General features: G+C 38.5%; 31 protein-coding genes, 2 long non-coding RNA genes, 7 other non-coding genes and 2 pseudogenes across 49 annotated transcripts; 25 read left to right on the top strand and 17 right to left on the bottom strand.

Annotated features, from left to right (window-relative positions):
- The first annotated feature begins 370 nt into the window (after positions 1–370).
- LOC126782952 (1-aminocyclopropane-1-carboxylate synthase 7-like) lies at positions 371–2,108 on the top strand. Its single transcript, XM_050508312.1, has 3 exons — positions 371–547; positions 656–942; positions 1,247–2,108. The coding sequence occupies exons 1-3, from the start codon at positions 371–373 to the stop codon at positions 2,106–2,108; spliced, it is 1,326 nt and encodes a 441-aa protein (XP_050364269.1).
- Positions 2,109–15,228: 13,120 nt separating this feature from the next.
- On the top strand, positions 15,229–17,263 carry LOC126789196 (uncharacterized). Its single transcript, XM_050515289.1, has 3 exons — positions 15,229–15,356; positions 15,761–15,968; positions 16,839–17,263. Exons 2-3 carry the CDS (start codon positions 15,778–15,780, stop codon positions 17,023–17,025), a joined length of 378 nt encoding a protein of 125 aa, XP_050371246.1. The 5' UTR covers positions 15,229–15,356; positions 15,761–15,777; the 3' UTR covers positions 17,026–17,263.
- Positions 17,264–18,077: 814 nt separating this feature from the next.
- LOC126795078 (probable phospholipase A2 homolog 1) lies at positions 18,078–19,956 on the top strand. The gene is made up of 4 exons (XM_050521904.1): positions 18,078–18,210; positions 18,322–18,361; positions 18,455–18,574; positions 19,540–19,956. Exons 1-4 carry the CDS (start codon positions 18,109–18,111, stop codon positions 19,716–19,718), a joined length of 441 nt encoding a protein of 146 aa, XP_050377861.1. The 5' UTR covers positions 18,078–18,108; the 3' UTR covers positions 19,719–19,956.
- A 5,756-nt stretch (positions 19,957–25,712) lies between these two features.
- Positions 25,713–30,594, top strand: LOC126794319 (flocculation protein FLO11). 2 transcript variants are annotated; one of them, XM_050521035.1, is made up of 7 exons: positions 25,713–25,917; positions 26,022–26,154; positions 26,341–26,444; positions 26,787–26,958; positions 27,064–27,195; positions 27,338–27,653; positions 27,761–30,594. In XM_050521035.1, exons 1-7 carry the CDS (start codon positions 25,886–25,888, stop codon positions 30,469–30,471), a joined length of 3,600 nt encoding a protein of 1,199 aa, XP_050376992.1. In that variant the 5' UTR covers positions 25,713–25,885; the 3' UTR covers positions 30,472–30,594. The 2 variants fall into 2 exon arrangements, with proteins under 2 accessions (XP_050376992.1, XP_050377069.1); XM_050521112.1 differs by lacking the exons at positions 25,713–25,917; positions 26,022–26,154; positions 26,341–26,444 and having other exon boundaries at positions 26,942–26,958; positions 27,338–27,406; positions 27,508–27,653.
- Positions 30,595–31,203: 609 nt separating this feature from the next.
- LOC126794459 (probable caffeoyl-CoA O-methyltransferase At4g26220) lies at positions 31,204–32,668 on the top strand (annotated as a pseudogene).
- Positions 32,669–32,897: 229 nt separating this feature from the next.
- On the bottom strand, positions 32,898–32,970 carry TRNAA-UGC (transfer RNA alanine (anticodon UGC)). Its single transcript has one exon. It is a non-coding gene; the product is annotated as a tRNA-Ala (tRNA).
- Positions 32,971–33,374: 404 nt separating this feature from the next.
- LOC126798793 (DNA-directed RNA polymerases IV and V subunit 2-like) lies at positions 33,375–40,820 on the top strand. Its single transcript, XM_050525855.1, has 8 exons — positions 33,375–33,457; positions 34,356–34,854; positions 35,201–35,413; positions 35,641–36,524; positions 37,335–37,626; positions 38,130–39,080; positions 39,279–39,550; positions 40,077–40,820. The coding sequence occupies exons 2-8, from the start codon at positions 34,372–34,374 to the stop codon at positions 40,576–40,578; spliced, it is 3,597 nt and encodes a 1,198-aa protein (XP_050381812.1). The 5' UTR covers positions 33,375–33,457; positions 34,356–34,371; the 3' UTR covers positions 40,579–40,820.
- Positions 40,821–44,241: 3,421 nt separating this feature from the next.
- LOC126798831 (probable caffeoyl-CoA O-methyltransferase At4g26220) lies at positions 44,242–46,454 on the top strand. 2 transcript variants are annotated; one of them, XM_050525903.1, is made up of 6 exons: positions 44,242–44,375; positions 44,861–44,949; positions 45,028–45,107; positions 45,420–45,564; positions 45,697–45,831; positions 46,021–46,454. In XM_050525903.1, the coding sequence occupies exons 2-6, from the start codon at positions 44,896–44,898 to the stop codon at positions 46,309–46,311; spliced, it is 705 nt and encodes a 234-aa protein (XP_050381860.1). In that variant the 5' UTR covers positions 44,242–44,375; positions 44,861–44,895; the 3' UTR covers positions 46,312–46,454. The 2 variants fall into 2 exon arrangements, with proteins under 2 accessions (XP_050381860.1, XP_050381854.1); XM_050525897.1 differs by having other exon boundaries at positions 44,321–44,414.
- A 240-nt stretch (positions 46,455–46,694) lies between these two features.
- On the top strand, positions 46,695–48,238 carry LOC126798819 (probable caffeoyl-CoA O-methyltransferase At4g26220). Its single transcript, XM_050525886.1, has 6 exons — positions 46,695–46,747; positions 46,975–47,069; positions 47,158–47,237; positions 47,394–47,538; positions 47,606–47,740; positions 47,834–48,238. The coding sequence occupies exons 2-6, from the start codon at positions 47,010–47,012 to the stop codon at positions 48,122–48,124; spliced, it is 711 nt and encodes a 236-aa protein (XP_050381843.1). The 5' UTR covers positions 46,695–46,747; positions 46,975–47,009; the 3' UTR covers positions 48,125–48,238.
- A 317-nt stretch (positions 48,239–48,555) lies between these two features.
- LOC126798804 (deoxyhypusine synthase) lies at positions 48,556–50,608 on the bottom strand. Of its 2 annotated transcripts, none has more exons than XM_050525867.1 (6): positions 50,371–50,608; positions 49,902–50,276; positions 49,698–49,784; positions 49,326–49,431; positions 49,006–49,241; positions 48,556–48,912 (listed from the first exon to the last, which is right to left on the bottom strand). In XM_050525867.1, exons 1-6 carry the CDS (start codon positions 50,566–50,568, stop codon positions 48,832–48,834), a joined length of 1,083 nt encoding a protein of 360 aa, XP_050381824.1. In that variant the 5' UTR covers positions 50,569–50,608; the 3' UTR covers positions 48,556–48,831. The 2 variants fall into 2 exon arrangements, with proteins under 2 accessions (XP_050381824.1, XP_050381831.1); XM_050525874.1 differs by having other exon boundaries at positions 49,902–50,272.
- Positions 50,609–51,100: 492 nt separating this feature from the next.
- TRNAP-UGG (transfer RNA proline (anticodon UGG)) lies at positions 51,101–51,172 on the bottom strand. The gene has a single exon. It is a non-coding gene; the product is annotated as a tRNA-Pro (tRNA).
- A 101-nt stretch (positions 51,173–51,273) lies between these two features.
- LOC126798846 (60S ribosomal protein L28-1) lies at positions 51,274–53,599 on the top strand. Its single transcript, XM_050525916.1, has 4 exons — positions 51,274–51,352; positions 51,483–51,637; positions 51,722–51,885; positions 53,332–53,599. Exons 2-4 carry the CDS (start codon positions 51,490–51,492, stop codon positions 53,470–53,472), a joined length of 453 nt encoding a protein of 150 aa, XP_050381873.1. The 5' UTR covers positions 51,274–51,352; positions 51,483–51,489; the 3' UTR covers positions 53,473–53,599.
- On the top strand, positions 52,008–52,099 carry LOC126805366 (small nucleolar RNA R24). Its single transcript, XR_007674037.1, has one exon. It is a non-coding gene; the product is annotated as a small nucleolar RNA R24 (small nucleolar RNA).
- Positions 52,225–52,316, top strand: LOC126805364 (small nucleolar RNA R24). The gene has a single exon (XR_007674035.1). It is a non-coding gene; the product is annotated as a small nucleolar RNA R24 (small nucleolar RNA).
- LOC126805365 (small nucleolar RNA R24) lies at positions 52,523–52,614 on the top strand. Its single transcript, XR_007674036.1, has one exon. It is a non-coding gene; the product is annotated as a small nucleolar RNA R24 (small nucleolar RNA).
- On the top strand, positions 52,740–52,831 carry LOC126805363 (small nucleolar RNA R24). Its single transcript, XR_007674034.1, has one exon. It is a non-coding gene; the product is annotated as a small nucleolar RNA R24 (small nucleolar RNA).
- LOC126805367 (small nucleolar RNA R24) lies at positions 52,962–53,053 on the top strand. The gene has a single exon (XR_007674038.1). It is a non-coding gene; the product is annotated as a small nucleolar RNA R24 (small nucleolar RNA).
- A 2,112-nt stretch (positions 53,600–55,711) lies between the features above and the next one.
- Positions 55,712–58,759, top strand: LOC126788177 (histone acetyltransferase type B catalytic subunit). Its single transcript, XM_050514152.1, has 10 exons — positions 55,712–55,843; positions 55,992–56,033; positions 56,648–56,769; positions 56,890–56,958; positions 57,082–57,120; positions 57,200–57,276; positions 57,387–57,447; positions 57,548–57,629; positions 57,737–57,897; positions 57,979–58,759. Exons 1-10 carry the CDS (start codon positions 55,762–55,764, stop codon positions 58,639–58,641), a joined length of 1,398 nt encoding a protein of 465 aa, XP_050370109.1. The 5' UTR covers positions 55,712–55,761; the 3' UTR covers positions 58,642–58,759.
- Positions 58,760–59,682: 923 nt separating this feature from the next.
- Positions 59,683–62,151, bottom strand: LOC126795041 (uncharacterized). Its single transcript, XM_050521858.1, has 7 exons — positions 61,770–62,151; positions 61,564–61,649; positions 61,079–61,157; positions 60,938–60,997; positions 60,671–60,792; positions 60,442–60,513; positions 59,683–60,159 (listed from the first exon to the last, which is right to left on the bottom strand). Exons 1-7 carry the CDS (start codon positions 62,088–62,090, stop codon positions 60,057–60,059), a joined length of 843 nt encoding a protein of 280 aa, XP_050377815.1. The 5' UTR covers positions 62,091–62,151; the 3' UTR covers positions 59,683–60,056.
- Positions 62,152–62,345: 194 nt separating this feature from the next.
- Positions 62,346–69,058, top strand: LOC126805126 (zinc protease PQQL-like). 2 transcript variants are annotated; one of them, XM_050532233.1, is made up of 21 exons: positions 62,346–62,592; positions 62,983–63,229; positions 63,305–63,430; positions 63,818–63,955; positions 64,051–64,185; positions 64,333–64,590; positions 64,671–64,808; positions 64,895–64,964; positions 65,050–65,263; positions 65,376–65,481; positions 66,082–66,315; positions 66,541–66,705; positions 66,794–66,943; positions 67,014–67,105; positions 67,300–67,381; positions 67,498–67,581; positions 67,667–67,783; positions 67,866–67,976; positions 68,134–68,214; positions 68,403–68,594; positions 68,688–69,058. In XM_050532233.1, the coding sequence occupies exons 1-21, from the start codon at positions 62,381–62,383 to the stop codon at positions 68,757–68,759; spliced, it is 3,024 nt and encodes a 1,007-aa protein (XP_050388190.1). In that variant the 5' UTR covers positions 62,346–62,380; the 3' UTR covers positions 68,760–69,058. The 2 variants fall into 2 exon arrangements, with proteins under 2 accessions (XP_050388190.1, XP_050388191.1); XM_050532234.1 differs by having other exon boundaries at positions 62,456–62,587.
- Positions 69,059–70,036: 978 nt separating this feature from the next.
- On the top strand, positions 70,037–71,512 carry LOC126805128 (60S ribosomal protein L31). The gene is made up of 2 exons (XM_050532236.1): positions 70,037–70,192; positions 71,007–71,512. The coding sequence occupies exons 1-2, from the start codon at positions 70,110–70,112 to the stop codon at positions 71,284–71,286; spliced, it is 363 nt and encodes a 120-aa protein (XP_050388193.1). The 5' UTR covers positions 70,037–70,109; the 3' UTR covers positions 71,287–71,512.
- Positions 71,513–72,696: 1,184 nt separating this feature from the next.
- LOC126805127 (uncharacterized) lies at positions 72,697–74,856 on the bottom strand. The gene is made up of 7 exons (XM_050532235.1): positions 74,663–74,856; positions 74,509–74,570; positions 74,318–74,401; positions 74,043–74,097; positions 73,656–73,791; positions 73,180–73,230; positions 72,697–73,088 (listed from the first exon to the last, which is right to left on the bottom strand). The coding sequence occupies exons 1-7, from the start codon at positions 74,751–74,753 to the stop codon at positions 72,989–72,991; spliced, it is 579 nt and encodes a 192-aa protein (XP_050388192.1). The 5' UTR covers positions 74,754–74,856; the 3' UTR covers positions 72,697–72,988.
- Positions 74,857–77,707: 2,851 nt separating this feature from the next.
- LOC126797710 (uncharacterized) lies at positions 77,708–79,229 on the bottom strand. Its single transcript, XM_050524415.1, has 6 exons — positions 79,108–79,229; positions 78,851–78,940; positions 78,652–78,675; positions 78,452–78,514; positions 78,306–78,357; positions 77,708–78,205 (listed from the first exon to the last, which is right to left on the bottom strand). Exons 1-6 carry the CDS (start codon positions 79,132–79,134, stop codon positions 78,156–78,158), a joined length of 306 nt encoding a protein of 101 aa, XP_050380372.1. The 5' UTR covers positions 79,135–79,229; the 3' UTR covers positions 77,708–78,155.
- Positions 79,230–81,689: 2,460 nt separating this feature from the next.
- LOC126794713 (IAA-amino acid hydrolase ILR1-like 4) lies at positions 81,690–84,835 on the bottom strand. Its single transcript, XM_050521517.1, has 5 exons — positions 84,404–84,835; positions 84,069–84,194; positions 83,150–83,464; positions 82,487–82,615; positions 81,690–82,373 (listed from the first exon to the last, which is right to left on the bottom strand). The coding sequence occupies exons 1-5, from the start codon at positions 84,764–84,766 to the stop codon at positions 81,936–81,938; spliced, it is 1,371 nt and encodes a 456-aa protein (XP_050377474.1). The 5' UTR covers positions 84,767–84,835; the 3' UTR covers positions 81,690–81,935.
- A 2,114-nt stretch (positions 84,836–86,949) lies between these two features.
- Positions 86,950–89,625, top strand: LOC126794812 (vacuolar protein sorting-associated protein 32 homolog 2). 4 transcript variants are annotated; one of them, XM_050521702.1, is made up of 8 exons: positions 86,950–87,128; positions 87,258–87,379; positions 87,590–87,689; positions 88,153–88,238; positions 88,367–88,458; positions 88,807–88,921; positions 89,029–89,224; positions 89,343–89,625. In XM_050521702.1, exons 2-7 carry the CDS (start codon positions 87,308–87,310, stop codon positions 89,218–89,220), a joined length of 657 nt encoding a protein of 218 aa, XP_050377659.1. In that variant the 5' UTR covers positions 86,950–87,128; positions 87,258–87,307; the 3' UTR covers positions 89,221–89,224; positions 89,343–89,625. The 4 variants fall into 4 exon arrangements, with proteins under 4 accessions (XP_050377659.1, XP_050377800.1, XP_050377730.1 ...); XM_050521843.1 differs by having other exon boundaries at positions 86,951–87,128; positions 87,270–87,379; positions 89,353–89,625; XM_050521773.1 differs by having other exon boundaries at positions 86,951–87,128; positions 87,236–87,379; positions 89,353–89,625.
- Positions 89,626–91,327: 1,702 nt separating this feature from the next.
- Positions 91,328–93,291, bottom strand: LOC126791063 (meiotic nuclear division protein 1 homolog). The gene is made up of 10 exons (XM_050517465.1): positions 93,226–93,291; positions 92,848–92,928; positions 92,614–92,730; positions 92,455–92,493; positions 92,256–92,363; positions 92,086–92,148; positions 91,945–91,996; positions 91,797–91,841; positions 91,616–91,695; positions 91,328–91,496 (listed from the first exon to the last, which is right to left on the bottom strand). Exons 1-10 carry the CDS (start codon positions 93,226–93,228, stop codon positions 91,428–91,430), a joined length of 657 nt encoding a protein of 218 aa, XP_050373422.1. The 5' UTR covers positions 93,229–93,291; the 3' UTR covers positions 91,328–91,427.
- Positions 93,292–94,288: 997 nt separating this feature from the next.
- LOC126796777 (probable LRR receptor-like serine/threonine-protein kinase At4g29180) lies at positions 94,289–98,463 on the top strand. Its single transcript, XM_050523531.1, has 12 exons — positions 94,289–94,614; positions 94,783–95,814; positions 95,908–96,043; positions 96,132–96,203; positions 96,286–96,357; positions 96,437–96,517; positions 96,635–96,780; positions 96,923–97,149; positions 97,224–97,350; positions 97,446–97,505; positions 97,589–97,778; positions 97,863–98,463. Exons 1-12 carry the CDS (start codon positions 94,527–94,529, stop codon positions 98,320–98,322), a joined length of 2,691 nt encoding a protein of 896 aa, XP_050379488.1. The 5' UTR covers positions 94,289–94,526; the 3' UTR covers positions 98,323–98,463.
- A 3,663-nt stretch (positions 98,464–102,126) lies between these two features.
- On the bottom strand, positions 102,127–103,330 carry LOC126797820 (uncharacterized). The gene is made up of 3 exons (XR_007672472.1): positions 103,250–103,330; positions 103,090–103,133; positions 102,127–102,218 (listed from the first exon to the last, which is right to left on the bottom strand). It is a non-coding gene; the product is annotated as an uncharacterized LOC126797820 (long non-coding RNA).
- Positions 103,331–111,132: 7,802 nt separating this feature from the next.
- On the bottom strand, positions 111,133–116,637 carry LOC126793606 (transcription factor RAX1-like). The gene is made up of 5 exons (XM_050520175.1): positions 116,484–116,637; positions 116,264–116,393; positions 115,574–115,980; positions 114,455–114,507; positions 111,133–111,198 (listed from the first exon to the last, which is right to left on the bottom strand). Exons 1-5 carry the CDS (start codon positions 116,617–116,619, stop codon positions 111,133–111,135), a joined length of 792 nt encoding a protein of 263 aa, XP_050376132.1. The 5' UTR covers positions 116,620–116,637.
- A 618-nt stretch (positions 116,638–117,255) lies between these two features.
- Positions 117,256–118,095, bottom strand: LOC126793596 (uncharacterized). The gene has a single exon (XM_050520164.1). It carries the CDS (start codon positions 118,093–118,095, stop codon positions 117,256–117,258), a length of 840 nt encoding a protein of 279 aa, XP_050376121.1.
- Positions 118,096–119,411: 1,316 nt separating this feature from the next.
- On the bottom strand, positions 119,412–122,124 carry LOC126789385 (uncharacterized protein At1g65760-like). Of its 2 annotated transcripts, none has more exons than XM_050515532.1 (3): positions 121,970–122,124; positions 120,244–121,555; positions 119,412–119,827 (listed from the first exon to the last, which is right to left on the bottom strand). In XM_050515532.1, the coding sequence occupies exon 2, from the start codon at positions 121,542–121,544 to the stop codon at positions 120,294–120,296; it is 1,251 nt and encodes a 416-aa protein (XP_050371489.1). In that variant the 5' UTR covers positions 121,545–121,555; positions 121,970–122,124; the 3' UTR covers positions 119,412–119,827; positions 120,244–120,293. The 2 variants fall into 2 exon arrangements, with proteins under 2 accessions (XP_050371489.1, XP_050371493.1); XM_050515536.1 differs by having other exon boundaries at positions 120,244–121,548.
- A 2,440-nt stretch (positions 122,125–124,564) lies between these two features.
- Positions 124,565–126,252, bottom strand: LOC126795094 (zinc finger CCCH domain-containing protein 20-like). Its single transcript, XM_050521951.1, has one exon. The coding sequence runs from the start codon at positions 126,207–126,209 to the stop codon at positions 125,067–125,069; it is 1,143 nt and encodes a 380-aa protein (XP_050377908.1). The 5' UTR covers positions 126,210–126,252; the 3' UTR covers positions 124,565–125,066.
- Positions 126,253–157,138: 30,886 nt separating this feature from the next.
- LOC126793577 (inositol oxygenase 4-like) lies at positions 157,139–159,007 on the top strand. The gene is made up of 9 exons (XM_050520141.1): positions 157,139–157,175; positions 157,307–157,496; positions 157,599–157,885; positions 157,988–158,100; positions 158,206–158,328; positions 158,415–158,484; positions 158,644–158,722; positions 158,804–158,885; positions 158,981–159,007. Exons 1-9 carry the CDS (start codon positions 157,139–157,141, stop codon positions 159,005–159,007), a joined length of 1,008 nt encoding a protein of 335 aa, XP_050376098.1.
- A 949-nt stretch (positions 159,008–159,956) lies between these two features.
- On the top strand, positions 159,957–174,434 carry LOC126787194 (uncharacterized). Its single transcript, XM_050513115.1, is given in 23 exon segments — positions 159,957–160,335; positions 165,254–166,062; positions 166,300–166,415; positions 166,585–166,793; positions 167,611–167,730; positions 167,879–168,007; positions 168,099–168,224; positions 168,458–168,513; positions 168,617–168,716; positions 168,842–168,959; positions 169,149–169,358; positions 169,763–170,093; positions 170,796–170,889; positions 171,164–171,272; positions 171,392–171,663; positions 171,778–171,905; positions 172,090–172,324; positions 172,600–172,788; positions 172,889–173,178; positions 173,268–173,451; positions 173,546–173,788; positions 173,897–173,982; positions 174,084–174,434. Coding segments are annotated over 23 exon segments (4,323 nt in total). The 5' UTR covers positions 159,957–160,314; the 3' UTR covers positions 174,232–174,434.
- A 737-nt stretch (positions 174,435–175,171) lies between these two features.
- On the top strand, positions 175,172–178,200 carry LOC126784484 (glutathione hydrolase 3). The gene is made up of 7 exons (XM_050509951.1): positions 175,172–175,377; positions 175,724–176,055; positions 176,218–176,736; positions 176,842–177,077; positions 177,185–177,449; positions 177,532–177,669; positions 177,769–178,200. The coding sequence occupies exons 1-7, from the start codon at positions 175,203–175,205 to the stop codon at positions 178,039–178,041; spliced, it is 1,938 nt and encodes a 645-aa protein (XP_050365908.1). The 5' UTR covers positions 175,172–175,202; the 3' UTR covers positions 178,042–178,200.
- A 3,720-nt stretch (positions 178,201–181,920) lies between these two features.
- Positions 181,921–183,660, bottom strand: LOC126792267 (AP-4 complex subunit sigma). The gene is made up of 4 exons (XM_050518732.1): positions 183,454–183,660; positions 182,709–182,795; positions 182,382–182,450; positions 181,921–182,272 (listed from the first exon to the last, which is right to left on the bottom strand). The coding sequence occupies exons 1-4, from the start codon at positions 183,592–183,594 to the stop codon at positions 182,138–182,140; spliced, it is 432 nt and encodes a 143-aa protein (XP_050374689.1). The 5' UTR covers positions 183,595–183,660; the 3' UTR covers positions 181,921–182,137.
- Positions 183,661–188,405: 4,745 nt separating this feature from the next.
- LOC126796984 (uncharacterized) lies at positions 188,406–190,834 on the top strand. The gene is made up of 3 exons (XR_007672431.1): positions 188,406–188,667; positions 189,447–189,511; positions 190,522–190,834. It is a non-coding gene; the product is annotated as an uncharacterized LOC126796984 (long non-coding RNA).
- A 1,474-nt stretch (positions 190,835–192,308) lies between these two features.
- Positions 192,309–195,810, bottom strand: LOC126804973 (ATP-dependent 6-phosphofructokinase 3-like). The gene is made up of 13 exons (XM_050532054.1): positions 195,343–195,810; positions 195,171–195,217; positions 195,041–195,077; positions 194,832–194,894; positions 194,608–194,745; positions 194,317–194,475; positions 194,163–194,216; positions 193,889–193,957; positions 193,650–193,779; positions 193,226–193,491; positions 193,090–193,138; positions 192,844–192,998; positions 192,309–192,742 (listed from the first exon to the last, which is right to left on the bottom strand). The coding sequence occupies exons 1-13, from the start codon at positions 195,562–195,564 to the stop codon at positions 192,545–192,547; spliced, it is 1,587 nt and encodes a 528-aa protein (XP_050388011.1). The 5' UTR covers positions 195,565–195,810; the 3' UTR covers positions 192,309–192,544.
- Positions 195,811–208,702: 12,892 nt separating this feature from the next.
- LOC126790164 (nudix hydrolase 8-like) lies at positions 208,703–210,699 on the bottom strand. The gene is made up of 9 exons (XM_050516320.1): positions 210,616–210,699; positions 210,257–210,525; positions 210,021–210,086; positions 209,770–209,907; positions 209,607–209,681; positions 209,452–209,502; positions 209,275–209,309; positions 208,979–209,087; positions 208,703–208,882 (listed from the first exon to the last, which is right to left on the bottom strand). The coding sequence occupies exons 1-9, from the start codon at positions 210,686–210,688 to the stop codon at positions 208,703–208,705; spliced, it is 996 nt and encodes a 331-aa protein (XP_050372277.1). The 5' UTR covers positions 210,689–210,699.
- A 1,224-nt stretch (positions 210,700–211,923) lies between these two features.
- Positions 211,924–215,836, bottom strand: LOC126793552 (ESCRT-related protein CHMP1B-like; annotated as a pseudogene).
- Positions 215,837–218,425: 2,589 nt separating this feature from the next.
- Positions 218,426–222,342, top strand: LOC126783099 (mitochondrial-processing peptidase subunit alpha-like). Of its 2 annotated transcripts, XM_050508503.1 has the most exons (13): positions 218,426–218,558; positions 218,939–219,208; positions 219,275–219,550; positions 219,634–219,801; positions 219,903–220,070; positions 220,151–220,231; positions 220,350–220,416; positions 220,730–220,827; positions 221,032–221,104; positions 221,207–221,277; positions 221,412–221,461; positions 221,832–221,941; positions 222,030–222,342. In XM_050508503.1, the coding sequence occupies exons 1-13, from the start codon at positions 218,520–218,522 to the stop codon at positions 222,110–222,112; spliced, it is 1,554 nt and encodes a 517-aa protein (XP_050364460.1). In that variant the 5' UTR covers positions 218,426–218,519; the 3' UTR covers positions 222,113–222,342. The 2 variants fall into 2 exon arrangements, with proteins under 2 accessions (XP_050364460.1, XP_050364466.1); XM_050508509.1 differs by lacking the exons at positions 220,730–220,827; positions 221,032–221,104.
- Positions 222,343–237,238: 14,896 nt separating this feature from the next.
- On the top strand, positions 237,239–242,100 carry LOC126783318 (NAC domain-containing protein 75-like). Its single transcript, XM_050508773.1, has 7 exons — positions 237,239–237,414; positions 237,817–238,083; positions 238,364–238,541; positions 238,742–239,367; positions 239,880–240,227; positions 240,690–240,818; positions 241,454–242,100. Exons 2-7 carry the CDS (start codon positions 237,970–237,972, stop codon positions 241,544–241,546), a joined length of 1,488 nt encoding a protein of 495 aa, XP_050364730.1. The 5' UTR covers positions 237,239–237,414; positions 237,817–237,969; the 3' UTR covers positions 241,547–242,100.
- Positions 242,101–243,499: the final 1,399 nt, after the last annotated feature.

The following is a 243,499-nucleotide window of genomic DNA, read 5'->3' as shown; positions in this document are numbered from 1 at the left end:
CCAATTATCCATTATTATTCGATCTGTATAATCTTAAGATGATTGAGCTAAATCAAGATTTGGTAAGATGGAATATAGAAGCGGTCACACAACCAACAAATTTGTCAAATGACATAAAAAAAAAAGCTGCTAATAGAAAAACTAACTAGCTAGATGGGACTTAATCATTTTTTATGAACGTCGACTACGCCTTGAAACCCTTTCCCTACCTTGAATATATAAGGGGACCTTGGACGAAGCTTTCATTCGAACACAGTTCTCTCTTGAGGCTTTTAGCTCTTTTTGTACAGTTAGCTTTAATAGCTTCTATTCCATAAACAAACAAACAGACAAACAAAATCCTAAACAATCTGCAAGAAGCTGATCGATCATGACTGTAGAGATTGAGCAAAGTCCTCCTGCTGTTGGGCTATCAAAAATAGCTGTTTCTAGTACTCATGGAGAAGACTCACCTTACTTTGCTGGCTGGAAAGCATACGATGAAAACGCTTACGATGAATCAAGTAACCCCTCGGGAGTTATACAGATGGGACTGGCAGAGAATCAAGCAAGTGCTATCATGAAATGAAAATCGATTGCATTTTTATTTTGTTGAACTTGATACCTAATTACTAATTAAAATATTTTATATCTGTTTCTGTTTATGTTTGAATAGGTTTCATTTGATTTGGTGGAAGATTACTTGGGAAAGCATTCAGAAGCTTCCAACTGGGAATCATCAAAAGGCTTTAGGGAAAATGCCCTGTTTCAAGACTATCATGGTCTTTTATCATTTAGAAAGGCAATGGCAAGTTTCATGGAGCAAATCAGAGGAGGAAGAGCAAAATTTGACCCTGAGAGGATAGTCCTAACTGCAGGAGCAACTGCAGGCAATGAGCTTTTAACTTTCATTCTAGCTGATCCTGGAGACGCTTTGCTAGTCCCAACGCCATACTATCCAGGGTAAGTAATCCTTTTACACATCGCCTAAACTTCAAATGCGTATGTTTTCATTTAGAGTAGCGCTCTCGGACACCAGAGACATGAGATATTACATGTATATGTTATTGATACTATATATCAATTTAGCTTGCTGCATATTTAGAAATTAGAACAAGAGCTTCTTTTTTATTTTTTTTCATCAATAATATTTTGGAAACTAAAGAATCCGTTATATTTCTTGCATTTAGTTCTCTCTCTCTACACACACACACACACACACGCATATCCTAATTAATCAAGTCTAATGAATTTATATTCCTTTCAGGTTTGACAGAGACTTGAGGTGGAGGACCGGTGTGAATATTGTACCCATCCACTGCGACAGCTCAAACAATTTCCAAATTACTTCCCAAGCTTTAGAAGCGGCATATAGTGAAGCAAAGAACAAGAACAATATGAAAGTGAGGGGGGTTCTAATTGCAAATCCATCCAATCCATTAGGTGCAACCATTCAAAGGGTAGTCCTCCATCAGATTCTTGATTTTGTAACCAAAAAGAACATCCATCTTGTCTCTGATGAAATCTATTCTGGTTCCACTTTCTCATCATCGGAATTCATAAGCATTGCTGAAATTCTTGAAGCCAGGAAGTACAAAGATTCAGAAAGAGTTCACATTGTTTATAGTCTTTCTAAAGACCTTGGCCTTCCTGGTTTTAGAGTTGGCACCATATACTCATACAATGACAAGGTTGTAACAACAGCGAGAAGGATGTCTAGCTTCACTTTGATATCTTCGCAAACACAGCATCTCTTTGCTTCCATGCTATCTGACAAGGATTTCACTGAAAATTACATAAAGACAAATAGAGAGAGGCTGAGGAAGAGATATGTTATGATCACTGAAGACCTTAAAAGCATTGGAATTGAGTGTTTGAAGGGTAATGCTGGACTGTTTTGCTGGATGAATTTGGGTCCATTCTTGAACACACCAACAAGAGAAGGTGAATTGGCTCTTTGGAAATCTATGGTACATGAAGTGAAGCTGAATATATCTCCCGGCTCTTCTTGCCATTGCTCTGAACCAGGATGGTTCCGGGTGTGTTTTGCTAACATGAGTGAGCAAACACTTGAAGTAGCAATGAAAAGAATAAAAATCTTTATGGAGCAAAAAGAGAGAAGTAGCTAGCTAGCTAGTCTCCTTTCTTTAATCTTCCTTGAACTTTTGAACAGTAAATGCTACCTTTTTTTTTCTTTGGAGGACAGAATCTGGTTCTTCAAGAATTCGATGTTTTGCTTTACATATTGTAGTCTTGGAGGTAGATTTGTACAACATATATTGTTGTTTTCTCTTGCATGTCTAAGAAAGTTTCGACCTATTGAATATATAAATACATTAATTTGTATAATTTATTAAGTTTTCTGTAATTTATTTTTCTCGAAATCATTTTCAATCCATCGGTACGTAGTGTATTACAAAAATTTTGAGAAAAAAGTAAAGTCATCATGATCATCAACCCATAAATTTGATTATTTTTCTTGATCACAAGGATCAGCTTTAAGGCGCTACACAACGGCTTGATCACTCGGTTAAGTACGACTTACGACGTGCCCTAGCATAAGGCACATTTAATCCCTGAAACACAAGAGCTGGAACTAAACATACGTACGTTCATATATCCATATAACGTACGTACACCTATTAATTACATGAAAGGTAATTCCCAACATAAAACTGCATACATACGTACACATATTATTTACGTGTACACAATCAACAGTTTAAATACGTATGTACGATTTAATTTCATGATTTACCGCCTAAGATTCATAATGTTTTTCGTCTCTGTCTGGTAGTTGGGGTTCTTAGTAAACAAATAATAAGTTTAATGTGGAACTCTACGTGCCAAGGACCTTGAGACTTGCACAAGTTGCACTCTTGATGTATGACATTTGGCTACAACACCACAGGGAAGATTTGACTCGTGAGAACCAAGTTATTTCGTGGAGGACCAAGTTAATGGCTACTTAATGGTTTATTCATATGACCAATCAATAAGAGGCTAGCTATAAGTTATATGTTAACTCGACCATCTTCATTAGGCCAATCGATTAGTTTGTCATTATCATGCTCATGCCATAATCGATCATATGCCCTGGCTTGATTGAGACTTTGAAGCTTGTTAAAGCTATAATTGCTAGCTTAATTTATATAAACATTGCGTGCCATGCTTTACCAAATATTGATCTAGCAGAGGGATGATAATGATCGAGCAGGCCCAGGATATCTATTAGTTGAGAGATATGCTAATTAGTTTGAATTACTACTTTAGTTTGAACAATAAGAAAGAGTTTGATCGGGGAAAGAAAGTATATATCAGAGATTACACACACGCATATATATGATTTGGAGAGGGTTAAGCAAGTCATAGTGTAATAACCCAAATTTTTTCGGAACTATTTATCGAGTTGATTTCAATTTATAAAGTTTGTGAAATTCATTTAAAACGACAAATGGTGGTTGTGACATTACGAAAAGAAAACGGAAACGTCATCGGAACGTTTATTTAGAAAAACGTTACGTTTCCACAACGTGAGTATCGACTTTTATTCCGTCGTTCGTTTGCGAAAACTTCCTTAACGAAAGTTGTAGAGCTCATCGATACGAGTTCGTGGACGCGTCACGCGTTCGAATCGGACGTCGGACGTGAAAGTTATTAACGACGGAAGTTAGTTTCCGATTTTAAAAACGAGTATATAAAGAAAGTGTTTCAGTTTAGGGTTTCCAAAATTGGAAACCCCTCACTCACTCTCTCTCTCTTCACCCCGCGCCCCCTCTCTCTCATTTTCTATCTCTCTCTCTCCCCGATCTCATCTCCAGCACCGGCCGTACGTGCTCCTCACCGTCGACTCCATGATCCTCAGCAGCTCGACACGACTTCCCTCCGAGCAAGGCACGAGCTCTTGCGCCGCGTCTCACCGAGCCCAGCGCGACTGGTCCAAGCACTCCGGCGACTCTCCGGCGCTCCCACGACGCGAAAGAGGTAAGGGTTGTGCTATTGAATGTGTTGTGATGTTGTTGGAATGATTTTGGAGGATTTTGTGGAGGATTGGAGGAGATCAGAGTTGTTGAGGATACCGCCGCCTTAGGCGGCGCGTGTGGGGGCATGGAGTGGCCTAGAGGCGGTGTGAGGCCGTGGGGAGGTAGAGGAGAAGGAGAGGAGGAGAAATGGGGCACGCCACCGCCGGCCTAGGCTCGGCGCGTGGGCCCCACGCGCTGCAACAGTGAGTGGCGTGTCAACCCCACGCGCCGCCACGTGCGGCGGCGCGTGAACAGCGTTTCCGAAACAGTAAATTTGTAAAATTTATTTTTACGTTCAGTAAATGTAAAAGTGATTTATGTACGGTAAATTTAAATTTATTTTACATATGGTAAATGTAAATGTAAATTACATTCAGTAAATATAAAAGTAATTTCAGAAGGGTAAATATGTAATTATTATTTACTGAAACATTATTTACTTTTAAACAGTATTCATACGTACAGAAATACGTAAACAGTTTGTACGCGTACATAAATATGTAATTAATATGTATTTGTACATAAATATATTTTCACATTATTAGACAACCAGATGAGCCGTCTAATTTGTCATGAGTGCATTTATATTTGTTGAGTTTCGTATATATTGATATGCGAGTGGTATTTGTTATTTTACTCATACGAGTTGTAAAGCTTACCGGGTTTGTGTTTACAATTCCGGTGCACATATTCGATGGTGTAGAGGATAATTCTGCATGTGTCGATTAGTAGAAATCGAAGGACAACTCTGAAGATCCGAAGTCGTTCATTTTTCATCTTGTGGTGAGAATTTGTGTGGATTTGTGTGAGAATTTGTGAGGATTATTACATTTCCATTTGATGTAATGTTGAATTATAAATTTGGTTTGTAATAATTGGTTTGTCTGAGTTGTATTGTGAACTCAGTAATGATCCACTGTGACATTAGAACGATTTCTATTTATTGAGATTGTTTTAGAGTTTTTCATGACGTCGAAATTCAAATTTCATACTCGAAATTTTAGAGTCGTGACAGATAGAGTTGATTTGAGGATTTGGAGCATGCACTAATTAGACGACCTTAATTAGGAATTTAGGATGCACATGGATCAGCTAACGTAATCATGTTGCATATTATACTAATTTAGAGCAGGCAGGTACTAATTATGTACTACTCTACATCTAAGTTTAATAATTGCGTAAAGTGTAATTTGACTTCACTGATTCCCCCATAACTTCAACAAAACAATATCTTATCAAGCAATTTATCTAATTATTATACATCTAATTAAGGTTTAATGTTTGCTTACGAGTAATTTAAGCTTGTATGATCTTCATAACTTCAACAAAACCAATCATATAGAAGCAACAAAGTAAACCGAAAGCCATGTTCAACTAATGCAGATCTATATCTCTATCATTATCTATTCGATCATCTTTCGGGCATTTGCGAGCCGACGACTGTTTCCATTGCGAGCTCTCAAGCCTAGTGGATATATTGGTTGCATATATAAATATGTCGGCCAATGTAAACTTGATTATAAATTGGTTGAACTTTAACAAAGTCAATTCCTGACAATTATTCTTGTAACTGTACGTGCTTACGTTTACTATATGTAATATTCTGAATTTTCGAGTTAAATTCGTATAATTTCTTGTAAATTATTTAGCTTGGTAATTCAAATAAAATCACATTTTTACGTATTTTTACGCATTTTTGTCGATGTCTTTGCAAATGAAACTGATTTCGGAAATCAAGGTTGAAAAACGTTATATTTTCAGTGGCTCAAAAGTTGACTTTTATTCCGTCACTCATCTCCGAAAATTTTCTTCACGGAAGTTCTAGAGCTCATCGATACGAGTTCGTGGACATGCGGCACACCTTAATCGGATGTCGTATGTGGAAGTTATTAGCGACGAAAGTTTGGTTCCGATTTTGGAAAGCTATAAAAGGACATTTTTGGAAACTTTCTGAAATCAGAAATTTTCCCCCGAGCTTCTATCTCCTCTCCCCCAACCCGACCCTCCGCCGTTGACTTCTCCTTCTCCGATCTCTCTCCTCCAGCCACCGTGCACGACACTGCCGGTGTCGTTAGGACCGCACGGCTGAGCCGCGTCGACCCGTGGTAGCGGCGACCTACCCCGCACCGTGTCTCAGCCACCACCGAGTGAGCACAGCTATCGCACCAATGAACTCGACGTCGCCGAAGACGCTGAAGTTCAAGGTCGCGACGACGAGTCTTCCCGCCTCTTCCTCGACACGAATCCACCGGCGGTGAGGCTTGAAATGAGCCGCTTCAGTTCTGATCTTCAATCCCCGATCCGGGATCTTGCGGCGGTTTCCGACTGACTTCGAGCGAACTGAAGGTATGGTTACGATCTTCACTTTGTGATCTACGTTTTTGATGTTGGGAGTTTGTTGAATTGAGGAAGTTTGGGCGGAGGTGGTGGTGGTGCGAGTGCCGCCGTCTGTGGCGGCGCGTGGGAGTAGGTGAGGGCGACAGGGGCTAGGAAATCGACCTAGGATGATGTAGGAAGAAAAATGGCAGGGTTTGGGGGCTGCGTGTGAGGTCACGCGCGCCTGCTTGGGCTGCGCGTGAGCCCCACGCACGGCTATTGTGGACGGCGCATGAGCGCCACGTGCAACTGCTAGAGAGGGGCGCGTGAACCCGATGCTCGGCCGTCAACGGCGACGCGTGAACATTGTTTTCGGAACATTGTTTACTGTAATTAATAATCACGTGTCGGTTTACGGGTCGTTTCTAAGCACTTTGTCATGTTATTAGGTGACCGACGAAACGAGTGAGGGAATCGCTCTCGTTGTCGTGGAAGTTGCACGCAGGAAATAAGGTGAGTAAATCTCACTATGAAAAGTCTACCTTTAGTGGTGACTCCTATTTTTGATTTCTTAAAATGAGTGAATTGTGACATTTATATTATATAGTGGGTTGTGTATGTGTACGAAAATGGTAAATACGATACATATATATGAGTTGTTGTATTATATAATGTTACGGTTTCTATTTAAATTATGAGATTGTATAATTTTTGATTAATTGTGGCGGATGAGACCGGAAGGGAGATAACGTACCTTCCAGTATAATGGATTATTAGAGTGAATATATATCTATTGTTGTGCAAGAGTCGCTTGGTTGTAGTACAATAACATGTGTGGATTGTTACATTGTACGTGGTTTTAATATTGAGTCTTCTTAAAACATTTTCTGGTATTCGGACGTTGTTCGCATTAAATCAGAACCAAGTCTTGGCCGGGTGTCGGTTACGATCAGTTAGATCTCTAGTCTGTCTGCCGGTGTACTGCATGAGGGGTAACATATGGGTTGTCTGGGTCTCATGAGTACCCATGTTTTAAAGTGATATTGGGTAACAGATGAGTTGTCCAATGTCTCATGAGTATACATATTTTTAAAATGATATTTGAGAAACAGATGGGTTGCCTAGTGTCTCATGAGTACACGTGTCTAAATTATTATCTGTTATATTTCATTTGTATGTGATGTATATTATAATGTTGGTTTACTTATACGGGCTGTAAAACTTACAAGATTTGTGTTTACAATCCCGGTGCACCCAATCGATGGTGTAGGGGATAGTCATGCATGTGGGGATTAGCGGGCTTAGAGAGCTTATTTGGAGGATTTCTGAGGGTTTCATTCTTCGGTTTGTGGTGAGAATTGAGTGAAAATTACATTTCCAATTGTTTTAATACTTGAGTGTATAAACTAGTAATGTATTATTCAAGTTAACTGAATTGTACTGTGAACTCAGTTTCGATACACTGTTGTTGTAAAATGATTTTATTATATTTGATATTGTTTTAGAGTTATCATGTCTTCAAATTCAAATTTTTATAATTCGAAATTTTGGAATTGTGACACTATATGTGTTTTAAGTTTGACATCAGATATATATATAACATATAAATTAGTTGTCGACCCTGTAAATGCACATTTTGTTTTAGATTTCTAATGTTCACATACATATATGGCGCTCATCTGATAGTGATCATATGTCTGTGCATGTTGCAGTTGCATGATCAGGTGAAAAAAAAAATTATTGTGTCGGGACTGTCGGCCGTAAATTCTGTCTGAACTTGGCGTTGAGAGTTAATTATATAATTAGCTGAATGAATAAATAGTAAAATACCATTAACTGAATCATATTCTAAGCTTTACGGTGATGAAATTTGATGATATCTTCCCTCCCATACTATTAAGTCTTCTTCTTTATGTGCCTTGAATATATATATATATATATATATATATATATATATATATATATATTTTGTTTGAGGAAAAATGAAACGAGAATATAACAACGTAATTGAAGATAACGTAACACTTTATTGGTTGATAATGAGGTCTATATATAAGCATTACATAACCACAATCCCGTAGGATTCAGAGTCATAATCTATTACAGAGATGCGAATCTATCTCTAACAGGAAACCTAATAAGGCTAAGACACACACAAGGATAAAATAATAATTCTACTAGAATATATATATATATATATATATAATATAGTTGCCTTCCAAGAAAGAAAAATATATGGGAAAAATTTGCGTACAAACTAGCATGTACGCGTGTGTCCAAACTCTCATTTATTTGCACACTTTGAGAATATAAATATATGATTTTAACCGTTCAAACGTTTAGTTTATTACTAAAGATCATTTCTGTAAAAGATCAACATAAACAAAAATCGTTTGTTTTGTCGATTGCGTCAAACAAATGAACGGTTATGGTAAAAGTTAGTAGTCTCATGATCAACCGTCAATTTGTTTGATGCAATCGACTATGAAGACGATTTTTGTTTATGTTGATCTTTTACATAAATGATCGTTAGTAATAAACTAAACTTTTAAACGGTTAAAATCATGTATTTATATTTTCAAAATGGCAAATAGATTTTTCCCAAAATATATAGTTGTTGAGATGTCTACACCTGCGATCCCTGGAAGAGCTAGCTTCTAGTTGAAACTCTCTCGAAACCTACACCAAACCCTAATTAATCATCTGAACTCAATTTAAATTGGTTGGATCATGAATGTAGGATGGCTTCCCATGACAAGTCATACAAAACGACGATTAATAAGCATTCACAACCATCCAGTTCATCACCATGTGGTTCACGATCACAGTCATCATATGCATATAAAATGAGTGAGGTAATTAACTAGCTATAGAACGTACAACCAACCACTCCATGTGTTATATGATTGGAGTCCTGGCATGAGCCATTGGCATTGTACAACCGAATGCAACTCATTCATATCGATTTACTACTTAATTATATATTTGTTGAAACTAAGGGCAAAACTTTCAGTGGCAGATCGATGAGTGCCATTCGGTTAATATATAGGTCTACAGTGATCTGAATCAAATTGAGTATTCAAATAAATGAAAAGAAAAGAAGAGATCATATGGGGTTTTCAGTCTGCAACTTTTTTTATTGATAGTCTTTATTCGTGCCCTACTCTGGCTACTCATGCATATGGGGTTTCTTTGCGTAATAAAACTGCTAGCTGATGATCAGTACCAGCTTACTTTCAAAGTGGTACTGGGATTACGTAGTCCTATTAATACTATATATTGATGATCACAGTATTATTGTTGATCATCCATGGGGTAATTTGCAGCCTAATGATTTTGGAATTAGCATGAACAGTTTCGGTTCAATATATAGGGCAGAGTTGCTAACACTTGTACTTCCTTTAATTTCAGAATTTCTTCAACATCTTCAAGGCTAGGACAACTTGTTCTTCTACTCCATGTACTGGTCCTGGATATGCCGATATGGAGACAATCGATCAACTTTGCTTTTGAGCATATTAATCACTGCCTTGTAACGAACAAAACAATAGCAAACTTATTTTTTATCAGAGTAATTAACCAGCACGATCGATCATGATGGTTGCTCAATTAACCGCTTTGTTGCTAAATTGATTTCATTCAGGCAGACTAAACTAATTAAGCAGGATCCCTCAGCTAGAACTAATTTTTATTCTTACATATACTAATCGGCCACCTTCATTGTGGACCTAAGAATACATACTAATGTTGTTGTTCATCAATAACAATTGGGTTTGTTGAATTGTACCAAGAAGGTTTCTATAATTACATGAATGTAAAAGGTAAGGACTAAAAATTAATTAAAAAAACACAGTTATATGCCCTAGGATAAGCAAATTAATTGTTCAGGACGCGATAATACTCCCCATGTACTTAACAGATTGAGACGCATCAAAACAATAAATTTAACGTCAGTTTTGCATCTTCGGGAATATTTTAGTTAAATTTAGACGTAACAACACAAGAATAATGTGTTGATGATTGGTATTAGAATGGAAATAATTGCATATGGTGTATATAGTTTGATATTCTATGCAACCATTTTCATATTAGTACAAATCAGCTCTAATTCTTTGTGGTTCTGAACATCAATCTTCATAATCAAGAAGCCAAAACTCCGGAATCTCAATTTCTCATGCCCACAAAAGATGCATCAACAATTTATTTTCATTTAACTTTTCGTTAACCAAACGAGGCCAGCCATTGCCCTGACAACATAAAGTCCAGTGTAAAACCCAGTCCCTAAACCCCCACACTATACTCTCTCCCATCGCACATCAGACCGCGGCGCCCAAGAGCTTCGCATACAGAGACACTCTCTTCTCGGCTTTTGTTGGATTCCGGCGAAGGTAAAATCCGTTAACCATTTTTGTTATCTTGTTTCAGTTCGCTTGATTAATTTACCCAAATCGTTTGGGTTTTTAGCATTACTCATATCTCGTATCCTCGTCCCTACTGATCTGTTCTCAATTTGGGAATTGGGGCTCTGAGGCTCGAGGCCTTGATGGGGTTTTGACCCAGAAAGTTAGGGGTTTGGTTTTCTTAGTTGTTTGATGTTTGCAGTTGTATTATTTGGGCGATAATTTTGATGTCATAACCCCGAAATTTTAAGTGATAAATTCAAATTTTAACTCTAAAACAATCTCAAAATATTGAAATCATCTTATAGTCACAGCGTATCATAACTGAGTTCATAGTACATTTCAGTCGATTTGATTATTACAAAAACAAATGGAAATGTAAAATTTTCACAATCCTCACCACAAATATAATTAATAAAGTTCGAAATCTTTAGAGTAGCCCATCAATTATGCTAATCACATCTGCAGAACTATCCCCTACACCATCGAATAGGTGCACCGGGATTGTAAACACAAACCCGGTAAGCTTTGCAGCTCGTATGAGTAAATCAACAGTATAACACGCATAGTATACAAGAGAAAAATACTGAAAACATTTAATTATAAATGCACTCATAAGTCACAGGACGGCTCATCTGGATGTCTAATAATATTTGAAAATATAAGTACTCATGAGACATTGGGCAATTCATCTGTTTACCCAAATTACATTTATAATACGGGTACTCATGAGACCCATGTACTCATCTGTTACCCCTCGTGTAGTACGCCGTCAGACACTGGGCAACCCATCTGTTACCTATTATCACAAAAATATGGGTACTCATGAGACCCAAGTAACCCATATGTTACCCCTTATGCAGTACACCGGCAGACAGACTAGAGCTCTAACTGAATCGTAACTATCACCCGGCCAAGGCTTGGTTCCGATACTGCCAACACGTCCGATGACAGAAAACGTTTAACATGACTTAAAGTTAAAACCATGTACAATACAATCCTCACACGTTATTGTACAACAACCAAGCGACTCAAGCTCAAATAAAATAAATATTGCTGCGATAAATAAACTCATTTGGAAATAAGAATGTGATAATATATAATATAGCAACCCATATATATGCATCGTATTTACCATTTATACACATACACAACCCACTATATCATATACATGTCATAGTTCGGTCTTTTAAACAAAACGTAAATATGAAATCATTGTCAAGGGTAGACTCGTCATAGTGAGATTTACTCACCTTATTTTCCTGAGCATAATTTCCACAATACCGAAAGTAAATCCTTCACTTGTTTTGACGAACACCTAGTTGTATAATAAAGTGGTTAGAGACGTTACGTAAAACCTCAAATGCCGAATCAGTACTACTGTTTACTGTTAAGCAAATTACGGTTTTTACGTAATTACTGTTCACATATTTTCTGTTCATGTAAATATTGTTCACGTAATATTGTTCATGTAAATACTGTTCACGTAGTACTGTTCATGTAAATACTAAACACAGAATTACTATTCAAAAATTTACTTTTACATATTTACTGTATATAATTACTTTTTATATTTACGTACAAAAATTACTTTTACTATTTACTGTACATAAAATAATGTTACCAAAATTACTGTTTAAAATTACCAAAATTCATGCGCCACCTCCGGCAGCCGCGCCACTTCAAAACCCGTGCGTGACTTGCCCACCAACGCCTAAAACTCTCTCTTCTCCTTTCCTCCTCCCTTCCACGGCCTAATGCCGTCTTTTGCACCACTCACTCGCCCTCACATGCCGCCCTAGGCGGTGGCACGAACTCTTCCTCCTTCTCCTCCAAAACTCCACATCTTCACACAACAAATATATCAAACGATTTAAAACATTTCCATACCTATATTGAACCCTAGAACTGCCGGGAAGTCGTCGGAGAAGCTTGAATGCCGGCAGCGGTCGAATTCGTGAAGGGGTAAGGTGGCGGCGCTATTCGAGCTCCAACCTGCTTGCAAATGACACTAGTGGCGAGGATCGACGATGACGACCTAGCCCCCGTGGTCTGGTCTCGCCGGCGAAGAGCTAGGGTGGCAATGGAAGTTGCAGGATCTTTGGGTCGTCGCTCGAGCTTCACGGCGGCGAGAGAGAGAGAGAGAGGGAGGGGTCTCGCCCGGGGGTTGGAGTAGTCGAGCTTGCGGCTGTCTTGGGAGCGGCGGTGAGAGCCACGCCGGCCGGAGGCGTGAGATCGGCGGAAGAGTTTTCTAGAGAGGGGGGTCGGGGGTAGAGAGAGAGAGAGAGGGAGAGGTTTATGTTTTAGGAAAACCTAGTTTCCTAAAAATTCATTTTATACTTTTTCTAAAATCGGAAACCAACTTCCATCGACGATAACTTCCACATACGACGTCCGATTAAAGTGTGTGATGTGTCCATGAACTCGTATCGATGAGCTCTACAACTTTCATGAAGGAAGTTTTCGGAAACGAGCAACGGAGTAAAAGTCAACTCTCGTGTTGCGGAAACGTAATGTTTTTAACTTTTAAATTTCCAAAGTCGGTTTTTGTTTCGTTTGACATCGACGAGAAAACGAAAAAAAAATGCGATTTATTCAATTCTCAAGTTAAAAGACTTACAAGAATTTTTACAAACGCAAACTCGAAAAAAATTGGGTATTACATTTGATGATTAGGGTTTTGAGCCAAATACTGTACTCAGAAGCTTACGAGGGTTAATTGATTTTGTTTTTGACTTTAATTAGTGTCAGTGTGATTATATGGAAGTACTTTGTGGGCTTTCCTTAGGAAGTTAACTCTGAAAAGCGAACAATTAGTTCATTTGTGAATAATTTCAGTGCGTGTGTCATAATTAATTGGTTGTGTTATGAAGGTAGGATGGTGACTATGTCTGGCCTTCTCTTTATCGCCCTCAGCGCCACCGCCCTCCTTTTCTCCCCATCCTCATCACCACCGTACGTTGTCCTCCCTGATCAATGGTTGGCTTTTTCTAGTCCTGCCCTACATGGCTGTTATTACGATGATCGGCTTGCTCAGCCCTGCTATGTTCATTTAGTGGGATGATCGTGTCTGCGCTGCGGGCACCTGGCTGTGTACCAGCAATTGCTTCCCAATTCTCATCCTGCGCCGCATTGCCATGGTTGTTTAATACTTAAACTATGCAGCCGTGGTGTTCGTCTGTTGCCGTGCCGCTGTCAAGGCAGTGTTCTTCCCTTACTGTCGTGCATTCTACCTTTCCAGATTTAGTTCCCTTAATGCAGATCTGTATGCGAAAGTAGTGAGTTTAATTAGAGTAAATTTAGAACAGTGCTAATTTGTAATCCTTAATCCCAGAGTTGTTGTGGTGCTTGAAACATTTGATATGGTATCGATCTGCACTCTCCACCATGAATGCTTGATGAAATGTAACGAATGGATTGCTCTTGTTAGTCGTGTCTTCCACATTGTCTTTGTTTCTTTACGCTGCCTTCAGATATTCTCTACAGCTTTAAAGTCATTTCCCTCATTTGAGGCCAATGTGTTGACACCATTGAAAGAGCATCTGCTGCGGTTGTTGGATTGAAAATGTACGTTTCACTCGCTACAAAAAAACTTAGCATTAGACACATTTAAATATGCCTAATACTAAGTTTTTTTGTAGTGACTGTTTCAGTCTCTTTCTCGTTCTTTAATAAGAATGAGTGATTCTAATGTCAAGATGCCGTTGTTACTTGTTAGCAAGAAAAAATGGCAACATCTTACAGATCTATCCTATCGATCGCCTCCCGTTGCTGCATGATAGATATATATGCTATTTGTGTATTGCCACTTACAAGTCCCATAACCAGCTAGCTACAAATATCATCATGAAGTACCACAAAAGCTGAGTAAGAAAGGATCTCGATCATAGTAGCAACCAGTACCCGGACCTCAATCTGCCCGATTACTTGTATACCAAGAAAAAGATGAAGCATGCAAGTGAGAGAGTTTATGGCAGACGAAGTAGACGAGTTATCCGGAGAGGCGTTGACGGATTTATCTGGTTTCGTGAAGTCCATGCTACATAAATTGGATCAGATCGATATCGGAGGATTATAAATCTGGAACCATTAAATTAATTGATCACCCCTACATCAGTTTGAAGTTTGATCGCTACTTAACTCATTGAAAACCCTGAAAAACTCCTCCATAATTCGATATACGCTCACCATGCATGTACGTACTTAACTCATAAGGGAATACATAATAACAGTGAATTCAACTTCGAGTTTGCTTAAAGTTACCAAACGAAATATGATAGCAAAATATGTCAACAGTGTAAATTTATTTTACCCATCTTCACAATTTTTACTTCCCAAAGGGTCTCTGGGGCATTTATCAACGTTACTCTGTTGCTGTGGACTTTGGCCCAGCACATTAAGCCACCCAGCCTACCTTCTAAAAGTCTTCGGGCTCAAGAAAACAGAACCCAAAACATTTTAAAATACCGAAATTGCCACTATCCCACAACTTAGAAAGCCCAAAGTGCAAAACCCCTCCTCTCTCTCTCTCTCTCTCTCTCTCTCTCTCTCTCTCCCCCATCGCACATTAGACCGCAGCGCAAGACCTTCGCACTCTCTCTTTCTCTCTCTTCGGCTTTTGCATTTGATTCCGACGAAGGTAAAACCCCTTTCTCGATTCCCGTCATCTTCCTCCGCTGCAGCGCCCGTTGATTTACTCTAAAGCCTTGGGGTTTTAGCTCTGCTTAGATCTCGCCGCTCTTTTTTACTGATCTGTTTTCCCGATGCTTTGATTCCGTAATCGAATCTAGGTCTTCATAGGGTTTTGATTTCTCTAGTTGTTTTCTGTGTTGTCTGGGTGGGAATTATGATGACTAGTGTTTTGAGCTCAGTACTAGACTCAGAAGCTTAGGGTCGATCTAATTTCGTTTTTAATTTTAGGGTCAATTTGATTGTATGAAATTACTGTGTGGGATTTTGTCAAGAAGTTTATACTGAAGGTGTTGATATTAGCTGTGTTTGGTTGGTTTCGGTGTCATATGATTGGTTGTGTTGTGAATGTAGGATTGACTTGGGCGTCAATGGCGGCGATGGCTTCAAAGTTGCGTCAGCTGCAGTCGAAGGCTTGCCAAGCGACTCAGTTTGTGTCCAAGCATGGAACTACCTACTACAAGCAAGTGTTGGAGCAGAACAAGCAGTACATCCAGGAGCCGGCAACTGTGGAGAAATGCGGTGAGCTGTCGAAGCAGTTGTTGTACACTCGGCTCGCTAGGTTATACTTCTGAGACTCTTTAACTTGGCTACCTGCGGTAATGGAGTTGTCTTAAGGGCTTAGATAGTTGTGACGGTATTTTATTTGAGATGATATTATCATATGTCATAACATGCCTGGTATAGCTTTGAATGTTGGCTGGCCTTATAATCACCAAAAGAGCTTAAATTGAAACTGCATTGTTACTTAATGGACTAGATGATTTGAGAACTACTGTTTTGCTCTTAAGCTCAAAAATTTAAATTCTATGAAACTATTGTCGGCAACTGCTAGTTACATATCTAGGGATTTGTTGCTCATTTCTCAATTCATATTCCACATGAGAGAGTCAGGAAGCTCATCAAGTTGAAAAGTAAGAATTGTTGTGGATGTAGTTATTGGCACTTAAGGTAGATTCTGTTTCTTGTTCGTAAAGCCTCCAGTTACTTTATACCGGTCTTGTGAAGGGGCTGATCAAAGTAACTTTTCTCTAGTCATTATCTTTCTGTTGTCATAGCCTCTATTTTCTTGATGGTTCTGTTGGCTTAATTGTATGAGCCTTATCATTTGTTTTGTTGAGTGAGAATGTGGAAAGATCCCAAAATGAAATGACCCCTCCCTCCTAGTTCCTTCACCATTTCATTTCACCAAGTTTATTGTTAGTCAGATAACTTCTGAGTTCTGACTAGTTAGGAAATTGCTTGGTGATGTTTCACTCATTGGGCTGAAAACCAATCTGCATTTTTGCATTTGCATTCAAGTTTCACTAGTTAAGTTGCAGTATGTCTTCACTTCATTTATGTTGATACTTCTTTTTTGAATGTAGTCCTACATTGAAACTACATTCACTGCATATATCCTGCTTTGTTTGATATTTTAATCTTTATACAGTCTTCCGGGCCGGAAAGAATTACTGCACAAGGAACTTGAATATGTCAAGGGTTTGTGGAAGAACAGGCAGGACTTGAAGGTTGAAGATGCAGGAATAGCTGCGTTGTTTGGGTTGGAATGCTACTGCTGGTTCTGTGTTGGTGAGATTGCAGGAAGGGGATTCACCTTCACCGGTTATTGTGTCTGAAAACAACTGTTGGGTAAAATGTTTGTAGGGATTTCATGTGTAAGCCTCTTATTTCATTTGCTTCAGAACTTGGGGTACTGCACTCGCAAATTTTAGTTTTCCTAAAGAAATTTTTGAAGCTGAGAGGATGGTATGCAAGTTTGACAGCCTTAATAATCAATGTACTTGAAAGCAATATGGATGGATTTTGTCTGCTATTTCTCATGGAAGCAATTGCAATTGCTCATGAATGATGAAATTTGTTGTTTTGCCACCTTCCATCTTATAGTGGTTGAACCTAGTCTGATAAATTCTGGTCCGATCAATCCCTTGTTGTTTGATTGGGCATTGATGATTGTGGACCGAAAATTCTTGCATAACATGAGCCACAATTTGAGTTAAATATAAAAATATTGACCAATTCTGTTGTGCAAGTGTGTAACACTCACCGTTAGCATATATAAGGTGAACTTGCACTAGGTGGATGGAATAACCTCCGGACCAATTACACTATAATTTGCTATAATTTGATTCTGGTTCTTCCCTGTATTCAGTACAAATCTGATTCTGATAGTGTGGTGAATTTGAGTAGCCATCACTTTCTCTTTCCCGGCCATGAATACTACCAAAAATCACATTGTAACGTACCCATTGTCATTAGTCCCACTACCAAATGTTTCTGGTCACGTAAGCACTAAGCCCCAGTTTTGTTAACCTTCTTCTCTCACTCTCCTTATTTAGAAAAACGTTGTTATTAAAACTTACAGTCTTACTATTAAAACTAATAATCTAATGAGCGAAATTGATGTTAATATGACCGGGTATTAAAAATACTGAGTATGAAAGAATTTTTGTAACAGTAATATTCTTCACTTCAGTTGTTTCTCCGATCAGAAGAATAAGATATATTTCGACGAGAGATACAATTTTCATCTATTAGAAAATTGTTTTACTTAGAAGCCAGTTAAGGGTAGTTTCGTAATATAGAGCAGCGTCATTCTGGCCAATGGGAGAAGAGAACCGGACCACGGGTCGTAGACATAGACAAAGCAAACGCAAGAGAAGAAGACGACGAAGCAGCACACTTGAATCCCGCGTTACAGAATGTTGGGAGCTTCTGCCGTAGCGACTCGCGTCGCCGCCGCATTCGCCGTCGCCGTCATCCTCCTCGTCTCCGTCGCCCACTGCTCCAACAACAACTCCGAGGTAAAATATGATGCGATGGAGAAGCATTCGACGTTAAACCTTAATCGGAGCTCCGTTTTTTATTTCTGATTAATTAAAGACTAATAATGAGGATTATTATGGAATTTTCAGGGGCTGTGCAGCAGAACTTGCGCAGCTGAGAATTGCAATTGTGAGCTGTGCATTTTATGTTTCTCAAAATTCATTTGTGGAGTGATTTATTACATATGAATTATTGAATTGCTGTTGTTTCTGGATGTTGAAGCGGTTGGGATTCGGTACGGGAAGTACTGTGGAGTAGGGTGGACCGGCTGCCCTGGAGAGAAGCCGTGTGATGATGTTGATGCTTGCTGCAAGATTCATGATGACTGTGTTGGTAATACAGGTACTCTGCCTTATTTCATGAAGTGAATATTTACTTTGTGATTTGTTGTGCTTCAGTTATGTGTGTGTTTTGATTACTAGATAAACTATTTAAGTTTCGATGAATAAGACTGAAATTTGTTAAATGCTGGTAACTTGGCTAAAAGACTGAACCTTTCGAGTGTTAGAGACTAGGAGTAATTTGGGTAGCGAGTTGGATTTCTGTTCAAGTTAGATACAATTGGCTTTTGGATGAATTTGATTGATAAAATGGATAGTGATATGACTTCCCTCATGTGAGAATGCGAATAGGGTAGTGCTAACTGCTAAGTGCAGGAAGCCAGGAACATTACAATTGATAGTTGTGAGTTAGTGTTGAATCCAATAGAGCAAACATTCTTCTACTTTCGTAGGACTTCAGTTGAGTTATTATAGAATGGTAATTTTTAGATCTACTCGTTAGAAAATATACCAGTCACTTGTGTTCAGCATGTACCTGATGGAGTTCTGGCTTTATTTTGCCAAACTAAATTAGGAATTCTAACCCCGTGAACACCAAGATGCAATGAGTTAGCTCTGGATCGGTTTTAAGAAAACCGATACATTTTACTTGAGGGCTCAATGGTGTACGTGATATAGAGAAATTAAATAGAGAACTTTGATAATGTAAACGACAGATTGTTCAAACTTATGGTGTACGTTGGAAGAAAAGAAGAATAACTAAACCTTGAGGGCTGTTCGATCTTGATGCAGCCTGAAAGTCGGAATAAAAGATTCTTTTCTTTCGAGTTATGTAAAGTGTCAGACCGGAAATTGACAAATATATGTGATAGCAATTGAATTCCTCTCATTTTGCCTTCCTATATATGATAGGATCATACTAAGAACTATTGATAATTATCTCACTGGAAGTACATATTTGTTCCAAACACTTCTTTGTTTTGGGTAGTACTGCAATAGTTTGAACCAGTATATTGGTTATTTCAGGTATTAATGATGTAAAATGCCATGAGAAGTTCAAGAAATGTATAAAGAAAGTACAAAAATCAGGGAAGGTTGGATTTTCAAAGCAGTGCCCATATGAAACAGTCGTGCCTACTATGGTGCAGGGTATGGATTTGGCCATCATGTTCAGCCAGTTTAGCAATTCAAAGCTTGAACTATGACAACGTAGTTTCCTCCAAGATGCAGTACGGGATTGAAACTCATTAACTTGAACAGATGAACTGATCATATACGTACCCTTATCATGTACTGCTCTAATAGACATATAATTTGATTTATTCTTGTTCGAGGATCTACAGCAGTGATATTGAGATGTAAACAGCTGACGGCATATGAAATTTTCATATACTATTGACAACTTTTGGTAAGGTTAAGTATTATTACTGCTATTGCTTGAAACTCATTGCACAAAGAAATTGATAAAATGTAGAATTCTCAACAGCATTATTTAAGTGGTTTTCAATCAAATAGATAATTCAAGACATAAAAAGAAAATTCAGGCTCTTCTGAGGCTAAAATACAACAACATCAAGAGGCTTTGCCTTTGCTGTGACAGTATGGAAAGGCCTCCTTCGATTCACTACAAGCTGAAACCCGTCTTTACCTCCTTCGATTGACTACAAGCTGAAACCCATCTTCATCAAAAATAGGCTCTGGTTTTGCTTGTTTTTTCTGATTCTCTCGATTCACATTGGTAAACCGTCCATTGCCATTGTACCTGTGGTCATAACCATTACCATTGTACCTCTGGCCATAACCATTAACATTACCATTGTAGTGATTGTAATTCTGGCCGGAACCATTACCACCATTAGGAACCCTTCCATTCCCATTAATCTTCTGAACTGGTCCATTATATTTCCTGGTACCACTGTAATAGGGGTTTACTGGACCTATCTGGCCGTTAGTGGTCTTTGTTGCAGGAACTGCTTTTTCCTTTGCGGGTTGATTGGCCTGAGGAACAACAGCCTTTGGGGGTTGATTGGTCTGAGGAGCAACAGCCTTTGGGGGTCGATTAGTTTGAGGTGCAACAGCACCAGAAAGAATAGTAGTCACCGAAGTACTAACGGAAACATATGTAGCTGCTGCAACATTGTTGGTGCCTTGGGTTTTCTGAGTCTCCGCAGTGGTCTGAGTTTTTTCCACAACCGTAGTGGCTTGAGTTTCCACAGCTGGGGAGTGCGTCTTCAAGACAGTAGTGGCTTGAGTCTCCTTCCTCCCAAACAAAATATTTGCTTTTGGTGTCTTCATGATTGCTGAAGGGTTTATTGAGATTTGTCCGACGAAGAAAGTCACCTCTGTGGAACAAGTAGCATGCGCAGCAGGTTGTTGTTGATATTGATTGATGTTAGAAGCATCGTTCAGCGACTTCCCGGAAGCAATAGGAAGAGAAGGTACAGTTGCTTTGAAAGGAGCAACACACTGGGTTTGAGACTGCTGGCTAATAGAAGTCTTAGAGGCATTGATGGTATTATTTGGCACCACCTTTCCCCAGGCAACAGGGGCAGGATTCACAGAGGTGACATGAGCAGTACTAGTTGGCACCGTCGTCTTCGCAGGAGCAACAACAGGAAGAGGAGTCTGGGCGGCTTTGACAGGAGCTTTCGGGGCTAGGGGTTGCGGCTTTGCCAAAGCAGCAGCAGGATTGACAGGCATTCTGGGAGCTTGCTTATTGTTTTGACCATTATTTCTGAAGTTTGCAATCGCTTGGAGTTCTCTCTCCCACTTTTTCCTTTCTTCCTCCTCTTTCTTTCTCCTCTTCTCTTCCTCAAGTGCCCTGTTTTTGGCCTCTCTCTTCCTGTTCTTCTCCTCCTTCTTGGCCTGTTCTGAAAGAATGGCTGCTGACTCTGCTACAGCAGCCATGGTATTCAACAGGTTTGGATGCACGAAGAGAGGGGCTAGGGTTTTTTGGGATCACAAAGAGAGAAAACACTGAAGGCTTATGTTTCTGATTGATATCAGTATCATCAAGTTCGGCCTATTTATAGGCTCACCATGACAAGCAGCAGACTTAATCCGTAAAGAACTAGGAATAGGATTACTACAGTCTATGGGGCTTGGAATGGGAACAGGTATAGGAATACTACGGTGTACAGGATTTCCTTAATCGATTAGGTTAATATTGCTTGCTTCCCAAGCCAAAATAAACACACCGCCTTCCTTAATTTTTCCACCTTACTTCCATGGAACCCCTTAGTCGATCTTCTTTAATTAATCGATTAAATAATGTTGAGAATTTTCCAAATTTTGCCACACTTACTTTGATTTATTGAGGTAGTTAATTAGTAGCTCAATTAAGTGACAAACTGATAATGAGTTTTGAGCATTGGGATCTTGACAGGTAGCCTCTAAAATGAGGGCTACCAGCTTCGACATCTGCAATATGAGTACGTTGTTGGTTTACGGCTTTAGAAATCGGACTTCTGCTGCTAGAAGTTCATTTATATATCTTTGGATTTCTTGATTTATAATATGATTTATATCATTTAACCTCTGTTTTGCTTTATGTTGTTATACGTATCCATTTATGACATATATGCTAATACAGTAATACACATTCAGTAGTTTCTTGCTACTGTGAGTTATAGAAACACGTTGCACAAAGAAAGCTTAAATGAAGCATACATACATCCCTCCTCATGGAGAAGAAGGACATCATCATGATCGATATTCTGGATCAAATTGTAGTACACACGATGTACCACGATGTATTGATACACATATATATCCTGCTCATTTGTTATAACACACGATAGCGCTTCCCAAGGCATCAAGAATGCTCTACGAGTTGGTAGAATAATATAGAGAAGACTTGAATGATCAGGAAGACGTAACCAGATTTAGAAATATCGAATCAAGTCTAGGATGGTCTTCGGTGTTCTGCACTAGAACATGTAACAAGGTTGGTCATATGTTTGCTATAAATCTCCTCTGTTCCAAAATCACCATTTACTCACCGATAATACCATCTCTGTGTTCTGCAATCCTCCTTCATGATGGAAGAGCTTGCCCAAAACTTCGACCGGCTACCTCCCGAGCTCATATATGATCAGATAGTTCCAAGGTTGCCGGTGAAGTCCCTGTGCCGGTCCAAGCGCGTATCAAAGCGATGGAGGTCCCTGATCTCGGGTATCATAATTTATATCTTTCCGTTTAGCAGAGGAGGAGGCTAGAGAAATTGCAATACCGCCCGGTGTTGAAGATACCATTGCTGGTAGGTATGTTTCAATGGAAGCAGGGGCATTTAGAAATTGGCTATGTATAACATTAGGCCACCAGATTAATGATTCATCTAATGTGTTTAGGGTCATGAAGGAATACAGAGTTACCGAGTCTTGGACTAGAATGCATGGGGAACCGTCGTATCAGCAATTACAACATTCTGGTTTCTTTACCAAAACTCATGATCTTATGATGTTTGATAACAAGTCACTGGTTATGTACAATTTTAGTGACGGCACACATTTGAATCTATTAATTGGTGGTGGTGATAGCAAACATACTCGCATTGGTAGCGTTAGTACCATCTATTTGGAGACCCTGCCTTCACTCATCGATCAAGAAGGACAGGCATCAAGACTTAAGGAGGAGGAATCCACCCAGTGACATCGATCCTTCAAATTGTTTTACTTCCTTTTTAATTTGAGAACCTGTTTTACTTCCTTTACTTGATGTGTTGTATTAGGATCGCTCTTGTGTACAATTCCAGTGTATTACTTCCTTGTGATTCTAATCTGTAGTGAAATAAGCGAATAGAACAGTAGAATTAATTTGCAATCTGTTCCTTGTGTTGTGATATTAAGTGAATTTGAAGTCTCTTCATTATGTTGTGTCGACGTTATTGAATCTCTCCAAGCTAATGCGCAAAGCAGTAAATTTTTACCTTGGAATGAGATTCGTACATATATTATTATGATCTGATGTTGTGTTTTAGTCTTGATTCAAGGAGATCGAGGAGGTCTAGTTATTCATATGCTTACATATGTTAATATGATCTGATGTTGTGTATTAGTCTTCACTCCAGCAGCAATGCTCGTCCAAATTTTACTGCATTTTCTAGGACCAGAAAGACATAGGTGAAGTTTTTTCTTAAGCACTATTGTATAGAACTGCTATGCAAAGCTGATGTCTATATCTCTCAGCTGAACAAGTAACGAGTAACAAGTAACGACTTTTGAAATTAAATTAGGGCTTCCAGTCACTGGTGTATCTCTGTGCTGCTTATGATGATGACTGATGAGGCAGATGAGCCTTCATGAATTGAACTCTCTCACTACATTAATCATCATATCCATTATCATCAACTGCCACTGGTATTTAGGCTGTTCATCTTTATGGTTGAGGGCATCGTCTTCGCCGAGTCGATATCGCGCTAGTACAAGCATATGCATGCTCGCCAGAATGATCATCCTCAAAATACTTGGTACTCATGGGGAGTCATGGCTACCTGCGCATTCTTTGGTTCCTATTGAAAATCAATAGTTTCTTTCCTAATGACTAACAAACAAGCTAAAAGCTAGGTTGCACGGACACGCCGGACACGGCCCAATACGCCCGTCTGATTTGGACATGGCCCGGACACGCGGACACGCACCAACTCATAATAAAAATGAAAGTGCTTATGGTGAGAATCGAACCTTGGTCATCCAAGGCACTCAACAACTTCTCAACCATTCCAACAAATTTAGTTTTTGTTATATTTATGCACACTTTAATATATATATATATAAATAGAGAAACTCGTGATAAAAATAAGAATACTTGTGGTGGGATTCAAACCTTAGTTATCCAAGGTACTTATCAAGTCCTTAGTCATTCTAACAAGTTATGTTTTCATCATTTGTAATGCACACTTTGACATATATATATACATCTAAAATTCTAAATACTTTCAAATTTATAAAATAATTTTTTAAATAAATAAATATATATATATATATATTAAAAATAATATTTAATTAACGTGTCCACCACGTGTCCGTGTCCAAAAAAATTTCTATATGCCGTGTCTACGTATCAAATCGTGTCAAATACGGACACTTGTGTCCGTGCTACTTAGGCTAAAAGCCTCAATTTCACTGGGTACTAAACTAATAATGACTGATAATGGTAAGTTGGTCAATGGTCACAGTCGACGGCCCATATATCTATCTGAAATTCTTCACTGCAGTAAATAATTCTTCACTTCGTCAGTTAAGAGAAGTAAATATCAAATATTTCTTGTATATTCATGGCGCCAAAAGAATACAAATTTCCAGAAGCTTGACACCTTCCATAAGGTAGGCGCAGCAATATGTTCCGTTTTCTGACCTATGCAAATCCCGACTGACGCGTTGAAACTTGAAAGAGCTACCACAATGCAATTTCAGAGTTAGGTAACTTTTTCATCTCTCTCCTGAGATGTTGGCTCAACTGAAAATTACTTTTATGATGTAACCAGCTCCAGTCATCATTTGATAACATATAATATTGTTGAGAATGGGAACTTTTTCTTATGAAGTGAGGCAGAGTTAGACTCGGAAAGTCGGAATATGTGTCAATATTCATTCAAGAAAATTACCTAATGGTTAGTGACTTGAAATTTCAAAAGTCTAGGCAATAAACATATTATAAAGCAAGTGAAAATTATAGTGAGAATCACAGCTACATTGAGCTATTTATGTGTACGTATTTGACTATGATGGTAGATCATTATTTGTGCCACATTGTCATGATTTTTCCAAATCCAACTCCATCAAATGATCAAAGTTGTATACACGTCTCATCTCCTACTAATCAAACAACCACCTAATCCCAATATTCTTTCCCATTAACAATCAAATAGGGCTATCAAACAACCATAAACTCATCTCCATCCACTTTTTGGCACATGAAATATCACTGAATAATAAATAATAAATCAGAGAAAAATAAAAAAGTGGGACAAAGTAGTAGTGACAAACAATAAGCAGACAAAAATCAAAGCAAGCTTTCAAAAAGGGCAAGTTTGTCAAACCATAATAACCTGTCACTCTGTCAGACCGTTATTTGATTCTGCTCCCCTGCACCTTCCCACACCTGAACCCAACTCCTCAGTTTCCGTGTAATCAACGCGAAAAGTCTTGGTTTCTTCTTCATATTAATTTCCAGGAACTTTCACATGGGAGTTTCTTTCTCTTCATCTTCAAGATTCGCTTCCCTTTTCTACATTCAATCCCCTATTTCATAGTAACCCAATTAAATTTGATAAAAACCCAACTTCATACAATCAAAAACCCACCTTGGATTTTCCAGAAACTTCATAAAGTTTTGATCTTTGGTTCTGAAGAAACCCCAATTTTGATCCACCATGCTTCACAGGAGCTTCAAGCCCGCCAAATGGTAAGTTTTTTTTATTGTTTTTGTGAGTAAAGTTTTGTGCTTTATGTGTGGATTGTGATTTTTTGTTACTGTTGGATTGATGAATTTGTGGGTTTTGGTCGCAGCAAAACGGCGCTGAAGCTTGCCGTTTCGAGAATAAAGCTGTTGAAGAATAAGAAAGATGCCCAGGTGAAGCAGATAAAGAAGGAATTGGCTCAAATGATGGAGAGTGGTCAGTACAGGACTGCTAGGATTCGGGTTTGTCTTTGACCCTTCACCAAGTCAATGCTTGGTGTTTGTTTTTGTCCATTGGTTTTTCGTATCATTAGCGAACATTTGAGCTTGTTTGACTAGCTGTTTGGTTTTTGATCTGTGATAGCAGTTGTTGAAGTTTTCATCTGTTATGATCATATGTTGTGTTGATGAGGTTTACTTGTGTCACAGGTTGAACATGTGGTGAGGGAAGAGAAGTTGAGGGCAGCTTATGAACTTGTTGAAATTTATTGCGAGCTTATTGCAGCACGATTGTCGATGGTTGAGGCGCAGAAGTATGTAATTTCTTGCAAGCTTTGAGTTGTCCTTGCAATTTGTGGTCTTGTGTGTACTCTTAAATCTGAACTGGCGGCATTGTGATGAATAGCTTGATTGGTGTATCAAGATGGGGAACCAATAGAGGCAGATAGAATTGGTCTATTGGGTTTTATTTCTTATTTACTCAAGTGCACTTTAGCATAAAATTCCTTAATACGTGCATAACTTGGTCATAATTGTTACCATTATGATTCCTGTGATTTGGGGATGTTGGAATTTTCAGAGCATATTCTTGTTTCATTCATCTGTTCTAGTTTTAAATGAGCATGAAGCATAAATGTATTTTTTTTTGTTCACAGAAACTGCCCAATTGATCTGAAGGAAGCAGTATCAAGTGTAATGTTTGCATCTCCTAGATGTTCGGATGTACCAGAACTTATGGATATCCGCAAACATTTTACAGCAAAATATGGAAAGGAGTTTGTCTCTGCAGCTGTTGAACTTCGCCCGGATAGTGGTGTAAGCCGCATGGTATGTTTCTACACCTTGTTTAATGTTTTTGGATAATTTTGATATGGACTATGTCAAAAATCAACACATTTGTTTTGCTAATTATTTTTTCTGTTTTCCTGTTAGTTAATAGAAAAATTATCTACGAAATCACCTGATGGCCCTACCAAGATGAAGATTTTGGCTGCAATTGCAGAGGAACATAATGTCAAATGGGATCCCGAGGCATTCGAAGAGAAGCCTCCTGAGGATCTTCTGGTAAGAATGGTCCGGCACGTGCTCATTTATTCATTGCATGATATGCACAGATGGCATAAAACTACAGCTTCATGTTTGATTTATGTAGGCTGCATTTGTTTAGAATGTGCCAGTGATCAAAATGGTTTTTTACTTTGTGCAGAATGGACCAAATACTTTTGGCATGGCCGCTCTGGATTCTGCCCCACCTCCACCTTCTCATGATGTCAGGGTACCTCCTAATTTTCAAATTCCACCTAGTAGCATGGCCAGTAAAGCTCATGTGGAACCTCCCCCTGATTATCAATCCCCTAATGCTCAAGTTCCACGCAGAAAATATGAGTATCATGATGGATCCATGAACTCAAATGAGCAGAATGCAAGATCATCACCCCGCGTGGAGGATTCTGCTTCTACAAATATTTCTGCCAACAAAGCAACCACATCTGCAGAATTTCATCCAGAAACGACATCTTCAGGTACATCAGTCGTCATAAATAGAATGTAGTTATTGAATTCTATTGATTTGTGATTGTATATTTTATATTGTGCTTGTGTTGATACCTATTTGGACATATTCAAACAGGAAACAGAAGTGATAGAATGGAAATGCATGCATTTCCTGGGGATGATAATTCTTCAGGCAGGCAGAACTGGAATATGCAATTCAAGGATGCCGCCTCAGCAGCACAGGCAGCTGCTGAAGCAGCAGAACGAGCAGGCATGGCAGCCAGAGCAGCTGCAGAACTGTCGAGGCAATATTCATCTGAAATGCGCAATAGAAGTAACCAGTCAGCCTATGTGCCAACTAATACAAGTGCCAATAATAATGATCATTTGGTGAATAATCTCCAGACAGCAGATCAATATCCTCAAAAGAAGTCACCTGAACATCAAAGACATGACAGTTTAGATAAGGTGAGCAAGAAGAGAGAATCTGGTTATTCTCAGGATACGCTTGCGAGTGATATGCAAGCAACTGTCGAACCTGACAATATTCCCTACTTTGGAAATTTAAGATCTGAAAAGAAACCTAGCAAGAGTTCCTCCCTATCTGGTTCAAGCATTGGTAGTGGTCATCAGGAAGATGTTTTGAAAGAGGATGATAATTTCAATTATTTTGCAGATCTGGGTACTGGAAAACAATCTATCAGGTCTCCCTCTCCTCCTCATCCAGGGCAATTTACTGAAATTAGTAACACTCATGGTAATTTTTCAAGTGTTTCTGGTGAGGTTCCTTTTGTTAGTGCTGTTAACAGCCATCAAAGCACAATTGGAATGACTTCTGAGGGAAATTCTTCTCTGGTTTTTGATGATTCTGGTTCAGATGATGATAAATATAAGGGACAAGAATCAAGTTTGTTTTTTGCTTCTCCTGCTAGAAACTCCTTTCCTTCAGCTAGTTTAGATCCTTGGAGTTTCGAGCCAAAGACAGATGAAGTACCATTCAAGAGCGTTTCACCATTACGTTCTTCACCAGTGCAGCACTCCGTCCCCATCTTTTCTGAAGGTTTGGCAGGTACTGCAGTCTCTTCAGAACCAAATGACTTTATGCCTGTTGCTTTTGATGCTTCAGATGGCCCAAGTTCAGACAGTGAGGAGGAGCTAGACATGTCTAAGCTTGTCCCGAGCAGAGATTCTAAATTTTCACATGAGAAGACTGTTCAGTCCTTAAATTCAGGGAAGAGCCAGAGTGCTATCCATAGGTCATTAGCATCTTCATCCTATGATGAAATACATCCTGAAAGAAGCCAGAGAATGGAATATAGTGTTTTCTCAGATAAAGGGTTTGATGATAATGAATTTCTTGGTAGTGAACCATCTCCAAGACAGAAAAAATCTGGATTAGATACTAATGCCAAGGAACATTTACCTCAAACATTGAAAGACAGTGAGGAATGTAGTTGTGTAAGTGATACTGACAGTGACTTATTGGCCTTTGGGGTCTTGAAAGGTGGCCTCAGGAACAAGGGTTTTAGGCATCCACCATATAATCGGATTTTATCAGGCAATGCTTTTTCGGGAAAACAAGATACTCGAGATACTCCACGGGTCAGGGCTTCGGTTGTTGCTAATATGTCTGGTGAAGAGCCACATAGCCGGAAAGGGAGCACTAAGCTAGATAAAGAAAAAAGCACGAAAACCCCCATCACATATGTTGCTCCTGATGATGATTCTTCAGAGGATGAACTCTCACATGAAACTCTAAGTAGTAGTCGCCAAGACCTGTACAATCAGAAGTTGGTCTCTCCAGTAGTACTTGATGATTCTTCAGAGGATGAACTCTCACATGTAACTCTTGGCAGTAATGGCCAAGACCTGTACCATCAGAAATCAGTCTCCCAAGAAAAGACAAGCTCAAGTTCTGCATTTTTCTTAAATTCAGATGATAGTGAGGCTGAGGAAGATATTCCTAGAAAAGTTTCCACCACCAACGCTCGTCCAAGTTCAAAACTTTCTAGAAGGACACAGTCCTCTTCTTCAAGTTCTGTTAGAAGTTCTAGCTCAAGGACAACAGTTGTACCTGATGCATCAAGGACTAAAGATTACGGAAAATCTTCTTCTAGAAGTTCTAATGCCACTGAAACTGTACAGGAGCCCTCAGGAAGTCAGGAATGGCTGAGACCTATAGAACAACCAACTTCATATTCAATTCCAGAATCCAAGAAGACTGGGTCACCAGTCTATCAGAATTCCTCCTCAAGAAGTTATAGTGCCACCGAAACTCCTAGTGCCTCATCTCAGTTCAGGAGCTCAGAACGTTTGGCAAGTCAGGAGTGGCGCAGACCAGTAGAACAAGCAGCTCCTAAGCCGAAAGTGGAATCTAAGAGGTCCTCACGTGTAGAGACTTCAAAGTCGTTTGCAAGGGAGGAATCATCCAATACGCCTCCAGTAGATGTGAGATCAGAGAGAATTGAAACTACTGAATCTTCAAGGCCCCCAGGATCAAAGTCGTTTGGAAGAGAACAATCATCTAATTCTCTTAAGATAAAAAGATCAGAAAGCAGCGAAAGTTCCAAGTCCTCGGGTTTCAAGTCATTTGCTAGAGACCAAGCATCCAATCTGCCTGCAAAGGTGGTAAAACCAGAGAGAACTGAACCTTCAAAGTTCTCTCCTCCAAAGTCATTCACAAGGGAGCAAACTTCTAACCCTGCTCCAAAGATTGTAAGATCAGAAAGCTCTGAAACTTCAAAGTCCTCCTCTTCAGTGGGAAAGGCTTCTCATGTCCACCCGAAGCTTCCCGACTCTGATGACTTGTTTGCCAAGTTTGCAGCCCTCAAGCAGAATCGTCAATAAACCAATTTATTTGCACATACCAATATAGGATTCTTTGTATGTGAGTATTAGATTCTTTCATCTACTTGAATTTTTGTCCAATGTCAAGTACATCGATTGAAACATGTCGCATTGTCACTGTGAGTCCCGCTTTTTTACAAAATATGATTGTTACATAGTTCTGTAGTAAAGGTTTTCTATCTTTTACCCCGAGTTTATTTTTACTGTAACAATAATTATATTGTTCTGGATTTTATACATCAAATTGGGGGTTATATTTTGGGGTTCGATAAGTATGGTGCAGCCACAGCAGGAACAGAGTTTTGACCTTGATTTTGTTAATGCTGACAAGAACAACAACTGACCTAACTGATTAAGGTTGGTGGAGGGGCGGTTGCTTTGTGTGAAAAACAATGTTCTCGAGGGTTGAGGCCAAAAGGGAATGGAGGCTATGTGCAATTGAGTTCAACAAATCCGTTTCTACTTACCCTCGTCTTGAAATATCAACGTGATGGGATGACAAATTCTTCGCGCATTTGCTAAGAATGAGAAACACTTATCTGTACATATATCAGTTCTATCTTAAATAGCATGCATTTTTTCTTGGCTAAATTCACATATATAATGTATACAGATTTAACTGAATGATCTTAGATCTTGCATCCCAAGTACTAAAGTAATTCCTTCTTTAATTCTGGTGTAGGGTTTGATTTAATACTTTCTTTGGGTTGCATGCAAGATTCATTATTCTACTTCAAGCATTGGTGATCTGATGAACTGGTCATGTTGCTAGGTTGGGTTTGTGAATCTGTGCACTATAGATAAAAAGCTCAACCACTTTACCTAGCTAACCAAGTAATATAGTAATAAAAAAACGATAAAATGAAAAGCTTGTGACCCAAACAATAGGAAATTTAAAACAGTGAAGCTGCAAGTTTGCACTTCTTATATTCACAGGTATATAATTAAGATCACATCCTGGTTGCATTTCTCCGTCCCATTAGACTTTACGTTTTCTCTGTTTCTTGGTGAGTGGTTAAATTTTTAAGCTTGCTTCTGAGTTCTAATGTACAATCTTTTTCTTTTTTTTTCAATTTCTTTTTTACGTATTTATGTCATTATTCAGAATTTATTGTGCACTGAAATGCAATGGAAAACACCAGAAAGCAAGTGAGTACTCAGAATCCGACCTTGTTGCAGAGCGAGGAGTTACATGAGGTAAATTCAGATATGATCTGCCAGCTTGGATGTCAATTACTTTAAATGTGCTTAATAAATTGAACTTAACGTGATGTGACATAGTATATACTGAAGACTGGTGTCTACCCAAGAGAACCGAATCCTCTTAAGGAACTGAGGATTGCTACTGCAAATCACCCTATGTAAGTATTAACATCTTTTTTGACTGCTTTACCAGATGGTGCACTGAAAATTTGATTATGCTGTTATTTATGCAGGGCTTTCATGGGAACTGCACCTGAAGCAGGCCAGTTAATGGCTATGCTTTTGAAACTTGTGAATCCCAAAAATGCAATTGAAATTGGAGTTTTTTACTGGATACTCTCTTCTCCTCACGGCTCTAACGATTCCTGATGATGGCAAAGTTGTACTAATTTCCTTACATGTTACGTTGCCATACTATCAATCTGGTTGTGGAACAATATTACAGCTGATATATAACTTCTAGTGATGCACTAATGCAGATTACAGCCATAGACATAAACCAAAAGGCATATGAAATAGGCTTGCCAATCATAAAAAAAGCCGGCGTGGAGCACAAAATCGACTTCATTGAGTCCCCAGCTCTGCCTATTCTTGACAAACTCTTGGAAAATGTAAAGGACACAAGACATTGAATTCATTTTGTTCTTATCAAAGTTCAAGTGCTTGAAATTGGTTCTTCTGCTTCGTGTTATGTTTGCAGCCGGAGAAGGAAGGGAGTTTCGACTTTGCTTTTGTTGATGCGGACAAGAACAACTACTGGAACTACCACAAGAGGCTAATGAGGCTGGTTAAGATTGGTGGAATGATTATCTATGATAACACACTCTGGGGAGGGACAGTTGCTTTGCCTGAAGAAGATGTTCCAGAGTCCAAAAGGGAATGGAGGCAATGTGCAATTGAGTTTAACAAATTGGTTTCTTCTGACCCTCGTATCGAAATGTCCCAAGTTCCATTGGGTGATGGGATCACAATTTGCAGGCGCATTAGCTAATTTCTTATGTGAAATAATATTATAAGTGAATAAGCATTGATCTCTTTGTTCTTGTGAAGGTCTCTATAACTAGTTGAGCAATTGCATGCTCACATCTAAGAGTATCTATGGTCTATATCTGGTGATACTTGCTACTCAATGTTGATAAGGAGATGGATATATTCAAGTGAGTGAAATTGGTTTTTCATAATAGTCAACTGATTTCACAGCAAGTAATGGTAAAAAAATACAATGGAGATGCAGGGGATCGAACCCTGTACCTCCCGCATGCAAAGCGGGCGCTCTACCATTTGAGCTACATCCCCACTTGTGAATTGAATTGTCACTACAAATTAAAAATAACTAATATCAATCAGTTAATTCAAAACATCTTTGATCTTGAAAAGGCTGTGCTCTTTCCATAAGGTTTCTAGGGGGTGGTAACCATAATACATCAAACTTGTGGGGTTTGAATTTAATTAGGGATCAAAATTGAAGGACTCTCTATATTCTAAAATGATAAGAACAACCATTTTCATTTATTTCCACTTCACTTATAAGTTATATCTCCATTGTCTCCTCTCAAAAGTCAGTATTAATATTTAAAAAAAAAACAAAAAAAATTGAGAGTGGAAATAACATCACCATTGATGATGCCCAACTGTATCGGCTTTTAGTGCATAGAGTTCACAGGACTTTCACAAATTTGGCTCCAATAGAGTGAGCGTCTACACTCATTTCCTCTGCAAATTGAGAGCCGCTGAGACTTAAAGCCGGAGACTTTCACCTGCATTGTTCGTATAAACCCTAAAGGTAACACCTTTCATCTCAAAACTCAACCTTTTTCACGATCAGGGGTTTAGGGGTTCTACCCAGACTCTCTGGTCAAGCTCATTCTATAGCTCCGTTGCATGTGTACGTGTATGTATGTTGTTTCTCTCTTTGTGTTTATATGAGAGTTTTAGCCTAGTTGTTTGATGATCAAAATTGGATATTTCTGGGGTTTAAAGGTTCAATTTTTTTGGGTGGGTTTTGTTTCTGAAGAGTTTTCTGTACTTGGATGGGGTTTATGTTACTGAGTTGGCTCTCAGATAGGTCCTTTTTGAAGCGTTATACAGAAAGATAGGATTTTACCTCTTTTATTCTGTTTTTTCATGTATTTTTGTGTGTATTATTTCCTTGTTTTCCTTTTTTCTTTATTTAACTTCATGTATTTGTGTTAAACTGAGAGTAGAGTTGTTTGTAGATAGAAACTGGAAATTGCTGTTTGAAAGTTTGGTTAAAAAAATTGATGGAGGGGTTTCATGGTCTGAAGAGGGTTGTTAGCTTGGATGAGATTTTTTCTCACTGGTTTGACCCTGGAATAGGGGATTGTTGAGGTGTATTTATAGAAGTGGAATTATGATATGAGCTGGTGATTCTTGGAATAAAGAAAACATGTGCAGAACTGGAATGTATTACTCAACTTTTTGTATCTAATATGTATACTATAAGCTTCTTAGGCTTCAGTTTAGGCGGTATAGTGTAGTCTGGAAGAGAATCTTCTTTATGTGTTGGTTGTTTTCTATACATCTGCATTGAACAGTGTGTTGCTTTGTTAGGGGCAACTGGAAAATTACTGTTTTCTTTTCCATTTGTATCTCTGCAATCGATTAGTGTGTTTCGTTGGTAAACTGATACTATTTGCTTTGTTAATCTTCTTGTGATGTAGACTGATATTGAATCCAATGGGAGTGTCATCGGATGCCAAGGGAGATATAGGTATGAGTAGCAAGGGTAACGGCTTTTCCAATGGAGATATTGATGATATGGATTTTGATGATGATGATGACTTCGAGGATTCAACTAGCATACATGATTTGGGAGAAGTGTTTCTCAAGCATTTCTGTAAGGAGGCATCAGTGTCATTCTTCAAGGAGTATGGCCTTCTCAGTCATCAAATAAACTCATACAATGACTTTGTTGAGAATGGCATACAAAGGGTCTTTGATTCTTTCGGTGAGATTGTAGTTGAGCCCGGGTATGACCCATCTAAGAAGGGGGATGCTGACTGGCGGTTTGCATCTGTCAAGTTTGGAAAAGTTACCCTAAATAAGCCATGTTTTTGGGGAGGTTCGGATAATGACAAGGAGTATAACATGTTACCTAGGCATGCTAGGCTTCAGAACATGACATACTCAGCCAGGATGTCTGTCAATATCACTGTCCAGGTAAATAAGTTTAACTAGTTTCATTAAATGCATGATGAAATCTTACTTGATCTTATCACATTAGGTGATTTCTGCATCTTTTCTTGTGCTACAGATGGTCTAGTTATCTACCAGGGTACTTGGTAAACTTGATGCATTTGGCACAATGTTATTTTACATGTATTTAGAACAGCACAGAAAAAAGTTATAGGCCGCTATGTCCTAGTTTGATTTATGATATGCTTGTGTGTGCAAATACACAGAAAGAATTGTGATGGTATGTCATTTTCCAGTAATAATCTGCAAAAAAAAAAAAAAGGTTATATTGTAGAACCTCATAAATGTATATTAATATCTGATCTACCAGGTATATACTCAAAATCTTGCAAAAAGTGACAAGTTTAAAACTGGAACGGAGCAACATCTGGACAAGCATACTGTGAGTATTGACAGCAGGGACGTCATAATTGGTAGGGTTCCTGTAATGGTGAGGTCTAACTTGTGTTGGATGAATGGAGTCAAAAAAGGCGACTGTGAGTTTGACCAGGGAGGCTACTTTATCATCAAGGGTGCAGAAAAGGTGAGCTCTGATGTACTTTGATCTCTTTCCTGTGTATAACGTCTATTTCATTTAGGAAAAAAATTGTTTCTTTTCCTTGAAAATCTAGTTGTACAATGTGAATTTCATTCTTTTCTAGTGTTTCACTTGTTCCTGGTTATCAGATGTGTTTAAATTGTTCTGAACTCCAAGTTTAAAAAAATCATTTTATGCATGATTCGGTGACATTTATGGAATGTGTATTGCAGACCTTTATTGCTCAAGAACAAAGCTGTTTGAAGAGATTTCTGATTTCAAATAATCAGGGTCTCACAGTAGCATATAGGTCAGAGGTCAAGCGGCATAGGCTGATAATTAGATTAGCTGGGATTTCAAAACTGGAAAATGTTGAAGGAGTGGAGAAAGTCCTGTCAGTATACTTTTTGTCAACAGAAATCCCTGTTTGGATTTGGTTTTTTGCCCTTGGGGTCGGTTCAGACAAAGAAGTTATTGATCTAATTGATTATGGCATAGAAGATGCAAGCCTTTTGAACATATTGTTTGCCTCAATTCGTGATGCTGACGAGCGAAAAGATGACTTTCGTAGGGGAAAGAGTGCTCTGAGATATGTTGAAGAAGCAATAAAGAATACGACATTTCCTCCTGGGGAAAGCATTGAAGACTGCATTAGCATGTACCTATTTCCTAATCTGAGAGGACTGAAGCAGAAGGCTCGCTTTCTAGGGTATATGGTGAAGTGTCTTTTACAAACCTCCATTGGCAGAAGGAAATGCGACAATAGGGATGACTTTAGAAACAAGAGGTTGGAATTAGCAGGTGAGCTTCTAGAACGAGAGCTGAAGGCACATATTTCACATGCACGGAGGCGCATGGCAAAGGCTCTGCAGAGAGACCTATGTGGTGATCGTGTTGTCAAACCAGTGGAACACTATCTAGATGCTTCTATAGTTACCAATGGTGTTTCCAGGGCATTCTCTACTGGAGCATGGTGTCATCCTTTCAAGAGGATGGAGAGGATATCAGGTGTGGTCGCAAATATTGGGCGAGCAAATCCACTGCAGACAATGATTGATATGAGGAAGACACGTCAGCAAGTTCAATACACTGGCAAGGCTGGAGATGCCAGATATCCGTAAGTACCTTTTTAACTTAGTTCAACTATTGTCTCATCCTTTTCTTCCAACAGCTTTATCCTGGTGAATGGAGAAAATATGAAATGATTCGATAGATCATATCTGCTGGTGCTCAACTCTGGATATTCATGTTTTTTGGCCGCGTGGTCTTCCTTGTACCATTCCTTTATGGAATTGAGTTAATTACCTTTGGATAATAAAGTCACACTTCTACAATCTCTGATTATTACTTCAGCTTTCATAGTTTCTAAATGGGAGAAAAAAGATAAGCTAGTAGAGCCCTGGACCTATTAAGTTTCTTATCTTGGTAATAAATGACTTGTTATATAACATTAAAATGGTTTAGTTGGAACAATGTTTTCTCCTTTAATCTGTTGTCATTTTGTTAATGAAACACTTGCTCTAGTTACTGTAAATTGGCACCAAATCTTCTACTGTAATCTTGCCATCCTGTTATTGAAGTGCTCTAAGAATAAATGTGAAAGTGATTGCTATATATAATAGGGGATGTAGTCAGCTAGCAAAGGGTTACATCTTTTACTTTCTTTTTAGATGTTTGTCTGGGCTTGGAAATGAAATTGATTCTAGTTTCATCGGTTTATTGAGCTGCCATTTCTATACTGTTATCGAAAAAGTATTTCATTGTTTTAGTTGTGTCTAAGAATCTAAATATAAACCAAACCACCTAATATGCCTGCATATTATAGTCTTGGGTGTTTAATATTTAGTGCTTCAGTTGTATGTAAGTATTTTCCTTTTTAGAAAATCTGTACATTGCAATTGTAGTTAATAGAAGCTTGTCATTGCAGGCATCCGTCTCACTGGGGTAAGGTTTGCTTTCTCTCAACCCCAGATGGTGAGAACTGTGGACTTGTAAAAAATATGGCTACCACTGCACTTGTAAGTATAAATATATTGGAGCCCATATTGCCTAAATTGTTCAAATGTGGCATGGAGGAATTGGTAGATGATACCTCTACTTCATTGGATGGGAAGCATAAAATTTTTCTGAATGGTGACTGGGTTGGAGTTTGTGTAGATTCCCTTGGTTTTGTAACGAGACTAAGGAGGTTACGACGCAGTAAAAAGTTGCCATATCAGGTTTTTCTCTTGTTCAGATTTTACATTGTTGTGGTTTTGGTATGATTGCCATGACTTGATTGTGCTACCGTTTAATTGGATAGTAAATGTATAAAAAAAAGTACTGAGGATTTTTCTGGCTTAGGGACATAGCTATAGGAGCATACTTTTTCCTCTTTCATGAAAGCTTTTCTCTTTTCTCTTCTCCTAAAAGCATTTTTCTTTCTCTACATTCAAGAGTCTGTACATCAAAAGATATGATTTAATTCTCATAAACTGATAATGTGTTTGTAAGCACTAGGAGTAGTCTCTTCCTACCTTTAGAAAACCCCTATCTTTTGACTTGGGCTAATGTGATTTCATGTATCTTGCCTTTTGTGTAGTTATCTTTCTTTTTAAGTTTCACAGTTTTAATTCACCTGCTATTTGAACGATGATTTTTGTGACCAAGCTAGTTGCATGTTAATGATGTAGCATGTCTCAGTCTTCTATATATATGAAGCATTGTAATACCATTGTTTTAGGTGGAAATTAAAAGAGATGATCCTCAAGGAGAGGTGCGCATATTTTCTGATTCTGGAAGGATTCTACGTCCGCTCTTGGTTGTTCAGAGTCTTAAAAAGATTAAAGCAGAAAAAGGAGAAAAGCATACCTTCCAGGATTTTTTGGACAAGGGAATAATTGAGTTCATTGGTCCAGAAGAAGAAGAGGACTGCCGGACAGCATGGGCCATTAAATATCTATTCATGGAACAGCAGGGAAACTCGGTTGTCAAGTACACACACTGTGAGCTGGACATGTCCTTTTTGTTAGGTCTGAGCTGCGGTATAATTCCCTTTGCAAATCATGATCATGCAAGGAGGGTGTTGTACCAGTCGCAGAAGCACTCTCAGCAGGCTATTGGTTTTTCAACTACAAATCCTAACCTCAGAGTGGATACTTTGTCACACAACTTGCACTACCCCCAGAGGCCGCTTTTTCGTACAATGATATCTGATTGCCTTGGAAAATCAGGATATCCAGTGGGACATAACGGTATTATGCCAAAGCCCGAGTACTTCAATGGCCAGAATGCAATTGTTGCAGTCAATGTGCACCTTGGATATAATCAAGAAGATTCAATAGTAATGAACCGGGCATCACTGGACCGTGGTATGTTTCGAACTGAGCATATAAGGAGTTACAAGGCTGAAGTTGAAAACAAGCTCTCATCGGAAAAAAGGCGAAAACCAGATGAGTGTGTAAACTTTGGCAAAATCCAGAGTAAGTTTGGACGTGTTGACAATCTTGATGACGACGGGTTCCCCTGTGTGGGTGCAAGTCTGCAGAATGGGGATATTATTATTGGTAGGTGCAGTGAATCTGGTACTGATCATAGCATCAAATTGAAGCATACTGAAAGGGGAATGGTGCAGAAGGTTGTTCTTTCCTCCAATGATGATGGCAAGAACTTTGCTGTTGTATCGTTAAGACAGGTATGTCTGCGTAACTATGTGCATGAACATATGTGCAGATGCGTGCACGAACATTTGTGCGGATCCGTGCACATCTGCTGGCCTGCAGAAAATCAAATGTCAAATAATATGTTTTAAGGCATGCTATTGCTTTCCCCATTAAGAACTAATGTCATTAACTGCTAACGTTTTCTTAATTTTTTTTCTTTTTTGTTTTAGGTACGTTCTCCTTCTCTTGGAGACAAGTTCTCTAGCATGCATGGGCAAAAGGGTGTCCTGGGTTTTTTGGAGTCTCAGGAGAACTTCCCTTTCACAATACAAGGGATTGTTCCGGATATTGTAATTAATCCACATGCATTTCCTTCAAGACAAACCCCCGGTCAACTCCTAGAGGCTGCTTTAGGGAAGGGAATTGCCTGTGGTGGTTCAAAGAGATATGCCACCCCTTTTTCCACTCTCTCTGTTGATGACATCACAGACCAGCTTCATAGGTAAACTATGTCATTCTATTTAATATGAATTGTATGCTACCTCAAATTTATCCATGTTTGACTTTACTATAGGGGTCTGAATACTCTGAACCGCACCTGACACTGGTTATAATTCAGACTATTCATGGGCCTTTTATCCCTAGATTGCAGAAAGTTGAGAAAATTACTTGGGTTTGAGGGTAGTTAACTGGAGCTCTAGATTATATGCAGCGATAAGACACTTGTTAGATCTATAGGCAACGTTGCTTAGCCTACATGTTTGCTATGTCTAAGCCGTTTTTTTTTTTTGAATAATTTGCTATTTATAAAACTAGCAAAAGGAATCTTGAAATTTCTGTGTGAAGCCTTGCAGGATGTAGTGTCATTTGATAGTATGTTACTTTGTACCATAGTTTTGGTTCACTTTCGGTTATCCATTCCTTTTAAAATGGAATTTACATGGCTACCAACTATATTGTTCTCATGTGAAAAAAAAATTTAATCATTGAACAGCTCCTTTAAATGTAATATTTGCTACTTTTGACAGAGCTGGATTTCAAAGATGGGGAAATGAGAGAGTATACAATGGCAGAACTGGTGAAATGGTTCGCCAACTGATCTTTATGGGCCCAACATTCTATCAACGGCTGATTCACATGTCTGAAGATAAAGTGAAGTTTAGGAACACAGGGCCAGTTCATCCTTTAACTCGGCAGCCTGTGGCAGACAGGAAGAGATTTGGTGGGATCAAGTTTGGTGAGATGGAGCGTGACTGCCTTATAGCCCATGGAGCATCAGCAAACTTGCATGAACGTCTCTTTACTCTCAGTGACTCCTCGCAGATGAATGTTTGCCAGAAATGCCAGAATGCAGCTAACGTGATTGAGCGGAAAGTGACTGGTGGCCGCAAAATCAGGGGTCCCTATTGCCGGGTCTGCGACTCTGCTGATGACATTGTGAGGGTCAATGTGCCTTACGGGGCCAAGCTATTGGGCCAGGAGCTGTTCAGCATGGGCATAAGTCTGAAGTTTGAAACCAGGCTCTGTTGAGTACTGAGCATCAGAATACTTTTGGGTAAATATATAACTCCAGTACATATATCTATGACTTTCATTTACTTCCCAGTAGGTCTCGAGCTATTTAGTCCTTGGTTAGGAACTAATCTCTTTTGACTCAGGGTTGTAATATCTATCTAGTCTCGGTCACTGAAATTCTAAGGTCCTTCTACTCGGGACTCTTTCGATATTGTTGAGTATTGGGAGGGCACTAGCAACTGGTGATCTAAAGTTGATTGTCACATAACAGGTCTCTCAACTTTTTCGACTTATATTCTGTCAATGGCAAGGAGCAAAGACTCCCTATGGCTTCGAATCCAATTTGACATTGACAATGGGTAGCTTTACTAAGTTAGAGCTTCTCCATTCACTGCTGTATCAAAACCTTACACTCAGTGTTGATGTTGGTATTGAGGTGGTTTCGCCAATCAAGGCCAAAACACTGATCTGACATACAAACCCCATTCCACTGTAACAATTTATCATTCATTAGCTTAAACAGAGATATAATAAGCTCACAATACAATGAAGAGATTGCATATTAAATCATACAATGTAGCACTGTTTCACTCATATTACTGTTATTTGAAAGACTTGAATAACAAGTAATGCATATAACTGTTCTAACAATAGCTCTGGTAATAACTAGTCAATGATGTCACTGAGTGGATTCATCTTCCTTAGGTCTTGCATGTTGTTCTTGATCGATGAGTGAAGGTTGTGGGCTCTCCAAATAGATACCAACAGTACCAAAGTGATCATCTTTGCCAGTGGTACCAATTGAGAGATCCCAAAATGTTTCATCATTAAAGTTGTACATAACTAATAATTTCTTATCGAACACCATCAGATCATGAGATTCTGTCCAGAACCCTGAATGTCGTATTGGACATATGGTTTGGCGACATGTAATTTAGTCCAAGACTCGCGCACTCCATATTCTTTCATGACCCAAACCTCATTATAGGGGGGGGCTCTGAAGGAGCTGAATCTAGTGTAAAACATAGACAATTTCTGAACGCCCCCAGTCCAAGCCAACTAGTAGCAGTAGGGGCATTGGGTGGTAATGCAATTTCTCTAACCTCCCCCTCTGCTAGAACAAAAGAGATAATCACCAACGATTTATTTCTACGCTTCCTCACTAACCAATGAACAGCCCCATTCACCAGGAACCCTTCATCACCTAAACCCATTGAGTAGAGCTCGTAACGAAACAAGCGGTACGTCGAGTTTTAGCCACTCTCTTCTCCCATCTTCACTTGAATAGATACCAATAAGAGAGGTACAAACATACATATATACATTGAGTCAGGAATCAAAATCTAAATTTGTAATAACCCGATTTCTCGGATTTAATTTGTATGAATTCTTAGAATTGAATAAACTTGGAAAATTTAATGAATCGCATTATTCGCTTCACGACGATGTCAAATCGAAAACGGATTCGTCTTCGGAAATCTAAATTGGAAAAACGTTACGTTTCCGCGACACGGGAGTCGACTTTTACTCCGTCACTCGTTTCTGAAAACTTCATTCACAAAAGTTGTAGAGCTCTTCGATACGATTTCGTGGACACATCACACGTTCTAATCGGACGTCGTATGTGAAAGTTATTAGCGACGAAAGTTAATTTCCGATTTTGAAAAAAAATATAAAAGGAATTTTTAGGAAATTAGGGTTTCCTAAAGCAGAAACCCCTCCCCCTCTCTCTCTCTCCTTCCCCAGCAGCCCTCCCCCCTCTCTCTTCCCGACCCTCTCTCTCTCAAAATTGCCTCCGGCGAGCTCACAACCCAAGCCTCTGTGGCTCTCACCGCCGGTCCCTGAGGCTATGCACGATCTCCAGCAGCCACCCTCGAACGCATCACGCCGCCGCTCACCGCAACGAAGCTCGATCGACGACTGGAAGCTTCTGCGTTTCGTCGTCGTTCAAGCTCCGTCTCCGGTGACGCAAGCACTCGGCGATAGTCCCTCTCCACCGCCCCTCACCCCCGGTGCCTTCTGCAATTGATTTGGGACTCGAATCAAGCCGCATCACATCCTCCCCGAAAATCGACCCCGTTGGCATCTGAACTCCTCCAGCAACTTCCCGGCGGTCCTAGGTCCAATCTAGGTATGGAAACGCATTAATTCGACTGTTGTACATGTTGTGTATGGATTTTGGGTTGATTTGAGGAGTTTCGGATGAGGAGGGGAGGTACGTATCACTGCTTTAGGCGGCGCGTGAGGGAGAGTGAGATGGGCTAGAAACGGCCTTAGGCCGTGGAAAGGTGGAGGGGAAGAAAAGGAAGGGTTTTGGGCGGCGGTGGGGGAGCTACGCACTGGTTTTAGAAGTGGCGCGTGGGCCCCACGCACTACCACTGTGGGCGGCACGTGAGCGCCACGCGTGGTTGCCGGAGGTGGCGCGTGAACAGTAAATTCCAAACATTAATTTTTTGTAAAAAGTGATTTATGTAGGTAAATGTAAAAAGTAATTTACGTACAATAATTGTAAAAGTAATTTACGTACAGTAATTGTAAAAGTAATTCACGTACAGTAATTATAAAAGTAATTTTATGAAAGGTAAATCAATGATTAATATTTACTGGAACAGTATTTACGATGGAATAGTACATTGGTGTAAAGAAATACGTAAACAGTATGTACATGTACAGTAATACGTGAATAGTATTTACGTGAACAATAATTACGTATAACCGTAAATTGCTGAACAATAAAACAATAGTACTGAGTCGGCATTTGATGTTTTACGTAACGTTTCTAACCACTTTTTATCCAATCTAGGTGATCGACAAAACAAGTAAAGGATTTGCTTTCGGTATTGTGGAAATTACGCTCACGAAAATAAGGTGAGTAAATCTCACTATGACAAGTTTATCCTTGGCGGTGATTCATTTTTTACGCTTTGTTTAAAAGACCGAACTATGGTATATGGTATAGTGGGTTATTATGTGTATAAATAGTAAATACGATACATATATATGAGTTGTTATACTATATATTGTCATATTCATATTTCCAAATGAGTTTATTTATAGCACCAATATTTATATTTGAGCATGAATCGCTTGTCTTTTTGTACAATAACATGTGAGGAATTTATTGTACGTGGTTTTAACATGAGTTATGTTAAAACGTTCTTTTGTCTTCGGACGTGTTGGCATGTCAGAATCTAGCCTTGGCCGGGCGACAGTTACGATTCGTTAGAACTCTAGTTTGTCTGCCGGTGTACTGCATGAGGGGTAACATATGAGTTACCTGCTTATGAGTACCCATTTTTTTGGATATTGGGTGACAGATGGGTTGCCCAATGTCTGACGGCGTACTTCATGAGGGATAACAGATGGGTACCTGGGTCTCATGATTACCCGTATTATAAATATATTTGGGTAAACATATGGGTTGCCCGATTTCTCATGAGCACTTATATTTTCAGATATTATTGGACAACCATATGGGCCGTCCTGTGACTCATGAGTACATTTATAATTAAATGTTTTCAGTATTTCTCTCTTGTATTACTATCCGTGTTATAATGTTGTTTTACTCATACGAGTTGAAAATTGAAACTTTTTTTCCCTCTTTTTCCTTAGTAAAAAGTAAAAACACGGTGCGTGAATTTGGGGGCTAGCGAGAAACCAAACGACACCGTTGCTGTTAGTGACTAAAGTCGGCAATGGAAGGTTCTTGGTCCACAGTAGTTGGAGACTTGGATATATCGTGTTCAAAGGAGCTCTTCTTCTTTGTCTGAATTAGACTCGCCAGTTGATTACCTCCATCTGCTTCGTTTCCGGCACTCTCTTACTTTACCCAAGCATCAAACTCGCGATCGGTAATGTTAAATTATACATATTGATAATTTATGAACATCCAAACTGCTGTTATACTCTTCTATTGTTTGATGATCAGAGATGATCGAGTCCAGAGTGTCATTAATTATATCAAGATGCTTGCTTTCACATTGATGAAATTACCTCGTTTAATTTTCTCTGTTCATGCAAATATACCATGCTTTTGAAACACAAAATCCTAATCGTACTGTTCACCCTTCAAGATCTCCATCAAGTGCTATGATGGTAGTTTGCTTATAAACCCTTTGACATAATTGTGTTGTGGTATGTTCTTAATATCGATACTTTTCTGATATTGAATATGACATGCACTTATGTCTGACTTTCTGTAGAATTGATTTATGTCTGATTCAGTGATTCATCAGGTTTCTTGTTCATAACCGGGTATAAACAATTGGTCGGTTCTTATGAATTGCAGGAAATGCAGACTATAAAGAACTCTATCTGAAGAATTTTGAAGAAATGGAATCCATTAAGACCACAAGGGGTGTTTTGCGGAGTGATGAATTATATCATGTATGTCCAGCTCATTTACTTCTATGTTTCTCATTCTTTGGTTAAATTTACAAACGTTGGTCTTTGACAGTGTGGCAGTATATATTGGAGACTAGTGTGTATCCCCGTGAACCTGCGCCTCTCAAGGAGCTAAGGGATGCCACGGTCGGCCACCCTCGGTGATCTATCATTTTTAGCTTAGTGCATTTTAATTTGAGTGAATCGATCACACTGTAATGCTGTATAGGTCCCTGACTATGTGTCAATATATAAGCTTATACTTGATGACAAAAGACTTCACTTCAATCACTTAGCTCATACCGTTTTAAGTATGATTGTCTAAATACCCTGACTAAGTTTCGATAAGCTTATTCTTGACGACAAAAGCCTTCACTTCAATCACTTGGTACATACCTTTTTAAGTATGAACAATCTGAAGCAATACCTTGAAAAGTTGTATCGGAGAGGATTACTGGCTTGTTATTTTTCAGGGCTAGTTGGGGTACTGCACCAGATGGGGCACAGTTACTAGCCATGCTGTTGAAGCTCATAGATGCAAAGAGGACAATTGAAATTGGAGTTTTCACGGGATATTCTCTACTCCTCACTGCACTTACGATTCCTGAGGATGGCAAGGTCAGTTTATAATTTTCAATCTGCTTCATTGTCATGCAACTGATGCAAGTGTAAAAGGGACCATGGCAAAAGCTAGTCATTTGTGACATTACATGGAACCGACACTATTTATGGTTATTCACCTTCTTGTAGATTATAGCCATAGATATAAATCATGAGACATGTCATCAGATAGGCTTGCCTATCATAAAGAAAGCTGGCGTTGAGCACAAAATTGACTTCATTGAATCCGAGGCTGTACCAGTTCTTGATAAGCTATTGGAACATGTAAGTAGCAAAGTAGTGTTGTGATTTCAAACCTTGGTTCTTGATAACAGAGTGGTTCACTCCTGAACTTTGTTAAACATGTTTTATCTATCTTTTTTCATTCTGCATTCTCCACCATATCATCTCAAGTTTAATATAGCTCACAACACCTTGTTTGCTTTCTCATGGGTGAACTGGTGATCATTGCAGCCTGAAAATGAAGGCAGTTTCGACTTTTCCTATGTGGATGCCGACAAGGAAAACTACTGGAGTTACCACGAGAGACTACTGAAACTGGTGAAGGTGGGTGGCTTAGTTGTCTATGACAACACCCTCTGCGGAGGATCAGTCGCATTGCCTGATGAGTCAACTCCAGAGCTGAGGAAAAAACGCAGACAGCTAGCCATTGAGCATAACAAGTCACTTGCAGCCGATCCTCGTATCCAAATCTCTCATGCTTCTGTTGGTGATGGGATGATGATTTGTCGCCGGATCATATAACTTTGCCTTCACCGTTGAAATCTTATACATATGTAGCTTGCTCTCTGCATAAACAACACTTTGGCTTGGTCAATGAAACTGTAACCTTTCTAATATTCAAGAAGTTGTAATGAACAACTCCTTTTGATTTATACACTTGACAAATAATGCAATCAATGGTGTGCGTTATGGAGTATATATGATCATAATATGACCATAATATTTCTCAAATTTCAAACAGTAACTTAGAGAGAAGTCCTATAAACATGATCAAAGGTTTAGGGCAGTGAAAAGAACGTCGTACATTGATTGATACGACACCCGTACAAATGTGTCAATAGTGGTTGACTGGTTGGTGCCACGAGGAATCTTCGACGACTTTGAGAAGGTATAAAATGTGACGTTGACTCTCTGCAATTTCATTCAGCCGTTTAGTCAGATCATCTTCTTCCAACTGGTACATTCTCTTTCTCTTCACTTTCACAGTCGAATCGATCATTACTGTTGATTCTTGAGTCATGATGAAGCTGTTTTCAACCCAAGATTGTAACTTAGGATTTGTAAACGAAATTTGGAGATGTGGGATCAGAATGGGTTATATGTTTTTGATTCCAGTAAATATTTCTGTATTTGACCTCGGATTCCAGGATGTGTTTGGGTTAAGCCGCCAACTTCTCTTTGCAGGTAATCAGAATTCTGTTGTGAATAGTCTGTGAGAAATGGAGCACAAAACGAAAAGGGTATCGAAGGGACTATTGCAGAGTGATGAATTGCATCAGGTACAGGGTCTCACACTCTCAATTATACCTATGCTTTTGCTGCTTGTGAAAGATCTGACATTGGCATTGTTAATTGAGCATGTGGCAGTATATTTTGGAGACTAGTGTGTATCCGCGTGAACCGGCACCTCTCAAGGAGCTTAGGAATGCCACTGCCAGCCACCCCAGGTAACTCCTGCACTTTTCATTTTGTTTACAGTGTTGTGACACATTAGCTGATTACATTTCTTGCTATCAATTGTCATTAAGGCTCCTGGTGCCGTATTGACAACTATCACTTGATCAAGTTGTATCGACAAAGATTACTAGTTTGTTATGTTTCAGGGCTGGGATGGCTACTGCACCAGATGCAGGCCAGTTGATGACCATGTTATTGGGGCTAGTAGATGCCAAGAAGACAATTGAAGTTGGAGTTTTTACTGGATACTCTCTTCTCCTCACTGCTCTTGCAATTCCTGAGGACGGCAAGGTCTGTTGCGAGTTAATTAGTAACAATTCTATAAAATCATGTAATTCTAAACTATACATTAATGCAGATTGTAGCCATAGATGTTGATCGTGAGCCATATGATCAAATAGGATTTCCGATCATAAAAAAAGCCGGTGTTGAGCACAAAATTGACCTCATTGAATCCGAGGCCCTGCCTGTTCTTAATAAGCTATTGGAACAAGTGAGTATCACAGATTTCTTAGACTCCAACTGGCTAAACTGCAAAAAGCATGATCCTGACATTGTTTCTCTCATGTTTGTGGATGTGTTGCAGCATGAAAATGAAGGAAGTTTTGACTTTGCTTTCGTCGATGCAGACAAAGTAAACTATTGGAATTACCATGAGAGACTAATGAAGCTGCTGAAGGTGGGAGGTATTGCCGTATATGATAACACTCTTTGGGGAGGGTCAGTTGCAATGCCTATTGAGTCGACTCCAGAATACATGAAACCAGGAAGACAGTATACCATAGAACTCAATAAGTTGCTTGCTGCTGATTCTCGTGTCCAAATCTCGCATGCCTCGTTAGGTGATGGGATCACAATTTGTAAGAGACTGTACTGAATTCTTCCTGAAAGCGAAAAGACGCTTGTTGTAATCTTTCACTTGCTTTTGATTTTAAGTTTTCTGAATCCAAACTTTTAATGAAATAATATATTGCTGGTTTGATTTCTGCAATTCTGCTTATATTTGTGCAGAAGTGCGTAACTATACACAAATTTTCCTCACTGATCAGAACCAAAAAAAAGGTCCTCTTTTAGACATCGAGTACCAACTTGTCCAATTGGCTCAAGTACTGAAGTACCAGTAACACAACTGCAAATGAGATTTTACAAGTTAATCAGCTTCTCATTTTCCAAATGCCGAATTGATAATTGCATCAAAATGACCGAAAGTTTGCTTTATTATCAGTGGCTTGTCCCTAACTTGAAGAATTTTTCTCTGAGATGGTGGAACAACTTCAGTAAAAACCTGGGACTTTAAGCACCATATCGATAAGAAATGAGCTTCTCATTCATATAGGAATTTCCAATGCAGTGGCAAATCGTTTACAAATAAGAGCGGATGCCGCCAGTTTGTCATCTCAGTTTCCAAGGACATGCAGCAAAACAAGTGCGCACTAACATTCAAATAAGACAGTATTGCCTAATCCTACATTAGGCCTTACCAACCGCACAACCTCAAAACGGCAATCACCAGCAAGTTTGGAGGTTAATCATGACCAAGTATAACTGTGTATTCTAAAATGAATCTTCATGACAAAATCTGTATTAGCTCGTAGTCTTGATAACTTTCTTAGCAAATGTCTCGGCAACCAGAAAGGGGAAAGCAATCGTTGCATCACAGTGCACCTGGTTCAATTAATGAAAATAGGTATAAATACGATGCAAGCAACCAAACTAAAGAGGCAATATGAAAGCCAAGAATGGCTATTACTAACATACCTTGACAGTTTTAGCAGAACCCCGTATCTTCCCCCATGATACAGCCTCATCAGGATGAGCTCCAGAATCGCTACCATCATACTCTTGTGCAGTATTAATGAACACAGCATAATCTGCACCATTCCGCATCATATTGGCATTGCATATGTGATGTTTGGGCAGGCCTCCTCCAAGGATGATCATTCCAGTCTTCCTGAGACCGGCATGTACAGCTTCGCCATTCATGGCCCTAATATCTGTTCAAAGCACATACTATTTTGTGAGTTCATTTGTCAAGCTGCTAACTACTAGCTGCAGAGACAAGGTGACAAGAACCATACCTTGCACTACATCAACAACCAGACCTGGGCTGCGGAAAGAATGGAAGTATAGCATATCTCCCAGTGACCCATCCGTTATGGATGGACAGTAAACAGGGACATTGTTCTGGAAAAAAAACCCAAAAAGAAATGTCATCAATTTTTTTTAGACAGCCCCTATTAACGAAAGCAGTAAAGTGAATTCCTTAAATTGAACCCAGAGGCTGCATTCTAACCATTGCTATTCAAACAACTCATCTGATTACAATGCCACAAAACTATTCATTTATGAATGTCTTCACCAACCAGCTTTACACATTAAACTGAGTAAACAATACCAACATATAAGCTTAAGAGCTAAAGAAAAAGCGCTTCAATTTGGTTTAAACTTGCCTTGTATGCCCAGTAAAGATACGATCTTTCGTCGTTGATCTCCTTCCCCAAGCGTGCAATCAGTTTCGATGGCGTCCACAGCACCTTCTGCTAGAACAAAGCATTCAATAACAACCCAAAACCACTAAAACCCCCCACAACAAAAACACACATTTAGAAATAAGACATTTAAAAATTAAGACAACGTCACAATATGGCACATGCCTGTTCAATCTGCTCCTTCAACATCTGATCGAAAATCGGTATGATCCAATCCTCAAACTTACAATAGTTGTCATTAGGAACCAGCAAATTACCAATACGATTCAACCCTTTCGACCTCAAAACACTTCCCTCCAGGGCGAAATCGCCTCTGTAAGTCGGCGCAAGGCACTTGATAAGATCCTCCTCAATGCCACCAGCCGTAGTAACCACCACATCCACCGCATTGTGCTCCACCAAGTACCTAAACACATCTCTCAGCCCAGACGAAACCAAATTCGAAGTGAACCCCAAGAACACTTTGCACTTGACAGCCTCCCTGAACTTGCCATCCCTCTCCTCCTCGCCGCAGTCCTCATCGGCCAGCCTCCAGTCTAGCTACACAGTCAACAGTCAACAACACTAGTAAAAAATCACAGTGACATTTGGGTAAAAGAGTAGGGGTAGTTTGGGGAGAGAGGAGAATAATTACCATTTGGTTGACGACGTGGATGGCTTCGCCGAGATTGGTGGCTTGGAAGCCGGTGGAGAGCATGGAATTGAAGAGACGAGAGTAGTCGAGGCCTTGGTTGAAATCGTAGCCGTTGATTTCGGAGCATTTGCCTTGGAGATTATCTGATTCTTTGAACACTGTGGAGTGGACGCTTGCGATCTTGCCGTCGTCTTCCATTGGGCTTCGGAGGTTTGAGTATCTGAAATTGTGAGCAGGGAAGGTGTCTGCGGTGAAATAAGAAAAACGTGTTTGCAATTTTAAGAAGACGAGGTAACTTGGGGTGTTGTCGTTATAAAGCTGTAGTTTATTTTAACCATCAAATTAATCCCACAATATTTATCAACCTCCATAGGTTTTTATTTTGATCTGATCTATCTCCATATCGATCGTGGTGGCCGACTGGCCGAGTTTCAGGCGCGAAAGGATACTCGGCTTTTATACTGCGACCGAAAAACGAAAGACCTGCTCAGATGTAATTTGTATAAATGATTTATGATTAGCTTAGTTATGTTGTGATTATTATGTTTTGTTTATATTTTTTTAATTTCGTCTCTAAAACAGTCGTTTTCATTATCAAAAAGTATGTGTGTGCTTCAACTTTTGGCTACAGTAGAAAAAAAAAAAAACAAAGGTGTCGTTACTATAACTATAACCTATATAAGGTAATTCTTTTTTGGAAAAACAAAAACACGTTTCAAAGGAACAAGAAGGGGCGTTCCGAGAATCGAACTCGGGACCTCTCGCACCCAAAGCGAGAATCATACCACTAGACCAAACGCCCGTAGGCATTGTATGTGTTGCCTTTTACTTATATAAGCACACGTCGTATAACACTACTATTAATCGTCTAGGGTTTAGGAAATAACAGCAGCGCGACCTATATAAGTAACAAGACCCGACTCGTAAACTCGGAGCCTCCACACTACCCCTCCTCTCTCTCTCTCTGAAACCGTCTGCAGAAGTAAGCCTCTTCTTCTTTTTCTTCACCATTTCTAGGGTTTCGATTCGATTTCGTTCTCCACTGTAACAAATCATACTCTCTGATTCTCTTCTTGTGTTAGTCTAATTAATCCATCTGTATCTGTTGCTAGGTCTCCAATGGCCACCGTTCCAGGGCAGTTGATCTGGGAGATCGTCAAGAAGAACAACTCCTTCTTGGTCAAGCAGTTCGGCCGGAGCCACGCCGGCGTCCGCTTCAGCAAGGAGCCTAACAACCTCTGCAATCTCCACTCCTACAAGCATTCCGGTTAGTATTTCGATTCTTCTGGCTCGTCTTGATTATAAACCCTAGAAATTTGTTGCGATCTTGATTTTGGATTCGGTGATTTAGGTTTGGCGAACAAGAAGACCGTGAGCATTCAGGCCGGTGGGAAGGACCAGTCGGTGGTGCTCGCCACCACTAAGACCAGGAAGCAGAACAAGCCTGCTAGTCTGGTTCACAAGTCTGTGATGAGGAAGGAGTTCGCTCGCATGGCCAAGGCTGTTACCAACCAGGTATCGAATACTCATTTGCGATTCGTTGTTTTGTTGATGCTTCTTTGTTGTGTGGAATGATGATAACAATGCCGTGTGTATATGCGATTAGTTTTGTTAATCGGAATGTGTTTTGTGTGGTACTAGCAGTGATGAGCAGCTAACATATAAGAAGATCTCACTTTGTGTCAGGTTTTCGATGAGATAGATTTGTTACGCTTGGCTTCTGAGCAGTCATTTAGGTTTTGAATTAACCGGTTGCTTGTAATCAAAACTAAGGCATTGTTTTGTTTGTAAGTTGGATAGATTGGCTTGAGTGTAGCAGGTGTGGTGGTGTTTTATAAACTAGTTTGCTTTGCAGTAGCAATGATGAGCAGCTAACATATAAGAAGGTCTCACTTTGTGTGAGATCTTCAATGAAATTGATTTGTTACGCTTGGCTTCTGAGCACTCTAGCTTCAGTGCACTTGTTGTTAGGTAGTAATGGTAGCAAGTCTCTTGAGGGCTTTGGATGTTCAAAAGTTCTGAATCATGTCTAGAGCTGTACTCATTTGCGATTCGTTGTTTTGTTGATGCTTCTTTGTTGTGTGGAATGATGATAACAATGCCGTGTGTATATGCGATTAGTTTTGTTAATCGGAATGTGTTTAGTGTGGTACTAGCAGTGATGAGCAGCTAACATATAAGAAGATCTCACTTTGTGTCAGGTTTTCGATGAGATAGATTTGTTACGCTTGGCTTCTGAGCAGTCATTTAGGTTTTGAATTAACCGGTTGCTTGTAATCAAAACTAAGGCATTGTTTTGTTTGTAAGTTGGATAGATTGGCTTGAGTGTAGCAGGTGTGGTGGTGTTTTATAAACTAGTTTGCTTTGCAGTAGCAATGATGAGCAGCTAACATATAAGAAGGTCTCACTTTGTGTGAGATCTTCAATGAAATTGATTTGTTACGCTTGGCTTCTGAGCACTCTAGCTTCAGTGCACTTGTTGTTAGGTAGTAATGGTAGCAAGTCTCTTGAGGGCTTTGGATGTTCAAAAGTTCTGAATCATGTCTAGAGCTGTAGTTGTATTTTTACTTGGTAAAGTAGGTTCCAACTTTTTGGCAGTGATGAGCAGCTAACATGTAAGAAAATCTCACTTTGTGTTGGATCTTCAATGCAATTGAATTGTTACGCTTGGCTTCTGAGCAAACATTGTCGTCCTAAATACATCTGTGACTATTTTGTTGATGGAGTGAAAATGGTCATGATGTATATGAGGGTTGACCTCTCTTGCTCCTATATTGTCCATCTAGATTTTTATCTGACGGTTGCATGAACTTAACATGGCCACTATGAACGTTTGGTTGAAGTGTGATTGGAATGTTAATTGAATAAATATCAACTAAATACATTCTCCAGTCTGCTGCAATAAATTTTATACTGTATTGGTGCAAGCGCTTACAGTATGTTATATTTCAATTGTTCCAGGTGGTTGATAACTTCTACAGACCTGACTTGAAGAAAGCAGCCCTTGCTAGGCTCAGTGTAGTACACAGGAGTCTCAAGGTGTCAAAATCTGGTGCCAAGAAGAGGAATAGACAGGGTGTTAGAATGTACGGAAGGCAGTGATATACTGTTTCGAATCTTGAGTTTCCTTATCTCTGGTTTGAAAAGATGAGAAATGTCCAAACTTTGCCGAATATTTTGCTTAAGTTCGAATATTAGTGCTCAGAAATGTTTTGATTTGGATTTTGAAGTTGTGCAAACAGTTTTTGTAGTGGTTGATGTGTGATTCGTTACATTGTTGGCCAAAATCTTTTATGATCTATTATTTTCAGAAGGTTAGTATTGTTTACAAACTTTATTTCGACTGCATGCTTAAAGATGAACTTTGCCGTTTACATGCATGGGATCTCAGAACTCAAATCTGACTGTAAAAGAGTCGGTTGCTCCTGTTTATGAAGTGAACATGAATTTGAAAAGAGAGACTAATATCAGTGATACTGCTCTCACTGTAATCCTCCAGGAATGATACCAACACTTGCAAGTCTACCGCCTAGGTTGCTGATCGGGGTAACGAACGCACCATATTCCTTGTTGCCTGCTAGGGGTGTTCTTTTGTTTGGAGGATTGAAGATACTTGATAGATATTGGGATTTTAGATTCATCTCACGCACTATATGTTTTATTCCTTCAATTTCCTGAGATGGATTACTCTAGTGTCATTGTATACGATCAATTGAGCATCATCAGTACAACTGATGATGACAAGTGCTTTAGTCCCCACAGTAGTTACAGGATGATCCAGATCAATTAGGCCTCAATAAGTATGAAACGGTTCATGACAAAGTATTGTGCCCTGTTTGATTTGAGCCTTTGAGGCATCTCCTTGGTATATAGTGCAAGTAGCGTTACTATAATTCCAACCTCGTGCATTTTCTCCCTTATGTGCAGCTGAGGAAAATCTGGAATTATAACAAGACCAGAATGTCGACTGACAGTTGTAGTACGGGAGATTACCCCTGAGGAGGAGGCAGAGATGGCCAAACTGAAAGTCAAGAATTTGGTTAAGCTCACCAAGCAGGAAAGAAGGGCTTGTACAGTAGGTCCTCATCAGTTGACACTATTTGGTATGTTGATATGATCTGATATTGTGTTTTGGCCTTCATTTAAAAAGAACCTCATCAATAATATGAGCAAACCACCACAGGAAGAAAGAAAGGAAAGAAGAAAAAGAAATAGAATATGTACTACCTCTAGTCATATGCAATGCAAGTTACTTTATTGCTAAGAACAGTACAGAACACATAATTTGGGAGTGTATCTTTTAATGAATTATTTTATGGTTTTGGAGGAAGGCTTCCTTTAGATATGGAAGTTGAAGAAGATGAGACTTAAGAGGAAGAGATGGGACTCGACATTGCAAGTGAAAAGGAGAGAGATTAGCTTTACACAGATTCATTAACCTCACAACAAAATGAAGATTGAAGAGATTGCAAAATTAAATCATACAACGCACACATCCATTTTACTGTTATTTGAAAAGACTTGAATATATAACAAGCTAGGAAGTAATGCACTGGCCTTGCACACAAGAGCCTCATCAAGTGAAGGAATTGAGGATGTCAATGAGTAGGTTCATCTTCCCTTGGTCTTGCGTGTGGATCTTGATCGATGAGACAAGGTAGTATGCTCTCCAAGTAGATACCAACGGAACCAAAATAACCATACGGCAAAGATGCATCTCTGCCAAGTTCACGAATTGCTAGATTCCGATACGTGCCATCATTAAAATTGTACATAACCAACCACCGCTTGTCAAACACCATCAAATCATGAGTCTCTGTCCAAAAACCGGAATGTGAACTCATAATATGGTTTGGAGACCTGCATCATAGTCCAAGATTCTTTCATGACCCAAAACTCATTAGATCCTACTTCTTGTTCTGTCACCGCTATCGATGATGTTATACATAGCTCAGTTCTGAATGCCGTTAGTCGACCTCCGGGAGAATTACGGATGATTATAGGTGGTATTGGAAATGCTCTGATGGTGAAGTTCTTCCCACGGTAGTTACAGTGTGGTTCAAATCAATATATGACCTCAATCAGTAAGAAGTATAGCAACTAACCAAAGCAAACCCTGTTTGATTGAAGATGCCTCATTAACTCCTCTAAAATTGATTAATTCTTCTTCTTCAGGAGTGCTTTGAAATCATTTGTGTCGCATTTTTTTATAAATGGTTCGGGAATCACGTGCAGCACACGTGATAGTTGGGTCGCGCAGCATATGCTATAAATATCCATAGAAATCCCCAATTGCCTCCACATTTCTAACAGGCCAATACTTTTCCCGCTCTCATTTCCCGCTCTCATTTCCCGCTCCCCAAAACCCTAACCCGAACCCGAACCACTCCGATGGGCCAGAAGAAAGGACCCGCCGCCGACGACTCTCTCGAGTCCAAGAAGCGCCGCCGCGTCGACTTCTCCGGCGTCGTCGGTCAGTAAGCTCTTCAATTCCCAATTTCTAAAAGCTAATCTTTTTTCGTTAGATCTTCAACCATTTTTCGCGCGTTGATTTTGTTTCTTTTGATTAGAACCTGATTTGTTGAGTTTGTTTGGTTTGGTTTTGGTGGATTTGGAAGCAGATGCTGGAGTGGAGGCCAAAGATTGCATCAAGATTTACCTGGGTATGATAGATAGGGTTTAATCCGCGTATTTAATTTAATTTAATTTAATTTAATTTTGTTGATGCTACTGTTAATTTAGGCTGATTTGGTTTTATATTACAATTCTATATTGAGCATTACTTAATGGGGTGATTACGCTTATTCGAAATCGGTTTAGCTGTTAAGTGACCAGACACCTCTGAATTTGACTATTTAGTGGAAATGATGCTAGTCACTATGTGGCCTTCTGCTTGTTTTATGCGTTTGGTTGAGAATGTTAAAATCTCGGTGCTATCTTGATATTTTTTATGTCGGCGGGTGATGACAAATTACCTTCTCAGTTGGGATGCGTGTTGTGAGCTGTGAGCTGTGCTTGTAAGTTGCAACTGTTAATTAGAGAATGGATATGATTTATGTGTGTTAAACTGATTATGCGCTTTAGATCCAACCAGGGCCACCCTTTGGGCTTATTTAGAGGGGAACTTAAGTTTGTTATTGGCTATGTAGGTATGGTTTTTAGCAAATAAACAAGTGTTCTTAGGGTCAAATAATGCCGGGAGTTTTGTAATGACTTTGTATGTGCTATGTTTTTATCTTTGGAGTTCTCTTAACTCGTCTTCTGTCTTTATTTATAGTTTCCAGCAAAGACGAGGTAGGTGCTTTAAACAGTGTCTGTTTAGATCCAGTTGACTTGAATACATTGTTTGAGGACGATGGGAAGGAGTCTGGGAAGATATATGGTTACAAAGGATTGGAGGTAATTCTTGTCAAAAAAAATTTTGACGTTTGTGTTGCTGATGCTATTTTTTTCCGAATTTTCGTTTAGCATGAATGATATGATTGAGGATGACTTGTTTTAATCTTTTATCATATACAGATTACCATATGGATTAGCAGTATATCGTTTGATGCATATGCAGATATTGCATTTGAGAGCACAGCTGATGTAAGCACTGTCATTTTGTTGTAGTCTGGCTCTTTCTGCATCTATCTGGTTGCTATTAGTAATTAGGGCTACTCATATTTGTGCTGGTCACGTATATTGTACTGATTATTGTAAATGTTACAGGGAGGCAAAGGGATCACAGATTTGAAATCAACTCTTCAGGTATAAATTCATTACATTCTTATATCATCCATTCTGTTTAGTATGTTAGTTCTCATGATTAGTTTGTGTTTTTCTTCAGAATGTGTTTGGTGAGACCCTTGTTGCTAGTCAAGAGGAGTTCCTTCAAACCTTTTCAACTCAGAGAAATTTCATCAGGTAATGGATTATGGAATCAAATATTTAGATCAAACATGTACATAGTCATCATTTTCATTTTTTTTCGTTATTACTTATCTTGATGATTTTCACCTTTAAAACATGTGAAGATCCATTATCTCAAATGGGGAGGTGATGCAGCGCAAGGCTTCATCCGCTTCTGATGTGGAGGTGCTTTTCATTGTCAAACTTTGTTTTATTTTTTTTATTTTATCTTTTCGTAAATGGAATTAGAAATTTGTCTTGCATTTATTAACACCATTATGTGCAGGTTGTTCGTATGGTTGTGGGCAAGACAGCTGCTGGTCCTCTTTACAGCCGCTTGCTTCCCCTTGTTTTTCTTCTTGTTGATGGTAATTGATTTGTCTAATGAACTTCCTCTTCTATTTTCGTTTGGTGGGGGTTACTCCGGGTGGCTGAATGTCACTTAAGGTTTAACAGGGGTTGTTTTCTGAAACAGGTGGCAGTCCAATCGATGTTTTGGATCCAGGTTGGGAGTTGTATCTCCTGGTTGAGAAGAAAACAGATCAGCATGGGGACATCTACAATACATTGCTTGGCTTTACAGCTCTATATCGTTTTTATCATTATCCTGACAGTTCTCGGTTGCGACTTAGCCAGGTTTGCTCCCTGACAAGTGACAATATCAGTATGGATGCTATATTTTTAGCAATTCTTCATGAGACTTCTTTTCTATGGCAGATCCTTGTATTGCCTCCTTACCAGCATAAGGGTTATGGACGGTACATTCTGGAGGTCCTTAATCATGTTGTAGTATCTGAAGATGTCTATGACTTCACAGTAGAAGAACCATTGGACTACTTCCAACATATACGCACTTGTGTTGATGTACCACGCCTTCAAAAGTTAGATTCTGTTCGCAGTGCAGTCAATTTGGCCGTTTCAAATCTGACACGAGGAAAACTGTCAAAGAAAACAAGCATCCCCCGACTGATGCCAGCCACAGGAGTCATTGCTGACGTGAGGAAAAGATTGAAAATCAACAAGAAACAATTTCTGAGATGTTGGGAGGTTTTGGTCTATCTTGGCCTCAATCCAGTGGACAAGTACATGGAGGATTTTGTGAGCATTGTTTCTAATCACATGAAGGAAGATATCATAGGGAAGGAATCTGGGACTGGTGGGAAGCAAGTAATTGAAGTTCCAAGCGAATACATACCAGAGATGTCATTCGTTATGTTCAAGTCGAACACTGGTAAAACTACTACTACTGTTCAGGTAGATGAAAATCAACCAAAGCCGGAAGAGCAACTCCAGGAGTTGGTGGACGAGAGAGTGACTGAGATCAAATCTATAGCAGAGAAAGTATCTCAGCACCGCATAAGCATTGAAGTTTCCTCTTGATGGAGTCCGACTTTCAGGTGTCTTTGCATGTGATACCTTAATGGCTTAATGCAATGTGTAGGGTTAGTGTGGTTGGGACTTGGTAGGTTGCGGGATATAGAGGCTTGCGTTGTAATTGAGCTGTATGCATTTACTATGTTATTTTCTAATACCCTATGAACTCCATATTCCACATACTTTTGAATTAGTGACACTATCTGTTTGTTAAGAAGAACAAAGTTGTTTTGATAGCATACGTTGGAGCCGAGAGCCATCAAAAGGTATAGGATGTTTGCATTTACAAATATAATCCTTCTAAGTTCTAACGGGTTGGAAAACAGGAGAATTAGCATTTGCTAAAAGCAAATTTTGAACATAGCAGTAGGGGTGGGCACGGGATGAGACGGGACGGAGCTCATCCCACGTTCCGTCCCACTCTTTTGAATCGGAACGGGACGGGACAAATCCCAACTTCCTATGAAGTTAAATAAAAATATATATTTTCACTTTTTCATTAACAAAGTAACATTTAATAATGAAATTTTAACAAAAAAATGCATATTATGTTTAAAATATTATAATTTAGCATTATTATTTGAGTTGAAATAATTTTGGAGTTATTAAGAACATAAATTAGTTTCGTTTTAATACAAATATATAAGAATTTTTAAGTTTTTATTAAAGGTGGGACGAAACGGGATATAAATTATTCGTCCCACGTCTCGTCCCACTATTATGAAACGGGACGGGACGAACGTTTTTAGACTTCCGTCCCGTCCCGTCCCTATGAATTTCGGAACGGGATCGGGATTTCCGTTTTTTATGCCCACCCCTACATAGCAGCATTGCATAAAAGTGCTCGCGCATGTAACATTTTCTTGAAGCTTGTGCATGTTGAATGCTGACTTTGTTTTTATATTATTGGATTGGATGAAATCATGAAATAATAAAACAAGAAGTTTGTACATAAAAGCCGATCAGATTGTATACTATGGAGATCGAACTGTTAGGTGGAAAAACAATAGATTTAATCATAATTCATAAGTGATTCTCAGTCCATAATGTAGCACTCTTGTTTAGACTAACAATTCTATTGTCAGAATACATAATTTCGAATCCTTAGAATATTGATGTTATGGATGACAATTACATTAACCAACAATATATAAGATGCACCACTTCTTTTTCTCAAAAACACAAGCAATATCAACTTATATCTACTTCTTTCTACTCTGTCCCCTTTTTTCTCTTGAGCACTAGTACATAACTACATATACATCGACAGTTGGAACATGGTGTACATGATCCTAAATGTTTGATGTGGTACTCCTGGCGTCTGCATTCTTGACTTTTCTTTCGTACTCGGTCTTGGTTCCTCGATCATCAGATGTTGAGGTCAATGAATCATGGTGTTAAATGGATGCACAACAAATTGGCTAAATTTTATGAACAGTATAACCTGCTTCCTCTGATGTCATGTTCTCCTTCCAGTGCTCAAATTCAGTTCCACCAAACACCACTTGCTTGATCCCCACAAAGCTGCTCAGATTAAGAAGAGAGATATGAGAAATTGGAGGCTATAATAGCGTTTCAATTCTCGCAGGCTTTAAATAAAAGAACGTAAAACATGAAAACTAAAAGGAGAGAAGAATGCAAATCCTAGACGTCACTGCTTATGCAGATCTGACTACATTCCGATTAACAACTGTTAGTCTCTGGAAATGCTCATTACCACGGCATGAGCCACATAAATGACATACTACCAGACTATGTTTGCAAAAGAATCAGAAGACCATGAAGATAAGGGATTGACGAGCATACTCGGAGCTTATCTGAGTCAATGCATTAATTAGAACATCCAGTATCAGTGGCTCTTTAGTACCAATATCCACCCTGTCAATAAATATATCCAATTGGTGAGTAACACCATCTATGCTTCTGTCTCCAATTGCATAAGAGTATCATCATATGACCTATAACTAACTATCAACATATACCCTGAAATAATGAAGAATTATGACAGTTCAACAAATCAATATGAACTACATACCAAACACGCCCCAAGTTGTCTTGAATCTCAAGATCTCCAATATTATAAAATGTAGTTGGGGTCACATTAGCACCCTGAATGGGATCATAACTTGGTCGCTTGTCCAAAGGGGATTGTGACAACTGCATGAGTAACAGTTAAGTGGGTGAGCCCAAAGGGGCCAAAAAACTTGCAATTTCCTTTTCAAGCAAGAAACGATATATGCATGCGTTACCAGCTACTATGAGAGACTTTTACTGAAATTTTAAAGATGGATTCAAATCTCACTTGCATATTCATGGAATTGCATCCACCCAAGCGTCCAATGATGTGCCATGATCGAATAGTCTGGACACAAACCAAATCAACTATATTACTTCATTACCATCCCCGGTGGGATATATTATCAAGTTGAAATACGTTCCTTACATCTGAGATTAAGGACACATCTTGTTCCAATGGAGTGTTGTAGAACTCCAGCCATATGTATGAATTTGAGAAACCAAAGCTGATAGAGCCAGCAGCCAAGAAACAGTCAATAAAAGAGATGCCTTGATGATCTTCATTGTTATAGCAGATATTGATCATACAAGACTTATAGCTTGAAAAAACAATATATGAACAATCAAAATGTATTGGTAGAAATTAGTTCTAGGCATGCCTTGTTAAACGTATAACATATTTCACTATAGGCATAGCAATTATGATTAGGATCACAAACACACAATCCTGCAACTGAAAGCTCAAATCGATTGGTTTATGAACAAGCCCACAACATTCTGCAGAGTAATTCAAAAACGGCAAAGCCATTATGCCATCTGCTTATGTTAAACATCAAAGTAGGTACAAGCTAGAAACTGAACTACCAATCAGAAGAACAAATTGCTTTCTCCTCCTACATCATCTGAACTTACTCATTGAATACAACTCTCATAGGGTCCCCTGACCCAGATTTCGTATGCAATATCTTGTTCCTTTTCTTCCTCAACCGCTCCTCCATCTGCAATCATGTCAAACCCTTTCAAACTCACACACAAAAACTCCTCAAATCACAAACCAACACACCATTACCAAAATAAGAAAGCTCAAATTCACAGACAAACCCAAAAAAAGGACTCACCTTGGACCTAGCCTTTTGTGGGTCATCAAGACAAGCACCCATGATTTCAGCAAACTCAGGGTCTCTATCAAACTCCTTCCCTTCTCCTCTCCCCACAAACCCACTCCTACTTGAAAACCCACCAAAGCCTCCATCTTCTCCTTCACTCTCTTTCTGGGTATCAAAACTCAAGTCCCCACCCACTTTAGCAACCAATGAACTCGTCTTCAGCTGACCTCCGGCGGCCCCAAGCGGCGGCAAGCAGTGTTTCTGGCGGGAAAACAAGGATAAGGGAATGCTTGAACTATGAACAAAAAGTGAACAAGAGTTTAAGACGACCATGGTTTTAGCAGCAAAAAGGTTTAATCTTTAGCTACCCAAATGTGGGAAAAGCTTCAATCTTTAAGACTCTCTCTGTAACTGGGGTTTTAGTGTTCAGAGCTGAAAAAAGAGGAGAGTTTGAAACCAGAGACCCGGAAAAGGCCCAAGCTTTATAAACATACACACCCCAAAGTTCACATATTTGGGCTTTGAGGCCCATAAAGCACTGACTTTAAGGTGCAGCAATCATAGTGGAAAGTGGAAACTAATTAGAAAGAAGAAAACTGAAATCGGAGGCAAAAAAGGGAGGGATGGATTTGCTTCCGGGGGAGAGTTCGTTAAATATGGTTAAGAAAACCGGGTTCAGGTCACTGAAGCTGGTGAATGTTGATATGGACCAAGTTCTGGGTGACAAGCCGGTCGGAGTTGACTATGGGAAGCTTGAGAATGGTTTGTCTTACTATGTTCGTTGCAATTCGAAGCCCAAGATGAGAGCAGCTCTCGCTCTTGGTGTTAAAGTTGGGTATGTAATGATGTCTGTGCTGCTTTTGTTCATAACTGGATTGAATTTGGTTTTGTTTTTGTTGTATTGGTTATGTTTAGTTGTTTCTTTATTGGTGTTGTTTGGGTTAGTTGTGTTTTTGTGCTAAGATTAGTGGAGTCTTGGCTTTTGAGGTTGGTGTAGTTGGCATTGGTTTAAGTTCTGTTGGTAATGTGGATGTGGGGTGGTGTTGTATGTGTGTTTTGGTGTTGAATTAGTGATAATGTGATTGACCCAGAAGAGAAGCAAGTGAGGTTTTGATCATAGATACTAGAAGTGAGCAATGCAGTGGCTTAACAGAGAAAGATTTTGGTTTTATGTATGTATGCTGGAATGTATTGAGATTTTTTTATGTTATTGGGATTGTGGCAGGTCTGTTTTGGAAGAGGAGGACGAACGAGGAGTTGCCCACATTGTTGAGCATCTTGCTTTCAGTGCAACTCAGAAGTATACAAATCATGATATCGTCAAATTTCTTGAGAGTGTTGGGGCAGAATTTGGGGCTTGCCAGAATGCGGTGACATCGGCTGATGACACTATTTATGAGTTATTTGTTCCCGTTGACAAGCTTGAACTACTATCTGAGGCGATCTCTGTCTTGGCGGAATTCAGTTCTGAGGTATTGTAGCTATTTTTACCTTGTCCAGTAACCGTCAGCAATTTTTACTTGCGTTTAACCACGTGGACAGTGCAGATTCGTGTCTCAAAAGACGATTTAGAAAGAGAAAGAGGTGCTGTTCTGGAAGAGTACAGAGGGAATCGAAACGCTACAGGAAGGATGCAGGATGCACATTGGCTTTTGATGATGGCCGGTTCTAAGGTACTGCTACTATCAAACTACTTTTTTATTAAGCACTTTGTAAAAGAGATTTTAATTTCATCATTGGCCATGCTTGCAATTATCACATATACTTCACCATATTCTGCTTATAGATTTGGTTTCAGTTGAACTTTAGTGCTATCATGGCGCAATGCACCATGCAACTTTTTAGTGATTTAAGGTTGCAACTGGAATTAGTTTTACTCAAGTTTCTGAACTTTGTCTAAACACAAAAGTATTTTGCAAACCTAGTAATAGGTGAAGTGAAGTTCTTTAAGATTGCTATATTGTGCGAGGATGACTATCATTATAGGTGAAAGCTTTTGGTATTCGTTTTACAATTTCTACTGAACTTATCTTAGTCTTCTAACTGTATCTTGATTGCAGTATGCTGAGCGTCTGCCAATTGGATTAGAAAAGGTGATTCGTACTGTTTCTCCTGAGACTGTGAAGCAATTTTATCAGAAGTGGTATCATTTAAGCAATATGGCAGTGATAGCTGTTGGAGATTTCCCTAATACTGAGGTCAGATCAACGGTGACTTGTTCATTTTCTCATTTGAATAATAATCAGTCTTTACTCTTTAGTCAAGAAGTCTTAACGCAGTCTTTTCATTTCAGAGTGTAGTTGAGTTGATAAAGAATCAATTTGGGCTTAAAAGTTCTGCACCTGAGCGTCCACTTATACCAACATATCAAGTTCCATCTCATGAAGAGCCACGTTATTCATGTTTCAATGAATCTGAGGCAACTGGGGTTAGTACAGGAATAAATCTTATTATTGTTTGTGTTGGTTCATGTTCACATCAGCCATAACTAATCGAATAGATATAATTAATCAATTAATCATTTCATAATGCAAGTAATATATGTAGTTTACATATTAAAATGGTTCTTTTGTAGTCTGCAGTGATTATTAGTTATAAGACTCCAGCTGGTGAGCTGAATACTGTGAGGGACTACAGGGATTTACTGGCGGAATCAATGTTCCTTTATGCTCTAAACCAGCGGTTCTTTAAAATAGCCCGTAGAAAAGATCCACCATTTTTCTCATGCTCAACTTCTGCGGATGTTCTGGTTAATCCTTTGAAGGCTTATATGATAACTTCATCTTGTAAACAAAAAGGAACGATTCAGGCCCTAGAGTCAATGCTAATCGAGGCATGTTTCTCATCCATTACAAAAAAGTTACTTGATTTTGTTCAATGTTAAACCAACTATTTTAACACCTAATGTTTCAGGTTGCAAGGGTACGGCTGCATGGGTTTTCAGAACGTGAAGTTTCTATAGTTCGAGCGTTACTGATGTCAGAGATCGAATCTGCATATTTGGAACGCGATCAAATGCAGTCAACTAGCTTGCGAGATGAATATTTACAGGTATTTATATTTCTGAATTCTGGTTTCTTTTTTTATTGATATTTAAGGACTTTGGGAAGTCATTCACCTTGATTTTTCTCTGTCAGCATTTTCTCCGAAACGAGCCTGTTATTGGGATGGAGTATGAGGCTCAACTCCAGAAGACCCTTCTACCTTGTGAGTACTTGCATATCTAACTGTATAGATTTAACAACTATATGGCAATACATTGCTCTCCTCATTGAAACTATTATCCTTGTAGATATAACAGCTGCAGAGATATCGAAATTTGCTGATAAGTTACAAACATCATGCAGCTGTGTCATTAAGACAATTGAACCACGAGCTTCTGCAATAGTAGATGATCTGAAAAATGTTGTATCTAAAGTTAGTGCTCTTGAGGAAGAAAGGAACATTTCTCCATGGGATGAAGAACATATTCCGGAAGAAATTGTTAGCAGAAAACCTAATCCAGGGTAATGGTGGACCTTAACTTCTCGGCACTGGTTAATAACTTGTAATTTCTACTATACTGTTTTGCGTATACTGTGGTCATTTACTCTTAACCTCCTTAAATTATTGTTTCAGGAATATTGTGCAGCAATGTGAATATTCAAATATTGGAGCTACTGAATTGATTCTATCAAATGGCATGAGAGTTTGCTATAAGAGTACAGACTTTCTTGACGATCAGGTACAACTCTTTGACAGCATTGCAAGATATGTAGTTCAGATCTTATCCAAGGAATTACTGTCTATCTGTCAATTCGTTCTTTGGAGTTGAAGTCCTGTAAGCAAGACAATATTCATCAGTGCAATCGATCTCTATATTGTACTGCTCGGGGAAAAACAAGAAAACTCTATTTACAATGCACTAAGTGAACAGTTATTAATGTTCAAACTAACTGATGAGGTGGATATTAAAGGATAATAAATGGTAGCCTCTATAGGTCTTAAACTCTTATTATAGGGACAGGGTTTTATAGCTAGGAGCACAAACTAATGAAACCATTCTTCAATGCTTAGTTATGGTTTGCGAATTCTTTTTGAAAGTTCTAGTGATGTTGCACTTTATGCCAACTTCAATTGATTAGCAACTTGAATGCATGTCTGTATGGAATTTCAATAATGAGATTGGTAAGAGGTGGGTTAAAACCATTCCAATCATTTGCAGAGAAATTTCCATAGTAATGACATTCTATTCAATGGGAGCACTAAAGATCGGAAAGTTGTGTAATGTGTTCAGTAATTTTATGCATAGGCTTACAGTCTAATCAGTAATTTGTTTTGGTAGGTCATCTTTACAGGGTTCTCATATGGGGGTTTATCCGAACTTGCTGAAAGTGAGTACTTTTCTTGCTCGATGGGGCCAACTATTGCTGGAGAAATCGGTGTATATGGTTATAGACCTTCAGTTTTGATGGATATGCTTGCGGGTAAGAGGGCTGAAGTCAGCACAAAGCTTGGAGCATACACAAGAACCTTTGCTGGTGATTGCTCACCCTCAGATTTAGAAACTGCCTTGCAGGTACTGCATGATTTTCGCTTTTCTCGTGGTATGCACATAAGGTGTAGACTGTGTAGCCTGCATGATCACATTATTGCGGTAAAATCGTATGAAAAAATAATAATAAGAAAATTCATACATAGGGCTGTCTTCACTGCTGGAGCCTGTGCCTGTGTGCTCTTCATTTTCATTACCCTCCGAGGTTAACTGAAATTACAAATGCTTATTAATATTTTTTTCTGGCAGCTTGTGTATCAACTATTTACCACAAATGTAACACCAGGTGAAGAAGATGTGAAAATCGTGATGCAAATGGCAGAAGAAATGGTCCGTAATCAAGACAGGGATCCTTATACTGCATTTGCAAATCGTGTGAAGGAGCTAAACTATGGAAACTCCTATTTCTTTAGGGTATGATTCCACAGAATATTGATTATAGATTTTCTTACATGTCATGTGCTGTAGTTTTAACTTTGGGCTAACTTATAAATTTTTCCAGCCTACCAGACTAAGAGATCTTAAGAAAGTTGATCCAATGAAAGCTTGTGAATATTTCAACAAATGTTTCAAGGACCCATCAACTTTTTCTATGGTCATTGTTGGGAATATAGATGCTTCTATAGCACTTCCTTTAATATTGCAGTATTTGGTAAGTTCCGTTCCGTTTTTATTCTACCTACTCCTGGACTATATGTGTTAACAGGTGATTTTCTGTGCAGGGGGGAATACCAAAGCCTCCCGAACCTCTCATGCAATATAACCGTGATGACCTGACAGGACTGCCATTCACTTTTCCTAGAACCATAATAAGGTGCACTCCATTATTTAATAGTGGTTTAATTTAGAAGCATCCCAACTCTGTTTGAATTATCATTGATTTGATACTTGTCTGAAGTGTAAGGATTCCCTAAATTTCTTCACAAATATTACTTAAAAATGTTTTTGTATATCTGAATAATCACTACCATTTGTATACAAACCTCTACTAACTGGATGTGCTTGTAGAGAAGTGGTACGCAGCCCTATGGTGGAAGAACAATGTTCTGTCCAGCTTTGCTTTCCTGTGGAGCTGAATAATGGAACCATGGTACGAAGCTGTCTATTCCTATAACATTAGAAAACATGTAATGTGCCATGATATGGTCTTTGAGGAGTTCAATTTTACTAATGATATCTTGCTGGGCAAAACCCATAAAATGGCAGGTGGAAGATATTCACGTTGTTGGTTTCCTGAGTAAACTTCTTGAAACGAAAATAATGCAAGTTCTTCGGTTCAAGCATGGACAGGTTTTGAACATGTCCTGGAACTCCTGATAGCTTTAGGTCTATTATTCATCTTGATCTTTGGTTCAACTCTTCTTCTATGCTTCAGATCTACACTGTGGGTGTTTCAGTATTTCTTGGCGGTAATAAGCCCTCCAGAACTGCTAATGTTCGTGGAGATATAAGCATAAATTTTTCTTGTGATCCAGAAATCTCCTCGAAGCTGGTTCGTGATTTCATTCTGTACATGTTCTCATTTTTAATTAGTTAAATGGTCAGTCAATATGCTGTTCAATGCCATTTAACAGGTTGATCTTACTTTGGATGAAATATTACGTCTTCAAGAGGAGGGGCCTTCGGCTGAGGATGTATCAACCATCCTTGAAATTGAGCAAAGAACCCATGAAAATGGGATCCAGGTGATTTCTAGTTACATTAGGGTCCATTTGTTATTAAGAGAATATTCAACTCTAATTTGTGATACATCAACTAGGTTGTTAATGAGAATCACCTACTTACTATATAGAGTTTTCTGAAAGGGATATGAATGTAGTATATATGATTATATCCTCTCAGGAGAATTACTACTGGCTGGAGAGGATTTTGCACAGCTACCAGTCAAGGATCTACTCTGGCGATGTTGGGACTTGTTTTGAGGTTGGTCGCTATAACCTTGTCTACTGTGTCCTATTCCATTAAGTCCAGTTGGGGTTCCACTTAGACGTTTTGAGTGAATTTTAAGATAGATTTGGTTGGGGAAATGATTTTAAGCTGGATTTGGTTGAGGTTTTAAGGTAGACATAATTACAATGATTATATTAACTTTAATTACATCTTTGTTGCAGACTCAAGAGGAAGGTCGGTTAAAAGTTAGACAATCTCTGACCCCAGAAACAGCACAGTTGGCATTACGAAACATAATACCTTATCCTTGCAAAGAACAGTACACTGTAGTAATCTTAATGCCCCGTACTTCCCCCTTCAAGTTACTAGATTCATTCTTTCGATCGACGACCAGTTTTGGTAGAGATGCTAAGGTGAGTTACTCTAGTCACATTTTGCTCTTGGCTTAGTTTTCTCAGATTCTTCTGAACCGCTGTATAACAAATCAGTTTTGCTGGTTCTGGCAGATTTTAGCCGGGATTGCCGGTCTTGCAATTTTAGGTCTAAGCTTGTGGAGGCGTTCACGAAGTGTGCACTGAGATCCTAGTTGAGTTTTACATAGCAGAGCTCTAGATACCATGCAAGTGCGAAGGTTCCTGTTACGATTAGGAAGGAAATCCTTCTCATCTTTAAACTGTAGAGGAGGTCCATAGCAGCATGAATTCTGCAGAACCAGAATGGATACCGGAGGGTAAGATTTAAAGACCACACATTGATACGGCCCCCATTGGAGGCTTGTAACATTAGCTTTTATTTTCTTTGTAGCTCCATATGATGTACTGATGTAGTATTGTTTCATCAGTAATATAATTGGGAACATAAATTCTGATACACCCTTGGATGGCCCTAAGTTTTGGTTTGCAAGTTGCAACTATGTTTGGAACTTTTTATCCAACAATAACCAGTCACAATTCTTTTTCGAGAAAAGAGTGGAAGGAAATTTATACTGTCATGGTCAAATTATTAGCATCTATGGAAATGTTTTTTTTTTTAAGGAAACCGACTTGAACAAGTAACACACTCGCGAACCACAGAATAAGATCATCTTTGATCTATGTTCTATCGTGTCACAATTCCCACATTGTAACACAATTTGTCTCCAACCCAAGTGCTAGTGTACCAAAAATAGCACTACGTGGTACAGATGACCTAAGTGAAAAACTCCATAAAAGCTAAGAACCCTAACAATAAGAAATTTTTAGGTCGAACGAGATCTGGGGACTTGTGTGTAATTAATTATGTGAGAGAAATTGTGAGATTTTGGTAAGACAAAAATACATACAGAACGGCGTCGTTCCACAAGAGGAGAAGGGCATGACACGTCGTATGAGGAAACAGCCGATCGATGGGTTTAATAAACGGGGTCTTATAAAACCGATTTATATACATACGGGTGTAACTGTCTTTACAGCAACATCCTCGAACGTTTTCGGTCGTTTTCGGCGCGAATTCGACTTTTTCCGGCGCGTTTTGAGCGTATTATCTGGTGAAATGACATGAGACGCTCAAGTCCCATCGGATGACTTCCGGAAATAGTCGGAAAAGCGTCGAAGACTGTCGGACAGTAATGACAAGACAAAATTGCCCCTCTGTGCCTCGGTCCTTATTGTAAAAAATTAACGGAGAGGTAGTTCCACTAGGCCCACCAAAGTGAGCCCGCGCCGTATGGGCCCTTATAAAAGGTGAGCAACTAGGGTTTACCATCTCTTCTTCTTTAGTAGCTCGCCTCTCTCTTCCGCCTCTCTCTCTCTCTCTGCGCATCGCTTCCAGGTCCTTCTCTCTCCTCTCTCTCTGAAACCCTAAATCCCAACGCTCTCGATAGTCTAATGAAAGATGTAAGCTTTATCTAATTGGGATGAGTTGTTTGGTGTGCAGGTAAGAGTGTGAAAATGGTTGAGAAAACAAAGGGACGAAAGGAGGAGGTGGTGACCAGAGAGTTCACCATTAACCTCCACAAGCGCCTCCACGGCTGGTACAATTACCTTTCTACCCCTCTCTTTCCAGTGGTTTTGGTAGTGTTATATTGTATTTATTTTGGATTCTGCTGCTTTTGTGGATTTTGATTGGGGATTGTAGATTCATATGGTTTTGGGTTTTCGAAAGATGGAGTCTTTTTTGTGTGTTGAGATTCAGTGTTGGATCACTTATTGTGTTGTTGTTGTTGTTGTTGTTATGTGTTTCTGTGTGCTATTGAGCTATTGAAACAATAGGATAGTTCTGTGTCTAGTGAGAAAGAGGCAAGAAAAAAATATGGGATGTTGAATGGAGAATTGGTGGACTTGTGAAATGGGATGTTCGAATTGGAGCTGTTAGTTTAGTGTCGTGGTTTAGATAGTGGTCTAGATGGTGCTGCTCCTCGTGCATTTGCGCATGATATGCAGTAGTTTCATTAGGAAGTAGTGCAGAGGAGTCGGTTGATGATGGGAGGAGAGAGGGTTGGGTCTTTATTTTGTGGAAATATAGGGTCTCATTGCCTTGGACCTTAATGTTATTGAATATGTCAGTCCACGGATACCGAAAGTTATTTGTTTTTGCCTTCATTGTTGCTTTTGTCCAACTACGTATATTAGTCCCATGGACACTCGTCTCAATGTTATTGCTGTCCTTTCACTTGCAGACATTATTGTTCAAATTCTTGAGATCTTCGCATGTTTGTTTTGGAATTACTGTATATCAGTTCTGTTGTAGTTCGAATTCTTGAGGTGTTGACTTGTTTGTTATGAAATTACTGTGTTGCATAGTGGGAGATGATTAATGATCTGTTCTTGTACTTTCTTGAATGACAGCACATTCAAGAAGAAGGCACCCAATGCCATCAAGGAGATCAGGAAGTTTGCCCAGAAGGCTATGGGAACAAATGACGTCAGGGTTGATGTGAAGCTCAACAAGCAGATCTGGAGCAGAGGTATCAGAAGTGTCCCAAGAAGAATCAGGGTTCGCATTGCTCGCAAGAGGAATGATGATGAAGATGCTAAGGAAGAACTATACTCTCTTGTGACTGTTGCTGAGATACCAGCTGAAGGACTCAAGGGCTTGGGCACTACTGTCATTGAAGAGGATGCGTAGTTTATTAATGTCTGTTTCAAGTAAGCTACTGGTTAGGCGGTCTGGAATTATATTAAGCAGCTTTTTGGCAAAACCTTCAGAATGTTATGAGAACAAAAGACATGTTTTTGTTATTTTGGTAGTTTGGAGTATTTTGTTTGCCCAAATATTCATGATGAGTTTGTACTTTTGATTTTAAGTGTTCTGTTTTGGTTATTATAATCTCTCTGCCCTTCCCTTTTCTTGATCTGCCTCTCCTTGAAAAAGTAATCTTGTAAATCAGTTTGTGACTTTAAAATTTTTTTTGAGGCTTAATTGTCTTGCACAATGCATCTTTGATTTACAGGGGTAGGCAAGAACTGATGCCCACAATGGTGCTTATAGTATCGTGTGTAACTGCCAAGAGTTTGCACCAACACCTTTGGTTCAATCAAATGAACTTTGATAGTCAATAAGATAATGCAGCCACGGGAAACTGCTGAATCCTTGGAAAGATATGGATGTGCCAGATACAATGGCACCTGAGGGTTCACAAAACGAAAGTGAGCTGAATATTGATGAATGGATGGTAACGTGGAATCTATTTGATAATCTGCATCAAATTGTTGATGGCTTGATGCCCGACTTCAGTTACCATTTACAACGTAAACTTTCACAGCTGGGTTCGCAATCCCCCCACTCGAACAGCACTAGTCCAACTGTCAGTCTCGGCTTAATCTTTCAATTCACACTAGCGATCACCCCAGTTAATTGACAATTTTATTTTGTCACTTGACGAATTAGAAAGTATCAATAGAGTTCACAGCTCCACAACAAAGTTCAGCGTTTTGATCCAAGATGAGTCTCTCCCTACAAAGTTCCTTCACACCTTCGTTTTTAGAATGAAAGTCAAGTAATTCAATGAAAAAAAAATTACAAACGAAAAATGGGAATTATTGATGGTGGATACAAGCTTTCAATATTTGCGTCTTGTAACTTAACTCCCGTTTTTCAGCTTCAGTGAGCTTCACACCATCGAATAAGTAATCCTCATCTTCTACATCATCCTTCATCTCATCCAGTTTCTTTTTCACTCTTTTTTTCAGATATTCTTGTCTCGAAACTCTTCTTAAACCTTCAATATCAGCACTGGTAATTCTAACAGCCTCCTCTTTCTCCTTTAATCTTAAGTTTTTCTTACCCCTCTTCCTCATATTTTGCTCCAATTACTTCCTATCCAGACCAAGTACCGACTACATTAAGAACTCTTAACTTAGTTCCTGGAATGCAAGTTTATATATAGGTTGGGTTTTATGTCCTACTTTCATTTGGCTGGAGCCTGTTGCCCCTAATTTAGTATCTGGTCACAGTCGTCAGAATTGAATTGATGTATACACAAGAATTTTGAAAAATAAAGAAAAAAGTTATAATAAATCAACTAATTCCATTAAATTGCACAGACAAAGCAATTGTTTCATAAATTTGAGAGTATATGGTGACAGATTGGTTGTCATAACTCGTAGGACAAGTTTCCTCCCAGAATACTGTAATCATGAGCAAAAAACCATAAAATTAGAAGCTTCCTCTCTGTTACATACCACATCCTGAGTATACTTACATCCACCCCCTAGTGATAGCAAAGATTGACGTGCTTCTATTCCTGCACCAGATCCAAAATTGAAGCCTACTCCATGTTGATGTGATTTTATACATATAATGTAAGCAAAATTACGACCAAGGTGATTCAGCTGGCTTTATAAGCGTACATATAGCCTCGAAGTTTTCTTATCTCTTCTAATGACTCCAGTAGCAAATGATCCACATATAGACAGAGTCCGGCACCACTGCAACTCCAATGTACATTTCCATTTGTGAATAAATTTGAAGAAAAATGTATGTGGACAACTTGAAGGATATGAAGGACATTTAACACACCTTATAGGTCCAAATGGAAGCCAGATTACATCCCAGCGGAACCTTGGCAATCTGCAAAGTTTATATGCTCAATGAAAACAAGTTGGTGTCTCAAATATGCATTATTCTTTAGAACGGGAAGTGTATGAGTATTTTAGATATGACAATGGAATAATAACACTGCATGTGTAGCCATGTACAACACAGATAGGCTGGTCAAAAAATCGAATTGCAACTTATATTCTATTTCTAAAAAGACAAATGGATTTACTGATTTAGAGCCTCTGTCCCAGGTAACAAATTAAGGGTAAGTGAGGAAAAGAAATTAGACATTCGTATACTGCCAGTGAAATTTTCATTGGATCTGAATCATCTGATTGCTCATTTCTAACTTGTGTTGATTTGTCAAAATGGCTGGTTGTAGTGAGGAAAAGAGAATGAGTTGCAATACGGATTAAACAATTGAATGCAACTTTATGGTTTACAAAAAAACATACCTTAACATGTAATACAACCAGAAAACTGCAACTATGATGGCGATAAGGAATGAGGACCACATCCATCGCCTGTGATGCTTTGAATTACGAACTAATCCTATGATTGCTAATGAACATGCTACCACAGCTAGCCAATCTGCAAGTTATTTAATAGCTAAATTGTTACATGTCTCATCTCAATCAATAAAGTATCAAGAAAATACATCTATACATAGTAACTAAATGGTAATAAACATCAAGACCATTGGCACGCATATATATTGCCTCTTCCTACAAAACTAACTTAAGTACCACATAAAGCGATTTCACAGGGGTAAAAAGAATCACAATGCTAACACAGCACTTCGAATGTAACACCAGCTGATGATAAGTATACGGAAAAAACACCTGCAGATATAATTATCCACGAGTCCACCTCCTCCATGAAGTAAGCATGATAACGCTGTAAGCAACAAAAGATAACAGCTGAGAAAATCTTACTAACAAATTCAAAACACAAACCAAAAATATCCTTCCTTAATATAATTTAAAGAAACTTCTAAATGATAAAAGTGTCAGAGGATCCAATTCCACGAACAATACTAAAGACACTGAAATTTTATTAGTAATTGAGATGTATCTCATTCACTACTAGTATAAAACGACATATGCAATACTCCTACCAGTTCCCATGGAGACGAAACCTGCTGATGGATTGAGTGCATAAGAAACGAAGCGTAGCAGAAGAGAAGTGATGCAAAAAAAGCCTACCACAGACAAGAAAAACATTAAGAAAGTAGTCCATAGTTGCCAATACACAATGAAATAAAGAATGTACAGAATGAATGAATGAACTGAGCATATAATACAATACCCTCCAGAAACGACTCTGTTGAGCTTGGCTCCTCTCGAAGGATCGAACCAGTTCCTCTTGTTCTGCGAAATCAAAGAAACAAAAGAACCCATTAAGAATTGGGTCGAGCAGTTAATGAAGGAGAGTAAGAAGCGAGAGAGATCGAGATGATGACCTTGGGTGTCCATAGGAGCCGGGTCGTCGCGAGTAGGAAGAGAGAAGTCATCGTTCTCAGACTTCCTGAATGTTCTGGCCAGCTTCTTCATCTCTATCTCTCTCAGTTTGGGTTTCAAAGTTTTCAACACAGTATCTGTGTAACCGTGTTTGGTCTCTCCAACTCGCTCTCCGTTGGTTTTAGACGCGTAAAAACTTGGACTTGGGACTATATGGGTTTTCTACTGCGAACTTTCTTCAGAATGAATTAACAATTCAAAAGCGTAGATACCTGAATATATGGGTGTCTCTCAGTAGTCCTACTCCTACATTTACTTGAATATTGGGCATGAACTGGAAAACAATATGGGAAATTCTATTACTTAAAATAATAAAGAAAATGTGAGATATTAATAGTTGAAACTTTTAGTGTTCTTCCACACGTGCCGGTCGTATGATAAGTATCTTCGGTTTTAGTTTTCGCACCGCTATCAATTATTAACTAGCCTTTATACACGTGCGATGAGCTTGCGGAAAGGTCGCATTCAAATTAAGAAGGTCTCAAAACATTATTAAGAAATCTCTCAGAGATTAAAAAAATAGAATAACTCAAATTGATGAAATCAGAATTTTCAAAATTAACCGATGACATGCAATTAAGTTATTAGAATCGATGTTGATATTCAGTAGAAGAACAAAAAAAAGAATCTTACTTTGATATTCTCGATTGGCTTGTTCTTGACAATCAGTCATAACATGTACTCCATTGCAAACAAATGTTTTCTCAAGCCAAATCTTTGAGCAATAACAATATAATAATTTGAAATAAATTTTTGCAGGCTATATGAACTTGTTTAAGAAGATAAATTAAAAGAGTTTGTTGTGAATAAGAGTCTGAATAAAACAGGAGTGTGGGAGACATGAAGGAGAGGTCGGGAGGGAGAAATATATGTTAGGGCAGTTGGTTTTCAAATCATGCTATCCTGATCTTTTTTTACAATTTTATTTTTTTACATTTAGTTATAATTATTATTAGCATGGGAAAAAAAGGAAACTGTTGTTTGGCGGGTTCATAAATACTGTTTCTTTAATTAATACTGATGTACCGATAAAAAAACGAACTGTATCAAATTACCCATCAATAGATAGAGAAGTAAAACAAGTTTATTGATGATAGACTGAATGATTACAAGGGCCAAGAATGAGGTAACAATGTATTTGAGCAGCACTGGTGTAGTGCAAATGTATTTGTTTACACATAGAGATGAAAATTGAGTGTAGTGTAGTGCGACATTAAGCTCGTGGACAAGAAAGGAAATGAATTTATAGGAGTGTATATTCCAAATAAGTGCGGCCTAAGCGGAGGGTGGGTCGAATTTGCAAGGACGAAAGACTATTGTTTCAAAATCTTGCAATATCTTGTCCAAAAATGCAGACTCGTTATCTCAGAATTTAATGACATCTGCTATATTGACCGTCTCGGAGATTAGTCTAGCGATCAAGAGACTCATCAAAATGATCAAATATTTTCATGCAGGTATGAGTTTTGGCTGCGACAAAGCTCCTAGTATTTCTTCAAGACGAGAAGAACCTGATCGAAACCAATGAAAACACTTCATAAGAAGCCGTTCAACGAATTCAATTATTGTTTTCTAAAAAAATTAATAAAGGAGGCAATCATAGATACACTATAAACATGCAAACACAATTCTTAATAGAACAAACCAACTTCATCAACCTCACAACCTGTATTGCATGAATTGGCACTTGGCAGAGTTAGTGTTCATGTAGAATAAATGGTACTACTGATCGAGCTATATAAACCAGAAATCTGAGAGCAAAATAATTACATTCAAAGGAGTTCTGGCATCGGCGACATTGATGTAGTGTCGCCAAGTATTTGTTTACACAGAGAGATGACTGCAGGACAATCACAGTACCCATCATATCACTTGAATCTGCCTCCATAACAACCATCTTAACAAGCCCACTTGCATCATTTCCTCAATTCATTAACCTACTACAACAAAGTGAATTGAGAAAAAAAAAATAACTGAATTGAAAAGAATTGAGCTTTAGTGGAAATACTTAGGAAGGAATATAGACTTTTCTGGCTGATGGTTTGGAGAATATGGGAGAGCAGGAAGGAGTCTTAGGCCCAGTTTGAGAATGCTTTTCAGCTGCTTCTACTCTTGGATTCAAAATGTGGTGTTTGGTAAAACTCTGAAAAACTGCTTTTAGTCAAAATCGATTCTTGTGGAAGCTGATATTGAGAAGTTACGATTTAGAGATTTTGGGAGCTGCTTTTTGAAAAAAACAAGGAGCTACAGTTTATTTTAAATGAAATATGTCTATTTTCCAATATTGTCCTGCGTCTATTTTGAAAATTACGTTGAAACACTCTATTTCTTGCTCACGACCTGGACACCATTTTCTCTTCCTATTTTTGCTGTCAAAAATTCACAGCGATCTCTTTTTCTGGGTTTACTCATCGAAACCACTACACCACATCCCGTGGTTAATAAATACAAATCTTTGTAGAAGAAGAATACAACAAATCTTTTTTAATCTTGGAATATAATACAAACAAATTCTACTAAAATTCGTGGGCAATGATAAGAACCGTTAAGCATCAAAAATTCAAAATTCATGGAGTTTTCATACATTAGACACCTCAATGTTTTGGGAAATCACCACGCTGAAAATTTTATAAGCAAAACATCATGTCCATATACAGTTTCTAGGAATTCTAGGTCACTATGGAGTCACATTATTATCAACAACTATTCGCCCTAACTTGGAATAACATCCAATAATGGTTTTCCTGACTTATTGCAGTAGAGGATGGCCTCTCTTAGACATTCATCACGTACGGACGGACTCATTGCAGAACTGGGAGAACCCTGTACACGTTCTGGAGTCTTACTTCCTCTCTTGGTTGAGCCGCCTTGTTTCTCTTATTTTGCTGCAATCGATTTTGATCTGAATCATCCGTTATCCTTGGCTTGAAGCATGTCCAAAAGTGCTTGAAAATCTTGGTAAAACTTCTATGATTAGGCTTGGCTAAACTGAGAGAACGTTGCAAACCTCCGCGATTAACAACTAACTACATTCCAATTAACAACTACAATATATTTTATCAAGAAAATCAGCAGCTAATAATGCTTTCCCTCTTTGATTAGTGACACTAATTGTTAGTTCAGAAGAAAAACAAAGTTGTTCTGATAGCTAATGTTGGAGCCAGAGCCGGAGCCATAGAGTGGTATAGGATGTTTTCATGTTATCCTTGCTTGACATGAAAAGTAGGATAACAATGACATGAACTAGAAACATGTCTTATTATCAGAGTATGTAATTTCAAATCCTTAGAACACAGTCAGTATTGATGTCTCAGTTATAGATGACAATTACATTAACCAACAATATAAAAATAAGATGCACCACTTGACAAGCAATATCCATGAACGTCTATACGGCGATGCCTGGAACATGAGTCACTATCTTCTTTAGGAGGATCAATTGGGCTCTTCAGAACAAAATAGGGGCATTCCTCGAACCTTACCGTCTGCAATTGGAAAGGTGAAAAACAAACATGAGAAAAGGAGCAGAGTATTTTTACTGTAATTAATTTACTGCAAGTTCAATCAAATGGTGCATACACGTACCCTTCTTAGGAGGATGAAGAGGACATAATGAGATTCCTACCCTCCTTAAAAACTGCAATTGGAAAGGCACAAAACATCAGAAAATGAGCCGGGAATTGAACCAGAAGCAAAGTCCAGGTGATAGAAACTAAATATTAAAAGCATACCTGGGGCCGGTATTTCATGGAAATCAGGAAGGGGGATACTAAGAACATGATCCACAAAATAATCTAAAAAAATAAAAGAAGGAGAAGAACAAATGACATTCAAAATTAGAGTGTAATATACTACTGAAGTATCAAAAATAATGCATTACAGCATTAGCCATAGAGGGAGGAAAAGGACTTGAGGTAAAAGAGAGCCATACCATGTAGTTCCCTCCCTCTGGTGCCTGCAGTTTCATTATAACATTGTTAGTTACTTGATTGTGGATCCAATCAGGTACAAAAAAAAAAACAAGGTTTAATTAAAGCAGGCATGCATCTGTTTTGATAACTTCAATTTCAGTGCTAATCACTCTCTAAAACGAAAATAAAATCTCAACCAAAGAAACAAACAAAGCATACCCTTGTTGGAAGATGGATCCTCGTCCGGCTTGGTGCTAATTGGTTCTTCTTCTCGTGAAGGCTCAGCAGCAGCAGCAGGTACCTTGCCACCTGTTTGTTTGTGGTAATAGTACTGTGAGCTAATGATTGATACCATCATAATAATCAACGCGCATACATCTAATGGCCAACGAAAAAAGAAGAGCTATCATTCATACTAATCAACACACATGCATCTAATGAATGATTTGTTGTCAACGATTTAAAGAAGAGCATACCCTTGAGCGATTCGATTTTAGGACCATTGGGCGATTTGATTTCACGATTGCTCAGCGGTTATGGAAGCCATGTCTGTCGTCGAATTGTGATTTCTAGGTTTTTCTCTATTCTGCGAAATTGGGCGAAGCGATTGTTTATTTATACTTTTTTCTATAAAAAATAACTGGACGTGTATTGTTTTGGGCATTAGTTTGAAAACAGACGCGCATGCAGGGTTTCTCAATGTCGGCAGCAGCAGCAGCATACTCCGACCAGGTATTTTGACTTTTTTACCATTCATTTTTCACTCGTAGGTTCTGGGGTTTTAACCTTGTTTGTGGTTTTGTTTCATGGACCAGTTGGTTCGCAATGTGGGAATTCTGCAAAGGAAGCAGCTGGCTGGACTTCATATCACGGCTATGATGAGCCGTGTATCTTCCAAAACTCTTTAGGACAGGACCCAGAGGTAAGTTCATTCGTTCTTAGTTCTAATATGTCTTTGCTATCTCAGGCATACTGCTAATTTAAGCTAATAGGTCTTTGTTATCTATCTACGCGAAACTGCAAGTTGTTGAATTCTTCCATGTGTGTCTTTTAAGATGGATGAATTCTATATGCTGACTTCTTGATACTCCAATTAATCTGCAGGTTCAAGCTGGGGGTCTTGACCAAGGAAAAAATCTTAATGATCGGAGACAAACTTTTGGAGGGACTTATTCTTTCTGGAGACTATAACAAATTGATCAAAATCAACGATTTCATTCTTATGGCATCATGTGGCGTGTCGTCGCTGCTTGATCCTTCAGTAACAAATTAAGGTTAAACCAGCACTCAGAGCGGATGATGATATCCACAAAGTCAAGACTGTGTGAAGAACATGTTGCTGCTTGGAGGGAGAATCCGATCAACAAGGGTCAGCGCTTCCGGGTTAACTCATTCTTTTGTGGCTTTGATGCAATTGGACCTGTGGTTATTCATGTTGCAAATGAGGTAACTGTGATCCAAACAAAAAATTGGGTAGCTGCAGTGGGATCAGGAGAGGAATATGTGTCTGAATTTGTGGATCCTCTAATGAAAGATAACAAGTTTCCCACAGATAAGAAGAATCTTTTGTGCTTGGCGAACGTTGTCTAGTATTCGCGACTCATCGACCGCTGGGATCGTAATTGGTGCGGTTTTCCACAAGGGATGTCAGATTGTATTCTATTCTATCTCACACGTCATGCAAATTCTTGCCACTTCTCATATCTATTTTGAACAATATTTGATGAGTAATCTGCTATGTGTCACTAAGGGTGTGCATTATAGTGTTGAAGGTGAAAGAGATCTGAGGTCAAAAATTGAAAGCAAGTTGGGTGCTAGTAAGTTAGGTGGTTTGGTTGCATTTCATGTATTCGGAGTGCTTCGCAGCTCAAGTACCACTATAAGGGTACTTGAGTTTTGTGATGCTGCCACAATGGAGAAGGGTTTGGAGATTCTTCAAGCTGACATTGATGAGTGTGAATTCCTCAAGCCAACAGCCGAAGTTCTTAACACTTTGAGTAAAGAGTTTGCAGCAGCTAAATTAGATGGTAGTGGCATTTTATAGTTTTTTTTTCCATAAGTATGAACTGAAATGCTTGGTGTAATTTTGTTATTCTGTTGCCTTCATGTGGTATCTCTTATGTAATTGTCATGGAGTGAGTTAATGATTTATTTCAAGAAATCAGCTAATGTTTTTCTCCCTTTGATCAGTTATCTTTTTGTTGTTTTGAACTCTTAAATTTTAGATGTATGATCATTAGTTCCCAATCATCTCTTTCAGTCTTGGGCTCTTGGCTACTGAAAGCTTAAGATCCTTCCAAGTATGACTTGAAAACTTAAGGTCCTTCTAAGTATGACCTATCCGGAATTATTGAGTGGTGGGAGGGCACTGGCAAGGACTGGTGATCCAAATTTTCATATATTACAGGGTCTCTCGTCTTTTCAACTTACATTATGTGAGTTATTGAGTGCTTATAGCAATGTCAGTTGGTGATACTTTCTGCTCACAACACAATAATTTGCAATTTGATACGATAATTATCTGTAGTCTCCCCTTCTTAAGCATATTCAGATGCGATATTCTACAGGAGTTGTGTGAGGGAGATAATGAAGGGTAAGGGTAATCACATATTCTTTTCAAATAATTTAAGTTGCTGCTTGTTAGTTGGTCTAGTTGCAACGACAGTAGTGTATGTCTTTCTAGTCCTAGAAAATGCAGTAAAATTTGCTGGTGGGAGGGAAGACTAAAACACAACATCAGATCATATTAACATATGCAGGCATATGAATAACTAGACCTCGATCTCCTTGAATGAAGACTGACACAAAACATCAGATCAAATTAATGTATGTACGAACCTCATTCCACGGTAAATATTTACTGCTTGATGCATCAGCTTGGAGAGATTCAATAACGTCACAACATAATGAAGAGATTACAAATTCACTTAATATCACAACACAATGAACAGATTGCAAATTTATTCTACCGTTCCATTCCCTAACTTCACTACAGATTAGAATAACAAGTTTAGTAATGCACTGGACTTGTACACGAGCGATCCTAAAACAGAGATCGTTGGTGATATTTCAGGACAGACTACTGTACACTGAAGTTGCAATATTGTAACAAAGTTACAAAATCATTCCTCAACTTTTAGGCCTTAAAGTGATGATAGTTCCTATATAATCACTTATAAGTTATAACATCAACCAGTTAGCTGAAATTATTTATATCACTCAGTTTTACAGCTGGAAAATGCGAATCAAAATCATTTTACACGAGAGAAGAACCTTTTCTATCGACCCTAATCATCCTTTCATTTCAGAGTTCATCATGAGAGTTCCCCTTCATTGAGGTAGATTCTGTCTTTTTGTCTGACATTGAAGTAGATACCGGTTGGTTTTCGAGGAGGTACCTGGTGGCAAGTGATGCATGGAATGCAGCTCCATATGGAAGCACATCTTCATTTACTCTGAAATATGGTGAATGCATTGGTTTCAACTGTCCTTGAGTGTCATTCTTCATACCAAGAAAGAAGAAGTACCCTGGAATGACTTCTTGATAGAATGAGAAATCTTCTGCCCCCATCAGTGGTTGCTTCTCAAATACATTCTGAGGGCCCAGCAAATCACCCGCAACTTTCTGGAAGTACTCATGCAGATCTTTGTCATTTACAGTTGCAGGGTAAAAGGGCTGCGCGATTTCATTGAACGAGACAGTCGCATTGCACCTCTGAACACTGGCTTGTCTAGTAATGACCTGCTAACTCATGTTGTATAGATTAACATTTCTGAGAGATAATCTATAATGGAAATTATATAAACACATAATATTCTCAAAATCAGCACCCAGGATGTTGCAGAAAAGCATACCTCTTCAATCCTTTGCTTAAGTTGGATAAAGCTATCCTTTGAAAATGCCCTGAAGGTACCACCAACTGTGACGGAATCTGGAATAACATTAAATGCACCACCTCCTTGGAATTTTCCAACAGTCACAACCTGCAAGATATTCTTTCATGTAACTGGATGGATACAGCATAAATAGAGCTCTGCTGGCAAAGAGGGCCCTCAGAAGCATATAAGTGACAGTAGCTTGGATAAAAGTACTGCCTGTTTCCTTCATTGACATATAGCACGCTTCAGGCTTAGGGTGGCAGGAAATTGAATTATCTTTCATTGCATTCTATATTAGAGAAGGAAAACTCGATCTCGGGAGAACTTTTACTCAAGTGATTAAATTTAAAAAGTTGGAAAGTCTATATGATAACATAAATATGATAAAAGCATCCCAAAGACACTGATCTACATTGAATACTGGTTTTATGTTTGTTCTGTATATTACCATTACCCCACACACATGAAGAAATTAAGGGAATTAAGATTCCACATACTACTTGCAAAGTGAAACAAGATGCTTTAGACTAACACTATCACACATGAACTACATATACATGTATTTGAATCAAGTTGCAATAGAAGGGGAATAGAGACTTGCCAGTGGCCTAAAAGGAATTAGAGACAACACAAGCAAACCTGTGAATCTAAGGGATCAGCTTCACGTGAAACAATATGTTGCAGACTAACAATAACATTGGAAGCAGCCAAGATTGGATCTATTGAGTGTTGCGGAATTGCAGCATGACCCCCCTTCCCACTTATTACTGCTTCAAAAAATCCACTGGCAGCCAAAATAGGGCCAGGCCTGGAGGCCACTGAACCAATGGGGTGCTCAGAAGCAACATGCAATCCAAAGATGGCACTGACATGCTCCAACACCCCTTCCTCTATCATTTTCTTTGCTCCTGCGCCTCCTTCTTCAGCTGGTTGGAAAACAAGAAGAACAGTCCCCTATATGAAAACAAGAAACAACTTAAAGAGCTTTCTTCAAGAAAAAATAAGATATAATCCTTGACATTGTTCAAGTGTCATACTTATTAGCCAAGCAGCTTACTTAGAGAATGCGCAAAGTACAGTATACTAACTGTTATGGCTGGCCACATCAAATTGCAGTTCCATTATGAACTCTAAAAGTCTGTTAATTTCACTGTGAGAGGTCATTTCCTATTGATCTTTAGTATAACAGAGAGTTAAAAGTTACTCACAGGCACATAGATGATATAACGGGTTGGTAACTTGGTATAGACTTCGGGTAAACAGCTAGACCAGGATCTTGATGTAACAGACACAAAGCCTAACAATCTCCCTAAACTAACCTCCATATGCTCATACACTGGAATTTTACAAACCTGACAATTATAAAGCTAGTACTTTCAAACTCATATCTGATATATATAGCATTAAAGTTCAAATTGAACATATGAACTAGTTCAACCAACGAAGTTAGCTAGTAAAACAAACATTCAGACCATCCGAAAAAAAAACAACTTTACATGGAAACCAATCTTCTACATAAAATGCATGTATTCAATTGAATCCAGACCCGGAAGGAGACCTGTAATTTGTGGCGAAACCCTTGAAGTAAACTAGCAGCTCCAAGAAGCATGGCAACATGAGCATCATGTCCACATCCATGCATCTTCCCTGGAACTTTACTCTTGTGCTCCCACTCCACACTCTCCTGCCACAGTCACCAAATACAGTAAGCAAACACTTTTCATCAATTACTTCAATCTATACGAACCTCAAAACCAACAGTAGAAAACACAATCTCAACTGTCTACAACACTGACCAGTTGACAATAACAAGCAACAGTAAGTAAAAAAGCTTCAAACGTGTACTAAAAAACATATCAGAAACTCAAAAAGCTTGACACTTGTGACTAAAACCTGCATAGCCAGAGCATCCATGTCAGCTCTGATTGCAACAAAGGGCGGCCCACCAGTCCCAACGAGGCCAACAACGCCGGTTTCAGCCACAGGGTATCTGTAAGTGATCCCCAACCGGTCAAGTTCATCTCTAATAACCTTACTGGTTTCAAATTCCTCGTAACAGAGCTCTGGGTTTTCATGGATTCTCCTTCTGAAACTCACCATCCGATCAAAAAGCTCGGTTCTTTTGGCGTGTTCAAGAAACATACCTGGGATTTGAGCCAGCTCCAGTTCTGGGCTCACAGATTGGTTTGAGGAAATGGGTAGTGGCGTAAACATAGAGACTATGAAAATCAAAGAGACCCATTTGGGGGAAGACATTGATATCAAGTTTAGAGTTGAATTGGAGAAGATCGGAAGGAGTTGAGGAAATGTGATATGATCAGAATCAGAATGGGACAGGCACTAGTTTTAACGTAAAAACAGGAACACGTGCGGGTTATTAAAACGGTTCTTCTTAAAATTCTATATTATAAATAATGAAAATATCAAATTTCTATATATAAAAAAAAGGCTTCGACAGCTAATCTATTCTATTATATAAAATTAAATACAATATTTTTTAAAAAATAAAATTAAATGAAAATTAAATTAAATTAATTTCTTATAATGTTATAATTTATATAAATACTAGATAAATTTTTTTTATTATTTTTAGGACAAAAAGTGAATTTATTTTGGTAAAAAATAATTTTTAAATATTGGTTGAGATTTTGTTTCTCTCTTCTCATTTTTATTATTATAAATAACGGTTTATAGAAGCTGTTTTAGTTAAAAATTGATGTTTTTCCTCTATAATAGAGATTATTTAGGTTTTATAGGAACTGTTGGAGATACTCGAGGCTTAAGTACCTAAACAGCATACCGTTTAAAAGGCATATATTAAAGAAAATTATATAAATACACGATGAGCCATGAATATAAATTATTTTTAATGACTAAGAGTGTCACGTATAGGATACATGCCCTGCATACTAGCAAGTACGTCATAATCCAAATTACATAGAGAAATTGGATTTCCTACATTGTAACTATGTAGAAAACTAAATATCAGAAACTATATATTAGCAACCCGTGCATTAGTTTCCTATGCATATCAACTGGTTTCATAAGTGAGAAGCTTAGTCATTCACTATTTTCTATCTCGAGCTCGAGCTCAAAGAATTACTTAATATTTGATTAAGTTATACGATGTCGATCGCGGTGTTAGTGTCATGCATATATTAATTATTGTTTTCTGATTCTTAGAGTAAGTTCGCCTGTCGAGTCATTGTGGGGGTTATGACCTGATTTATATGTGTGACCTGGGTCATTATGGATCACTGCAGCTTCTACTAGTTTGGATAATGACCTAGGTTGTCATGTGGTTTTTACGATTTTATTAATTGTATATAATACTTTTTAGGTTATTTAACACAATGTAAAAATGGTTTATATGACTTTAAATTATGTAAATATTGAAAAAATTATGCTAAACCAAGAATATTATTTCTACCAAAAGGTTTGTTATAATTTGTTTTTGCCCATTGGTAATTTTTCATATTATTATCTTATTTATTTCATGATTTTTTTCATATAGATATATGTTTTATAAAAATATTTAAAAAATGGGTAATATTGGGTATTATATCACCGGTTAGATTAAAATTGAGTGAGTGTAAATTTGTGTGGGTGATGAAATGTGAAGACCTAGGTTATCATGCCTACGTGGCTGATAACCTGAGTCATCAAATTTTCAACCGGTGAACTTGCTCTAATTGTTTGTATCTTAGTTTTGGAGACATGTTTCAAAGTTATATGTTATGGAATTAATGATGAAATCATCCATGATATTGATACCAGCACGCTGCCAACAACAAATAATCCACCACAATTAGAACAAGAACTAGAAAAGTAGCAGAAGCTGCTGGAAGTTGAAAGGGATGAATTTTACAAAGTATTTCATCACCGACAAGATATCGAAGACATCAAATTTCACGGCATAGAGTGTGTTCTTTGTTTGAGAGAGTATGAGGAAGACGATGAGTGTGCGATGCTAGCTTGAGAACTATAAGACTCATGTCCGGTTTGTCGTTGTGGATATTCCATGCATGTGAAAATAGAAAAACCCTAGCTAAGCTAAGCTAGCCTTGTAACACTATGATTTTATGTTAAATGTGTTTCTTGAAGTTACTTCATTAATATATCACTCAATCTATTTATGACGTAATTGTTTCCTTGTTTTCCAACTTGATTATCGCACATATTATTGGATTTGCCATTTCTTGACCAACAATATAAAAGGGCATACAATTGATATAAATGATCATTATAAGTAAGAGAAATACAACGTCGTATATAATCCCTTCCGCCGACGTACCAATAATCCCACGCGACGCAGAGCACCAGTCTTGTTGTGCCAGACTGGGACCCACACGCCCATCATCCGCCACGTGGAAACTCACTACTCCAATCAGGGACAAAAATATCAGAACAGGCAAAACAGCAGCTTCCATTCTCCTTCTCTCCAGCGCAACACGGCTAAGAAATCCATCCCCAATCATAATTTCAATTCTAATTTTCTCCCCCAAATTTTAAGCGGCGAACAATTGGGGGGCTTCATCTCGCCGGATCCTTACCTCTCTTCTCTTCTAAACCCTAATCCGATCCCCCCTCTTTCCTCAACCTCGCCGCAAATCCCCAGGTACCGATTCCTACACACGCGCCGATCACCAGCCTTATCTCTCTCTCTTTTATTTCAATTTAATTTCTACTCGATCTTTGATTTGCCGGAACTGATTATCGGGTTAGGTTTTCTCATCCCGCGTTGAAGTTTTGGTTGCAGAACGATTGAGCGGAGTCGGTAATCGGAGATAAGCAACCATGTTTACCAGGCTATTCGGAAAACCGAAAACGGAGTCCAGCGCTCTCACCACCTTAGACAAGCTAAATGAGGTACGATCATCTCTTTTCTTCTTCGATTTTTCGGTCTGAGTTTCGATTGGGATTTGCTAGTGTAGGCTTTGATTGATGCAATTTGGATTGTTGATGCGATCGGATTGTGTGGTTGGAGTGAAGAATTGTATGTGGATTGTGGAGTGATTAATTTTCGTGCCGATTTTCGGAGTGAGATTGGATTGTGATTCTGTTTTTGTAATCGTGCAGACGCTTGAAATGCTTGAGAAGAAGGAGAAGGTGCTACAGAAGAAGGCTGCCGGCGAAGTTGATAGGGCCAAGGAATTCAGCAGAGCCAAGAATAAAAGATGTATGCGTGCTGCGTAAACCTTCTTGTTGATGTTTCTTTTTTACATTTCACGCTTGATTTTGAGCTCAGTAATTTATGCTACACTTGTTAGCGTCGACTGGTTCCTGATTTCTCTACATTATAATCGAAGTTTAAATTACTAATTGTTAGTCTTAAACACATTTTTCGCTACTCTAAAGAAAGTTTGTATATTGATGGAGACTGTCTTATGATGTTAATGTTGTATTCAGTGCCTAAATCTTGTTTGGGCCTGAAATTAATGCTATGCAATCTAACATACTAGTTCTTAGGTTGATGTAATGTGCAAATGATGTTACTATGACCTTTCTAGATTGTGTCTGTTAAGTTTTGGATCATTGAGAAGGACTATATATTTGGAGTCAAATTTTAGATGTCTATTCTGTAACTTCTCAAATTCTAGTCATATGTGACCGACTCACTTGTGCTCTTTTTTTGTTTGCAGCTGCTATACAATGTTTGAAGAGGAAGAAGCTGTACGAACAGCAAATAGAGCAGCTTGGAAACTTCCAACTGCGAATCCATGATCAGGTGATGTTGGAAATTGAAACTATGCTTTCTCTCAGTCATCTCTTGATGAGTTTATATTATTTGAACTTTTGGTTCTTGATGGATATAGTTTTGTTGTATTGACATAGAACATGTGTTGTTTTTTGCAGATGATAATGCTAGAAGGTGCAAAAGCCACTACTGAAACTGTGGATGCCTTGAGAACCGGAGCAGCTGCCATGAAGGCAATGCAAAAAGCAACGTATGTAGCCTCTATTTTGTTTATTTAATCATATTTGCTCATTCAAAATTTGGCTTTGATAGTATGCTGAACTTTACGCTTTAATCTACTCATTCAGATTCTTATAGCTGAAAGTAAATCCTATTGTGTGATCGACGGTTAATCAACATCTGAACTTGATAATAGTCTTATTGGAAACGTACCTCTTACATATGTAAATGGAAGAACAAAAATCCTGCTAATCGTATGGATCTCTTTATTTATATGACATTGTCTACCCTAGCTTTTAACTCCTTACCAGAAGCTAGTAAATTAACTTGATTTTAGAATTATAGGTTTTACTGACAACAAAATGGATTACATATGCAGGAACATAGATGACGTGGACAAGACCATGGATGAGATTAATGAGCAGACTGAGAACATGAAACAGATACAGGAAGCTTTGTCTACTCCACTGGGTTCAGCTGCTGATTTTGATGAGGTTTTTATCATCTTATGCCTTTCATTTATCCCTGAAAGGGACATATTGTTTGTGTGTTGTATTCAATTAGCATCTCTTCAGATGTTGAGACAATCTTTATGTCGCAGGATGAACTGGAAGCAGAACTTGAAGAGCTGGAAGGTGCCGAGTTGGAAGAACAACTTCTCCAGCCTGCAACTACAGCTCCTGCAGCTCCAGTGCAGGTCCCAGCAGGAAGGCAACCAACACGTCCTGTTCCACAGAAGCGTACTGCCGAAGAAGAGGAACTGGCTGCTCTGCAGGCTGAGATGGCACTATAAGCAGGTCCATTTCTTAGTGTTATCTCGAGTTTTTCCTTATAATGTTGTATCTATTAAGATCAAAACTTTGATTCGGTTCATCTTTTTTTTTTTTGAGTTAAAGAGTTGATTTTGTTTGTTAGGATTGTGCAGGTACGCCTTATATGGAATGGAACCGAACGAATCTATGTAAAGAATTGGTATGATTTCATGATGGAGATTTCTGCTCTTTCTCGTGTATCCAGATTGCTTTGTGGCTCATTATTAAACAGATTGTATATAAAGGTGGGCATAAGTTCACACAAAATTCCCCTTTGAAACCTGTATTCTCGGTATCTGGATTCTTCCCTTTTTCTTTTTACATCTTCAACTTCTTTTGGAACATACGTTCAGTGTTCTGCATTAATGAATAGCGCTATTTTGTGATATTACTTAGTCGTTTGTTCTAAATGATCTTTGAAATCTAGTCATTCAACTTCAAGAAGACTGTTTTCTTTCCATTTCCAGTTGGACTTGACTATCAAGTGATTTAAGTCTTGGTCTTTTGAGTTTGTGACTGGTTACCATCACCTTGACGTGGTGATGTAGCAATTATACCTCACGGCACGTACATTAACGATCCATTGTTGAACCTAAACTCATTGAAAAGAAGTCATATTAGATGCTCTGTGTGTCTATTACGTCTTCATTCAAGGATGATCCGGTTACATGTCGTTTTTCACCTTTTTGGTGATCTTGACGATTATTCAACCACTATATTGGACTACAAAGTTAAGGCTACGTTCTTGCAACTGCAAGAGGAAAACAGCACATAGTTCCTAGTTGCCTCAAGTGCAGTGGCAAACACGTTGTCTGGTCAATTTGGTCCCTCACGTTGTCATAGACTGGTTATTATTTGGTGACATTGATTGGTATGCTTGTGCATTATGCAGAAATGAAGAAAATTATCCTTCAATTTAAAAAGAATGGGAACTGATAAAAATGGTGATAACAAATCAACAAGAATTTAGACATAGCTAGCCACAGCCCAAGAACAATCTCCTATACTTTCATCCCCTAAAAGAAGCTCCATCAGTGAATGATATAGGTGAGCACCAAAGCAAACGCCATTAGGGCGTAGGCAATTCCTTGATCGACGGCTACCCCTGCAAAAGCACAAGTTTAAAATTGATGTCAAACACAAAATCCATGTTTTCATTTTCTAGCTTTCTGTCACTTGACAAGTTATAACGGATCATGTAACTGAGAGACAACGAAAGAGAAAGATAACAAACCATCACTCGTGGGGGAGGGAGCTGGTGCGAGGCTTTGAGCATTGATGGAAGGCAGCAGAAGAGAAATGATGACTGCACAGAAAATAGCCATGACAAAATAGGGACGTCTTGGCATCTCCATACTTGATTCTATATGATTTCGGTGCCTCTTCTTCGACACAATATCTCTACGAAAATGTGGATGGCTGCAACTCTCTACCTCTCAAATTTATAAGGAGAAACGACTCAAGGAGGAAGACAAGGGACACGACCACAGCAAGCCCTACAAGAGCCACTCTGGCTTATAATTAGTGCTAAATGCTAATTAACAGGTAAACTCTAAAACCAATGGTGCTGATGATGCCACGTTTACGGCCGAGATCAACTGCACGTTAAACCTCCAGGTATTGTCGAGCTGTTTAAGCTGGACCTCAACAAATGAATTGGTATCCCTCACATGGAATAATCCGGATTCCTAGTTGTAACTGAATAATATGACTGTAGTGGTATATATTCTCTATTATTTTGAATTTTCAAGTTCAAAAAATGATTGAGCTGTTGGCCTGGTATCATTAAATTAATATATAAAAGAATATAACTGACACAGATCCCACATCTAACAGCAAAAAGTTGGAATAAACGGATTTTGAAGCTTACCTTCTTCATAATAGAAGGTTCTAAACTTTTGAGTACCTGCAAAAATGACAGACACAATAGAATATGTTCAAATCTATCTGTAAAACAACAGTTATGATATTTCAATCTTTATCACCACCTGATAAGACCTGACTGAATCCTTCCATGATCCTACCAAGCATTCAAATATGCGCCTTATAAAAACGTTTTCATAAGGATAATCGATACAGCAGCATTCGAGTGCAAACTTAGAAATGTACTACGAACATCAGTAAATATTCTGTAGTTTATATTATGTCATACTATATAAAGACTGCAGAAGTCCTATTACATCAGCATCTAATCACCAACTGAGCTCAGTGGAACTGGTGACATCTCGAGATAGTCAAAGTCTTCTGTTATTCCAACCTGCATTCAGAATTAGAAAGCAATGTCTTAGAGGAAAGAGAAAAGGCAGGAAACTAGATGAAGAGATTCAATTGCCGCATGTGGTTTCAGTTGACAAAACAAAGATATATATACTTTACCTCCTTATACATGTGTTCAAGCTGCTCTTTGGCTGACTGGAAGTTATTTGAGCACCATTGACGCACTGTGAAGATGTTGTCTGCAGAATTATATAAAACCATGGTTAGTTAAGTCTTCAGAAACCACAAGGGTCCAAAGTCTCTGGATTTCAATTTGTCCATCAAGCTGTCAAGGTCATACCTGTCCATCGATTAGCTGCTGCATGGGCAACTTCAATTGCATTCTCTGCCAACAAAATTACAATATGGTCAGTTACTACCGGTAGCTGTAACACCGAAAGTTGTTAATTGTTCTAATATTGTTGGAAGGAATCAAAAGCAATCCTTACTCATTGCTTCCAAGGCAGCTGGATCATTATCTGCATACTGCCCCATCTCTTCCTGAAAATTACAACAGAATCCAGTCACAAAGTTGATCAAATTATTCATAGTACTTGATGCATCCCAAAAAGTTCAGAAATGACTCCAACCTTCAGCTTATTGTACTTTAACTCAATCTCTTTTAGCTCAGCTAAGGCCTCCTCTCGTTCATCCTGGTAAAAACTTGAGATTCATATCCATGATAGCCACACAAAAAACAGTCTAACAACGCAAAGTATAGTTCAAGCTCTTGAAATAGATACAGCTTAAAACAACTCACAGATTCCTCTCGTCCCTTCTTCAGTTCATTACACTGTTCGACAAGTTCAACATGCCGCGTCTTACTACTTTGTAGTTCAGATTCAAGTCTGCTATACAAAGTCCTTAGCTGCCAAAAGCCACAGCACAATATTCTAAATACACTCGTATATATTTAAGAACAACCCTACAAAAGTACAAGATTAACCATCAAGTCTCACCTGATTCCCAGCAGAGCTAGGGAGACTCCAAAAGTACACCTGAAAACGTTAAAATCACACTCATTACAAATCTCTGAGATAAACAAAACAAGCATAATGTACAATCTCTTCGATCAAACAAGCTCCGCAAATTCGCGCAGCACAGAAGCATCTACTCACAGAGGTTCCAATCTTGTCCTTGAAAACAAGGTCATCATCCACCAAACTCTGAATCACATCTTTCACAGACTGAGAAATAACACCTTTCTTCGGTCCCGACTTCTCAAGCTCCTTCAGCTAAAACCACCAAAACCAACACACAGTCATGCAAACACATCCAAAAACAAATACAACTGCAAAATCAGTTGCAACTTTAAAAGGTAATCGCTTCGACGAAATCACAATAACACTGACAAGAAAGAAGTCCTGAGAATCGTAGAAGATCTGGAGCATCTTCTCGCGCTTCTCCTCCAACGAAAGCCCTCTCTTCTTCGACTGAACCACAATCAAAATAGAGATACACCAAATTCGTGATTATATATACCAAAAAAACCGCTATGAAATTCAAAAATCTGAGTATATATCAGCGAAAAATCGCTCAATTTCAAATCGATTTAGGAATTAAGCAATATACGTGTTGTTTGGGGTAATTTTCTCAGTAACCTAATGAGCGTAATTAGGTTAAGAAGTTAGGGATCTGAGCCTAGGATTTACGAGTGATTTGAAGAGAGTAATAGCACAGCGGAATTGAAATTGAAGGAGAGAGAGAGAGAGAGAGAGAGAGAGAAATACCATAGTAGCGAGCTGGATCTAGAAGACGACTCTGGGGCTTTGTTGAAGAAGCCACTCCACGTTTTCCCCAATTCTGAAATGAAGGCTCTAGAGACTGGCGGGAAATATTTATTATTTATTTCGAAAATGGCCGCGTTTATATGAAGTTACTGCGATACCCTTGTGCATACGACATGTCGTTTCCTGTCGGAAGGAGACAAATGGCAGTATAGTCAGTTAGTCACAGAAGTGCAGAACGATGGGTCCAAAGATTTGAGATTTTTATTTGATTTTAGGGTAAGTAATATATGGCTTTACAACTTCTCAATTTCTTGTGAACTAAAGAGAATGAAGAGTTGCTTTGTCTAGAAAAAAAAAACAATGAAGAGTTGAGGGTAAGATGAAGTGGTCATGTAAAAGTTTTAAGTTGTATGTTGAAACTAAATTTCATGTTGATTAAGAACAATGAGATACAAGAGTTGGTGCGAAATGTGTATGATCTCGTAATCAATGGCTTCTCCGATTAACAACCGGACTAATTTGGTGATTTTGAACTGTAGAATCTTAAATGCAGTGATGTTAATTACTCATTTCCTTTGTTCTTCATCATGATCTAAAAATTATACAAATGAAATGTTATTTTTCAGGGGGCTGTAAACAATGGAAGAATATTGGTATGTCACGTACTCACTGTAACAAAACAATGCAAGCAGATCAATAGCCACCAGTTGAATGTGCACCCCCAATTTTTTATGCTAACCATGTCTATGAGTCTATCTGCTATTTCAGCATCTGTAATAAGCACACAGTTTTTTACTGTTTATTATTTATATGCTTTTCCTGGATAAGCTTTGACTAACTATTCTTCTTCTATTTTCTTTGATTACAATTATATGCAAGTTGACTGCAAAATTTTGACACTAGCTCCACCTACTTTGCTCTTTTTGATTTGCAGAAAAGTAGTTGCGTCTCTCAATTTTCTTTTCTCTTGTCGGCTTGAATATTTGTGTTTACTAAACTAATCTAAATAAATATTCACTAAACCTATAGAGTATAAGTAAATTAGAAGGAATTCTACAAAATATTGAGAATATATGCAGCCACCAACTCTCCATGTATGTGAACTCAATATGTGGCTAGTCGTCCTAGTTACCAGTTCATAGATTGACCTGAGATAAGTTGGTCAAACTCTCCAGTTAGCCATTGAAGATTCACATATGTACATGAATGTTATTTAGGTATAATAGTTTTGTGGCTTTAACTTTTTCAAGTTTTAGGAAGCAATCTACTTTCTTCATTATCAGATTCCTAGGCACAAAGACATGGAAAGAGATGTGAAAATGTCAGCTAGAGTTGCCCTCCTCCTGTTTCTGATCTCTGCAAGCTCAGTTCATGCGCAGCGCCGGATAGGTTAGCATTTCATTCAGAGATGATATTGTTCTTGTTCTTGCTTATTGTTGAATAAAGCTATATATGGGTTTTTGTAGTTTTATACACATAATAGCAATCATAATTAAAACTCGGGTTAGCTCATTCTGCAGTTTCTACTTCTTATTTGGTGCTTTTGTTCTTGTTTAGCCTTCATAAGCATCGATTGTGGAGCTCCCTCGAAGTTGTATGAAGATCCGGATACCAATATAACTTACTCCCCAGATGACAATTTCATAGACACAGGGATAAGCCAGAACATATCATCTGAATACATGTATCCAAACAATCCCAATCTGCCATTGCCTGCCTCAGACCTCAAGAGTTTTCCTCAAGGAAACAAAAACTGCTACACTTTGAAACCTGAAGCTGGGAAAGGCAGCTTGAACCTAATCAGAGCTTCTTTCTTGTATGGAAACTATGATGGAAAGGACCAACTACCTGAGTTTGATCTGTATCTTGATGTCAACTTCTGGTCTGTGGTGACATTTGGAAATGCTTCTGATTTTGTCACAAAGGAGATTGTTGGCTTTGCACAATCCGATATCATACATGTTTGTCTTCTGAACAAAGGTTTAGGAACTCCTTTCATTTCGGCATTAGAACTTAGACCACTTAACAGCTCAACCTACAGTACTGAGTTTGGGACTAATGCATCATTAGTACTAGTTCAAAGACTAGACATTGGATCAAGCAATGGAACAGGTAGGTATGCAGAAGATGTTTATGACCGCGTTTGGTCTAATTACATCTCTCCTTCATGGGATTCGGTGAGAACTTCTTCACCAATTACTACTGATGAAAATGGATATAGAGTACCTTATGAAGTAATCAAGACTGCAGCTAGGCCTCGGAATGGAAGTGAACCTTTGGAGCTGTATTGGAGCACAACTGACTCGGATGCTCAGTTTTATGTTTATATGTACTTTTCTGAAGTGGAGCATCTAGAGAAAAACCAATCAAGAAAGTTGAACATATCTTGGAATGGTGCTCCATTGTTTGGACAATTTGTGCCTCGTTACTTATATGCAGACATATTATCTAATTCAAAAGCTTTTGTGGGAAAAGATCACCATATTTCTATATCAAAGGCAGAAAACTCGATGCTTCCACCGATTTTCAATGCGGTTGAGATTTACAGAGTCATGCAGCTGGTTGAATCACCAACTTATACCGAAGATAGTACGTTTTTTTTTGTTTTCTTCTCAATATTGCTATCTCTATTCAGTAATGTTTGTCACATTTTTATTTATTTTATGGTCTTCATAAATGCAGTTGATGCAATCATGAATGTCAAAACCACGTATCAAATTAAGAAAATATGGGCCGGTGATCCCTGTGCGCCTAACAATTTCTCTTGGGAAGGTCTAAATTGCAACTACAACGTTTCAGTTCCTCGGATTATTTCCCTGTGAGTTTTTAGTTTACTAGCAGTAATGCACTATTTCCTCTTTCTGTAATGTATCTATTCTAAGCATAATTACTTTTATTGTGAATAGGAACTTGACCTCAAGTAATTTGAGTGGGATTATAGCTGCTTCCATTGCCCAGCTTTCAGCATTGGAATCCTTGTATGTGTTACTTATTCCCAAATCTATATATATAAGACTCAGCAGTAACCTACTAATCAATCAAGTGCTTAATTTGTCCCAGGGACTTGTCGAACAATAACTTAACCGGACCAGTGCCTGCATTTCTAGAAGAACTAAAATCTCTCAAGACTCTGTAAGTGACTTGTGATTACATGGAATACTCATATATAGCTCGATCTGCTAGATCTATATCACTAATAATTGAAATTCAGGAATTTGACAGGGAATCAATTGTCTGGTTTTGTTCCAAATGCACTTAAGGAAAGATCAGATGATGGAAAACTTGTACTGAGGTACAGCTTCTTATCTCCATCAAAGAAACTTGCTTCTTATTAATTTATGCAATAACAGAAGTACGTGGTTCATGATCCCAACCAAGTGATATCTACCTGTCATTTCCTGCAATTCAGTGTGGATAGTCAAAATGTTTGCGGCTCAGATTCATGCAAAGAAAAGAAGAAAATTGTTGCCCCAATAGTTGGATCATTATTATCAGCAATAGTAGTCCTTACAGGTCTCATAGTTGTATGGAAACTGAGAACAAAAGAGAAATCAGGTACTTAATTAGTTTTTTTTTTTATCATTTGTTACTTCTGTAACTGTAATGTTACCATGTTACTTTATATGATTGGCAAACAATGAGTGAACACGAACCTTCCTCAAATTTTGAGCACACATTTCATTTTTTGCTACTTTAGCCACAGAAGGACTAGAAACCTTTAAGAAAGAAGGCATTCCTGTTGCATCAAGGAAGTGCCAATTCAATTATGATGAGGTTGTAGAAATCACCAAAAATTTCAACACTGAAATCGGAAAAGGAGGATTTGGGACTGTGTACCATGGCTACATGAAAGATGGCAACCAAGTTGCAGTCAAAATGCTTTCTCCATCATCAACTCAAGGACCAAGGGAGTTCCAAGCTGAGGTTTGTTGATTAGAATTCCTTGAAAAGCTGGACTGATTGATTTTGGATTTGATGAACTAAAATCTGATTTGCAGGCTGAGCTCCTTATGAGAATCCATCACAGAAATTTGGCTTCATTTGTTGGATACTGTGATGATGCTGATAACTTGGCTCTTATATACGAGTACATGCCTAATGGGAACCTTAAAGATTATCTCTCAGGTAGCTAATCCATGTTACATCAGGCTAGCTAGGCTAACTTATAGATATGTAGTGAACATCAGCAAACAACTTATTGTCACAATTTATGGTTGCAGTTAAAAGCTCAAGTATGACTTGGGAATTGAGACTTCGCATCGCCATAGATGCTGCACAAGGTTAGTGATCCTAGACAAATGCCATTCATTAATTTTTTCTAATTTCCCTCGCATTTACACAGATTGTGAAATTTTGGCTACAGGGCTAGAGTACTTGCACCATGGCTGCAAGCCACCCATTGTACACAGAGATGTGAAGACTGCCAACATTCTCTTAAGTGAAGACTTGGAAGCTAAGATAGCAGATTTTGGTCTTTCTAAGGTTTATTCCAACGATAATGAAACCGATGTGGAATCCACAGTTATGGGGACAGCAGGTTATCTAGACCCAGAGTATGTCTCATGTTTCACATTTCATTAGCATTTTGTTTATGTGAGAATATGATATAATGCTGAATTGCTGCTTGTTGTCTCCAGGTACTACAGTTCTCACAAGTTGAATGAAAAAAGCGACGTCTATAGTTTCGGGGTAGTACTACTGGAACTGATCACAGGCCAACCTGCAGTCATAAGAAGTGATGAACGAATCCACATTGTGCACTGGGTGGGTCCTGAGCTCCAGAAAGGGAATATAGCAAGTGTTGTAGATCAAAGAATGGAAGGAGATTTCAATATGAGTTCAATTGGGAAAGCTTTCGGAATAGCTATGACATGCACCACTAGAACCTCTCAACAAAGAGCCACCATGGATTTTGTGTTATCTGAGCTAAAACAGTGTTTGGAAATGGAGTTGTCAAGGGATCAAGGAAGAAATTATGGATTGACAGAAGAAAGTAGAGATAGGTTTGCAGCAGCATATAGTAGTTCACTATATGATAGTTCCATTTATACAGATTCCACAAATGCTGATTCCATGACTGAGCCATTTGCTAGGTAATATACAGACTCCATATTAGATTATTTGGAACATAATTACCTCTTTCCTTGTAACTTCATTATTTGGTTCCTTGCTACATAAGCCAAGCTTGTAATTCATTTTGAGTTTTACATACTATAAAGTTCTTGTAACTTCCTTTTAGGCTTCACTGGTATATATACGATTCCTTCTTTCAGATGGCTTGCAAACTCAGCATAAATTTCTATTGTTTCATTAGATATATATGGATATAAACCCTTTTCAGGTGCGGAGGTCCGTTTCTTGTGTAAGTTACGTATGTTTGATGCTGGCTGTTAGATCATGCTAAGTGAACTTCAAAGACCTTGATTAAAACACCCCAAAATGGGGCTCATTCGACCTAGGTTCTTCCGCATAATTATTATGGGTTATTTCTGGCTCAATGAAAGAAGTAATCTTTGCCTCTTTCTCTTTCCCTAAGTGTTTTTGGGAAACAAATTTGTCGCTGCTCACCACAGGATTGGATCAATTGCAAACCAAAGTATTAACTAGTTCGGTCGTGGAATTGGGATACTCCAGTAGTCCAAGTGACAAAGGTTCAATTGCTAAATATAATTAAACTACTAAGATGGAACAATCTAGTACACAATTGGGCAATTGGTAAATATAATAAAATTATCAGCTTAGAACAATTCCTGAAATGATGGTCATGACTAGCAAAGAAGTTGCAAGATGAACTCCATCTTTTCTTCCTCTGTATCAAGAGCCAAGAAAAGCTCAGCCGAATCAGTCATACGAGTTTTTTAAGGCTTTGATCCGATCTTTCATTGAAAGATTTAATTTCAAAAGTTCAACCCACAATTCATCTTTTTTTGCTCTTACCTCATCTTTTTCACTAGCTTGTGGCTGCAAGCATTCAACAAGAAGGCGAATTTGCTCATTTGAAGTCTCCATCACTTCTTTAAATGTTGTGGCAAACTTGTCCAACGCAAACTTGTCCAACCCACGAGCTATGTTGTCATCATTCTCTCTTCTCCTCTTCTTACTTGAGCTTGTGGAATCAGATTTAGCAGTAGAAATCTGGTATGTTTCTAATGTATCAACTTTCTCTTGGTTTGCAAGCTCTTCATCAACTTCCTTTACCATTTCAGCTGGTACTTTGGCAGCCTTTCCTATAGCACGGTCTACTCCAAATATTTGAGCAAATGTCTCATAACGTGGGAAAGGTTTGCCCCTCCATCCATCAGCATCACTATGATACTGAAAACAAACAAAAAATAAACCTTAAGTACAACTATATTTATATACAAACCAGAACAAGAGAAAATATTTCAGTATATTTGTTGTTAAAGGAGTGACCAATGTAATTGAAAAACAAGTTTATCAAAGGAAAAACAGAGCAGTTGGGTGTTCAAATTAAAAGGTCAAGCAATGTTGATTATTTTTCAAGTTCATCTCCTAAGTCCTAAGAGTGCATTGTATCAATACATGTTATATGTTTTTGTTTCAGAAAGTCAAAAGAAGCAGGTGAGTTCAAAGTTCAAACTCAGAATCCATATAAGGGCCTTAAAAACCTATATCAAAATGACATGTATTATAATATATAACTTACCTTGACATATGTAAACCATGCCTCATCGTTGTCAACCTCCACGCACTTTCTCGCATCATTTCATCCAAATCCATTTTTTTGGAGCATGTCATAGACCAAAGCATACTTTTTTTTTTAAGTCCTTAATCTTCGACTCAACATGTGGAGTATACTTCAGTCCGGAATCAGAAAACTTTTCCAGTAAAGTATCCATAATCATAGTTGGTGTACCGGGTTTTAACGTGACATTTTTACGAGCAAAACCACTTGCAACTAACTCTTCCAAGATGTTAATACGAGTATCCTTCTCCTCATATGTCCATACACGTCGGTCTCTTTTTTTTACCACTCATAAGACTATCTTTAGTATCCATTCCTGAACACACAAACAACATGAAATGGACATAAGGTAAATGGACTAATGTATAATTGAATACACATGTACTTCAAAATATATCATAAATTACATATGCATAAGTATATATGAACTCTTCTATAACACAAGTCAAAGTATCAAAACTTAGAAACACAAAGATATTTATGAATCATAAATAATACAGAGCCAAACAATACAATAGCAAGAGTATAGAACTATATTAAAGTCAGAATTATCTTGATATCAATAAATTATAAATTATATTACAAAATAAAGATATTATAATTCATGGTAGCAAGAGTACAAAACTAGATTAAAAAATAAAGTAGCAAGAGTAGAGCTATTGGATGATCATGTTCTGTCTTTCTCTTTTCTCTTTGTCTTCGTTGTCTTTTCCAATCAGTAAACATTTCTCAGCCAAATCATCTCTCCACCTATGCCATTGATCATATGGAGATTCATCTCTCATATGAATAAACCGATTAGACCTTTCCACCCTCGTCATATCGTTATAGTTTCGATTTACTTCTTGCTCATAGGATCTTCAAACATTTCTCTTCTAATGAAGTTATGCAAAATACAATAAGCAAGAATAATCCAGGTATGAGTATCTATAGGATAGAAGGAAGGACATCTTAAAATAGCCCAGCGACACTTAAGAACTTCAAAACATCTCTCAATCACATTTCTTGCAGAGACATGCTTCATATTAAAGTATTGCTCACGGTTTTTGGTATTCGACTCTCCCACTCATCAATACGGTAAGTTCCTCGATATGGAGCAAGAAAACCCTCAAAATTAGCATATCCAGCATCCACTAGATAATAGTAACCTAAGAATTCAATAAAACATATGAGTTAAGCTTTTGATGGTACATAGTTTTCATAAACATCTATTTGCTATTTTGCATCTTGATCTTACATTGGGGAACTCTTAGTCCATTAGTCCTACTTAGTGCATCACGGAGAACTCTAGAATTAGAGGCAGACCCCTTCCATCCTGGAAATACAAAGATGAACATCATATTTCGATCACATATACCTAATACATTCGTTGCAATTTCTCCCTTCTGTGTTCGATATCTTGGTTTATCAACCTCAGGTACTTGCATTCTAATGTATGTTCCATCTAATGCACCTAGACAATTCTAGACAAATAAAAATATCAACTCTAATCTAAATTCATGATCAATGACAATAGAAGGTCTTAAACTGAAAATATTCTTACACATACCTTAAACGGTTTCCATCTAGCCTCAGTCTCATCTTCGCGCACGTATTCTGGTTCTTTTAAAAGCTGACCTTGTAGTCGACACACTCCTTTTAAAACCAAATTAAAATATCTACTTATAGTCTCTCCCGAGCGTTGGAATCGATCTTGTATTGTACGGTTCTTTACATGGTGAGCAAGAATGTGTAGAAAGATACACACTTGCTCCTCTACCGGGACTGAACCATCATTAGTCAACCCCCCCATCACAACTAAGTAATTCACATAACAAGTGAAATGCCCTCCTATCCATCCGAAGTTCATTTATACATGTTTTGTCACTTGAATTTATGAACTTATCTAAAAGACTAAAACAAGTATCATGTCTAATAAATATTTGATCACTTAAAACCTTTATTCTTTTCCGAGATCTATGCATCAGAACAAATAAATACATAAAACATCATTGTGCCCATCATTTGTTTTTGAACATGCAACTGCCGCACCAACATAAACATCCAAATTTTCCTTCTATCATCATCTAATCAGTCAAAAGCATGCAAAAAAAAAAAGATTTAAGTATGTCACATACAATCCTACATCAAGTGAATGATAAACATACATATATATATATAGAGCGAGAATTACCAGAAGATGCACCATTATTTGTAGTATGCGTCATTTGGTGTGAATTACTAGAAGATGCCCCACTATTTGTTGTATGAGCCATTTGGTGAGAATTTCCAGAAAATGCACCTAACCCTATATGCAAGAGTAAAATATTAATCAATATTATATATATACATATATATATATGTATCAAGGTTAATCATATGCATACATCAATGTACAAATTGTACAAAGGTAGCTTAGCATTCATGAACATATAAGTCACCTAACAAAATCAGCTACACCGAAAAAGAGTTTGAGATTGGCCATTATGTCATTTCTTATTTGTTGCATAACCACTACATTTATTTTAGGTCTAAATTAAGATGTCTCACATGACAGAATAAGTATTAAGCATTTTATAGACTTTGATGACCATGCCACCCACCCAGCAAATGCCTAGACCAATCTTAGGAAAGCAAAGCTCTAACATAAAATATAATTCCATACTTGAGCTGGTGGCAATATATGGTGCACATAGCTTATGCCATTAACATCATGCCGAATATGATTTGCAGCAAATGCATCATACCAGTTTTACTACTTTTGCTACTTATTCATTGGACATAGATATCAACTTGATCTCAACAAGATACAAACAAAAAAAGGACACAAAAGGTCAAAGCCTCATGCACATACTAACAGAGTACTGGTGATATTGTACTTACATATTTCCCCAAGAAATTTGCACTTTACTTTACAAAGATTAATATCCTAGGACTGTTGAAAGAAACATCAATCTATATTAATTAACCAAAATAATATCAATTCCTTCATCACATAACCACATAATATGTGAAGATTATATACTGACATAATTTAATAACAGACCATATTGGATGCTTTTCAACAATATCAACAATTGAGATAAAGGGTAGCTCAATATATGCATGAAAACAATCAATTAAATGAAAATCAGATAAAGGGTACCTCATAATCATTAGAGACTAGCAAGATAGCTTACCAGAAGATAAACGAATACGAGAACTTGATGTCATGGACGCAGTTCTATAACCATTGAAACAGATCTTAATCAATCAAAGATTATACTACCCATGAATTAAATTCTCAATACAAGATATAAGGGAAGAAAACCGGTAAAATTAGAGAGAGAGAGTCATTACATAGGACTGAAGATGAATTCCCCAAAGAACCCGTAGATGTTCGATAAATATATTGGAGCTCCTATTGAAGAGAGAAGAGATAGTCACAGGAGAAGAGATATCTGTGACACGAAGAAAGAAGCGGCACGCAATAACAAATCAAACCAAAGTTATTTTAATGACAACATTTTCAATAAGATTTAAAATCTTAGTAATATAGGATTTAATTTTTCTGGCCCAACCATATTGGACCTCTAAATATCACATGAAGTCATATTGGCAAACTTAAATCTCCGGCCTTATATCATGGTAAACAAACAGCCAATTGTGTCTGAGGGAAAGAGAGATAAGAGATGAGAGAAGCCGGAGGAGAGAAGGAGTCAAATTAAGGTGGGTTGCTGTGCTTTGGTCTCCTTTCGCTATCGATTGACGAATTCTCAGTGCTGGGTTGTTGTTGACATTTTGTTTCTTATTGAAACCACTTTCTGGTTCTAGAAGATTTATGCTTTTGTAGTTTGTGAAACTCTAAAATTTAGGCTAATTCAATATTCAAGAACATTAATCTTGATATGGGTTTTTGGATTGATGTTGATTGAGAATGTTCTTGTTCCTGGGTTTTCTTTCTCTTCCGAACCTGACCGTATCACCTTGACGAAGCCCCATTTGTGTATTTTAATCCAGCATCAAACATCTGTAACTTAAACAAGAAACGAATCTTCGCACCTGAAAAAATTTGGATTTGATCGGATGTCCCAAAAGGACAAAAAGATTTGGATATATATATATATATATATATATATATATATATATATATATATATATATATAGACGTCGTATTGTTCACATTGGCATGATTAATAACAATCTCTAATCCTTATGTACAAATTCATACCAAAACTTCAACTCTTGAATGGTGAAGCATTACATATAATACGTACATACGTATATCCGACAATTCAAGTTACAGTCCCCAAAGGCCAAACTAATGCATGGCTGGGGCCTAGGGGTCGAGTTGTTAACATAAGGTCGGCCTTAATTACCATTCCTGGGCTTGGTTATACTGCTGATAAAGTAAATACATAAGTGGTATTAGTATGACTAATCCAAGTCACTCTTATAATTACAACGCGATGATTCTTGAAACATCCCTAACTAGTCCAAAATTGTATCCTGATATGAGGACGTGTCTAATTTATTAGTCTGCATAAAGAAATATACATGAATTCATGATCATGCACTGACCTGAAGAGTTAACTAATTTTACGAACCAAGAACCAAGGGGGCTCATTCCCCAGACGTGACTGTTGTGCTTGGTCAACATGCATTATTCAAATAGGGTTGCTAATTGTAATCATCTACAGTTTATATATTCTAGATTTTTGACCTCTTTATTTCTTTAACCTTTAATATATGGATCAAACTTGTCAAGAAGCTATATTATTATAGATTTAAACTATCAAGAAATTTATAGGAAACAAAGAACAGTTTGAACAGAAGGTTATATATAATGGGGTTCACACGAATGAATTAAATTTGCTTGCCAACCACCCCTTATTTGTCTACTCATACCCACCCATCTAGAATAATGTCATGTATGTGTTCTTTTCTTCTACCATAGTTGTACTATATATAGTTAATTCTAAAATTCTAAAATTTATTATTGATTTATTTTTACCTTAAATTCAATAATTATAAATATATTATATAAAAAAGTTCGAATTTCGGTTTTAGGGTTTAGGACGGTAGGACTTTAGGGTTTTAGAATTTTTAAAGTATGTGATGATTAAAAAATTGTAAATCCTAAACTCTAAACCATAAAAATTATAAGAAAAATAAACTCTAATTTTTTTGTTAAATGTAAAATTAGAATAAAAATAAAATTTATAGTTATTAATTTATATAGATAACCATGATCTATGTGAGTGGGCATGAGGATGGTCAAATAAAGGTGGTCGGTAAATTTGCTTAATTCACATGAGCTATATGTACGAAGTGAAGCAAATTAATGAGTGCTCTATTATAAGCAATTTAGCTGCATACTTTATTTGCCACTTCTAGCCAGAAGAATAGATGACACTCATTTTGGCTAGGGTTGTCAATGGGTTGTGTCAGGTTGGGTTTGTGTCGGGTACATGTATTTTGTGTGTCATAAATATAAACTGAAATCCAACTCATTTATTAATCATATAAAAAATTTACACCTAAACTCAACCTACTTATTAAACAGGTTAAATGTTTTCAACCCGTTTAACCCATTTACTATATATATATATATATATATATATATTAAACGTTGGTGTGGTATGGTGTGGTTCACTCTAACTCTGATCTCTTTCGCCTTCTTCTTCATCGTTTAACCATCTAAGAAAGTGTGGTGTCACTCCGACGAGAAAAAACAGCTTCGTCGGTATCAGATCGTGGAGAAATGGTTGATACCTAGACAAAAAAACCGTTTGAACGTCTGCAACTGAGGAGCACTACACACACACACACCACACACATAAGGCCCTTCCACTAAGTGATTTTTTTTTTGTCTTTTAAAGAGATAAGACACTTGACCAACTTCTTAATCACATTTTAACATCTCCACCGTTGAACATCTAGATTTGAAAAGTTGATAAATGAGATATCCTTTTAAAAGACCTAAAAAATAGATCCCTTAGTGGAAAGGTGTGTATATATATATATATATATACAGACCGTTTCAAGTGCGAACGTTCTGATTCCGGCGACGGAAAACCGCGGCGGACTACCTACATCCAGGCAATCCCGTCTGTGCTGGCCGGAGCTCTATCGGCGACCCACGCCGGCCGAAATCTGCAAAAATCAAGTTTCTTGGCATATTCTAGCGATCTCGCAATTCCGAACGTTGTGGGTCGCCGATGGAGCTCCGACTAGCATAGACGGGACCGCCAGGAGGTGGGAGTGCAGCTGTCGTGATCCGCCCCGCCGTTGCAGCATGTCGTCGCCGGAATCGGTAAATTCGTACGTTACATATGATACGAACGTCTGCACCTTAAAATCCTCATATATATAAATATATATATATATATAGCATTTTGTTTAAAATTGACATATTTGAGTCTTATGCGCCGAACATTCAATTCATTATTTTTTGAGTGCGAGAAATATTATTATTGTTTTTAACGCCTAGATAAATAAAAGTAGATCGACTTCACGTACACACCGAGATGATATAGTATACACATAATGTATCAAAGCGGTAATGCACGGAAAGGGAAACCAACCCTTGAATGATGTTAGCAATATGTTACGTACGCTGCAAGACCTCGCTTCTGTTTGTGCATGCATGAGCTCATCATGAAACTGACAAGAATTGGTAAACTCATTCAATGGGTATGAATCAGTTGGACTAACTCCATCACATTAATGCATAAGGACTCGGACACACACCCCGTCTTCATCAGATAACATGAAATTCGCTGCGAATTTCTTGCCAACCACTAACCACTCATAAGCACACAGTGAATAGATGTAGGCTAAGTTTGGTACAATTGTGCTGTGAACTGAATTATTTTTTAAGTTGTTATGAGAAAAATTAAGTGAGATGTTCGATAAACTGTTTTTAAAAAGTGTTTTGAGATTGAAATTTTGAACGGACTTGCTAAAAATAGTATTGTGGTTGTGTATGATTACCATAATGTACATGAATCATATGATAGCTTAGATAATTACAACTCAATTCCAACTTCACACACAATTTATGTTTATAAAGGATCATTTCTTATGCCAGTTTATTTTTTGGGATTAAAATGCCTTATGGAAGCAAACAAAGTAAATTTTCTAACCAATTTTTTATTATAATTTGAGTATATCTTAATTTACAGTATTTAACATTATGAAAATATATAATGATATTGAACTAAACTTGTTTTATATTAACTTTAAAGTATACTGAGCATTAATTAAGAGATTATTTTCCTCCATGGCTAGCATCATTTATTTTTGGTCGAAACCATGCACATGATCCATTTCAATCCATGAATTACCGAGAACATGTGGTTTTGAGAATTTCCCATTTCAATCCATGAATTACTGAGAACATGTTGTTTTGAGAATCGCCCAGTCAAGGATCTAGATCATGACTTAATTTCTGGGGAATTTGATTAATGGTTCCTTAGTTGTAACGACCCCAAAATTTCGAGCTTAAAAACTCAAAATTCTAAAATCGTTAAACACAAAATAATCTCAAATAAATCGAAATCATTAAAGTGTAACAGCGGATCAATTCTGAGTTCTCAGTACAACTCAGACCACCAATTATTACAACCCAAATTTATTATCCATACATAAAATGAAAATGTAATAATCCTCACAAATCACTCACAAATCTCATAAATGAAATTACACAAATTCTCCCACACAAATCCACGCTAAAACCTCACCACAAGTAAGATACGAACGACTTCGAGCCTCCGTAGTCGTCACTCAACCTCCACTAATCAGCACCTGCGGAATTATCCCCTACACCATCGAATTGGTGCACCGGGATTGTAAACACAAACCCGGTAAGCTTATAGCTCGTGTGAGTAAAATCAAAATATAATTCGCATATCAAAATATACGAAAGATCACAAAACAACAAATATAAATGCCCTCATGAGTCAATGGACAGCCCATCTGGTTGACCCAAAGAAATATGAAATGAAACACTCATGAGAAAATTAAGTAACCCTTCTGGTTACCCAATACATTTATAATAGGGGTACCAAGAACGCTGGTACACATCTGTTACCCCTCTCGTAATACACCGTTGATATTGGATAGCCACCCGCTACCCAACATCCAAAATAAACTGAGTACCCATGAGCAGGTAACCACCCGTTACCTCACATGCAGTACTAAGGCAGACAGACTAGAGCTCTAACTGTATCGTAACTTTCGCCCGGCCAAAGGCTAGGTTTCGACTCGCCAAACACGTACAATAATCTCACATCATATTGTACCAAAAACAGGTCCAAAGACAATTCACATTTTAACAATCTCAATGTTAAAAATCACGTACAATAATCTCACATCATATTGTACAATTCAAACCACATGCTCAATATAATCACAATAAAATCATAACAGTATATTATATAGCAAACTATATATATTCGTACTTATTTACCATTTATACAATACATATATAGTCAACTATATCTTATACATGTCATATTTCACCACACATGCTCAATACACGAACTTCCGTCATCGAAACGACCATTTTCTAATGAATTAATAACAGTATATGATATAATGAATTATATATATATGTACTTATTACCATTATACAGTATATATGTAATCCACTAAATTATATACATGTTGTAATTCATTATTAAATACTCTTGCAAAATCTTGAATCACCTCGAGCGTAGATTCGTAAATATGTGAGATTTTACTCACCTTATTGACTTGAGCGAAATTCCACAATTCCCGAAGATAATTCATTTCCTTGATTTAACGATCACCTTGAAAAGATAAGAAAAGAATTTAGAATTGTTTCGTAAACCTTTAAATGCCGAAACAGTAATAATCGGATACTGTTCAGCAATTTTCGGTTTTACGAAGTTACAGTTCAGTGTTACTGTTCACTGTTACTATTCACGGTTACAGTACAAATATACCATTAATACGTATTTCTGTACGTATAAATATTATATACGTATTCTTGTACGTATAAATATTCTATACGTATTCATGTACGTATAAATATTATATACATATTTCTGTACGTATAAATATTATATACGTATTTCTGTACGTATACGTATTGTTTAAATGTAAATACAATCTCAGTAAATACAATTTACTAAATTACCCTTTTACAATTTACTTTTTACATTTACTGAAAGTAATTTATATTTACATTTTATCGTAGGTAAAATTTAATTACATTTACCGTACGTAAATAAAAATTACATTTACATTTACCATACATAGTAAATTACCAAAATACCCTTCTCGGAATACTGTTCACGCGCCGCCGCACGTGGCGGCGCGTGGGGTGCACGCGCCACCTTCGGCAGGCCGCGCGTGGGGCCCACGCGCTGACACCCCCAACGGCGCGTATCACGCCACCGCAGTGCCCAATCTCTTCCTCTCCTCCTCCTCTACCTACCTACGGTTCCAAACCGCCCCTAGGCTACCTCACACCCTCCCCACGCGCCGCCTAAAGCGGCGGTGTCTCAAAATCTCCTCCACCCCGATTCTTCCCCAAATATTCAACAATCAAACACCAATCCATCAACACACATCACAACATCAATTTGAATGTAGTCTTACCTAGATTGGTGCTCCAAATGCGACAGGAATGGTAGATCGTCGACAAGCTCCTTGCAGGATCTTCAATCGTCGATCCGGCTTCTTGGCGGCGAAACGAGGCACGGCGTGCTTGCGGGTGGCAGCTGAGGGTCTTGCGGTGTCCTAGAGGATGGCGGTGAAGGTCTCTACAGCTTGGAGGCAGCGAGCAAGGCGCGAGGCAGAGGGAGGCTCGGGGGACGAGTGAAGTTCTCGGCGGCGGGGCAGCGCCGCAAGCTCGGGTTGCTTGCGGGGTGCGGCAGTGCTAGCCACGAAGGGCTGGGGTGGCAGATCGGCGAGAGGAATTCGAAGGGGGGAAGAAGGAGAGTCGGGCCGAGAGAGAGAGAGAGCGGCGGAAATGAAGGGTTTCCTGTTATGGAAACCCTAGTTAAAAAAAATTCCTTTTTATACTAGTTTCCAAATCGGAAACTAACTTCCGACGTGAATAACTTTTACGTACGATGTCCGTTTCGAACGCGTCACATACTCACGAACTCGTATCGACGAGCTCTACAACTTTCATGAAGAAAGTTTTCGCAACCGAGCGACGGAATAAAAGTCGATAAAATCGTTCGGAAACGTAACGTTTTTCGAATAATCGTTCCGAAAACGTTTCCGTTTTTCGTTTCAAAGTATCGCAACCATCACATTCGTTTTTAATCAAACTTCACAACTTAAAAGAATTTAAATTGAACCAAATATTATTTTGAAATTTAGGGTTATTACATTAGTTGTTTGGGTAAATTGCAGTGGAGATATGGGATGATGAACTTGCAGGTTGTGTAGGGAGAGGACCAATTAAATACAGATTTCTCAAATTGATAGAACTATGTGAGTACCCAGAAATTCAAAGAAAGTATTGAATATGAACTTGAGAACTAGTTGCAAATCTGCAATTAAGTAACCTGCAAATCAATTGAAGAGAAAAGAGTAAAAGACCTTGTTGTAGAAGAGAATTAATACATGACAAATTAAAGTTTCGTGCTCATAGTTGTTTGGATTGTATTGTTTCAAGCAATTACTTCATATCATAATTATGCCACAAATAATCAGACAAAAACTTCATATTCGTATCAATGGTAACTGATAATTGAGTGTGAAAGATGATGAATAACGAGGAAGATATAGAATAGGTCGAGTGTCAATTTCTAAAAAAGACATGGAGAAAATAGTTATCTGACTCCATTTCATTTCACATCTCCGTGTTTTCAGCCGCATTCCGCAAAAGCCTATTTTGAAGAGCAACTATCAAGTAGCTTTTGATTTCCTGCTACCAAGAGAATTGTTTCTTGCCAAAAGTAGGAATTTAGAGTTTACCAAACACCCACATTTATCATCAAAAGCGCTCAGAAACTGGGCCGTAGATTCTTATTATGAATATTTCACTTGCACAACGAGACATTGATTTTTACTTGGCCAGAAAAAGAATAAAAATACAGCGATTTGACATGTCAAAACAACAATATACCTAAATCTATGGTTGGTGCATGCATACGTTACGTACAATAGTAACATTATCCAGATCTTCAAACTACTCTGATCTTATTTGCACATTATTACAGGATAGTTTGTGGTAGATTTGATAGATAAGAATGTGACTAATAACCAAAGCCACCCAGAAGAAAATGACCACCAGGAGGAGTATCGAATCCCAAGTCCATAAACTGGAATTAATTGGATATATAACTTGATGATTTCTTCATACACATATCAACCTATATATACTAATCTACGAATTGATTGTCCGGGATTCACTCCGTGAAACACGGACCGTGTTTCACGCCACTATACATGCTAAAACTCCCCCTCAAGTTGGTGCATACATATCGACCATGCCCAACTTGCTAAGTGAATCATAAAAAACTCTTTTTGACACTCCTTTTGTGAGCATATCGGCAAGTTGCTCTTCTGTGGAAACAAAAGGAAAACTAATGATCTTTGCGTCTAGCTTTTCCTTTATAAAATGACGATCAACCTCCACATGTTTTGTACGATCATGTTGCACAGGATTATGCGAAATATCAATAGCTGCCTTGTTGTCACAGTACAGCTGCATAGCACATTTAGGCTTAATATCCAAGTCTTCTAGTAGATTTCTAAGCCATAATAATTCGCACACTCCCTGAGCCATACCTCTGTATTCTGCTTCAGCACTAGATCGAGCTACCACATTTTGTTTCTTACTCCTCCACGTAACAAGATTGCCTCCAACAAAGGTATAGTACCCTGATGTGGACCTCCGATCGGTAACATTTCCAGCCCAGTCTGCATCTGTGAAGCCACAAATCTCAAAGATATTGTTGTGATTAGAAAACATTACTCCTCTCCCTGGAGCTGACTTCAAGTATCTCAAAATCCTCACAACAGCATCCATATGATCCACACTCGGATTATGCATGAACTGACTCACTACACTTACTGCATATGCAACATCTGGCCTGGTATGTGACAAATAAATCAGGCGTCCAACTAGCCTCTGATATCGAGCTTTGTCAGTGGGAACTTGATCTGGATACTCTGCTAACCGATGGTTCTGCTCAATAGGAGTATCAATTGGAGTGCAATCTAACATCCCTGTCTCCGTTAGTAGATCAAGGATGTACTTCCTCTGACACAGATAGATACCATCACTTCCCCGGGCTACCTCAATACCCAAGAAGTACTTGAGTGTACCTAGGTCCTTCATCTCAAACTCTGTAGCTAGCTGCTTTTGTAATCTGTCCACCTCAATAGTATCATTACCAGTAACTACCATATCGTCAACATATATGATTAGGGCTGTTACCTTCCCTTGTTGGTGTTTGAGAAATAATGTGTGGTCTGAATTACTCTGCGTGTAGCCAATTTTCCTCATAAATTGTGAGAATCTGCCAAACCAAGCACGAGGAGACTGTTTAAGACCATATAAAGACTTCCGCAATCTGCATACAAAGTTATCGGGAGAAGCTGCCACATATCCATGCGGAAGATCCATGTATACTTCCTCTGTTAGTTCTCCATGAAGGAATGCATTCTTAACATCAAACTGCCTAAGTGGCCAATTCAAGTTAGCAGCGATAGAGAGCAATACCCGGATAGTGTTTATTTTTGCAACAGGTGCAAATGTCTCATCATAGTCTATGCCATATGTCTGGGTGAACCCCTTTGCTACTAGGCGTGCTTTATACCGGCTTACTGACCCATCTGGATTGTGCTTCACTGAAAACACCCATCGACATCCTACAGTCTTCTTGCCATATGGTGGAGGTACAAGCTCCCAAGTATTGTTCTTTTGTAATGCTTCCATCTCTTCCTCTATTGCTTTCCTCCATTTTGGATCTCCAAATGCATCCTGCACTTTGTTAGGTACTGATACAGTAGATATTTGATTCACGAATGACTCATATGACTTAGATAATCTTTTGGTAGATATAAAATTGACCACAGGATACTTGGATTTAGTTTGAAGGGTAGGTTCATATTTCTTTGTGGGTTGACCTCGAGTAGACCTATTTGGCAAAACATATTGTCTACTATTAGCCTCAATAGAATGACTAACCTCAGATGAGTGATCTTCTGTACCAGGAGAGCTTTGCTCAGGGGTATAAACAGTAGTACGGGATACATGAGGGGCAGTTGTGTTGTCAGCTTCTGGTGCCTGAATCTCTTGAGTGACGATCTCCGGTGGTGCCTGTGTGGCTGACACCTTGGTAATCTCAACGGAACTTGTTACCATATCGACTGGCTCATTTGTCTCCCCCTCTCCATGATACAACTCTTCAAAATAGGAATTCTCCCCCTGAAGAGCAGTATCAGAAGAGGAAAAGTAACTCATGTCCTCAAAAAAAGTAACATCCATAGTGACATAGTACTTCCGAGTAGGAGGATGATAGCACTGGTACCCTTTCTGATGACCTCCGTACCCAACAAACACACATTTAACTGCCCGGGCATCCAATTTAGAACGCTGATGTTGTGGAAGATGAACAAAAGCGACACAACCGAAAACACGGGCAGGAAGATTATGAAAAGAAGGTAATGAGACATGAGATGCAAGCACCTCATAGGGAACTTTCCCTTGAAGAACACGAGATGGAAGACGATTAATGAGGTGGGCGGAAGTAATGACAGCATCACCCCAAAGGTATTTAGGCATGTGGGCACTAAAAAGAATACATCGAGCCATATCAAGTAAATGACGATTTTTTCTTTCAGAAACCCCATTTTGCTCAGGTGTGTAAGGACACGTTGTTTGATGAACAATTCCGTGTGTGTTAAAGAACTCCTGAAATACATGATTCACGTATTCCCCCCCCCCCATTATCAGAACGAAGAACTCGAATGGTGGCATTATATTGGGTTTGGACAGTGGCATGGAAGGTACGAAAAGCTGGAAAAACTTCATCTTTATTTTTAAGAAGAATAATCCATGAAAGACGTGTGCACTCATCAATGAATGACACAAAATAACGCATGCCTGAGACAGTAGATTCTTTAGAGGGTCCCCAAACATCAGAATGAATTAATTCAAAAGGAAGAAAGCTTTTAGGTGAACTACTAGGGGAATAAGTTGATCGATGACTCTTGCCCAAAACACATGTCTCACAACATAAACAAGACTCGTCCACATTAATAAACAAAGTGGGCATGGATTTTTTCATAATACTAAAAGATGGATGCCCTAAGCGACGATGCTATAACCAAATTTCACTTAACTTGTCAGAAGTGGAGAGTAACGCGGTCCGAGACTGCCCCCCTGGTTTTTCCCCTGCGTACGTCAGATCCAAATGAAACAACCGGCCCCGCAAATACCCCCGACCAATTACTCGTCCGGTGAGAAGATCCTGAAATATCACATACATAGGAAAAAAAGGTCACATAGCACTGAGCGTCAGCGTTCAGTTGGGGAAAAGATATCAAATGGTGAGATAGAGCAGGTACATAAAGTACATTGTGAAGCTCTATGGTAGGAGTAATACGAACAGACCCTGTCCCTACCACGGGAAATGGCTCACCATTAGCATTAGTAACATAGGGTACGGGTGGAGGGGATAATATGGTAAAATAAGATTTGTCATAAGTCATATGATCAGACGCACCAGAATCAATAATCCATGTATCAGAACTACCAGAGTGAGAAATATTAAAAGCCATACCAATTAAAGAAGAATCGGTCTTTGGTGCACTTGCACTGACAGTGAGGATGCACAGACAAGGAAAAAGACAAATGATTCTTGCCGGACCGGGTCGGGTAGGCGGACCGGGTCGGGTAGGCGGACCGGGTCGGGTAGGCGGACCGGGTCGGGTAGGCGGACCGGGTCGGGTCGAGAACGGGCCGGGTCGGGTAGGCGGACCGGGTCGGGTCGAGAGCGGGCCGGGTCGGGTCGGGTTGAGAGATAAATGGAGGGTTTCTGAAGGAAAATTTCGGGAAAGATTTCGGAGAGAGGAGAGAAAGGGACAGCGGCGGCTCCGAGCTAGGGTGAATGAATCGGCGTCTCGGAGATGAGGAGCACCGGAGGGCGTCTCGGAGATGAGGGACCACCGGAGGGCGTCTCGGAGATGAGGAGCAGTGAGGCGGGATCGGCGGGTCGATTCGGAGATGAGGTTGTGGAGAATGAGTTTGATAAGAATAGCAGTGAGGTTGAGGAGCCGAAAGAAGCAGAGGTGGTGGTTGTGGGTGATGTGGATAACGGCGCTCGTCGGTGGGTCGTCTGTGTCGAAGAGAACGGCACTCGTCGAGGAGAACGGCGCTCGTCGAGGCGTCGAGGAGGTGAGGTTGCAGCAGCGGGAGCGACGAGGAAGACGGCAACGTGTTGACTTCTGGAGCACGACGCCGGGAACAAAAAAACAGTCGGTTATTCCGACTAATTACCGGAAGCTCCAAACACCAAACCCAGGTAAAACAGAGCACGGCTCTGATACCAACTAGAATTAATTGGATATATAACTTGATGATTTCTTCATACACATATCAACCTATATATACTAATCTACGAATTGATTGTCCGGGATTCACTCCGTGAAACACGGACCGTGTTTCACGCCACTATACATGCTAACACATAAGAAACTCGCCGGTAATGTTGTTCATTCCTTCATATCCAGACCAGAAGGAGTAATCATACTGATCCAGCTGAGCCATTGCCTTTGAATCTGAAAATTGATTGCTCAAGGTTTCCAAAGTTTGCATGAGTTGATCATCAAAACTATGCTCAAAACCGGTGTTAGCAGCATCTGGTAATGTGCCACTTAAACAATATGAAGCAGACTCGGGGACATGAGGGGTTTCGATTTCGGAAGGAACTGGAGTCGAAAACTGCGCAATGATATGATCGCATGTCTTTCTAGTAGGCACAATGTTGTTTCTTGCAGCCACCGCGGGCATCTTTTTCTTCAGCTTTGTGTTCCAATAGTTTTTCACGTCATTATCTGTTCGTCCTGGCAGTTGAGAAGCTATGACAGACCACCTAATCCCGAAACAGAAACGAACTGAACGATCAACATATAAACAATCTCAAATACTACAAATTATAAAGAGACTGGCATGTGGTATTAGAACGTCGTAGCTAATTCGACTCTTTACTATGTTAACTTAGGTAATAAAAAAGCCTTTAGCCATAGGATTGGCAGTCAACCGAAGACTAAAACCAAATCGAACGGCTGGAAATGCTTTTAACACCCGACTAGAATCACAGTTCTGAAACAAGGTCTGTAGATATGACTATATGAGTGCCATAGCTATTAACTTGCCTGCTTCCAATGCTTCTATAGAGAGTGCAGATGACATTGTCTTCCTCCTCAGTGAAACAACCACGCTTGATGTCTGGCTTAAGATAGTTCAGCCATCTCAAACGGCAACTCTTACCGCAACGATTCAAGCCTTAAACATAAAACTTAAACCAATCAAACCCCAAGAAGAAGAGATCTAAGAAATAATGGCTATAGCAAGAGACAGATAAAAATCACGCACCTGCTTTGGCTGGGAGAGTAATCCAATTGCCAGCGGCGCCGTGTTGGTTGAGGTAGTTCTTGAGGATGGCGTCTTCTTCAGAAGACCATGGTCCTCTTTTCACTTTAGATTTATCACAGCATGGAGTTCTTCCCATGGCTAAGTGGCTAACATAGTCACACACACACACACTTTTTGAGAAGCAAAAGGAAGCAAAGAGAAACTAGCTAGGGTAGGATACAACTAAAAACTTGATGAGATAGATAAAAAGGTTACTAAATAGGAGCCTCAGAAATATTGACTAATATATGTCTGACTTAGCTATAATTCGTCATAAATAAATGAAATAGTACTGTGTAGTACGTATGCTTTAAGGAGACTAGTCAAATTCAACGTTGGTGTTTGAGTTACCATATAGTACTAATAGTAGTCATATTCAATGTTGGTGTTTGAGGTAGCATATAGTCTGCTATAGATGTCATGCTTTTACGTACTAGACTAGTAGCCAATGCCAATTTACAATGGCATGTATGAGGATTCTGGATTTAGTGGATTTAACATTTAGGGCAGAATGTATAAATAGTGCTTCTTATAGATTTACTTAACTTAGAACGTGACATTTTATTTACAACAAACAATTGTAAGTTCAGAAAGTATTTTGAATAGGACAAGGAAATCAGATATCATACAATGACCATCAATATATCATCAAGTTGTCACTCATATATATGAGCCAAGATATTACAATCAAAACATACGAACACGATGAAAAGAGCAGTACGAGACTCCAAGTTCAATTGGCTCTTGGCCTGGGGGTGGCCCATTCGACCCGGAGGATGAGATTGTCATAGCCATACCCATTGAGTTTGTCTATGGCTCTTTGGCCATGTTCCTTGTTATCAAAGTTAACAAATCCAAATCCTCTACTAACTTGTGTGTCTTTCTCAAGAACAACGCGAGCACGGGTTATTTCACCAAAAGGACTGAAGAGTTCACGCAAATCGGCGTCCCTGGTATCCTCCGAAAGGTTGCTAACCCTAACGGAATTCTCATCATTCCTCATATTGTTCCTCGCTCCTGGTCTCATGCCCGGAGGAACATATGTACCAGTCTTGCTTGTTGTGCCTGTCTCCGGTGGGCTATCGTCTCCGGTACTCGGTGTGACGAGGTCTTTGTAAGGGCACTGTGCAGTCCAGTGGTCACCTTTCTTACCACAAGTCCTGCAAAGCTTGAGACTAGTAGGACCTTTTTCAGTACTCTTTGGTAGTTCATGTGCCATGTTGGTGCCAAGAGCTTTAGGGCGTTCGAGCGTGATGTCTTCTTTGGAAACCATAGTCACATTGGCACTGCCGTTTTCATTGACGGCGGCTCCGAATTCGGTCCAGGAGCGCCGCTCCGCGGCTGCCTTAGTCATGCGGAGAGAATTGGTCCGGGTGATGGTGGTGATCTTAACCTTCTGGCCTTTTTCATTGAGTTTGTATTCAATTACCTTCTTGATGCCCTTCTCGTTGGGGCCAATCACCTGCTTCGGCGGCAAGAGGAGGAGGTCAATCTCCTTCTCTGCATCCTCGTCATCGATATCTCCCCACCGGGGCTTGGCTGGTGGGGTCGCAGCAGCTGATCCTGGTCTCATTATTTCTCGATCACAAACTCTCGGATGTTTCTCTTCTTTTGCTTTCTCAATATGTTGTTGGTATACTAACTGTACAAGTGCAGTTGTTGGCATATATATAGAGGTAATAAAGCCTAAAAATCCTACTATCATTGGGGAAGCCGATTGTTAAACCGAGTCCTAATGGGAATAGGTAAAGTAATTACAGTTGCCTGCTATCCTTTTCCTAGTCAATGAGTGATAACTTAAATGTTTCGTCAATCATTTTTTCAATAATAATCTCAGTTGCCTGCTATCCTATTCTCTTATACTCAGATGACGAGTGTATTTATACATGCTAATCAGCGAGTAACTTTATAATTAGACTTTAGTATATATATTATATAAAGTTACAACAGACAATAATATATCATGTGTGGCTCCGGATTGTTACATGAACCGAAAATTAGCTAAGTCCATTAAACAAAGGCATGATCTATAATTGATGCAGTAGAACTGTAGAAGTATGAAGGGTTTACAAGCGATAAACCCGAAAGGTAACAAATGGATCTCAAGCAAAAAATCCTAAAGATAAATTCTAAAATCCACTAGAAAATAAGAGAAAACTCTTATTTGATTGAATAATAATAAGATAGATCATCTACACCCGTTTAAGGATGCTTAAATACTGATAAAACAAATCATATGACAACTAACAACCAAACATAAAAGCCTAAGGAATAAAACAAAACAAATCCAAAACAAACTAGAAAACATAAATTCTGAAAATATAAAAACTGTTGTTCTGAGGCTCTAAACGAATTTGAAAACCCGAAAAAGCCCACAGGTTGTGCCGGCGCTACGAGTTTGACTCTTGGCGTAGGAAACGTATAATTATAAACATGGTATGTAGGTTCCAACTTACCCAAAATCTCTGGGAACTCAAGGAAGACACACGGGCAAGTGGGGCAACACGTGTTTATGGCAGGTAATAGCCACATTCCTACAACCTGACAGTGTCTCATCAATCACCAAACCAAAATATACGAAACACACAACAAGGGTAGAATTTATAGGGCACATGCGAAGGATGCGAAAAGAACTAGGCTTTGTTGGTCACCAATTTAAAGCAAATACTATCTGATAAGAGAACACGATACCATAATCTCCCAAGAAGGATAGGTGGAAATAACAGGGGGCATGCCACGGATGCGAAAAAGAACTGATTAGTTTCTTAACAATTGAAAGCAAATAAGTTCCCATAGGAAAACGATTTTACAATCTCACAAGAAGTATTAGGAACTAGAAGAATTTGGTGGAACTAAAAGGAGAACATGACTGCATCAAAGATTCAGTGGTTGTGTCTCTCAATGCATCCTTAATTCTGCTTCTGTGTTAAATCCATATACTGATTCAGATTACATGTGCCTCTCAAAATCCTGAATGCACAATATATGCCCAATACCGACCAAAACAAATTAATAAAAGATAAAAATAGTACTACTATGCTTTCAATCAAACTACACAACATTTAAACAGGCAAAATGTATTGTAATGAGTAAGAAATCAAACCAAACATATCTAACATTTCACTCCTATGCAACAACCCGAGCCTCTATCATCAACTGCTGTGGAGAGTCCTTCCCTTGCTGCTTTTCGGTTGACTGCAATGGCTTGCAGTCCTTTAATTTCCAGTGGCAAGACCACATCTGTTGTTGCCAATCCAAATCTTCCGACAGCTCAGTCCTCACTGCATCTGACAGGTATACCTCACCTAAATCAACATCCAAACATACATAGATTAGCAGTACACTAAAGTCTAAACCTACACTATGTACTTCTGTGAACATGAGAATTAATGAGGCCACGATCATAACCCCAATAAAATCATAGGTGGAGATAAAATTCTTTAACAAACTCACAGAAACAACAAAACAATAAATATAAATAAGCTCACGGATTTAAATGGCAGAATCAGCGAGATTCAGCTTACTTATAGCATGTTCAAAACCTGAAACCTACCTAAAGTGGCCTTTAAACTAACCGATTTCATCATGTAAAATCCACACTTACATCACCTAATCAAAATCATTTTGTACTTTCTAATGAAACGTCATATAAGAAGTGTATAAAACTATAAATACATGTCAATAAGTATCAAGTGACTCTAATGTACATATAGAAACTTACAACAAAATGAGAAGATACTCTATGGCTCAAAATTGGAAATGAACTGGAAATTAGCCGAGTCCATTAAACAATGGCATGATCCAGATAGCAGGTGGGATGTTCTTGTGCCAAGGATTTAGAGAGTAATGTTGTGTAATGCTTCCATCCTCTATGTTGAAGATGCCCATATCACTTGGTCCATTAAAGATGGTTTTGTTTTTTCGTTGGATTAAACTGAAGTGATTGTCCCGCCCAATTGATCCATCATCAACTAATCGCACTGCACCAAGTTCTATCAAATCATCCGTGTAGTATATGGAATTTGGATGGCACCCAGGAAAGTTTGAAGCCAAGACACTCATTGAATGATTGTCACCAACAAACAGAGCCTCCTCTCCAATGCTCTTTAACTCAATTTGCTCCATGATAGATCCCTCCCTCTCATCAAACACCACCTTGTAAACCTTGAAGCTCTCAGTCCAGAACTCCTTATCCTCATAATTGAAATAAGGACCATCTCGTACATTCTTCTGTTTCAAAAATCTTCGGACATGCAACAAGTCTCCTTTGGTTGTTTCCACAAGATATCCCTTGTGCGCATAACATGAAAACGGATATCCTGTAGGCGTAAGTAATCTTTCTACTAGTGGCTTGCTATTAACATCAAACGAAGATATCCATCCCCAGTGTCCAACCGCATATACTTGTCTTTTATAAAATATAGCATCAGTAAAGAATAAGCAGCCCTCCACATAAGTCCAAAATGTTTGTCTTCCCTTTATGCATGCGAACCTTTGAGATCTATCATAAATTGCCACAACCAAATAATTGTCTGCATCCGCAATCGGATCACCCGATAAGGTAACCTTTGGGGAGAAAGCCCTGAACCAGGGACCCTGAGGATTATTATCCAATGGAGGGAGACAGATGGTCGACACATCTCTTTTGAACACGTTCAGAAGAGTTACACTGAGTTGATATTCGTCTAACTGATCTGATATGACCACCCAACCAGGGGCATTACTCGAGGAACAACACCTCTTGGGGCTATTAAGCGCCTCTGGTAACATAAAGTTGTACACCTTTTTCTCACCAATGCTGTATAGTTTTTGCTCTGACAGAATCATAAGCATGGGAAGCACCATAGCACAACGCTGTGTTTTACAGTTATACTCTACTGCAAGCGCACACCATTCTTTACAAACCACAGCGAAACGAACAAGGTCAGCTGGTTCCAACAACTTATCCAGAATCTCATAGAGAATGACTCCAGGAAGACTAGCCCACTCCGGCAATAGTTGTTTACTTAAGGTAACATCCATGTTCCTACAATCTGACAGTGTCTCACCAATCACCAATCACCAATCACCAATCACCAATCACAGAATAGTGAGAATACAAAGAAACAATGGTAAAATAACGGGGAACATGCCAAGGATGCTAAAAACAAGAACTAAACTGAAAGCAATTAAAATCCCATAAAGAAAACAATCTCACAAGAAGAAGGATATCAAAGATTGGGGAAAATGGATCATGTGTTAAGATTAGAAATGCCTCTCGAAACCCTTAATAAACTACACGACTAAACAAGCCTGATACTGATCATGAACAAATTCATAGAAAAAGAGGAAAAAGAAATTTGAACTAATCCTATGGTTTCAATCAAACTACCCGACCATACTCCTTGAGAGGTGAATCGTATTGTTACTACTAAGAAATCAAAATGGAAATGGAAATCGATATGTACCTCTTTCGGTCCTATGCAACAGACCCAGCCTCTATCAAAGAATCCTTCCGTCTCCGATTTCCGATTAACGGCGTTGGCTTCCAGTTCTTCAATCTCCAGCGACCAAACTGTTGACGATCAGAAGATAAGCTCCACTTCTTCTTCTTCTTCTTGGGTGTCTCGACTGTCTCCTATGACTTCGGTCGGTGTTGGTGTTTCTCAGTATCTTTGGGCCTCTTTTTGGGTCTTTAGAAGTAAGTTGTGGTTGCTCGAGCCCAGTGACACAGTGGCAGTCAAACTATCCACTATTACATGTTATTTTTTTTTTAAAGGGTCCGTATTACATTTTTGTGCGTGTAAATTTTAATGTAATTATATTGAAATTATATTTAAAAATCCCAAAAATAGGTCACTCACTACCATTTGAGATTCATGAAGAATTAGTCGCGGTTTATATCTTGTTTATCCAATCAGACAAAGATGAGGGTGCGTTCTTCATACTCTATATTCACGTACACTTACAAAGTAGACCACAGTACCCCAACGATTGCAAATGGACAATGGTTATGGGTAAGGTGGTGTCCCCTCTTTCTAACTAACAAAAAACAAAGTAACAGGCTACGCACTTGTATGCTTTTTGAAAATGTAATCCTTGATATATGGTACCTACTTGGGACGCCAATTATGTACAAATGGAGGTCGACGTTCTATCATTGTTTATCCCATCAGTAGTCATATCTTAACAACTGGAGCCAAACTATGAAGCGTATTTAGCACATAGTATGGCATCGATGTGGTATATATTACCCTTTTGATCCCACAGATCTCGTACATTTCGTCTGGCTCTAACAATAAACAAATGCTCCATTGAAATGTTTAGTGCACCCCCTCAGCAATCGTAGTCATGAGCAGGAGTTTATAGTCAAGTCTCTAATAATATATCTTGAATTGGTGTTAGCCAAACGCTTGGTTCTTGAAACCATCAGCAAACGATAGAGACATCCACCCACATACCCTGATTTCGTAAATCGTATTAGTTTAGTCGCTTACTTGGGTCGACGGCAACCCCAAGGTGCGGGAAAATCAAACTACAAACTTGCCCTGTTTTCATGGTCGTCTTCTTTATTTGCTTTGCTTAGTCGTTGACAAATACACATATCCACCTCCTGACCTCCATCAGCTATAATTAACTAAGCTTGATCTCCTTGTCTGCTCCAGAGAACTTAACAGTGTAAATTAATTAACTAGTGAAGATAATATCTGGTTTACTGTCCATAACCTTTTGTCATTTGGGTAAAATGACCTGGCCGACTGGTAAATACCTCTGCATTATATTTCGGCTACCTGGAGTACGTTTTCAATGTCCCGAAAATGGATATTCTTCGTGGGATGCTCTAGTGATTATATATATACGACATCCCAGAATAATAAGAAAAACAATCAAAATCAGAACTCAGAAGAATTCATCAATGAGCCTCAAATTCTACAACAAATACGACACGGGCGGAAATTTGGAGCCTCCAGCCAGTACGTGGCAAACATGCACATTAGAAAGATCACCCCCCCCCCCCCCCCCCAATGTTATGCAGCACGTTGCTTATGACTCACAGACAGAGACAATGACACTGGAAATTGAAACTCTTGAATCTTAGTCTGCTCTTCCTGGTTTGTCAGTAACAAAATATTGCTTCTCTAAATTTTGCATTGGAAAAGAAATTTCAGTCTCTCTGAGCAGCTGCAGAGTTACCGTTTCAATCTAACATTCCACTCCACCAATTCGGCAGTGTTTTAGAGTATTGAAACTTAAGAGTAACAACTTATGTGTTAAAACGGTTCATATCACCGGAGCTGTGGCACTCCGAGCCATGGAAAGCTACACAAACAGATCAGATTTTGGGACCAGTGGCATTCTTGGTTAAATTGATGAATACTTCCAATAATCCAAACTCAATACATAAGAACCATTATGGGTAATTATGCATGTCCAAATCAGAAGGCATGGAGACAAGTATATCCACACCCATCATGATAATGACAGAGCCGTTTGTTTTATCAGCAATGATCAACTAGGCCTAGAATAACAAGCAGGTTTCAGATGTAAATCATGACCTTCATCTGGTATATACGCCAACGGTGGTCAATGAATGAAATATACCACCACCTATATACCAGATTTGAGAGATTGCGTGCTAGAAGGGTTAAATGACTTGAATCAAAGCAAGTATGCAATACAATTATAGCTCTGCCTCCTTGGGTCAGAGAGATGCAATCTGTCCTTTCCCCTTATTTCCATCCATGTAATTAGTACCATTGATTTCTTTGTCAGATATATTTCTTGCCATTGATATCAGCCTCCCATTCATCCACAATTACAGTGAATGTGGTCTAGAACTTTTGGGAACTGTCAAAGACGTCAAATACCTCAACTATAACCCCTGCCAAATACGTGAGGCCTATCAATGTGATAATAAAACCCCAACTACGCAAAATTGATGGGAAAACAGAGAAAGGGAACCCAACTTTGGAGCAGAGATTTACCCATTTTTCCCTAAACTGGCAACACTAACAAATTAAAACCAAATGAATTGAAAGGAATCGAGGCACAAAAACAGGACAAGAGCAAACAAGACGATTGAATGTTAATATAAATACGAGGTTACATTAATAAGTTCCATTGGGATGAAAGAGCCAAGCATTACATAATATCCATAGATTTTTACAATGGTAGAGAAGCAGGCAATGGTGGCGACGACGATGATGATCCTAAAATGCAGAAATTAACAAAAGGGAGAGCAATCATACTCCACTCTGCTTAACCTTATATACACAAGAAAAGGGGCATTGCCGATCTAAACTCAGAAGAGTCCCTACTACCTTCCCCGAAACGATCCCAAAAGCGATAGATTCTACTCTTCACCCATTAATATATACACATAATCTTGAAATCTTCAGCTTCACTTGGCTTCCGAAATCAAATTTCCAGCTCTCCGATTCCGGACTCTATTCACAAATGACAAGAGAGATTAAAGCAAAATAGGGATAATTAGAGGCCACCAAATTCAAATGGAAACCCAAAATAGAATTAAAATCCTTGCTTGCCAAGCCAAAGCCACTTGGCTCATTCACAGTTCACCAGCTCAGAAACCCACCCAACATCCGGAGCAACCGAACATCCCTGACCCTGGGCCGACCCGACCCGCCCCAGAGAATTCTCCTCCCTCAGCCTCTCAAACATCTTGGCCCTCAAGTCCCTCCCAGACTCCACCCTCTCCATCGGAACCTCCTCCTCACAACCCTCATCACAGAAATCCAGAAACCCGATCGCAGACCGGGCCGGGACCCGGGTCGGAGTGCAAGGCAGGCTACAGAAACCGGGTCGGAGCATCGACCCGCGTGGGGAAACAAACCCGGGCGATGACCCGACTTGAACATCCCAGTTCCTGGGCAGAGACTTGACCTTCCCAAGCTGCAAGTTCCTCATCGACGCCACCATCTCACTCACCGAGCTCGACCCCAGCGACCGGCTCATCAGCGGCGACATCGGCGGCGAATCATCCGGGGAAATCTCCAACGCCGCCATCGCCTGCCTTAGAGGAGACCCGTCATACGACTCCGCCGCGGCACCGGAGTTGCTGACCGAATTTGAACCACGAGGACTAAGTTGCTGGGGCAAAACCCTAAGCTGCTCCGGCGTGTGGGCGAAGAAGCAGACCCTCCTCTTGCAGCTGGTCCCGTCTTTGCAGGGCTGGGTCCGGTAGCGCGCCGGGTGCAGCCAGCACTCGAAAACGCCGTGCGCGAACTCGCAGGAGTCTCCCTTCTTGCAGTGGCCCTTGCGGAAGTCGGGGCAGGCCGAACCCGAGTAGTGGAACTTCCTCGGGTCGCGGCGCCGGGCCTTCTCGCCCGGATGGGCGAACGGGCAGTCGGTCCAGTCATGTGACCTGCCACGCGCGCAGCGGCGGACTTTGAACTCGAACATGCGGAAGTGGTCGCAGGAGTAGGCGTCGACCGGGGAGTCCGGGTCGAGACCCGAGAATTCGGAGTCCGAGTCCGGGTCCGGGTCGGAGAACTCGTTGGAGGGGAAGTAGCGCTGGAGGGCGGCGAGGGCGTCGTTGAGGTGGTGGGAGGAGTTGGCATTGGGGGTGGTGACGCCGACGCCGCTGAGGGGGTAGGGGGAGAACATCTCGGCCGTTGGATCGTCGAGGTTGAGCCACGGCGGGACGTGGATGGTTGGATTTGGGCGGTGAGGCTCGCCGAGCATCATCTTTTTTTTTTTGGCGTGGTGGGGGGTTTGATTTGGATGGTTGTGTTTTGGGGGAACAAGAGAGAGTGGCCTTGGTTTATAAACTGCTTTGGGACTAGGGGGCTAACCGTGGTTAACTCCTTAACGCAACCGTGGTTGGGTTAAGAGTTCCTTTTGGTTCTAGCCTTCTAGGATGTCCGTTTACCGCAGGCGGTTAAAATATTTTAAACGTATGGGAAGGGCTGTGGTCACTAGGATAGGGACAGGTGGAATTTGGGATGAACACGTGTGGCTCGTTTAAATCTAGCCGACGGTCAAATGGAGAGTTCTGGTTGGGTTGTGAGGAGTTTAAATGAACGTGCTGTGTGTTGATCATGTCTTATACCGGAGGCGGTGGAGGGAGATTTTTTTCTTCAAAATGAGAAAATTCACACCAAAGTGCCAAACCATAAACTTCATTTGCCTGAGAAAAAAGTGTTCGGTGTGTACCCAGTTAAATATATTATTTCACGGCGTTATAAACCTGTACGATGAAAAAATATATATTTAAATATAAGTAATTAGTTAAAAATAAATCGTAAAAATTGACTAATAATATTAAAAGAGTACACCATATAAATTATGTACCGGGTATATATATTCTAAAATAAATATAGAAAGAAAAAGAAAAATAAGAAACATCGGGATGTATTAGGGTTTGATATTTTTGTTGGGTTTAATTTGGGTTTGTTATTTTCGTCTCCAAAACCAGTTACGGTTTGTTGTTATCAAGTATTTTTTTCATTATCACTACTTATGTAGACTGAAAAATGATTATGCGCGAGAGCGATTAGCCACCACATATTTATGTTAAATTTATTAATTTTAATCATTAACATCGCATTGCCGTGCATATAAGAGACTTTACGACTACCTACTCTTCTTTTCTATCTAATTGAAACCTTCTAACCATGGTTTGAGTCGATTATGGCCTAGTTTGGTACAGTTGTGCTGTGAGTAAAATGATTTTTAAAACTGCTGTGAGCAAAATGACTTTTGAAGTTACTGTGAGAGAAAGTTATTAAAGCGTTTGGTAAACTGTTTTAGAAAGTGTTGTGAGAGCAAAAAAACTATTATTTGTGTTTGGTAAGTTGTAAACAAAAAAGGCTTTTAGCATGTATAATTACTAAAATATTAATAAATGTTTAAAGTGTTATTTAAATGGACAAAATGACCCATTCATCTTTAATTTGTGTATTAATTATATGAATTATATACTATGGGCTATTCCAATTGTTAGTATAATTATTTGCAATTGTTTTGGTTATACATTGTTTGAACCAAATAAAATATTTACGTTAAAACACTTAAATTTTTAACAAAATCCATCCAGAATATTACACAAAAATATTTATCCACCATAATTAAATAGAACCCAATTTATGGGCATGTAATATTTAATAAATACTAAGGACAAAATAGGTTGCCCATAAAATTTCATTAAAACCATTGTAGCACAGTGTTTTTACCAAAAGCCACTTTCAAAAGGTAGCCTCTCCTATCTTTTCAATTTCAACAGTGACCAAAATCAATTTGAGTCAAAAGCAGAAAAGTTTATCAAACATCATCAATTGCTCCTAAAAATTAAAGCAGCTACAAAAACAAGTAAAAAACCGTGTCAAACTGGCCCTATAAGTGAACTCAACATCAATGTCAACATAGATAATTTGGTGTCGTGTTACTCGGGTTATACCCACTACACTAATCTCGGACATGAGCAGATCCTAATATTTGGTTCGTAGTGGTGTTACAATTAAAATGGCCTGGGAGCACAAAAAACATTTCATATTAATTCCTTACCAAGAGACGTCTCTTTGGTGTAAATTACAATGAAAAAGGTTGTTGCAAAGTTCATATTTGGCTCCCTAATCGAAAGTTTAAGCAGATATCTCATGCGCGTTATTTGACCAATTATTAATATGCCGAAGTAAAAGAAAAGGAAAAATACAACCTTTGATATGTAGTAGTTAAATAAATGAAGACATTATACTCTTAGATTTAGATATAAATTAAGATATACTTAGATGTCTTAATCGATCACTATTGAGCACTCTCGCAAGGTAAAACGATCATAATCATTGACTAGTGGATAACTAGTTGTTTGTAGTACATTTTCCTCAATACTAACGATGCTAAGGAAGTCAAGAAAATCACGATCCAATATATGTTCAATCCCACCCTCATTGAGTCATTGTCCTCTCCATAAACGTCAAGCCATATGAAAATGATGTTTCCATAAACAACGCAGCAGGGCCACATCCATTACTAGTTTACTACTACCACTACTACTCTCGACAGTCTTGAGCAATAACACAAACGGGTTCAATGGCTTTCAAGATATATGGGATTTAATCACCTGATTAAACCAAAATGGAGCATGCATGTGTTCCCCTAATTGCATCCAAGCACCAGGAACCATAATTTCGTAGTCGTTGAAATAATGAAGCAGCATGTGTGGCTGAGACTATAGCGTTTATCCACTTCAGGCAAGGCGAGAATGATGGCATTGGCTTACCTGATAGTCGTATACCCCTTTTGGCATGGAACTAAAGCCATCGACCAGCCCTGATTAATCACTTAGTTTTCGTGGATATTTTCGGAAACAAATCACCGACTGCATGCTCGATCTCCAGGAGAAGAAACTACGATTAGACTTTTCGATTTTTCAAAAGTAGAATAAAGATGAAAAATGAGCATAAATATATTAAAGATTTGGAGTACCCAATCATTCGATAAATAATACGTACTTAAAACTCTTAACGCGTGCACGGAAAATATGTATCCAAAAAATATATCAAGAGAACATTTTATAATGAATCTATGTATGTCATGCATGTAATTATTATAGTAATTAAACTTGTAAAAAAGTGATTTTCATTGAGAAAATGTGTGTTATAAATGTACACAACCCGGCCAACAGATTCGTGCTAAAATGAGTTCTCTAGGAAGAATAATGCATACGCAAAAAACGACTCGACACCCTTTTATATATATATATATATATATATATATATATTTCAATTAGATGCAGTGGCGGAACCATAAATTGAAACATGAGGGATCCGAGTATGGTATACGAAATTGCGATTGTGCATGATAAAGCTTAGTAGCAAAACTACCGAAATTAAAATTTTGTGTAATTTTCTTGTAAAAGTCATTCATCTTCAAATAAAGGAAATTTTATATACATTAGTACAAATTAAGATGTTTAGAGAATCTCCTAAAGTTATACAAATATATATATATATATATATAATGTACAAGTAAAGAAAAGTACTAGTTTATCCATTTATTCAAGTTTTTTCTTTTGGTAAATGCATATATTTTTGTATTTACTTATAAAAGTAAATAAATCATCTACCCTAGCATGCGCTCTCTCGAATGGTCGCTGAAGTGCCGCCGACTTGAACCATATGATCTTAATCTACAAAATCTCCACCATGAATCTCAAACACAATCTAGATTCCATTGTTGGGGTGTAAGAGTTTTCAGACAACTAATTGCAAGGATGGAGACTTCGGGTCGTCCCCGACTACCACGAGTGCTTCTTAAGGCTCTTAGATTATCAAATATTGCTAATCGACAGCGAGAGCAGACCAAGCTTGTGTAACCATGCCAAAGTAGTTTATCGGATTTGACTACATGGTGGAGACGGCGATGCCTAGTAATAGATGTGCAAGTCTCTTATGTAAGATCGGGAATTAGATACCGGTGGCAAGGGCAGCCATTGGCAGTCCGAATTCGGGTTCCATGCTGGAACGGGTTTGGGTACCCAAATCTTTTTGGGCCCCGACCTACCTTTACGGCCCAATCTTGTCAGATTTGAGGTGCCTAATGGGCTAAAAATGCCCAAATTTGTTGTCTATAAGTGGGCCGTAATAGGGGCCCATGTAATTCAATGGGTGTCTACCAGTCTCAGGTTTGGGATCCGGGGGTGCATCAAAATTCTCATTTATGTTCCTCTGTTTTGAACTTTCACGTCCAGTTGCTATTTTGGAAATTAAGCTTTATTTGCTTTTAGAGTCATTTCTTATTAGTTTGCTGGATTTTTGCTTTGTTGTTTTAGTTTGGAACTCTTTTATTTTGGTGCTTTGTTGTGCTCTTTTTGCCGATGTTGGCATTGATCTTGGTTCATTTGCACTGGGCGGAAATGTTTAGATAGATTGTTTATCTTATGTATCACTTTGGTGCATGTATCATGAAGCTATGTCTACCATGAAATATGTGATAACATGTGGACATGTGATAAACTTTTTGGCTTGACTTTGTCTTTGAATGAAATTTCAGTTAAAAAAAATCAATCGTCTTACTCATTTTGATTGATAAGAAATAAGAACCAATAAAAATAATAAAAATATTCCTAATTATATCAGATTTGTGACAAAACATTGATCGGTTATTAGAAATTTTAGGAGGTAGATGATGAAATTAAGTTAGAATCAACTAATTAAGGAAGCAAATATCAAATATTCTTAAACCTAAGGGGGTTTGAACGCTTTCGGGCTTGTTAATAGGCGCGCCCCTGATTAGATGGTCACATCATCGATCATGTTATTGCTTTGATCGAATAATATGAAATGGAATCATTAGAGATAGGAGTTTCGGTCATACGTGGAGAGTAATGAAGTAATGAAGTAATGAAGAAGTGAGCGAGGTGGGCAGGTAGCTAAGAAATGCATGTGCAAGTGTGCTGCAATTGAAGCAAGCTAGGCGTAAACTATGACGAGCGAAGCTTATAATTAGCACAAAAGCTCTCTCATTGCCGACCTTATCTGTGCATTATTAGAACATAGGGTGTTGTTGTTGTTGTCTGACCGACTATTGTAGCTTACCATCACATAATTAAACCATAGAAGCTTTTGAAGTATGACCCCTTTCTTTGCGTACAGTTGGAGGTTCTTCTGTTTAGGGCTAACTAAAGCTTTTGAAGGCTTTTATTATAGGTTCTTTAATTGTCACAATCAAGTAACCATTTGTTCTAGCTATAGTTGGGGGGATATATGCCCTTTACATTAACTTCTTAACGGCTAAGTATAGTTGCTTAGGTCATCCAGATATATATCACTGTATTAGATTCCAACTATATATTTATTATTATACCTAGAAGAGCTTCTAGCATTTTCCGTCTATAAAAATTCAAATCTAGATGAACTAGGAGTATGTGACTTCATTACTGTTTTTTTTTTGGTTTCCCAAGAAATGCATCGCCCTTTGGGAGATGATTATATCTTCGAGCCGCATCGGACCGTCGGATTATGGCGGGGAATTTTTCTCAACACTAATTGCTCAATTCACAAGGTTCGAACTCGAGACCTTAATTGAGGGAAACAAGCTCATTTCCACTTGAACCACCAAGCGTACTTCATTACTTTGATAAATCATAATTGTAATCTACAATCTTACAAAATTTTACATTTTTAAGTGTATTGATCTATATACAAAGTCTCCACGCATGTGAATTTGGTCTTTAGGTTCAAATTTAGATTAAATTATTCACATTTGAAGTTGTTAATTGTAAATTATTGAATAGCTTAATAGAGGCTAAATGAAGGTAAATATGAAGCTAAATGAAGGAATCTCATCAACATATCTCATGAAAACTAACCAGCTAAAACCTAGGTATAAAGGAAAGAAAATGCAAAGGCAAAGAGTCTTACTAAAATCAGCTAAAGAAGTAAACCAAATTTTGTCAAAGAATTTTCTATTACTAAAATAAAAAGAAGAATTGACCTATTGACTAGTTAAAATTATAAATTATTTAAATAATCTATTATTTATTAAAATTTATTTATCTTTATATATTATTAAATATATATAATGATAAATTATACCTTTAAATCTAACATAGGAAAATCAAATCATTTTAAATGAGTGGAGATTATTAAAACATGATCCCTAGTTCGGAAGCACGAAGGTTTAGTAAAAAAAAAAGAGGAAAAATGAAAGAAAGCAAATGTGGATAAGATTGCTCTATGAGAAGTAGTGGTCTATACTCACGGCACCACGTGAAGTGCTGACGGCAACATAAGGAGTTGAGAAGGGGGGCTGCGCGGTAGGACACACGTCCCTAAAGTTAGGGCACTTCCAACCCCCTTACGCGTCCCGACAAACCACAACTCAGCCCCCGGTAACGAGAAATGTTGTACGGAAACCTCCCACGCGTCCCCGGTATTCTGCCCGAATCACGTGAACACCGTACACGTGTCCCTGTCCTTTTCCACTCGCCTCTGGGGAAGCGACAAACCCTGCCCCACCTTAGGCTGCCACGATCGCCTTCAACACGTGGCGTGATATCTGTGCTTCATGTCTATCGGGATTCGCGTGCTTTTGACAATTTTCTTTAGTTTTGCTTATTTTCAACTTGACCAGCTTGATGTTATCCACAAGGAAGAATACCATGCGACTCGGCAGTAGAAGGCTCAAATATAAACCCGCGGTGTTACTTCTATAACTTTATTATAATCAGAAACTGCACACACTGGCAGTGGGAAGGTGGTTGGTTAATTTATACTCTAAATTTTCCAGCTCATATGTAGAATATATATATACCGTCTATGTTTAGAGTGAAGCTTCATTTTGAAATTACAGAGTGAAGTTTCAATTTTGACACACTTTTCGGTCAAATGTTTTTACCATAAGTGATTCAATATTTAGATATTTTATTCAACATAATCTCTACAAAATTTCATCTAATTCGGACATCGCTAAGGTATTGAAATTAGATTAAATGAATTAATTAATTAAAATTGTTCAACGTGAACCGTTCGTGTAAATCTCAATTTTAAAAGCTCAAACCATTATCAAATTGGATGAAACTTTGTGGAGATGATCTTGAATAACATACCTAAATATTGAATCGCTTATGGTGAAAACATTTGACCGAAAAGTATGTCAAAATTGGAACTTCACTCTGTAATTTCAGAGTGAAGCTTCACTCTAGATAGAGACTGTATATATATATATATATAATTTTTCATTTTCTATTTTTATTATCATAACTCTGTTGTTTTTTTGTGAAATTATGTAATAGAGGGATATATTGAAAGTTCACAGTTTGATAAAATTCTGAATACTCACTTAATACTGTTAATAGTTATTATAATATCAGATTATGTTCAACTGATCTTACCGACCTACAATGTTATGTTTAACCAAAATAAAAAAAAAGACCTAGAAGGTTATGTTTAAGTGATACTATTTTTCTTTTATAGGAAAGGATTAAATCCAAATATGAGTTTTTAAGATATTCACAATGTGCAGTGTCAAATAACAAATATTAAAAGCCTCATTTGAAACGCTATTCAAGCAACTATCCAATTTGTTTCCTAATAAATTAAAATTAGTAGTAAAATTAACCTCTGTGAAAACATGTTTGTAGAAATTGAATCAGAACTAACAGCTCGATGGTGATATGCTAAGTTCATGCTAAAGAAAACCCGGAACTTTGTTGATTGAATTGATTACCAGCTTAAATTTGAATCTCCTCCAACCTCAAAATTGCGTTAATAATATTAGTTCCTCAGAGCAAACACCATTGATCACAAATTCGAAGATCTTGCTTCTAGTGATCGACTGTATTAAGAACCGTGATGTATGATTTCCACACCTTGAGTTTGGAGTCAGTATCATCAATAGTAGTCGCACTTGACAATGACAAGGATGATCTAAGATTAACAGACATATTTTTCTATTATCGGTAAATGCATGATTCCTGCCTAGGACCATTACCATGTGAGGTAGGGGAAGTAACGCCTAAATATAAGCTCACAGATTCTAGGGTTGGCGCGTTACTTTCCATTAACAGTGACATTTGTCACGATGTACCTAAACTTTGGTACAGAGAATTGTTTACTTGCCTTACAAACAAGGTACATATAGTAAATACCAACCACCATGTGATCACCCATCACGAGTAGTCAATCGAGCAAGATTTGATTCTCTGCTACTTCTTTATAGCCACCACGTACAAGGCGTATAATTTGTGCGTTGTATAGATTTATGCAAAAGTGAAATACAAGTTAAATTATATGTGATATTTGTTCTTTGGTTAAAAGAACCATAAGCATATAAAAGTTAAATATGTCATAAAAACGTAACGCGCGTTGAAAATGCATAATTGATACTTCAACCGGTTTATTTCGTTTTGTTACTGGAAATTTGTCATGAGGCGGCACCACTACAAAAAAAAAAAACTAACCAGTAAAAATTAAGCAGGAAGCGCTCATTCAATGTAAATTTGATATAAAGTACCGCAAAGTCGGAACTTTACAAAAAAATTACTTTTTAGCTTCGCTACAGCCGCATGGTATAGAAATTCCTACCTAAGAATTTTTTTTAATACCATATGTTGATAACTACGTTTTTTTTAAGAGTATGTTATTTGATCAATAGATAACTCAGTGACAATAGATAATTAAATTATTAGCATTGATCGATGAAGTTAAAGCAGTTGATGATGACGTTAAACTTCGTCTAGTAGTAATACAAGAAATGGAGAGAGTGATAGACTTAATTAGTATGTTTCAGAGTTAATTAGTGTTGGATATAGAGTTTATGTCCTTCATATGTCACCCCGTGACAAATTTAGAAAAGATATCAAGATAACTTTGTTCAAAACTTGAAGAAGACTGCTCTTTATTTTATAGAACTACATTGTTCAAAGAGACCAAGTGTCCCAACTCGATCTTAAACAATAACAGAAAGAAATGCATGATATACTAATTTAATAAGATAAGACTCTATTAATCTGAATAATATCTTTTGATTTCTGTAGATGGTATAATTTTTTGCACCGGTGTGGTGGTGGCGTGCGGTAATTATTCAAAATTGGAAGTCATATGTCTATCACTCTATCTAATCTAACTAAGCTCGAAAGATGGTGATTTTGAAGTGACTGAAAAGGAAAGCATGCATGCGAATAATGATGATCGTGTACTGGGTCAAGATTAAAAGAGAGCGGGGGTTTGCTGTAATCTCGATCATATCAGCTGGAGTTGTTGCCCATCGCTTTTGGATTTACTTTGTTAGTGGTTCTAATTAAAACCTCATAAGCTTTTCCACTAACGGATCGGAGCTGCTGTCAACGTTTTTCGGATATAGAAGATCTTGAACGCCTATTCAAGTGAAAATGATAGAAAGCTTTAAACCTAAACCGAGCTGATCGGATCGAATTCCTTGTGGGCATGAGTCATATGATCCATGTCCGGACCTTTAGTACTGACTTAGTTCGTACTTCTTAGGAAAATAAACAGTGGAAACCTGGAAAAAATTTCAGATCGATGAAGCTTAAAAGTCATGCATGGAAATGGCCCATTGATTAAGGAAGGTAGGGTTACTCAGCAAACAAAAGGGCATTATTTACTTCACCGGCTTAAATCATAAATCCTAAATTCTAAATCAATATTAATCCAAATCAATATTACTCATGCATGCTTTTTATTAATTAAAATTAATTAAAACCGTTAATCACACACGATCCGAATGCCACGACGTATATAAAGCCAACCAGTTAAGCAAATTAAAAATTGAATAAAGTGATCAAATGAGTGAGGACTTAGGAGATCGAACATAAAATTATATGAGAAACTAAAAATAGGAAAAAGTCTACTTGGCATTTAGTGTCAAATTAAGATAAAAGAAATTAAAAAATACTATAATTCGTGATTTTTTTTAAATACAAAGGCCATATGCAAACTCGGCAATTCCGTTTATGTTGCTCAAATTAATCTTATTTTAGTATTCTTAAATTAATATTTAAGAAAAATTATAAGAATGATACATCAATTATACTCCACTAAGAATTAAACTTGTTTTACTTTTAAAACTACTAACATAAGTTCACGAGCTATTTAACCCTACCCAATGCATCCGTTAGTTACCTCTGTTACTGTTGTGGCCATTATCAAATGTATGAAAGGTGTAATCGTACTTTTTAATTACATGACTCCAAGTCAAACTCTTTATCTCCCACATGGCTTAATTACCTTGTTGTCTCCTTCACCTCCTCTCTTCTCCTAATTCGCTCTCCTTCCCCGTCTTTCTCCAGTGACATTCCTTTCCTCTAACAAGTCTTATCTCCACTAGTTCTACCACCCCACCCTATGGTCAAGACCCAAAATTTGGACCTCCCCGACATGGCTCAAGTAGTTTAAGCCAATAGAGAGCTCGCCGGCCGCCTTGAAAAGGTTGACCTTGGCGGTACTCCGTTCATATGCTTATAGAAAAACCCAGATTACAAAGTGAGAGCATTTGTTTTTTTTTTCTTTTCATTTTTTTCGTAATTGTAAAGTTGTAATTATTCCATGAAAGGTGTTTGATAGATAGATAAATAGGTTTGATTGCATTTATGATCACGTTGAGTGCGTGGTTAGTGTTGGGGTTGTATATATGTTTAAAGCCGGAGAGGAATCAGGAGAATAAGGTTTTGGGTATTGATTTGGGGAAAGCATGCAGTTTTCGGATTTGCAAATGTGTTTCCTGAGTTGTTCATCTTTGAGAGATAAAGAGCAGGACGAAATTGCCCCTAAAAATATGACGGAAAACTTCTAAACTAACTGAATGGATTAAAAATGTATCAATACTTGGTCGGATTATATAAATCATGTACTTAAATTGTAGTTTTAAAAAGCATAATAATTTAATTATCAATGGAGCATAGTTAACGTACTGTTTTTAAAATTTTGCCTATGATTTAATCATCTCCTCATAGGATAGCCAAAAACTGATGTGACCAGACAACAACCCCCCATGCTGCTGCTTAGTGCTAAATTCACATCAAACACATCATTATCCATAGCAATGATATCATACATGTGACTGCTCTATATAGGAAATAAAAATATATATCTAAGTATCGAACGATTCGAACCCTAAATAGTATGTTATTTGTAACTCATGTTCCTCGATGCTAAATTAACCACGTTCTGAACTTCTGATGAACCACATAGAAACATAAGTGGTGGCACCTGATGTGGTATGCCCACATCACATCATCAAAATAGAATTTCTTGTTTCATTTTAGTCCTATTTTCTTAATTATGAAAAGTATTTGTATTTCACTTTTACTCTCTTGATTATCTTTAACCATAACAGATCCTTCTAAGAAAACAAAAAATCTTTCTGCTTCAACATACCTAGTTCTAGACGGCTAGACCTCTCTTTTATCCTCTCAATGATTTGCTCACTCATCCTCCCACCCCGTAGTCGATTAATTCTCAATTTAATATCGGGTTTTTTTGCTACAATCTCCTCCTATTCCAAACATGTTTTTATTTTCTTTTCCCATACCATGCTATTGGAAGTTTGGAACTTAGGTTTGGGGAATTGGAATTAGAGTTCCGATTTTCTTATGCTCAAGGATGTTGAAGCGAGAGATCATATATATGGTAGTCCGTTAGGAATTCGACCCGAATTTCTCTTGCGGAAGTTAACAAGTGCAAAACAATATAGATAAACGATTGAGAACACAAACAAAAAATTTACGAGTGAATTGCAAGTGAATTGTGTTTAGTCTTTAAATGAAAAGCAGGGTTATTTGCCAAGTGAATTGCACTTTGACTATCACTGTGCAAAGCACAATTCTCCTTATTTTTACCCAATTCCTCAAAGAGACCTTTTAGCCACACCATCTCCTTACCAGCCTCTAAGACTGCTACATACTCTGACTCTGTCATAGACAAAGTCACTTACCTTTGCAAATGTGAGATCCAAGATACAACAGTACCACGTACAATATACATATAATCAGTTGTACTCTGACTAATATCATTATCTCCTGCCAAGTCTGCATCCACATACCCTTGTAATTCAACACTACCTCTCTTGAAACAAAGAGACATATTAATAGTACCCCGAAGATACCTCATGATCCACTTCACAGCCTCCTAATGTTGCTTACATGGATTACTTGTGTACCTGCTCACAACTCCAATTGCATGCGCAATATCAGATCTAGTACATACCATATCATACATTAAGCATCCAACTGCCAACGCATAAGGTACGTTCTTCAGATATTCATTTTCCTTTTCACTCTTGGGTGATTGTTCCAATGACAACTTAAAGTGTGCCGCTAGCAGTGTACCTACAACTTTTCATTCATCCATATTGAATCGCTTAAGCACATTCTCAACATACTCCGCTTGTGAAACCTTCAGAGTACTAACCACTTTATCACGAATAATCTTTATACCTAAGATTTTCTTCGCCTCACCCAAATCCTTCATCATGAACTGATTTGACATCTCTTTCTTCAACTTTTCAATCTCGTGGAAGTCTGCCCTGCTACCAACATATCATCCACATTAAATAAGAGAATGATATAAGACTTGTCAAACATCTTAAAGTAACAACAGTGATCCGATTGACATATTGTGTAGCCACTTCCACATATGAACGCATCAAACTTCTTGTACCACTGTCTTGGGGCTTGTTTTAAGCCATACAGGCTCTTTTGCAGTTTGCATACCAAGTCCTCCTTACCAGGTGCTATAAAACCTTTTGGTTGCTACATGTACATTATCTCCTTCCAATCTCCATAAAGAAAATCAGTCTTGACGTCTAGCTGTTCCAAATATAATCCTTTAGTTTCCACTAATCCAAGCACCATCCGAATTGTTGTATGTTTAACAACCGAAGAAAAGATCTTATCAAAACAACACCCTCCTTTTGCTGAAAACCTTTCACAACCTGCCTGGCCTTGTAACGTTTGCTCCCATCAACTTCTTGTTTAATCTTGTAAATCCACTTGTTTTGTAATGCATTCTTTCCCCCTGGCAATTCAACTAACTCCCATGTATTGTTGGACATGAGAGAGTCCATCTCATCTTGCATAGCACCTTTCCACTTAGTTGAATCTTTATGTTGTATGGCCTCATCATAAGTCACAGGTTCACCACAATCAGTTAATAACAAATAGTTAGCACAAGGCGAGTATCTATCTGGCAGTATTCCTTTGTTACTTCTCGACGATACTCTTGGCACAAAAGGAGGTGTCGTTGGCTCATCATTAGGAACTCCATTACCAGTTTGTGCGGCCTCAGGAGTTACTTCTTGTTGTTCCTGCCCATTATTAATCTTAGACACATCTTTATCACACAATTTTTCCAATATTACAAATTGCCGATATTTTCTTACAGGACTTTCAGGCTATGTTGTTTGCATATTCTTATACATCACATTTTCATTAAAGATGACATTCCAGCTCCTGATAACTTTCTTGCTTTGCATATCCCAAAACATATAGCTAAGCTTATCCCCGCCATAGCCTATGAATATGCACTTTCGAGACTTAGGATCTCTAACTTACTTCTTGCACCGGACTCAATGTGAACATATGCCACGCAACCAAATACTCTTAAATGTGATAGACCTATCTCTATTCCACTCAATTTTTCCTCAGGTAAAAGATTATTCAATGGCGTTGACGGTCCACGGTTAATTAAGTAAGCAGCATTATTAACTGCATCAGCCCATAACATGTCTGACAATCATGTGTGTATCCTCATACTCCTTATGCGCTCATTCAAAGTCATATTCATGCGTTCAACCACTCCATTTTAGTGTGGAGTTATAGGAATTGTTCTTTCCATCCGAATCTCGTTCTTTGCACAATCCTCTTTAAATTCATTACTACATTATTCACCTCCATTATTTGACCTCAGACCTTTCATCTTCAACCTGTCTCAGTCTCTACGACCGCCTTCCACTTCTTGAAATTACTAAGCACTTCCCATTTATGTTTCATAAAGTAAACTTATAATTTCCTTGTGGAATCATCAATACAAGTCACGTAGTACCTTGAGCCAGCCATTGAAAGCTCAAGTGCATTACCCCACACATCAGTATGAACAAACTCCAGTTTTGCATCTTTTGGCGCCTTGCCACCCTTTGAGAAACTGATAGTTTTTTGCTTCCCAAATATAGTCTTCACAAATCCCAATTTTCACTGAGTTCACACCATGTAGTTTACCTTGTGCCTGAAGTACACCCATTCATTTCTCGCTGATGTGCCCAAGTCTACGATGTCATAAGTATGCATCATCCTTCTTCTCAACGATCGTACCGCTTACATTGTTTTCAACAACAACGATAATACCCAAGGTCGTGTATAGTGACCCTGTCTTGAGTCCATGAGCTAATACCATAGCTCCCTTACTTACTTTCCACGTGCCTTTCTCAAAGGTAGTACGACATATTTCATCATCCAACTGACCCACAAAAACCAAATTTCTTGTCAACCGTGGATTGTGTCTAACATTCGTCAAAGTCCATATTCCACCATGTGTGAGCGAGATCTTCACATCACCCATTGCCACAATCTCCAGGGCTCTACCATCAGTAAGAATTATTCTTCTAAAATGACCATGTTGATAATTCACCATGAGCTCTCGTTGTGAAGTTGAGTGAAAAGATGCTCCCGAGTCCACGATCCATGATTCCAATGGTGTTTCTGTAACGCTTAATACAAGTGCCTCCGAGTCTGATAAGAGCACTTTGTGCGACGTTCTTAACATGTTTTTACCTCCATTTTTACTTTGCTTAGCCTTTATTGTTGTACTATTGAGTCATTGAGTCGTAGTAAGAGTCTTGGGCGGTATTAGATGCATTTTTTTGTGCTTACATGAGTTGAAAACGCGGAATTGGTCTAGAGTCCTAGTTTGAGTATGAATCCTTGTAGGACTAGAAAACCTAGTTGGATTAAGAGTCTTCATCTTTCTACGTTTTGGTCGCATTGGGAATCATTTTTAGACTAGAAAACGTACCATTTGGGAAAATCCTACTTGAACTGAAATTTTTATTCCGTAACTTTCCTAATTGTAATTTCCTACTCCGTAACTCACTTGTCTTTTATTATTTTCAGATTTTAAAGATCAAATTGTGTAGCTAGAATGAAGAAAATAATAGACGAAAAGAAGCAAAGAAGTAAAATAAAGAAATAAGGAGACATCTAAAAAGAAGAAAAATAAGGAATTTATCAAAGAAGATTGCATCCACCAATGACAAAATTAGTGAAAGAAAAAGAGAGAAAGAAAAAGGAAGAGAATAAAAAGAGATAATGCAAGAGAGAAAGAAGGAGACACCTAAAAAGGAGAAAAAGAATGAATTTATCAAATGAGATTGCACCCACTAATGACAAAAATAAGTGAAATAAATTGGGGAGAAAGAAAAATGAAGAGAATAAAAAGAGATAATGCAAGAAAGAAAGAACAAGACACCTAAAAATGAGAAAAAGAATGAATTTATCAAAGGAGATTGCACCCACCAATGATAAAAATAAGTAAAAGAAATTGAGGAGAAAAAGTCCAAGCTATAATATTCAAGGAGCCAAAAATCTTCTATAAATAACACATCATTCACAAAGAAAAATCATCCCTTCTCATTTGCATTCAAGAGCCAAAACTCTACCAAAATACTACCTCAAACATCCTTCACCAAAACAACAAGCCGTTCTCCCCCACATACCAATTCCATCTCCACCGAAATCACCATTGACGACACACCTCCAAGGTTCCTACAACGTGTGATTCTCGCAACTCATCTTCATGGGTTTGTTCGTTTTTGATTTTCTACAATACTTTGTCTATGAAGATTGTAGTATGATGTTTGTGTGAGATTATTATTTTGTATTAAGAATCAAAATTTTCAGATTGTTTTATTGGATTTTTGGATCTTTGCCGAATTGATGGTTTCATATAATTATTGAGTTTGTATTTCTATTGTTGTGTTTTAATCATCTTTCTCATACTTTTAGATAATTTTCAGATATGTGCATATGAATTTAGTGCTTGGATGCAGTCCCTAAGATCGTGTTTGAGTGCTAGATTCATCAACCATATTGACACAAATCGAATCATGCCTTAAGTAGGTTCGGTTTGTGTTGATTAAAGTGGTAAAAAATCTAGAAATTTGCATGTGAAACCATGGTGGATGACGCCATACATAAAACATGTCTCCAACAAATATTTGGTGCTTAATTGTAATCTTGTTTGATTTCTACTCTAAGTGTTATTGAATTCAATTGCATGCAAATTTAGATTAAGCCCTAAGTCAATCTAAATGTTAATTGAAATCTTGCATGATTAGATGATCCCCTAATGCTCTAATTGTATTGGTGTCTAAAATATATGTAATTGGTAAAATTAGAATGCATGATAGGTTCGAACTTGTAATTATGTGGTGTAATGGTAAATTTGGTTTAAATTTGTTAAAGAGAAATCAATCATATAAATAGTCATTTATGATTTATTTTCATCAGTAGTTAATAATAAATCTCAAATCTCCCATTATTTGTTAATACTAGAAGTTTAGAGTTCCCTTCAATTCCCCGGACTGAACGATTCCTACTTATTATATATTAACGATGACATTTTCCAGGGCTCTACCATCAGTAAGAATTATTCTTCCAAAATGACCATGTTGATAATTCACCATGAGCTCTCGTTGTGAAGTTGAGTGAAAAGATGCTCCCGAGTTCACAATCCATGATTCCAATGGTGTTTTTGTAACGCTTAGTACAAGTGCCTCAGAGTCATACTCAGTTGTGTTTGCCATTTTCATTGCATCCTTCCACTGGTTACAATCTCTCTTGATATGTCCAGTCTTCCCACAATGCCAACACCCATCGGCCATTTTCCTGCCTTAGACACACTTCGTCTTTTTCCTGGTGCACTGGACAGTTGGACTTGGACCTTCCACGATTATTGTTTGAGTGTTTGTTGGACATTTTACCTCTATTTTCAATAGATACGCAGAACTTGAAGGCTCATCAAGGTTATTAAGTATTTGTGTCTCATTCAAAAGAATGTCACACACGTCATTAAACTTCAATTTCTTCATAGTCCCAACTATACTACAAATTGAGTTCACAGTCACATCCCAATCTGAAGGCATGGAAGTCAACAACATCAAATATTTGATGTGTTCGTCGAACTTTACATCCACCTAGGCTAGTTGCTCGATAATATCACTAACTACTCCAACTTGTTGGCAAACATAAATACCTTTACCCATCTTCAGAGTGAGCAGTCGTCTCATCAAGTATAATTGTTAAACGACGTTTGGCTTCTCATACATGTTGGATAGTCTATCCAACATTCACATCAATATAGTCTCCTTGATGACAAATCATTGCACTTCATTTGAAAGCGATAATCGAACTGCTCCAAGGGCCATCTTGTCCATCTCGACAAATTCTTCCCCCTTCATCTCTTTTGGGAGCTTGTCGCATAAAGTCTTCGCAAACTTCTTCATACTCAGGTAATCCTCGATCTGTGAGCTCCATAGGCTATAGTCATTGTCGTCGAACTTATCGACCCCTCTTATCAACGTCTTCTATGCTCATTGTTTCCACTCTAGAACCAGCTCTAGATACCACACTGTTAGGAATTCGACCCTGAATTCCTCTTGCGGAAGTTAACAAGTGCAAAACAATATAGATAAACGATTGAGAACACAAACAAAAGTTTACAAGGTTCGACAAAAAACTTGTCTACGTCCTCGCGCTGTTGGGTTTCACTATAGAAGAACAACACAAATAAGAATACAAGATCTTTCACAAGACGTTCTCACCAACTCTCAAGACCTCACTTGCTCGTGTGTTTTACATTGATGTCTAACTACTGCTACCTATGTCCCTATTTATAGATGTCCAAACCTGAAACCTATAAGTCTTTGGAAACCTATTTCTAATAGACGTAGAAACCATTACCAGGTAGGAAACCACCAAAGTGTTATATCTTTGATCAAGATCTAATGAGTCATTATCCTAAGTGGAAACCACAAACCTAACAATTATCATATATCCTAATTCTTGTGATTAAGGTTTAGTTGATTTTGTTGAATTCAGTGATGGAACAATGGGATATATTCATCATCACATCTCCTTTTAAATCCTTGGGATTTATAAAGAACATAATTTTGAAAACAAAGTAGAAGAAGATGGAATTAGAAATAGAGTCGATCACCACCGAGCATCAATCTTTTTTTGATGCGGAGATCATAGATGTTGAACTAGGTTTGTTGACGACGTAGATTAGGAAGAATTGTTTAAAAAAGTTTAGTAAGATAAAAAAAATAAGATTTAAAGATAAATTAAGAAAATTAAAAAGTGAAAAAAAAATTAAAAAAAAAACAAAATTCTATTTTGTTGATGTAGATATGTCACATCAGATACCACATGATTCATTTAACATTACTCTTCTTTTAATATGCAAATTCTCTTAGTTAAACCTTCTTAAGTAGAAATGAATGTGTTTGAACAAACATAACTATTCAGAGTTAAGTAACTGTGAAACTCACTGATGGGAATTGGTTTCTATCACGTCGATCTACTCAGGCGTATCACTCAATATCCAAACACGTTACTGTTGTGGACTCTTATGAATGAAGTTTGATAGCTCAATCGATCAGCCAGGTACATCAGGTTCTTCATGATTCTTAAACCCCGAGCTTTAAAGTCTGGCACCAGATTGTGTAAATATCTTTGATGCTTTCTGAAAGAGCTAGGTCGTAGATTTAAAACGATCTGCAATATCCTTTAGATCAACTAATCATAGCTCCCAAAGCAAAGACAGTAGTTCCACTTGTTCGTGGTGGAGGCCTGGAGTGAGACTGCTCTCAAATTAGAGACAAGAAAAGAAACTGACAAAACCAGTCACCTACACTGGTTATCATCTGATATTGATAAGGTAGAAAGAGGATTGATTTCAACCGCTAGCGTCACTATAACCTATATATATGTATTTATTTATACATTCTTGGTTCTTCTGGGATAGGAGTTACTAGTTAGATACGATTTATGTTTCAATCGCGGACGAAAGAGACGATAATATAGATTATCAGAAGGATTCTTATCAGTATATATTCATCAATCTATGATGAAGTGTTAATCACGAAAATACTTTTTGTATTTTAGAATTGACGATTTTGTCATATATAAGAAAAATATGAAGCAATATAAACATAGAACAACTTTTAGGGGCTACGAAACAACTAAACCATACAAGTCAAATAAAAAAAAACATATCTAACTCAATGTTATAAATTATAAATGAGAAAGCATTAGAACCAGTAACCAAATGTCTAAAACAAGTAAATCAAACAATTGTGAGACGACTCACTTATTATCCCGTTAGGGTCATAATACTCAAAGAAAGTAACCTAGTAAGATTGTCTATCCCGGCTCCCATAGACCGCGGGGGGCTCCTCCCCAGTGCCAACAGAATCACCGAAGTCACCATCTTTACCTTGTCCTTCAGCCAAGCTATCACCATCCACTGTTGGCATATGATCGACTATTAAAGCACGTCGATACTTCTTCTTCTTAGTTCTCTTAACCTTTTGGGGCCCAACTGGATCCTCACCCTCCTTCACCACTTTAGGCTTATTAACATAACCCTTAGGGCGGCCTGGCCTCCTTCTCTCCAACCCTTTCTTAATCGGGGAAACAACCAAGCTACCATTCATCATAGGTAAAGCAAGATTAGCATAAAAGGAAACATAAAAAGGAACAATGGCCATACCCTTCCTCAAGTATCTTCGACTGTTTGCAGAAGCCATCAATCTCCCCGCTAGCACCTCTTTTGACTCCCAAATGCTCAAAGGGGCAAACTTCTCCGACACTAGCTCCGCCGGCACGGCACAACTTCATGAACCTTCATCGCCTCTAGTTGCGGGAACATTCTAGCTAACCGCGTAGCAAGCTCCGCCGCTGTCATGCCGGGCAATGAGAATGAAAATTGAGGCCCCACCGACGACGATGCCTCCCCCTCCATTGCCACTGTCGGACAAAAACAGCTTACTCCCACCAAAAGGGTTAATAGTGCTCCCGCAATTTTGGACACTAGAGAGGTACTCCCTTGCACCTTCTCCTTTCCTTTTCCTCCATTCAAGCCGACATCCACCATACCTCAACTTTGTTCAACCTCACCGCCCAGCACTTGCGGTTACTACAAGTCCGGAGGACCTCCACAACCCCTCTCCAAATGCTCCAAGAGGCCACACACACGACAAAAATCTACCACCTGCAGATACTTGAACGATAGGGTCGTCAGAACCCTATTAGGACCAAATTCAAACACCCTTAGCGGAAAAGCCTCCATGATAGGATCAACCATACGATGTCTAATATAGAGCTTAGCACGAGATCCATGCTTAATCCCTCCCCGGTCGATATCATCAATCACACCAAGAGTAGATCCAACCAATTCCACTGCCTCTACAGTGAAACGTTTGGGCGGAATCCCTGGGATTTCCACCGAGACCATGAATGAGTCACAAGGCACTGAATTCACATCCATCAATCCGTCATAAGCGCCATGATGAACAACGACCGACCATAGTACCACGGCCCATCCCGAATAAGCTGTTTCCGATCAGCAGCCCTTGAGAATTGCAGAACAAACCGATCACCAACAGCCCTAATTTGCAGCCGGTTTCGCAGTTCCCACAATGATGACAACATACCCATGACAGCCCGTGGCTCCGAACGACGACGCTTATTGGACAGTAGGCGCCCCACTGCAAACACATACGGCGAAATCGCTGCTACACCAGCAGTAGAAGTGAATGACGTTCTCCCGCCTTCTCTGATGGCCAGAGCGGCAGCAAACTGGGCAGAAACCTCATCATACATGAACGTTGGAGAGGGAGGAGAAACGGTGCAAAGCCACTTGAGATACAAACCCTAGAGAGAAAAGTCGAGCAACTACTCTTTGAAGGACTTAATTTTGATGGAGTTGGCATGCCTTGATGAATTATTTGGAGCTAGAATATTGATCCATCAATTCTTGTATGCCATAATATAGTTGAGGATTTCTTTCTCCTTTTTGTCTCTCGTTGTTTTGTTACTATTATGAAAATACTTAATGTAATGTTCGTCCTTTGATCAATTTAGCCAAGCAAAATATACAAGTTTCATCTTACTCTCGAGTGATCATGAACTTGAAGCCACACTTGAGCTAGGACACGCATAGGTAGCCTTAGGGTTGGAATCAAAATAACGGATCACACCTAGTCACATGTGATGTTTGTGTTATATGGAAGTGTAAACAAACAACAGTATTGATATGTAATAATAAATAAAAGAAACATAAGAACACATGATTTATAGTGGTTCACTCAATCAACGTGATTAAGCTACATCTACTTTTGGAGCCGACAAAATATTCCACTATAATCAAATAGGAGAAACAAATAACTAGAGTTAATAATAACTCTCTCCACCCAACCCAATACACCTTATCATATTACTATTCTCTTCAATTGTAATACACAACAAACCCCAACAACCAAGCTCTAGGAGCTTTCACCAATGGAAAGCTGCGTCACCAGCAAGAAAATAAGGAGAATGAGTAGTAAGGCTATGTTTGACGCAACTGTGACTTATAAGAAAAACTAAGTATAAGTCATTTCTGAAAATAAGTTGTTAATAAGTAAAGCAGTTGAGTGTTTGGTAAATTGATTTTTTATAAGTAACTTTCAGTGACAAAAGTTGTGTAGAGTGTTTGATAAATTTAAGCTGACTTATATATATTTTAGAATGACCAATTTAGACATCAAATGATTTTACATCTTTTTTTTAAAGAGGTCTTCTGTCTTATACTCTTATTTCTTTGCTAACACAATATCTTACAACTCCTCAAAATTCTTTGTTAAATTAAGCAAAACAACATTGTTTCTGGTTTTAGTATTATTCTGCATGCTTAACTGTTCTTGGCTCATCTATAAAACTTACATTATCAACATCATCTTAAAACTTGGCATGAAGTAAACAGATTAAGATGCAAAATCTTATAATTAAATGTATTAACTCTTTTTCAGAAAACTTGAGTTTCAATATATAGTAGATAATTCCTTTCAAATAAGATCATGTACTTTTATATATACATGGAGATATCATTTGTGAGAAAAATATTAATATTTTACCCAACTCAGCATTATGCGTGTAGGACAATTTGGTAAGCAAGTCTAACAAAACAGAAGTAAACTAACTTGCATCATCTTCTTCCTCGTCTTAAACATTCTCTTCCTTCGTCTCCTCCTCACGAGCAGGAGCTGCAGCGGTAGTACCAGCTAAGGGTGCTGCAACGACAACGGAACCGCCAGAAACAGATGCCAATTTCTCTTCCAGAAGCAACTAGCTCGGTGATATCGTTTCCTTTGAGTTTGGACAAGAGCAACTCAATCTTAATGTCATCGGCTTCATCTCCAACTGCAAATAAATTCCCGCATGCCTTGATAATCAAGCCTAGAGATGATATTTACTAATTCAACTAGCAAAATTAACACAATTACAAGACTTGTATATAGCTATAGAATACAGACGGAAATAAGATACCAATGAAAATTATGCAAACTCCAAACTTGTTTATGGAAGTGAACACTAGTGTGAATGATTTGTCTTTCTTGCTTGAGCATGAATGGCTAAATATGATCTTAAATACAAACAAAAATTGAGAGGAAAAAAAAGCTTCAATATCGTATCAAAACAAAGCAAAGGTAGGCCTTCGACTCAAGGGTAGTGCATTTTGAGCAGATGAATATGATCCTTGCGAAGAAGAGATCTAGTTGGTGGTGAAATATTAGAATATCATTAGTCTGGATTGTGCTTATTGGTGGAATTTGCAAGGAAAATAGGTGTGTTAATCAGTAATATTTGGTAAAAACACATCTTATTGTTGAAAGGGGCACTGCAGTAGCACGTAAATTACATGGAGGAGGATTTGGCATCATCTATGATTATCTTTCAAAAAGCAAAGATACAAGACAATTAAAAAAAGTACATGATCTGAGAATTTTCATCCGGGGAAAATTTGCGTACAAACTAGTATGTACGCGTGCGTCCAAATTCTCATTTATTTGCACACTTTGGGAATATAAATACATGATTTTAACTGTTCAAAAGTTTAGTTTAGTACTAAAGATCATTTCTGTAAAAGATCAACATAAACAAAAATCGTTTGCTTTGTCGATTGCATCAAACAAATGAACGGTTATGGTGAAAGTTAGTAGCCTTATGATCAACCGTGAATTTGTTTGATGCAATCGACTATGAAGACGATTTTTTTTATGTTGATCTCTTACAGAAATGATCTTTAGTAATAAACTAAACTTTTGAACGGTTAAAATCATGTATTTATATTCCCAAAGTGTGCAAATAAATGAGAGTTTAGACGCACGCGTACATACTAATTTGTACGCAAGTTTTTTCCCATCCATCCGCAAAGGCCAGGACTGGTGTTGCCACTCAACCAAAACTCAATTCTATCGCCACCACTTTTCATACCCAATTCAACGATGTAAACATATATCAATAGAAAATTACCGAAAAGTAAATTGAAAATCTGATCAGGATTTAGAACCAACTACCAAATATCAAGAAATCCTCAATTTTATATACAAACATACATCAACCCCAATTTGAAAGTCTGAATCTTAGCAAAAGAAATGAAAATAGACAAATGATTTCAAACTCATGAGATCAAAGCCTCATTACCAAACTCGTAGCCACAAATGAGAGCAATGACGGAGGCATCCGAGGAACGATGTTGTCCGGACTCCGGAGAAGCGGGGAGCATCTAGAGAGAGATTATGAAAGAACATGGAGAGAGAAAGAAAGGAGTTGTCGAAATGAAGAAGAACATGGGTATTGGGTAATTTGTTGAAGTTCACAAGAGTACCTAACGATATTTTGAAAATATCATCTAATTGCTACAAGGCCATGCAATTTTCTGTTTCTCTCTCTGTTCTAATACTCCTCATGTTCACTCTAAACAAAATACTCCTCGTGTTATACGGCTGGTCTCAAAGCCTCAAAGGCATACATATATGTCTTCCCAATGTATAATTAACCTAGGACGTGCTCTCACAATCTCTAATGATCAACTTGGGCTAAGCCCACTATGAGTAAGCCAACACCAGGACGTGCATGTTAGTAATGCAATGCATATTTGTATATCCCTTTTTTTTTTTAAACTCCTTAACGACCTAAGTCATGAAAATCAAAATCAAAAGTTTTCTGGAAAGAACTACAGAAAAGAGGCCGTTTATCATTTCAGCTATCATTAGAGTGAACAAGACTTGGATCGAATCATGGATATAATTGTTAATAGTGGGCCGAGGACATCAGTATATCTCTGGCAGATCAAGGAAACTCTTTGAACCAAACCGATTATCTGATCCGGACCAAGCCCAACCTTTCTTTCTTTCCTTTTTCCTTTTCTTTTATAGAGAGATCAAATTATAAGGAGACTCGAGGCAACGCTTAGCTTCTTTGCTTTGAGTCTTTTTTTTGGTAACTCATTGCCCTTAAGATGGAAAGAAGAGAATCTCCTTCAACCCATTGAATGTAAATCAATCTGCCCATCTTTTTGACTGAACCCAAATTTAACTGAGTTCTTTGACAGCATCAATTCGAGTTGTAAAATATAAAATGATGTAGAGGAAAACATTCCACAACGGGTTAAAGTTATTACATTCTTATTCTCTAGATGAAATATGTGACCGTCGCAAGTACACTCAATATGAGTAATTACATCTTGTATTTTTGAGAAAAGAGGTCTTTATCGACATAAATGAATCCAACCATTGTTGAGATTGATAGATCAAAGGAAAGAATGCCGCAAGTAAAACATTTATTTATTTCTTCAACTCTAGACATCAAGGTTGTTTTCTTCAGTCATGAAAATGTCTAATATCTATGTTACAACAACCAATCATGCACAGACTGACAGACAGCACAGTTGCACTCATGGTGGTTGTTTGATATCATTATGGCATAATTATGATGAGTACTCAGCTTAACATTTTCTAGTTCAATGTCTCCATCTTCAGTTGATCAAGATGACCTCTCAGTTAAAAACCCCAAGTTTTACCTAATTTTTCAATCACACTTTCTCGATCAATTGAATAATAAAAGTGTCAACAGTCAGTGTCATCAGACGCTGAAAGGCAAAAAAATTGGGAATTTTTTAGGCAGTGAAAGTAAAAAAAAAAAACCAAAGAGAAATTGGACAGAAAAAGGGCCGCATTCTAATATCTACAGGATTTGGTTATTAATTAAGGAGGATTGAACGGAAAATTCAATAAGAGGAGGTACGAGGAGAAGAGCTGTATAGTTTCAGTTCTTAATTGATAAGAGAAGAGATTAGTTTTTTCGATGAAGAAAACAAAATATAAGAGAAACTAAAGTTGAAATCCCTAATACTAACCTAAGCTAGAATTATCAAAACTAATTAGTTTAAAAATATAAAAAGAGAGAATTGTTGATTGATACGCACCCAAATAGAAATAATAGCCTATAACAACCATATATATAAGAATTAATTTCAGTTTATCTCTGCAACTTTAAGATCAAAATCAGTTCACCCCTTAAACTTTAAATTTAATCAGTTCGCTCACTGTACTTTTATGTCATCAGCTAAGCACAAATTTTGAATTTTCCTCCTAATCTGACGTCACCATAGCAATCAAAACCAAAAATATGGCCCATACCCAGCTCTTACCTTTCATAAAGGACATAATGGATATTTTACATGTTTTCCACCCTAAAGTAAATGTGAAAACCCAAAAAATTCACCCTTATTTCTCAGATTCATTTCCGGCCACCAAACTCATCTCTGATTAGTCTCACATTGACATACAAAGCTAAATGAGATTCACCATAACTCAACAAGCATAAAAAACACAAGAATAAAAGGAATTAAGCTAGGATCACTACCTCGTCGAAGCTAAAATGAAGGGACTGCAACAATGCTCTCATCCCTGCTCTGATCTGTGCTGCTGCTGCTTCCCTAGAGTCAATCTGCCATCTCTAGTGCTACTTTGGGGTTTTGGAATCCACAACGAGTTCGACTCGTCATCAAAATTGGATAGGATGGCCCGTCACAGGCTTCAAGCTAGCCAAAAAAGAGAAAGACGATGGTGGTGCACGACGGTGGAATAATAGGGAAGGAGGTAACTCAAATTAGCAACAAATCCAAGGAATCATGGATAGAACTGAGTTGGTATAACAATAAGAGGCTAAACTTACCAAAGGAGGATCAAGGAGCTTGCTGAGGTTCAAGGTTTCGATGGAATCTTCAAATCGGTGTCGGCTGCATTGATCTCCTGACAAAAGGGCTTGCACGTTTAAATTAGAAGATGGGTTTTGGAGTGGGAAGAGAGCGGAGTTGAAAGGCGGTGGTCCAGTGGCCTAGGTCAGCCGGAAGGCGGCACGAGGTGGTGTCGGGGAGAGAGAAAGAAGAAAAGAAAAGGAAGGAAGAAACATAAAGATGCAACCGAGAGAGAGAGAGAGAGAGAGAGAGAGAGAGAGAGAGAGAGAGAGAGAGAGAGAGAGAGAGAGAGAGAGAGAGAGAGAGAGAGAGAGAGAGAGAGAGAGAGAGAGAGAGAGAGAGAGCATTTCAATAAATTCAATAAAAGTCAGAGTAAAAACTAAGTTATCGGCCCCATTTTTTGTTTTGATTTCTATGGTGACGCAGATTATAAGAAAAATTCAAAATTTGTGCTTAACTGATGACATTTAAAAGTATATGGGAGTGAACTGACTAAATTTAAATTTTAAGGGGTGAACTGATTCCAAAGTTTCGGGGGTAAACTGAAATTAATTCTATATATAATATAATATAGGAAAATTTTACAATGCAGCATTGCATTGTATGCATGCTGTTTAATTATTGTGTGCGTGCAAAAAAAAAAGTCAATCAAAAATGACCTTAAAATGTAATAAAGTCCACAAGATTTGAGAAGTTTTGAATTGAATGGTGATGATTTTGATCTGCATTATACTTGTACATTGATTAAAAGCAAAAAAAAAAAACAGCTTTCATATGTCAAAAACTGAGTGGGGACAGCTGCCCCCGGCCCTTAAGTGTGTCCACCCCTGTCAACCGTGATTATCGTATGCAGCCACAAGGTTTGGAGAGTAGTTTAGTCTGTAACTCTGTATACGTAATGATAATATAATTGCTTTCAAAACTGGTTACTGTATTGTTCTTAACATTGTGCGAAAATTATTCAATACACAGGTGATCCTAGCCGTTCATTCTTGCACGTGGAGCTAGTTTGTGTTCACGCTCCAACTAGGCAGAAAATTGGCGAGTAGGATTTGAGGAATTTTTTAACCTTCATCTTCTAGTTCCCCATAACTTTGCCCAGATTCTCCCATTTTGATCGACTTCTTCACAGAAAATATCTATGCTAAGGCAAACAAGAAATCTCAGTCTAGGCAATTGCCCAGATTCGTCTGTGAATGGATCCGCTTGGTCCTGCCTCTTTCGATTCGTAGACTACCCAAAGGTTATTGTACTTCTGGGATTTCCTTCCCTCTGATGATCTTGATTCATCCTTTTTGGTTGAGGTTGAAGTCAAAATCAATATAACTTTGCCTTAATTGTGTCGATTGGGTCCTAATATTTTAGGACAAAAGCACAAAGCCTTGCTCTTTATCTCTGCTTAGTAAATCCCATATCAGACCAAAAGATATGGTTCCTCTAGATCACAAGGCTAGTTGATAGATTAAGGGTTGTTCTTAATCCGCATTCCGTTATCTACATGGTCAATTTCATATATTCAGGATTAAACTCTGACAATTCCGATTGGGTTGATCGATGATGTAAAGGCTACAAATGCCTATTTCATATCGCTGGAGAAGATCAAATTTTGCTTCTTTTTCGCTGCCGCAAATGGATCGTGCCGCTCCGGCGATATGATCTGATTCAGCCTCCGCCGCCTGTAAGCATCCCCGCGGCCGATAACCTTCTTCGACCTCCGCAAACTTCGTCTCTTTCAGTCTTTTTGCATTAGGAAGACAAAAAACGTATTATATACAAAATCATCTATGGCAAAACCCAAACAAAAGCCACATTTTTATGCATGGCGCGTGGGTTGCACACCAACCCGTGTACATGCACGAGTCGTTCACCGAATAAGCTCTCGACATTGTGAGTGTTGTCTCTTTATTTCGGCATATGACAAACTAATGTCGTTGGCTCAGACGTTATCATGAACACGATATTTTTGTCACCTCTGAATTTTCTCTCACAAACACTCCACTGCGCATTTTAGACAAAAGCCATGTCTGGTGATTCTTCAAATGAAAAAGAAAAAGAAAAGAAGAAGAAGCGAAAGGTCTTGGAAAAAAATCAAACACAGGATAAGCCGGACTTCCGGACTATCACGAATATATACTCAAATTAGAGGACACACATTTTGAGGGGTTGGTCTCACGAACTCACGACGGCCTCCTCATGCATATGTTGGAGATGAGAGATCCTAAATCTAAAAAGTGACAAATAAAATAGAGATTATAAGTGGGTGGATAATACCCAATTGTACCAAGGCATTTTGTGATTAAAACCCAACACCTGTGAGGTGGTTAAGTTAGGACAGTATCAGTACAGTTGGTCCACGGGTCACGCTTTGTCATTGTTTAACATGGTATCAGAGCGGGTCCCTATCCAGTCACGCCTCCAATCTGTCGTGGGCCCGAGTTGGGTGTCACTTTTTCATGGGCCCAAGATAGGTGTCATTATCATGCCATCAGAAGGTTTCCGATTGGATGGTCACTAAGTGTCGTTGGTTACTGGACCTTAGTTTATTTCGTCCCAGTATGTGAGATGTTGATCTGTCACGTGCAGACCTAAAAATTAGGTTGCACGTGAGGGGGCGTGTTGGAGATGAGAGATCCCACATCTAAGAAGTGACAAATAAAATAGAGATTATAAGTGGGTGGATAATATCCAATTGTACTGAGACCTTTTGTGATTAAAACCATGTGAGATGGTTAAATTGAGACAATATCGGTACAGTTGGTCCACGGGCCACGTTTTGTTACTGTTTAACAACATATGTATAATCATATATATAGTATGTGTTACAACCTTAGAGCTTGATAGGCTGGGCATGGCATGAGCCTTGGGCCATGCCTCAGTGAGGCTCACGCATGTAAGTAAATGCATGCAAGAAGCAAGGCAGATCAGTAGCTGATGTATTAGCCTCACTAGCAGGAGCCTTACAAGCATGGAGTCAGGTGCCAAGCAATGCAAAGGATGCAGAGTTATTAGCCTTGACAGATGCAGACATATTAGCCTCGCCAACATGCAAGGCAAATGCGGAGATAAGTGCAAGGGTTGGGCTGGAGATTAGCCTCGCTAGCAGATGCGGGCAGATTAGCCTCGCTAGCAGACCTGTAGGCTGGATATTAGCCTCGCCAGCAAGGAAGTGGGCATATATGACACGACAGGGAGATTAGCCTCGCCAGCAGACCTCGGCAAGCACTGGGCAGGCAGTTGACTGGATGTTAGCCTCGCTAGCATGGAGCAGGCAGACCTATAGGCTAGAGATTAGCCTCGCTAGCACTGATCACAGGCGTGGATGCAAGACAACAGCACACATGGAAGGGTACGGTGGCAGGCAAGCATAGGCAGCAAGCAAGCAAGCATGAGCGCGCGCAGCGTGCATGCATGTCGACGGCAGGGGCTGCGACACTTGGCGTGCAGGGGCATGCATGACTCATGCACGACAGTTACTGAGCAGTTCCCAAGTAGTGGGCAGTTACCAAGCATGTAGTGGGCGGTTATCAAGCAGCCAAGGAAGTTACCAAGTAGTGGGCAGTTATCCAAGGCAGTTACCAAGGCAGTGGGCAGTTATCCAAGTGAGTGGGTGGTTACTCATGCAAGGTGGCGACTTAAGCTTAAAGATAGGACCAGCAGTTACTCATGCAAGGTAGGGAAGTCAGTGGGCTGTGTCATGGGAGTTACAAGGCTTGCTTGGCAAGCATGCAAGCTGCCACATCACCCTAGGACAGTTGGGGGTGTCAACCGCCATGCACAATTGTAGTGCAACATAACCTAGGCCAATGGGGTTATCATTGGTAACGAGAGAACAAACGGTAATCACAATCGAGAGAATGTGAGAACACAAGCAAGGAGAGAACAATTGTAAGGGTGAGGAAAATACAATAGAGAGCTAGGTAGATAGGGCATGTCGGAATTGCGAAGGCTGTAAGCCTCATTGTAACCTCATTGTACCCTTAGGTTGAGTGATTAGTGTAGGCGCACTAAGTGAGTGGCTAGGCAGATTGGGTTTGGGTAGACTAAGGCTGAAAACACTCTTTGTACTCGTTGTAATCTTCTTGATCCTTTAATGAGTTAAAGGTTGGGAGCGGACTCCCGTAAACACTTGTGTTGTGTGTGTGTGTGTTGCTTGTATGCTCATTGTCGCTTGTTAGATAGTTTCCGCTGTGCAATAGACAGTTGAGTGAGAGAAGTAGGTAGGCTGGTTAGGTAGTATAGGCTAATTAGCGCCATCACATAGGAAAAAAGTTTTGGTATAAACTGTGACCGTGTGACAGTATGTATAGTTGACCTTCGTTTCCTCTTTTATAAGAATTACTATTATAACTGTTAATCCTCTATATGAAAATCAACGTTTCATCTATGGCGCGTCTCTGTTCGTGGATTCAATTTAGAGAGAAAAAAAAATAGATACAGAATAGTCAGCCATGACTAGATTCCTTGTCAAGTTGCCATTATGGTCAAGAGAAAATTCTGGTGGTGATATATCCACGTACATCTGACTCATATATGCATGCCCTTTAGATTCAAAAACTAATTTACAAATCTTCCTAATTTAATTTCGCAATCTGGGGTGCAGCCCTTATGGGTTTCCTTAATAGCTGTAATTGAACGTTTCAATCATTTGTAATATGGATAAAACAGATCAATTTTTATCAGTTGAGGACTCCTTTGCTTCCTTATTTTCATGCAAGGACTTTTGTCAAACTATAAGAACCCTACTTTGCCTACATATCTTCACCACAGCGTTGAATCTCTCTCTCTCTCTCTCTCTCTCTCTCTCTCTCTCTCTCTTCTTTGCCTTGAGTCATTTTCTTTGTTGAAGATTTGGAGACAAGGATGACAATCCTCATTGAGCAACCAGCTGATCACAATGGTATGCATATGGTTCATAACTTTCATATATATCCTCATTAATTAAGCTTTAGGTCTGTTATCCTGCATTAATGTGATTTGTGAATTTGTGATCCATAATAATAACTTGTATTCATGTATCTTATTATACAGTGCCACAATTGGAGGACAAGAAGGGTTTGGCTTCTGAGAACAATGAAGAATTGTTTGAATTTGTTTTGGATGGTGGGTTTGTGATGCCAAAAGACATAGCCGACAATGATGGATGCGTAAAACCAGAAGCTCTTGTGTCAAATGATGAGTTCATTGCCCCTGACATCAATGCATTTGGCCACACATTCAGGTTTCTATTGTGCTGATTTCTTTGTTTCGTTCATTTCTCGTGTACTCAATAAGGTTTTGGATTGAAGCTGATGGTGATATATATTGGAATGCATTGCTGTAGGGATTATAATGTAGAAAGTGGGAGGCAAAAAAGTGTGGAGGAATTCTATAGGTTGAATCATATTCATCAGACATATGATTTTGTGAACAGGATGAGGGAGCAGTACAGGAAGATGGATAGAGTGGAAATGAGCATTTGGGAATGCTGCGAGCTCCTTAATGAGGTTGTGGATGAAAGTGATCCTGACTTGGATGAACCACAGATCGAGCATTTGCTGCAGACAGCTGAAGCAATTAGGAAAGACTACCCTAATGAAGATTGGCTGCATTTGACTGCTCTTATTCATGGTATATACCCTATCAAGATTCGTATAATTGCATTTAAATTTGTCGATTAATTAATTATAAAGTGATTGATTACCTTACTCAATGTGACATGTGTATTTTCAGATCTCGGAAAAGTGCTTCTTCTTCCTAGCTTTGGAGGGCTTCCTCAATGGGCTGTTGTCGGTGACACACATCCTCTTGGTTGTGCTTTTGATGAATCCATTGTTCACCACAAGGTATGAAAGAGTCTCAGGTCGATATACTTGTCCTAGAATGAGTGCATCTCAGAAGTGACTATTATCAAGGGAATCAATAAAAACTAAATTTCACTGTTCTTGCAGTATTTCGAGAGCAATCCCGATCATAACAACCCTTTGTATAACACCAAGAACGGAATTTACACAGAAGGCTGTGGACTAGAAAATGTCATGATCTCATGGGGTCATGATGACTACATGTACTTGGTATGCATCAAAGAATCAGTACTATTACCTGTACTCGTCATAACTGTGCGTAGCTTGTTTAGCTAACTTGCATATTGAATGTGTAGGTGGCCAAGGAGAATGGAACAACTTTGCCTGAAGCTGGATTGTTTGTTATCCGCTACCACTCCTTTTATCGTAAGCACTGTCCTAAAACTCTCTTCATTCCATTTGATTGACGGAGAAGGAATTGAAGTAGATATCTTTTCCAGCTATAATTCTATCATACCAGATGATTGATTACTTAAATCTAATGTTAAAAAATCTCCAAGAATTGACCATTTATTCATTTTGCAGCTCTTCACAAGTCAGGGGCATATAAACATCTAATGAACGAGGAGGATAAACAGAATTTGAAGTGGCTTAACATATTCAAGTAAGCTTCTTCCCAATTCACTTCACTTGTTTACATTTTCTATTTTGTAGTATTAGATCTATTATGCGTTATATTTTGCAGCAAGTATGATCTCTACAGCAAGAGCAAGGTTCGAATTGATGTCGAAAAAGTCAAGCCCTACTATTTATCTCTTATTGACAAGGTGAGTTGGGGTTCCACAATAGGATTCTGAACAACTTCTTTTTTTTTTTTTTTTCTGTATACTCATGTTCTTAAGGGGCTGTGAATTTATTGCAGTATTTCCCAGCAAAGCTGAGATGGTGAGGCATACGTACAAGGGAAGAGTACAACTTTTTGCTCACATATTCCTTATGCACAAACATTGTTTACAGAAGAAGAGACGACGTGCTCCCTCAGAGATTTATTTAGTGAATTTATACGTATTACTTTGAAGAAATGTATTCTTGCGCTTATATGTGCACTACGGCAAATGCCCAATTCCAGAAATAAAAAAAAATAAGTTTATTTTTTCATCATTTCTACGGTAGTAACTCCAAATTATTGCTTGCATATTTTTCACTCTCTACTCTTGAACATAGTTTCCTCTAGCTCTTATCCGATTCTGGTAATCGTCGTGTACAAGTTGGACAAGTTTGATAACGAATAGATCAGAGCAGATGAACTGTAAAATGTAAACGGCGGGGGGGGGGGGGGGGGGGGGGGGGGCAATGTTCCTCTGGTTAGACAAAAATATATTCTCATATGTAACAAGACAACACTAAAGCCACAATTAAAGACAAAAAGTAACTATCAAGTGACTATTCATGTATCAAACAGTCACAAAATTCTTGATGAACCTACACACTTGCGATGCCTGTTTCACTATTATGATAATGTAGCTTATTATGAAGGTTTGATAGCATCATTTATAGCAAAGAAACACAAAGGAAGGTAAAAATGACGGTGGATGTGACTGATTAAATACATATTTACGTATGGAAAGTATATATAACTAACAAAGATTCATATTTATTGGTCTAATAATTCCATCACCAGACGTTTACCTAGAATTGAGATCAACTATGATAAGCTTGAAAAAATATCACAAAAACGAAATGGCATGTTCTGTTCTCCTAAATGTAGCAAAAGACTGTCTTCTGCAACTGGATTGTTTACAACGTTGAATTGAAAGAAAGCTGAGATGGAGAAACAAGAGCATTTATAGGGCAACCTTAATTGAAACAGAAACAAACCTCAAAAGAGAGCTTCGGAATTTGGGCACGTGCCATGCACACGTGCTAGTCTGGCTGTTCTTCCCCTCTAGCACTTCGTCTTCTTCCTCTTCTTCTCTGTCACAACCACAAAGCAACACCAGACTCCACCATAAACAACCCTTCACTTTGCTTCACCATTTTCATTCATCACAGTCGAGTTTCAAAGAAAAGTTCCAACCTTTTTGGTTTTTCACATCGTTCTCCATTCTGGGTTTGATTAAAGTTTCAAACTTTGATCCAATATCCAGCTCAATCCAATCCCAGTAACCCAGAATTATGGTTTTGCATTCTCCAGTTCGATTTGGCAATCCAATTTCCTATCTGGGTTTGTCTCTTGCTGAGTTTTAAGTCTACAAGATGGTTCCTTTTGCTTCATATTGTTGGAAACGAAACTTGATTGCAACAAGTTTAACTCACAATTGGAATTCAAACACTCTGCGTTATTCAACTTTGAGATAGACATATATATAGCCTTCTCGATGTAACAGAAATCCTAAACAGAAGCACTCGTTTTCAGCTACGAGTTCTAACAAACCAGGAATAATTCAACTTAACTAAACCCTACTGACTAGGACTAATCCCAACAGACTAGGACTTTATTTAACCAACAAGAAAACCAAGTCAAAACTCAACAAACTCTCCCTTAAACTGAACCAGTGCAACGATTCAGTTTACTTCAGCTGCTTCACACATTCCAAACTTGGTGCGAAGATGAACAAAAGCTTCAGTCTTCAAAGGTTTAGTCATGATATCAGCAGTTTGCTCAGCTGTCCCACAGTAAGACAATGAGATCGATCCTTGTTTAATGACATCTCTGAGAAAGTGATACCTTACATCTATGTGCTTACTGCGTCCATGAAGAACTGGATTCCTTGACAACTTAATGGTGGAGCTGTTGTCACACTTGATGTCTGTACAGACCTCTTCTTCTTCTTCTCCTAGTTCTTTGAGAACCCGCTTTAACCAAATTGCTTGACAAACACAGCTTGCAGCAGCAACAAACTCGGCTTCAGTGGTTGAAAGTGTCACAATTGGTTGTTTTCTTGAACTCCAAGATACAGCTCCAACTCCAAGCATGAACACATACCCACTAGTGCTTTTACGATCATCACAGTCTCCTGCATAGTCACTATCGGTAAAACCTTGCAGTTTGCAACCTTCAACTCTTCTGTAAAAGATGCCAAAATCCATCGTTCCCTTCAAGTAGCGCAATGCTCGTTTCACAATTTGTAAGTGCAGCTCTGTGGGCTTGGACATGTATCAACTAGCCAAACTTGTGACAAACATCAAATCCGGGCGAGTAGCTGTCAGATACATGAGACTTCCTACAAGCTGTTTGTAGTAAGTCTCATCAATCACTATGCCTTCCTCATCTCTTGAGACTCTTGTGCCAGGAACAATAGGGGTAGACACTGGCTTACTCTCTAGCATACCAAACTTCTTAAGAATTTCCATTGCATACCTCCTTTGACATATGAAGATCCCTTGTGACTTCTGTATAACTTCTATGCCGAGAAAATAACTCAAACTTCCCATATCACTCATGTCAAATTCTTCCATCACAGACTTCTTAAAATCGAGCAAGAAATCAACATCATTACCAGTGTAAATCAAGTCATCAACATAAAGACTTACAATGATAATTTTGCCATCCTCACTCTTCTTTGTGAACAAGGTTTGCTCACTGTCGCATCTGTGAAATCCATGGTTGACGAAGTAAGTTTCGATCCGACTAAACCAAGCTCGAGGAGCTTGTTTTAGTCCATACAAGGCTTTGAACAGTTCATACACCATGTGCTCCTTCCCCTCTTTCTTGTAACCTTGAGGCTGCTCCACATAGACTTTCTCGACAAGCTCACCATGAAGAAATGCAGATTTTACATCAAGCTGAAACACCTTCCATTTGTTTTGAGCTGAGGCTGCAAGGATGGTTCGAACTGTATCTAAACGAGCAACAGGTGCAAAAACCTCCAAGTAGTCAATTCCTTCCCTTTGAGTGTAGCCTTTTGCAACAAGTCGAGCTTTATGCTTGATGATCTCTCCATGTTCATTGTGTTTAGTCTTGTAGATCCACTTCACTCCAATTTTCTTTGCTCCTTTTGGCAGCTCTGTCAACTTCCAAGTCTTGTTCTTCTCGATAGCATTGATCTCACTATCCATTGCCTGCCTCCATTTAGCTTCTTTAACAGCATCTTCGAAATAAACTGGATCAGCATTCTCTCCATCTTCGATCAACAAGACTTCATCCTCATTTAGGTCATTACCAACTACATAGTCATCCATCCAATCCGGTCTCCGACGCTCTCTCCCTGCATGTGATATACTCTCAACCACTGTTTCTTTTCTTCGAGGTTTAGTTTTTAGATTTGGCAGGCTAGGATTTTGAACAGAGGTAGGGTTTTGAACAGAAGTAGGGATATGAACGAGGCTAGGGTTTTGAGTGTGACTAGAATTTTGAGTGAGGGGACTAGGGTTTTCAACTTCTTCTTCAAGGTTAGGATTTTGATTTCTCACATTTCCCTCACTGTTTTGGTTACTCTCACCACTGTTTTGGTTACTCTCACCCCCCTCATTGTTTCCTTCGTCACCTGTCTCTCCCTCAAACCCTTCACCCTCAAAATTTTCACACTCATTCTCATTTCCCCAAGCCAGCTCAAAACTGATCTCCCTCTCATGTTCCTTTCCCCATTCCCACTGTTTGTTTTCTTCAAAAAACACATCCTTACTAAACACAACCTTTTTCTCTACTGGATCATACAATTTGTACCCTTTGGACTGTTCACTCACCCCCAATAAAACACAAGGAAAGCTACGGTTATCCAGTTTACCTCTCTTTTCTTCTGGTACATGCACATGACCAATGCACCCCCAAACTCGAAAGTGATCCACAGAAGGTTTAGTTTTGCTCCATGCCTCTTGAGGTGTAACATCCTTTACTGCAAGTGTTGGTGAACGATTCAAAACATAGAACGTCCATAGCACAGCTTCCGGCCAAAAAGTTCTAGGCATTCCCTTAGCAACCAGCATGGAACGAACCAGATTCATCACTGTCCGATTCTTCCTTTCTGCCACGCCATTCTGTTGAGGAGTGTAAGCATTGGTGAGTTGCCTTTTAATTCCCTCTTCTCGACAGAAATCATTGAAAGCATTAGATGTGAATTCTCCTCCTCTGTCTGTTCTCAAGCATTTGATTGAAACTTCTGCACTTTTCTCCACTAGCTTCTTGAAATTCTTGAAACAGTTTAAAGTTTCTGATTTCTCACAAATGAGATACGGCCATGCTTTACGGCTATAGTCATCAATAAAACATAACACATACCTCTTTCCACTGTTTGAAGTAGGAGTGATCGGTCCACATAAATCAGAATGTATCAATTCAAGTACCTTGCTGGCTCTCCATAAACTTCTCTTTGGTATCACACCTCTTGGTTGCTTTCCGATCAGGCATTCTGCACAAATTTCTTTAGAAGCTCCAAAATGAGGCAAGCCATCTACCATCTTCTTGTATTGCAGCGTCCTCAAACCCTTGTAGCTTAGATGACCATATCTTTGATGCCAAAGATATGTCAAATCTGAAGAAACTGAGGTTTGAAAGCAGCGATCATCTTGTGCACTCGAAACTTGTGAGTCTTCAGAGAATAGAACAAACATCCTGTTTGTGCTCATTTTAGTGCTTGCAATCAGTCCTCTCCTTGAGTGATAGATCTTACACGTTCCATCTTGGATCAAAATGGCAAGACCCTTCTCTTGAAGCTGTCCAATACTTAGCAGATTGTTTCTCAAATCCGGAGCAAAATAGACATCTTCTATAACATACCTCATGCCTTTGAAAGAGACTTTGACACTGCCTTTGCCAACGACGTTCATCCTCGAATTGTTTCCAAGCTTGACAGAATGAGAAAAATTCGTGTTCAAGCTTGTAAACAAGTCTTTGTCTCCACACATATGGTTTGAGCATCCGGAGTCTAGAAACCATGCACTACTTTTCTGCTTTTCTGCTTCCTCAACATAGGCCATCAGTAGCATTTCTTCCTCTTCATCGAACTCTGCATAATTAACTTCCTTGTTCCAAGATGGACACTCATTTTGAAAGTGTCCTAGTTTATGACACTTGAAGCACTCAACTGTGGCTCTGTTGAAACTTTGTCTGCCTCTACCTCTTCCTCCACGTCCACGTCCTCGATTTCCTCTTCCACGAATGCTTCCTTCACCATAAGTCACCTTGAGAACCTGCTCCTCTCTCATGCTTCCGTTGCTTCTGTTCAGCCTCTGCTCATGCACAAGCAAGCTGCTTTGTAGCTCATCAACTGTCAACAAGTCAAGGTCATTCGACTCCTCGATAGAACAAGCAACATAATCAAATCTAGGAGTCAAAGATCTCAGAATCTTCTCCACAACATCCAACTGTGGCATGTTTTCTCCTCCATGAATCTTCAGCTTATTGATAATGGTTAGGGTTCGAGCAAAATAATCATCTATCTTCTCGTCTTCTTTCATTTGAAGCATTTCAAATTCCTTCTTCAAGGCCTGTCTCTGTGCTCGTTTTGCTCGATTCGTTCCATGATATTTCTGTTTCATGGAATCCCAGATGCTCTTCGAGCTTGACTTGTCGAGAATGGTCTCCAGGATTGTTCGAGGAATGGCTTGAAAGAGATAGCTTTTGACTGTGAAGTCATCTTCTCTCATCCTCTCAACCCTTTGTCGCAACTCTTCTGCTTGCTTCCTTTGTGCCTCAGACTGTGTTCGTTGTCCTTGCACAACCGTGGAGAATGTCTCAGCTTGTTGTGTCACTTGGGTAGGCGTTGGTATGCCAACTTCAATGTGGTGCCAGGCCTTCTTTGATCTGATGAAGTTCTCCATCAAAAGTGACCAGTGATCATAATGTCCATCAAAAATTGGAATGGACAATGGTGCCGAGCTTCCCTCAGCTCCAGGCTTCAACAGTGCAGTACTACTTTCTGCCATCACAAATCTCTCCCTTAGTGTTTCTCTCTTTACACACAATCAGGCCATTTGCAGAGCTCTGATACCAGATTGTTGGAAACGAAACTTGATTGCAACAAGTTTAACTCACAATTGGAATTCAAACACTCTGCGTTATTCAACTTTGAGATAGGCATATATATAGCCTTCTCGATGTAACAGAAATCCTAAACAGAAGCACTCGTTTTCAGCTACGAGTTCTAACAAACCAGGAATAATTCAACTTAACTAAACCCTACTGACTAGGACTAATCCCAACAGACTAGGACTTTATTTAACCAACAAGAAAACCAAGTCAAAACTCAACACATATCTCCACCACCTTTTCATTATTCTCAGCTTCTTCACCCATTTCACTATAAACCCTACTCTCTCCACTGATTTGGGCAATGAATTCTCAATCCTCAGCTTGGATTCTAATGACTTATATGGAGACTACTCGCCTCCATCGCCGCCGAGTCCGCCGGAGCCTCTGCCGCCCTCACTCTCCTGCAGTGAGGGTCTGAATGCAACTGGGTCTTTCGACACTGTATGTGAGCTCAACTCAAGCTTGGCCCTTGATAATGATGTGCATATACATGGGAATGGGAGCTTTTATATTCTCCCTGGTGTTAATTTGAGCTGCCCACGTTTGGGGTGCTCCATTGTGGTTAATATTAGTGGAGATTTTAGATTAGGTAGCAATGCTGTGATTATTGCCGGGTTAGTTTCGGTTAATGCTTCCAATGCTAACTTGTTTAGTGGTTCAATGATCAATGTTACCGCAATGGCGGGGGAGCCGCCACCAATGACTAGTGGCTCACCAGGGGGTGTGCAGGGTGCTGGAGGAGGTCATGGTGGGAGAGGAGCTAGTTGTGTCACAGATAACAGTAAGCTACCGGATGATTTTTGGGGTGGGGATCCATATGCTTGGTCATCGTTGGAAGAGCCGAGGAGTTATGGGAGTAAGGGTGGGAGTACTAGTAAGGAAGTGAAGTATGGTGGGGAAGGAGGTGGGAGGATATGGTTGGAGGTGAGAAACTCGATTGTTGTTGGGGGCAGTGTTTTGGCTGATGGTGGTGATGGTGGTATCAAGGGTGGAGGAGGGTCAGGAGGCAGCATATACATTAAGGGTCTTAGAATGTAAGTTCTTGACTGACATTCCATTTGTTTAAGTCGATGTAATGACTCATAGACGCTTATGTATAATGATATGCTTATTAGTAGATTTAAATGCTATAGGGTTGTCATGTTTGATTAATTGTCAAAAACTTCTTTTGTGTCGAACCATTGTTATCATACTTAATCCAAACATGAAACATGTAACGCATAATGTCTTAGAAAGTCTCAAAACTACTTTTTTTTTACTGTGAAGAGCAGGACTGGAAGAGGCAGGATAAGTGCAATTGGGGGTAATGGATTCGCTGGAGGTGGAGGTGGAAGGGTTTCCATCAATGTGTTCAGCAGGCGTGATGAATCAGGAATCTTCAGTCATGGTAAGACTCATATTTATTTTTGAAGCTAATTTGTCAGAGGAACTGTGTGCTTAAAATTTCTTTTACGCAATCATCAGAGGAAGAACTTATATTTGAAAGAATCACCTAAACTGCCTTCCTTTTGCATATTCCTGCTCCGATTTTTATTATGTTCAGCTTCTTCCGGTAGGGGGAAGGAGTTTAGGCTGTCCTGAAAATGCAGGTGCTGCAGGGACATATTATGATGCTGTCCCTCGGAGGCTTATAGTCAGCAATCAAAACTTGTCCACACGGACTGACACACTTCTGTTGGAGTTTCCTAAACTGCCACTCTGGACAAATGTAGATATACAAGATCATGCCAAGGCCTTGGTTCCTTTGTATTGGAGTCGTGTTTAGGTCATTGAAGAACTTACGCCTTTTCTTTGTCTTGCTGAACATGAATGTACATGCATTAGCTCTCTAGTTGTGTCAGTTTCTATTGCGACAGAAATTGCCTATCTTGGCAGATGGTATTTCAATCGTGTATACTTTTATTGGTCCTGTCATGTCTTATATTACTAGTCTTTCTTTTTTAATTTTATTATTGATTTACATTATTTATTTTCTATCATTATCAAATTCTTCTGTTGAAAAAATATTTTACAAAAGTGGTGGGGTTTAACTTTTAAGAAACCTCATACTTTTGTTGTACTTTTAAATTGAATTAGTGAAGGACTGGATAAAACACCTACTTTTTTACTGGTGGATTGATTGCATAATGATAGAGTGAACTTAAGAGACATCTGTATAAGATTAGATGCATTTAGTACAGGATTTAGCATTCTTTCAACACTGATTCAAGCCTCCAGCATTTTTTTCTGTTAAATAATCTAGTACATGCATGGGGTTTCTTCTTTCTCTCACATTAAAATGTTAAGGCTTTGTCACCGGGATTCTTGTTAAAGAGACAAAGAGTACATGTAATATGCTAATTTGTCATACTCTTTTGTATACATTCAAGAGGTATATCCGGATTTTGAATTCAAGCCATGAATTATCTCTCATTTCACTTAATGATACTCTTGATATGTAATATACCAACTTGTCATACTCTTCTGTATACATTCAAGAGGCATATCCGGAATATGAATTCAAGCCATGAATTATCTCTCATTTCACATAATGATACTCTTGATATGAATCGTTGTCATTATTATATTTTGAAATCTTACAGGTTAGAGGTCAAATTCGTTTATCATGTGGTTCAGTTTTGAGTTTTGGTCTTCAGCAATTTGCTTCATCTGAGTTTGAGTTAATGGCAGAAGAGCTTCTCATGAGTGATTCTATAGTCAAGGTAAGTTTCAAATTTTTCATTCATTCATTTTTTTTCATGTTCTGATCTTTATTGTAGTATTCAAGTGTTGTTCCCCTTCTTATGTCATTACAGTTTATGAGTCTAATCAATGTAAGACGTTCATTACTGTTGTCTCCTTTACATTCAGATATTTGGGGCTCTTCGAATGTCTGTGAAAATGCACTTGATGTGGAATTCCAAAATGCTTATAGAGGGTGGTGTTGATACACTTGTGCAAACATCTTTGCTTGAAGCTACTAATCTAGTGGTTCTCAAGGTACATTATAAACAGATTCTCGGTTTCCAATAACCTATTGTGTGATTATATTGTTCAAATTATAAATGTGTGCTTTGCATTTGGTTGTCAGGAGTCCTCTGTGATACATTCTAATGCGAATTTGGGAGTTCATGGACAAGGTTTCTTAAACTTGTCAGGGCCAGGAGATGTTATTGAAGCGCAACACCTGGTTCTGTCTCTATTTTTTAGTATCAATGTAAGCTGCAGATTCATTATGTTTATCCTATTGGTTCTCCTTGTTGGAAATACTAATACTAATATTGGGTTACTTGAATTTATGTCTTGAGAATAGATTCCATTAACTTATATATGCACGTTCTCGTTCACCTGTACTATCTGTAGATTTTTCCAAGTGTACTGTTGATTTGTTCTCTCCACCTACATTATTTCCATGCATTTTCTTACTGAATTACTGTTTCTCATATGAAGGTTGGACCTGGATCTGTTCTGCGAGGGCCTTTGGATCGCAGCAGTAGTAACTTAACGTAAGTGATATGTCCATACTTCTTTGTACTTCTTTTTTTTTCTCTTTCTTTTCTTTTGTTTCTTAATATTGATGAACTTGATATCCATGTCTGCAAATTGTAGGTCACCCCAACTCAACTGCGAGCTCCTTAATTGCCCTGTGGAGTTACTTCATCCACCTGAAGATTGTAACATGAACTCTACGCTGACCTTTACTCTTCAGGTTTCCCATTGATACAGATTACGAACTAAGTACTTATCTTGGTCAATTTGGTAAATTTTTTGAAATGATTAAATAAGTTGCACCTTATGTGGCTGATGAGTGGTTGGCCGGGATTGCTGCTCCAGATTTGTCGAGTTGAAGATGTCATCGTTGAAGGCATTATGACTGGATCTGTTATACATTTTCACTGGGTTAGAGATGTAGTTGTACACTCTTCTGGGGTGATTACTGCATCTGGTCTGGGTATGCCTTCTGTCTCTCATTTTAAATTTTTTGACTGAATTGAGCACATGAAATTTTGGTTTTGAATTGACATGAAATGTTTAATCTTGGAAAGATATAGTCCTGCAATGCCATAAATGATAGAATGTTCAGTTTCAGCTTTCAACCTATAATATGCATTTGTTTATGAATCTTGATTTAAATTTTTAGGTTGCACTGGTGGGCTAGGTAGAGGAAGATTTTCTGTAAATGGTCTTGGAAGTGGTGGGGGGCATGGAGGCAAAGGTGGAGATGGGTTTTACGAGGGAAGTTTTATTGAAGGTGGTATATCCTATGGTAATGCTGATTTACCTTGTGAACTTGGAAGTGGTAGTGGAAATGATAGTCTAGCTGGTGCGACAGCAGGTGGTGATATTATTGGTAAGATTTAAATGTTCTTTGCAACTTAATGTTCAATTTAGCCAACTCATGTGCAATGAAAAGGGTCTTGGAGGATTGATTGTGTAGACAAATGCAACTACTTTGATTCATTTATCTCTTTTTTGGACTTCAATCGCTGTCTGGGGTTTGTTTTGCTGCAAGGCTCATTTATTAAACCTAAGCAACATTTATTGGAATTAGATACTAAGACCCAATGAGAACGCAGTATCTGTCATCTGTCATGGTTCAGATGTTTGAATTAAGCATTTCTATTTGAAGTATATATATATATATATATATATATATATATAAACCAATGAAATAGATATGGTTAAATGGCTACTTTGTTTCAGGTTCATTGCCTGATGTTTAGATTTTGTTAATTGTGCTTTTGTCTTGAACAGTAATGGGTTCATTGGAGCGTTCATTGTCTAGTTTGTCTGTTGGGGGCTCTCTTAGAGCTGATGGAGAAACCTTTGGAGACAATTTTGAGGAGAAAGTTGGTAGGACCATTTCAAATATAGGTCCTGGTGGTGGATCCGGTGGTACCATTCTTTTGTTTGTTCAGACACTCGCACTTGGTGATTCATCTACAATCTCAACTCGTGGCGGGCATGGTAGTCCTAGTGGTGGTGGTGGAGGAGGTGGTGGGCGGATTCACTTCCACTGGTCGGATATACCAGTTGGAGATGCATATCTACCTATTGCAAGTGTGGGAGGAAACATTAATACTGGGTTTGTGTCTGGAAATCATTATTTCTTTCAACAGTTTCTTTATATTTCCATGTGCTGCTTTAAAATTGATCAAGTAAGCAATAAAAATGATGATAAATTGTTTGCACAGTTAATGGCAGGTGTGTTGGAATACTTCCTGATATATTGTTATATTTGTTTTATCTATTGTTGATATGGTAGTTAAGTGGTTATACCTGAACATAGTTCAAGTAGTAATTCTCAAGCTTTTGTTCCCTTACAAGCTTAACTGCAGTTCCTGCCCTTCACAAAGGACTATGAGTTTCGACTCTTTCTCTAGTAGATAAAGTCTATATTTAGTTCCAGGAAAGAAGAATTGAAATTTGATCAATGAGTCTTGTGTCAGAGGTTAAACTCTTTAAACAGTTGGTGCAAGCAAGTCAAATGAAGCTCCCATATGTATTGGAAACTATTGTTGTAAATAATTTGTTACAGGGTGCGGGCTTCAGAATTAACTTGCTCCCTCCAACATATCTGCTAAGCTAATCACTTAAACAAGCAAATAGCAAGATAAATCGTTTTTCACTTTTATATTTGCAATCAAATTAGCTGCCAATCAGATTTTTAACTTTTGTTTTACTGAATCTTTTTCAAGAGTGACTTTTCTTTTTGCCCTTATAATCTATTTCTGGTATGGCAAGATGATCACTTTCAAACCCACTTTTCACTTCTTCTTGATGGCAGGGGAGGATTTGGTAGAGGAAATGGTCGTACTGGTCAAAATGGGACCATAACTGGAAGGGCGTGTCCCAGAGGCTTATATGGTATCTTTTGTGAGGTAATACAATTCATACTACTAGTGGTGAACATATTGTACTGCTGGCATTGAAAATTCCACTTCATTTTACACTGGTTTGTAGTGTTACATATCCGAGATCTTTATATCACTTGATTTACTAGGGGCATTTATGGAGGTCAGCAAGTTATTGGTTCATATTAACTTCATATCCATATTCAGCTCTGTGATTGAAAGAGTGAGGATGCCTTTTGGGCTTGCATTTTCCTTTAGTTATTCACCTTTATGTTTACCATTTGAGCAAAATGCACTGCAGGAATGCCCTCTCGGAACCTTTAAGAATGTTAGTGGCTCTGCAAGAGCCCTTTGTCGTGCTTGTTCGTCTTTTCAGCTTCCGCATCGTGCCTTCTTTGTTACTGTTCGAGGTATTCCTGAACTTGTTATTTCACATTCTATCTAGAGTTGTGTTACTTGATTACTCGAGATTTTATTGAAGTTTCAGATTAGGTGGACCAGCTAATTAACGACCTTCAACTTTTATCAGGTGGTGTTACTGAGACTCCATGTCCATACAAGTGTGTTTCTGATAGATATCACATGCCAAACTGCTATACTGCAGTTGAAGAATTGGTTTACACTTTTGGTGGACCATGGCTGTTCAGTCTTACTCTGTTAGGTGTCCTTGTCTTTTTAGCTCTTGTGCTCAGTATTGCACGAATGAAATATGTTACTGCAGACGAGTTACCGGCTGCTGTACCTGCTCGACGGGGCTCCCGTTTAGATCATTCTTTTCCTTTCCTTGAATCGTTAAATGAGGTTCCAATTTCTTATGCTACGTCTGTTTTCTCTAATTGAATAAAGTTCACACTGACCAAAGTGGAGTGCTCTGCTCCTTTTGTTGCATCTGGTGTAATAATCATTTTATCACAGGTATTGGAGACAAATAGAAACGAGGAATCTAAGAGTCATGTGCATAGGATGTATTTCATGGGGCCAAATACATTCAGTGAACCTTGGCATCTACCTCATTCCCCTCCAGAACAAATAACAGAGATAGTGTATGGTTTCTTTCACTTTGGTATATGATGAATTTAGTAGTTGGGTCCCCACTTGCAGAATAAAGCTATTCATCTACCTTTTTTTCTATTATTCAAGTGTATTCATTCATTGGTCATAGTTTCATACTAACAGAAGCTCGGTAAACTTTGCAATTGTATAAGTGGTTAAGTACATCATTGGCAGATATGAGGATGCATTCAATAGGTTCGTGGATGAGATTAATGGCTTAGCTGCTTATCAGTGGTGGGAAGGATCAGTCTACAGCATTCTTTCAGTTCTTGCCTATCCACTTGCCTGGTCGTGGCTACAGAGTCGAAGAAAACATAAGTTACAACAACTTCATGAATTTGTTCGATCAGAATATGATCATTCTTGTTTGCGTTCTTGTCGTTCTCGTGCTCTATATGAAGGGATTAAGGTTAATCTCTAAATTAATCATTTGTTTGAAGTGTTTCGACAATTTTTTTTTGACTCATAACGTTAAGATGTTAAACAATATGAACCTCGAACAATAATATTATTAGCTGGCTTTCTTTATGCTACAGAACTCGCCTATGTGTACACTAGTCTTCTATTCATATGAATATACAAACAGAAAATTAATACAGTTCTCTTGCTAGCAAGTTTGAATTTCCCTGAGGGGCTTTGTTTAATTTTGCTTTGTTTTAACAGTTTAAAATATTGTATTTGCAGGTTGCCTCGACTACAGATCTGATGCTTGCATATGTGGACTTTTTCCTAGGTGGAGATGAGAAAAGAGCTGGCCTTCCTCCCCGTCTTCATCACAGATTTCCAATGTCTATAATTTTTGGAGGAGATGGAAGTTACATGGCTCCTTTCTCTCTTCAGAGTGATAGCATTCTTACTAGCCTCATGAGTCAGGTTTGTTATCCAAATCCTGTTTAGGGTTGTGCGAAGTTCAGTTCCTAATGGTATTTAAACAGACTTCTAATAAAGTGATGATTATATTTTGATTTTTCAGTCGGTTCCACCTACCATGTGGTATCGGCTTGTAGCCGGTCTAAATGCTCAATTGCACTTAGTCCGGCATGGACACTTAAAATTGACTTTGAGTCATGTTATTAGCTGGCTTGATACACATGCAAAACCCGGGCTTGGTGAATTTGGAATACATGTCGAACTTGCCTGGTTTCAGCCTACAGCGTCTGGATATTGCCACTTTGGAATTGTGGTTTATACTATGGAAGTTGAAAATCTGCCACTTGAATTGGATGGTCAGGATGCATTCTTTCCACCAGAGTATCAGTCACGGTAAAGATCTGCACAAATTTGTATATGTACCAAGTTAGTTTCCTTAAGTCTTATCCCTTACGGTATTCTACTACATTAATTCGTTTCAGGATGCCAATAAATCATTGGGAAAACAAAATTGAGTATGTGAGACTCATGGACCTTTGGATGTCTCAAAAGAAGTTTTCTGGAGGGATTTTACATACCAAAGGCTTGAGGACGCTAAAAGAGAAGAAAGCCATATGTTATCCCTTCTCTTTTGTACTTTATAATGCTAAACCCATTGGCCATCAGGTTGAGTGCCTTTAACTATTCCTCAATATGATATTTGGTTGATGTGATTAGATACTATACTAAACTAATTGGAACTCTTTCTTCTTTGTCTCAGGATCTTGTTGGTTTGGTGATTTCTGTTTTACTCTTGGGAGACTTTAGCTTAGTTTTGCTCACTTTGCTGCAGCTTTATTCTATTTCACTCTTAAGTTTATTCTTAGTCTTGTTCATTCTCCCTCTCGGTCTACTTTTCCCCTTTCCAGCTGGAATCAGTGCTTTGTTTAGTCATGGGCCTAGACGTGCAGCAGGTCTCGCCCGTTTATATGCTTTGTGGAATATCACATCCTTGATCAATGTTGTAAGTTGTTTGAAACCTTCTGGCATAGTTAGCAACGAAAGAAAGTACATACAGTAGAAGGTAACATTATTTGATGCAGCTGATTCCTAATTTTGGTTTCTGGTGCAGGTAGTTGGTTTTATGTGTGGATTGATTCTTTATACAACTCACTCAAATAGAAGGCATTCCAACTTTCCTTCCTGGAATTTTAGCGTGTGAGTGATTAACTCAATGGCAGCAACTTCTGCATTACCCTGTAAATTCAATTCAATTGCAGCTACTTAAATTCTCACTGATGAAACATTCTTGTCTGCAGGGATGAAAGTGAATGGTGGGTGCTTCCTTGTGGTCTAGCACTGTGTAAACTAGTTCAATCGCGACTTATTGATTGCCATGTCGCAAACCAGGAAATTCAGGATCACTCGTTGTACAGCAATGACCCTGAACTATTCTGGCAGTCGTGAACAGATGCATGGACCCTGAAGACCCCCCAAGTTTATTTTTTATTTTTGACTTTATTTTCCCATAAATTTTGGTATATTTTCAGCCCCTTATTAGGAACTACATTTTTGATCCACAGTAGGTCAGATTGCTTTCCCGACAGTACAACGATAATCTGTAACACATTTTTCTATCTTTCTCAATCTATATGGCAATATTCATTGTAGCTTGCCTCCTATTTCTTGCACAGTACCAGTAATCTTGGCTATTATGTTCCTTGCACTTTGACACTTCCTCCCGTCGTTGGCTTGATTGGAATCGGCGTTCCCTGAATATTTAACATTCCATTACTAGCCCAACATTTTGTAAGCAGATGAAAACTTCGCAACTCCGAGCAATCCTCAGAAATCTGGATTCTTGACGTCTTTGATTACGAAACGACCACGGCAAAAGCTGACTTTATGGTGTTTCTTTGGATTGTCCGATGACCAAGCTGGTAAATATGACCTGCAGGAAGTCACATCGCAACCTAGTCTTTTTAATACTTCACCCAATATTATAGTTCCCACCATATAAGCAGAGTAGCAGTTGACACAGTAAACAAAGTGTCACCTCCATACCAACTTGTAAGGATTTTTTCAAACCAGATTCTAAACACAAAATTGGTTTTGCTTTACAATTCCGTCAAAGGTAAATAATACTTTTTACTTAGGTTGTAACGTACAAGATTCTCTTTAATCTCTCATCTTGGTTGGCGTGTCAGCATCTCAATGGTCAGAGGTTTAATGATTCCTACTTGGCAGGAAGAATCTGAGCCCACACTCGAATAAACAACCGCCAATCAGAACCAAAACTTCAGTACTTTCTGTGAGAGTTTGTGTATAGAGTCTGAAAAACTGGCCAGATTAAAAATGGCGACAGCGAAATTAAGATTATTATAAATGACATTTACATTCATTACAAATGAGGCCTCACCCGAAAATACTAAAAACCAATGATTACTGGCACTCTTCCCACTCCTCCGAACTACAAGTTGTCTCTTTTCTGTTTCGAGAGAGCTATGGGTCAACAGAGCTTGGAAGCTCCACTTCTCTCCGATAACAACAAGAAGAGCTGGAAGAGGACTACTAGAGCTCTGTGGATTCTGCTTGCTTTCACAGCAATCATATGTAAATTCTCTTTCTTTGATTTCCTTATTCATTTTTAACAGTTCTGATTTGATTGTGTGTTTGTGATGTTCCTTGTTCTGGATTTGCACGATCAATTGAGATTCGTTGTAATTATAATTGTATAAAACTGTAAGAACCCAGTTCTGTTTTTTACTTTAAAGTGTTGACTTTCTTCAGTGGATAGGTAGACATGTGTGCATGTTGACATTTAGGATTCCAGAACCTTTAAATGAATTGTCTGTGTTGGGATTATGGATTGGTTTGGTATTTTGGTTTGGTTTTGTGTGTGACATGGTGGTAAAGGTTTGATCTTGATTACCTTTGTTGGGTTGTGTTCATGTTGCAGTTGTGGGGCTTATATTTGGAGGCTACACAAATGGCTGGGTAGTACTGAGAGAGTCAAATAAGGGGAGTGGAGCAAATGAATCTGACATTGTTGAGTCCGAGCATGGTGTTGTTGCTGCTGATGATGCCAGGTGTTCTGAAATCGGTGCATCGATTCTTAGGCAGGGTGGGCATGCTGTTGATGCTGCAGTGGCAACTGCATTGTGCCTTGGGGTTGTTAATCCAATGGCAAGTGGAATTGGAGGTGGTGGATTTATGGTTGTTCGATCTTCAGCAACATCGAAAACCCAAGCTTTCGATATGAGGGAAACTGCTCCTTTAGCTGCTTCAGAGGTTCAAAAACCCTCTCTTTTGTTTCTGTTTTTCAGCTCAGATACTCTATTGATAAGAAATTATTGGTCAGTTGGTCATATATACTAGAATGACAGCATTAGTTGATGATTTTCGTAGTAAATTCTCCTGTATTTTATATGAACTGTAATTTTTGATAAACAGAATATGTATGAAAGCAATCCTGAAGCCAAGTTAATAGGTGCATTGTCTATGGGGGTTCCTGGTGAGATTGCTGGTCTACATGAAGCATGGTTACAACATGGGCGAATGGCATGGAAGACTTTATTTCAGCCTGCAATAAAACTCGCTAAAGAGGGATTCGAAGTTGCTCCTTATCTTGGAGGACATATATGTTCATGTGAAGAGATGATTATAAAGGACCCTGGCTTGAGGCAAGTCTATGCCCCAAACGGGAAGGTGCTAAAGGCAGGTGATAAGTGTTACAATGTGGAACTTGGCAATAGCTTAGAGTTAATTGCAGAACAAGGGCCACAGGCCTTTTACAATGGCAGTCTTGGTGAAAAGATTGTAAAAGATGTCAGAGAGGCTGGTGGGATTTTGACAATGGAGGATTTGAGGACTTACAAAGTGAATGTTACAGATGCCATGGCTGCAGATGTGTTGGGGTATACTATATCAGGAATGCCACCTCCTTCAGCTGGAACTTTGGGGCTTTCTATGGTGGGTGCAAATGTGCAATCTCTTTTTTCCTTGTTTATGTTTCTGTTCTGTAGCTTTATTGGCCTCATTTGACAATGTGAACTGTTAAAACTTTGATAAATACAGATTCTGAACATCTTCAACAGCTATGGATTTTCGGATGCTGTAAATGGAGATCTTGGTCTGCATCGTCTGATTGAAGCATTGAAACACATGTTTGCAATCCGAATGAACTTGGGTGATCCTGCTTTTGTTGATACCCATGAATATGCATCTGATATGCTTTCCCAATCCTTTGCAAAGGAGATTCAGCAGAAGATATTTGACAACACAACTTTCCCACCAGAGTACTATTCATACAGGCAAGATCACTTTACATTTTGTAGTCTAAATTGGGACTTTCTTTCTTGTCATAGTTTCTCAACTTCAAAGTCAATATTCTAAAGCTATTTACTTCATGAGTTAACAGGTGGAGTCAGCTCAGAGATCATGGAACAAGTCATTTCTGCATAGTAGATGCAGACAGAAATGCAGTATCGATGACAACTACTGTAAACTATCCTTTTGGAGGTGGAGTACTCTCTCCTTCCACTGGAATTGTGCTCAACAATGAGATGGGTGACTTCTCAATTCCCACTGACATAACGCCAGATCATCTCCCTCCTGCTCCATCGAATTTCATTGAACCAATCAAAAGACCTTTATCTTCCATGACTCCTATTATAGTCACAAAGGTATAAGATATAACTTAAGTTGTGTTATATATTGAGAAAAGCTTAGCGCCAATTTGACAAGAAACATTGCGGGTTGTTGCAGGATAATCAATTGGTTGGGGTGCTGGGAGGCAGTGGTGGCCTGAACATTATCCCTGCAGTAACTCAGGTGTTTATCAATTATTTTATACTGGGGATGGAACCTTTAGCTGCAGTTCAAAGTCCACGAGTCTACCACAGGGTGATTATTTAACTTGTTTAATTATTTGTCATGATAGAGATTAAGGACTAGTTTCAACTCTAAATTTGACTGTTGATTCTTTCCTCTTCGATAATGCAGCTAATCCCAAACATAGTGTCCTATGAAAACTGGACTGTAATCGATGGAGATCATATTGAGCTTTCAGAAGAAAGAAAGCACTTCTTGCGGGAGCGGGGTCATGAATTGCAGGCTAAAGCCGGTGGAGCCATCACTCAGCTCATTGTTCAAAAACTTGGAAACGCTATTCAGATGGGCAGAAAAAGTGGTAAAATTTCAGATGGAAATGTTTTCCATGGTATACTCACTGCTGTAAGTGACCCTAGAAAAGATGGAAGGCCTGCAGCTGTATGATAATATTGCAAATTGTTTATAGACTGTAATGTTTGTTGTTGAGAGATGGGTGCTTGTCTAGAATCGGGTACGTTGCTCGTGTAAATATCAATTGGGGGACTTAGATATGTTGTGTTTACCAAAACAAATTGTCAAATTCAATAAGATTCTTACTTCTAATGATCTTTCTTATGTGATTTATAGTAGGGTTTATGAGGTGTGTGCGATACTCTTTTGCGTTGGTCTTCGTATGCCCTTTTATATTAATAATCAAGAAATATGTTAAGAAACACAGTCAACATGCAAAGAGCGAAAGATGAAAACTCACAAAGCCAAATTAGCTTAGGGTTTTTCTTCTTTGATACCGAAACTACGACGACAAACCGGACATGAGTCTTCTTTCACCTTATCAATGCATTCACGGTGGTACGTGTGCTCACACTTCTTAAGCATTGCACACTCGTCGTCTTCTTCATACTCAATGGAACAAATAATGCACTCTACGTTGTGAAATCTTCTTGCTTCCTTATCCTTTCCGTGATGAAAAATTTCATAAGATTCAACCCTTTTGGCCTTCTGCTGCTTCTGTTGCTCCGCTGCTTCTTGATGTGGTTGTGGTGGATTTGCGGTTGGTTGCGTGCCGGTTTCAATATCATGGATTTCATGTTGACCACCGTCAAAATAAACCTTAATCAGAAAAATGACGCAGAAAACCGCTGCTAAAACCAGAGAAATCAGATCGAAAAGATCCATGCATGCATGAGACTAACACGGTGAGTCGGTGACGCACAACTTAATCAAGATTAGATAATTCTTTCAGCTCGAGATGGAGTAAAGAGAATGAAACTTTTCACTAGCTATATATAGTTTCTGATAATCCTACATGGTTAGGGTTTAGGAATCGACATTCTCATGAGATTTGGACCTTGACATGTCCATGTATATTATCCAAAGGTGAATGAAACTATGTTTTTTTTATTGGTTATGCTGTTAGAAATCTATCGGAACCTTGATATTTCAAGAAGAACAAATAAACTCATAGAATCAAAAAATGCATGATTCCAGATAATAACCGAATTGCCTTTTAATTTAAAGGCTGGTGAATGAAAATTAAGAAACTAGCTAGCATATAAAAAAAACTAGAGGTCTCTATCTCCCAACCAAATAACGTACACCGTCTACGTGATATAGAACAGATGGCACGAAGAATCAAAGAGCAAAGGACCGACACAAGAAAGGGAAGGCCGGTACTATTCATGTTTGGGCTACGAGCTCAAAATAGGGCAAATGATACCTTTTCGGAAAGGGAACGGTGCTTTTTCGGGCATCCGACGTCGTTTAGACCCTCAAAAACAGCTTTTAGTGTTTTCCAATTTTATTTTGGAATTTATTTGTTTTGAATTTTATTTTATTTTAACCCATGAGCTTGATTAGGCTTTTGTTAGCACCCTAAGATTTCATTTTAGTATTTGAGCTACCTTTTGTGGCCGTATGAGACATCTTTCATATTATAAATTTTTTGAGTTCTTTCAATTTTTTTTTATGGATTCTATAACTTCTCATTAATTCGAGAAACCCTAGTCTTGTGGATTTAAAACTGCCGTTAGTGGATTCTAACGGATTAGTTCCGCTGCATTACATCTCTTAAATGACAGAAAATTTTTGTACCCTTCATGCTCTTCCCTTATCCATTATATGATCTTGTGGTGGCACTGGGACCGCCGTGGTTAGGTTGCCAGGGCCAAGAAGATCATCGAACTGATTTGCTTGGTGACGAACCACCATCGATCCTCTTGAACTGATATGCATATATAGTCTACAACCTAGTAGAAGATAAAAAAACGTGGTAGTCATCTAGATCGAAGCTCACCAAACTAATACTTTCTCATTTATTTGATTCAATATTTCAAACCCCCCACCCCTTCCAAATCAAATTTCCTTCGTACGCGCCTAACAGTTGTCGTAGCTTCGCCGAAGCTAGGGTTCAATTGACAATGCTTAGTATAGATTTCAGCATTCAGCAATCTTTAGCACCATGTGGAAAAGAAAACAATACATCGATCTACTTGACACAATAGCCGTATATTGGTTCCCTAATTAGCTTAGGGTGCCTACTTTCTAATTTTTCGATTCATGTATGTACGTATGTCTTTTGATACTTGGACACCTTATCGATGCATTCACCGTGAAACGTGTGTTTTCAGTTATAAATTAAAGCGTCGCACACTCCTCTTCGTCCTTAAACTCTCCCCAGCAAATACCAGCGTGCTGTTCTGAAATATTGATTGTCCCTTTGTTGACTAATTAAAAGTTTCATAACATTCTGTTCTTCCCTTATAATGGCAGTGAGACCGCTCTGGGTGTAGGGTCATCATCGATATTGAATTGATTTGCTTGGTGACAAGCCATCATCTTCTTGAAACAAGAGGCGATTGCTTTACAATTTGAAAGGGAAAACTAAAGTTTTTAAGATGAAGAAAAATAGTAAATTTGCCAGTCCGTGGCATAACTGACATGGGAGAAATACTGACCGAGCACACATACCTGCATACATACGTACACAGTACTATGAACTGAGTTACGTTGTTTACGATATTCAATGGCGATTTCTGAATAGCAAAATGAAATAGAGAACGAAAACAAATGAGTGCAAGTCATATAATTAATCCTCTCTTTTTTCTAATAATTACTCCGTACGTTTTCCTAAGAAATTAACAAAAAGGAGAAAAAATGAAGTTCTAATTAACTGATTAATAGTATCTAAGAAGTACCAGATCAACTTAATTTATACCTAACCTAGTTAGGAATCCTTATATATGCAACTTTGACAACTAAGAAGAACCATCGATGCGGGCACGACAGAGCGGACAACTGGCGCCTGTAGCTTGCCACTTTTTAATGCAGTCGTGGTGATAAATGTGATTGCACTTAGCAAGCATCTTGCACTTGTCTTCTTCCACAAACTCCTAGTGACAAATGACACAGTACTTACCCGAGATCAATCCATAATTGAAACAACTACTTGCTGCAGAAGGCTCCCGCGGCAGCGGCACCGCCACCGGCCTTGGCCTTTGAACTTGAGTAGTTGTTGGTAATAGAGGCGCCCGTTGCGGCGGCCGCGACTGAGCCGGAGTTACTGTTGGTGCTGAGCCCCGTTCTTCTCGTTTGCGCTTTTCGTCGTTGAGCACGCACTGGCAACAGCATATTGCTGGTAACATAGGTATGGCGAACAATACAAAGTCGATTAATATGTTTATTTGGGTATCACTCAACTCCATGATACCAATGTATCCACGCACAAAGACTACGTTGGGTTTTGTTCGAGCGACTGACCTACATATTGGATGGCCAAAACCTTCTCCTTCACAACCTTGTGAAATTGTTCGAGTTCCCTCCTCATGCTAGACATCTAATTAGGAAGTGTTGTAAACAAATATGGACTCTGTCTTGCAGAAAAGAAAAAGAAAAAATAGGGACGTCTCAATGTTCTGAGAGATTCTCGGTTGTAATCGCATTTTCACGGTGCAAGGCTTTTGGAAATTGTTTTCCAGTCTCGCTTTCTCTGAATTTCATTATTCTGTGCTAGGTTGTGTTTATGAACGTACCGGTCTGATTTTTCTCCTGCTGTAATCTTTATCGCAACAGAAATATGGAATACTGATCTTCATTGAAAATCCTCATTGGATTTGTGCTGCATTTAGAAGGTGAGAAACAATAGTCACTCCTAATCCTCTCCAATCTTGGATTTACTTACGGACAATGAATGATTATGTATATGATCAGGAGTCAATTTAAAATCATCGGTATTTTAAGAAATAAATAATTAAATCATATCATTGAATGTAACATCTATATTTGCTGGCCAAGATTCAGTAAAAGTGTATGCAAATACAATGACTGCAGATTCAAGAATGATTTATATGCTGACAGTCACACAAGTACAAAATGTCATATGAATAGGACCAGCATCACAGCATGCTGTCATGAAATAAAATAAAACAGAATATCTTATGAACAACTTCAATTCTAGCTCTTAGCAGTTATTGTACAACAGAACAGGGAACTTGAGTGAATGTAAGCCTGGCTGCCAAGAAGCTCGATACAATTTGGCGTCTTTTCAATAAGTTTTGTCCATCAGCTGTATTGGTGCCAGAATGTTAGTCTTGCTTGTCTCGACGATACATCCGTTCATGACCATTTCCTCCAGCATGAAATGCGCTTTCTCCAAATGGAACATGATGTCTAGTTCACACTGCAAATGCGAGAGAGAAGAGCAACAAAATCAGTATATTGAAGCCACAAGTGTGGCACACTAAATTGAAACAAATGCATATGAACTCATCGATAGCAAATGATCTTACCACGTTGCCAAAATGGCGGTCCATGGTTTCAACTAAGAGATGAATAAATTCCAAAATTGCAAGCTCATTCTGCAGTAAAAAATAACAAAAAAGCGGAAACACATGTTAAGAAAAAGCTGGTCAACTAACGAATACGTTTCAATATAAGATAATAAGACAATCGTTTTCTGCTCATCTTAGAACAGCTTTGGATCAAGTTTACAGCACGCTAAATCAACTGAATGCTGGGACTGTGCTTTTTTTAGACTTGATCAGAACTTGTCAAAATGAAAGCACCAATTGATCAAAAGGAAAAGAAGGTAACGAAAGTGGCAGAACAAAACTTACTTCATCATTGTCTACTCCAACAAGGAAAAACAGTGAAGCATACCGCCTGTAAACAATTTTGTAATTCCGGTGCTCAACAAATGAACACTGTTCCACAAAAGACGAAAATCAATAACCAGCAACAACAAACAGGCAGGAACGCTGCACATTATACACACACCAATGACACAAAACCAAACAAGAAACAGAAAGGATATGATTGTGTTTTAGACACTTATGATGCACAGCTGCAACCCCTCCAAGTCTATCAACAAACCTCAAAAACTGCCAGAGACATGTAATGCAAAGAAGCCAACCAGAATACAAGTAGTGAACTTTCACATGTGATCATTTGCTATCAGAAGGCCCTAAAGATATGAACTTTCTGAATGAGCTACTTCCAATTGACACTAACAACAACACATCATAGTGCATATCATGCGATTATGTTGCAAAATGTCTAACATTCATAAAGTTGTAGACTTGGACACAATTCATTACTGAACCCATCAATTTACATCTGAACAAAACTGCAAACTTTTGATCCGAATATCTCTTTATGCTAATGAAATAAGTAAAACTAATCCAGCAATACAAAAGTTAAGATCTTTAACATGTAAAACCAGAATTAAACAACTGGGTACTGACAATTTAAGATGCAGAGCTGAAAAAGGGAGAACCAGACCGGATTTGGAGGTAAAGATGGAAACTTTGAGATTAGATAAACAGGGAAAAGCAATATAATGGGAGAGAGACGAAGAAGGACCTGTTGTTCGTTGCGGGCGAGACATTTGCGTACGATTTCAGCTTCAAGAGCTCGCCTTTCTTCGAGGGTGAGATATTCGTAGTATTGGGCAAGACGGGTCTGCCCTTGTTTGTTCACCATCAATATGAATCGGATCCCCATTCTCTCCTCTCCTCTCCTCTTCTCTTCTCTTCTGTTTCTGTTTCTGTTTCTGTTTTGTTTCTGCAGAAAACTCAGCCTCCCCGACTCTTCAACAGTTGAAGTACTAGTAACTCTGTTTTTTTTTTAATGAAAAGTAAATACACTTGTATTTTCCTGGTAAAAAAAAAAACTTTTGTCTCCACTTAAAAGTTAAAACCCATTGAATACAAGTCGACTATAGTTAAAAGTTAAAACCCATTTATTTTGGTAATATTATACTAGCCGATGTGCCTGCAAATGACTCAATATCTGGTTGGTTTTGTAACGACCCTAAAATTTCGAGCTTCAAAACTCAAAATCTTAGAATCGTTAAACACAAAAATAATCTCAATGAAATCGAAATCATTTTAATGTCGCAGCGGATCACATCTGAGTTTAAAATATAACTCAGTCAAGCCGATTATTACAAACCCAAATGATAATTCAACATATAACAAATGGAATTGTATAATCCTCACAACAACCTCACAAATAAAATCACACCAAATCTCACACACAATCCACGCTGGAACCTCACCACGACTGGATGCGATCGACTTCGAGTTTTCGGAGTCGTCACTCAATCACCACTACTCAGCACCTGCGGAAGTATTCCCTACACCATTGAAATTGGTGCACCGGGATTGCAACACAAACCCGGTGCACCAATTTCAATGGTGTAGGGAATACTTCCGCAGGTGCTGAGTAGTGGTGATTGAGTGACGACTCCGAAAACTCGAAGTCGATCGCATCCAGTCGTGGTGAGGTTCCAGCGTGGATTGTGTGTGAGATTTGGTGTGATTTTATTTGTGAGGTTGTTGTGAGGATTATACAATTCCATTTGTTATATGTTGAATTATCATTTGGGTTTGTAATAATCGGCTTGACTGAGTTATATTTTAAACTCAGATGTGATCCGCTGCGACATTAAAATGATTTCGATTTCATTGAGATTATTTTTGTGTTTAACGATTCTAAGATTTTGAGTTTTGAAGCTCGAAATTTTAGGGTCGTTACAGTTGGTATCAGAGCCTAAGTGCGTATTTGGCGATTATCAATACCATCCAGGAGCGATGATCCGACTGCAGGCGGGCTCCCATCACATGCTCCTCGGTATAGATATGTTGTCGGGTACGCGAGAGTGTTAGGAGCCATACCTTATGGTTTGGTCCTGTAGAGAGTATTGTGACGATACTCCGATGATTCACCTTCTTCTGAAACTTCATGATTGATATTGGTTGGATCTATTTTGTCGAATTCGAGACTTCACATGTATGACTGAGTGTTAATTGTTGAATGGTGATGAATTTGGAAAATGGCCGTGGACAGGGCCGAGGACGGACGAGAGGTCGAGGCCGAGTTAGGGCTGCAGGCCGAGTCCGCAATGTACAGAACCTTTATTAGGAGGCTGCTCCACTGGAAAGACAAGTTGATCTTGTTGCTATCATTAGAGACGATAGTCGTGTGTTGAGGTTGATCACAGACATGAGTGAGCTGCTAGTGCTGTCATTTCATGACGCTTGGATCATATGGTAGCGGACCATTGGATCGGAGTATTGGGACTTACTTGGTGATGATTGAGTACTCTGAGTTAGAGAAGAGGATGATAGCCACATTCATTTATTGATAGTTGGAGGGGTTAGGATTGATTCCTACGCCTATGGGAAACTCTTTATGTGTCACTTCGCTTTTGGAGTGTTCCTCGAAATTGGAGACAATGAACGGCTTGTCCTACTGTGATTGGAAGTAGAGAGTACTCTGCATATTTGATAGTGATTCCGGACCACACTATGATGTGATCTGAGGAATTGATTGGTTGAGGCCGCAGTACGCGGTGATTGATTGTGTTGACGTGATGAGTTCTTTCATAGACCCAGGATACCAGAGTTTCGTATCTGTGCCTCGTGTCGGATAATGCCATGATAGCTAGAATCTTGGCAAATGTGGAGTTTGTGGATCTAGAAGCAGCTATCACAAACATTGTTCTACTATTCGAGTATAGTGAGGTGTTTCAGGAGATACCGAGTTACCTTCTTCGAGAGTTGTTGAATTCTTTATTGATGATGTGCTTGGTATAGCATCTGTAACAAAGGCGCCTTATGGGATTGGGAAAGAACGAGTTTAAAGAATTGAAAGAGCAGATAGATGACATATTAGACCTAGGGTTCATCAAACCTAGTGTCTCAGCTTGAGTGGTGCCGGTGTTATTCGTGAATAAGAAAGAAGTCTCATGCGGTTGAGTGTGAAGTAAAGGGGAATGATTAGGGTGACCATCAAGACTATGTATCATTTACCTAGGATTGATGATGTGTGTGATACGTCCTTAAGGTGGTGATACAATTATTAAACTGAGATTCACATTACGTCGTTGTTACGTTCTAACTCGTTTTGTTTCGGACTTTGACAATTGAAGTTACACATTGTTCTTGGCTGAGCAAGAAATCTAATGTGTTAAAGAGATTTCATTTTGACGTCACGAATTAATTATTTTGCTAGATGAGCATTTAATTGAGAATGCTGATCTTTCAGGATTTAAATATTTTGGTGTTGGGGATTGGAACTTCACAATGCCACAGGTCCAAATGAGACGCAATGGCGGTGAAGTGACTCTATCGAAGGTAAGGTATGAGATGACCTTAGCTTAATGATGTTTTAACGATTTGGTCGTGACAAGTACCTTCTAACTGGTAAAGAAATGGTTGGGGACTAAATTTTCTTTTCAAGTGCAAGTGGCGTTAATGTTGGAGACTTAGAGGTTCTTTTCCTCTATACATCAGATTGTTTATTGTTGGATAGGGAGAAGTTGACTGAAGTGTTCAACAAGGGATAAATTTTACAATAAAGAGTAATCAATTATATCACTGCTTGCAGAGAAGTTATTTTGGCCGAATGCGTTGGCCATGAGAGTTCTTAATGAAAGTAAAGAAACAACTGTTTAGAGTGGTGGTGTAGCAACCATTTTTGGGTTGATTTTGAGGAGACAATAGAACCAATAACCAGCTTCTGTTGTTGAATCAATTGCAGAACTTATTAGTACTACGACGGTGGGGGAAATCAATATGTTAGATAATGCCACTGGGGCGTTTGTGTGGGATCGTATGTCATGAATTTGAGGCATGTATGAACTAGGGGGTAAAGTATATCGCGGTCGCGGTCTTGTAGGATTTTGCGCTGTAAATTCGCTTAATTTTCATGTTCCACCGTTGTGGGATAAATACCATTTTGGTCTGACTTGTAAATTGTGGCACACCACTCAGGAAAGCAAGAAGCTGAAATTAATTTTCGACGGTAAGTTTTGATGAGAGGGGTAGGATGCGTGATGCATCTCTCTCTTGTGGTGGTGGTAGAATTTTCTACAACCTTTTTGCGTATATTAGTCAATTCTCTGGTGAACTGTTTGAGAGTAATTCTTAGTCCAAGGTGGTGATTCTGTGGTGCTGGTGGTGAACTCGATGAGTTAAGATTTCCTTATCGTGTTGCCGATACAAATAGGGTACTTGGGTGGGTATCATGCACGACAGTTACCATTCCAGCATCGGCATGGTACCCTATGAGGCACTTTATGGTAGGCCATGTCGATCTCCGATCTGATGGGCCGAAGTTGGTGATGAGGCACTGATGGGCCCAGAGGTGGTTCAGGAAACCACGGAGAAGATCTCGATTATTCGAGATAGAATCCGGACCGCTTAGAGTAGACAGAAGAGCTATGCAGACTTGAAGAGGAGACATGTGGAATTTGAGATCGGTGATCATGTGCTCTTGAAAGTTGCACCTATGAGAGGTGTAGTGAGATTCGGCAAGAAAGAAAAGTTGGCGGAGGTATGTCGGGCCTTTGAGATTCTCGAGAAGGTGGGAAAACTAGCCTTGCTTACTAGCATGTCGGGCGTTTACAATGTTTTCTACATTTCCATGTTGAGGAAGTATGATCCTGATGTGTCGCATATGTGATCGATCATAACACCATTGAGGTGAAAGAAAAAGCCACCTTTGTGGTCGAGCCGGTTCGTATCCTGGATAGGTCCACAAAGAAGCTTCGGAGGAAAGATGTGGAGCTAGTCAAGGTATTGTGGAGTCACCACGACGAGGGTGATGCATCATGGGAACTAGAGTCAGACATGATGACCAGATATCCACTGTTATTTGTTGAGTGAGATTGAATTTCGGGACGAAATTCCTTTAAGGGGGGTAGAATGTAATAACCCGATTTTTCGGAACGATTTTTAGATTGTTTAATTTCTATTAAGTTGTGGAATTCAATAAAAATGGAATTTGGATCGCTTACAAAAATTCGAAACTCGAACAGAAACGTTTCAGAACGTTTATTTAGTAAAAACGTTACATTTTCACAACTTATTTATCGACTTTTATTCCGTCGCTCGGTTGCGAAAACTTTCTTCACGAAAGTTGTAGAGCTCGTCGATACGAGTTCGTGGATATGTGACGCGTTCGAATCGGACGTTGTGTGTAAAAGTTATTATTGACGGAAGATAGTTTCCGATTTTAAGGGGGGTATAAAGGACATTTTGTGAAATAGGGTTTCTATTTTCAGAAAACCCTCTTCTCTCTCCCCTCTCTCTTCCGCCGCCCCTCTCTTTCTTCTCTCTTTCTTTTCTCTTTCTTTTCTCTCTTTTCTCTTTCTTTTCTCTTTCTTTTCCTTCTTTTCTCTTTCTTTTCTCTCTTTTCTCTTTCTTTTCTCTTTCTTTTCTCTTTCTTTTCTCTCTTTTCTCTCTCTTTTCTCTCTTTTCTCTCTTTTCTCTCTCTTTTCTCTCATTCTCTCTTCACTCTCTCGGTTCTCTCTTTCTCCCTCTCTTCTTCTCTCTCTCTTTTCCTTCTTTTCCCCCGAGCTCTCTCTTCCTCACCATCGGCCTCACCACCGATCTCCCCCCTTAGGGAGACGTGGCCCACACCGCCGGTCTAGGAGGCGTCGCACCTCCCCGCACAAGCGACCCCGAGGTCGACTCCCTCTCTCTCGCCGCACACCGGAGCTCCACCAAGACGTTGACTTTTCCTCCGCCTTATCCAAGCCATCTCCGGTGGTTTTAAAGCACGATTGAGGTGAGGTTTAGCATGAATAGGTTGTTGTGATGCTTGTTGTACGATTTGTGGTTGTTTGGTTGCGATTTGGAAGAGTTTGGAGGAGGAGGAGTTACCGCCGCCTAGAGGCGGCGCGTGTGGAGGTGTGGGGTGGCGTAGGGGCTGCCTAGGACCGTAGGAAGATAGGGGAGGAGGAGGGGGAGAGGTTAGGCACGGCGGTGGTGCGACACGCGCTGTTGGGAGTGTCGGCGCGTGGGCCCCACGCGCGGGCCACCGGAGGTGGCGCGTGTGCCACACGCGCCGCCACGTGCGGCGGAGTGAACATTTTTGACAGAAGGGTATTTTGGTAATTTACTGTGTACGGTAAAGGTAAATGTAATTTTTATTTACTACGGTAAATGTAATTAAATTTTACCTTCGGTAAATGTAATTATAAATTACTTTCGGTAAATGTAAAAAGTAATTTGTAAAAGGTAATTAGTAAATTTTATTTACTGAGATTGTATTTACATTTAAATCGTACGTATACGTACATAAATACGTATTAATATTTATACGTACAGAAATACGTATTATTATTTATACGTACAGAAATACGTATTTAATATTTATACGTACAGAAATACGTATATAGTATTTATACGTACAGAAATACGTATTAATTGAGTATTGTATAGTAACCGTGAATAGTGAACAGTAATTTCGTAAAACCGAAAATTGCTGAACAGTAACCGATTATTACTGTTTCGGCATTTAAAGGTTTACGAAACGATTCTAAATGCTTGTCTTATCTTTTCAAGGTGATCGCTAAATCGAGGAAATGAAATATCATCGGGAATTGTGGATTTACGCTCGAGTCGTTAAGGTGAGTAAAATCTCACTGAATTACGAATCTACCCTCGTGGTGATTCAACATTTTTGCAAGTGTGTTTATTTAATGAATTACAACATGTATATAACTTAGTGGACTACGTATATATAGTATAATGGTAATAAATACATATATATATATATAGTTCATTAAATTACATACTGTTATTAATTCATTAAAAATAGTCATCTCGGTGACAGAAAAATTGTGCATGTGTGATTTTAATGGTACGATATGATGTGAGATTATCGTACGTAATTTTCAGGTGTTTATGAAATATGACATGTATAGGATATAGTGGACTATGTATATATTGTATAAATGGTAAATAAGTACGAATATATATAGTTTGCTATATAATATACTGTTATGATTTTTATTGTGGATATATCGTGAAAGTTTTAAAACGTACAATATGATGAGTGATTATTGTACATGATTTTATCACGAAAAATGTGAAATATTGTGATTTGTCTTCGGACGTGATGTGTGGTACAATATGATGTGAGATTATTGTACATGTGATTTTATCACGGAAAATGTGAAATATTGTGATTTGTCTTCGGACGTGATGTGTGGTACAATATGATGTGAGATTATTGTACATGTGAGGCAAGTCGGAACCTAGCCTTTGGCCGGGCGAAAGTTACGATACAGTTAGAGCTCTAGTCTGTCTGCCATAGTACTGCATGAGGTAACGGGTGGTTATCTGATCATGGGTACTCAGCTTGTTTTGGATGTTGGGTGGCGGGTGGTTGCCCAACATCAGCGGTATACTAAGTGAGGGGTAACGGATGTGTACCAGCGCTCATTAGATACCATTTTGTGAAAGTATTAGAGTAACCAGATGGGTTGCTCGTTTTCTCATGATTTTTCATTATACTGTGTTGATGTGGAGTTGTGTCTTTTATGAGACTTGAGTTATCTTAATATTTTACTCATACGAGCTGTAAAGCTTACCGGGTTTGTGTTGCAATCCCGGTGCACCAATTTCAATGGTGTAGGGAATACTTCCGCAGGTGCTGAGTAGTGGTGATTGAGTGACGACTCCGAAAACTCGAAGTCGATCGCATCCAGTCGTGGTGAGGTTCCAGCGTGGATTGTGTGTGAGATTTGGTGTGATTTTATTTGTGAGGTTGTTGTGAGGATTATACAATTCCATTTGTTATATGTTGAATTATCATTTGGGTTTGTAATAATCGGCTTGACTGAGTTATATTTTAAACTCAGATGTGATCCGCTGCGACATTAAAATGATTTCGATTTCATTGAGATTATTTTTGTGTTTAACGATTCTAAGATTTTGAGTTTTGAAGCTCGAAATTTTAGGGTCGTTACAGGTTTTACCTTATTCAATAATTTTATTATTTACATTTATATTTAATGTGCATAAACATTAATAGAACTATAATACGACATATAACAATATCATATATCTATAATACAACTTCGATGTTTTAAATCATTCAATTTAATTTTCACCTAGTTGTCAATATGTCACAACTATACAATGAGTAAAACCTAAAACAATAGGTGAAAATGAGTGAACTATGGTTTTCCTGCTCGTGTTCTCAATTCCAATTTTTTTTTAAGTCCAAACAAATGTGGTGCTATATATAAGGAAGTCATAGTGGGAGTTGGTTACTCGACTCTTCCTCAAAACGTGGCATTCATTCTCGCAAATTATGGGATTCCCCTTTCTTTTGAACAAGAAATTTTTACCGTAGCACTACATGGTAATACTTAGTAGTCTACTATTTCAATCACAATTTGACATGCATTATTTAATTAGAAAATTATTTTAAGCTATTTTGTCAAAAACTATTTTGAGTTTCTTTTTAAAACCCTAAACACTAAAACCCTACACCCTACATCCTACACTCTAAACCTTAAACTCTAAACTTGAAATCAAAGTTTAAAATTATCAATACCCATGAAGATCATTTCACAAATAATAAAAATATGTTAAATTATAATTTTTGTGTAATAAATTCACGTGTCGAAATATAACAGGTAAGGAGAACCACTAAGGATTGCCACGTGGTACTACACTACTATGGTAACATATAAAAATTTCTCATTTTGAACTTCTTTGCCACGGAAAAATGCTGCAAAAAAATTTGGTTTCTCTATTTTACCTTTATGTATGAAATTTCTGAATTTAAGTAGCTATATAGAGCAAGGGTAATCATGGAAAATAGGGGTTGACAATTTCATAAGAGTTGTTTGCTTATTAATACTAGAACAACACATAATTTTTTTATTTTTCAGAACAAATAGGGATTTTACTAATAATAGTGGAGTGGTTGCAATACATGGAAGTTATTTGAAAAGAAAATAATTTTTTTATTCTGTTTTTATTTTTGTTTTTACCTTTCTATCCATTATTTATATTTTTTAATTTTGAATTAGTATATACTGCAATAATTTATCTGTAACTTCATAAGGCTTTTGGTTGACAAAACATGTTTTGGTTATAATAATATAGATATATATGATATCCACCAAGAAATTGTATTCCATCTTCTCAGCTTGTATTCCTTATGTCGTTGTGTTTCCTATAATCCAACTTGTAGTATGTTGTTATATTTCATGCTGTGGAATTTTCACAGACAATCCTAAATGATGTGGCCGTTTTGGGTGAAGCTGGAAGCCGGGTTGGGTATCATTATATGTTATCTTAGAAGTTAGAATTTCATTGATAAGTATAGTCATTCTCATTCTAAGAAAAACAGATTGATAAAAGTATAGTCGAATGATTTGGTAATACGCTTGCAGATACGGAGCATAGAAAGCGCATTCTTTTCCCAAAACTTGCAGCCAGAGCCCAGATTTTATTAGCCTGACAAACCAAATCTCTTTACAAATATGTGATAGCTTATTTGCTCAGCTGTGAATCTCTGATGCACTTTACAATTAAAAAACAAAAAATCTCTGATGCACTTCGGTTCTGACTAGATATAAATAAACAAATTCACCATTTTAATGCGATTGAAAATCCAAGGAGCCGTATGTCAGACTGATCTCTTACTCAAGTACATATGTATAGCTGATTTCTTTGTTCACCAAATTGTCATCTGAACAATGTGCCTGTTGAACTTCTTCATCTCTCTTGTCCTCAGTGACATCTTTAGTACTCAGAAAACTCGGTTGGTTCGTGGAAGATAGGAGCCGAGCCCACATTCGGTCTGTTATCACAACCTGGTGCTGCTTCTCGGTGATTCTCTGCGAAATTGAACAACCCAGATTACTTAGTAACTAACTAATTATGCAATCATGAAAAAGTAAAAGTTGATATTAGGCATGAGGCAGTACTCAGTACTCACATAAAAGGGTATAAAGCATTCTCTCCCATTGACAGGACCTGCTACAAATCCTGAGTAGCCTGCCATTGCTCCATGGACAGCACTTTGAGCAAGGAGTGTGCAGTACACATTATCAGAACCGTTGCTTGGAATAGCTCGGATCATATATGTAGGATCTGCAAACAATTAAGTGCAAGGGTTGATTGATTGTTCCAAGCCTTCCTACCTCTTCACAGTAATTAATATGAAGAAAGTTGTGAACCTAACCTATATATTTGAGGTTTATTGCCATTTTACTTTTTTTCGCGAAGTGATCCTGAAAATGACCAAAAATAGTATTAGTGGAATTGAGTTTACTAACTTATAATGGATAGGTAAAGACATCTGATAGCAGACTTCTGACCTTGATCTTCTGGGAAATCCATAGGCCAACATCTTCGAGGAGCTTGTTTCCTGAGGCATCCTGTTTGTCCATAGAGTTGACACTATCAGATAGAAGATCCTGCCCAGCACCTTCAGCGATAACAATAACCATGTGCCCATTTTCTTTGAGCCGTTTCTCTATGTATTCAAACAGTCCACCAGGACCCTCAAGATAAAAGGGTGATTCTGGAATCAAGCAACAGTCTACATCTCGGCTTGCAAGCGTTGCATACATAGCAATAAACCCTGCATCACAGCTTCCAAATTAAATTGTACAGAAAAGGATTTTGCAGTCTGCAAAGTACATCATCTGGAAATATAATGTTGTGCCTTTCATAACAAAACATGCAGTTCTACCACACTAACATTTAATCAAGGATTTTCATGAGAAAGCAGGAACTTACCACTGTACCGGCCCATCACCTTCACAACACCAATACCATTCTCAATGCTTACAGATTCAACATGTGCTGCATTAATTGCACGTTGAGCTTCCTCAACAGCAGAGTCAAAGCCAAAGGACTTGTCGATAACCTGTATCAATATGAGACAGCATTTAACAAAGGTTGTATTCATTTGTGACCTAAGTGATAAAAAAAATTCAACAACAGGTAGCTAGGCTAGGATAACCCAAGAAATGTACTGGAATGTCATTATCAATGGTTTTGGGGATTCCAGCAACTACAACTTTGAGACCACGTCTTTTGATTTCCTGCATGATCAATAAACTTAGGTTCAAAATGTTATAGAAATAATCTGCAGAAGCAAATGGCATCTGCTTCTTTGTGGATTGAAGATGCTAACTTGTCCATGAGAATAGAAAGCTTGCAAAGGTCCAAAGGTGATATGTACATCAAAGAAAAGTGTACATTATTTCTCATGATATTGAGAGTGGAATTCTGATAAAGTTATGCTACCTCAAATATTACAGATGCTCCCTTCTGGGTTCCATCTCCTCCAATGATGTACACCTGTAACAAGTTCATGACGTGGTAAGGAAAACTGATCAATAGAAATGCAAACAGAAAGTGTTGATCCATGAACAGCAGTAATGGCTATGACAATATGGACCTGATTAATTCCTCTATCTTTAATGCTGTCAACTATCTTTGATTTATCATGACCGCCCCTTGATGTCCCAAGGATGGTTCCACCGCGCTTGTGGATATCATTCACACTCTTTGGAGTCAAAGGAATTGTGTTCCGGGAATAGAAACCCTTGTATCCTCCCTACATATTTATTTGCCAATATTGATGCCATTCAGTTGCACAATATACAAAACTAGCTTATACTTGATTCATATCTTGAAAGCTCATATTTAAGACTAACTTGGGAAATGAGATACTGCAGTAATCACTTACTACTATCCCTGAAACTTCCTTTACACCATACATATGGTGCAAACCACAAACTATCTCCCTGATCACAGTGTTGAGTCCAGGGCATAGACCCCCACATGTCACAATACACGCATGAACATCCTCAGCCTCAAAATACACCTGAACAACAAGAAAGCAACAAAGTCAATCACAGCACACACTACCTAATCAATCCAATTATATGCACAAAACACTCGAAAACATACTCTTTGACGTGGTCCAGCACGCCGAAAATGGATGCCCCTTGGACTATTCTTGTGTCCAACAATCTGCACAAGCAGAAGACAGTAGAAACAATACTCAGGCATACTAACTGATAATTTTCCCAACAAAAAAAAGCAAAAACTGCAACAAGACAAAGTATAAGCCAGACTTTAGATCAATGGAAATTGTGTAACAGTAGCAATAAGCTTACCTTTTGGGCAACAGTATCACCATTCACAAAGTACTGCCTGCAAAATCAAACAACACACATATTCTATAATTTACCCAATTTAAGATGCCACAACATCAAAACACCCATAAGAAAGATGAACACAACTCACTTGACTACAGAGTATGCAGGATTGTCTTGCAATGGATTTGGGTAAGTCTACAAAAACACCAAACAGAAAAAACAACCCATCACCACAATTCACAATTAGAACCAATAAACGACCTAAAGTATCAATCTTTTCAAAGGGAATCAAACAAACAAAATGAAACTTTCAGACATACCGGAAGATTAGGAATGTAATCCGAGAAATGCGGCACATCTTCAAGAACATAACCATTGTCCCCCAACAGAATCTTTGCCTTGTTCTCCATGACAACACCGGACTCGACTTTTTGACCCGACCCCGACAAACACGCAAACGAGTTCCTGGAAACAGAGTTTGAATCCGAACCCGGAGACTTTAGAGAAACGATGGCAGAGGAAGAAGAGCAGAGAGAGTTCATTGATTACCAGCAGATAAATACGACGAATAGTTTGAAGTCGTATTTGGAACCATGGGTTGAAAATATATAGGCCAAAAGAACAAAGATGGCTGCTTTGAAAAACAGTAAAACACAGGTGGCTAGCTCAAGGTTTTCGGGTTTTTGACCATAGAAATTAAAGGTGAGCTTCACGCTAGTTTACTCAGATACTTGGGGAGGAAACCAAAACCCAGTTTGGAAACCTATAACTGCAAAGGATTCTAGAAACTAAACGGCTGGAAATGACTTTAGTATAGACTTGGGAGATAAGTAAAATTTATTATATGAAAAATGGAAATATCAAATAGGATGAAAATATAAGTTGACCAATAAATTATTGGGTTTGATGACTTCACAGTCTTCACGGGCTGGTCAATCCGGGTTTGCCCGGAAAACAGTGACGTGGGGATCTGTGGGTTTGGATAACGTGGGCTACAGCTGAAAAGTGCTTTCTGGAGAAGCACATAGGGATTCACAGGGGTTGTGAGGAAAAGTGGTTGGAAGTTGAGGTTGGTATGTGGAAGTGGAATCTAGTCTTCAAGAGGATTCTTGTGTTTGGCTAATTATATTATATAGTGATTGATAAGAGTAGTCGGTGATAATTCACATGTGTTTATGCAATTGATAATGGGGGATTAATTTTTATCTATGGTACATTTAGGGGCGGAGAGAAGTGGAATGTTATATGGGCTTGAGCCCATACAAGATTTTGGGTAAAAAACCATTATATACGTATATATAGTGTCTACTAAAAATATCTATGAGTATTGTTTTAAGCCACAAGGCGCCCAGCTTTTTGCTGCACTCCGCATACAACCATTGATTCATAGCCCTTTATGCCTCAATTCCACTCTTCCCAATTCTTTAATTAATTTTTTGAGTGTTCCATACAGTTTATTATTAAAAATTTGTCAAAGTGTTACTTGATTTAAGGCTACAGGATTAGTTTAGTACGTGTGGCTTCATTTGCTTGTTTTGGTCAAGCTTATTTGAGGTTTTAATGCTTCATTTCAAAGATTTTTAGAATGTTTGTCATTTTTGTTGGCTGGTCTTCTTTCTTATCATCAAGATTGTGTTTGTTGTATATGGTTTTAATAGATATTTTTTTATCTTATTTGTATGTTATGATCAAATTCATAGATCTATCATATGTCTCAATAGTTTCAGATAATAAGAAGATATTGATTGTTTGATGCTTTCTTTTATGTTAGTGTCTTACGATGATTCAATACAATTCCTTGGCTCCATAGTTGCCTACTAAATGGATTTCTTTTCTTGATAATTTAATGAATCTCTATATTGAATGAACTTGCCGATAACATTGATAATGATTCTATAATTGAATAGTTTGAAAATTGAGGGAGCCTCGTAGAGTACGTTTAGTTAGCTTGTTATTGCATACTTGCAATGTTGTGATGTTTGTAATTTTCAATTCACAAGGTTTCGTTTTACGTCTTCTCGATGCATATTTTGATTGAAAGTTACAAAGGTGTGTGAATCATCCATGCATCCATTGAGTTCTAACCTTTTAAAAAAAATTAGTGTGGTATATACATTAGCTTAGATGACTTTTGAATCCTGGATCAGTCATTGGGTACATTATATAAATGTATATGAAATAATTCATTTCGAAATAATACACGAATGGATTAGTTTATGTATGCCATGTCTACAATTAGTCTACTGTTACATAGTGTAATTAATTTTCTAATTCCACAAAGAAATAGCTCCCTGTAATAATTAAATAAGTCTTACAACCAAGGACTAAAATTTTGGCGAGAACATAAATATCGAGGGTCCGAAAATTGGAAATTTCGACATAATGTTTGGGAAAATTTCTATTTAAAAAAATAATTTAATAATTTAATGGAAATTTATATAAAAACATGGAAATTTTGAATAAAATTTTCATAGATATTTATTTGATCAATTATCTACTATATGTTATAAGAAATTATTATATATCTATTAGTTTATAGTGAGTTATAGTAATTTGAGATAAATAATCATCGAGAATTATTAAAAATCTACTTAAAAATATATATATTTATGACTTGGAACCCAAAAGGAGGTTAGGTCATCCACATTCTTTACATATGATACATTAAACATGAAATTACATAAGTGATTTAGAACCACATAGAAAGTCTATGAGGTACAAAATTTTCACTATTTTCATTATGTTCTTGAGTAGAGCTCTGAGTATATTATGAAGAATGGTCATTAAATGATACATCTCATTTATAATTTTGCATGTACTGTAATAACCCTAATTTTTAAACAACATTTGAGTGGATTTGAATTCTATAAAATTGTGAAAGTTAAATTAGAATGGAGGTGATTGGTTACGACATTATGAAACGAGTAACGGATACGTTATCGGAATGTTTAATTCGAAAAAACGTTACGTTACTGCAACGTAAATATCGACTTTTATTCCGTCGATCGGTTGCGAAAACTTCCTTCAAGGAAGTTGTAGAGCTCGTCGATACGAGTTCGAGAGTATGTGACGCATTCTAATCGGACGTCGGAGGTAAAAGTTATTAACGTCGGAAGTTAGTTTCCGATTTGGAAACTAGTATAAATAGAATGTTTTAGAGTTTAGGGTTTCCATTTCAGGAAAACCCTTCTCTCTCTCTCCCCCGCCGCTCTCTCTCCCTCTCTTCCTTTCTCTCTCCCCGATTCGCACCCCCCTCCCTCAGAAAATTCATCATCGGCGATTTCCCTCACCGCTCGATCGTGTCGCCCACCGCCTGTCTAGGCAGCATCACACGACCCTCCGCTACCAACCCCGAGCCTGACACGCCGTCCCACGCAGCGCCGGACCACCACCAGCTACCCCTGGATTCGGCAGGAAGAACGCCCCGACCTAGGCACATCTCCGACGAAGCTCGAGCACGGAGGAGGACTACCCGACGCCGATCCTCGCTGGTGCTCTCTGCCTTCAACATTGAAGGCCAAACTTCATCGATCCGAGCCTTCCCAAGGGTTGAAATCCATCGGTGATTCAAGCCCTTCCAAGGCCAAATCGAAGGGTCTAGCTTCGAATTAAGGTATGGTTCGGTTGTATTTGATGGATGATTGTAATTGTGAATGTTTTGGGATCGATTTGGGAGGATCGGAGGAGTGGGAGGAGGAGGAGTTACCGCCGCCTAGAGGCGGCGCGTGGGGAGGTCTGGGGTGGCGGAGGGGCTGCCTAGGACCGTAGGAGGATAGAGGGGAGAAAGTAGGAGAGATTGGAGGTAGTGGTGGCGTGCTACGCGCCGTGGTTAGCCTCGGCGCGTGGGCCCCACGCGCGGCCCGCCGGAGGTGGCGCGTGTGCCACACGCGCCGCCACGTGCGGCGGTGGGACAGTTTTGACAGAAGGGTATTTTGGTAATTTACTGTGTACGGTAAAAGTAAATGTAATTTTTATTTACTGTGGTAAATGTAATTAAATTTTACCTTTGGTAAATGTAATTATAAATTACTTTCGGTAAATGTAAAAAGTAATTTGTAAAAGGTAATTAGTAAATTTTATTTACTGAGGTTGTATTTATATTTAAAATTACGTATTAATATTTATACGTACAGAAATACGTATTAATATTTATACGTACAGAAATACGTATTAATATTTATACGTACAGAAATACATATTAATATTTATACGTACAGAAATACGTATATAACATTTATACGTACAGAAATACGTATAAATCGTATATTTGTACAGTAACCGTGAATAGTAACCGTGAACAGTAACACTGAACAGTAAATTCGTAAAACCGAAAATTGCTGAACAGTAACCGATTATTACTGTTTCGGCATTTAAAGGTTTACGAAACGATCCTAAATTCTTTTCTTATTCTTTTAAGGTGATCGTTAAACCGAGGAAAGGAAATTAGCATCGGGAATTGTGGAATTACGCTCAAGTCAATAAGGTGAGTAAAATCTCACTGAATTACGAATCTACCCTCGAGGTGATTCAACATTTTTGCAAGCGTGTTTATTTAATGAATTACAACATGTATATAATTTGGTGGACTACATATATACAGTATAATGGTAATAAGTACATATATATATATAGTTCATTAAATTACATACTGTTATTAATCCATTAAAAAAAATAGTCATTTAGGTGACAGAAAAATTGTGCATGTGTGTGATTTAAATAGTACGATATGATGTGAGATTATCGTACTTAATTTTCAGGTGTTTATGAAATATGACATGTATAGGATATAGTGGACTATGTATATATTGTATAAATGGTAAATAAATACGGATATATATAGTTTGCTATATAATATACTGTTATGATTTTTATTGTGGATATATCGTGAAAGTTTTAAAACGTACAATATGATGTGTGATTATTGTACATGATTTTATCACGAAGAATGTGAAATATTGTGATTTGTCTTCGGACGTGATGTGTGGTACAATATGATGTGAGATTATTGTACATGTGAGGCAAGTCGGAACCTAGCCTTTGGCCGGGCGAAAGTTACGATACAGTTAGAGCTCTAGTCTGTCTGCCATAGTACTACATGTGAGGTAACGGGTGGTTATCTGCTCATGAGTACTCAGATTGTTTGGATGTTGGGTAGCGGGTGGTTACCCAATATCAGCTTAGTACGGCATGTGAGATAACGGGTGGTTATCTGCTCATGAGTACTCAGATTGTTTTGGATGTTGGGTAGCGGGTGGTTACCCAATATCAGTTTAGTACTGCATGGGAGGTAACGGGTGGTTATCTGCTCATGGGTACTCAGATTGTTTTGGATGTTGGGTAGCGGGTGGCTATCCAATATCGGCGGTGTATTACGAGAGGGGTAACAGATGTGTACCAGCGTTCTTGGTACCCGTATTATAAATGCATTTGGGTAACCAGAAGGGTTACTTAATTTCTCATGAGCGCTTCGTTTTCTTTGGGACAACCAGATGGGCCGTCCACTGACTCATGAGTGCATTTATATTTGTTTTGATTGTGGATTTTCATATATTTTGATATGCGAGTTATATATTTTCATTTTACTCATACGAGCTGTAAAGCTTACCGGGTTTGTGTTTACAATCCCGGTGCACCAATTCGATGGTGTAGTGGATAACTCCGCAGGTGTGGATTAGCGGGAATTGACGGACCGCTCAGAGGGCTTGAAGTTAGTTATCTCCAGCTTGTGTGACTATTTTGTGAGAAATTGTGAGGATTATTACATTTCCAACTTACGCAATGTAAATTATAAATTGGGTTGTAATAATTGGTTTTCTGAGGTGTATTGAAAACTCAGTGATGATCCGCTGTGCACTTAAATAATTTCATTTTCATTGAGATTGTTATTGGTGTTCTAACGACTTTGAGATTTTGAGTTTTTAGGCTCGAAATTTTAGGGTCGTTACAGTTGGTATCAGAGCCTAAGTGTGTATTTGGCGATTATCAATATCATCCGGGAGCGATGATCCGACTGCAGGCGGGCACCCATCACATGCTCCTCGGTATTGATATGTCGTCGGGTACGCGAGAGTGTTAGGAGCCATACCTTATGGTTTGGTCCTGTAGAGAGTATTGTGACGATACTCCGATGATTCACCTTCTGAAATTTTATGATTGATATTGGTTGGATCTATTTTGTCGAATTCGAGACTTCACATGTATGACTGAGTGTTAATTGTTGAATGGTGATGAATTTGGAAAATGGTCGTGGACAGGGTCGAGGACGGACGAGAGGTCGAGGCCGAGTTAGGGCTGCAGGCCGAGTCCGCAATGTGGAGAACCTTTATGAGGAGGCTGCTCCACTGGAAAGACAAGTTGATCTTGTTGCTATCGTTAGAAACGATAGTCGTGTGTTGAGGTTGATCAAGGACATGAGTGAGCTGCTAGAGCTGTCATTTCATGACGCATGGATCATGTGGTAGCGGACCATTGAATCGAGATTATTGGGACTTACTTGGTAATGATTGAGTACTCTGAGTTAGAGAAGACGATGATAGCCACATTCATTTATTGATAGTTGGCAGTGGAGGGGTTAGGATTGATTCCTACGCCTATGGGAACTCTTTATGTGTCATTTCACTTTTGGAGTGTTCCTCGAAATTGGAGACAATGAAAGGCGTATCCTCTTGTGATTGGAAGTAGAGAGTTCTCTGCTTATTTGATAGTGATTCCGGACCACACTGTGATGTGATCTGAGGAATCGATTGGTTGAGGCCGCAGTACTCGGTGATGATGTGATCTGAGGAATCGATTGGTTGAGGCCGCAGTACGCAGTGATTGATTGTTTTGACATGGTGGGTTCTTTCGTAGACCCAGGAAACCAGAGTGTCGTATCTCTGACTCGAGTCGGATAATGCCATGAGAGCTTGAGTCATAGCATATGTTGAGTATGTGGATCTGAAGTAGCTAACACGGACATCGTTGTGATGTCTGAGTAAAGTGAGACGTATCCGGAGATACTGTGTTATAGCACCTATAATGAAGACGACGTATGGATGGGACAAATGAATTCAAAGACTTAATGACTGGTGCGATCAGTTTAGAGAGGCTACAATACTCTCTGAGTTTGACATGCGATCCAAATACTGGAATGCTAACAGGTTTGAGTATATAGTTTCCTATCAGGGCAGAGAATTGTCAAGGAGTCTTGATAGAGAGCGTTGACCCTATGTTGAGGGATGTTCAGTGTTTAAATATTGAGGACTAGATTTTAGTTATGCAACTATTCTAAGTTGAAGCCTAACAAGGTTGAGATATTATGTTCACGTAAAAGATGTGTAGGCCATAGGTTGGAGTTTGTTAACGAAAATTTTCGTGACTAGCATCTCTAACAATATTGGTAACAGAGTGGTAGGGCGTATGATACGTCCATAAGTGGTAATACAATTATTGAAATGAGATTCACATTTTGTTGACGTGACATTCCAAACTTGTTTTGGTTCGGCTATAGATAATTGATGTTACGCATTGTTCTTGGGTGAGCAAGAAATATAAGGTGATGGAGAAATCTCAATGTGGCGATATGAATTAATTATTCGCTAGATGAGCATTTAAATGAGAACACTGATCTTCCAGGATTTAATTATTGTGGTGTTGGGGATTGGAACTTCACAATGCCACAAGTCCAAATGAGACGCAATGGCGGTGAAGTAACTCTATTGAAGGTAAGGTATGAGATGACCTTAGCTTAAAGGTGTTTTGACGAATTTTTCGTGACAAGCACCTTCCAACCGGTAAAGAAATGGTTGAGAATCAAATTTTCTTTTCAAGTGCAAGTGGTGTTAGTATGGGGGGACTTAGATGCTCTTCTTCCCTCTATGCATCAGATTATTATTGTTGGATAAGGCGAAGTTGACTGAAGTGTTCAACAAGGGATAATTCTACGATAAAGAGTAATCAATTATATTGACGTTTGCAGAGAAGTTATGTTGGCCGAATGTGTCGGCCATGAGAGTTCTTAATGAAAGTAAAGAAACAACTGTTTAGAGTGGTGGTGTAGCAACCATTTTTGGGTTGATTTTGAGGAGACAATAGACCCAATAACCAACTTCTGTTGTTGAATTAATTGCAGAACTTATTAGTACTACGACGGTGGGGGAAATAAATATGTTAGATGATGCCACTGGTGCGTTTGTGTGGGACCGTATGTCATGAATTTGAGGCATGTATGAACCAGGGGTAAAGTATGTCGCGGTCGCGGTCTTGTAGGATTTTGCGTTGTAAATTAGCTTAATTTTCATGTTCCACCGTTGTGGGATAAATACCACCTTGGTCTGACTTGTAAATTGTGGCACACCACTCAGGGAAGCAAGAAGATGAAATTAATTTTCGACGGTAAGTTTTGATGAGAGGGGTAGGATGCGTGATGCATCTCTCTTGTGGTGGTGGTAGAATTTTCTACAACCTTTTGCGTATATTAGTCGATTCTCTGGTGAACTGTTTGAGAGTAATTCTTAGTCCAAGGTGGTGTTCTGTGGTGGTTGTGAACTCGATGAGTTAAGATCTCCTTATCGTGTTTACCGATACAAATAGGGTACTTGGGTGGGTATCATGCACGACAACTTTTTATGGTTATAATAAGATGATCTTGAAATGAGATTATTTTGTTGATTGGAAGGAATGGTAGGTTCGTTATTCTAGCGATGCATTGTGATGAAGTTATGAAGTTATTGTCGTGATAAAGCATGTTTATTTGGAAATCACTATGTGTGATGTAAGTAGTAGGCATGTGTTAATTATTGATTTGACTCATGTTAGATGTTGAGAGTTTAGACCATGCTTAGTGGTAGGAGCTAACTCATGACGTGAGGATAGTCTGTCAAATTGCAAGAGAGTGGTGAACTAGACAAAAGAGGGCGTCGACGCCTCCATGCTGAAAACATCATTATGTTTCGGGAGGATGATTATATTTTGAGTAGCTCACATGCGACTATTATTGTTAGGACATGTGACAGATTGTCTGATGGAGGAAGTTTGAGGTAACGGAAGATAGGTTGAGAGCATGTATGCTGAATTTTAAGGTAGCTGTGAAATCATTTGAGATTGATTGAGTCCGCCTACAATGACAGTTACCATTCCAGCATCGGCATGGTACCCTATGAGGCACTTAAGGTAGACCATGTCGACCACCTATCTGTTGGGCCAAAGTTGGGTGTAGTGAGATTCGGCAAGAAGGGAAAGTTGGCACCGAGATATGTTGGGCCTTTTGAGATACTTGAGAAGTGGGCGAACTAGCATATCGACTAGCCTTGCCTACTAGCATGTCGGGCGTTCACAACGTCTTCCACATTTCCATGCTAAGGAAGTATGTACCAGATGAGTCACATGTGATCGATCATAGCACCATTGAAGTGAAGGAAAATGCCACTTTTGTTGTCGAGCCGGTTCGTATCCTGGATAGATCCACAAAGAAGCTACGGAGGAGAGAAGTTGGGCTAGTCAAGGTGTTGTGGAGTCACCATGATGAGGGTGGTGCATCTTGGGAGCTAGAGTCAGACATGATGACCAGATATCCACAGTTGTTTGTTGAGTAAGTTTGAATTTCGGGACGAAATTCCTTTAAGGGGGGTAGATTGTAATAACCCTAATTTTTAAACAACATTTGAGTGGATTTGAATTCTATAAAATTGTGAAAGTTAAATTAGAATGGAGGTGATTGGTTACGACATTATGAAACGAGTAACGGATACGTTATCGGAATGTTTAATTCGAAAAAACGTTACGTTACTGCAACGTAAATATCGACTTTTATTCCGTCGATCGGTTGCGAAAACTTCCTTCAAGGAAGTTGTAGAGCTCGTCGATACGAGTTCGAGAGTATGTGACGCATTCTAATCGGACGTCGGAGGTAAAAGTTATTAACGTCGGAAGTTAGTTTCCGATTTGGAAACTAGTATAAATAGAATGTTTTAGAGTTTAGGGTTTCCATTTCAGGAAAACCCTTCTCTCTCTCTCCCCCGCCGCTCTCTCTCCCTCTCTTCCTTTCTCTCTCCCCGATTCGCACCCCCCTCCCTCAGAAAATTCATCATCGGCGATTTCCCTCACCGCTCGATCGTGTCGCCCACCGCCTGTCTAGGCAGCATCACACGACCCTCCGCTACCAACCCCGAGCCTGACACGCCGTCCCACGCAGCGCCGGACCACCACCAGCTACCCCTGGATTCGGCAGGAAGAACGCCCCGACCTAGGCACATCTCCGACGAAGCTCGAGCACGGAGGAGGACTACCCGACGCCGATCCTCGCTGGTGCTCTCTGCCTTCAACATTGAAGGCCAAACTTCATCGATCCGAGCCTTCCCAAGGGTTGAAATCCATCGGTGATTCAAGCCCTTCCAAGGCCAAATCGAAGGGTCTAGCTTCGAATTAAGGTATGGTTCGGTTGTATTTGATGGATGATTGTAATTGTGAATGTTTTGGGATCGATTTGGGAGGATCGGAGGAGTGGGAGGAGGAGGAGTTACCGCCGCCTAGAGGCGGCGCGTGGGGAGGTCTGGGGTGGCGGAGGGGCTGCCTAGGACCGTAGGAGGATAGAGGGGAGAAAGTAGGAGAGATTGGAGGTAGCGGTGGCGTGCTACGCGCCGTGGTTAGCCTCGGCGCGTGGGCCCCACGCGCGGCCCGCCGGAGGTGGCGCGTGTGCCACACGCGCCGCCACGTGCGGCGGTGGGACAGTTTTGACAGAAGGGTATTTTGGTAATTTACTGTGTACGGTAAAAGTAAATGTAATTTTTATTTACTGTGGTAAATGTAATTAAATTTTACCTTTGGTAAATGTAATTATAAATTACTTTCGGTAAATGTAAAAAGTAATTTGTAAAAGGTAATTAGTAAATTTTATTTACTGAGGTTGTATTTATATTTAAAATTACGTATTAATATTTATACGTACAGAAATACGTATTAATATTTATACGTACAGAAATACGTATTAATATTTATACGTACAGAAATACATATTAATATTTATACGTACAGAAATACGTATATAACATTTATACGTACAGAAATACGTATAAATCGTATATTTGTACAGTAACCGTGAATAGTAACCGTGAACAGTAACACTGAACAGTAAATTCGTAAAACCGAAAATTGCTGAACAGTAACCGATTATTACTGTTTCGGCATTTAAAGGTTTACGAAACGATCCTAAATTCTTTTCTTATTCTTTTAAGGTGATCGTTAAACCGAGGAAAGGAAATTAGCATCGGGAATTGTGGAATTACGCTCAAGTCAATAAGGTGAGTAAAATCTCACTGAATTACGAATCTACCCTCGAGGTGATTCAACATTTTTGCAAGCGTGTTTATTTAATGAATTACAACATGTATATAATTTGGTGGACTACATATATACAGTATAATGGTAATAAGTACATATATATATATAGTTCATTAAATTACATACTGTTATTAATCCATTAAAAAAAATAGTCATTTAGGTGACAGAAAAATTGTGCATGTGTGTGATTTAAATAGTACGATATGATGTGAGATTATCGTACTTAATTTTCAGGTGTTTATGAAATATGACATGTATAGGATATAGTGGACTATGTATATATTGTATAAATGGTAAATAAATACGGATATATATAGTTTGCTATATAATATACTGTTATGATTTTTATTGTGGATATATCGTGAAAGTTTTAAAACGTACAATATGATGTGTGATTATTGTACATGATTTTATCACGAAGAATGTGAAATATTGTGATTTGTCTTCGGACGTGATGTGTGGTACAATATGATGTGAGATTATTGTACATGTGAGGCAAGTCGGAACCTAGCCTTTGGCCGGGCGAAAGTTACGATACAGTTAGAGCTCTAGTCTGTCTGCCATAGTACTACATGTGAGGTAACGGGTGGTTATCTGCTCATGAGTACTCAGATTGTTTGGATGTTGGGTAGCGGGTGGTTACCCAATATCAGCTTAGTACGGCATGTGAGATAACGGGTGGTTATCTGCTCATGAGTACTCAGATTGTTTTGGATGTTGGGTAGCGGGTGGTTACCCAATATCAGTTTAGTACTGCATGGGAGGTAACGGGTGGTTATCTGCTCATGGGTACTCAGATTGTTTTGGATGTTGGGTAGCGGGTGGCTATCCAATATCGGCGGTGTATTACGAGAGGGGTAACAGATGTGTACCAGCGTTCTTGGTACCCGTATTATAAATGCATTTGGGTAACCAGAAGGGTTACTTAATTTCTCATGAGCGCTTCGTTTTCTTTGGGACAACCAGATGGGCCGTCCACTGACTCATGAGTGCATTTATATTTGTTTTGATTGTGGATTTTCATATATTTTGATATGCGAGTTATATATTTTCATTTTACTCATACGAGCTGTAAAGCTTACCGGGTTTGTGTTTACAATCCCGGTGCACCAATTCGATGGTGTAGTGGATAACTCCGCAGGTGTGGATTAGCGGGAATTGACGGACCGCTCAGAGGGCTTGAAGTTAGTTATCTCCAGCTTGTGTGACTATTTTGTGAGAAATTGTGAGGATTATTACATTTCCAACTTACGCAATGTAAATTATAAATTGGGTTGTAATAATTGGTTTTCTGAGGTGTATTGAAAACTCAGTGATGATCCGCTGTGCACTTAAATAATTTCATTTTCATTGAGATTGTTATTGGTGTTCTAACGACTTTGAGATTTTGAGTTTTTAGGCTCGAAATTTTAGGGTCGTTACATGTACTGACTTATATGTCAACCATAAAGGTCATAGGTGATTGACTATGAGTTGTGATACTTATAGTTCCCGTTCGGATCAAGTATTTATCGACATTGACCATAACCATAACTTTGTGAAGATTATAATGAGGTGAACGGGGTTCGATTCCGCTCAACAATTAGTTTGGTTTTATTTCAATTTTAGGTGAATGTTGTGACATAGAATGCAATATATATATATATATATTAAATAAGGCCATATGACAACAAGTTGGTGTAGTAGAGTTAATTACAGCTTTGTACTTGCAAGAGATGAATCTGAGGTTCGATTCTCCTAACCAATGAATTTTTTTATTTGAAGTTGGTCAGACACAAAATTTTTGAAAATTTCCGGATATATCGAGAAATATCGAAACTTTCCCGATATATCGGGAAATACTAAAAATTTCCATCGAGAAATGCTTGTTATATTAAAATATCAGAAAATATCGATTTCCATCGAAAAATGCTTGATATGTAAAGAGATATATCTATATGAAGAAAAATGAAAACTTTCGCAAAAATATCGAATAAAATATTGATATTTTAGTCCTTGCTTACAACACATCGGGAGACAAGCTATGTTTCTTGCAGATGTCATCACTGATTTACATTTCAACTCATTTTTCATGCTCTATCGAATACCGGTTTACAATTTTTATCGGTTTAAGTTGTTTTAGGGGATTTTCTTTATAAATTATGGCGCATGCTTTTTGAGTTTTGGTGCTTCATTTTGTCAAGGAGTTGAATTATGATATTCTTTCTTTTCGTCCTACAATAATTAACAATGAATAGATGACAAATATATGATTGAATCAAAGATTTCATTATCTAAGGACAAGAGTACATTCGAATCATTCAGGAGTTGTATTTTGACCTTTCAAATTAATAACAGAACATGTAATTTTCAACATACTGTATATTAATTTACATGGTCACAATACAAATAGGATAATTTTCCATCAATTTTGGAGTTGAGCTGATGACCAATGAATCCACTGTAGTTATCTCCATGAGCCGCAATGCATATGTCAATGACCTTATTTGATAAGTGGTCATCTTCATAATAGGGCTGCTCAGTAAACTCATCCAGAGGCATCCACTGGGGAGAAGAAAACTAATTATAAGTATTGCAAGCAAAATCGATCAACATCAGAAAATATATAAGTATACGAATAAAGTAGACTCGGCCTAATACCTTAGCATCTTGGATTTCCTTATCATCAATTGTGATCTCAGATGACAGAGGCTTAAGCATGCACACAAACAGCAAGTCTGACTGCTCAAATGAAACCTTGTGTGCATGTCTTTTAAGTTTAACAGGGGAAGGAAACATCAAACCAGCAAATAGAAGAAGATCGGATTAGGGAATATGTCATGCTCATATTGCTGGAAAAAGCTTTATTAATTCATAGGAAATGAGCAAACAATGTATATGATGTAATGCATACACAGTGTTAATTAATGCTTAGATATGTATAGGAGAAGTCTTACCTAAAAGCTACCATCTTAAGGAAAGTTGTCTCAATCTGCATCAGTGATTTGAAGAGAAATGATTGACTATGAATCAAGCAGGTGATAATAAAAATAAAGTGAATAGCACTAAAGAAGACGATGATTATATATATATATATATATATATATATATATATATATATATATATATATTACCCCAGTTTCTTCTTTCACTTCTCTTGTAGCACCAGAGAATATATCCTCAGACTGGGTAAAGACGATAACATCAATCATTGTTAGTCTAATTAAGAAAAAATGAGGAACTTATGCTAAAACCTCGAATTCTTGAACATGTATAGTTGTATACTTACCTTGTTGATATAACCAGTTGGTATCTTCCACACACCAGAGGAACTACAAGAACACTTTTCTTTTACCACAAGAACCTATATCAGACAAAATTTTAAGAGTAGTATTCATTATCTTGAGGTCAAAACATTTCTTAGTGATTAATGATCATTGATTTATATGTACCTCTCTTTTGTCATTGATCACAAAAGCTCCAATACCAATATGATGTGAAGGGCTATCAGGAAGCATACAAGGCTCACTTGGAATCCAAAATGTTAGCATAACATATCCTGGTTCAGCATGGTGAAAGTTGAAACCCTCCTAATTAAGAACAAAACATGTTGTGATTAACAAACTTTCTTGTTGTGATTAACAAACTTTCTTATATGCATTTACTGTAACTGATAAACAGGCGTGGATTGTCAAATTGTTACCTGAATTGCAATTGGGACAAGATCAGCTTGCTCTTGTAGTATTTTGAGCCATACCCCCCTTTTCCCCTGCATTGTAACAATTAATTTAGTTGCATATATCAGACTTGTGTGTAGTAAAAAGTTGCCACTTTTTAGATAGAAATCATAGAATGGTCCAACAATTTTTGATATATTTAAATAATGGCCAGGTTTATAGGTATATTCAAATCAACACTATTCATTCACATCAATTAGACCTTCATTTTCCATTTGGACAGAGAAGCCTGAACAGCAGATGCAAAAGCATTTGAACTCATGGGTAAGCTCTCTGGATTAATTATGACTCCATCATATTCGTCGTTCCATGCATCAAGTAACTCTGGCATCATCACACTTGGTGACGATTTATTTGGAGATAAAACACAGCAATTCATTTTCTTAAAGCTGGCCCCAAGAATCGGAGGGCACAAAAACTTGAGTTTGGAAGTAGTTGAGGTTTCTGCAAGAAATTGTTTCCAGAGAAAACCTGAAATAACAGAACAGAGTCTATTATATTGGCAACTGTTTGTTAGGTACAATTATAAATTTGATACTTGGATGAGAAGTAAGAACGAACCATTTGGCAATCCCCGTTTGAAAGGGTAATAATCTTTGGTCAAGTACATCGAAACCATTGACGTCTCTGCCATGATTTTGGTGTATGTATGATACACATGAAGACAGAACCATGCTCCAATGTGTATATAGGTAGCCATTGGAATAGGAAAATGCAAATTGATGTTCAGGAGAGAAAAAGGTGAATGATAATTGAGAGAATAATGGCATCTGTAGGACAAGTAGGAAGAAAGAGATGGCACTTCTAATTTATGCAGAAAACTACATTAAGGGTTAGCACAATTTGAAGTCGTTTTCTTTTGTTTTGCTGCAAAATAATGAATTGTACATTTAGATTGGGATCGATGAACAATTGCTAATCCAAAGGCCTGGTCTTCTTTATTTTTCAATTGCTACTTAGATACTTAAATTGGGACTGTGAACAAATTAGAGGTTCCCTAAAAGAATAGAATCAACAGAGACTTCCACTAGTACTGTACACTACTACTTATCCATTTGTCCATGAGAGAATGGTAACATTCCCTTCCATTTGAAGCAATAGGCATTCTATGATTACCAGAGGAATATTAAGCATTTGGGACTTCCATGGCACTTATTGATTAAGAGTCTTTGACGTATCAAATGTATATCTTCAAGCTTTAGTACTTAAAATGATCGATCTGAATTTGGTTACAAGTTGGCAAGATTCCATAGAATTATATACTGCCTGCATCTTGCAACAGAAGATATATGGGGTGGCATGGTCAAAATCCAGATAGAATATTAATCAAGAATCAATTCACTAGTTGAATGGATTTTATTCAAATTCTTGGACGCTAGCCTACTTATAGTTTCTCAAACTGAGTTGTTTGAAAATGGGGGACCAAGATTACAGGCTAGGTTTCCAATATCCTATACATCAGTTGCTGCATGGCATGGTACGTTTTAGGACATTGACTAAAAGTATACATCAGTTGAGTCTAGTCTGATCCATTGTTTTTGAACAAGAAGTTTCTATCCATTGTTTTTGGACAAGAAGTTTCTTGAATTCAAACAAGGTCCAAATATGATGAATTAACATAATGTGACATCCACCTCAGGCTTTTTCCTCCTTTCAAACTCTATTGAGTTATATTCACCAGTAAGCAAGAACATACGGGCAATTAACGATCAAAGAACATATATAGTTGGTGATCGAAGAGATAGGAGTATTCTCATGGTAATTACATTGTTAAAATGGTCGGGGCTGGCTGGTTGTGGTAGAAGATACAATATTATCAAAAGTACATTACAAGGAAAAATGAGTGTACGTACTTCTAGAATTTAAACCCTAAAACCTACGAACTCCTAACAACATCTGTCCTGTAGCCCTGAGCTCCGCAAGGCTCCTAGAAAGGTCGTTCTCATCATCCTCATCGACCTTTTTGGCTTCTTCGATCTTCACGGCCTGGCCAACCAGTCGAGGCATTCCCACAGACACCCCAAGCCCATAGTCATCCGCAACTTGCTGCATGAGACTGTTCACATCACCTTCCGGAGTCGAAAGCGAGGTCGACCCCGCCATGGCGTTCTCGGTGAACTCAGCCCGAACCTCCATGCTGACAAACTGCCTCTCGACCTGTCCATCGTCTCTGACTGTAATAACCCCAATTTTTCAAAACGATATTTGATTGGAAGTAAATTCTATAAAGTTAGGAAATTCATTTAAATTGATTTTGTTAGTTTGCAACTTTACGGAACGGAAGCGGAAAACGTTCTCGGAACGTTTAATAAGAAAAACGTTACTTTTCCGAACGAAATTATCGACTTTTATTCCGTCGATCGTTTGTGAAAACTTTCTTCACGAAAGTTGTAGAACTCGTCGATACGAGTTCGTGGATATGTGACGCGTACGAATCGGACGTCGAACGTAAAAGTTATTAACGACGGAAGTTGGTTTCCGATTTTGGGAGGGGGTATATAAGTAAATGTTGCAACTAGGGTTCCCATAATTGGAAACCCTTTCACCCCTCTCACCCCGCCGCTCTCTCTTTCTCCCTCCCTCTCTCGGTTTTCTCTCTCTCTCACCGATCGTGCCTCCCCGAGTCCCTCTCCCTCTGACCGATCACTCTCTCCCTCTCCCTCACACTGATCACTCTTCCTTCTCCCTCACACTGATCACTCTTCCCTCTCCCTCTCACTGTCACTTTCTTCCTCTCCCTCTCACCGAAACCTTGCGATTCTCCGTCGCCCAAACGCTCCACCGGTGAGACCAAGGCTTAGGGACTGCACCACCATCATCTCTCCTCACCCCTAGTGCCACCGGTGACAAGATCGGCGATCAAAAACCGCGATAGGCACCGCCGCTGCTCAACTGCAAGGCCGCCGGCATCTCGAGCTCTCCAACGTCGTTTTTGACGATCCAAAGGTCTGATCGAGGTGAGGATTGGTATGGATGGGTTATGTGATTGATTTGTTGTTGTTTTTGGTTGATTTGTGGCGATCGGAGGAGTGTGTGGAGGTGTTGAACACCGCCGCTTAAAGCGGCGCGTGAAGGAGCGTGTGGAAGTGTGGGGTGGTGTAGGGGCGGCCTAAGGCCGGAGGGAAGGAGAGGGGAGAAAGTAGGAGAGATTTGAGGTAGCGTTGGCGTGCTACGCGCCGTGGTTAGCCTCGGCGCGTGGGCCCCACGCGCGGCCGCCCGGAGGTGGCGCGTGTGCCACACGCGCCGCCGTGTGAGGCGGTGTGATTAGTTTTGACTGAAAGGGTATTTTGGTAATTTACTGTGTACAGTAAATGTAAATGTAATTTTTATTTACTACGGTAAAGGTAATTAAATTTTACCTTCGGTAAAAGTAAATATAAATTACTTTCAGTAAATGTAAAAAGTAATTTGTAAAAGGTAAATAGTAAATTTTATTTACTGAGATTGTATTTACATTTAAATCGTACGTATACGTACAGAAATACGTATTAATATTTATACGTACAGAAATACGTATATAATATTTATACGTACAGAAATACGTATTAATATTTATACGTACAGAAATACGTATTAATGTTTATACGTACAGAAATACGTATATAACATTTATACGTACAGAAATACGTATATAACATTTATACGTACAGAAATACGTATAAATCGTAGACTTGTACAGTAACCGTGAATAGTAACAGTGAACAGTACCATTGAACAGTAACTTCGAAAAAAAACCGAAAATTGCTGAACAGTAACCGATTATTACTGTTTCGGCATTTAAAGGTTTACGAAACGATTCTAAACTCTTTTCTTATCTTTTCAAGGTGATCGTTAAATCGAGGAAAGGAATTATCATCGGGAATTGTGAATTACGCTCGAGTCGATAAGGTGAGTAAAATCTCACTTATTTACGAATCTACCCTTGCGGTGATTCCAAGATTTTTGCATGAGTTTTTAATATTGAATTACGACCACGTATACAATATAGTGGATTACGTATATATCGTATAAATGGTAATAAGTACATATATATATAGTTTGCTATATTATATACTGTTATGAATTCATTGGAATTGGTCATTTCGAATGACGAGAATTAAATGTTGAGCATGTGATGTGATTTTTGTACAATATGAGGTGTGATTATTGTACGTGGTTTTAACATGAGTTTGTTAAAATGTTTTGTCTTCGGACGAGTTTGTCTTCGGACGAGTTTTTGTCTTCGGACGTGTTTATGAAATATGACATGTATACGATATAATGGATTATATATATATTGTATAAATGGTAAATATGTACATATATATATATATAGTTTGCTATATAATATACTGTTATGATTTTATCATGATTTATGTCATTTCGATGACGAGATTTAAATATCGAGCACGTGATTTTGATTTGTACAATATGATGTGAGATTATTGTACGTGATTTTAACATTGAGTTTGTTAAAATGCTGATTTGTCTTCGGACATGATTTTTGGTACAATATGATGTGAGATTATTGTACGTGATTTTAACATTGAGTTTGTTAAAATGTTGATTTGTCTTCGGACATGATTTTTGGTACAATATGATGTGAGATTATTGTACGTGATTTTTAACATTGAGATTGTTAAAATGTTGATTTGTCTTCAGACGTGATTGATACAATATGATGTGAGATTATTGTACGTGTTTGGCAAGTCGGAACCTAGCCTTTGGCCGGGCGAAAGTTACGATACAGTTAGAGCTCTAGTCTGTCTGCCTTAGTACTGCATGTGAGGTAACGGGTGGTTATCTGCTCATGGGTACTCAGATTGTTTTGGATGTTGGGTAGCGGGTGGCTATCCAATATCGGCGGTGTATTACGAGAGGGGTAACAGATGTGTACCAGCGTTCTTGGTACCCGTATTATAAATGCATTTGGGTAACCAGAAGGGTTACTTAATTTCTCATGAGCGCTTCTTTTTCTTTGGGACAACCAGATGGGCCGTCCACTGACTCATGAGTGCATTTATATTTGTTTGTTTTGTGGATTTTCGTATATATTGATATGCAAGTTATATGTTTTCATTTTACTCATACGAGCTGTAAAGCTTACCGGGTTTGTGTTTACAATCCCGGTGCACCAATTCGATGGTGTAGTGGATGACTCCGCAGGTGTAGATTAGCGGGAATTGACGGACCGCTCAGAGGACTTGAAGTGATTTACCTCCAGCTTGTGTGAAGATTTTGTGTGACTATTTTGTGAGAGATTGTGAGGATTATTACATTCCAACTTACGTAATGTAAATTATAAATTTGGGTTGTAATAATTGGTTTTCTGAGTTGTATTGATAACTCAGTGATGATCCGCTGTGCACTTAAATGATTTCGATTTTATTGAGATTATTTTGTGTTTAACGACTTTAGAATTTTGAGTTTTTAAGCTCGAAATTTTGGGGTCGTTTCACCGACATCTTCTGGAGATTTCCAGTGGCCAACGAGGTCTCGAGTGATTTGACGATGCTGCCCATCGACATGTTGATGGTGCTCATCTTGGCCTGCGTGTCCAGCCGCGCCACGACGGCGTCGAGGCGGGAGGATAGTCGGAGATAGTTGAGTTGCTCGGTTTGCTTTCGGATTGAGTTCTCGGCGTAGATACGAGCGCCGTCGACATTGCCTTTCTCCATGGCCTTTTTTATTTTCACCTTCTCGGATTCTCTTCCTTCTCGCACTTTTTTGCTTGACGTGCGAGGGACTTGGACGTAAATTTCAGCTGCATGATTTGGTTCATCAACTTCGCGGTGTTTCCCATGGTTAGGGTCTTAGGGACTTCGATGTAAACCTTTGAATTTTGGTTAAGCTTCAATGCTGTGTTTTTTCACCCTTCTGAGTAGCACAGGGTTAACTCAACTTGATTTAAGCTTCTTAATTAGCAAGTTCTTGATGATACGAATTTGCTTGCTAATGGATGAAAACTAGAACAACAACAAATTCCAGATTTTAAAGATATCTCGCTCTCTATTATGGATGTACCTTAACTGAAAATACGAATCATTGGCAAGTTCGTTTAACCTCCAATTCCGCTTCTTCTTTTTTTCTTGATCTGAGCAGCTTTGTGGGGATCAAGCAAGTGGTGTTTGGCAGAACTGAATTTGAGCATTGGAAGGAGAACATGACATCAAAGGAATCAGGTTATACTGTTCATAAAATTTAGCCAATTTGTTGTGCATCCACGTACGATCTCCATATTAAACGAACACCATGATTCAATTCATTGCCCTCAACATCTGATTGAGGAACCAAGACCGAGTAAGAAAGAAAGTCAAGAATGCAGACGCCAGGAGTACCACATCCAAAATTTAGGATCATGTACACCATGTTCTAATTGTCGATGTATATGTAGTTATGTAATAGTGCTCAAGAGAAAAAGGGTAGAGAGTAGAAAGAAGTGGATATTGCTTGTGTCTTGGGAAAAAGAAGTGGTGCATCTTATATATTGTTGGTTGATGTAATTGTCATCTTTTTTTTTTGGTCAATCATGTAATTGTCATATAGACATCAATACTGTGGTCTAAGGATTTGAAATTACATATTCTGAAAATAAAAATTACGTGCACAAGCTTCATCGAGAAAATGTTACACGAGCATTTTTATGCAGTGCTCCTATAGCCCTATGTGCCCATTCAAAATGTTCCTAGTTCATGTCTTTTTGTGCCATTTTTTGTTATCCTACTTTTCACGTCAAGCAAGGAAACATGAAAACATCCTATACCACTCTATGGCTCTTGCTCCAACCTTAGCTATCAGAACAACTTTGTTTTTCTGAACTAACAATTAGTGTCACTAATCAGGGGGGAAAGCATTATTAGCTGCTGAATTTCTTGAAAAATATATAGTAGTTGTTAATTGGAATGTAGTTAGAAAGGGTTATCATTTGGCCAGTGGGTAGCTCAGACCAAGGTCCGACTTGGCCCGGTCAAAACCCAGTTACAGCCCGGCCTTATGGGTATAAGGTTAGGTAAAGGCCAAGGGTCCAAAGTCTCGGCCTAGCCCAAAGCCCGACTTATTGGAGCATATAAGGCCAAAACCTGGTCCGGCCCTAAAAAATCCGATCAAAAACCAGTCCAAAACTCATTCATTTTTAAAATTAATTATTTTATATGTATTTATATGTTGTATATATTAATTTTTTTGTACTATATTTAGTTAAATGATTACCATATATTTTTTTAATATACATTACACATAAATATAATAGGTCTAGTCGAGTCCATTCAAAAAACTTGACTTGACCTGAAAAAGCCCATAAGGCCTGAAAACGCATGAGTAGTCCGTGGGTCTTGATTTTATAAACAAGCCCAACTCAACTCGGCCCTAAAATTCATAAAAAAGTTGCCGAGACCCGGCCCATTGCTAACCCTTAAGTTAGATACTCAAATATATGCATAAGCAGTGACATATATGATTTGCATACTTCTCTCATTTTAGTTCTCATGTTCTAAGTTTCTTTTCTTTGAAACCTATGGCAAAAGCAATTATGGAAACTAGAAAAACAACAATAATTTCCAGATTTTAAAGAGAGATCTATTATGGATTGTACATATACATAGCGTTATATTCAAGAAACTTGATTTCAAATGAATGAACAAAGCTCTTATTAATTCTAAATATGTTTTATCCGTGAAATCACATGATTTTATCTATGTCTAATGATGTTAGTTTTACAAGACGTGTTAGGGCATCTCAAACAACACAATTTGAGTCAAAATTCATACCCATACTCAAATTTTTGCTCACCCAAATTTATTACTACATGTTAGCTATGCCAGACTTATTATATAGCTACGAGTGTATTATTTACATTTGTGTTTATATGTTTGATATCAAAGCCTATTAACACAGAATATTTTGTCAAAAAAATAACACAGAATCGTCTTCATCTTTTTGTCATTGAAACTCTTAGTAATACATCTCTCTTTCGGGAAAATTCTAACATGCATGCAACCTATGCAGATCGATTTATATGTGTGTGAAAAAAAACAGACAAAAAAATAAAGAAAGAAGTATAATGAGGACCACAAGATCTAATTTTATGAAAATTGAATGATGATAATTTCATCCGCATCGTATGAAGAACTGCATGATAGACGAATCCCTCTCTTTCGTGAGATTTTTCTTGTTATCCAAGCAACTAAAAGAAGAAAATTCACCTTTATTTTCGACTACTGAACCAGTAAACCCAAAACTCGGGTACTATGAGTGCACAATATGCTGACTTGGCACCATTACATCTGTCCAGAACAACACGTGTCAGAATATCGAACGGCCCAAAATTCCCCCTCTAGAAAATTCCACACGTCTTTTTCCCTCCTCCTCCGCCTTCAGTGGCGGAGCTCACACACACAAAGCAACCACTCTCCTCCTCCCCTCTCTCTTTCTCTCTCTTCCTCCGAAATCAGTCCAACGCTTTATCAGCTACTATCGGCGTCGCCGCCATGTTAAAAACCGCCTCGTCACGCCTCAGGGCTCTCAAGGTCAGTAACCTCGCTCCGTACGTTCTCTGATTCTTTCTCCAACTAACACTGATCGCCGGCGATTATTTTCCGATGACCGTCCCCGTTATTGATTCACTTGTTTCTTTAGTAATGCCGAAACTCTAATAGCTGTTTGTAAGCTTAGAAATTCAAGTATCAGAGCAAAAATTAAAACTCGATCAAAGAATGAGAATCTGAAAGAGTAAAGTTGGATTTTGCTAGTTTAAGTAAGATTCTTGAGCTTAATGCTTGTTTAGTTCAAGTTAGGGTTTGATTTAGGCTAGGCTTATATGCTTTAATGCCTGTCATGGCTATGATATGAATCATATGATAGATTGTGAATATATGACTATGTTATGCTTTGGTGTTGAATGTTATAGGGAAGGATAGGCATTAGGGGAGTGGCTAGGTTTTCGACATTGGGTGAAGTTCCGAGTTCAGCCACCGCTGCTGCGGCGAAGCCTTCGTCGTCTCCTTTGGGTGGTTTGTTTGGTTGGCTGACCGGAGGACGGTCCACGACTATGCCTCCACTGGACATCCCTCTTGAAGGTGTTAAGATTCCACCTGCATTGCCGGATTATGTTCAGCCGGAGAAGCCGAAGATTACTACTCTGCCTAATGGTGTCAAAATAGCTTCCATGAAGTCTGAGGTATGAGTGGAAGTGGTTGTTTTCGTGTGTTATGTGATTCATTGTTGTTGGATGGTTGTTTGCCAGATACCTACAGCTTCTATAGGCTTGTATATAAATTGTGGTTCATTCGGGGCCTCGCACCTGCTGGAGCGTATGGCTTTCAAGAGCACAAGAAACCGTAGTCATCTGCGTATTGTGCGGGAGGTAGAGGCCATTGGTGGCACTGTTCAAGCGTCGGCGTATCGCGAGCAGATGAGTTACACCATTAGTTCTCTGAAGACTTATGTTCCTGAAATGGTGGAACTGCTTATTGATTCAGTTCGAAATCCTGTTTTCCTTGATTGGGAAGTGAAAGAAGAAGTAAGTTTTCACAATCCTTTTGTTCTGTGTGTCGTCTGAGAATTTTTATGCTTTGCAGCTGATTATTGTATCATCATTTGCAGCTTTGCAGGGTGAAAAATGACATTGGTGAAGCCTCCAAAAACCCTGAAGCTCTTGTATTGGAAGCAGTTCACTCTGTTGGTTATAAGGGAGGACTGGCAAATCCACTCTTGGTCCACGAATCTTTGATTAGTAGACTAGATGGTGAAACTTTGGATGGATTCGTTGCCGTAAGTTTTATAGTTACCTGCTCCATGCTGTCAACTTTAGCTTTGTATGTTTGCTTGTTAGTTGGTGTGTAATCATTCTCTATTTGAATGGATTTTTCCAGGAAAATTATACTGCTCCTCAGATGGTGCTGGCTGCTTGTGGTGTTGAACATGAGGAACTTCTAAAAGTTGCAGAACCACTTTTGTCAGATCTTCCCAGTGTCCCTCTTGCTAAGGAGCCAAAGTCTGTGTATACAGGAGGTGACTACCGTTGTCAAGCTGAGTCAGGGGTATGTATCACATCTGTGTATATTATCCCCATTTCTTGTTCATGCGTTGAATTATAAATTTGGTTTTCCTTGCAAGACAGGATACTCATTTTGCTCTTGCATTTGAACTTCCTGGTGGATGGCTTAGAATGAAGGATGCGATGATTTTGAATGTTCTTGAGGTCTTTATCATGCATCTCTTTAGTGTATTTCACTATTTTGTTATATCACATCACACAATTTGTTTTACACCCTTAGATGGTTTACTGATGAAGCAATGATGTAGCTATCTTATTGTAGATGCTAATGGGAGGAGGTGAATCCTATTCATCTGGCGGACCTAGAAAAGGGATGAACTCGCGATTATGTAAGTGGTAGAATACGCAGAAACAAGCATTTCATGTTTCAAATACAACTAGGACATTAGCTTGAGCAGAATTTATGCATATGTTAGTGCATAGATGCATGAGTTTCTCTCTCCTCTCTTCATTCAACCCCTGTGGATCCCTAACTTGTGTGATGTGACAGTGCACCGAAATAGTGGATCTCATAACTTTATATATCAGCTACATCATTCATTTGGAAATGAACTGCCCGCATTTTTTCCTCTCTTTCTATTTTTATAATTAAATAACCTCGGCATCTAAATACAAGTGCTGTTGGAATGAGGCAACGAGCAGATATTCGTGTGTTGGCTAAAAATCCCGAGGTTAAGTCGATGTCAGCAATCAATAGCATCTACAACAATAGTGGTATATTTGGCATCCAAACTTCTACTGTAAGCAACTCCTGAAAATCATGTGTTAGTTGTCTTGGATACTGTTTTGGTGTCGCTATACCATGAATTTGTGTTGTCTTTTTCATGATAAGCAGTCCCTTTGTCTTTTTAAAAGTATTCAGATCTCAATTGTATGTCTTATAGCATGCTATTTTTATTAGTGATTAGTGATAAGTGATTTTGGCAAACATTTGTGGATTTCAGAGTTCTAATTATGTGGCAGCAGCCATTGATATAGCCGCAAATGAGCTTATTGCGCTTGCAACACCGGGAGAAGGTTATCTTGGCTTCTTGATTTTTTTTTTAATTCTTTAGCATCCCTTATTTTACTTCGAAATTGGAAACTTGTCACTGACATGTTCGTTTCTTTTATCCACAGTTGACGTGGTACAGCTAGATCGGGCCAAACAGTCGATGAAGTCTTCCATACTTATGAATTTGGAATCGAGAGTATGTACACAATACTAATAATATAATATTCTTAATAATAGTTTCCATATTTTATTTATTCTTGTAGGATCTGTATATATAGGCATCTGGATTCTGTAAATGTTATTTTCTTAATTGTCATTTTGATTCTGTAGATGGTTGTAGTAGAGGATATGGGGAGACAAATCCTAACTTACAATGAATGGTATGGCCTTTCACATGACTGTTTATGATATTTTCTCATGAACCTTGCTTGTTAGTTGTTTTCTCGAATGAAAATGAGTGGTCAGATTACCTTTGGCATGCATAGTTGTCCTTTTTTTGTCATTGCCAGTATAATATATGATTTGATATTATGTGCAAAACCTGCATTTGCAAATTGAGTTGTTCTAGTCTTTACTGAAATTAAGTTACTCACTGCCAGTGTCAGTATCCCTCTCCCTCTCATGCACACAGTTTTAGAGGAGCTACTCAGTAGTCAATACCAATTCCTGCTTGCGTGTTTTCATTTCGCATAAACTGCTTAAAAAGAGTATGTCGATATATATCTATTATTGTTTTTACTTGTTTGATAGGAAAATGGAGCAGCTCATGAAGGCTGTAGATGAGGTTTCTATGGAAGATATTACTACAACTGTTCAAAAGCTTTTATCGACCCCTCTTACTATGGCATCATATGGAGATGGTAATTTCAGGCTCATAAAATATTCTGTTTGTGTTTCATTCATTCATTTTGGGAACTAACTCAGTTCTTTCGCAATCCTACCTTGCAGTCACTAAAGTCCCAGACTATGATTTAGTCAGCCGAAAATTTTCCCTCACAAAGAACACAGAGCCAGCAAGGAAGACAACTTAAAATGCAATAGCTTTCATTTCCCAAGCTGGGCATTTACCTCCCGTCTTCGTAGTGTTGGCATACAAGCACATATTTAGGCATCATAGGAGAAGAATCATGATATATCCGTATTATTGTTTGTAAGCATTAAAGCAAAAGCCATGTTACCTGTTATTAGCAGCTAGCTGTATGCATATATAATCAAAGAAATGACACAAATCAGAGATATCTTGGGCCATTTTCGTCTCCTTTCTTTGGGCCGACACCGAGTACCGATGACATATATTGAGACAATGTTGCCCTTCTATATAATAGAAAGTAAGCGATGTTTAGAAAAGTCGATGATAAACTCAAGAGAAATTTGAAATACGCATTCATATTTAATACATCATTTATTTTATTTGAATTTTAATATTTTTACTAAATACATTACGTAAAATATTTAAAATATTCTTGAATTAAAAAATTATAAAATACTTCATTACTTAGTGTAATAACCCTAGATTTTAAAACAATATGTGAATTGTTTTGAATTCTATTAAGTTTTGGAATTTCAAATAAAATGAAACTATTGTTTGCGATGTTTTGAAACGAAAAAACGGAAACGTTTTCGGAACGTTTATTAAGAAAAACGTTACGTTTCCGAACGAAATTATCGACTTTTATTCCGTCGCTCGGTTGCGAAAACTTTCTTCACGAAAGTTGTAGAGCTCGTCGATACGAGTTCGTGGATATGTGACGCGTTCGAATCGGACGACGTACGAAAAATTTATTAACGACGGAAGTTAGTTTCCGATTTTGGGAGGGGGTATATAAGGAATGATTTAGAGCTAGGGTTCCCATATTTGGAAACCCCCTCTTCAGCCCGCCTCCCTCTCTCTTTCTCTCTCTCTCTCTCTCTCTCTCTCTCTCTCTCTCTCTCTCTCTCTCTCTCTCTCTCTCTCTCTCTCTCTCTCTCTCTCTCTCTTCCCTCTCGTTTTCTCTCCCTCTCACCCCGACCTTCACTCTCTCCCCGATCTCCGGCCTCCACCTCTCCGTGGCCTGCACCGCCTCGCCCTACGACGTCGCAAAGGCCTCCGCATCGGACCCCCCGAGTTCGTGACGCCGCCTCGCCTCCGGGAAGCAGCGTGACACACCGAGCCCGGCTCGATTACTGTAGCCATTTCTCCGGCGGAAATCCGACGTCTCTAAGGTCAAATCGAGGTGAGGTTTAGCTAGGTTGGTCATTGTGATGTTGTTGATGTATTTTTGGAACGATTTGTGGCGTTTTGGTGGGAGATCGGCAGAGGGGAAGAAGAGGAGAGACCGCCGCCTAGAGGCGGCGCGTGAGGAGTCTAGGGATAGTCTAGGGGCGGCGTGAGGCCGTGGCGGAGAAGAGGGGAGGAAAAGGGAGTGAAATGGGGCGGCGGTGGCGTGTTACGCGCCGTCCCTGGGCTCGGCGCGTGTGCCCCACGCGCGGCCTGCCGGCGGGTGGCGCGTGTACCCCACGCGCCGCCACGTGCGGTGGTGCGACTGTGTTTTTCCGATAGGGGTATTTTGGTAATTTACTGAAATGTAAATGTAAATTTTATTTACTACGGTAAATGTAATTAAATTTTACTTTCGGTAAATGTAAATATAAATTACTTTCAGTAAATGTAAAAAGTAATTTGTAAAAGGTAAATAGTAAATTTTATTTACTGAGATTGTATTTACATTTAAATCGTACGTATACGTACAGAAATACGTATTAATATTTATACGTACAGAAATACGTATTAATATTTATACGTACATAAATACGTATTATTATTTATACGTACAGAAATACGTATTTAATATTTATACGTACAGGAATACGTATATAGTATTTATACGTACAGAAATACGTATATAGTACTTATACGTACAGAAATACGTATTAATTGAGTATTGCACAGTAACCGTGAATAGTGAACCGTGAACAGTAATTTCGTCAAACCGAAAATTGCTGAACAGTAACCAATTAATACTGTTACGGCATTTAAAGGTTTACGAAACGATTCTAAATTCTTTTCTTATTCTTTTAAGGTGATCATTAATCGAGGAAAGGAATTATCATCGGGAATTGAGGATTTACGCTCGAGTCGATAAGGTGAGTAAGATCTCACTGAATTACAAATCTACCCTCGTGGTGATTCAACATATTGCAAGTGTGTTTATTAAATGAATTACAACATGTATATAATTTAGTGGACTACATATATACAGTATAATGGTAATAAGTACATATATATAGTTCATTAAATTACGTACTGTTATTAATTCATTAAAAATAGTCATTTCAGTGACAGAAAAATTTGGCATGTGTATGTGATTCAAATGGTACGATATGATGTGAGATTATCGTACGTAATTTTCAGATGTTTATGAAATATGACATGTATAGGATATAGTGGACTATGTATATATTGTATAAATGGTAAATAAATACGAATATATATAGTTTGCTATATAATATACTGTTATGATTTTATTGTGGTTATATCGTGAAAGTTTTAAAACGTACAATATGATGTGAGATTATTGTACGTGATTTTTAACATTGAGATTGTTTAAATGTTGATTTGTCTTCGGATGTGATTGGTACAATATGATGTGAGATTATTGTACGTGTTTGGCAAGTCGGAACCTAGCCTTTGGCCGGGCGAAAGTTACGATACAGTTAGAGCTCTAGTCTGTCAGCCATAGTACTTCATGTGAGGTAACGGGTGGTTATCTACTCATGAGTACTCAGATTGTTTTGGATGTTGGGTAGCGGGTGGTTACCCAATATCACCATAGTACTTCATGTGAGGTAACGGGTGGTTATCTACTCATGAGTACTCAGATTGTTTTGGATGTTGGGTAGCGGGTGGTTACCCAATATCAGAGTAGTACTGCATGCGAGGTAACGGGTGGTTATCTGCTCATGGGTACTCAGATTGTTTTGGATGTTGGGTAGCGGGTGGCTATCCAATATCAGCGGTGTATTACGAGAGGGGTAACAGATGTGTACCAGCGTTCTTGGTACCCGTATTATAAATGCATTGGGTAACCAGAAGGGTTACTTAATTTCCTCATGAGCGTTTTATTTCATATTTCTTTGGGTCGACCAGATGGGCTGACTATTGACTCATGAGGGCATTTATATTTGTTGTTTTGTGATCTTTCGTATATATTGATATGCGAACTGTATGGTGATTTTACTCATACGAGCTATAAGCTTACCGGGTTTGTGTTTACACTCCCGGTGCACCAATTCGATGGTGTAGGGGATAATTCCGCAGGTGCTGTTTAGTGGAGGTTGAGTGTCGACTACAGAGGCTCGAAGTCGTTCGGATCCTACTTGTGGTGAGGTTTTAGCATGGATTTGTGTGTGAGGATTTGTGTAATTTCATTTGCGATATTTGTAAGTGATTTGTGAGGATTATTACATTTCCATTTTACGTATGGATTATAAATTGTGTTGTAATAATTGGTTGTCTGAGTTGTATTGAGAACTCAGAATTGATCCGCTGTTACACTTAAATGATTTCGATTTATTTGAGATTATTTTGTGGTTAACGACTTTAGAATTTTGAGTTTTTAAGCTCGAAATTTTGGGGTCGTTACAGTTGGTATCAGAGCCTAAGTGCGTATTTGGCGATTATCAATACCATCCGGGAGCGATGATCCGACTGCAGGCGGGCTCCCATCACATGCTCCTCGGTATTGATATGTTTTCGGGTACGCGAGAGTGTTAGGAGCCATACCTTATGGTTTGGTCCTGTAGAGAGTATTGTGACGATACTCTGATGATTCACCTTGTTCTGAAATTTCATGATTGATATTGGTTGGATCTATTTTGTCGAATTCGAGACTTCACATGTATGACTGAGTGTTAATTGTTGAATGGTGATGAATTTGGAAAATGGTCGTGGACAGGGTCGAGGACGGACGAGAGGTCGAGGCCGAGTTAGGGCTACAGGTCGAGTCCGCAATGTGTAGAACCTTTATGAGGAGGCTGCTCCACTGGATAGACAAGTTGATCTTGTTGTTATCGTTAGAGACGATAGTCGTGTGTTGAGGTTGATCAAGGACATGAGTGAGCTGCTAGTGCTGTCATTTCATGACGCTTGGATCGTATTGTAGCGGACCATTGGATCGAGAGTATTGGGACTTACTTGGTAATGATTGAGTACTCTGAGTTAGAGAAGACGATGATAGCCACATTCATTTATTGATAGTTGGCAGTGGAGGGGTTAGGATTGATTTCTACGCCTATGGGAAACTGTTTATGTGTCACTTCACTTTTGGAGTGTTCCTCGAAATTGGAGACAATGAAAGGCTTATCCTATTGTGATTGGAAGTAGAGAGTTCTCTGCTTATTTGATAGTGATTCCGGACCACACTATGATGTGATCTGAGGAATCGATTGGGTGAGGCCGCAGTATGCGGTGATTGATTGTTTGGACATAGTGGGTTCTTTCGTAGACCCAGGAAACCAGAGTTTCGTATCTCAGACTCGAGTCGGATAATGCCATGAGAGCTTGAGTCATAGCATATGTTGAGTATGTGGATCTGAAGTAGCTATCACAGACATCGTTGTGATGTCTGAGTAAAGTGAGACGTTCCCGGGGATACTGTGTTATAGCACCTATAACGAAGACTCCGTATGGATGGGACAAATGAATTCAAAGACTTAATGACTGGTGTGATCAATTTAGAGAGGCTACAATACACCCTGAGTTTGACATGCGATCCAGATACTGGAATGCTAACAGGTTTGAGTACATAGTTTCCTATCAGGGCAGAGAACTGTCAAGGAGACTTGATAGAGAGCGTTGACCCTATGTTGAGGGATGTTCAGTGTTTAAATGTTGAGGACTAGATTTTAGTTATGCAACTAACCTAAGTTGAAGCCTAACAAGGTTGAGATATTATATTCACGTAAAAGATGTGTAGACCATAGGTTGGAGTTGGTTAACGAAAATTTTCGTGACTAGCATCTCTAACGCTATTGGTAACAGAGTGGTAGGGCGTATGATACGTCCATAAGTGGTAATACAATTATTGAAATGAGATTCACATTTTGTTGACGTGACATTCCAAACTTGTTTTGGTTCGGCTTTAGATAATTGATGTTACGCATTGTTCTTGGGGGAGCAAGAAATATAAGGTGATGGAGAAATCTCAATGTGGCGATATGAATTAATTATTTTGCTAGATGAGCATTTAATTGAGAACGCTGGTCTTTCAGGATTTAATCATTTTGGTATTGAGGATTGGAACTTCACAATGCCACAGGTCCAAACGAGACGCAATGGCGGTGAAGTAACTCTATTAAAGGTAAGGTATGAGATGACCTTAGCTTAGTGGTGTTTTAACGAATTTCTTTTTCGTGACAAGCACCTTCCAACTGGTAAAGAAATGGTTGAGAACCAAATTTTCTTTTCAAGTACAAGTGGCGTTAATGTTGGAGACTTAGAGGTTCTTTTCCTCTATGCATCAGATTGTTTATTGTTGGATAAGGAGAAGTTGACTGAAGTGTTCAACAAGGGATAAATTTTACAATAAAGAGTACCCAATTATATTACTGCTTGCAGAGAAGTTATTTTGGCCGAATGCGTTGGCCAGGAGAGTTCTTAATGAAAGTAAAGAAACAACTGTTTAGAGTGGTGGTATAGCGATCATTTTGGATTAGTTTTGAGGGGATGGTGTACCTAATATCGGGTTCTGTTGAAGTAATTTCTAAATTTATTAGTACTGCAACGGTGGGAGGAACCAATATCTTAGATGATGCACGGGGGCATTTGTGTGGACCATATGTCTTGCATTTGAGGCATGTATGAACCAGGGGGTAAAGTATGTCTCAGTTGTGGTCGTGTTGGATTTCGCGCTGTAAAGTTCGCCTGATTTTCATGTTCCACCGATGTGAGATAATCACCTTCTTGTCTGAACCCCAAATTGTGGCATACCACTCATGGAAGCAAGAAGTTGTAATTAATTTTCGACGGTAAGTTTGGTGAGTATGATGGGATGCGTGATGTGTCGCTCTTGTGGTGGCGGTAGAGGTTCTCTACTGCCTTGTGCGTATATTAGTCGATTCTCTGGTGAAATTTTTGGAGAGTAATTCTTAATCCAAGGTGGTGTGCTGTGGTGGTTGTGAACTCGATGAGCTAAGATTTCCTTATCGTGTTACCAATACAAATAGGGTACTTGGGTGAGTATCATGCACGACAACTTTTTATGGTTACAATAAGATGATCTTGAAATGAGATTATTTTGTTGATTGGAAGGAATGGTAGGTTCGTTATTCTAGCGATGCATTGTGGTGAAGTCATGAAGTTATTGTCGTGATAAAGCATGTTTATTTGAAAACCACTATGTGTAATATAAGTAGTAGGCATGTGTTAATCATTGATTTGACTCATGTTAGATGTTGAGAGTTTTGGCCACGCTCAGTGGTAGGAGCTAACTCTTGACGTGAGGATAGTCTGTCAAATCGCAAGAGAGTGGTGAACTAGACAAAAGAGGGCGTCGACGCCTCCATGCTGAAAACATCATTATGTTTCGGGAGGATAATTATATTTGGAGTAGCTCACATGCGACTATTATTGTTAGGACATGTGACAAATTGTCTGATGGAGGAAGTTTGAGGTAACGGAAGATAGGTTGGGAGCTTGTATGCTGGATTTTAAGGTAGCTGTGAAATCATTGAGAATGATTGAGTTCGCCTACAACGACAGTTACCATTCCAGCATCGGCATGGTACACTATGAGACACTTAAGGTAGACCATGTCGATCCTCTATCTGTTGGGCCAAAGTTGGGTGTAGTGAGATTTGACAAGAAAGAAAAGTTGGCCGAGGTATGTTGGGCCTTTGAGATTCTCGAGAAGGTGGGAAAACTAGCGTTGCCTACTAGCATGTCAGACGTTCACAATGTCGTCTACATTTCCATGTTGAGGAAGTATGATCCTGATGTGTCGCATATGTGATCGATCATAACACCATTGAGGTGAAGGAAAATACCATTTGTTGTCGAGCCGGTTCGTATTCTGGATAGATCCACAAAGAAGCTTCGGAGGAGAGAAGTTGAGCTAGTCAAGGTGCTGTGGAGTCACCATGATGAGGGTGACGCATCTTGGGAGCTAGAGTCAGACATGATGACCAGATATCCACAGTTATTTGTTGAGTGAGCTTGAATTTCGGGGCGAAATTCCTTTAAGGGGGATAGATTGTAATAACCCTAGATTTTAAAACAATATGTGAATTGTTTTGAATTCTATTAAGTTTTGGAATTTCAAATAAAATGAAACTATTGTTTGCGATGTTTTGAAACGAAAAAACGGAAACGTTTTCGGAACGTTTATTAAGAAAAACGTTACGTTTCCGAACGAAATTATCGACTTTTATTCCGTCGCTCGGTTGCGAAAACTTTCTTTACGAAAGTTGTAGAGCTCGTCGATACGAGTTCGTGGATATGTGACGCGTTCGAATCGGACGACGTACGAAAAATTTATTAACGACGGAAGTTAGTTTCCGATTTTGGGAGGGGGTATATAAGGAATGATTTAAAGCTAGGGTTCCCATATTTGGAAACCCCCTCTTCAGCCCGCCTCCCTCTTTCTCTCTCTCTCTCTCTCTCTTCCCTCTCGTTTTCTCTCCCTCTCACCCCGACCTTCACTCTCTCCCCGATCTCCGGCCTCCACCTCTCCGTGGCCTGCACCGCCTCGCCCTACGACGTCGCAAAGGCCTCCGCATCGGACCCCCCGAGTTCGTGACGCCGCCTCGCCTCCGGGAAGCAGCGTGACACACCGAGCCCGGCTCGATTACTGTAGCCATTTCTCCGGCGGAAATCCGACGTCTCTAAGGTCAAATCGAGGTGAGGTTTAGCTAGGTTGGTCATTGTGATGTTGTTGATGTATTTTTGGAACGATTTGTGGCGTTTTGGTGGGAGATCGGCGGAGGGGAAGAAGAGGAGAGACCGCCGCCTAGAGGCGGCGCGTGAGGAGTCTAGGGATAGTCTAGGGGCGGCGTGAGGCCGTGGCGGAGAAGAGGGGAGGAAAAGGGAGAGAAATGGGGCGGCGGTGGCGTGTTACGCGCCGTCCCTGGGCTCGGCGCGTGTGCCCCACGCGCGGCCTGCCGGCGGGTGGCGCGTGTACCCCACGCGCCGCCACGTGCGGTGGTACGACTGTGTTTTTCCGATAGGGGTATTTTGGTAATTTACTGAAATGTAAATGTAAATTTTATTTACTACGGTAAATGTAATTAAATTTTACCTTCGGTAAATGTAAATATAAATTACTTTCAGTAAATGTAAAAAGTAATTTGTAAAAGGTAAATAGTAAATTTTATTTACTGAGATTGTATTTACATTTAAATCGTACGTATACGTACAGAAATACGTATTAATATTTATACGTACAGAAATACGTATTAATATTTATACGTACATAAATACGTATTATTATTTATACGTACAGAAATACGTATTTAATATTTATACGTATAGGAATACGTATATAGTATTTATATGTACAGAAATACGTATATAGTACTTATACGTACAGAAATACGTATTAATTGAGTATTGCACAGTAACCGTGAATAGTGAACCGTGAACAGTAATTTCGTCAAACCGAAAATTGCTGAACAGTAACCAATTAATACTGTTACGGCATTTAAAGGTTTACGAAACGATTCTAAATTCTTTTCTTATTCTTTTAAGGTGATCATTAATCGAGGAAATGAATTATCATCGGGAATTGAGGATTTACGCTCGAGTCGATAAGGTGAGTAAGATCTCACTGAATTACGAATCTACCCTCGTGGTGATTCAACATATTGCAAGTGTGTTTATTAAATGAATTACAACATGTATATAATTTAGTGGACTACATATATACAGTATAATAGTAATAAGTACATATATATAGTTCATTAAATTACGTACTGTTATTAATTCATTAAAAATAGTCATTTCAGTGACAGAAAAATTTGGCATGTGTATGTGATTCAAATGGTACGATATGATGTGAGATTATCGTACGTAATTTTCAGATGTTTATGAAATATGACATGTATAGGATATAGTGGACTATGTATATATTGTATAAATGGTAAATAAATACGAATATATATAGTTTGCTATATAATATACTGTTATGATTTTATTGTGGTTATATCGTGAAAGTTTTAAAACGTACAATATGATGTGAGATTATTGTACGTGATTTTTAACATTGAGATTGTTTAAATGTTGATTTGTCTTCGGATGTGATTGGTACAATATGATGTGAGATTATTGTACGTGTTTGGCAAGTCGGAACCTAGCCTTTGGCCGGGCGAAAGTTACGATACAGTTAGAGCTCTAGTCTGTCAGCCATAGTACTTCATGTGAGGTAACGGGTGGTTATCTACTCATGAGTACTCAGATTGTTTTGGATGTTGGGTAGCGGGTGGTTACCCAATATCACCATAGTACTTCATGTGAGGTAACGAGTGGTTATCTACTCATGAGTACTCAGATTGTTTTGGATGTTGGGTAGCGGGTGGTTACCCAATATCAGAGTAGTACTGCATGCGAGGTAACGGGTGGTTATCTGCTCATGGGTACTCAGATTGTTTTGGATGTTGGGTAGCGGGTGGCTATCCAATATCAGCGGTGTATTACGAGAGGGGTAACAGATGTGTACCAGCGTTCTTGGTACCCGTATTATAAATGCATTGGGTAACCAGAAGGGTTACTTAATTTCCTCATGAGCGTTTTATTTCATATTTCTTTGGGTCAACCAGATGGGCTGACTATTGACTCATGAGGGCATTTATATTTGTTGTTTTGTGATCTTTCGTATATATTGATATGCGAACTGTATGGTGATTTTACTCATACGAGCTATAAGCTTACCGGGTTTGTGTTTACACTCCCGGTGCACCAATTCGATGATGTAGGGGATAATTCCGCAGGTGCTGTTTAGTGGAGGTTGAGTGTCGACTACAGAGGCTCGAAGTCGTTCGGATCCTACTTGTGGTGAGGTTTTAGCATGGATTTGTGTGTGAGGATTTGTGTAATTTCATTTGCGATATTTGTAAGTGATTTGTGAGGATTATTACATTTCCATTTTATGTATGGATTATAAATTGTGTTGTAATAATTGGTTGTCTGAGTTGTATTGAGAACTCAGAATTGATCCGCTGTTACACTTAAATGATTTCGATTTATTTGAGATTATTTTGTGGTTAACGACTTTAGAATTTTGAGTTTTTAAGCTCGAAATTTTGGGGTCGTTACATTTAGCTATATACTGATACTTTTTGTATAATTAATATATTATATATATATATTGACATCTTATAAATGTTCATATCGATTTTTGTTTATTCTTACAAATCATTATAGATCATCATTGTTCTTTTCAAATTCTTCAACCATAAAAACGATAAACAAAATGAAGAATATATATATATATATATAAGGGATGAATTGATTGTTTGAAGAAGATTAACATTTCTTTTTTAAGAATGTATGAAGATGAAATTTAATGAAATGAAAAATCATAGTTCTTTTTCATGAATTACCTTGTTTGGGACTCTAAAAATAGAAATTATATTTTTTTTCGCTAAAAATTAAGGAATGAACTAATTGTTTGAATCTCTACCTTAATTTTCATCAAAATATGTACTAATATCAATTTATTTGTAAATGTTATTATATTCTTATTTTAATTGTTTCCAAAAAAATTCTCAATTTTGATAGTTTAATTTGTTTTTGATTTTCTGAATTATTACATGTATCTATTTTGGTCATTTAATATACATATAAAATCTTATTTGAATTATTGAATAATATGGGTGTATTAAGTGTCTATGGGTGTGTATTTAAAATTTATCTAAACCTAAATACAAATTGGTGAAGAAATGGATGCCAAGGTTTGGAAGTAGATAAACCTAACACCAGCCTTGCTCTCGCAAGTCCCCAATGTTAGGAGTCCTACCAACTTAAAATGACAAAACTTGCACGTACTCCTTCATTCATCTAATGGATTCGAGAGCTATGATAACAACATTTAGGGACGACTTTCTTAGAATTTTTCTGTACGTAGTCTCACAATTGTAATGCTTCATTTTCCTCATATCATTTCCAGGGCGATGAAATGATCTCTCACGAGGTTCATGAAAGCAAAAAATAGTAAAATCCTATGCCCAACTGGGGGGGAAAAAGTTGAAAACAAAAAAGAAAAGAGAAAAACAAATAATATTCTTCTCTTTGTCTCCTACTGTCTCACTTTGTACTTTAAGAAAATCATTATGCGAGCAATGGGTTTTCCATTTATGTCGACCACCGATTGGCACTCGCAGCAACCACCACCCATTTGCAGCTACATTTTCTAATTGGTAATGAGTCTAATGACAAATGTGTAAACAAGCACAAACACCATTATGATAATAAACTCATTCATGAATGTTTTCCCAACTTAAGTACGTGTTTGCTTTCCTCACAACACAATTCTGGTGCCAAGACGGACCAGTTATAGAAACACAGTCTTCTTTTGCAATTCATAGCAAAAACTTACTACGTGGATGTTACCATCGTGCGCATGTTATGAGCATTAATATATCGTATCGTCTTTAATTTCAAAGAATCAAGATCGGCGGACGCAAGCATGCAGCAGAATGCATAATCTTTCAACAATGTTTTATGTATCGCCCGGAATAGAAATTGCATGTGATCAAAATAACTATTCGGATGAAGTACGTAATTTCGTTTGGTCTTGCACATCATGACGTTTAAGAAGTCTTTGTCCTCCCCGATATTATTGTTTTGAAATGTTGAGTAACTTTTTGCTAGCATATATTCCTCTACGCCTCCAAAAGTGCATGCTGATCACAGAGATCAGGTGCATGCAGTATCGTATGATAGCTGCTTTTGTTGAATATCAACATAGGTGAAAGCATGAAAGGATAATATACATGGTTAAATTTCAAATTGATGTGCTAATTGGAAGGTTTGTTAATTCCAAAATGTTTCTTTCATTATTGGTTGATTCATTATAAGTTTCCTGACATCTACCAAGTATTATTCTAACCACTTGTTACAGATATTCCCATACATGTGTTTACTCAAATCCATAGAGAGGGAGTATTTTCCTAGTACAGATGTGTACAAATAAATAATGCACTTACTCTGCAAGTTCTTGGAATATCTGAGTATTGCATTTCATTGACCCTTATTATTCTCTCATTACATAGGTTGCTAATATTCCATCCCTCGGTTTTTCGGCTTGGCTCATTCAAGAAAGGACATGGTATTTCTAATCTCAAAATTAAATACATTTTCTTATGTATTTACTCATGATTATATAGGATTGCTGATTGGTCAGAAATCAACTTATTAGATGGTCCGATCCGGACAATCTGATTCTACATTCCCTTGGGACAAAAGGAGAAAAACAATCCTAGCTTTATACAAGCTTGTTGAATGGTGTGGTTTGGACCTAATGGATATTTACCTCTTTACTTTTCTTCAGAACGAATCTATATATTTTACACATTGCAATGAATGTTAAAAATGCCTCGATGCCCAAGTAATGAAAAGCAATCCTAACTTTGTATTGCAACATACATATTGCGTTAAGTAACAAGTTGAGGAAAACTTGTTAGAATTTACATCGTCTATGATGGAGCAAGGAGTAATCGACTTACATTCTTTGTAAAAATAAATAACTAAAAGCATTGATACATGCCCTAAATTTCTCGTTCAAAGACATAAGGGTTTCGCCGGATTTGGTTTTTGAAAACCTATTGTTCATCCTAATCCACGTGACATTCTCACAAAAAAAAACATCTTAATCCACCTGTCATTATTAATTTATCCAAGTAAAAGTGAATCGCGTGAACAAACATATCTATATTAGAACTAGGGGTGGGCACAGGACGGGATGGGACGGAACGGGGCTCATCCCACGTCCCGTCCCACTCTTTTGAATCGGGACGGGATCGGGACGGGACGAGGGTTTTTAAGAATGCATCCCACTCGGGATTAATCCCGGTTAGGACGGGACGGGATCGGGACGGGACGGGACAAATCCCAACTTCCTATGAAGTTAAATAAAAAACTATATTTTTACTTTTTCATTAACAAAGTAACATTTAATAATGAAATTTTAACAAAAAAATGCATATTATGTTCAAAATATTATAATTTAGCATTATTATTTGAGTTGAAATAATTTTAGAGTTATTAAGAACATAAATTAGTTTCATTTTAATACAAATATATAAGAATTTTTAAGTTTTTATTAAATGTGGGACGGGACGGGACGAAGCGGGATAGAAATTATTCGTCGTACGTCCCGTCCCACTATTATGAAACGGGACGGGATCGGGATTTCCGTTTTTTATGCCCACCCCTAATTAGAACTTAAAAACTTGTATTACATTCTAGTCCACATGTTGTGTTTTATTTATCTGAGTACATAAGTGAATCACATGAACTAACATATCAACTTGAAATGTTTTAACTTACGACATTATCATGGCGTATTCGTTTACACCTCAAAAAGAAAAATGAATACATATAATAACAAAATGTCAGAAGTGAATCGCGTGAATTAACATATCAACTAAAGATGATGTAGATTACGATTTTGAATCAGCACTTTCACACCTAGGAAAGAAGAAACGATTCTCATAAGTAACCAAAATGACATAAGGTCTTGGCTGGAATAGATTTTTAAATACTCCCCGCACATTTTAATCCATGTGTGGTGATTTATTTATTTACATATCAAAGTGAATGACATGAATTAACATCTCTGTAGATACGCTCTAGATTACGATCTTAAATATCACATTTCTTTTATACCTCGACAAGGAGAAACAATAGCATAAAAGGGCATTCAGACAAATGAGCAATCATGGACATCTATCTGTTGTGTAAACAGCATGTTGGACCATCCATCATTTTAATTTTGACTGCTTGAATGAATGTTATAAACGTGAAGGCTCACCATCATCTGATGTAATATCAATACACTTTCGATAGCAAAGATTTCCAAAGGCCAATTAAGGATCATCAGCCCCACATAAAGGCAGGTCCTTCTTTCATATAGCAGAATAGAGAAGAGGCTGCACAATTGGTATGAGTGTCCAGTACTTGAGATATCTCCTCTAAATAGAAATAACACAAGCTGGAAATTAAAATAGGGACACAAAATATATATAGTACATGTAAAAAAAATGATGATTTCTTTTGGGATGAGGTAATTTATAAATTGGGGGTGCTTCTGGTTCAAGTCTGCTAGGTTATTTTTTTTCTTTTTAATATGATTTGGCATAAGGTTTTTAATTAGAAGGGGTGGTGGTGGTCCATCAAGTACACTGCTCATTTGCCTTGCATATCAAGCAATCCTCTCTCTCTCTCTCTCTCTCTGCAACATTCATGGCAAAAGCATCATCATCACCACTCCATCTCAAAAACCCATGTGAGCACCTATCATCTTTTCTTCTCTAATATGTTTTTTTTTTCACAATCCTTTTCTGCCTTGAAGAAGTAATTTGGCTTTATTATGTATATAGCTTAGTTAATACCAATGCTCTGATACAATAAAACTCTGAGAGCTATTGCTGTAATTTTCTGATTACTTTCGTCTCTGTTACTTAACGTCTTACTGTCCATGTGTAAATTAATACGTTGAAGTATGTGTGTGTGTCTTTTTTTACGGTCTGATGATGTATGTATGTAATCAGCTTTCTTGACATTCACCTTTTACCATGAAAATACCAACTATAAAATATTGAGGTAAATACTTCCAATACAATGATATAAATAAAATGAGAACTATTAGCTTATTTACTAGCGAGAATGGCAAAGATATGAGATGGGGTTAGTTTGCTTTTGTATTAGTAACAGCTGGGGAGGCCGTTTCTTCCCTTTTGCTTTTGTAGTCAAGGCTCAAACAAAGGTGTGTGTGAGTGTGGGAGAGGCCTTGATGAGCTGAGATGAGCTGAGCTAGCTTTATTTTCACATACTAAAACCAACTTGCCATGGTTTCCTTTCTTTTCTTTCTTTCTTTCTTTTATGTCTGTTGTTTCTGTTGTTTGTGGGTTTCTCGATCTCTTTCTCTCTCTACAGCTCTCTCTCTCTCTCTCTCTCTCTCTCTCTCTCTCTCTCTCTCTCTCTCTAGCTTCTTGAATTAGCAAAGCTAGCTAGCTGCTGGCTTAAAGGTACAAGGGTTTGAGGGCAACTTTTCCCTCTTTCTCTCTCAGCCCCTTCAGTTAAAGTAGAGACTGGACAAGGATTTCTGGTGTTTCCCATATGTTAAAGCTGAAGAAGAAGCAGGTTTATAGCTCAGCCTCACTCTCTTTCATAGTTTCCTCTTTCCCAATTCTGTCACCTTCCCCTTCTTCCTGTTCATCTTCTCCATCGTTCTCCTCTAGAGAACTTCATGTTTCTCTGTTGGGTTTGGATAAGAATTCTTCTTTCATCACAAATAAATCTTCAGGATTATTGGTTGTCTGTATGATCATTTTGTTTTCTTCATTAGCTTGATGAAACTGTTGTAATGAATACCACCCGAGATTTCTATCTGATTTGTTCATTTTTCCCATCTTCTTATGAAGTCTGTGAATAAAGTAGTATATTCATCTCGATTTCATTCTTGCGCATTGTTTCCCTTTGTTGATAAGAACGTAGTTCATGATGGATCTTAATCATATTTATATATGATTTCTGTTTATTCAGCAAGAAATAAAAGAGCTTGTAGGATATGAGTAGCAGGCTGTTTCACAAGGATGATCACAATTTCGTACAAGACGATTACAAGTTGACGAGTTTTCGAGAAAGAAGATAGGAGCATCTGCTTAATCATATATTTCTTCGCACAAGGTTGAAATAATGAATAAGAGTAATATCAGAAGCTCTGATCTCATTGATGCCAAGCTCGAAGAACACCAGATGTGTGGATCAAAGCAGTGCCCCGGTTGTGGACACAAACTTGAAGGAAAGCCGGTATGTACGGATCAAAAATCAATCAATCAATCAGATAAAATTCTTGTTTGCTTCCAAATAAAGATTTTTTGTTGCCATATGAATAACTATATATGATCCCTTGTAATTGCCAGTAATTATTTTCTATCTCAAGTAAGTTAAGTTTGATATTCATTTATGTAAATTAAAAGGTTGCGCACTTCATCTTTCTCTTTTTACTTTAATTTCTTTGTTCTTGCAAGCTCCTTTTCGCTTTCAATATATTTATTAACATGAAAATGGATTTAAATGGTGTTTCCAGGACTGGTTAGGTCTACCAGCAGGAGTGAAATTTGACCCAACAGACCAAGAACTGATTGAGCACCTTGAAGCAAAGGTAGAAGCCAAAGACACAAAGTCTCACCCTTTGATTGATGAGTTCATTCCTACCATTGAAGGAGAAGATGGCATTTGTTACACCCATCCTGAAAAACTTCCTGGTCATCATCTACTCTCTCTCTCTCTCTCTCTCTCTCTCTCTCAATTAAGTAGATGGTTTAATTTCGAGTTTAGTTGGCCGGCTATGACTTTGATGGCCAGTAATATCTCTCTTTTTTGTGCGATGCATACGGGTTAATATTCATACCTAATCGGTCAACCTAACTTTGACTCTGGGCATGCAATGCTTCATTTCTTGCAGGAGTGACTAGAGATGGGTTAAGCAGACACTTCTTCCATAGACCTTCCAAGGCTTACACAACTGGGACAAGAAAGAGACGAAAAATCCAAACAGAATGCGACCACCTGCAAGCAGGTGGGGAGACAAGGTGGCACAAAACAGGCAAGACCAGACCAGTAATGGTGAACGGTAAGCAAAAAGGGTGCAAAAAAATCCTGGTCCTCTACACAAACTTTGGGAAGAATCGAAAACCGGAGAAGACGAACTGGGTGATGCACCAGTACCATCTGGGACAGCACGAGGAGGAGAAAGAAGGAGAGCTTGTGGTTTCGAAGATATTCTATCAGACGCAGCCGAGACAGTGCAACTGGTCGACCGAGAGAACAAGTGCCGCAAGTGCAAGTTTAACCGGTGAAGGAAGTAGTGATTTGAGAAGAGATAGTGGTGGTAGTGGGAGCTGTACTTCTTCTAAGGAAATTATAGTGTCCCATAATACTCATCTTCGAGATCACCATGATCAAATGTCGGCAGCAGCAGCACAAGTTAATGTTGTTGCTCAGCCATTAACAAGTTACAGTGCCATAGACATTCATCAGTTGAAGTCGGACGATTTCAGCTTTGTCCCATTCAGAAAGAGCTTCGATGAGGTAGTTTACCATTATTCCTTGTCATCATATATGTATGTGTGTGTGTATATATATATATATATATATATATATATTCCGTCGTGCATTTAGATTAATTAACTGCTTAAATTCTACATTCATCTAATTTTCTAATTAGTGATACATACATATCGTCCCGATCTAGGGCGGATATTAACATTGCTTTCTTTGATAAAATGACAGTAATGTTGCTTAATGTATCTCGGATCCATTTGCTAACCCTCTCCTATCCCCATCTGAGCACCAATATCAACATTGCTTGCAATCGCAGCATATGACTGCATATACCATGGACCTCTCTCTTGATAAGTTGATTTTAATTATCACTTCCAGTTAGCAAGAAATAGTTTGCACTCATCAAATATAAAAGGGCACCTGGCATTTTAGAGAAGTTAGATCCAAATTCAAGCTTTCTTGGTTAAAAGAGGGGAAATGTATAGTGGTTGATCAAGAACAGATTTGGTGACGAATCTTCTTAATATGTCCATTTGCAGGTGGGGATAGGCGAGGCTTCAACGGCAAGGGAACCCTGTATTGCATCTGGCACGTGCGAAGAGCTGCATGAGAGACAACAGCTTCATCATGTGGCACATGATCAACTGCTTCATCATCACCAACATCAACAACAAGTACACCATGAGCAACAGCAACATCAGCATGGCCAAATACTTCAGCAACAACAAATAGCAACGGCGGCCAGCTTCCACATCAGTCGGCCTTCACACCCCATCTCCGCCATCATCTCCCCACCTTCTCTTCATCACTCCGCCACCTCCATCATTCTCGATCAGGACGCTTACCATGTATCCCGATCGATAATGCTCCAAAACGAACATTTCCAGGTACCATTAATACTCACCCTAGCTACTAATTTCTTCGTCAAGCACTAAAATAGACTTAATATTTACATACGATAATAATATTGCACATTGATTGTTACTATTCTCAATTGTTGTTGCAATTTATTTCTTCTATTCTAAACAAAGCTTATTAAACTCCTAATTAATTACATAAAATCTGTAGCGGTACTCGATCACATTATCTAATGTGATGGTTTTTGACCTTTTTGTAGCTCAATAGCTAAGCAGTTAAACAATTAAACTCCATTGTGTCTCTACCATGTTGTACATGCATGTGTCAAATCTCATCCAGTTATGGTTCTTTTATTGTCTGCTAGATTGTAAACATTACATTTTTTTCTACCTTTTAATCCATGAAGACATTATCATCAAACTTACTTAATTACCTGGGTACTTATTCAGTTTGATGGTTAATTTTTCTGTTCAATGCATACAAAAACACAGCAGCAGCAGCAGCAACAACAACAACAGCAACAGCAGCAACAACAACATCATAAACAGATGGGAGGGAGGTCAGCATCTGGCTTGGAGGAGCTCATAATGGCCTGCACTTCATCCAGTAATGTCAAAGAAGTGAGTAGTTTATATAAACTTTTTGACTCTGAATTTCATGAGCTCTTGTTTGTCATAATAGCATTAGCTAATTACAAAAGATAGAAAGAAAAAGAGAGTTTGCTGAAGATTAGGAAGGACCAAAAGCAAGAAAATCATCCGATTTCTTTATTACTAATTTAAATTAAAGACAGAAGCTAGCCAAACCCTTTTGTTTCCTTTTTCTCTTTTACCCTTTTAATTTTTATATGTTTTCATGTAAATGATTTGGATGGTTTCACAATCCTCTCGTAAAAGAGCAAAAGAATCATACCTAGGCTCTAATCTAAGGCTAAGCAACAGAATATAATCTTTCTTGTTACCTGACCGTAAAGCCGTAATTATGCCTCTTGAATATTTCAAACCAAAGTTAAGAACACAATTAAAGCTAAGATGCATGTGAACTTTACTACCACTATTTTCCTTTACTATCAGACTATCAGTACTAAAATCTTGACTGAACTCAAGTACAGACTCTTTATTTACTGTTAGAAAACTTTGTTTTGCAGAAAAAAAAAACTAGATAATGATATGCAAACCCTAGCTAGCTAGCTAGGTAATAATATTGGTTTGTCGATCCTAATCGTGGCACGCTTGCAATATATGTTTTGGTGCAGGAGTCATCATCCATGGCAAACCCGCAAGAGGCAGAGTGGATGAAGTACTCTTCATTCTGGCCTGACCCTGACAACCCAGATCATCATGGATAAGCGCGAGAGCGAAAGCAAAAAAGAAAAACTCAGTAGAGAATAAAAACAATGCCAAAACCCCGAGACAACATCATCATCATCATCACCATGATTAGTTTTTTTGAAGCCAAAGCCCTCGATCTGGAGTCTGGGATCAAGTTGCTTTCACATTCAAATGTGAGGCCAGGAGAACATGACCAGCCATTGATGGACCATACATGGTTTGGTTGCTCTAGCTTCTGCTTTCTTTTTCTGATCTCTATCTTATATTCTCTTGGCTCTCAACTGAATTGAACTAACTAAGCTAAGTACGGTCCATGTTTTGGGAAAGAAAGTGAGAAAAGAGAACAAAAGGGGAAAAAAGGAAAAGAAGTTGAAAGAAAAGGCTGTGGCTCTCTTCTGACAGTATATATAGAAGGAGAGAACCAAGGACCCAAAGCAAAGCAAAATCCAGTCCTAGCTTCCTGCATGAAAATCATCACCATTATCATTACACCATATACATCTTTCCATAAGCTATACTTATAATTATTTTATTATTTCATTATGTTTGTATAATGTTCATTTTCTTGTTCTTTACAAAAGAGTTTGCGCCAATTGAAACATAAACATTGTTAATTATGCTTTGGTTAGTCACTTTGTTAGTTAAATATGAATAGGGGTTCATATTGTTTCCCTTCATAGATATCACAATGTGTTAATTGATACAGTACGTGGTGTTCATTCCCCACAGTGCTTTACTGAGAATAAAGAAGAGAAAAATACACATAAAATCGAAATGGATTCTTTCATCTTGTATTGGTGATATATACGCAGAGGTGTGCACCAATGGTTTTGATGCGAATTCCATTTTTCACCACTTTTCGATCGAATTTCTTCATCTCCACCGTCTAGTATTTAAATAATATTATAGGTAGATTATTTTTGCAAATTTTGAGCCAATTTAGTGATCGTTAAGACCCTCAAAATCAAAAAATAAATGGACGGACTGGATTCTGTCAAATATAAACCGTTCATGTTTTTAACAGAAAAACGCAATTTTAATGGTTTTAACGATTACCAAGTTCGCTGAAATTTTGAAGAGATTATCTACACAATATCATCAAAATAATGGACATTGAAAATGAAAAAATTCAATCGAAAAATTGTGTAAAAAGTAAAATCCGCACCAAAATCATTAGTGCGGAACTTCGCACCTGTGAAAATATGTACATAATAGACTATAATACATAAGCACACACATAGGAAACAATATAATGCGGTTGTTTTACTTGGATCCTTAAGCAGCTATAATCGTATTGATGCCCTAGCTATTAACCTAGCAAGGCACTAATTAATTTAACAATTTAGAAACCACTGTAGGATAAGTTAAAGCAGGTCTTCTTCTTTTTCTTTTTTCTTTCTGCATTCTGTAATTTTCATTTTCATTAGTTTGATGATTCTGTTGACATTGTCATATCAAATTGCTAAGCTTAAGTAGCTTAATTATATGCAGGTATTACTGATTTTACGGTATTATATATATGTGTGTGTGTGTGTGTGTGTATTTTTTCCTGCATGCATATCGATCTAGCCTTCCACAGTTTACAGACAAGATCGATTCTTCGTCCTAAAATAAGAAAGGAAGTTTGCTTTTCCATAGTTTAGGTGCTCGTTCTAGTAGCATAGAATTTAGGTCTTGGCCCGGCCCTCATTCATTAGTTAAGATTAAATATATTTAGTGTCACTTCGATCATGAAAAGTGAGGAATGAAATGGAGATATTTGGAACAAACTAGTTACTGTTTTTGAAAAACTTGATATCAGTTTCGAAGTAGTGCATGGCTTGTATGCGTTTAAAGGTCGTTCATGGAACGTTAATTACCAGCCACTGATCGAGAATGAAGTGAAAGTGGAATTCAGCTAAATTAACCAGCACCTTAGTACGCTTGTGATATTATATATAGTAATTAAGCCTCTCCCTTCTTTCGTTACT

This window comes from Argentina anserina, chromosome 1, assembly GCF_933775445.1.
Source record: "Argentina anserina chromosome 1, drPotAnse1.1, whole genome shotgun sequence".
NCBI lineage: Eukaryota > Viridiplantae > Streptophyta > Magnoliopsida > Rosales > Rosaceae > Argentina > Argentina anserina.
This window is presented reverse-complemented; position numbering and strand designations above follow the sequence as displayed.

Excerpts from the sequence above, each read along its gene's own strand:
- LOC126783099 (XM_050508503.1), top strand. The coding sequence starts at position 218,520 with ATGTTAAAAACCGCCTCGTCACGCCTCAGGGCTCTCAAG. Across the intron at positions 220,828-221,031 it reads TTGGCATCCAAACTTCTACT|AGTTCTAATTATGTGGCAGC; the intron begins GTAAGCAACTCC and ends TGTGGATTTCAG. Across the intron at positions 221,462-221,831 it reads ATCCTAACTTACAATGAATG|GAAAATGGAGCAGCTCATGA; the intron begins GTATGGCCTTTC and ends CTTGTTTGATAG.
- LOC126795078 (XM_050521904.1), top strand. The coding sequence starts at position 18,109 with ATGTTGGGAGCTTCTGCCGTAGCGACTCGCGTCGCCGCCGCATTCGCC. Across the intron at positions 18,211-18,321 it reads GCTCCAACAACAACTCCGAG|GGGCTGTGCAGCAGAACTTG; the intron begins GTAAAATATGAT and ends TGGAATTTTCAG. Across the intron at positions 18,575-19,539 it reads TGACTGTGTTGGTAATACAG|GTATTAATGATGTAAAATGC; the intron begins GTACTCTGCCTT and ends TGGTTATTTCAG.
- LOC126798819 (XM_050525886.1), top strand. The coding sequence starts at position 47,010 with ATGGAGCACAAAACGAAAAGGGTATCGAAGGGACTATTGCAGAGTGAT. Across the intron at positions 47,070-47,157 it reads AGAGTGATGAATTGCATCAG|TATATTTTGGAGACTAGTGT; the intron begins GTACAGGGTCTC and ends AGCATGTGGCAG. Across the intron at positions 47,741-47,833 it reads TTAATAAGCTATTGGAACAA|CATGAAAATGAAGGAAGTTT; the intron begins GTGAGTATCACA and ends GATGTGTTGCAG.
- LOC126797710 (XM_050524415.1), bottom strand. The coding sequence starts at position 79,134 with ATGGTCCTAAAATCGAATCGCTCAAGG. Across the intron at positions 78,515-78,651 it reads CAGAGGGAGGGAACTACATG|ATTATTTTGTGGATCATGTT; the intron begins GTATGGCTCTCT and ends TTATTTTTTTAG. Across the intron at positions 78,206-78,305 it reads TCTTCATCCTCCTAAGAAGG|ACGGTAAGGTTCGAGGAATG; the intron begins GTACGTGTATGC and ends TTCCAATTGCAG.
- LOC126792267 (XM_050518732.1), bottom strand. The coding sequence starts at position 183,594 with ATGGGGATCCGATTCATATTGATGGTGAACAAACAAGGGCAGACCCGT. Across the intron at positions 182,796-183,453 it reads TCGCCCGCAACGAACAACAG|TGTTCATTTGTTGAGCACCG; the intron begins GTCCTTCTTCGT and ends TTTGTGGAACAG. Across the intron at positions 182,451-182,708 it reads TTGGAGTAGACAATGATGAA|AATGAGCTTGCAATTTTGGA; the intron begins GTAAGTTTTGTT and ends TTTTTACTGCAG.
- LOC126794713 (XM_050521517.1), bottom strand. The coding sequence starts at position 84,766 with ATGTCTTCCCCCAAATGGGTCTCTTTGATTTTCATAGTCTCTATGTTT. Across the intron at positions 84,195-84,403 it reads TGGATGCTCTGGCTATGCAG|GAGAGTGTGGAGTGGGAGCA; the intron begins GTTTTAGTCACA and ends TGACTGTGGCAG. Across the intron at positions 82,374-82,486 it reads TTAAGCAAAGGATTGAAGAG|GTCATTACTAGACAAGCCAG; the intron begins GTATGCTTTTCT and ends ATGAGTTAGCAG.
- LOC126796777 (XM_050523531.1), top strand. The coding sequence starts at position 94,527 with ATGGAAAGAGATGTGAAAATGTCAGCTAGAGTTGCCCTCCTCCTGTTT. Across the intron at positions 96,044-96,131 it reads GTTCCTCGGATTATTTCCCT|GAACTTGACCTCAAGTAATT; the intron begins GTGAGTTTTTAG and ends TATTGTGAATAG. Across the intron at positions 96,204-96,285 it reads CTTTCAGCATTGGAATCCTT|GGACTTGTCGAACAATAACT; the intron begins GTATGTGTTACT and ends AATTTGTCCCAG.
- LOC126782952 (XM_050508312.1), top strand. The coding sequence starts at position 371 with ATGACTGTAGAGATTGAGCAAAGTCCTCCTGCTGTTGGGCTATCAAAA. Across the intron at positions 548-655 it reads TGGGACTGGCAGAGAATCAA|GTTTCATTTGATTTGGTGGA; the intron begins GCAAGTGCTATC and ends ATGTTTGAATAG. Across the intron at positions 943-1,246 it reads CCAACGCCATACTATCCAGG|GTTTGACAGAGACTTGAGGT; the intron begins GTAAGTAATCCT and ends TATTCCTTTCAG.
- LOC126805127 (XM_050532235.1), bottom strand. The coding sequence starts at position 74,753 with ATGAAGAAGCTGGCCAGAACATTCAGGAAGTCTGAGAACGATGACTTC. Across the intron at positions 73,792-74,042 it reads GTGGATAATTATATCTGCAG|ATTGGCTAGCTGTGGTAGCA; the intron begins GTGTTTTTTCCG and ends AATAACTTGCAG. Across the intron at positions 73,231-73,655 it reads TGGTTGTATTACATGTTAAG|ATTGCCAAGGTTCCGCTGGG; the intron begins GTATGTTTTTTT and ends TAAACTTTGCAG.
- LOC126793596 (XM_050520164.1), bottom strand. The coding sequence starts at position 118,095 with ATGAGACCAGGATCAGCTGCTGCGACCCCACCAGCCAAGCCCCGGTGG.
- LOC126793606 (XM_050520175.1), bottom strand. The coding sequence starts at position 116,619 with ATGGGAAGAACTCCATGCTGTGATAAATCTAAAGTGAAAAGAGGACCA. Across the intron at positions 115,981-116,263 it reads TATAGAAGCATTGGAAGCAG|GTGGTCTGTCATAGCTTCTC; the intron begins GCAAGTTAATAG and ends TTTCGGGATTAG. Across the intron at positions 111,199-114,454 it reads AGCTTCACAATGTACTTTAT|TTTATGGACTTGGGATTCGA; the intron begins GTACCTGCTCTA and ends AATTAATTCCAG.
- LOC126789385 (XM_050515532.1), bottom strand. The coding sequence starts at position 121,544 with ATGGATGTTACCTTAAGTAAACAACTATTGCCGGAGTGGGCTAGTCTT.
- LOC126795094 (XM_050521951.1), bottom strand. The coding sequence starts at position 126,209 with ATGATGCTCGGCGAGCCTCACCGCCCAAATCCAACCATCCACGTCCCG.
- LOC126798831 (XM_050525903.1), top strand. The coding sequence starts at position 44,896 with ATGGAATCCATTAAGACCACAAGGGGTGTTTTGCGGAGTGATGAATTA. Across the intron at positions 45,108-45,419 it reads GCCACGGTCGGCCACCCTCG|GGCTAGTTGGGGTACTGCAC; the intron begins GTGATCTATCAT and ends GTTATTTTTCAG. Across the intron at positions 45,832-46,020 it reads TTGATAAGCTATTGGAACAT|CCTGAAAATGAAGGCAGTTT; the intron begins GTAAGTAGCAAA and ends TGATCATTGCAG.
- LOC126788177 (XM_050514152.1), top strand. The coding sequence starts at position 55,762 with ATGGGCCAGAAGAAAGGACCCGCCGCCGACGACTCTCTCGAGTCCAAG. Across the intron at positions 55,844-55,991 it reads CGACTTCTCCGGCGTCGTCG|ATGCTGGAGTGGAGGCCAAA; the intron begins GTCAGTAAGCTC and ends ATTTGGAAGCAG. Across the intron at positions 57,121-57,199 it reads ATTTGAAATCAACTCTTCAG|AATGTGTTTGGTGAGACCCT; the intron begins GTATAAATTCAT and ends GTTTTTCTTCAG.
- LOC126795041 (XM_050521858.1), bottom strand. The coding sequence starts at position 62,090 with ATGGTCGTCTTAAACTCTTGTTCACTTTTTGTTCATAGTTCAAGCATT. Across the intron at positions 61,158-61,563 it reads ATGAGAGTTGTATTCAATGA|CTTTGGTTTCTCAAATTCAT; the intron begins GTAAGTTCAGAT and ends TGGCTCTATCAG. Across the intron at positions 60,514-60,670 it reads GACAACTTGGGGCGTGTTTG|GGTGGATATTGGTACTAAAG; the intron begins GTATGTAGTTCA and ends ATTTATTGACAG.
- LOC126793577 (XM_050520141.1), top strand. The coding sequence starts at position 157,139 with ATGACAATCCTCATTGAGCAACCAGCTGATCACAATG. Across the intron at positions 157,886-157,987 it reads TTTGACTGCTCTTATTCATG|ATCTCGGAAAAGTGCTTCTT; the intron begins GTATATACCCTA and ends GTGTATTTTCAG. Across the intron at positions 158,329-158,414 it reads ATGATGACTACATGTACTTG|GTGGCCAAGGAGAATGGAAC; the intron begins GTATGCATCAAA and ends TTGAATGTGTAG.
- LOC126789196 (XM_050515289.1), top strand. The coding sequence starts at position 15,778 with ATGGCGGCGATGGCTTCAAAGTTGCGTCAGCTGCAGTCGAAGGCTTGC. Across the intron at positions 15,969-16,838 it reads TTGTACACTCGGCTCGCTAG|TCTTCCGGGCCGGAAAGAAT; the intron begins GTTATACTTCTG and ends ATCTTTATACAG.
- LOC126798804 (XM_050525867.1), bottom strand. The coding sequence starts at position 50,568 with ATGGAAGACGACGGCAAGATCGCAAGCGTCCACTCCACAGTGTTCAAA. Across the intron at positions 50,277-50,370 it reads TCCACGTCGTCAACCAAATG|CTAGACTGGAGGCTGGCCGA; the intron begins GTAATTATTCTC and ends TTGACTGTGTAG. Across the intron at positions 49,242-49,325 it reads GGTTGTTGATGTAGTGCAAG|ATATTAGGGCCATGAATGGC; the intron begins GTATGGTTCTTG and ends TGCTTTGAACAG.
- LOC126805128 (XM_050532236.1), top strand. The coding sequence starts at position 70,110 with ATGGTTGAGAAAACAAAGGGACGAAAGGAGGAGGTGGTGACCAGAGAG. Across the intron at positions 70,193-71,006 it reads CACAAGCGCCTCCACGGCTG|CACATTCAAGAAGAAGGCAC; the intron begins GTACAATTACCT and ends CTTGAATGACAG.
- LOC126784484 (XM_050509951.1), top strand. The coding sequence starts at position 175,203 with ATGATTACTGGCACTCTTCCCACTCCTCCGAACTACAAGTTGTCTCTT. Across the intron at positions 175,378-175,723 it reads TGCTTTCACAGCAATCATAT|TTGTGGGGCTTATATTTGGA; the intron begins GTAAATTCTCTT and ends TTCATGTTGCAG. Across the intron at positions 177,078-177,184 it reads CCAGAGTACTATTCATACAG|GTGGAGTCAGCTCAGAGATC; the intron begins GCAAGATCACTT and ends ATGAGTTAACAG.
- LOC126783318 (XM_050508773.1), top strand. The coding sequence starts at position 237,970 with ATGAATAAGAGTAATATCAGAAGCTCTGATCTCATTGATGCCAAGCTC. Across the intron at positions 239,368-239,879 it reads TCAGAAAGAGCTTCGATGAG|GTGGGGATAGGCGAGGCTTC; the intron begins GTAGTTTACCAT and ends GTCCATTTGCAG. Across the intron at positions 240,819-241,453 it reads CATCCAGTAATGTCAAAGAA|GAGTCATCATCCATGGCAAA; the intron begins GTGAGTAGTTTA and ends GTTTTGGTGCAG.
- LOC126790164 (XM_050516320.1), bottom strand. The coding sequence starts at position 210,688 with ATGGCAGAGACGTCAATGGTTTCGATGTACTTGACCAAAGATTATTAC. Across the intron at positions 210,526-210,615 it reads CAAACGGGGATTGCCAAATG|GTTTTCTCTGGAAACAATTT; the intron begins GTTCGTTCTTAC and ends CTGTTATTTCAG. Across the intron at positions 209,503-209,606 it reads CAACTGGTTATATCAACAAG|TCTGAGGATATATTCTCTGG; the intron begins GTAAGTATACAA and ends GTCTTTACCCAG.
- LOC126791063 (XM_050517465.1), bottom strand. Across the intron at positions 91,997-92,085 it reads TAAAGTACAATAAGCTGAAG|GAAGAGATGGGGCAGTATGC; the intron begins GTTGGAGTCATT and ends TGTAATTTTCAG. Across the intron at positions 91,842-91,944 it reads AGCTGCCTTGGAAGCAATGA|AGAATGCAATTGAAGTTGCC; the intron begins GTAAGGATTGCT and ends TTTTGTTGGCAG.
- LOC126798846 (XM_050525916.1), top strand. The coding sequence starts at position 51,490 with ATGGCCACCGTTCCAGGGCAGTTGATCTGGGAGATCGTCAAGAAGAAC. Across the intron at positions 51,638-51,721 it reads CCACTCCTACAAGCATTCCG|GTTTGGCGAACAAGAAGACC; the intron begins GTTAGTATTTCG and ends TCGGTGATTTAG. Across the intron at positions 51,886-53,331 it reads CCAAGGCTGTTACCAACCAG|GTGGTTGATAACTTCTACAG; the intron begins GTATCGAATACT and ends CAATTGTTCCAG.
- LOC126794812 (XM_050521702.1), top strand. The coding sequence starts at position 87,308 with ATGTTTACCAGGCTATTCGGAAAACCGAAAACGGAGTCCAGCGCTCTC. Across the intron at positions 87,690-88,152 it reads CAGAGCCAAGAATAAAAGAT|CTGCTATACAATGTTTGAAG; the intron begins GTATGCGTGCTG and ends TTTTGTTTGCAG. Across the intron at positions 88,239-88,366 it reads AACTGCGAATCCATGATCAG|ATGATAATGCTAGAAGGTGC; the intron begins GTGATGTTGGAA and ends TGTTTTTTGCAG.
- LOC126804973 (XM_050532054.1), bottom strand. The coding sequence starts at position 195,564 with ATGAACTCTCTCTGCTCTTCTTCCTCTGCCATCGTTTCTCTAAAGTCT. Across the intron at positions 194,476-194,607 it reads AGGAAGTTTCAGGGATAGTA|GGAGGATACAAGGGTTTCTA; the intron begins GTAAGTGATTAC and ends ATAAATATGTAG. Across the intron at positions 193,139-193,225 it reads GGATTTCCCAGAAGATCAAG|GATCACTTCGCGAAAAAAAG; the intron begins GTCAGAAGTCTG and ends GGTCATTTTCAG.
- LOC126798793 (XM_050525855.1), top strand. The coding sequence starts at position 34,372 with ATGGGAGTGTCATCGGATGCCAAGGGAGATATAGGTATGAGTAGCAAG. Across the intron at positions 34,855-35,200 it reads CTGTCAATATCACTGTCCAG|GTATATACTCAAAATCTTGC; the intron begins GTAAATAAGTTT and ends CTGATCTACCAG. Across the intron at positions 35,414-35,640 it reads TCATCAAGGGTGCAGAAAAG|ACCTTTATTGCTCAAGAACA; the intron begins GTGAGCTCTGAT and ends TGTGTATTGCAG.
- LOC126805126 (XM_050532233.1), top strand. The coding sequence starts at position 62,381 with ATGGATTTGCTTCCGGGGGAGAGTTCGTTAAATATGGTTAAGAAAACC. Across the intron at positions 63,956-64,050 it reads GAGATTTCCCTAATACTGAG|AGTGTAGTTGAGTTGATAAA; the intron begins GTCAGATCAACG and ends TTTTCATTTCAG. Across the intron at positions 68,215-68,402 it reads ATGTTGGGACTTGTTTTGAG|ACTCAAGAGGAAGGTCGGTT; the intron begins GTTGGTCGCTAT and ends TCTTTGTTGCAG.
- LOC126794319 (XM_050521035.1), top strand. The coding sequence starts at position 25,886 with ATGCTTCACAGGAGCTTCAAGCCCGCCAAATG. Across the intron at positions 25,918-26,021 it reads AGCTTCAAGCCCGCCAAATG|CAAAACGGCGCTGAAGCTTG; the intron begins GTAAGTTTTTTT and ends TTTTGGTCGCAG. Across the intron at positions 26,445-26,786 it reads TCGATGGTTGAGGCGCAGAA|AAACTGCCCAATTGATCTGA; the intron begins GTATGTAATTTC and ends TTTTGTTCACAG.